The 288358-nt window shown below is 48.9% G+C and overlaps 1 protein-coding gene across 2 annotated transcripts; it reads left to right on the plus strand.

Annotated features, from left to right (window-relative positions):
* The first annotated feature begins 81548 nt into the window (after positions 1-81548).
* LOC141154145 (moesin) lies at positions 81549-219626 on the plus strand. 2 transcript variants are annotated; one of them, XM_073639645.1, is made up of 13 exons: positions 81549-81770; positions 160457-160540; positions 175205-175300; positions 176377-176651; positions 186190-186273; positions 206915-207061; positions 212651-212747; positions 213061-213224; positions 213309-213439; positions 215834-215994; positions 216252-216344; positions 217668-217901; positions 218040-219626. In XM_073639645.1, the coding sequence occupies exons 1-13, from the start codon at positions 81564-81566 to the stop codon at positions 218202-218204; spliced, it is 1938 nt and encodes a 645-aa protein (XP_073495746.1). In that variant the 5' UTR covers positions 81549-81563; the 3' UTR covers positions 218205-219626. The 2 variants fall into 2 exon arrangements, with proteins under 2 accessions (XP_073495746.1, XP_073495747.1); XM_073639646.1 differs by lacking the exon at positions 81549-81770 and adding an exon at positions 160122-160229.
* The last annotated feature ends 68732 nt before the right edge of the window (positions 219627-288358 follow it).

Consider the following 288358-nt stretch of genomic DNA (forward strand, 5'->3'; position numbering starts at 1 on the left):
GGATGCCGTCACAGCCTGACACTGAGGAGCGCAAGCATGCCTGTGCTTCTCAGTGTCTGCGGGATGACAGGCTGGATGGCAGCGTTCTGCTGCGGTCCAGCCTGTCATCTCGATGTAGCAGAGCTGGAGCTGTCCTGTGAACCATCGAAAGGTAAGGATGATGTTGCTTTATTATTTTTCTTTTATTGCAGGAGATCGTTGGCTTCAGCTGGAATGGGCGTGATGGTAAGTATGGTTTAATTTAGAATAATAAAGAATTGTGTGTTTATTTCAATTAAAGGACTTTATTCTGGGTGTTTGTGTTTTTTTTTAACTTTGACTATGGGGTTAGTAATGGGGGTGTCTTATAGACGCCTCTCCATTACTAACCTGGGCTTGATGTCAGCTGGCATTATAAGCTGACATCAACCCCAGCCCTATTACCCCACTGCCACCGCTACAGGGCAGTGGGAAGAGGGAGGCTAAGTGCCAGAATTGGTGCATCCTATGGATGTGCCATTTCTGGGACGGCTGACGGCTGGTGTTTCTAGCCTGGGAGGGGGCCAATATTCATGGCACCCTTCCTGGGCTATTAATATCAGCCCCCAGCTGTCTGCTTAGCCTTTGCTAGCTATTAAAATAGGGGGGACCCCACGTCATTTTTTTGGAGTCCCCCATTTTAATAGCTAGTAAAGGCTAGGTATTCAGCTGGGGGCTGATATTAGTAGCCTGGGAAGCTCCGTGGGTATTACCCCTTCCCAGGCTTCAAACATCTGCCCCAGCCGTCTGCTTAACCTCCGCTAGAGACTAAAATTACGGGGAACCCCACACCAATTTTTTTTTTAATAAATTCTTTATTTTAACACTAAATGACAAGTACAGTAACCAACACTGTCACTGTACTTCGTATATATGTGACTGACATGTTTCTATCTATCTAATCTATGTGTTAAGCTCTATTCTTTCTGTTCTAAATTGTCGGGTAACGCTGCTGAATTGCCAGCCGGCTTTTTTAAAGAGACGGTGCACGAAAACACTATTATTTTTTTTAAATAAATCCTTTACACTAAATGACAAGTACAGTAATCAACACTGTCACTGTACTTCTTATATATGTGACTGACATGTTTCTATCTATCTAATCTATGTGTGATGCTCTATTCCTTCTTGTCTAAATTGTCGGGTACCGGTGTATGCCGCTGATGAATTGCCGGCTGGCTTTTTTAAAGAGAGCGTCTTCTGAACAGTTTTTCAGCTTTGGGACACCTTTGAAGGTGTTTTCTATGTGTTTCTATGTGTTTTTGTTTGCCTGCCATTGGTTTTAACGGTGTTCGACGGTGTTCTAAGGTGTTCGACGAACAGTTCGACGAACCGAACCGAACCCGAACACTACGGGGGTGGCTCAACACTATGCAGGACCACAGCCCTGCCAGAGGAAGATAATGAATGACCTGTGAGATCTGTGTGTTTCCAGTCGTCACATAGACTTATGTTCAGTGCACTTGTCTATATTTTCACTGTCTGTTACTTTTCATAAATTCATTGTTTGTGCAATAGAAGCAATGGTACTGCTGCAGGAATTCAGGAGTTAAAGTCTGTCATTATCCAGGAGACAGAGAGGCTGGGCAGAGAATGTAAGTGAGACATTTTACTTAGTAGTGGCTACAAAGGATGCAATGTAAACCTCTTGAACTGTGTGCTGCGCAGATGCCTGTAAAGACAAAGAGGAAGAGACGATGAAAGCCGAGTGGTAAAAACTGTAGTCCAGGAAAGCATCATACTATGAGTGAGGAGAAAGCCACTGCAGGGACAAGGGCCTGATAAAAGCAGATTAGAATACATGAGGGACCATCCAGATGTGCAATGTGATGATGAGAGCCTTCAGTGCATGACAGAAGAGGACCGCCCAATGGGAAGTCACATACAAATGGTTTTACTAAATTATTATTATTATTATTATTAATGGCCTTCAGCTCGATCTCGAGCCATGGCAATTTGATGGATGAACGATCTGTAGGAAGATTGATCTTGTACACGCCTAGATAGGTCCACCAGGGTCTTCTCTGCCATTATCTTTATTGTATCAAGACATCGAGTTGCTGGTCTTCCTCTTTGTTCTGTTCCTTCTATTCTTCCGACCATGATGCCCTTCTCCAGTGATTGCTCTTTGTATAATGTGTCCAAAGTAGGCAAGCCTTAATTTGGTGACCCTAGCTTGGAGTGACATGTCTGGATTGATTTGTTCCAAAATGTATTTGTTTTTTCTTCTTGCCATCCATGGTATTGGTAACATCCTTCTCCAGCACCAAATGTCAAAGACTTTGATTCTTCTTCTGTCTTGTTTCTTTATCTTCCAGGTTTCGCATCCATAAGTTACTCTAGAAAATACAAGACTATGTACGAGCCGTATCTTCATCGCATGTGAAATGTTCCTCGATTTGAAGACTTTCTCCAGTGACTTCATTGTTGATTTGCCCATAGCTATTCTCCTATTGACTTCCGGTGTCATCAAAGTCCTTTACATCTTCCAGTTCGTCGCAGTCCATCTCAAATGTCTCCCGGTCGTACCTGGCAATAGTATACCAAATATGACTGATTAAATAAATGCTCCTAAAAGCCCCAAAGCACAGTCTGAAGCATGCAAAGTTGGAAACAAACTTTCTGGTTATGGGATCACAGCATGTTTGTGTAGTGCCCCTGAGGGTTCAGTCGCCACAGGGGTACTGCACCTCAGATTGAGGTGTGGTATCTCCTCTTCCAGGTAAGGATGGAGCATTTCTCAGGACCCCACTTCACCACTCAACACTACACCACTCCTGTCCTGTAGGGGGCCTAAATGCACCAGGGTGCAGCCCCGGCCCGGGATAGAGGAGATGGGGGGGGAACCAAAGATAGGGGGAACCATGTAGTGGGTGAGGGTGGAGGACACACTTTTAGGAAACACTTATTGTTTCATATTTAATCTACAGCCATCTTAGGTTCAAGGTCTTTGATTGTGGTCTTCTGCCAGGGTCCAGCAAAAGTCTGCAGCTGACTGAAGATACATGGTCCTCGTACTCTGGCCTTGAGACGAGGAGTGTGTCGGAGTTAACCACTGTCTCTACCCGGTCAAGGTCCTTACCTAAGAAGGCCTGGAGGGGAGCGGAGGAGATAGGCTCCACAGGCAAAAGGATCCCAGGGGGATACGGACAGAGCGGAGTCGCCACCTGTATTCTTTACTCTGGCCTAGTCAGAGGGATTCCTGCTGCAAGAGGGGTGACCGGCCCCCGATATCTGACTTTGACACTTCACGTCTCAGTCAGAAAAGCCCGGAGGCTTAGTGGATCCCAAGGGGGATACAGACAGAGCGGCCTACGCCACCTGTATCTCTTACACTGCGTTTATCCAGTGGGACCCGGCCTTACACCACGTTCATACCACGCACAGTCAGGAGAAGACTTAGTGGGAGAACTTACCAAGGAGAGGAACACACACCAGCGGGGTCTCGACAGGTGCTCCTGATCTACCTGGGAAGTGCTGAACCCCCTTCCCGGTGGCTGCAGTACGCCCTGCGTAGCAGAGAGAAGCTTTGCGGCTGAAAGTTCAACTGAAAGTGAGTAAAGCCCTGGATGACTTCACATACCGCCTCAGCCTGTTATTTCCCGCGCGGCACTGCACCGACCATTCCTTCTCACACTGCCCTGAGGCCTGCTCCGCCTGCGGGGAGCCGTCCCATCTTAGCTGCCAGTAACACCAGCCTCAGTGGACTGTAGCAGCGCTGGTGTCCATCACCGGAAACCGCAGGTTGCATAGTCGAAATACCACTCTTACTTGAAAGCCCAATATTTTTTATGTGACAGCCCTGGGCACGGAACGGGTCCAGGCCACGACTGCACCCCCGCGACACCTACACTGACCAGGCTCCGAGTAACCCCATTTCCCAGGGAGGGCTGTGAGCATCACATTTGGATCTTGTGTTTCAAGGTGAGTTCTAGTTTTGGGAACTGAGTTGCAGCACAAGAATACGGCCACTACAGAGCGTACAAAGCTGTGGCATTCAGATCTGTACACTGTTTACTACAGGCCAAAGCCAGACCAATATCTAAGTCCTGGAAAGCCTTTATAGTTTAAAGAGATGAATACTGTGCTGGTAAAAATAATTTTTTCCTCATACATTTTTTTTATTTTTGCAAATTTGTCACATTTAAAGTTTCAGGTCCTTGGACAGATTTTAATATACGATAAAAGGACAACATGAGTAAACAGCTTTTAGATGCATCTTTAAAAGATCCTTCTATTTATTGAAGATAAAGTTTGGGTCAAAATCTGTATCACCCATTTATAAAAAAAACTGCCACCCAAACCTAATACGAGTTCTGTCCCCCTTGGCAGTATTCTACATTGCTAGGGAAGAATTCTGGCCCACTCTTCTTTGCAGAATTGTTTTAAATCGGCTACACCGGTGGGTTTTCAAGCACAAACTACCAATTTAAGATCTTGCCACATCATCCCAATGGGATTTAAGTCAGGACTTTGTCTTGGCCACTGCAAAACCTTAATTTTGATTATTTTGAGTTGCTTAGAGGTAGACTTGCTTGTCTCTTACAGATCATTTTCCTGTTGCTTAACCCAATTGCACTTGAGCTTTCGGTCAAGAACTGACAGGTGGACATTCTCCCTCAGGATTTTATGGTTGACAGTAGAATTCCTGGCTACATTAATTATGACAAGTTGTCCACGTCCAGCAGAAGCAAAGCAGCCTCTTTCTACTACTACCACATTTGACTGATAGAATGATTGTCCAATGGTGGAAGGTAGTGTTTGCTTTAAGTTAGTTGTAATGAGACCCATGTCTTGCAAAACATTTCACCTTTGACTTATCAGTCAAGAGAATACTATTCCAAAACTCTTGATGGTCATCTAGACAGGGCACAAGCCATTGTGTTCTTTTTTGTCAGCAGTGGCTTGCAACTCATCACAGCACCTTTCTTTTTTGTAGAATCGTGCACATTATCTTTAACTGGTGTAATGCAGCTTCTTGCAGCATTACTGTAATGTTCCAGGGTGTGTTTTGGCTGACCATGTACCTCCCCCTCAGGTGACTGATCACATAACTGTGACATCAGCACAGGACCTGTGCACACAGAAGGTCTGATCACATGGCTGTCTCATCGGCACAGGTCCTGTGTGTGCACTGGAAGATATATAAACCCTGGTAGTTTTGAGACAGGTGTGTAAGGCGTGAGGCCTGTTTCCGTGTGGGACACCGTTAGCCTGGTGAGGCCTGAAAGGCAGAGGCTGGATGTCAGCTGTGTAAACATACCAGTAGTCTTTGAAGGTACGAGGGCTGGAGACCCCCATCTGGGAAGCCGTAACGCCACAGCGCTGGCAGAACAAAACTGAAGCAGCTAAAACCCGGCAAAGGTAAAAACACTGATTTATGTGGACATTTATGTTGTTGCCTTGCTGAGGGCTGTATCTGGAGCACAGTGGACGTGTTTGTCGCGGGAACAGGCTCTTGGACATTATGTGTGTGATATGTCGGCGAGCCACTAAGTTGGACTCAGTTAGAAGCAGTTATGAAGTGTAATAAACTGCTGGATTGTAATATACCGGAAAGGTGTTGCCTGGTGTGCTTTAATTGACCCGGTGCAGCGAGTGTCCCCCTGCATGATGACTAGCGCTGCCTTACACTGGAGAAAGTAATTCTGTAGTTCTTAAAATGGTCTCCTGTGTTTTTTTATAACCTTCCATATGGGTCGTTGAAGTGCTCTTGGTGAAATTTTGGTAGACATAAAACTCCTGGGAAGGTTCACCATTGTCCCAAGGTTTTTCCATTTGTGGTTTACTCATGTCCCAGAGCTTTAACAACAGCTTTGCCACATTTTCTAGACAGGTAGATTTCAATTACTTTGTTTTACATCTGTATTTGAATCTTTTTAGAATGTGGTATTATGTACGACGTTTTGGTATCTTCTAGCCTGCTTCACATTACCAAACAGTTTCAGTTTCTGTTACATGTGCTGTTTAGATTTAGCAGGTCTGACAGTAATCCTGGCCAAGTGTGACTAGTAAAACTGAGCCTAACTGTCAATTTTGGTTAACTAGTTGATATAGTAATTAAAAGGAAACTGTCACAAGCAAAAACGCTATTAACCTGCAGATACGGGGTTAATCTGCAGGTTAATAGCGTTATAATGCTGTCCAGCGCCTGCACGTAGCCGAACGCTGCGGGGAGAAAATTAGGTTTATTCTCCCCAGCAGGAAAGGCCATATGAAGATAGCAAAGCGTTTTCAAGTTGCCCTTTCCTCAGTTCGAAATGTAATTAAGTAATCGCAGTTAACAGGAACAGTGGAGGTCAAGATAAGGTCTGGAAGACTAAGCAAAATTTCACTGAGAGTCTATGTGTAGGATTGCTAGAAAGGCAAATCAGAACCCCCTCTTGACTGCAAAAGACCTTCAGAAAGATTTAACAGATTCTGGAGTTGTGGTACATTGTTCTACTGTTCAGAGACACCTGCACAAATATAGCCTTCATGGAAGAGTCATCAGAAGAAAACCTCTCTTGCGTCCTCACCATAAAATTCAGCGTCAGAAGTATGCAAAAGAACATCTAAACAAGCCTGATGCACTTTGGAAACAAGTCCTGTGGACCGATGAGGCTAAAATAGAACTCTTTAGCCACAATGATCAAAAAGATGTGTTGTGACAGAGTCACTGGTATGATATACGAGGGGAGGTATGTGTCACACAGGTTGCTAGCCTGTGTGAACTGAAACCTATAAACTTTCTGCCAGCATGTTATATACTGGGGGTTAACTTACTTAAAGGGTGTGGTTTTATGGGAATGGCAGAGGGTGGGAGGCCATTCCCCTACCTCCCCTCAGGGTGTGGCTGAGCAATGTTTAAATGCTCAGTCACCATTTTTTTTTCTGTTGTTGAGTTTGGAGTGGCAAAAACTCCAGACTGGAAGGCTACAGCTCAGAGAGGAGCTGGAAGCTGAGACTACAACCAGTGTGGGCGAAATCCACACTGCTATGGACTGTGCTATCGTTTATCTTTTTGTTTTGTTGTTTTGCCAGAAAGGCTGTGTTTATTTTTGCTGGAGCTTCAGGGCTTTATGCCACATAATAAAGCCTGCAGAGAAAACACGGTTCCTGAGTCTACTTCCGGAAGCGGCCGAGTGAGGCGTCTAACCACAGTTGGTGGAGAATGCGGGCAGCATTCCAGGAACACGTGTACCTGCTACAGAGATCGATGGATTTCTTGGGTGAAGGCTGCCAGCCAGGAGGAGACGTCCAGCAGCATGGAAGAGCTAATTAAGCACCTGGTGCAGAGCATGCAGCGGCAGCACTTGCAGAGCCAACAGCAGCAACAAGAGACCACTAAGCTGCTGATACAACAGTTTCAGCTCCAGAAACATCAGCAACAGGATCAGCATCGTCAACAGCAACAGCAGATCAAGTTACTTGCAGAGGCGATCTGTGGCAAGGCGACGGCTCCGACAAGTCCAGGTGATGATGCATACTTCAGGAAGACAGTAAGGAGAGCGTTACAGAAGATGACCCCGGGGGATGATGTTGAGGCGTACCTGACTGTTTTTGAGAGGGTGGCGGAATGGGAGAAATTGTCGCTGGAGCAGTGGGCAGAGGTTCTGGCGCCATATTTGACTGGGGAGCCGCAGAAGGCTTATTACGATCTGACTTTACAGGAAGCAAAGGAATATCCCAAATTAAAAACAGAAATATTGGCACGCTCAGGAGTGACTATGTCTGTCAGAGCACAAAGGGTCCACCACTGGGCGTATGCTGGCGACAGACCTCCACGCTCACAGATGTTTGACTTGTTACATCTTGTCCAGAAATGGCTGCAGCCAGAATCTTCCTCTCCTGCCAAGATGGTTGAACGTGTGGTGATGGACAGGTTCATCCATTCCCTACCCAGGTCGGTGCAGACCTGGGTTGCACAAGGCGACCCTCGGAACGCAGACGTCCTTGTAGGTCTGGTAGAGAGGTACCAAGTGGTCGAAAAATCCCTGGGGAAACCGGACATAGCCACCTCCTCTTACTGGAGTGCCCAAAAGAGGGTGGGTTCACCTGGGAAGGGGTTCAGAGCCACAACTGGGGGGCGTCCCACTTCCACTGAAGGGGCTGCAAGGACTGTTGTGAAAGATGTGATCTGTTGGTGATGTCGCAATCTGGTACACGTAGCAGCCCAGTGTCATATGTCTGCTGAGCTAATGGACTGCAGCCCAGGCAGACGATGTTCACACTATGCTTACCCAGCCTGCAGTGTGGACTGTCAACCTGGCGAGGGGCCGCAGGCATGTACCGTGTCCGTTAATGGAATGATGGTGACTCGCCCCCTGGGCCTGTGCTGTGCAGGGGAATACCCGGAGCCGGATCGCTGGGGGTTGTAGTTCTCCGTGGCGGTGACCCGGTCCGTGCCCAGGGTGGTCAAACCAGTGGCAGTCTATTTGTGTTGTAATAAGTGTCCGACTACGCCACCCGTGGATTGCGGTCAGTGGGGACCGCCGCTGCGCTGCAGACCGCTGAGGCTGATGTTATATGCGCAGCCAAGAATGGGATAACTCCCCACGGGAGAAGTATTGCCTCAGGGCAGCTAGAGTAGATGATGAGAGTGATGGTGTGAGCGTCCTAGTACTAATGGTGCTGGTGCGGCGAGGAACCACAGAGACGTGCAGTTGCAGTTTTCAATGCTTTACTCACAGTTCTTTACTGGTCCTAGTCACCTCGGTACCGGCGGTGACTGCCCAAGCCGTGCCGCGTCCACCAGGCAAGGGGCTCGACCAACTCCCAGGCAATTCCAGAGCGTGGCACAGGACTCCCTTCCTTTCCTTTCTCTGGCCGTCCCCACCAGTGACCCACCTTTGTCCAGCTTCCTCGGGCCTTCAGTTGGCGAAACCTCTCTCCAGTTTCCCTGACCCTATGTGGTATGCTTTCCTGGTGGATGTAGTGAGGGGTCGCACCAAGATGTGGTCACAACCTCCGGTTTTGGCTGAGGATTAGTCGCCTCCACCAATTTGGGTTCCGGTACCCTGCTCTGCCAACCCTTCACCCTGTATCTCCTGGGCACATGGGGTTCCTTCTGCCTTCGTGTCTCTGGGCCTTTCTCTGTGTTCCTGTTCCTTGCTTCGTTTCTTACTGTCCTTTCTGTTCATTCTCCTTTCTCTCTCTCTCAGGCTCCAGCCTCCTGACAAGGCCTGCCTGCAGAGCAGAGCCCATGCAGGAGCTCTGCGTCCTGTCTTCTCCTCTCACTCTTAGCTTCTTCTCTGCACTGCACTGAACACTGTTCTAAGATGGTGCCCACCTTATATACCTCCCTCTAACACCCGAGCCCAGGTGACTAGCAACCAATGGGCTCCTACCTATGCCCAGAGACCCACCCCTATCTGCTCCTACACCACTGGGTTTTCCTCCCCCTCCCCACTCCAGCCAGGAACAGATGCTGTCGTGCCTGCACTTCTGTCTAGTGGGAGCACCGTTGAGCTGTCCCTCGGAAATGGGGTGTGTGTGGTGCATGCAGCTTACTGAGTCCTAGTCCACACTCCATCCTTACCCGGGAGTGGAATACCACACCTCTGGTTCGAGGTGCAATACCCCTGTAGCAGCCGAGCCCTCGGGGTGCTACAATGGTCCTGGGGTTATTGGACTCCGGGAGTCTGGTGACCTAGATCAGCGCCACCAGCTGATCCCCGCCAGATCTGTTGGCATCCGCTGCATACATGGGGATGCCAAGAACTACCCGATGGCCAGATTGACAGTCGGAACAGACTGTGGCGTCCAATCTCACGAGGTCGGGGTGGTCAAGACCTGATATATCCCGCCATATTGGGCGCTATTTTCTCTTGTTCTGGGACTTGTGGGGGAAGGGATCCAGACTCAGTCACGGGGACAAAAGCCAGGAGCCTAGAGAAATACCCCGGTTGACATCGGAAGTGGATGAGTTTCCACTGTGTGTCCTTGTCGGTGATGATGATGAGACTGTGACTGAGGAGGCTGATCTCCCTGAATTAGAGGTGCCGGAGAGAACTTTGGGGCAGCTCAAGTTTGGGACTTAACATTGAAAGTGGCATGGGATAATGTTACTGTCTGTAATGGTGTTGCCCAAGGGCCGGGGGCGGACACCAGGTACCCACACTTTGCAGTTCACGGGGAGCTATTATACCGGGTAACCAAACTGAAAGGTGAAGAGGTAGTGGAACAGCTGTTAGTTCCAGGGCCATACCATCGAAGGGTATTAGACATGGCCCACTCACATATTCTGGGGGGACACCTAGGGGTTGAAAAAACTCAGGAGAGAATAGTAAGGAGGTTTTATTGGCCAGGATGTTACCGGGAGATGTAGGTCCTGCCCCACCTGCCAGATAACCGTGCCCACCTCCCACTTCCGTAGTCCCTTAGTTCCACTACCTGTGATAGAAGTTCCCTTTGAGAGGACTGCCATGGACCTCGTGGGTCCCTTAGTTAAATCGGCCCGGGGCCACCAATACATCTTGGTCATCATGGACTATGCAACCCAGTACCCCGAAGCTGTACCCTTAAGGAACTCATCCAGTAGGAGCATAGCCCGGGAACTTGTCACATCTTTTCCAGGACCCGCCTGCCAAAGGAAATCCTGATGGACCAAGGAACCCCATTTATGAGCAAGGTGATGAAGGAGCTATCTAAAGTGCTTCAGATTACCCAGCTGCGAACCTCCATTTACCATCCGCAGACCGATGGCCTGGTGAAGCTCTTTAATAAGACCCTGAAAGCGATGCTCAAAAAGATCGAGAAGGATGGTCGAGACTGGGACTACCTGCTTTCGTTTCTACTTTTCTCTGTCAGAAAAGTTCCCCAAGCCTCCATTGGCTTCTCTCTGTTCGAGCTTCTATATGGCCAGCATCCAAGGGGTGTCCTAGACATCGCCAAGGAAACCTGGGAGGCCGAGGTCACGCCCCACCGGAGCATCATCGACCATGTCGCCCAGTTACAGGAGAGAATGTCAAAGGTCATGCCCATTGTGAAGGAACATCTCCTCCGGGCGTAGGAAGTCCAGGTGAGGGTTTATAACCGGTCGGCAAGGCTGAGAAAGTTCCAGCCCGGGGATTGAGTTCTGGTTCTTATTCCCACTGTCGAAAGTAAGTTCCTGGCCAAGTGGCAAGACCCGTATGTGGTGGTGAAGAAACTCAGTGAACTACAGAGTCCACCAGTCTGGCCGAAGAAAGAATCACCAAGTATACCATGTGAACTTGCTCAAGCCATGGTCGGGGTGGAAACTCCTTGCCTGGGAGCAGCTCCCAAAAGCAAGGTGGAAGAGGGCACTATAGCAGAGACTCTATCGCCGGCCCAGAAGTAACAGTGTCGAGAACTACTACAGTGGAATCGAGAGCTGTTCTCAGAGTTGCTGGGGCATACTCAAGTGGTAGACCATGTCGTGCTAACAGAACCACATGTAAGAGTGAATCTGAAGCCATATCAGATTTCGGAAGCACGCGTGGAGGTTTTGTAATGACTACCGCCGGCTGAATGAAGTGTCCAAGTGTGACGCGTACCCGATGCCCCGCGTTGACAAACTCATCGAGAGGCTTAGACTGGCGAGATAAATCACCACTCTTGACCTGACGAAGGCAGATCCCCATGTCTCAGATTTCCAAGGAGAAGACGGCTTTCTCGACACCGGATGGGTGCTTCCAATACACTCGGATGCCGTTTGGGCTACAGGGGGCCCCAGCCACCTTCCAGAGGGCTATAGATCGGATCCTAGACCCACATAAGAAGTATGCTGCAGCCTACCTTGACGGCATTGTAGTCTTTAGCCCAGGCTGAGCTAGTCATCTACCTAAACTACAGGCTGTTCCGGATGCTCTAAGGAAGGCGGGATTTACAATAAATGTGAAAAAATGTGCCGTTGGAAAAGAGGAGGCCAAGTATTTGGGCTATGTCATCGAGAGAGGTGAAATAAAGCCGCAAGTTAATAAAGTGGAAGGAATCCAGACCTGGCTGCAACCGCTCTCCAAGAAGCAAGTGAGAGCGTTCCTGGGAATGGTGGAATATTACCTGCGGTTTATCCCAAATTGCGCCACTGACGGATCTCTTGAAAGGCACCAGATCAACCATGGTGAAATGGGCGGAGGAAACAGAGACCGCATTTTAACAGTTGAAGCTAGCATTGTGTAAGCAGCCGGTCCTTGTTGCACCAGACTTTACAAAAGAATTTGTGGTCCAAACGAACGCTTCAGAGGTTGGTCTATGTACTCTCTCAAGAGATAAATGGGGAAGAGCATCTCATTCTCTATCTGAGCCGGAAGCTTTCGTCATGTGAGAGGAACTACGCAATAGTAGAGAAAGAGTGTCTAGCCATAAAGTGGGCCGTAGATACACTAAAATATTACCTACTAGGCCGGAAGTTTACATTGGTGTCAGACCATGCCCCGTTGAGATGGTTGAGGGAGAAGAGAGGCAAAAATGCCAGGGTAACTAGATGGTTCCTAGGTCTCCAACATTTTAACTTTCACCTGGAGCATAGGCCCGGGAAGTTACACGGCAATGTGGATGCCCTCTCTAGAATTTCCTGCCTGGTATCGGAAGGTGCCCAAAGTCCCGGCTTTGGGCAGAGGGGGGGAATATATGATAGTCACTGGTATGAGGGGAGGTTGCTAGCCTGTGTGAACTGAAACCTATAAACTTTCTGGCACAGGGTGGGAGGCCATTCCCCTACCACCCCTCAGGGTGTGGCTGAGCAAGGTTTAAATGCTCAGTCACCTTTTTTTTCTGCTGTTGAGTTTGGAGTGGCAAAGACTCCAGACTGGAAGGCCACAGCTCAGAGAGGAGCTGGAAGCTGGGACTACAACCAGTGTGGGCGTAACCCACACTGCTATGGACTGTGCTATCGTTTATCTTTTGTTTTGTCAGTAAGGCTGTGTTTATTTTTGCTGCAGCTGCAGGGCTTTATGCCACATAATAAAGCCTGCAGAGAAAACACGGTTCCTGAGTCTACTTCCGGAAGTGGCCGAGTGAGGCGTCTTACCACAGTGTGGAGAAAAAAGGGCACAGAATTTCAGGAAAAGAACATCTCGCCAACCATTAAGCATGGGAGTGGATCAATCATGCTTTGGGATTGTGTTGCAGTCAATGGCACGGGGAAAATTTTACAGGAAGAGGGAAGAATGGGTTAAATGAAATTTCAACAAACTCTTGATGCAAACATAACACCATCTGTAAAAAAGCTGAAGGTGAAAAGAGGATGGCTTCCACAAATGGATAACAATCCTAAACACACGTCAAAATCCACAATAGACGACCTCAAAAGGTGCAAGCTGAAGGTTTTACAATGGCCCTCACAGCCCCCTGATCTGAATATCATTGAAAATCTGTGGTTAGACCTCAAAATAGCAATGCAATCAAGATGACCCAGGAATCTCACAGAACTGGAAGAATTTTCCAAGGAATTGAAAGATTCTTGGCTGGCTACAAAACGCATCTACCAGCTGTGATACTTTCAAAAGGGAGGGGTTACTAGGTAATAACCATGCAGGGTGTCCAAACTTTTGCATCGGCCCATATTCTTTTTTTGTAATTTTTAAAATGTAAACTATGAATATAATATATAGGTGCATTTCACAAAATTAGAATATCATCAAAAAGTTAATTTATTTCAGTTCTTCAATACAAAAAGTGAAGCTCCTATATTATATAGAGTCATTACACACAGAGGGATCTATTATATAGAGTCATTACACACAGAGCAATCTATTATATAGAGTCATTACACACAGAGGGATCTATTATATAGAGTCATTACACACAGAGGGATCTATTATATAGAGTCATTATACACAGAGGGATCTATTATATAGAGTCATTACACACAGAGGGATCTATTATATAGAGTCATTACACACAGAGGGATCTATTATATAGAGTCATTACACACAGAGGGATCTATTATATAGAGTCATTACACACAGAGTGATCTATTATATAGAGTCATTACACACAGAGGGATCTATTATATAGAGTCATTACACACAGAGGGATCTATTTCACGTGTTTATTTCTGTTAATGGTGATGATTATGACTTACAGCCAATGAAAACACAAAAGTCATTATCTCAGTAAATTAGAATACTTTATAATAACAGCTTGAAAAATGTTTTTAAAATCCGAAATGTTGTCTTACTGAAATGTCTGTTCAGTAAATGCCCTCAGTACTTGGTCGGGCTCCTTTTGCATCAATTACTGCATCAATGCGGCAATGTGGCATGGAGGCGATCAGCCTGTGCACTGCTGAGGTGTTATGGAAGCCCAAGTTGCTTTGATAGCAGCCTTCAGCTCGTCTGCATTGTTGGGTCTGGGGTCTCTCATCTTCCTCTTGACAATACTTCATAGATTCTCTATAATAGATTCTCTATGGGGTTAAGGTTAGGTGAGTTTGCTGTCAATCAAGCACAGTGATACTGCTGTTTGTAAACCAGGTATTGGTACTTTTGGCCGTGTGAACAGGGGCCAAGTCCTGCTGGAGAATGACATTTCCATCTCCAAAAAGCTTGTCGGCTGAGGGAAGCATGAAGTGCTGTAAAATTTCCTGGTAGACGGCTGCGCTGACTTTGGTCTTGATAAAACACAGTGGACCTACACCAGCAGATGACATGGCTCCCCAAACCATCACTGATGGTGGAAACTTCACACTAGACCTCCAGCAGCTTGTGTGACGCCCAGCTGCGCTTGGTATCACAGGTCCTGGAAGAGTGCATTGATGGAATCTTCCACAAGAGGCCACCATAACCATTCACACATCTCCACCTTCCACCTCAGACCAGCAGAGGGAGCCCGTTAGGGATAGATAAATAGGGAAGGTGGAGCCAGGCAGCAGTTAGTCTGTTCTAGACTGGAGTCGACAGAGAGCCAAGTCTGTTGAGAGAGTTCCTGCAGTAGAGAAGCCTGAGAGAGGTTAGTCTGCAGTGGAGCACGGTCCAGACTCAGTTGTAGCTCAGAGTAGTGAGCTTTAGGTGTGCCGGCGCCATAAGATCGGTGAAGCGCGGCAAGCTGCCGCTAGTGTGTATAGCCTAGTGAGGGCCCGAGTAGGCCAAAGGCGAGTGGAGAGTTAGTACATAGGGGGCAGAGGAGCTTAACTAGCTCACCCCGAAGAATTTACCAGACACCGGGTCTGAAGTTTACCGGGATCTCTAAGACCCAATAAGGCATAACCGGAATCCCTGGAGAACTGCAAGTCCCAGGATCGCGAAAGTGCTGATATGTAACAGAGTCAGGAGACACATAGGCCCCGCAAGCTGAGGAGCGTGTACTCCAAGGAAAGGCCCTAACACAAGGTCAGCCAGCGCAGGATAGAGACAAAGTTAGGCCTAGCTCCAGGCAGGTCAGGAACTTACTACGCAGAAGCAAGAAACAGGAGGCCCAAAACCCGCTCATTGGGGAGGATCCTGACATGCACCCTTCACCCTACAGTGCTTCTGGACGTGCCTGAATTTCCATCAGTAAAAGGTACTGAAGTGACTATCGTGTCTGTCCCTGTTCTTGCTCTGACCCGGCTGGGTCTCGCCTGTCCTGCATTACCCCGTCATACGCTGCCCTGAGGCCTAGCTCTACCTGTGGGGAGCCATACCATCGAGCTGCCTTATCATCGGCCTCAGTGGACTGCGCAGCGCTGGTGATTCTCACCAGAAGCCACAGGTGGCGTCACGAACTTTCCTAAAATTAACAAATATCCACCCTTTTAAAGAGAGACCCCAGGGTACCGGCCCGGGAGCCGACCACCGCGACATCCCCAAGGCAAAGGCCCGGGTACCGAGTCATCCCCATCCCCTGGGCTGGTCACTTGGATTGTGCACCTCTCCGGACTCTGGGACCTTGATTTCCAAATGAAAATTGAAACTCTGGGACCTTGTGGAGTATATCAATGACTGCCTTCTGGACATCTGTCAAGTCAGCAGTCTTCCCCATGATTAGGGAGCCTACTGAAACAGACTAAGGGACCCTTTTAAAAGCTTATGAAGCCTTTGTAGGTGTTTTTTGTTAATTATTTAAATTTACTGAGATAATGACTTTTGTGTTTTCATTGGCTGTAAGCCATAATCATCAACATTAACAGAAATAAACAAGTGAAATAGATCACTCTGTGTGTAATGACTCTATATAATAGATCCCTCTGTGTGTAATGACTCTATATAATAGATCGCTCTGTGTGTAATGACTCTATATAATAGATCCTTCTGTGTGTAATGACTCTATATAATAGATCCCTCCGTGTGTAATGACTCTATATAATAGATCCCTCTGTGTGTAATGACTCTATATAATAGATCCATCTGTGTGTAATGACTCTATATAATATAGGAGTTTCACTTTTTGTATTGAAGAACTAAAATAAATTGACTTTTTGATGATATTCTAATTTAGTGAAATGCACTTGTGTGTATATACTGTATACGTGTGTGTATATATATATATATATATATATATATCTATAATATAACGCTGCAATCGTCCCTTTGTCTGAAGCCTCTATAGACTGCGCATGCACGACGTGCAGTCTGGCTCCAGGCAGAAGCACGCATGGAGCCGTTACAGGTAAGAGGAGGTGTATGGCGCCGGAGATCGCAGTATACGTAGACACTGAACGCATACCGAGATCTCCGGCGCCATACTTACATACTTACCTGACCTTGAGGAGCGTTGCCGCGGCGCCTCTCTTCTCGCCGGAGACCGGGGCAGGAGTGAAGGAGTTGGAGTCGGCGCATGCGCATAGTGCTATCCGGTGCCATTTTAGTGATGACACATTTACAGTGTGTCTTCAGCAAAATGGACAGCGCGGTATGGGCACGCACGTACTCATCCCCCGGCCTCCGGCAGAACAAGACACCGCAGCGCTGGAGCACAGGGAAGAAAGGTGAGTATAAGTGTTTATTTTTTTTTGTATGTGTGCAGCGTGAAAGGGATGGGGGGGTACCATGCATACAGAATTGGGGGATGAGGGGGCCACACATACCAGGCTTGGGGGATGAGGGGGCCACGCATACCAGGATTGGGGAATGAGGGGGCCACACATACCAGGATTGGGGGATGAGGGGGCACACATACCAGGATTGGGGGGTGAGGGGGCCACACATACCGGGATTGGGGAATGAGGGGTACCATACATTCCAGGATTGGGGGATGAGGGGACCATACATATCAGGATTGAGGGGTGAGGGGACCATGCATACCAGGATTGAGGGGTGAGGTGACCATGCATACCAGGATAGGGGGGTGAGGGGACCATGCATACCAGGATAGGGGGGTGAGGGGTGCCATGCATACCAGGATTGGGGATGAGGGGTGCCATGCATGCCAGGATAGAAATGAGGGTAGCACATAGCACAGGATGGAAGAACAGGATGGAGGCAGCACAAATACCAGGATGGGGGCAGCACATACCAGCATGGAAGACCATATACCTATATGGAACGGGCTATATATACTAGCTATTGAACTCGTGCTATGCCCGGGTGGCGAGCATTTTTATTGGTATATGGTCTCCCATCCTGGTATTTGTGCTGCCCCCATCCTGGTATTTGTGCTCCCCAATCCTGTTCCCCCATCCTGTTATGTGCTAGCCCATCATATCCTGGCATGCATGGCACCCCTTATCCCTATCCTGGTATGCATTGCACCCCTCATCCCTATCCTGCTATGCATGGCACCCCTCATCCCCATCCTGGTATGCATGGCACCCTTCATCCCCAATCCTGGTATGCATGGCACCCCTCACCCCCAATCCTGGTATGCATGGCACCCCTCACCCCCAATCCTGGTATGCATGGCACCCCTCACCCCCAATCCTGGTATGCATGGCCCCTCAGGCTTATTCTGGTATGCATGGCACCCCTCACCCCCAATCCTGGTATGCAAGGCACCCCTCACCCCCAATCCTGGTATGCATGGCACCACTCACCCCAATTCTGGTATGTATGGCCCCCTCAGGCTTATCCTGGTATGCATGGCACCCCTCATCCTGGGTATGCATGGTACCCCATCCTTCATCCCTATCCTGGTATGCATGGTACCCCTCATCCTGGTATGCATAGTACCACTCATCCCTCATCCTGGTATGCATGGCACCCCATCCCTTATCCTGGTATGCATGGTAGCCCTCATCCCTATCCTGGTATGCATGGCACTCCTCATTCCCCAATCCTGGTATGCATGACACCCCATCCCTTATCCTGGTATGCATGGCACCCCATCCATTATCCTGGTATGCATGGTACCCCTGATCCCTATTCTGGTATGCATGGTACCCCTAATCCCTATTCTGGTATGCATGGTACCCCTCATCCTGGTATGCATGGCACTCCATCCCTCATTCTGGTATGCATGGTACCCCTCATCCCTATTCTGGTATGCATGGTACCCGTCATCCTGGTATGCATGGCACCACATCCCTCATCCTGGTATGCATGGTAGCCTGCATCCCTATTCTGGTATGCATGGTACCCCTCATCCCTATTCTGATATACATGGTACCCCTCATCCCTATCCTGGTAAGTATGATACCCCCTCATCCCCCAATCCTGGTACATATGGCACCCATCATCCCCAATCCTGGTATGTATGGTATCCAATCCCTCATCCTGGTATGCATGGCTTCCTCATCCCCCAATCCTGGTATGTATGGCCCCCTCATCCCTATCCTGGTATGCATGGTACCCCGCATTCCTATTCTGGTATGTATGGTACCCTTCATTCTAGTATACATAGCACCCCTCATCCCAATTCTGGTATGTGTGGCCTCCTCATCCCCCAATCCTGGTATGCAAGGCACCCCATCCCTCATCGTGGTATGCATGGCACCCCATCCCTCATCCTGGTATGTATGGTACCCCGCTACCTATTCTAGTATGTTTGGCACCCCTCATCCCCCAATCCTGGTATGTATGACCTCCTCATTCCCCAATCCTGGTATGAATGGCACCCAATCGCTCATCCTGGTATGCATGGTACCTCTCATTCCTATCCTGGTATGCATGGTACCCCTCATTCCTATCCTGGTATGCATAGTACCCCTCATCCCTATTCTGGTATGCATGGTACCCCTCATTTTAGTATGGATGGCACCCAATCCCTATCCTGGTATGCATGGCACTTCTCATCCCCCAATCCTGGTATGCATGGTAGCCCTCATTTTGGTATGCATGGCACCCCATCCCTCATCCTGGTATGCATGGTACCCCGCATTCCTATTCTGGTATGTATGGTACCCTTCATTCTAGTATACATAGCACCCCCCATCCCAATTCTGGTATGTATGGCCTCCTCATCCCCCAATCCTGGTATGCATGGCGCCCAATTACTCATACTGGTATGCATGGCTCCCTCATCCCCAATCCTGTTATGTATGGCCCCCTCATCCCTATCCTGGTATGCATGGCACTCCTCATCCCCCAATCCTGGTATGCATGGTCCCCTCACCCCCAATCCTGGTAGGCATGGCACCCCATGCCTTATCCTGGTATGCATGGCACCCCATCCCTTATCCTGGTATGCATGGTACCCCCCCATCCCAATTCTCGTATGCATGGTACCCCTCATCCTGGTATGAATGGCACCCCATCCCTCATTCTGGTATGCATGGTACCCCGCATTCCTATCCTGGTATGCATGGTACCCCTCATCCTAGTATACATGGCACCCCTCATCCCATTCTGGTATGCATGGCTCTCCTCATCCCTTATCCTGGTATGCATGGCACCCCATCCCTATCCTGGTATGCATGGCACCCCATCCCTTATCCTGGTATGCATGGTACCCCTCATGAATAAAGAGCAAATTTCAGCTCACCCCTGAGATGTAATCCCAGTCTGGCATGGAGCATGGCGTCCTCGTTGCTGCACAGTGCCTGGGTCAATGAGGAAGTGAAGATGGATCCAGCTCAACACACCGGGCAATTAATTAAAATTCAAAAATCTTTATTGGCAAATCCTTTTAAAAACTTGTAGAAAAGACAAAAAATGGAGATCTCAGATGACAAAGCATATATTATGGGGTGGTGTATATAAAATATACTGTAACGGGTCTGGGAGGCAGAACCTCTGAGCAACTATACAAGGGGGCGGTCCTTGTAAGGAAGCGGGTGGCTCCCAGGGAAGACGGGCAGGTAATCACGGCAAGTGACAGGGACAGTCTCTGGGTAGAAGGGCAGGTAGTCACGGCAAGTGACAGGGACAGTCTCTGGGTAGAAGGGCAGGTAGTCACGGCAAGTGACAGGGACAGTCTCTGGGTAGAGGGGCAGGTAGTCACGGCAAGTGACAGGGACAGTCTCTGGGTAGAAGGACGGGTACTCACGGCAAGTGACAGGGGCAGTCTCTGGACAGGCAGGTGGTCACGGCTAGTGACGGCAGAGCCTCCAGGTTGGCTAGCAGGCAGGTAGCAGGTGAGCGCTCCTAGGTGAGCAGGCGAGAGTCTCTGGACAGGCAGGTGGTCACGGCAAGTGACGGCGGAGCCTCCAGGTAGGCTAGCAGGCAGGTAGCAGATGAGCGCTCCCAGGTGAGCAGACAGGAGTCTCTGGAAGAGGCAGGTGGTCACGGCAAGTGACGGCGGAGCCTCCAGGTAGACTAGCAGGCAGGTAGCAGATGAGCGCTCCCAGGTGAGCAGACAAGAGTCTCTGGACAGGCAGGTGGTCACGGCAAGTGACGGCGGAGCCTCCAGGTAGGCTAGCAGGCAGGTAGCAGACGAGCGCTCCCAGGTGAGCGGGCAGGCTGGTCCATAGACAGACTGACAGGTGTTGGAAGGCAGACCGTCGGACCGCAGGCTTGCAAGCAGGTAAACGGATATCTGGCAGGTATCAAGCAGGAATCTGGCAGGTGACTGGCAGGTAACAGGCAGGAATCTGTCAGGTGACTGGCAGGTAACAGGCAGGAATCTGGCAGGTGACTGGCAGGTAACTGGAAACAGGACCTGAGGACTGAAGCAGAGTGAAGGCTTTGCAACAACATTGCTCGGGCACCTCCATTTTGGAGGAGGTGCCTTATATATGGTGAAGTCCTCCGGCCATTGGCCGGGGACTCCTTAGGACGGCGAAGCAGCGCGCGCTGCCAGCAGAGCGGAAGGAAGACGCCGGGCACAGAGCGGAGAGGTGAGGGGAACAGCGTCCCTGCCTAGCAGGAGGCAGGGACGCCGACGCTACAGTACCCCCCCTTTAGGCCCCCCCCTTTTTTAGGCCAGAGAGAAATTTATCAAGGATGAGAGGGGCATGGATGTTCTCCCGGGGTTCCCACGTTCTCTCCTCAGGACCAAACCCCTTCCAATCTACCAGAAAAAGGGTTTTTCCTCTTACCCTTTTGGTGGCCAGAATGTTCTCTACCTCAAACTCGTTCTCAGCGGAAACCGGAGCAGGAGGCATACCTGTAGACTTGGAAAAAGAGTTAAGTACCACGGGTTTGAGGAGAGATACATGGAAGGAGTTAGGGATCCGTAAGTTGGCCGGGAGTTTTAATTTATAGGCCACCGGGTTGATCTGTTTGATAACTTCCAGTGGGCCAATGAACCGAGGCCCTAACTTGTAGGAGGGAATCTTGAGCCGGACATATTTGGACGAGAGCCAGACTTTATCTCCAGGACGGAATTGTGGAGGATCCAGGCGTTTCTTGTCAGCGTGTTTTTTCATCCGTTCGGACGACTGAAGGAGTGCGGATCGGGTACTCTCCCAAATGGAGGAGAATTCGCGAATGAGAGATTCCGCAGCCGGATTGTCCACCGAGGTGGAGACGGGAAATGGGATCCGAGGATGCTGACCGAAGACTACAAAAAACGGGGATTTGGAGGAAGATTCGCTCTCGTGATTATTGTAAGAGAACTCGGCCCATGGTAGGAGATCCACCCAGTCCGAATGGTGAGCATTAACGAAGTGCCGGAGGTAACTGGTCAGGTTCTGATTGATCCGCTCCACTTGACCATTGGACTGTGGATGGTAAGCGGAGGAGAAGTCCAGAGTGACGTCAAGCAACTTACATGTGGCTCTCCAGAAGCGTGAGGTGAACTGAAAACCACGATCTGACACAATGTGGAGGGCAGGCCATGGAGACGGAAGATGTGGCGGATAAAGTCTTTAGTCAGTTCGGGTGCAGACGGGAGACCCGGCAGGGGAATGAAGTGCGCCATCTTGGAGAAGCGATCAGCGACCACCCAAATGACCGTACAACCGGCAGAGACAGGAAGATCCATTATAAAGTCCATAGCAATATGCTGCCACGGGGCAGCAGGTACTGGAAGAGGAAGAAGGCGACCGGCAGGCAGGTGTCTCGGAACTTTGCTGCGTGCGCAGGACACACAGGCAGAAACAAAGTCTATTACATCCTTGTGCAGGGTAGGCCACCAGTAATGCCGGGTAATGAGCTGGAGGGTCTTTTTCTGACCGGCGTGGCCAGCTAGCTTAGACGAATGACCCCAGTGTAGGACCTTCTTCCGATCAGGTACAGTTACAAACGTCTTACCGGGAGGGAGACGATTTAGATTCAAGGGAGCCACTTGCATTACTCTGGCGGGATCAATGATGTGCTTAGGTTCCTCCTCTAGATCAGACACCAGGAAGGATCGGGACAAGGCGTCAGCTTTGATGTTTTTGTCTGCCGGGCGAAAATGAAGAACAAAATCAAAGCGGGCAAAAAACAAGGACCACCGGGCTTGGCGCGGGTTAAGTCTCTGGGCGCTCTGAAGGTAAGCCAAGTTCTTGTGGTCCGTGTAAATTATTACCGGGTGAAGAGCCCCCTCGAGCAGGTAACGCTACTCCTCCAGTGCCAGCTTAATGGCTAACAATTCACGGTCTCCAATAGAATAGTTGCGCTCAGAAGAGGAGAAGAGTTTGGAGAAAAAAACGCAGGTTACCATTCTCCCGGAAGATGACTTTTGGGTAAGTACCGCCCCGGCTCCGGAGGAGGAAGTGTCAACTTCTAGGAAGAATTGTTTGTTGCCGTCCGGACGATGCAGCACCGGGGCGGAGGAGAAGGCCTGTTTTAAGGAAAGAAAGGCCTCCTCAGCTTCGGGCGGCCATCTTCTGGGATTAGTACCCTTACGGGTGAGCGCAGAGATAGGGGCAGTCCGGGAAGAGAAGTGCGGTATGAAGAGGCGGTAATAGTTGGCGAAGCCCAGGAACCGCTGAATAGCCTTCAACCCCTCTGGTCGGGGCCACTTCTGGATGGCAGACAGTTTCTCAGGATCCATTTGTAGGCCGGTCTGAGAGATTATGTAGCCCAGAAATGGAAGAGAGGTCTGCTCAAAGATGCACTTCTCATATTTAGCGTAGAGGTGGTTCTGCCTGAGTCTGAGCAGGACCTGACTGTAACGGGTCTGGTAGGCGGAACCTCTGAGCTACTATACAAGGGGGCGGTCCTTGTAAGGGAGCGGGTGGCGACCAGGGAAGACGGGCAGGCAGTCACAGCAGGTGACCGGGACAGTCTCTGGGTGAACGGGCTGGAGGTCACGGCAAGTGACCGGGACAGTCTCTGGGTAAACGGGCAGGAGGTCACAGCAAGTGACTGGGGCAGTCTCTGGGTGAACGGGCAGGAGGTCACAGCAAGTGACCGGGGCAGTCTCTGGGTGAACGGTCAGGAGGTCACAGCAAGTGACCGGGACAGTCTCTGAGTATAGGGTAGGTACGACCTGTGACGGCTGAGCCTCCAGGTAGGCTAGCAGGCGGATGACAGATGAGTGCTCCCAGGTGAGCAGGCGAGAGTCTCTGGAAAAGCTGGTGGTCACAGCATGTGACGGCAGAGCCTCCAGGTAGGCAGGCAGGCAGGTAGCGGAGGAGCGCTCCCAGGTGAGCGGGCAAGAGTCTCTGGAATAGCAGGTGGTCACAGCACGTGACGGCGGAGCCTCCAGGTAGGCTAGCAGGCAGGTAGCAGAGGAGCGCTCCCAGGTGAGCGGGCAAGAGTCTCTGGAATAGCAGGTGGTCACAGCACGTGACGGCGGAGCCTCCAGGTAGGCTAGCAGGCAGGTAGCAGAGGAGCGCTCCCAGGTGAGCGGGCAAGCTGGTCCATAGACAGACTGACAGGAGTAGGAAGGCAGACCGTCGGACCTCAGGCTAGCAAGCAGGTAGCAGGAATATCAGGCAGGAAACAGACAGCAAACTGGCAGGACTCTGGCAGGAATCAGGCAGGTAACTGGCAGGTAACTGGCAACGGGACCTGAGGGCTGAAGCAGAGTAGTGAACAGTGCAACAACATTGCTCGGGCACCTCCATTTTGGAGGAGGTGCCTTATATATGGTCAAGTCCTCCGGCCATTGGCCGGGGACTCCTTAGGACGGCGCGCGCGGCCCCTTTAAGAGGGAGGGAGCGCGCGCGCGCGCGCCCTAAGCACAGTGGCCGGGAAGGAGCGCGCGCTGCCAGCAGAGCGGGAGGGGGACGCCGGGCTCGGAGCAGAGAGGTGAGGGGAACAGCGTCCCTGCCTAGCAGAGGGCAGGGACGTCGACGCTACAGTACCCCCCCCTTTAGGCCCCCCCTTTTTTAGGCCAGACAGAAATTTAGCAAGGATGAGAGGGGCATGGATGTTCTCCCGGGGCTCCCACGTTCTCTCTTCAGGACCAAACCCATTCCAATCTACTAGAAAAAAGGTCTTCCCTCTTACCCTTTTGGTGGCCAGAATGTTCTCTACCTCAAATTCATTTTCAGCGGAAACCGGAGCAGGAGGCGTGCCTGTAGACTTGGAAAAAGAGTTAAGTACCACGGGTTTGAGGAGAGATACATGGAAGGAGTTAGGGATCCGCAAGTTGGCCGGGAGTTTCAATTTATAGGCCACCGGGTTGATCTGACTGATGACCTCGAGAGGACCGATGAACCGAGGCCCTAACTTATAGGAAGGAATCTTGAGCCGGACATACTTGGACGAGAGCCAGACCTTATCCCCTGGACGGAATTGAGGAGGATCCAGACGTTTTTTGTCAGCCTGTCTTTTCATACGCTCGGATGACAGAAGGAGTGCGAACCGGGTACTCTCCCATGTGGAGGAAAATTTGTTAACAAGAGATTCCGCAGCCGGATTGTCCACCGAGGTGGAGACGGGAAACGGGATCCGAGGATGCTGACCGAAGACTACAAAAAACGGGGATTTGGAGGAAGATTCGCTCTCGTGATTGTTGTACGAGAATTCGGCCCATGGCAGGAGATCCACCCAGTCAGAATGGTGGGCATTAACGAAGTGCCGGAGGTAACTGGTCAGGATCTGATTGATCCGCTCCACTTGACCATTAGACTGTGGGTGGTAAGCGGAGGAGAAGTCCAGGGTGACGTCTAGCAATTTACAAGTGGCTCTCCAGAAACGAGAAGTGAACTGTACCCCACGATCCGACACGATGTGACGGGGCAGGCCATGAAGACGGAAGATGTGGCGGATAAAGTCTTTAGAAAGTTCGGGTGCAGACGGGAGGCCTGGCAGGGGAATGAAGTGAGCCATCTTGGAAAAGCGGTCAGCGACCACCCAAATGACCGTACAACCGGCAGAGACGGGAAGATCAGTTATGAAGTCCATCGCTATATGCTGCCAGGGGGCAGCAGGTACTGGCAGAGGAAGGAGGCGACCGGCTGGCAGGTGTCTCGGAACTTTGTTGCGGGCACAGGACACACAGGCAGAAACAAAGTCTATTACATCCTTGCGCAGGTTAGGCCACCAGTAGTGCCGGGAAATAAGCTGGAGGGTCTTTTTCTGACCGGCGTGGCCAGCTAGTTTAGACGAATGACCCCAGTGTAGGATCTTCTCCCGATCAGGTACCGATACGAACGTCTTACCGGGAGGGAGACGATTTAGACTCACGGGAGCCACCTGCATTACTCTGGCGGGATCGATGATATGTTTAGGCTCTTCCTCGAGATCAGATACCAGAAAGGATCGGGACAAGGCATCTGCTTTGATGTTCTTGTCAGCCGGGCGAAAATGTAGAACAAAATCAAAGCGAGCAAAAAACAAGGACCACCGGGCTTGGCGCGGATTAAGTCTCTGGGCATGCTGGAGATAAGCCAAGTTTTTGTGGTCAGTGTAAATTATTACCGGATGAAGAGCCCCCTCGAGTAGGTAACGCCACTCCTCCAATGCCAGCTTGATGGCCAATAACTCTCGGTCTCCTATGGAATAATTGCGTTCAGAAGAGGAGAAGAGTTTGGAGAAGAAGCCGCAAGTTACCATTCTCCCGGAAGAAGATTTTTGAGTAAGTACAGCTCCGGCTCCAGAGGAGGAGGCGTCAACCTCCAGAAAGAACTGCTTGTTGCCGTCCGGACGATGCAGCACCGAGGCGGAAGAGAAGGCCTGTTTTAAGGAAAGAAAGGCCTCCTCTGCTTCGGGCGGCCACTCTTTGGGATTAGTACCCTTACGGGTGAGCGCGGAAATTGGGGCAGTCCGGGAAGAGAAGTGCGGTATGAAGAGGCGGTAGTAGTTGGCGAAGCCCAGGAACCGCTGATTGGCCTTCAACCCCTCCGGTCGGGGCCATTTCTCGATGGCAGACAGTTTCTCTGGATCCATTCGTAGGCCGGTCTGAGAAATAATGTAGCCCAAAAACGGAAGCGAGGTCTGCTCAAAGAGGCAGTTCTCATATTTAGCGAAGAGGTGGTTCTGCCTGAGCCTGAGCAGGACCTGACGAACGTCCCTCCGGTGAGTCTGGAGATCCGGAGAGAAGACCAAGATGTCGTCCAGGTACACCACAACGCAGGAGTAGAGAAGGTCCCGGAAGATGTCATTGACCAACTCTTGAAAGACGGCAGGAGCGTTACAGAGACCAAAGGGCATTACCAGATATTCATAGTGGCCGTCCCGGGTGTTGAATGCAGTCTTCCATTCATCCCCTTGACGGATACGGACCAGGTTGTACGCCCCACGGAGGTCCAGTTTGGTGAAGACTCTAGCCCCCCTCAGGCGATCAAATAATTCTGGAATGAGCGGAAGGGGGTACTTATTCTTCACCGTGATCTGGTTAAGGCCTCTATAGTCTATACAGGGACGGAGAGAGCCGTCCTTCTTTTTTACGAAGAAGAAGCCTGCTCCCGCCGGGGAGGTGGTTTTCCAGATGAATCCCCTGGCCAAATTCTCCTCAATATATTCGGACATCGACCGGGTCTCAGCAGCGGACAATGGGTAAATACGCCCACGGGGAGGAGTAGTACCGGGTAACAGGTCAATAGGACAGTCGTATGGTCTATGAGGGGGTAATGTCTCTGCCTCCTTTTTATTAAAGACATCAGCAAATGACCAATAGGGAATCGGAAGTCCAGGTAGATTAGTTGGGGTAGGAGAAGGACGGACGGGATGAACAGGAACCAAACAAGTCTTATGACAGTCCTGTCCCCAGCGAAGGACTTCTCCGGTCTGCCAGTCAAGCACGGGTGCATGTCTCTGGAGCCAAGGTAGACCTAGTAAGAGGGCGTGAGAGAGTCCAGGCAGAACATGAAAAGAGATGCTCTCAGAATGCAGCATTCCCACCTGCAGAGTTACGGATTCGGTGATGAGTTGGATGGGACGTGGTAAGAGGCCCCCATCCACAGCAGCGACAGATAATGGTACAGCCAGAGGTTTGGTGGGAATGCGGTATTTTTCTACCAGGGACTGTGAGATAAGATTCCCGGCCGCTCCAGAGTCAAGTTGGGCTAGTTCGAAATAACGATTCTCCCCGCAGATAATAGAGACTGACAGTAGCAGAGATGGAGAGGATTTATTCTTGTCTAGGTTGACCTCTCTGAGCGAACCTAGACACAGGCGTTTCCCGACCTCTCCGGGCAGGTACGGATCCGGTGCTCCTTACTGCCACAGTAGAAGCAGCTCCCTTCGGCACGGCGTAAGTCCTGACGGGTTTTGACCATCTTGGTCTGGTCGACCTGCATAGGCTCAGGAGAGTGTACCTGGGGAGAGACGGATTTCTGAAAAGTAGGAGCTAGACGTGGAAACCTCCTCTCACGGGTGACCTCTTTGGCACGCTCCTGGAACCGTAGGTCAATCCGGATGGCAAGAGTTATTAGGTCATCGAGAGTGGTAGGAATGTCCCGACCGGCAAGTTCATCTTTAATACGGCCGGACAGACCCTCCCAGAAGACGGATACCAAAGCGTCGTTATCCCAGGCCAGCTCCGAGGCAAGGGTACGGAACCGTATGGCATATTGGCCCACGGTGAGACTTCCCTGACGGAGGCGTAGCAGAGATGATGCGGATAAGGTCTTCCGTCCGGGTTCGTCGAAGACTTTCCGGAAAGCCATGAGAAAGGCAGGCAAGTCGGACACCAGGGGGTCTCCTCTCTCCCATAGAGGATTTAGCCAGGCCAGGACCTCCCCGGTGAGATGGGACATGATGAAGGCAATTTTGGCCCGGTCAGAGTTAAACTGGTGGGACAGGAGTTCAAAGTGCAGGGTGCACTGATTTATGAAGCCCCGAGCCTGGGCGGAGTCGCCTCCGAAGCGAGGAGGTGCAGAAAGCCGGGGTCCGGGGTAGGATACCATGGTATTGGTGGGCAGCGGAGCTGCCGGGTTGCGAGTCATGGCACTGGCGGTGGTTGCTGGTGGAGCAGTCAGAGTGTCCAGGCGAGAATTGACATTCCGCAGGTGACCCAGGATGGACTCCTGTTGGGACCTCTGACGGGACAGTTCATGACAGAGGTCCGAGAGCGAGGGAGCTTGGGTGCCACCGGGTTCCATGGCCCGAGCAAACTGTAACGGGTCTGGTAGGCGGAACCTCTGAGCTACTATACAAGGGGGCGGTCCTTGTAAGGGAGCGGGTGGCGACCAGGGAAGACGGGCAGGCAGTCACAGCAGGTGACCGGGACAGTCTCTGGGTGAACGGGCTGGAGGTCACGGCAAGTGACCGGGACAGTCTCTGGGTAAACGGGCAGGAGGTCACAGCAAGTGACTGGGGCAGTCTCTGGGTGAACGGGCAGGAGGTCACAGCAAGTGACCGGGGCAGTCTCTGGGTGAACGGGCAGGAGGTCACAGCAAGTGACCGGGACAGTCTCTGAGTATAGGGTAGGTACGACCTGTGACGGCTGAGCCTCCAGGTAGGCTAGCAGGCGGATGACAGATGAGTGCTCCCAGGTGAGCAGGCGAGAGTCTCTGGAAAAGCAGCTGGTCACAGCATGTGACGGCAGAGCCTCCAGGTAGGCAGGCAGGCAGGTAGCGGAGGAGCGCTCCCAGGTGAGCGGGCAAGAGTCTCTGGAATAGCAGGTGGTCACAGCACGTGACGGCGGAGCCTCCAGGTAGGCAAGCAGGCAGGTAGCGGAGGAGCGCTCCCAGGTGAGCGGGCAAGAGTCTCTGGAATAGCAGGTGGTCACAGCACGTGACGGCGGAGCCTCCAGGTAGGCTAGCAGGCAGGTAGCAGAGGAGCGCTCCCAGGTGAGCGGGCAAGAGTCTCTGGAATAGCAGGTGGTCACAGCACGTGACGGTGGAGCCTCCAGGTAGGCTAGCAGGCAGGTAGCAGAGGAGCGCTCCCAGGTGAGCGGGCAAGCTGGTCCATAGACAGACTGACAGGAGTAGGAAGGCAGACCGTCGGACCTCAGGCTAGCAAGCAGGTAGCAGGAATATCAGGCAGGAAACAGACAGCAAACTGGCAGGACTCTGGCAGGAATCAGGCAGGTAACTGGCAGGTACCTGGCAACGGGACCTGAGGGCTGAAGCAGAGTAGTGAACAGTGCAACAACATTGCTCGGGCACCTCCATTTTGGAGGAGGTGCCGTATATATGGTGAAGTCCTCCGGCCATTGGCCGGGGACTCCTTAGGACGGCGCGCGCGGCCCCTTTAAGAGGGAGGGAGCGCGCGCGCCCTAAGCACAGTGGCCGGGAAGGAGCGCGCGCTGCCAGCAGAGCGGGAGGGGGACGCCGGACTCGGAGCAGAGAGGTGAGGGGAACAGCGTCCCTGCCTAGCAGAGGGCAGGGACGCCGACGCTACACTGACGAACATCCCTCCGGTGAGTAGGAAGGCCCGGAGAGAAGACCAAGATGTCGTCCAGGTACACCACCACGCAGGAGTAGAGAAAGTCACGGAAGATGTCATTGACCAACTCTTGAAAGACGGCAGGAGCGTTACAGAGACCGAAGGGCATTACAAGGTACTCATAGTGGCCGTCCCAGGTGTTGAATGCCGTCTTCCACTCATCCCCCTGACGGATACGGACCAGGTTATACGTCCCACGGAGATCCAGTTTGGTGAAGATTCTAGCCCCCCTCAGGCGGTCAAATAATTCAGGAATGAGCGGGAGGGGGTATTTATTCTTCACTGTAATCTGGTTAAGGTCTCTATAATCTATACATGGACGGAGTGAGCCGTCCTTCTTTTTGACGAAGAAGAAGCCTGCTCCCGCCGGGGAGGTAGATTTCCGGATAAATCACCGGGCCAAATTCTCCTCAAAATATTCTGACATGGACCGGGTCTCCGCTGCGGACAAAGGGTAGATACGCCCACGGGGAGGAGTAGAGCCGGGAATCAGGTCGATTGGACAATCGTATGATCTATGAGGGGGTAATGTCTCTGCTTCTTTTTTATTGAAGACATCCGCATAAGACCAATAGGGAACCGGTAGACCGGGTAGACTGACTGGGGTAGGAGAAGGACGAGCAGGATGAACGGGAACTAGACAAGTCATATGGCAGTCCTGTCCCCAGCGAAGGACTTCTCCGGTCTGCCAGTCAAGCACGGGTGCATGTTTCTGGAGCCAAGGTAGGCCTAACAAGAGTGCATGAGAGAGTCCAGGCAGAACATGAAAGGAGATGCTCTCAGAATGCAGCATTCCCACCTGCAGAGTTATGAATTCGGTGATGAGTTGGAGGGGATGTGGTAAGAGGCCCCCATCCACGGCGGCGACAGATAAAGGTACGGCCAGAGGTTTGGTGGGAATGCGGTATTTCTCTACCAGAGACTGAGAAATGAGATTTCCAGCAGCTCCTGAGTCAAGTTGAGCTAATTCGAAATAGCGGTTCTCTCCGCAGGTGATAGAGACTGACAGCATCAGAGATGGAGAGGGTTTACTTTTGTCTAGGGCGACCTCTCTGAGCGATCCTAGACACAGGCGTTTCCCGACCTCTCTGGGCAGGAACGGATCCGGTGCTCCTTACTGCCACAGTAGAAGCAGCTCCCCTCGGCACGGCGTAAGTCTTGACGGGTTTTGACCATCTTGGTCTGGTCGACCTGCATAGGCTCAGGTGAGTGTGCCTGGGGAGTAACGGAGGGAGTGACAGGTTTCTGGAAGGTGGGGGCTAGACGTGGAAACCTCCTCTCACGGGTAACCTCTCTGGCGCGCTCCTGGAATCGGATGTCAATCCGGGTGGCAAGTGTTATTAAGTCATCGAGAGTGGTAGGAATGTCCTGACCGGCGAGTTCATCTTTAATACGGCCGGACAGACCCTCCCAGAAGACAGACACCAGAGCGTCGTTATCCCAGGCCAGCTCCGAAGCAAGGGTACGGAACCGTATGGCATATTGGCCCACGGTGAGATCTCCTTGACGGAGGCGTAGCAGAGACGATGCGGATGAGGTCTTCCGTCCGGGTTCGTCGAAGACTTTCCGGAAAGCCGTGAGAAAGGCTGGCAGGTCGGACACCAGGGGATCTCCTCTCTCCCACAGAGGATTTAGCCAAGCCAGAGCCTCCCCCGTGAGGTGGGACATGATAAAGGCTACTTTGGACCAGTCGGCGATAAACTGGTGGGACAAGAGTTCAAAGTGCAGGGTGCACTGGTTTATGAAGCCCCGAGCTTGAGCGGAGTCACCTCCGAAACGAGGAGGTGCAGAAAACCGGGGTCCGGGACAGGATACCATGGTATTGGTGGGCAGCGGCGCTGCCGGGTTGCGAGTCATGACACTAGCGGTGGTTGCAGGTGGAGCAGACAGAGTGTCCAGGCGAGAGTTGACACTCCGCAGGTGACTCAGGATGGACTCCTGTTGGTGTTATGTTCTGCTACCAAAGCTAAGGAAAGAGAGGAGATCTGTCCCTACTATAGGACTCAGCTGAATCCCTACGATGTAACAGGGAACCTGATCCTGCGATCAGACCTGCTAAAGTCCTAATCTAGTCTGTACGGAGACCTATAGATGTGGGGAGGGAATCCCTACAAGTACTAAGGACTGGGAGGAATATGGGACACCTCCTAACAGAAATAGTAGCAGACAGACGAACAAACAAAATAGATAGAACATAGAGGTCCGTAGACCAAGCAAACTAACAGAGTTAGATACAGAGCACAGGCTAGCTAGAAAGTAGATATATAATGAAGTCCAGCAAAGCCAGAAGGGCGGAGCAGGATTAAATAGGCCAACAAGGTCATGTGACCAGCAAAGGAAAAAAACCTAACAGCAAGGTTCTAACAGTACCCCCCCCTTCTAAGAGGATCCTCCGGATCCCCTAGGACCAGGCTTATCAGGAAATCTCCTGTGAAACGCTCTGATAAGTCTGGACGCGGAAACATCATCTGACCTCACCCAAGAGTTATCCTCGGGTCCGAAACCTTTCCAGGCTACAAGATACTGCAAACTACCTCTATACCGTCTAGAGTCAAGGATGCGAGAAATTTCATATTCCCCGTCCTCCACCACCGGAGGAACAGAGGCAGAGGCGTCACCATCCGACACAACAGCTTTTTTTAACAGAGAGACATGAAAGACCGGATTAATTCTCCAGGAGGTAGGAACCTCCAACCTAACAGCAGATTGGTTGACAACCTGAAGCACCTTAAAGGGCCCTACAAACTTGGGACCCAATTTCTTAGAAGGAATCCTCAACCGCAGATTCCTAGAGGACAACCAAACCAAGTCACCAACAGCGAACAAAACCTCCTGTCGTTTCCTATCAAAGTAGTCTTTAGATTTTCTGTTGGCCTCCTGAAGATTACCACGCACATCCGTCCAAACTCTTTCCAAATCACCGGAAAAATTCTCCTCCTCAGGCACGGCAGATCCCAACTTGGAGAACGACCCAAACGACGGATGTCTCCCAGAACAACAAAAAAAAGGCGAACAACCAGCAGAAGAAGATGTATGATTGTTCAGAGCAAATTCGGCAAGTGGCAGAAACTCAGACCACCCCTCTTGATTGTCTGCCACAAAACAACGCAAGAACTGCTCAACATCCTGGTTTTTCCTTTCTGTCTGGCCATTAGATTCAGGATGATATCCGGACGAAAACGACAAATGAATTCCCAACCTGTCACAAAAGGCACGCCAAAAACGAGCCACGAACTGAGGACCCCTATCAGAAACAATGTCAGTAGGAACGCCATGAAGTCTGACAATTTCCTTGACAAAGGCCTTAGCGAGAGTTTTAGCGCAGGGCAGTTTGACGAAGGGAACCAAGTGACACATCTTGCTAAAACGGTCCACGACCACCCAGATGACAGTAAAACCCTCAGAGGGGGGAAGGTCAGTTATAAAGTCCATAGCCAAATGTGTCCAAGGAGCACTGGGGACCTCCAAAGGACAAAGCAACCCCGCAGCAGGAGTATGTGAGGACTTAGATCTAGCACATATAGTACATTGGCGCACCCACTTAATGACTTCCTTCTGCCATCCAGGCCACCAAAAACTGCGACTCACCAGTCTCTTGGTCTCAGAGATTCCGGGATGACCTGCCAACCGAGATTCGTGACACTCAACAAACAAATCTCTCCTAAAGGTCCCAGGCACAAACAACCTCTCATGAGGAGTGTTAGATGGGGCATTCTCCTGAGCTTTAAGAATCTCATCTTCCAAAACGGAGTCTAAAGCAGCTATCACAACACCTTCTTGTAAAATGTTTTCCTCTTTCTCAGCACCGACTATGGGAGAAAAACTGCGAGACAAGGCATCCGCCTTAACATTCTTAGTACCAGGGATGTAAGTAACGGAGAAATTAAACCGCGAGAAAAACAGTGCCCACCTAGCCTGACGGGCATTCAGGCGCTTGGCAGCATCAAGATATATCAGATTTTTATGATCCGTAAGAACCTGAACGGGAAATTCCGCACCTTCCAAGAAGTGGCGCCAGTGTTCAAATGCGAGTTTAATAGCCAATAATTCCCGATTACCAATATCGTAATTCAATTCAGTCTCCGAAAAATTTTTTGAAAAAAAGGCACAGGGATGTAATCCATCCCCGTTATCCTGAGACAATACTGCGCCAACCCCCACAGAGGAAGCATCAACCTCAACCAAAAACGGCCTAGTAACATCAGGCTGCATAAGGATGGGAGCAGAGGTGAACCTCTCCTTGAGATACACAAAAGCTTCAATGGCCTCAGAAGACCACTGAACCGCATCAGCACCTTTCCTGGTGAGATCAGTCAGAGGTTTGACAATACTAGAAAAATTTTTTATGAATTTTCTATAGTAATTGGCGAAACCCAAAAACCTCTGTATCGATTTCAAACCAATAGGCCTAGGCCATTCCTGCACAGCCTGAACCTTAACCGGATCCATCTCAAAACCTTTGCTGGAGATAATGTAGCCCAAAAAACTAATTCTCTGTACAGCGAACTCACATTTCTCCAGCTTAGCAAAAAGCGAATTGTCCATTAATAACTGTAATACCTCACGCACGCTCCGCCAATGAGACTCCAGATCTGGCGAATAAATCAAAATGTCATCCAAATACACAACCACATTTTTACCGATCAAAGGTCTAAGGATGTCATTAATCAGATTCTGAAAAAATGCAGGAGCATTAGTAAGACCAAAAGGCATCACCAGATTCTCAAAATGACCCACAGGAGTGTTAAAAGCAGTCTTCCATTCATCACCCTCCTTCATGCGCAACAGATTGTATGCCCCCTTAAGGTCAATTTTAGAGAACCACTTGGCCCCCAATAACTGGTTAAACAGATCAGGAATCAATGGCAGTGGGTAAGGATTGCGTACCGTAATTTTGTTAATCTCACGAAAATCCAGACAAGGACGTAAACCGCCGTCCTTTTTTTTTACAAAAAAAAATCCAACCGCCACAGGAGACTTAGAGGGCCTAATGTGACCGGCGGCCAAGCTTGTCTGTATGTATTCCTCCAAAGCCTTCCTCTCAGGAATAGTAAGGTTAAATAAACGACTCTTAGGAAGAGTCGCTCCAGGGACAAATTCAATAGAACAATCATAGTCTCTATGGGGAGGCAAAACCTGCGATTCTTTCTCAGAAAAAACTCTCCAAAAATCCTGAATAGGAACAGGCAATTCTCCCCTATCCAAAGCTGCAATACGCCCGTTACAACACTTGTCATAACATTTATGGCTCCAGGATTTAATTTCACTGGTAGACCAATCCAGTACAGGATTGTGAAATTTTAACCAGGGCAAACCCAATATTACTGGAGAAGGCAAGTTATTCAACACTACCAAATCCAATTTCTCATGGTGAACACCATTAATAGTGAGAGGAAATTCACTGACCTTGAGAGTAATATTCTTCAAAGGGGAACCATCCACAGAAACCACAGCAATGGGGGATGATAAAGGTTCAGGTTTTAAATTGAGTTTTTCCACGAATCCCCCATTAATTACATTCAGTGTAGACCCGCAATCAACAAACACCCGAAATTCCATTAATTTTTCCTGAGCAATCGTGGAAGCAGCTAAAAATATACCCTTGGAATTTAAACAGGCAATACGGGCGTGACTGACCATTTTTTTTTCTTTCTTCATACGAAGCTCACAGCCTTTAATCAAATGACCAGATTTTCCGCAATAGAAACACAAGCCTTCCGAAAAACGACGGTCTTTTTCTTGAGAGCGAGGTGCCGCCGATCCAATCTCCATCGGTTCACCACTGTTAGTACACACATTATCATAACCAGAAACTGACATAGCAGAGGATTTGCTCTCATTAACCCTAGCACGCAGTCTTCTATCCACCCGTATAGCTAATTGCATAGCCTGTTGCAAATCCTCAGGTGTAGGATAAGCAATTAGCAGGTCTTTAACCCTTTCACTGAGCCCAGCAAGAAATAGACTTTTCAGAGCAGAATCGTTCCACCCTGTTTGAGTGGACCAACGACGAAAATGTGTACAATATTTTTCCACATTACCTGATCCTTGTTTTAAACGTCTCAACTCAGTCTCAGCTGATGCGACACGGTCAGGATCATCATATAATAGTCCCAAAGCAGAAAAAAAAACTATCCACTGATCTGAAGCATGAATCACTAGGTTGCAAAGAAAAGGCCCACTCCTGAGGCTCTTTGCGCAAAAGTGACATTATGAACCCTACGCGCTGGGATTCATCCCCAGAGGACTTAGGTCTCAAACGAAAATACAATAAGCAAGCATTTTTAAATGAAAAAAATTCTCGGTGTTCACCAAAAAATAAATCCGGCAAACATACCTTAGGCTCCAAGAAATGTGCTCCAGGACAGTTACTCACGTGCTGACGGAGCTCGGCCACCTCCAGAGAGAGTCCCTGCAGGCGATGAGCCAAATCCTGAACCGACACCATGATGGAACAGAAAAATCTTTCCTTAGAGAATTTGCTGGCTGGACTTACTGTTATGTTCTGCTACCAAAGCTAAGGAAAGAGAGGAGATCTGTCCCTACTATAGGACTCAGCTGAATCCCTACGATGTAACAGGGAACCTGATCCTGCGATCAGACCTGCTAAAGTCCTAATCTAGTCTGTACGGAGACCTATAGATGTGGGGAGGGAATCCCTACAAGTACTAAGGACTGGGAGGAATATGGGACACCTCCTAACAGAAATAGTAGCAGACAGACGAACAAACAAAATAGATAGAACATAGAGGTCCGTAGACCAAGCAAACTAACAGAGTTAGATACAGAGCACAGGCTAGCTAGAAAGTAGATATACAATGAAGTCCAGCAAAGCCAGAAGGGCGGAGCAGGATTAAATAGGCCAACAAGGTCATGTGACCAGCAAAGGAAAAAAACCTAACAGCAAGGTTCTAACAGTTGGGACCTCTGACGGCACAGTTCATGACATAGGTCCGAGAGCGAGGGAGCTTGGGTGCCACCGGATTCCATGGCCCGAGCAAACTGTAACGGGTCTGGGAGGCGGAACCTCTGAGCAACTGTACAAAGGGGCGGTCCTTGTAAGGAAGCGGGTGGCTCCCAGGGAAGACGGGCAGGTAATCATGGCAAGTGACAGGGACAGTCTCTGGGTAGAAGGGCAGGTAGTCACGGCAAGTGACAGGGACAGTCTCTGGGTAGAGGGGCAGGTAGTCACGGCAAGTGACAGGGACAGTCTCTGGGTAGAAGGACGGGTACTCACGGCAAGTGACAGGGACAGTCTCTGGACAGGCAGGTGGTCACGGCTAGTGACGGCAGAGCCTCCAGGTAGGCTAGCAGGCAGGTAGCAGGTGAGCGCTCCTAGGTGAGCAGGCGAGAGTCTCTGGACAGGCAGGTGGTCACGGCAAGTGACGGCGGAGCCTCCAGGTAGGCTAGCAGGCAGGTAGCAGATGAGCGCTCCCAGGTGAGCAGACAGGAGTCTCTGGACAGGCAGGTGGTCAAGGGAAGTGACGGCGGAGCCTCCAGGTAGACTAGCAGGCAGGTAGCAGATGAGCGCTCCCAGGTGAGCAGACAAGAGTCTCTGGACAGGCAGGTGGTCACGGCAAGTGACGGCGGAGCCTCCAGGTAGGCTAGCAGGCAGGTAGCAGACGAGCGCTCCCAGGTGAGCGGGCAGGCTGGTCCATAGACAGACTGACAGGTGTCGGAAGGCAGACCGTCGGACCGCAGGCTTGCAAGCAGGTAAACGGATATCTGGCAGGTATCAAGCAGGAATCTGGCAGGTGACTGGCAGGTAACAGGCAGGAATCTGTCAGGTGACTGGCAGGTAACAGGCAGGAATCTGGCAGGTGACTGGCAGGTAACTGGAAACAGGACCTGAGGGCTGAAGCAGAGTGAAGGCTTTGCAACAACATTGCTCGGGCACCTCCATTTTGGAGGAGGTGCCTTATATATGGTGAAGTCCTCCGGCCATTGGCCGGGGACTCCTTAGGACGGCGCGCGCGTCCCCTTTAAGAGAGGGGGAGCGCGCGCGCGCGCGCGCCCTAAGCACCGGGGCCGGGAAGCAGCGCGCGCTGCCAGCAGAGCGGGAGGAAGACGCCGGGCACAGAGCGGAGAGGTGAGGGGAACAGCGTCCCTGCCTAGCAGGAGGCAGGGACGCCGACGCTACATATACCATACGTGTTTCGAGTGAAAAACTCTTGAACACTGGCTAATGGTACCCCTCAACCCTATTCTGGTTTACTTGGTACCCCTCATCCTGGTATGCATGGCACCCCATCCCTCATCCTGGTATGCATGGCACCCCATCCCTCATTCTGGTATGCAATGTACCCCGCATTCCTATCCTGGTATGCATGGTACCCATCATCCCTATTCTGGTATGCATGGTACCCCTCATCCTGGTATGCATGGCACCACATCCCTCATCCTGGTATGCATGGTACCCTGCATCCCTATTCTGGTATGCATGGTACCCCTCATCCCTATCCTGATATGTATGATACCCCCTCATCCACCAAACATGGTATGTATGGCCTCCTCATCCCTATCCTGGTATGGCACCCCCTCATCCCTATCCTGGTATGTATGGTACCCCATCGCTCATCCTGGTATGCATGGCACCCCATCCCTCATTCTTGTATGCAATGTACCCCGCATTCCTATCCTGGTATGCATGGTACCCCTCATCCCTATTCTGGTATGCATGGTACCCCTCATCCTGGTATGCATGGCACCACATCCCTCATCCTGGTATGCATGGTACCCCGCATCCCTATTCTGGTATGCATGGTACCCCTCATCCCTATCCTGGTATGTATGATACCCCCTCATCCACCAATCATGGTATGTATGGCCTCCTCATCCCTATCCTGGTATGGCACCCCCTCATCCCTATCCTAGTATGTATGGTACCCCATCGCTCATCCTGGTATGCATGGCACCCCATCCCTCATCCTGGTATGCATTGTCCCCTCACCCCCAATCCTTGTATGTGTGGTACCCCTCATCCTGGTATGCATGGCACCCCATTCCTCATCCTGGTAGGCATGGTCCCCTCACCCCCCAATCCAGGTATGCATGGTCCCCTTACCCCCCAATCCTGGTATGCATGGTACCCCTCATCCCTATCCTGGTATGTATAGCACCCATTACCCACCAATCCTGGTATGCATGGCTCCCTTCAACCCCCAATCCTGGTATGTATGGTACCCCCTCATCCCTATCCTGGTATGCATGGTCTGCTCACCACCCAATCCTGGTATGCATGGTACCCCCTCATCCCTATCCTGGTATGTGTAGCACCCCTCATCCCCAATCCTGGTATGTGTGGTACCCCTCATCCCTATTCTGGTATGTATGGTACCCCCTCATCCCTATTCTGGTATGCATGGTCCCCTCACCCCCCAATCCTGGTATGTATGGTACCCCTTCATCCTGGTTTGCATGGCACCCCATTCCTCATCCTGGTATGCATGGTCCCTTCACCCCCCAATCCTGGTATGTATGGTACCCCTCATCCCAAATGCTGGTATGCATGGCACCCCTCACCCACCAATCCTGGTATGCATGGTCCCCTCACCCCCCAATCCTGGTATGCATGGTCCCCTCACCCCCCAATCCTGGTATAAGAGCCACCCCTCACCCCCCAATCCTGGTATGCATGGTCTCCTCACCCCCCTAATCTTGGTATGTATGGCACCCCCTATCCCTATCACGCTGCACACATACAGAAAAATAAACACTTATACTCACCTTTCTTCCCTGTGCTCCAGGGCTGTGTCCCGTTCTGCCGGAGGCTGGGGGAGGAGTGCGGTGCTGGAGTACGCGCGTGCCCATACCGCGCTGTCCGGCGCCATTTTACGTTCTTCTGTCTGGAGCCAAACTGCGCAGGTGTGTCGCGCTTGCGCAGTCTATAGAGGACGCATCTCTTATTATAATATACAGTACACACCAAAAGTTTGGACACACCTTCTCATTTAAAGATTTTTCTGTATTTTTATGACTTTGCAAATTGTACATTCACACTGAAGGCATCAAAACTATGAATTAACACATGTGGAATTATATACTTAACAAAAAGTGTGAAACAACTGAAAATATGTCTTATATTCTAGGTTCTTCAAAGTAGCCAACTTTTGCTTTGATGACTGCTTTGCACACTCTTGGCATTCTCTTGATGAGCTTCAAGAGGTAGTCACCGGAAATGGTTTTCACTTCACAGGTATGCCCTGTCAGGTTTAATAAGTGTGATTTATTGCCTTATAAATGGGGTTGGGACCATAATTTGTGTTGTGCAGAAGTCAGGTGGATACACAGCTGATAGTCCTACTGAATAGACTGTTAGAATTTGTATTATGGCAAGAAAAAAGCAGCTAAGTAAAGAAAAACGAGTGGCCATCATTACTTTACGAAATGAAGGTCAGTCAGTCCGAAAAATTGGGAAAACTTTGAAAGTGTCCCCAAGTGCAGTTGCAAAAAACATCAAGCGCTACAAAGAAACTGGCTCACATGAGGACCGCCCCAGGAAAAGAAGACCAAGAGTCACCTCTGCTTCTGAGGATAAGTTTATCCGAGTCACCAGCCTCAGAAATCGCAGGTTAACAGCAGCTCAGATTAGAGACCAGGTCAATGCCACACAGAGTTCTAGCAGCAGACACATCTCTACAACAACTGTTAAGAGGAGACTTTGTGCAGCAGGCCTTCATGGTAAAATAGCTGCTAGGAAACCACTGCTAAGGACAGGCAACAAGCAGAAGAGACTTGTTTGGGCTAAAGAACACAAGGAATGGACATTAGACCAGTGGAAATCTGTGCTTTGGTCTGATGAGTCCAAATTTGAGATCTTTGGTTCCAACCACTGTGTCTTTGTGCAACGCAGAAAAGGTGAACGGATGGACTCTACATGCCTGGTTCCCACCGTGAAGCATGGAGGAGAAGGTGTGATGGTGTGGGGGTGCTTTGCTGGTAACACTGTTGGGGATTTATTGAAAATTGAAGGCATACTGAACCAGCATGGCTACCACAGCATCTTGCAGCGGCATCCTATTCCATCCGGTTTGCGTTTAGTTGGACCACCATTTATTTTTCAACAGGACAATGACCCCAAACACACCTCTAGGCTGTGTAAGGGCTATTTGACTAAGAAGGAGAGTGATGGGGTGCTACGCCAGATGACCTGGTCTCCATAGTCACCAGACCTGAACCCAATCGAGATGGTTTGGGGTGAGCTGGACCGCAGAGTGAAGGCAAAAGGACCAACAAGTGCTAAGTATCTCTGGGAACTCCTTCAAGATTGTTGGAAGACCATTTCCGGTGACTACCTCTTGAAGCTCATCAAGAGAATGCCAAGAGTGTGCAAAGCAGTCATCAAAGCAAAAGGTGGCTACTTCGAAGAACCTAGAATACAAGACATATTTTCAGTTGTTTCACACTTTTTTGTTAAGTATATAATTCCACATGTGTTAATTCATATTTTTGATGCCTTCAGTGTCAATGTACAATTTTCATAGTCATGAAAATACAGAAAAATCCTTAAATGAAAAGGTGTGTCCAAACTTTTGGTCTGTACAGTATATATATACACTGCTCAAAAAATAAAGGAAACACTTAAACAACAGAATATAACTCCAAGTACAGTACAGACCAAAAGTTTGGACACACCTTCTCATTTAAAGATTTTTCTGTATTTTCATGACTATGAAAATTGCACATTCACACTGAAGGCATCAAAACTATGAATTAACACATGTGGAATTATATACTTAACAAAAAAGTGTGAAACAGCTGAAAATATGTCTTATATTCTAGGTTCTTCAAAGTAGCCACCTTTTGCTTTGATGACTGCTTTGCACACTCTTGGCATTCTCTTGATGAGCTTCAACAGGTAGTCACCGGAAATGGTTTTCACTTCACAGGTGTACCCTGTCAGGTTTAATAAGTGGGATTTCTTGCCTTATAAATGGGGTTGGGACTCTCAGTTGTGTTGTGCAGAAGTCAGGTGGCTACACAGCCGATAGTCCTACTGAATAGACTGTTAGAATTTGTATTATGGCAAGAAAAAAGCAGCTAAGTAAAGAAAAACGAGTGGCCATCATTACTTTAAGAAATGAAGGTCAGTCAGTCCGAAAAATTGGGAAAACTTTGAAAGTGTCCCCAAGTGCAGTTGCAAAAAACATCAAGCGCTACAAAGAAACTGGCTCACATGAGGACCGCCCCAGGAAAAGAAGACCAAGAGTCACCTCTGCTTCTGAGGATAAGTTTATCCGAGTCACCAGCCTCAGAAATCGCAGGTTAACAGCAGCTCAGATTAGAGACCAGGTCAATGCCACACAGAGTTCTAGCAGCAGACACATCTCTACAACAACTGTTAAGAGGAGACTTTGTGCAGCAGGCCTTCATGGTAAAATAGCTGCTAGGAAACCACTGCTAAGGACAGGCAACAAGCAGAAGAGACTTGTTTGGGCTAAAGAACACAAGGAATGGACATTAGACCAGTGGAAATCTGTGCTTTGGTCTGATGAGTCCAAATTTGAGATCTTTGGTTCCAACCACTGTGTCTTTGTGCGACGCAGAAAAGGTGAACGGATGGACTCTACATGCCTGGTTCCCACCGTGAAGCATGGAGGAGAAGGTGTGATGGTGTGGGGGTGCTTTGCTGGTAACACTGTTGGGGATTTATTGAAAATTGAAGGCATACTGAACCAGCATGGCTACCACAGCATCTTGCAGCGGCATCCTATTCCATCCGGTTTGCGTTTAGTTGGACCACCATTTATTTTTCAACAGGACAATGACCCCAAACACACCTCTAGGCTGTGTAAGGGCTATTTGACTAAGAAGGAGAGTGATGGGGTGCTACGCCAGATGACCTGGTCTCCATAGTCACCAGACCTGAACCCAATCGAGATGGTTTGGGGTGAGCTGGACCGCAGAGTGAAGGCAAAAGGACCAACAAGTGCTAAGTATCTCTGGGAACTCCTTCAAGATTGTTGGAAGACCATTTCCGGTGACTACCTCTTGAAGCTCATCAAGAGAATGCCAAGAGTGTGCAAAGCAGTCATCAAAGCAAAAGGTGGCTACTTCGAAGAACCTAGAATACAAGACATATTTTCAGTTGTTTCACACTTTTTTGTTAAGTATATAATTCCACATGTGTTAATTCATATTTTTGATGCCTTCAGTGTCAATGTACAATTTTCATAGTCATGAAAATACAGAAAAATCCTTAAATGAAAAGGTGTGTCCAAACTTTTGGTCTGTACAGTATATATATACACTGCTCAAAAAATAAAGGAAACACTTAAACAACAGAATATAACTCCAAGTACAGTACAGACCAAAAGTTTGGACACACCTTCTCATTTAAAGATTTTTCTGTATTTTCATGACTATGAAAATTGCACATTCACACTGAAGGCATCAAAACTATGAATTAACACATGTGGAATTATATACTTAACAAAAAAGTGTGAAACAGCTGAAAATATGTCTTATATTCTAGTTTCTTCAAAGTAGCCACCTTTTGCTTTGATGACTGCTTTGCACACTCTTGGCATTCTCTTGATGAGCTTCAACAGGTAGTCACCGGAAATGGTTTTCACTTCACAGGTGTACCCTGTCAGGTTTAATAAGTGGGATTTCTTGCCTTATAAATGGGGTTGGGACTCTCAGTTGTGTTGTGCAGAAGTCAGGTGGCTACACAGCCGATAGTCCTACTGAATATACTGTTAGAATTTGTATTATGGCAAGAAAAAAGCAGCTAAGTAAAGAAAAACGAGTGGCCATCATTACTTTAAGAAATGAAGGTTAGTCAGTGCGAAAAATTGGGTAAACTTTAAATGTGTCCCCAAGTGCAGTTGCAAAAACCATCAAGCGCTACAAAGAAACTGGCTCACATGAGGACCGCCCCAGAAAAGGAAGACCAAGAGTCACCTCTGCTTCTGAGGATAAGTTTATCCGAGTCACCAGCCTCAGAAATCGCAGGTTAACAGCAGCTCAGATTAGAGACCAGGTCAATGCCACACAGAGTTCTAGCAGCAGACACATCTCTACAACAACTGTTAAGAGGAGACTTTGTGCAGCAGGCCTTCATGGTAAAATAGCTGCTAGGAAACCACTGCTAAGGACAGGCAACAAGCAGAAGAGACTTGTTTGGGCTAAAGAACACAAGGAATGGACATTAGACCAGTGGTAATCTGTGCTTTCGTCTGATGAGTCCAAATTTGAGATCTTTGGTTCCAACCACCATGTCTTTGCGCGACGCGGAAAAGGTGAACGGATGGACTCTATATGCCTGGTTCCCACCGTGAAGCATGGAGGAGGAGGTGTGATGGTTTGGGGGTGCTTTGCTGGTGACACTGTTGGGGATTTATTCAAAATTGAAGGCATACTGAACCAGCATGGCTACCACAGCATCTTGCAGCGGCATGCTATTCCATCCGGTTTGCGTTTAGTTGGACCATAATTTATTTTTCAACAAGACAATGACCCCAAACACACCTCCAGGCTGTGTAAGGGCTATTTGACCAAGAGGGAGAGTGATGGCCTCCAGATGACCTGGCCTCCACAGTCACCAGACCTGAACCCAATCGAGATGGTTTGGGGTGAGCTGGACCGCAGAGTGAAGGCAAAAGGGCCAACAAGTGCTAAGCATCTCTGGGAACTCATTCAAGATTGTTGGAAGACCATTTCCGGTGACTACCTCTTGAAGCTCATCAAGAGAATGCCAAGAGTGCGCAAAGCAGTCATCAAAGCAAAAGGTGGCTACTTTGAAGAACCTAGAATATAAGACATATTTTCAGTTGTTTCACACTTTTTTGTTAAGTATATAATTCCACATGTGTTAATTCATAGTTTTGATGCCTTCAGTGTGAATGTACAATTTTTATAGTCATGAAAATACAGAAAAATCTTTAAATGAGAAGGTGTGTCCAAACTTTTGGTCTGTACTGTAGATCAAACTTCTGTGAAATCAAACTGTCCACTTAGGAAGCAACACTGATTGACAATCAATTTCACATGCTGTTGTGCAAATGGAATAGACAATAGATGGAAATTATTGGCAATTATCAAGACACACTCAATAAAGGAGAGGTTCTGCAGGTAGGAACCACAGACCACATCTCGGTACCAATGCTTTCTGGCTATTGTTTTAGTCACTTTTGAATGTTAGTTGTGCTTTCACACTCGTGGTAGCATGAGACGGACTCTACAACCCACAGAAGTTGCTCAGGTAGTGCAGCTCATCCAGGATGGCACATCAATGCGAGCTGTGGCAAGAAGGTTTGCTGTGTCTGTCAGCGTAGTGTCCAGAGGCTGGAGGCGCTACCAGGAGACAGGCCAGTACACCAGGAGACGTTGAGGGGGCCATAGGAGGGCAACAACTCAGCAGCAGGACCGCTACCTATGCCTTTTTGCAAGGAGGAACAGGTGGAGCACTGCCAGAGTCCTGTAAAATGACCTCCAGCAGGCCACAAATGTGCATGTGTCTGCACAATTGGTTAGAAACCGACTCCATGAGGGTGGTATGAGGGCCCGACGTCCACAGATGGGGGTTGTGCTCACAGCCCAACACCGTGCAGGACGCTTGGCATTTGCCACAGAATACCAGGATTGGGAAAGTCACCACTGGCGCCCTGTGCTCTTCAAAGATGAAAGCAGGTTCACACTAAGCACATGTGACAGACGTGACAGAGTCCGGAGACGCCGTGGAGAGCGATCTGCTGCCTGCAACATCCTTTAGCATGTCCTGTTTGGCAGTGGGTCAGTAATGGTGTGGGGTGGCATTTCTTTGGAGGGCAGCACAGCCCTCCATGTGCTCGCCAGAGGTAGCCTCACTGCCATTAGGTACCGAGATGAGATCCTCAGACCCCTTGTGAGACCATATGCTGGTGCGGTTGGCCCTGGGTTCCTCCTAATGCAGGACAATGCCAGACCTCTTGTGGCTAGAGTTTGTCAGCAGTTTGTGCAAGATGAAAGCATTGAAGCTATGGACTGGCCCACCCGTTCCCCAGACCTGAATCCGATTGAGCACATCTGGGACATCATGTCTCGCTCCATCCATCTACGTCACATTGCACCACAGACTGTCTAGGAGTTGGCGGATACTTTAGTCAAGGTCTGGGAGGAGATCCCACAGGAGACCATCCGCAACCTCATCAGGAGCATGCCCAGGCATTGTAGGGAGGTCATACAGGCACGTGGAGGCCACACACAATATTGAGCCTCATTGTGACAGGTTTTAAGGACATTACATCAAAATTGGATCAGCCTGTAATGTGTTTTTCCACTTTAATTTTGGGGGTGACTCCAAATCCAGGCTTCCATTGGTTAATAAATTTGATTCCCATTGATGATTTTTGTGTGATTTTGTTGTTAGCACATTCAACTTTGTGCAGAACAAAGTATTCAATGAGAATATTTCATTCATTCAAATCTAAGATGTGTTATTTGAGTGCTCCCTTTATTTTTTTTGAGCAGTGTATATATGAGAGGCCTGGAGAGGCCTGGTGAGGCCTGGTGAAGCCTGAAAGCCAGAGGCTGGATGTTAGCTGTGTAAACATACCAGTAGCCTTTGAAAGTACGAGGGCTGGAGACCCCATCTGGGAAGCCGTAAAGCCACAGAGGTGGCAGAACAAACTTGAAGCAGCTAAAACCCAGCAAAGGTGTTGCCTGGTGTGCTTTAATTGACCCGGAGCAGTGAGTATCCCCCAGCATGATGACTAGCGCTGCCTTACACGTGGTTGGAGAATACGGGCAACTGCAGCCCATTTGCTAGGGGCAACTGCAGCCCGGTTGCTAGGGGCAACTGCAGCGGACGACGAGTGTGGATACAAGAATCTTGCTGTGGCTCGGCGGGGTCACGAAGATTAAAGCATTTTGCTGTAACTCGGTGGGGTTACGAAAATTGTCTTCGCACTCAAACCTGGTTTGCTGTGGCTCGGCGGGGTCACGAAAATTAAAGCATCAGGCTGTAACTTGGCGGGGTTACGGAAATTGTCCTCGCACTCAAACCCGGATTGCTGTAACTCGGCGGGGTTACGAAAATTATTGTCCTCGCACTCAAACCTGGTTTGCTGTGGCTCGGCAGGGCCATGAAAATTTTCTGGGGAGAGCAGTTTGAAGGGTCTAGTTTGAATATGATACCGCGATGGCTGTGAACGGAGCAGCAAAAGAATATTAAGCTATTGAGCGATAAAAGTGCCAGTTAAAATCGCAGCAGGTATTTGAGAAACGTCTAGAGGACATGGTACAGGAATGGCAGGAGCTGTGGGCACCGTATAGAATGGCAGCAGTGAACCATTCTGTGAACTCTCCAGGGGCGCCAGTATTGTCCCAGAGTGCCCGGGGAGGTGGTAAGAGATGTTGTGAACTGGGTCCTAAGACTATTGCTGATTTTTTTTGTAAAATTCCCCCTACAGGTGTGGGTGTCCAAAAGGGGGCGGAGTCTCAAAAGGGGGCAGATTTTCAAAAAAGCATGGAGTATAGAAAACCAAAATTTGTTACTGGTTGTGGGTTGGTACCGCCTAAAAATGACAATTTGACCGTTGATAACGGAGTATCTCCAGTAAAAAGGGTTGACGTCAAAGTGGGAGGTGACTTTGTAGTCCACAAGACCATGGGGAGTGACACAGACCCCCTAGCTGACGGTGACACTACGAAAGTAGAAGGAGAGTTCAGTCAGGAGGAGCTAGACGAGGAGAGAAAGTCCCCCTCTCATCGTCGACGGCGCAAGGGCCACAAAAAGGTTGCTCCTGTAGTCTTTGCTGCAAGTGAAAATAAAGAAAATGTAGTACTGTGTGCCTTAGTTCCAAGTGTGGATCCTCCTTTAGAGGCAGAAGAGGAGGTGACGTTGCCAGTAGCAACCTCCAGTACAGTACTGAGACAGAAGGATCAGGATCTGACAGCCCTGAAAGAGGAGGTGGCCAGTCATGACCAAGAGCTGGAGCCTATCAGGCAGCAGTGTCAGAGTGATGTGCAGAAACTATGGGAAAACCTGGAGAACGTGTCTTCAGACCAGCGGAGCCTGGAGTCTGAACGGCAGAAAATATACCAGGTTGCGAGGAACTTACAGCGAGACCTGGAGGGAAGCAGCGAGGAAATTAACCAATGGAAGGAAATGTTCCAGGAAATTAAGGAGGACATCCGCAAAACCAAGGAGGAGGTTTTTCAGTTGAAGCTTGAGAAGGAGGCGCTGCAGGATGAAGTTTCTGGGCGTGAACAAAACTTAGAACGACTGCGCGAACAGTTCAACCGGGAGCTGTGTGAATATGGTGAACGCAGTGGGGAACCGCAACAAATTAAGAGAGACTATGAGGCTCTCCTCAAGGTTAAAGAAAAACTAGAGGATGATAAGGCGGATGCAGAGCACATGTGCCACGTGGTTGAGACCACTCTGCAGGACACCCATGATGAAAATGATAATCTCCACAGAAAGACCCTAGGTCTGGAAGCTCAGGTGAAGGAGCTGCAGACGTTCTGTGATAATCTTCAGAGGGCAGAGACGAGCCTTAAGGAAAGAATCAGCAAGATGGAAGCTGAGCGGAAAAAGATGGAGGAGTCTATCCGAGAAGCCACAGACCAGGGCCAGGAGTTGGCCACTGGAGATGGGAGATGTGAAGCAAATACCTCCTTGAATAGTACGAGCTCGGATGATTCGGTGGATGTAAGAGCTGAGATCAAGGAGCTCAAGGAGTTGCTACAAGCCCATTTGAAGCAAGAGAAGCTTGAGAGACTGGCTGTTGAGAGCCGAGTGGGCGCATTGGAGACAGAGAGGTCTGAGAGAACCCTACTGTTAAAGGAGCAGTTGAAGCAGGAAGAGCTTCAGAGATGGGCTGCTGAGAGGCGAGTAGTGGAGCTAGGGGAAGAAGTTTTCAAGCTCATAGGTCGCCTGGCAAAGTATCACTCAGTGAACGAGGCCTCCTTGGAGAAGGAAAAGGGCAAACAAGTTGCACTCACTCCCTTATACCATGAGAAGGTGGACCTGAGGAGAGCTAAGAGAGTGTTAACAGAAGATAAATATGAAATGGAAGTGGTCAAGACGAAAATTCGTGAATTTGTAGCTGTGAGTCAGCTCAGGGGAAGCATACAGGGTGAAGAAGCTGAAAGTCAGTTGTCCCTGAAACCTGAGCCAGATGATCATTTGGAGACCACTGGTGAGACAGAAATCTCTCGGTACAAGTGCCTCATAGATATACCCGAGGATTTGAGAGGAGAATGTACCAGTGAGTCCGTGCATGAAGAGTTTAAGAAGGCCGTGGGAGCCTGTAAGGTGTACTCGACCTCAGAAGCTAAACAGCTGCTGGTCCTGTCCACAACCGAAGTCACAGTGAAGAGGGTGGCTATCCTAAGTGACATGCACTGGCAATGTATTCGCACAAAGCGGTTTCTCCGGTTGAAGACGGAACAAGCCGTTAGACAACTGGAGCTTATGAGAAAAGCTCAAAGTCTGCATGAAGAGGTCATCCGGGTGGCTCAGGCTCTGGTAACAAAGTTTATTGGGAGAAATGGCCGAGCCATGCAGATGATGGTAAAGAAGTCTGGTGTGATGAAAGTAAGCAGTCCACATGATCGTCAGGATTGGATACCAGATGAAGACGGCATGGTGTCATTCTCCGCTGTAGGAATGGAAGAAAGTCTTGCATATATACGCATGCTGATGGAGTATCGAGTGACCTACCTGTGAGAGGTAGAACAGTTGAATCTCGCCAGACTGAAAATGGAAAGGCAGCATCACCTGAGCAGCAGAAGGTGGCAGCCATCTAGAAATTATGAGACCAGACAGAGAAAGGGCCCCCTAAATAACAGAACAGCTACAGCTGAAGTTAGGGACCTTTCAAGATGTCCTGAGAGTAGTGGGCGTGGGTTTAGAGGTAGTGAGACCTCCAGTAACTCAGGTTTGAGAGGCCCATACAAACGACCCAATAGAGTACGGGACAGTACGGAGTCGAACCGGACCTTAGATGCCAGGGCATGTGAATCCCACTGCTGTATTGACCGCTGGGAGCGGGGGAGGTCTGACAAGCTTACGACTGATCGCTGGGAGCGGGGGAGGTCTGACAAGGTTACGACCCAGAAATGTGACTTGACGAAATCAGTGACAATGACAGATGGTAGGTCCCTAAGGAATGGGCTAATGTCGTTGACTAATGTTCCAGGGGCTGAGCAGCGCAATTGTCAGGTACATGGTCTCTGTGTGAACTGGGGATTATAATGTGATTGTGTATATTATGTGTTCAACCCCACAAGTTTGAACAGAGGGGGGGGTATGTAATGCAGCGGCTTGTGGCATTACTGTAATGGTCCAGGGTGTGTTTTGGCTGACCATGTACCTCACCCTCAGGTGACTGATCACATAACTGTGACATCAGCACAGGTCCTGTGCACACAGAAGGTCTGATCACATGGCTGTGACATCAGCACAGGTCCTGTGTGTGCACTGGAAGACACACACTCTGTCTCAAAACTACCAGGCTTGTTCCCGTGTGTGGGACACCATTAACCTGGAGATGCTTGGTGAGGCCTGGTGAAGCCTGAAAGCCAGAGGCTGGATGTTAGCTGTGTAAACATACCAGTAGCCTTTGAAAGTACGAGGGCTGGAGACCCCATCTGGGAAGCCGTAACGCCACAGCGCTGGCAGAACAAACCTGATGCAGCTAAAACCCGGCAAAGGTAAAAACACTGATTGATGTGGACATTTATGTTGTTGCCTTGCTGAGGGCAGTATCTGGAGCCAAGTGGACGTGTCTGTCGCTGGAAAGGCTCTTGGACATTATGTGTGTGATAAGTCTGCGAGCCACTGAGATGGACTCAGTTAGAAGCAGTTATGAAGTGTAATAAACTGCTGGATTGTGAAATACCGCAAAGGTGTTACCCGCTGTGCGTTAATTGACCCGGAGCAGCGAGTATCCACCAGCATGATGACTAGCTCTGCCTTACAATATACTGTATATATATAAAAAGAAGAAAGCGCAGCAGCACTCCATTATGGCCAAAATACATAAAGACAATAAAAACGTAAACTGTGTTATTACGTTTTTATTGTCTTTATGTATTTTGGCCATAATGGAGTGCTGCTGCGCTTTCTTTTTATATATCTTATTCAGTTTCTGCAGCTTGCACCTGTTCACATTAGGATGTGCTGGTCAGTTCTTTTTACAAATTACTATAGGAGGTGGTAACTGCCTCCTGTTTGACCTTGCACTCCCCCCATTTAACCAGCAGGTGATGTATATTCTACTCTACCAGCCCATTTAAATTGTAGGTGTTTCAGCCCAGATGTGACATATTCTGTCCAGCGTTATAGGCTTGTAGCCCAAGAGAGTCATGTAGGCAGAGTGGTCCCCATCAGATGGGAGGTCACCTTGCAGCGGTTGATGGGCACACATGAATTGGCCAATTTGTGCGCTAAGAACCTCCGTTTTTTGTAAGTAAAGTTCATTGACTAATAACACAGTTTAAATCAAACGTTTTTATTGTCTTTATGTATTTTGGCCATAATGGAGTGCTGCTGCGCTTTCTTTTTATATATCTTATTCAGTTTCTGCAGCTTGCACCTGTTCACATTAGGATTTGCAGGTCAGCTCTTTTTACATATTATTATTATTTATTATTACAGCGCCATTTATTCCATGGTGCTTTACATGTGAAAAAGGGGTATAATACAAGAACAGTTACAATAATCTAGAACACAATGTGACAGCGTCTGGTACAGGAGGAGCGAGGACCCTGCCCGCAAGGGCTCACAATCTACAAGGGATGGGTGAGGATACAGTAGGTGAGGGTAGAGCTGGTCGTGTAGCGGTATGGTGGAGCGGTGGTTACTGCAGGTTGTAGGCTTGCCGAAAGAGGTGGGTCTTCAGGTTCCTTTTGAAGGTTTCCACGGTAGGCGAGAGTCTGATACGTTGGGGTAGAGAGTTCCAGAGTAGGGGGGAAGCACGGGAGAAATCTTGTATGCGATTGTGGGAGGAGATAGGGAGATATTGTGAGGATCGGAGGTTGCGTGCGGGTATGTAACGGGAGACTAGGTCAGAGATATATGGAGGAGACAGGTTGTGAATGGCTTTGTATGTCATGGTTAGGGTTTTGAACTGGAGTCTCTGAGCAATGGGGAGCCAGTGAAGAGATGGACAGAGAGGAGAGGCCGGGGAATAGTGGGGGGACAGGTGGATTAGTCGAGCAGCAGAGTTTAGGATAGATTGGAGGGCTGCGAGAGTGTTAGAGGTGAGGCCACAGAGCAGGAGGTTGCAGTAGTCAAGGCGGGAGATGATGAGGGCGTGCACTAGTGTTTTTGCAGATTCATGGTTGAGGAATGTGCGGATCCGGGAGATATTTTTGTGTTGGAGTCGGCAGGAAGTGGAAAGGGCTTGGATATGTGGTTTGAAGGAGAGTTCCGAGTCCAGGGTTACCCCAAGGCAGCGAGCTTGAGGGACTGGGGAGAGTGGGCAGCCATTGACGTTGATAGATAGGTCAGTTGGGGGGTTGAATGAGATGGCGGAAAGATGATGAATTCTGTTTTGTCCATGTTAAGTTTTAGAAATCTGGCAGAGAAGAAGGATGAAATAGCAGACAGACATTGTGGGATTTTGGTTAGTAAGGAGGTGATATCGGGTCAAGAGAGGTAGATCTGTGTGTCATCAGCATAGAGGTGATAATGAAAGCCGTGAGACTATATGAGCTGTCCCAGGCCGAAGGTGTGGATGGAGAAGAGCAGGGGTCCTAGAACTGAACCTTGGGGGACACCGACAGATAGGGGGCGAGATGAGGAGGTGGTGTGTGAGTGGGAGACACTGAATGTCCGGTCTGTTAGGTATGAGGAGATCCAGGATAGGGCCAAGTCTGTGATGCCGATAGATGAGAGAGTCTGTAGTAAGAGGGAATGGTCCATTGTGTCAAAGGCAGATGACAGGTCCAGGAGGAGGAGGACAGAGTAGTGTCACTTGGATTTGGCGGTTAGTAGGTCGTTGGTGACTTTAGTCAGTGCAGTTTCAGTAGAATGGTACGGTCGGAAACCAGATTGTAGGCGGTCAAAGAGGGAGCAGGAGGAGAGGTGGGAGGACAGTTCAGAATGGACATGTTATATATATATTAAATATATATATATATATATATATATATTTTGGCCTAAAATACAAAAGAAATTTGTCATCTTTAACTTGAAGCCTTTAGAGATCATTTCAACTTGCTTCACAGTAATTTTGACCAAGGGGGCCCAAACTTTTACATTCCATTGTACTTTAGGGCTCAGGAGAAGTGGAAAGTTTGTTTTTTTTGGATTGATGGCCGGTGATGGGGCGGTGAAGTAGACTTGTTTGGCCAAATGGAGAGTAGCGTTACACGTTTTTATTATGAACTTATAGTGGATTGAAGGTAATTTTCTCCACTGACACTCGGCACAGCTTGAGCAACGCTGAAGAAAACATGTTTTTAGCGTATGCCAGGGTTGCCACCTTGTGTGTCGGGTTGTTCTGCATGTAGCAGGTGCTGCTTTATTCAGGGCACTTTGCAATGTGTTATTATAATGTGACAATGCTAAGTATGGACAGGAGAGGAAGGTGACTGGAGATTGTTCATAAGCTTCTGGATATTGCTGGCACATAGATTTCTGTATGTGTGGTAAGTGGGGGTGTCCTGACAGAGGCAACAATTCTTGACAGAGAAAGAAATAAGGTTATGGTCAGAGAGCAGGACAAGGGAGGTAGTAAAGTCATACACTAAGCAGAGCTGGGAGAAGACCAGGTCCAGAGTATTCCCGTCCTCATCTATAGGAGACTTAGTAAGCTGTGAAAGGCCAAGAGAGGAAGTTAGAGAAATATGAGTGGCAGATACAGAGAGCGGATCATCAATGAGGATGTTAAAGTTCCCCATTATGAGAGTGGGAATGTCCTAGGATAGAAAGTGTGGAAGCCAGGTGGCAAAGTGATCCAGGAACTGGTTGGTTTTGCTTGGAAAGCAATACACAACTACCACTCACATAGAGAAGGGTTTGAAGATTAACAATATGGGCCTTAAAAGAAGGTAACACTGGGGGGGAGAACAATCTGGAAAGCATATTGTGATGAAAGAGCAAACCAACGCATCAACCTTGTCTACTCTCAGGTCTGGCGATTTGAAAACTGTAGCCCGCCATACGATCAGGTGGTGTTTGAATGCTGGATCCAGGTTTCAGTGAGAACCAGAAGGTTAAGGGGATTAGAAAGGAATAAGTCTTAGATGTAGGGGAGTTTGTTACACACTGATCATGAATTCCAGAGAACACAAGAGAGACAGGAGAAGGCTGCACTGAATGTTGATAAAATTAGCAAAGCTTCTATGTGCAGCAGGAGGAGAGTTATATTTATTAGTGGAAAAGGGCCATGGTTAGCGGAGATGTCACCAGTGACTAGAAGGAGAAAAAAAGAGAATGAACAGGTGGTTCAGTGATTTATGAGAGCATTTTGTGCACTGTATGGTGGTAGTAGTTTGGAGTGTTTGAAAAATGTGAGCAAAGCCTGAGAGCTGTACATGGCAGAGGGGAGGAGAGGGAGGCTGATGTGGGGAGAGTGCACAGAAAGTATAAAATAGAGATAGATGTAAATGAAATCAGCATCTCGAACATAAATGAAGCAAAGAGATATGGAAAATAAATCATGCAGAATAATAAACATTTTTGTTTAACTTTCTGGCATGGCTTACCTGTCTCCTGCCCTGTCAAACTGCCATGTTTAACTGCATTCATTTTGACGATATTGGACACGTTCCCCTAGTACACGTGCTCTCCCGGATGTTAGGGTCGCATGTAAATAAAAATAATTACTTCAGCACTCAAAATTGCAAGTAAAAAGAAGATTTTTATAGGGTATCCCGTGTCACAGATTTTAGAACAAGCCAATTTCGGCACATAAATGGCCTTTATCAAGGTAAATCTGTGTACAAAGGAGGCAAAAAGTCAGTAATCAGCCTACCTTGCATGATAGGAGGCTGATTACAGACTCTTTGCCTCATTTCTACACAGATTTACCTTGATAAAAGCCGTTTATGGGCCATTTATGGGTCGAAACGTAATATACCTATAAATAGAAAAATCAGAGAAAATGAAAATTTTGCAGTGGTCTCTTAATTTTTGCCAGAGCTGTATTTGTAGACATAGCCCTAGGTATCAGGGGCCAGGGCAATTTTTTTTTTATCTTAATCCTGGTTATTTGCTTAAAAAGCAATCCACAGTACACCATTTTTCTGATCCATTTGCTTGTTCTCACTGCAGAATACAGCCAGATCTTTTCCATATTACAGCGATAAAAATCCAGAAATTTGGACTGAACTTGGAAAATATTTTCCATTTCGTAGGTCAAGCTATTGTAACATCCCTGGCGGCGAGCTTGCATAGTGCACCACCTCCCACTATGCAAGCCCGCAATCTAACCTGTCAGTCCAGCCTACAAACCTTGCTCCAGTTCATGCTGTGTACATGTCTCTTGACTGACTGCTTAGGGCGGCGGCCCGGTTACTTCCTGATTCTTATAGCTGCTGTGGGCGCACCCCTATGCGTCTCCAGCCTATTGCTGTGAGTCACTGGATATTTAAACCCCCTCCATCCAGAAGGAGGTGCCTGAGCAATACCTTCACTCAGTTAGTCTTTGCTGCTGAATTGCCAGGTCCTGTCCTGTTTCTAGTCTGTTTAAGCCACTCTCGGGGCTGCATACCCAGACCTGTTACCTGTGACTTCTAGTCTGTTTCCGCCACTCTGGGGTGTGTATACCCAGGCCTGTTAACTGTGACTTCTAGTCTGTTTCCGCCACTCTGGGGGCTGTATACCCAGGCTCGTTCTTGTATCTCATTGCAGTAGCAGTTCCTGTCTGAACTGTATCCTAGCCTGTTACCTCTTTGTTTCTATGTCCGTACCTTCCCTTTTCCTGCAGTATCTGAACCTGCACCTAACTCCAACTTGTTGTCTCTGTACTTCTGTTTGTGAGTTTTGTGTCCACTCGCTACTTCATAGGAAGTACCTTGTGTGTATCTGGTTCTGCTTGTCCCTTTTCCCTTCCTCTGTATCTTCCTCCTGTGTTCTAGCCATCCTTTTGTATTTTCCAGTCTGTTCCATGTGAACAGAGCCCTGTCCTCTCTGCCTGCACCTTCAGCCCTGTTTGGCTCCGCTTTCCCACCGCTCCAGCGGTTTCTCTCTGCTCTGACTTGCCCACCACTCCGGCAGCTTCTCTCTGCTCTGCCTTGCTCACTGCACCAGCGGTTTCTCTCTGCTCTGACTTACCCACCGCTCTGGCGGCTTCTCTCTGCTCTGCCTTGTCCACCGCTCTGGTGGCTTCTCTCTGCTCTGCCTTGCCCACCGCTCCAGCGGTTCCGCTCTACTCTGCCTTGTCCACCGCACCTGCGGTTTCTCTCTGCTCTGCCTTGCCCACCGCTCCGGCGGCTTCTCTCTACTCTGCCTTGCCCACCGCTCCGGCGGTTCCGCTCTGCTCTGCCTTGCCCACCACACCTGCGGTTTCTCTCTGCTCTGCCTTGCCCACCGCTCCGGCGGTTCCGCTCTGCTCTGCCTTGCCCACCGCACCTGCGGTTTTCGCTTCGCTCTGCTTGCTCACCGCACCAGCATTTGCTCTCTGCTCTGCCTTGTCCTCCGCTCCGGCGGTTTTGCTTTACTCTGCTTGTCTACCGCATATGCGGCTCTATACCTGTCTCCCAGTCTGTACTGGACCCTATCCAGCCTGCGCTCCAACCTGCTAGTACCTCCCTGTCTGCACTCCAGCCGTGCTTGCCAGTATCTCCCTGTCTGCATACCAGCCGTGCTTGCCAGTGCCCACCTGTCTGCATACCAGCCGTGCTTGCCAGTGCCCACCTGTCTGCATACCAGCTGTACTTGCCAGTACCCACCTGTCTGCATACCAGCCGTACTTGCCAATACCCACCTGCCTGTATGCCAGTCTAACCTGCCTGTTCCTGCATTCCTCGGTGTGGGTCAACAACTGTGACCGGGGTCTGACCTGGAGTCGCACCTGGTCCCTCTGCTCGGTTCCTCCCTGGTCACAGTCGTTAGCCGTCGTGCGACCTTGGTCGGATCGGGTTGATACTTAGTTACGCCCCTCCAGGCACTCCTCGGATCATGGTACAGTGGGATCACTATCACGCTCACGCCAGTCAGTCCAGGCGCGAGCGTAACGCTATTCACACTAGGTCTCTGTGAAGAATAGTTTTAGTAAACTACAGGCCTGCTATTTAAAACTGTGGTTCTCTGTCAGACGCATCTCACATATAACAGTGTTCCATAATCAGCCATTTCTGCCTTCCATTTCATTGCAGTGTGTCGGTCAAGCTATTCACACTAGGTCTCTGTGAAGAATAGTATTAGTAAACTACAGGCGTGCTATTTAAAATCGTGGTTCTCTGTCAGACGTATCTCACATATAACTGCGGTTTAAATCCAGCTATTTGTAGTGAACGTGCAAAATATTGTCCCCCATTTATAGACTGTAGCAGTGTGTCAGTGTACACCATTTTACAGCTCCATTTGCTTGTTCGCAGAATACAGTTAAATTTTTTTTCGTTTTATTCATATTACTGTATTGTGGAAGCAGAGGAACTTTTTTCAATGATCAAATGCATGTGATCCCTATGACTGCTGTAATAATACAGAAATATTGTGCAGCATGCCAAATATTACACTCCATTTAACCAAATGACACTTGGTCGCTGACAAATAACATATTATTAGGCGACTGCCTGAAACCGTGGCCACCACACGTTATCCCATATGACTGCCCTAATAATCCAGAAATTATTGTGAGTGTGTCAAATATTACACTCCATTTAAAGTATTGCAGTTGTGAGTTCAAACCTATTCTCAGTTGGCCGCTGACAAATAGTATATCTGTGAACAATGTCGTCAGAGTATTACGCCACTTTTACGGACTGACAAAAAAAACATACAAAAAACAAGCTAAAATGGAAAAAATGTTAAGAAACATTCTTTCCAGGGTAATGACTTGTATATAAGGCCAAAGAAATAAAAAAAATAAAGTTATGGACTGTGGAAGACATTTATGCGACCAGAATGAACACTCATCTGTAGTTGGTGATGATACCACCTAGCAGCAGCACCTTTCCCTGTTGTAAATGCATCTAACAGGGTTATCGATAGGGAACAGAATAGATTTTCCATTTTTGGGGGCAGCACGCAGTATAAGGAAATAATACCTGGCTGGATCAACGTAATATGCTATCCATACTGCGATACCTCACTCGTAAAAGAATTTCAGATAAGACAGTTAATAATCTAGAACAGAGAATCTATTTGAATTGTCCTTCTCGTTATTAAGGAGTGTGTCTCCTATACGGTTATTGCATATGCAGCAATTTCAAGGGCTGCCAGAAATTAGGACAAACTCCAATACACATTTGAAGAGACGAAAAAAAAACAAAAAAAAAACACAGTAGAATCTTTTTAGTATAAAAACCAGACTCGCCAATGTAACCTCAATGTAATCACATTGTTCAGCTCCTGCACCTCCTCCTCCTCCTCCTGTCACAAGCTGAAAGCACTGCAGCACTGCCTTGGCCAAGCGGCAACAGGCTGTGCTGAAGATAATATGCTTAATGCTTAGGTGACAAACCGCCCAGCGCTGCAGAGTTGTTGAAAGCTGTTACACAGCAGGTAGATTTGTGTCTCTCACTGCTGAACATACAGCCAGACATGGTCGTGTGTGACAATGGGCGGAACCTGGTGGCGGAGAAATGACAGCCGGAGTAGATATGGTTTCCATCTATGCCAGTGCTTTCACCAAGCTAAAGAATATGACTGTGTTGATATACAACTCTCACCGAGAAGCGGTGTCAGACTGAAAAACATTGGGCCCACCAGAGGATTTGATTCTGGGGGTTCACCTTTCTCCCCCACTCAAAAACCCCATAGCAGCTGCAAAATTTGCGCTATGATGAACTCTCCTGATTGAGAAGCCACGGCCCACCCGAGGACCCCAGCGCTGCAAAGCTTCAGTGTTAACCACTGATCCACTGTGCTGCCCTCTCTGTTCTCCCTCCGATATCGAACATGCTGGAGAAACTTGCACCTACTGCCACTCAGTATCTTCAGCTCCTTTGTGAGAAACTAATGTATTTGGTCTGAAGAAAAGGAAATTGTGTATGGCTTCGCTACTGGTACTGAGGCCACTGCTAATACCATAGTTCACTGGAAATATTCCTGGCTGGTTGGAGCCAAGCTGATTCCCATAGAAATGTACCAGCAGCAAGCTAAGGAGATGGTGACCTCTATCATCACGACCTCACCTCGGCACTATGAACTCTCCTGAACGAGAAGCCAGGGCCCACCGGAGGAGTCTCCGGTTCTCTGGTACGCCCGTCCATCCCTGCTGAGAAGCAGCCCTAGCTAAGAAAAGTTTGTGGGAAGGTTCCCGGACACTCTATGGCTGCTTTTTTTCTTACTGTGGACTAGCTTCAGCAATCTATAAGATTGCAATCTATGATCCCTTCACTGGCTCCCCATTGGCCAGAGACTTCAGTTCAAAACCGTAACCATGACATGCAAAGCCATCCACAACCTGTCTGCTCCATATATCTGTGACCTAGTCTCCCGGTACATACAGTCATATGAAAAAGTTTGGGCACCCCTATTAATCTTAAGCTTAATGTTTTATAAAAAATTAGTGTTTTTGCAACAGCTATTTCAGTTTGATATATGTAATAACTGTTGGACACAGTAATGTTTCTGCCTTGAAATGAGGTTTATTGTACTAACAGAAAATGTGCAATCTGCATTCAAACAAAATTTGACAGGTGCATAAGTATGGGCACCCTTATCAGTTTCTTGTTTTAAATACTACTACCTACTTTTTACTGACTTACTAAAGTACTTTTTTTGCTTTTATAACCTCATTGAGCTTTGAACTTCATAGCCAGGTGTATGCAATCATGAGAAAAGCTACTTAAAGTGACCATTTGCAAGTTGTTCTCCTGTTTGAATCTCCTCTGAAGAGTGGCATCATGGGCTCCTCCAAACAACTGTCAAATGATCTGAAAACAAAGATTATTCAACATAGTTGTTCAGGGGAAGGATACAAAAAGCTGTCTCAGAGATTTAACCTGTCAGTTTCCACTGTGAGGAACATAGTAAGGAAATGGAAGAACACAGGGACAGTTCTTGTTAAGGCCAGAAGTGGCAGGCCAAGAAAAACATCAGAAAGGCAGAGAAGAAGAATGGTGAGATCAGTCAAGGACAATCCTCAGACCACCTCCAGAGAGCTGCAGCATCAACTTGCTGCAGATGGTGTCACTGTGCATCGTTCAACTATACAACGCACTTTGCACAAGGAGAAGCTGTATGGGAGAGTGATGCGAAAGAAGCCGTTTCTGCAAGCACGCCACAAACAGAGTCGGCTGAGGTATGCAAAAGCACATTTGGAGAAGCCAATTTCTTTTTGGAAGAAGGTCCTGTGGACTGATGAAACCAAGATTGAGTTGTTTGGTCATACAAAAAGGTGTTATGCATTGCGGCAAAAAAACACAGCATTCCAAGAAAAACACTTGCTACCCACAGTAAAATTTGGTGGAGGTTCCATCATGCTTTGGGGCTGTGTGGCCAATGCCGGCACCGGGAATCTTGTTAAAGTTGAGGGACGCATGGATTCCACTCAATATCAGCAGATTCTTGACAATAATGTTCAAGAATCAGTGACAAAGTTGAAGTTACGCAGGGGATGGATCTTTCAGCAAGACAATGATCCAAAACACCGCTCCAAATCTACTCAGGCATTCATGCAGAGGAACAATTACAATGTTCTGGAATGGCCATCCCAGTCCCCAGACCTGAATATCATTGAACATCTGTGGGATCATTTGAAGAGGGCTGTCCATGCTCGGCGACCATCAAACTTAACTGGAATTGTTTTGTAAAGAGGAATGGTCAAAAATACCTTCATCCAGGATCCAGCAACTCATTAAAAGCTACAGGGAGCGACTAGAGGCTGTTATTTTTGCAAAAGGAGGATCTACTAAATATTAATGTCACTTTTCTGGTGAGGTGCCCATACTTATGCACCTGTCAAATTTTGTTTGAATGCAGATTGCACATTTTCTGTTAGTACAATAAACCTCATTTCAAGGCAGAAACATTACTGTGTCCAACAGTTATTACATATATCAAACTGAAATAGCTGTTGCAAAAACACCAATTTTTATAAAATATTAAGCTTAAAATTAATAGGGGTGCCCAAACTTTTTCATATGACTGTACCTGCACGCAACCGCCGATCCTCACAAGATCTCCTTCTCTACTCCCGTTTTCTCTCCTCTTCCCACAATCACATACAAGATTTTTCCCGTGCTTCCCTTCTACTCTTGAACTCTGTACCCCAACATATCAGACTCTGGCCTACTGTTGAAATCTTTAAAAGGAAGCTGAAGATCCACCTCTTCCAACAACCCTACAACCTGCAGTAACCCTCACTCCACAATATCGCTGCACGATCAGCTGTACCCTCACCTACTGTATCCTCACCCATCCCTTATAGACTGTTTGTGCGCCCTCACGGGCAGGGTCATCTCTGCTCTTGTACCAGTCAGTGACCTCTTTTCACATGTAAAGTGCAATGGAATAAATGGCGCTATAATAGTAAATAATAATATTATACTACTTGTACTCTGGGTCAATTGATGGCACTTTCCTGGTGACTGCCCCTAAATTGATGTGTTTTGGCAGCTTTTGGTCCCGTTTGAAGGTTTTGTGTATACGTTTGGTTTTGGCACCCATTGAATCCAATGGCGTTCGGCAATATTCGGCGAATATTCGACAATTACATTCGCGAATATTACAAAAACGGCGATTGTAATCAGAAATGAATATATTGAAATATTCGCTCATCTCTAATCAGAAACACGCATAAAAAAATGATGTGGGTGTTGCATCACAGTCTCCCTGGTGATATGGTGGTGGAGGATGAGGAGAAGGAGGAGGGCGACATAAAATAGAACAATTCCTGAAGGGTATACCCATGTCTGGGTGTGAAGGGGTACATGGGAATAGACCCCCCAAAAAATAACTACTGGATTTGAGTTTATGTTTGATGCTATCATCTGGTGGTGTTTAGAAGTCTGGCCCAATCCAGCCCTTATTGATTTTTACAAGAGTCAGCCTGTCAGCATTTTCAGTTGAGAGGCGGATGCGCCTATCAGTTTTATCAGTTATAATGCCCCCAGCAGCACTAAAAACTATCTCTGACAAAACGCTAGCGGCCAGGACCTCCAAGGCGTAGAAAGACAGTTCATGCCACGTGTCCGGCTTGCATCTTCCAAAACTTTTCCCTCCTTGTCAGAGTACCCCGTGTATCAGGGCCTGGGCGCTGGGAGGGTCTGAGAAAACTGTTCCAGACCTTTGACAGCGTTCTCATGCCTCTGCCGCATCTGGTTTGTGTCTCCCTCACTTGTACTCCTTAGTTGTCCAATGAACTGTCTGACTGTGATCTCTGCCGCCAGCGTTGTCAGATGGGAATTTTTTTTTTTTATAATTCTCCAACAAGAGCCTGAACTTAATATCTCCAAAAATGAACTCCTTTGGTTTCCTGCCTCTACTAACCTACTTATACCTGACTTTGCAATTTCACTTAGGTGGTGCCACCATAACTTCCACTCGGCAAGCCTGCTATCTTGGAGTCATATTTGACACACAACTTTCCTTTATTCAATGTGGAAAATCACTCACTCGCTCATATCACCTGCACCTTAAAAACTTCTCTAGAAGTCAACCTTTTCTCACGTTTGATACTGCAAAAACTCTTACTGTTGCTCTTATTCACTAGTGCAAGTCTCTTCTAATCTGTCTCCCTCTAAAGAAACTGTCTCCTCTCCAATCCCTTTTGAATGTAGCAGCCAGGGTCGTATTTCTATCAAGCCCCTTCACCGACGCCTCTACCCTGTGCCAGTCATTGCATGGGTTAGGTTAAAAAATCACTACAGAATACAATACAAACTCATCTCTCTCACCCACCAAGCTGTCCACAGTTCTGCACCGGCCTATATCTCTTTCCTCATTTCTGTGTATCACCCCTCCTGTGCCCTCCATTCTGCAAGTGATTTAAGACAGACATCCTCCTTAATCAGAACCTCACACCTCCGTCTCCAAGAATTCTCTTGCTTCGTGCCAGTTTTATGTAATGCCCAAAATGCATACAACTCGATGGTCGTGGTAAAGGAAGGGGAACATAAAGTCTGCCTTGTCTGCCAGACTGGTAACAGCCAAGACTTCCCTGTTCTCACCAAGAGTACAACTGTCTATGTTCTCTTCCTCCTCCGCCTCCTCATTATCACCCAATGCGCGTTGAGATGAGATGAGGTTGGGTAGCATCACCCTGTATAGTTCCTTGCTCCACCTGCAATGAGTCCTCTTTAATTGTGAGCAGTGACTGTTTCAGTAGACAGACAAGCGGGATGGTAACGCTAAATATGTCATCAACGCCGCTCACCATCTTGGTGGAGTCCTCAAAGTTTTGGAGGACGGCACAGATGTCAGACATCCATGCCCACTCATCAGCTCTTATGTGCGGAGGCTGACCTGAATGCCGACGAATGTGTTGAAGCTGGTACTCAACAACTGCTCTATGCTGCTCAAAATCATTGTTATGCTCACGCCCGGATTGTTTGGTGTGAGCGTGGTTAGTGGTCCCACTGGGCCACGAACCGAGGAAGGCCTGGAGGGGCGTGACTAGGGGCCTCGCTAGATCCGACCACGGACGCACCGCGGCTTAATCGACTCCGTGGTCTGAGGAGGGACGAGGGAGGTGGCCCAGGTGCTTCTCCAGGTCAGACCCCGGTCACACAGCTGTTAAAACACAACGGGGAATGCAGGAACAGCCAGGTTAGGCTGGTATGCAGACTGGCGGGTACTGACAGGCACGGCTGGTATACAGACAGGCAGGTACTGGCAGGTAGGTAAACAGGCTGGAAAGGGACCAGTTCAGACTGGGATAAAGGAACAGAGCCGCAAGTGCGGAGGACAAGTGGAGCAGAGCAGAGTCGCAGGTGCGGAGGTTAAGCGGAACAGGGCAGAGCAGAGCCGCAGGTGCAGAGGACAAGCGGAGCAGGGCCGCAGGTGTAGAGGACAAGCAGAGCAGGGCAGAGCTGCAGGTGCGGAGGACAAGCAGAGCAGAGCAGAGTCACAGGTGCGGAGGACAAGTGGAGCAGAGAAGAGCCGCAGGTGCGGAGGACAAGTGGAGCAGAGCAGAGCCGCAGGTGTGGAGGACAAGCAGAGAAGAGCAGAGCCGCAGGTGTGGAGGACAAGCATAGCAGAGCAGAGCTGCAGGTGCGGAGAAGCAGCGCAGAGCAGCAGATGCGGAGGACAAGCGGAGCAGAGCCGCAGGTGTGGAGGACAAGTGGAGCAGAGCAGAGCCACAGGTGCGGAGGACTATCGGAGCAGAACAGAGCCGCAGGTGCGGAGGACAAGCAGAGCAGGGCAGAGCCGCAGGTGCGAGCAGACAGGACTGGGCTCTGTTCACATGGAACAGACTGGGAAACACAGGAAGATAGCTAGAACACAGGAGGTAGATACGGAGGCAGGGAAATGGGACAAGCAGAACTAGATACACAAGGTACTTAGAATAAAGTAGCGAGTGGATACAAAACTCACAAACAGAAGTACAGAGACAACGAGTGGGAGTTAGGTACTGGTTCAGACACTGCAGGAAAAGGGAAGGATCGGACATAGAGACAAACTAGTAACGGGCTAGGACACAGTTCAGACAGGAAAGAGATACAGGAATGAGCCTGGGCATTCTGCCCCCAGCGTGGCGGAATAGACTAGAAGTCACAGATACAGGTAACGGACCTGGGTACTCAGCCCCCAGGGTGGCGGAAACAGACAAGATACAGGACAGGACCTGGCAACTCACAGTTGCACAGAACACACTGTACGAAAGTGTTGCTCAGGCACCTCCCCTTTACGCCCCCTCTTCTTCAAGCCCGCAAGGATTTTCTGCAGAGAAGTTAGAGGCCAATCCTTCTCAATGGACTCCCAAGACTTCTCTTCAAGGGGTCTACCTCTTCTGTCCACTAGAGGGAACGAGACAGGTCTCACCATCTTGGTGACTAGGATGCTTCCTCCCATCGAGCCATCCTCAGCATCAGATGAAGTGGACGAAGTACCAGGAACAGGGTGTAGGGAAGTCTCTCTCCATTTTTTAACATCAGGTAGCACCCTGGAGGATTCAAGAGACAACTGGGGGTCCTCCACCTGGTAGGAGGCGTGCAGAGACTTGGGGGTAGCCACCACCTTGATGGACTTATTGCCAGACTTATTAGAGATAGAAGATCCTTGCTTCGGGACCACCTTCAGTTTGGTCTCTGAGGTGACACGTCTACGAGGCGGGGCGGTACCTGAAGCCAGATCATTGGTACAATCCTCGAGACTGTGTGGGGACATTGCCTCCGCTTCCCTTCCTTCGGAGACTTCAGTGCACAGCGACTAGCAGATCTGGTGAAGAAGACGACATTGCTGACTGTCCTGAAGGTATGGGGACTGGACACCCCTTGCACCTCAGCAGTCCCCCAGGAAACACCATGCAAGATCTCCAGACCTGGAGGCCCAGGTGCTACTCCAGGTCAGACCCCAGTCACACAGCTGTTGACCCACACCGGGGAATGCAGGAATGGGCAGGTTAGGCTGTTATGCAGACTGGCGGGTACTGACAGGCACGGCTGGTATACAGACGGGTGGGTACTGGCAGGCATGACTGGTATACAGACAGGCAGGTACTGGCAGGTAGGTAAACAGGCTGGATAGGGACCAGTACAGACTAGGATACAGGAACAGAGCCGCAGGTGCAGAGGACAAGCAGAGCAGAGCAGAGCTGCAGGTGCGGAGCACAAGCAGAGCAGAGCAGAGCTACAGGTGCAGAGGACAAGCGGAGCAGAGCAGAGCCGCAGGTGCGGAGGACAAGCTTAGCGGAGCAGAGCCGCAGGTGCGGAGGACAAGCGGAGCAGAGCAGAGGCGCAGGTGCAGAGGACAAGCGGAGCAGAGCAGAGCCGCAGGTGCAAAGGACAAGCGGAGCAGAGCAGAGCCGCAGGTGCGAAGGACAAGCGGAACAGGGCAGAGCAGAGCCGCAGGTGCGGAGGACAAGCGGAGCAGGGCAGAGCAGAAGGTGTGGCAGACAAGCAGAGCAGAGCCGCAGGTGCGGAGGACAAGCAGAGCAGGGCAGAGCTGCAGGTGTGGAGGACAAGCGGAGCAGAGCAGAGCCGTAGGTGCGAAGGACAAGCGGAACAGGGCAGAGCAGAGCCGCAGGTGCGGAGGACAAGCGGAGCAGGGCAGAGCAGAAGGTGTGGCAGACAAGCAGAGCAGAGCCGCAGGTGCGGAGGACAAGCAGAGCAGGGCAGAGCCGCAGGTGTGGAGGACAAGCAGAGCAGAGCCACAGGTGCGGAGGACAAGCAGCGCAGGGCAGAGCAGAGCCGCAGGTGCGGAGGACAAGCGGAGCAGAGCAGAGCCGCAGGTGCGGAGGACAAGTGGAGGAGAGCAGAGCTGCAGGTGTGGAGGAAAATTGAAGCAGAGCAAAGCCGCAGGTGCATAGGACAAGCGGAGCAGAGCAGAGCCGCAGGTGTAGAGGACAAAAGGAGCAGGGCAGAGCCGCAGGTGTGGGCAGACAGGACTGGGCTCTGTTCACATGGAACAGACTGGGAAACACAGGAAGATAGCTAGAACACAGGAGGTAGATACAGAGGCAGGGAAACAGGACAAGAAGAACCAGATACACACAAGGTACTTGCTATGAAGTAGCGAGTGGACACAAAACTCACAAGCAGAAGTACAGAGACAATCAGTGGGAGTTAGGTACTGGTTCAGACACTGCAGGAAAAGGGAAGGATCGGACATAGAGACAAACAAGTAACGGGCTAGGACACAGTTCAGACAGGAACGAGATACAGGAATGAGTCTGGGCATTCAGCCCCCAGGGTGGCGGAACAGACTAGAAGTCTATGCACAGAAGTTGCACAGAACACACTGTAAGAAAGTGTTGCTCAGGCCCCTCCTACTGGGTGGAGGAGATTTAAGTATCCAATGACTGACAGCAATAGGCTGGGGACGCATTAGGACTGCGCACATTGTAACTTTAAGAATCTGGAAGTGCCAGCGCCACCGCCCTAAGCCAGCAGACAAGAGACATGCACACAGCAAGTAGAAGAGCATAGTGCACAGCCTGGACTGGTAGGTAAGTTGGTGGTCTTGCATGGTGGGAGATGGTAAGCCATGCCAGCACGCCGCCAGGGATGTTACAAATTCCAATCATCTGCAACGTTGATTTTCAATGCGTAGTCACATCGCACACCAGTTGGTGAGCTGGAAGCTGCAAACACTGCTGAAGCCCTGCCAGGGCGGTGGAAGCTGTAGCTGACTTTCTGAAATGGGGACCCACGCGGTGTACTTTCACAAGCCGCTCTGCCAGATCCATGTAGATTTTGAGAAATTGCAAACCACTAAGTAGAGCACAAGAGCCAGGCAGGGTACATGTGCGAGCTTGCCTAGCTTCAGAGATGCCACCAGGTTTTCTGATACAGCTTTCAACAACTCTGCAATGGTGTGCGGTTTGTCACCTAAGCATACAGTCCTGCTTATTGTTATTGGCACACACGAAGTTTAAGTAAATAATCTGGAATATCTCGGGAAAAAATGAATCAAGTGATGGAGATGGAGGCTGAAGAGGAGGAGGTGGTGGTGCAGGAGTTGTAGAATGTAAGGGCAACCCTGATTGACCCAGGGCCCGCAATCCTCTGCGTCGGGAGGACGTGTTCCATCCCAGGGTCCCGGCTTACACAATATTAACCCAGTGGAATGCGTCAGTGAGATGAACCGCCCCTGGCCACATTCACTTGTCCACGTTTTTGTGGTTAGGCGGTCCTTCCCAGTAAGTGCACTGGGGAGGGCACGGGTAATGTTCTGGGACCCGTGCTTGTGGAAGGCGGAGACAATACCGGTAGAAATAGTGGCGGCTGGGGACCGAGTATGGACACCCGTACGCCGCCATGCGGTTGTGGAAAGCTTCCACCTCCACGAGCCTAAAAGGCAACATTTCAAGTGCAAGCAGTCCTGAAATGTGGCAGTTCAGTATTGCGGCCTGTGGGTGGTTGGCTGCACACTTGCGCTTGCATTCCAAGGACTGTTGTAGGGACAACTGAATGCTGCAAAGGGACAAGGACATAGACGGTGATGGTTGCAAGTCTGCAATGACAGATGCAGGGCGGGAGGCCTCTTCGCATGTGCCATGGACAGGGGATTGGCGTGCACGCACAATAGCGGAAGAAGCAGTGCTGTCACCCGCAGACACTGTTTCTGGACTCGGTGTTCGGCCCAGGTAGTCGGGTGCTTTGCTGTCATGTGCCTGAGCATGCTGGTGGTGGTCAGGATGATAGTTTTGGTGCTCTTGCTCATGCTGGTCTGGCAGATGTTGCAAATGGCCTTTTTGGGGTTATCTGAACAGTCTTTAAAAAAGAACTAGACTCGCGCAGACCTAACAGTTGTACTGGCAATTTCCGTTGTGTTGGTGTTCTGGGGAGCAGTTGCCCGCCTTGTGTCTGCGGCAACCACACTGCTTGTACCTGCCTGTTGTGATGCTACGCCTCCTGCCCCCTGTGTGCTGCTGTCCTCGCTCTACATGTCCCCTTGCCAGGTTGGGTCAGTGACTTCATGGTCCACCACTGCCGCAACCTGGTCCTCCTCCTGACTTTCTGTCCACTGTGTCTCATCATTATCCACCTCTTGCAACATTAATTGCACTTTCCCATCATCATCTTCGAGTGACCATGGCTCCTCTAATCGCTACATGCGATCTTCTGTTGCCCTGCTCAAAGCTGGCCGGTCAAGAGGCTCGAATCTATCGATGGAAAAGTGAAGAACTCTTGGGGTAACTCTGGACTCTAATCTCTCCTTCAAACCACATATCCAAGCTCTTTCCACTTCCGAGCGAGAGGAAAGAATCTATAAATGGAAAGATGAACAAAACAGCTCTTCGGAGTGTCCAAGTGTGGGATCAGTTGTCTCAGGGCACTCAGAATAGTAGGAGGAAGGAGGATCAGGGTGAGAAAGATGCCGATTCCAAGTAAAAAAAATCTCCCGGATCTGCACAATACTCAGCCACGAATCTACAAAAACACTAGTGCACGCTCTCATCACCTCCCTTCTCAATGACCGCAACCTCCTGCTCTGTGGCCTCCCTTCTAACACTCTTGCATTCCTCCAATCTATCCTAAACTCTGTTGCCCGACTAATTCACCTGTCCCCTCACTATTCCCTGGCCTCTACTGTCAATCCCTTCACTGGCTCCCCATTGCCCAGAGACTCTACTTCAAAACCCTAACCTTGGCATGCAAAGCCATCCACAACCTGTCTCCTCCATACATCTGTGACCTAGTCTCCCGGTACTTACCAGCACGTAACCTCCGATCCTCACAAGATCTCCTTCTCTACTACACTCTTATCTCCTCTTCCCACAATTGCATACAAAATTTCTCCCGTGCATCCCCCCTTCTCTGGAACTCTCTACGCCACCATTTCTACTGTTGAAACCTTCATAAAGCACCTGAAGACCCACCTCGTCCGACATGGGTACAACCTGCAGTAATCCTTGCTCCACCTTACTGCTGCATGACCAGCTCTATCCTCACCTACTGTATCCTCATCCATCCATTGTAGACTGTAAGCCCTCGCGGGCAGGGTCCTCTCGTCTCCTCTCCTGTACCAGTCGCTGTTACATTTTTGTTCAAGATTATTGTAATTGTTTTTACAATGTATACCCCTTTTTCACATGTAAAGCGCCATGTATAAATGGCGATAATAAAGTGATAATAATGTGGCCAAGACTCACATATACTAAGACTGGACCATGTGGGACATAGGGTGGTGGCAAACTGACTGGAAGCTTTATCTGCTATCCAACCAACAACCTTTTCACACTGCTCTGGCTTCAATAGTGTTGTTCCACGGCCCCTCTAGAAATTGAGACAGGAAGGTAGTTTGACATGACGTGGGCGTTTGTTGTGCTCCCTCAGCAGGCACAGTTTCATCTTGCCCACGGCCTCAGCGTGTACTAGCACCATCACCATAACATCCACTTTCCCGTCCCTTGACACACACCTCACCCATTTTAAATGGAGTTTAAGATTTGTCACGTTGTCAAAAATGTCTGTATTATTACCGCCGTAATATAGGATCGCTTCTGATGAGATGACCACAGTTTCAGGCAGTGCCCTGGGAGTCAGAGATGCTTCCAGGGGTCTTCCCCATGCTGTTCCTATGTCACACACCACATGGCCAGATAAGATAGTAAAATGTTATAATGACATTTCCCGGTGAATTAATTTTTCACTGTTGAAAGCAATACAAAAGTGCAAAAACGCATCAAAAACGCTACATGTGAACATAGCCCAAGGTGTGGAGGTACATTTTTGTATGCTTATTTTGCCTTATATATTATGTTTTCCACGAACTCATTAACTTGCATGGCTCAGTGCGATCCAAATTTCGGATGCAAATCAGTCATGCTGTGAATATTTCCTTGGACAGACTTGGCCCGAGAAAAAAATGGACATGGGCAGTTTGTGCACAGCCCCATAGAATAACATTGGTCCGAGTGAGATCCGATGTTTTGTCTGATTGCACTAGGACAGAAAATACAGTTGTCTACATGAGATATAAGCCAGATCTGAATATACAGGAAGTATCAGCTATGATCAAGGCTCAATTTACCTTGTTAAACTATTAGGCTATGTGCCCACGATGCAGAAATGAAGCAGAAAATTTCTGCAGCATTTCTGCATCTCCCTGGCAGAAAAAACGCATGCAGATTGTGCATGCGTTTTTCCTGCAGAATACATGCGGATCCACATGCGGATTCACATGCGTTTCCGCATGCAGATTGACAAGCGCTTTCCAGGCGATAGCATCACTTGGAAAGTGGTTGACAACTAGGTCACACTGTATAAATCCATGCAAACAGCATGGATTTATACAGTGTGAACCGTAAAAATTAAAACAAATAAAGCTATACTCACCCCCGATGCCCCAGCGTGTGCTGCAGCGCTCGTTCCTGTCTGGTTCCGGGATGCCGGCATATCGCGAGACAGAGTGGTGAAGGGCCTGCGGTCACATGACTGTGACATCACCGCAGGTCCTCAAGCGATGCCGGCATTCAGAGAGAAGCCTTCGGAAAGGTGAGTATAAACTTTATTTGTTATTTTATTCTTTTTTTACAGGTACAATGGTACCCAGGTCTGGATGAGAGTCTCCTCTCCTCCAGAACTGGGTACCATCCGCACATAGAGACGCAAATGTACAGTCGCGGTTTCTATGCGTCTCAATGCAAGTTAATGGCGGGAGTTCCGCTGCGCTTCTGCAAAATTAAATGACATGCTGCGGATTTTTGTACGCAGCATAAACGCTGCGGAAAAATCCGCAGCATGTGCATAGAACATGCGGAATCCCCTTGGGGACCATGGGGTGCGGATTACCTAGCGTTTCGGAAATTCCGCAGCATAAACGCTTGAAAAACGCTACGTGGGCACCCAGCCTTAATCAACTAACTAGAGACCAGAGCAGGCCACACTATGCAAGAGAAACAAACACCCATGCTGGACAGAAAAGACCATGAAACAAAGTTATTGAGAACTATTAAAGTGTGAACGTCCTCCTGCTGAAAAGATAGCAACAAATAGAAGCAGTGGAGACTCCTCCGGTCTCTTCATCAGGCATAGATATCTGAGTAGTCTCTAAAGCTGCTAATTCTTTGGTTAGGCATTAAAAGGCATCAATCACTGATGACTCTCAATTTTGAATATTTTCTATCTACCGGCTACAGTTGATTGCTCTCAATGGGAAAAACAAGATAATCTTGTAGTCATGATATCATCAACTTCTCTTTTTAGGCATGGTATAACAAAATATATGAAGAAACAATAATATATGCACACAAAAAAAGAAAGAAAAATAGAGGCAAGGCATAATAAATAGACATTTAAGTACATAAACTGAGCTTAGAGAGTGAATCCTTAATTGGATTAGATTAGTGGTGTGACAGTTTTATGGTCCCAATATTCATGTAAGATCAGATTCCTAGTGCCCTCACTGTCTCTGGAGCAGATTTCTCAGATTTTGTAGTAAGTCATAAATCCTCCTGACAGATTTAGTCCTGTGTGGAGGGTGTCAAAGACCCTAACCAGTTTATATTCCCAAACCCTTCGATGTTTTTGTAATTTAAAGTGGTCTTTAAATATGACAACTTTCATATGGTTGATGTTGTGTCCTGGTCCACAGAAATGTTTGCCACCAGTACATGAGTTGTTTTTTTAATATCTGTAACCATATGGTGATTAGACCTCATCGTTTCCCTTAGTTTCTGTCCTATTTCTCCCACATAGAGACCCCCAATAGGAATAGGACATATAGTGCATAGACTTAAGTACACCACATTGGAAGTGGAACCTGTGAATGTCCCGGGAATCTTGTAGTCCTGCTGTGTGTTCAGAATCTGTATCCTGTCTTTGGTCTCTACATGAGTGCAGGTTTTGCAGCTCTTCACATTGCAAGGAAAAGTTCTTCTTGGTGTATCTGACAGCATTGAACTATGGATCATGATGTTTCTTAAATTTAGAGGTTGCCTGTAGCAAGGGAGGGTCTTTGAATATTGTTTTTAGCCGGTCATCCTTGTGTAGGATGTGGTGAAGTTTTTCTCAGTATCTCAAGCTGTGGGTTATAGGTCACCACCAGAGGTACATGATTATTTTCCTCTTTTTCTCCGTATTGAAGTAATTAACTTCTAGGGATCCTTGTGGTTCTAATGATATGGTCATCAATGGTGGTGGGGTGGTAGTCTTGGTTTAAAAATTTATTTTTAAGATGGGTTAAGTATTCATCCCTGTCCATTGGGCTGGAGAAGATACAGTGCCGGCAAAAAAATCTTTACAAGTTCAATGAAACCACAAAATCTTAATATTCAAGTGGATTCAAGTGTTTTATTGTGGATATTTTATTACAATTAGTATTTTGTCATGTCACCCTTACATTTTATCACCATCTGCAGTCGTTTTGGCATGGATTCAGCAAGGCTGGCTAAGTATGTGGAGTCCATGTTTACCCACAGTGTCTTCATCACCTCCTTTAGATTGTTGACGTTGCTGGGTCGTGTCTCTTGAACCTTGTTTTTCATTAAATTCCAGGCATTTTCTATGGGGTTAAGGTCAGGGGATTTACCTGGCCACTCTAAAATGTTAATGTTATGGTCACTGAGAAACTTTCTCACGGCCTTGGCTTTGTGGACAGGGGCTTCATCATGCATAAAGTAATCACACTGATGTATGACCCAAAAAGTAAGCATGTGTTCTTCCAAAACAATAATATAATTGCTTGCTTTCAAAGTTAAATTCTTGGGAAGGAAGTACAAACCTGCCCTGCCCATGCTTCCACTGAATGCATCCTACACCATCACACTGTCAGGGTGTTTAACAGTCTTAACTGTATATTTTGGGTCATACCGTGACACGGTACTCGGACGATGCACAACCTTTGAGCCTCCCCTGACCAGCCTGAAAGTGCTCTCATCACTAAACATCACATTCCCCCACTCTTCAGATGTCCAATCTTGATATTTCTTACAAAAGGCAAGCCTTTTCTTCTTCATTGCTGCTGTGAGCAGGGGCTTCTTTGCGGCATGGCAACTTGGTAGACCCAGGTCCTTCTGCAGGCGGTGACAAATTGTCCTAGTTGCGATGTTCTGGAGGAGCATAGGTTACTTGTTTTTTAGTTCAACGGCAGTTATAGAAAGATGTGACATCACTTCACGCTCCAGAAGCTTATCAGTCCTTGGTGAAGTCTTCTTAGGTGTGCCAGAGCCTGACTTCCTCTGCGGTACTATCCCAGGAGGCAATGATGCCGCCAACCGCTTCAGTTGATAAATTGCTTTTCTTGACACTCCCAGATCTCTAGCTACAGCAATCACCGAATCCCCCTTCTCGAGCAGAGTCAAGGCACAGGATTTCTCTTCCATTTTGAGTTTCTTCTTCCGACCCATTGTGGGAGATAATAAAAAAACTGAGGGAGATAATAAAAGACTGCCTAATAGCAAAACTGGCTGAGCTGCACATAACAAACAATCAGAGTGCAGCTTTCGCTTTACCAGAGAAGTGAAAACTGAGCATTGATTGGTTGATATTTGCAACAAAGCCAGCTTTAATATTAGACAGTTTTTTATTATCTCCCCCACTGTGTACACTTTTAAAAAGTGAAATTATGATGTGGATTTTATATGTAAAGTTTTTTTTTGCTGCGCAAGTGTAAAGATTTTTTTTTGCCGCCACTGTACGATTATATCTAAGGGCCTGGCTGTAAACCAGGGATGTGGAGTCGGTAAGCCAAACCTCCGACTCCTCAATTTCCATGACACCGACTCCAACTCCGATCCACGACACCAACTCCCTCATACATGGCTCATGTTTAAGTGATCAATTTATTGTAGCACAGATTCATCTCAGCTAAAAGTCTAGACCCTTAGATCAGGAATAGGACAGACATTTATAGGACATTTCATAACTTTCCCAAATTCTTTTGAAAAAATATTCCCCACAAACTGCAGTTAACTACTGTACCCAATTTATTATATATTTTAGGAGATCGAGAGTCGGTCCATTTTATACTGACTCCACCAAAATGGACACCGTCTTCACAGCCCTGTTGTAAATGATGGACATTTTAATGTATTTTGGGTGGAAGCTGTCCCATCTGAGGAATGTGGGATGGTCAAGTGGTTTCCCATACACCTATGTCTGGATTGAACCAATATATTGACTCATTTACACATTTGGTGCAGTCTTGCACCAAATGGATCTTTGATACCCTTCACACAGGACTAAATCTGTCAGGAGGATTTATGACTCACTGCAAAATCTGAGGAATCTGCTCCAGAGACAGTGAGGGCACCAGGAATCTGATCTTACACGGATGTTGGGACCATAAAACTTTCACACCACTAACACAGGTCTGCAAAAAATAAAATTTCAAGAGCTGTTTTGGTTATTCCACATTATCTTTATGTTTTTTGGTGTGCTGAATCCGAAACTGAACTCTGTTTTGTCATAGGACATCACGTTTCCTGACAATTTAGGTAACTATGTTAAATAAGGTAATACTGTGAAATAAATAAAAATGGACTTATAAAATTAATTTTTTATCACAAATTTTTCATGAAAATCATTTTTGAACTGAAACGAGCTTACCAACACTCACTAAAATCTTTTTTTTTCTCTGTGAGGCTCTTTTTGGTACATTTAGGCTTGTGAGCACAGCTGGAATGTCTCTCTGAAGCATCCAACAGTAATGTACCATATTTGTAATGCTCATTTTCCCTGGTATCTTCTTTCCATCTCTTTAATGTCCTGGTGGAATGGTCCACCTTGCTCTTCACTCACATCACCCAAATTTTCAGTTAAATAGTCAAGGTGAGAACGGAGGAAATGCACTTTCAAACTCATCAGGCAACCTAAAGCTTGAAATGCTTTCAGCATTCGTCCAACAATCTTTTTGTAGTCAGGATATTTTTTATTGCCTAAAAATTTCTCTACGACCTCTTTAAATGCAAAAACGCTTCTTTTTGAGGATCCGTCATGGTATTGACAAACTCTTTATCAGCTATAAGCCTTCTAATGTCTGGTCCGATGAAAACACCTTCCTTCAATTTTGCCTCTGAGAGGCTTAGAAAACTTAGTGACCAAGTATTTGAAGCATTCCCCATCTCTTGGAAGTGATTTTACAAATTGCTTCATCAAGCCCAATTTTATGTGAAGAGGTGGTAGAAGAACTTAATCCCTTCGCAACCCTGGGATTTTCCGTTTTTGCATTTTCGTTTTTTGCTCCCCTTGTTCTCAGAGCCATAGCGTTTTTATTTTTTGGTCAATATGGCCATGTGAGGGCTTATTTTTTGCGGGACTTACCATATCGTGTAAGGGAAAAAAATTCCAAGTGTAGTGAAATTGCAAAAAAGTGCAATACCACGTTTTTTTTTTTATTTTTTTTACCACGTTCACTGAATGCTAAAAATGACCTGCCAATATTATTCTCCAGGTCATTACGAGTTCGTAGACACCAAACATGTAAAGGTTCTTTTTTGTTTTAAGTGATGAAAAAAAATTCCAAAGTTTGGTAAAAAAAAAGAAATGGCGCCATTTTCCAAGATCCGTAGCGTCTCCATTTTTCGGGATCTGGGGCTGGGTGAGAGCTTATTTTTTGCACGCCGAGCTGAAGTTTTTATTGATACCATTTTGGGGTAGGTCCGATATTTTGATCGCCCGTTATTGCATTATATTGAAATGTTGCGGCGACCAAAAAACGTAATTCTGGCGTTTAGAGTTTTTTTCTCGTTACGCCGTTTACCGATCAGATTCTTTTTTTATATTGATAGCAAAGATGTGAATTAGAGCAGAGTTTAGAGTTGCACAATATAGATATATATATCAAAAAGGGTAAACATGAACCATCCATGGTGCAACCCACTCATTAGATATATATATAGGTGGCCAATCGTTGAAAAACTATAAACAGGAGAGTGCCGAAGCAAGAAACAACGATCATATGGCCATGATGTGAAAAACGTATATAAACTTTATTCAAGCATTTATTTGCATACAGAAAAATAGAGCAGAATGTCAGGAGGACAAAATAGGTGCCAAACCGTCATACAATTTATAAAAACATGAATAAAAACAAGCAGGTAACACATAAGATGCAGGTGTCATATCTCACCACTACTTTCCTCTCCATTATCAAGTATACTAATGTGAACATACATGTATGTGTGCCAATAAAGTAGGGGGACCCATGACCGCAGTTTTTCGTTTGTCAGTCATGGGTCCCCCTCCTTTATTGGCACACATACATGTATGTTTACATTAGTATAATGTGCGATGATATATATACCTGCGTCTCTGTACGCAGGGGCACCGCCGTCCCTATATGCCTGTCTTCTCTCGGTTTCCCTCTGTGATGCCGACGGAGCCTGGTATCTTGGTTATGGCGTTGCTCTCTGCGTCACTTCCGGTGAGTCGCAAGGCATGACTGGGTAGCGTCATGTATCATCATGACGACACACACGTGGGCTACTACTTCCGGTATGGGCGGTGTGCCGCCCCATTGGCCAGTCTATTTTCGTGCGGGATATTTAAATGATTATCCGCCCAGCCACAGCAGTCCCCTTGAGAAAGGCAACAGCGCCGAAACGCGCGTCGGGGAAGCACGTATCGTGCGGGTTCTCAGCCTCCCACCTAGGTAATTATGTTTAACTGCTGACTATATGAGACAATAAGGATATGAGATGTTCACCTCGGGATATGGCTATTTATAATATATATTGATTTCCCTCGGGGTGTCCCTCTTCATACATTTGCTATAGTCTCTTAATACTTGATAATGGAGAGGAAAGTAGTGGTGAGATATGACACCTGCATCTTATGTGTTACCTGCTTGTTTTTATTCATGTTTTTATAAATTGTATGACAGTTTGGTACCTATTTTGTCCTCCTGACATTCTGCTCTATTTTTCTGTATGCAAATAAATGCTTGAATAAAGTTTATATACGTTTTTCACATCATGGCCATATGATCGTTGTTTCTTGCTTCAGCACTCTCCTTTTATATTGATAGATCGGGCGACTCTGAACGCGGCGATACCAAATATGTGTCTGTGGCTTTTTTTTTAAATTATTTTGAATGGGGCGAAAGGGGGGTGATTTAAACTTTTATATTTGTTAAATTTTTTTAAAAACATTTTTTTTTTTCACTTTTTGCTTTCTTCTATAGTCTTCATAGGAGACTACAAGCAGCACTTGTCTGATCGCCTCTGCTACATAGAGGTGATCAGCAGATCACCTCTGGTAGCAGAAATGGTCCTGTGCTATGAGCGCCGACCACTAGGTGGCGCTCATAGAGATCAGCTCATGACAACCACTGGAGTCTGCTGCAGACCCAGGGTTGTCATGCCCACGCATCGGTGACCCACGGGGTGGGGTAAGTGACGCGCTTCGGGCGCTGTTAAATGCGGCTGTCAAAGATTGACAGCGGCATTTAATATGTTAGCAGCCGCGGGTGTATCGCGATTCCACCCGCGGCTGTTGCGGGCACATGTCAGCTGTAATAATCAGCTGACATGTGCCCGGTTCGGTGCAGGCTCACCGCCGGACCCTCACTGAACCGGCGGTTACACCCTTGTGCGTACAAATACGGCACAGGCTGTAAAGGGGTTATAGGGAGGTACCAAAGTTTCTCGGAGGACATTTTTATCACCAACTGTGAGCAATTTCGACTGCAAGCTCTTTTTGGTCCAGTGATTTTGTTGGTCTCGACTGTTCCACAGACACAGAAAACAAAACAAGGGTATTTGGTATACCCAGCTTGTTGCCCGAACAGCATGCACAAGACTTTCAAATTCCCACACTCTTGCCAACTGTGGTCCTTATATTTAAGTTTACGGAGAACCAATTCCAAGTTCTTGTAAATTTCCTTAAAGTATACGGAATGACCTACAGGGATGGAAGTGCAAAAAAATGCCGTTGTGGAGTAAAACTGCTTTAAGACTGTAGCATTGGCGTCTCTGCCCCCTGCTAGGCAGAGACGCTGTCCCCCTTACCGCCGCGGTCCTGGTCCACCGTCTTCCGGCCTCCCTGCTGCTGCACACATCTTTCCGGGCACTGTACTTAGGGCGCACGCGCGCTCCCTTTCTCTTAAAGGGGCCGCGCGCGCCGTCCTAAAAGTCCCCAGCCAATGGCCGGAGGACTTTCCCTATTTAAAGCACCTCCTCCAATATGGAGGTGCCCGTGCAAGGTTGCTGCTCTGTGTTCTTACTGTTGCTTCAGCCCTCAGGTCCCTCTGTAAGTAAGTCCTGTCCGCCAGTCCGTTCTTCAGTCCAGCCCGCCAGTCTGACTACAATCCAGCCCGACAGTCTGTCTACAGTCCAGTCCACCAGTCTGTCTATGGGCTGACCGCCTGCTTACCTGGAAGCACCTGCCTGTTACCTGCCGTGCCCGCCTGCTTACCTGGAAGCACCTGCCTGTTACCTGCCGTGCCCGCCAGCCTGCTTACCTGGAAGCACCTGTCTGTTAGCTGTTGTGCCTGCCTACCCAGAGCACCCGTCTGGCTGTCTGCCGAATCAGCCTGCTTATCCGCTGTACCGGTCTGTTACTGCCATCTGACCCTAGGGAGTCACCTGCTCTCATATAAGGTCAGTCCCAGAGTGACACCTGGTCCCCCTGCTCGATCCCTCCCTGGTTCACGGAGTCGACTGAGCCGACGTGTGACCTTGGTCAGGCCGAGTAGGTACTTAGTCACGCCCCTCTGGTCCCTCCTTGCACCGCAGCACAGAGGTTCCACCACCAGGACCCGTAACAGAGACTTGTTTGAAGAATCAATAAAAAGACGCCATTGCGCTGAATCATATTGGATTTTCAATTGACCCATCAAACCTTCGACATCGATGCAATAAACCAACTTGTCTTCCTGGACAAAGTAAGGAATGAACTCCTTTTCACGATGAAACCATGAAAAAGACACTCCTGGTAACAATAAATTCCTGCTCTTGAGCCTTGATCCGAGTAACTCAGAGGCATCTTGGGGAAGATTCAAGTCTCTTATTAAATCCTTCATCTCCTCCTGGGAAAAAATTTTTTAGTCTTGATGACGAATTCAAGGTCAGAACTTGATTCGTCATGTGGTTCAGGTATTATTTCACCTTCATCGGAGCTAGGTATCTCTTTCAAGGTAGCAGGGGCCGTGGGTACTGGTATATCTGTGCCATGGGGATGGGACAAATTACTGAGTGAAGATTGGGGTATGAAATGGAATGCTTTCATTTGGAATTATACCCTTTCACATTGCATGAACAAAACAGTCATCACTATGGTTCTTTAGCTCTCGCCATACCATAAGAATGGAAAGCTATTTTCTTACCCTTGAACCAATTTCGGAGGTCCTTAACACACCGTTTGCACACTTTATGAAACGCCCAAACTTTATCTTGATGTCCAAGTTTTAATCCAAAGTATACTTTTTTTTCACAAAGTCTGTAATATTCAGCTGTTAATTCAACACTATATATTCACCACAAATGAAACAGAAACGGTCAGGCGAATTAATACACTTCTGCAAAGCCATAACGCTAATTTGGGAGAACACGGTTGATGAATGAAATTCCAATGCAAGCTTCTTGAAAGCATAATGACCTTTCATTATGTCACTAACCACTTGACTGCCACCAGCCAATCACACAGTTCCTATTGATGTTAATGGGCAAAGAAAATAAGCTGCTTGCCGATGATTCACACCAGAGTTTACAGAAGAACCGATAGGATTGTGGCAAGTCCTCACGTTTAGGATTTTTTTCAATATTTTTATCGTTATTAAAACACCAAAATACATGGAAATTATATGAAAATAATCAAACAGCTTTTTAGTCGCAGACCTGTGTAATCTAATAAAATTAAGGATTCACTCTCTAAACTCAGATTGTCCATTTATTATGCCATGCCCCTATTTTTTTTTTCTTTTTTGTGTGCATATATTTGTGCTTCTTCAGCTATTTTGTTATACCATGCCTGAGGAAGAGACTTAAGTGGTCCCCAAAGCTTGCCTTGTAACATCATTTATTTTATTTTTGTTAGCCATTAAAAGGTATCAGGACTACAAGATTATCTAGTTTTTCCCACTGAGAGCAGTCTATCAACTGGCTAACACGGTCCAAAGATAGAACTTTGAACATTTGCAAACAGACACAAAAACAATTGGTATATACCAAACAAGAAATCTTGAAATTATTACTTGCTCCTCAGAGAACCCCCCGCAGGGCAGGAGAGAAACCCCCCCGCAGGGCAGCACAGAGGAATGGCTGCTGCTTATGGGTTTTCTTCTCCTCACTCAAACACAAGGTGAGAAAACTACTGAGAGCATCATAAGAAAAACGGTTTTCTTTTTCTAAAAATGTGAAAAGCCCATAAAGTGTCAGTTCCTCCGGGTCAGTGCCGCCTCATACTCAGTCAGTGCCCCCCCCCCTGAGGAGTGAAGTGTGGAGGCCCCCCCCCGAGGAGTGAAGTGTGGAGGTCCCCCCGAGGAGTGAAGTGTGGAGGTCCCCCCGAGGAGTGAAGTGTGGAGGTCCCCCTGAGGAGTGAAGTGTGGAGGCCCCCTGAGGAGTGAAGTGTGGAGGCCCTCCGAGGAGTGAAGTGTGAGGTCCCCCGAGGAGTGAAGTGTGGAGGCCCCCCGAGGAGTGAAGTGTGGAGGCCCCCTGAGGAGTGAAGTGTGGAGGCCCCCGAGGAGTGAAGTGTGGGGCCCCTCCAGGAGTGAAGTGTGGAGGCCCCCGAGGAGTGAAGTGTGGGGCCCCTCCAGGAGTGAAGTGTGGAAGCCCCCGAGGAGTGAAGTGTGGGGCCCCTCCAGGAGTGAAGTGTGGAGGCCCCCGAGGAGTGAAGTGTGGGGCCCCTCGAGGAGTGAAGTGTGGAGGCCCTCGAGGAGTGAAGTGTGGGGCCTCCTCCGCCGCCATCCCCCGCACACAGGACGCAGCTCCTTCTCTCACCAGTGGCGACGATGCAGAGCGGCGGAGTATGAGGAGACCGGGCTGAGGGTTAGCGCGCCCTCCCAACTGTAGAGAGGGGCGTGGCCCGTGGGTCGGGGGCGGGGTCAGCGCGCCCGCTATGTGCTCTGCACTTCCCTGGGTGTGGTTACACTGGGTACAGCACAGACTTCGCTGTTCCGTTAGCAGCGGCAGCAGCTCCTCATTGTTACCGCGCATTCCCGGGCTCAGCCTTCCCGCATCTCCGCCCGAGCTGTATGGAGAGAAGCTGAGAACTGCTGCAAGGACGAGTGACCGAGCGACCGCCGCCACCACCATGCCGAAAACTGTGAGTGCTGCCTGCGCGACTGCCGGGAAAGTTTCCCTCCTCTCATCCCTGACAGTGTACAGCGCAGAGTGCGGGGCCGCCACTGCCATATAGAGCCCAGTGCCGTGCCACATACGTCCTGTGCCGGGGGGGGCTTCTCCCTGCCCCTCCGCCGGGGTCCGTCCGCTGCCGGGGGGCTTCTCCCTGCCCCTCCGCCGGGGTCCGTCCGCTGCCGGGGGGCTTCTCCCTGCCCCTCCGCCGGGGTCCGTCCGCCGCCGGGGGCTTCTCCCTGCCCCTCCGCCTCCGGGGTCCGTCCGCCGCCGGGGGCTTCTCCCTGCCCCTCCGCCTCCGGGGTCCGTCCGCCGCCGGGGGCTTCTCCCTGCCCCTCCGCCTCCGGGGTCCGTCCGCCGCCGGGGGCTTCTCCCTGCCCCTCCGCCTCCGGGGTCCGCCCGCCGCCCGGGGCTTCTCCCTGCCCCTCCGGGGTCCGGGCTTCTCCCTGCCCCTCCGGGGTCCGTCCGCCCGCCGCCGGGGGCTTCTCCCTGCCCCTCCGGGGTCCGGGCTTCTCCCTGCCCCTCCGGGGTCCGGGCTTCTCCCTGCCCCTCCGGGGTCCGGGCTTCTCCCTGCCCCTCCGGGGTCCGGGCTTCTCCCTGCCCCTCCGGGGTCCGTCCGCCCGCCGCCGGGGGCTTCTCCCTGCCCCTCCGGGGTCCGGGCTTCTCCCTGCCCCTCCGGGGTCCGGGCTTCTCCCTGCCCCTCCGGGGTCCGGGCTTCTCCCTGCCCCTCCGGGGTCCGGGCTTCTCCCTGCCCCTCCGGGGTCTGTCCGCCGCCGGGGGCTTCTCCCTGCCCCTCCGCCTCCGGGGTCAGTCCGCCGCCGGGGGCTTCTCCCTGCCCCTCCGCCTCCGGGGTCAGTCCGCCGCCGGGGGCTTCTCCCTGCCCCTCCGCCTCCGGGGTCCGTCCGCCGATACGGCAGCTGTGTCCCCTGTGTCAGAGCTTCATGCAGTGTCCTGCCAGCTGCTCAAAGGCACAGAGTGGGATAGTGGTCTACACAAGTGATGACGGCCTATTTTACATTTCCCATGGTGATGGCTGTGTGCTCAATTGTACCCATGGGAGTCTGCATGACCCATAGTGACTGCGGACCAAGTGCATGGCCCGTAGTGATGGCAGTATGTAGGACATGACCCATCGTCACACCGCTCTACACAACTGTCAGCAATGGCAGAGTGCACATCCCATTGCAGTGATGGTGCGTGGTGACGCTGTGTCCTGCTGTATGTGCTCAGTAGCTGTGATCCCCTATACTGTGCTCTGTATGATGAGGATGGAGGCTGCTGTACGGCTGGCGGGGGGCTACATATTGCATAGTCATGCTGTTACTTGTGCGGGTCTGTCCCCAGTGCTGGTGCGGAGTGGGGGCCACATCTGCTGAGCTGTACACTTCCCACATGTAAGATGTATGGAGGCGGCTGTCAGATACAGGTTATACAGCGCCCGGCGGTGGGCTTGTGGGTTAGCGGCTGCACTGTGGCCGGGGAGCGTTGAGAGCGTGCTGCCCCTTATTTATAAGGCTGCCCCTGTTCTCGGCACCATGCACATGGGCACCACATGCTGATATGTGACAGTCGTTACTGTACAGTGGTGGTTTCTGTAATTGCAGAGTGTATGGGTCACATCTCAGTAGTTGGTTGTTCGGGGCCGGTGTTTGACCACCTTTTGGGGTCCATGTTACAGCCCCATCCTGGCTTCTTGGAAGCGTCTCACCCGGTGTGGGTATACTCGGAGCCTGTAGGGTGGTGGTAGAGGTTGCCTGTCCCCTATTTGTTGGCTCTGCTGGCTGATGGAGGCTCCCGTCCTTATTTGACAGATCACATAGATTCCTGTTTTTCCCTGTGACTGAAGAGCTGTCATGTGGACGGCAGGGTGTGGTGATGGTGGTCTCGGCAGGGTGTGGTGATGGTGGTCTGTACTCTGCTGGAGATTCTTCCCCTCTTTTCTAGAAGTTAGCGGCTTCCTTGGGTGTATGACTCAGGGTGTCTCCTATGAGCGGCAGGAAGTGACCGCTGTTAACCCCTTGTGTTCTGATTCCTGCTCAGCGGAGGCTCCTTCTCCACTATAATACATGGCTGTGAGAAGGTTAATGATTGCATTTGTTTTGCGTCTCACCAAATTCTTCCAGTAGTAAAATATTGACCGTTACAGATGCAGAGGGATGACTTGGTTTGGTCTTTCTTCTGTACAGTTCTTCGCCTTCTTCAAATGACAAAGATGGCATTTGTACACCCACCAATGTTCACTGAATAGATCCATTCAGTAAGATCATCGTCTGTTTCCATGATGTGAGAAATCCCACTCTTAGCGCAAAATGCCGTTAATTCCGTGCTTCCTAGAGTCCGGGGTAAATCCACACGCTGCAGATTTGCTGCTGAAATCTCCCTGATCTTCCGTAGATCTGACTTGGCTTATACTGTGAGAATGTGGATTTCAGGATGAGTCAGTTGCAGAAATAGAGAAATATCTTGTATTCTAGTATCTGGATGAGTCGGCTTTATATTCCAGCCGCAGTGTATTGATGAACACGATGGAGGGAAAATCCGCACACGTGTAAAAGCCAGTGTCCATACATGATAATGCGGGGCCAGGGGCCGCTTTCTGTGCGATCAGTTGTATGTCTTCTGGTTTTCCCATAAACGTAGATGTGAGAGAAGAATTTGGCTGTGGATCCGTGTGTTCACATGGGAGTGGATGGCCCACGAGGTGCGGCAGCCGCTCCTTCCTCTGCCCCGTCCACAACACCTGCACCCTCAGCCGCGCATGGAGACATGGTCAGCATCTGGATTTTACTCATGTCGGTTTGTAAAAAGTTTATTATTGACATCATTGGGCACCTTTTAATAATAAGTATTCTCATTTACAGTAGTCGGCTTCTCTCCCGACGCCATTCACAGAAGTGCGAGACCTCCTGTGTTCTCCATGGAACTGTCAGATGCCGGGGTGGCAGTCACGTCCGACCTCTATCAGGAGGCCCCATCACTACTTCTGTCACTTTTTCAGCTAGACTGGAGCTTTCTCTTTATACTTTTGAAGACTAGATGTAAGTTAGAAGGGCTGTCCGATGCTTTTATATTGATGGCCGCCCTTAGTGTATGTTCACACGTCAGTATAAAAAATTGTTCAGAGTTTTATCCAGAAAAGTACGTTTTGTTTTTTTTTCTCACTTGTCATCCGTTTGTGATCTTTTTTTTTTTTTTTTTTTTTTTTTTTTTTTTTAACCTGGCAGCTATTAATCATTCACAGTTTCATGCTACAGAATTGCGATGAATCTGTAAAAATCGTGTGCGACACTGTGTCCGTGCCGGATGTGGTTACAGATGCTGCTCTCTATACACAGTGCAGTGACTGAGCCCACCCCGGCGCTGCCCCCATGTCTGAACGCTGCTGCCAGTCAGTGCCAGATGCAGTTACAGCTGCTGCTCTCTACACAGTGAAGTGACTGAGCCCACCCCGGTGCTGCCCCCATGACTGAACACTGCTGCCAGTCAGTGCCGGATGTGGTTACAGCTGCTGCTCTCTATACACAGTGTAGTGACAGAGCCCGCCCCGGCGCTGCCCCCATGACTGAACGCTGCTGTCAGTCAGTGCCGGATGCAGTTAGGCTGGGTGCCCACGTAGCGTTTTTCAAGCGTTTATGCTGCGGAATTTCTGCAGCGTAAACGCTTGTGAAACGCTTGGTAATCCGCACCCCATGGTTCCCAAGGGGATTCCGCATGTTCTATGCACATGCTGCGGATTTTTCCGGAGCGTTTATGCTGCGTACAAAAATCCGCAGCATGTCATTTAATTTTGCGGAAGCGCAGCGGAACTCCCGCCATTGCCTTGCATTGAGACGCATAGAAACCGCGACTGTACATTTTTACAAGCGGCTTCTATACGTTTCTATGTGCGGATGGTACCCAGTTCTGGAGGAGAGGAGACTCTCATTCAGACCTGGGTACCATTGTACCTGTAAAAAAAGAATAAAATAAGAAAGTTTATACTCGCCTTTGCGAAGGTTTCTCTCTGAATGCCGGCATCGCTTGAGGACCTGCGGTGACGTCACAGTCATGTGACCGCAGGCCCTTCACCGCTCTGTCTCGCGATATGCCGGCATCCAGGAACCAGACAGGAACGAGCGCTGCAGCCACGCCGGGCATCGGGGGTGAGTATAGCTTTATTTGTTTTAATTTTTATGGTTCACACTGTATATGCTGTTTGCATGGATTTATACAGTGTGACCTAGTTGTCAAGCATTTTCCAAGTGATGCTATCGCCTGGAAAGCGCTTGTCAATCTGCATGCGGAAACGCATGTGAATCCGCATGTATTCTGCAGGAAAAACACATGCACAATCTGCATGCGTTTTTTCTGCCAGGGAGATGCAGAAATGCTGCAGAAATTTTCTGCTTCATTTCTGCATCGTGGGCACATAGCCTTACAGCTGTTGCTCTCTATACACAGTGCAGTGACAGAGCCCGCCCTGGCGCTGCCCCCATGACTGAACCCTGCTAGGAGGAATAAGGGTATGTGCACACGATGCAGAAAATTTCTGCATCATTTCTGCATCTCCCTGGCAGAAAAACGCATGCAGATTGTGCATGCGTTTTTCCTGCAGAATACATGCGTTTCCACATGCGGATTGACAAGCGCTTTCCAGGCGATTTTAGCATCACCTGGAAAGTGCTTGACAACTAGGTCACACTATATAAATCCATGCAACCAGCATGGATTTATATAGTGTGACCCGAGAGAGTGTATATACTTACCTCAGATGGCCCGCGCTGTCCTGCTTTACACTCCGTTCTCCCGGCAACTTTGAATTGAAAGACCTGCCGACGTCAGCGTCACGTGACCCGTCACATGACTCTGACGTCAGCGCAGGTCCTTCAACTCACTGCAAGTGCCGGGAACCAAGCAGGAGCGGTGCGCGGGCCGACAGATGGTAAGTATATATATATATATTTTATTTTATTCTTGTTTTACAGCTTTTTTAATGGTACCTGGGTGTGGATGAGACTCTCCTCTCCTCTACACTCGGGTACCATCCGCACATTAGAACGCGGCAATAACGCAAGTACAGATGCAGTCTTGCGGAATTGGCGCGTTCTAATGCAAGTCAATGGCGGCGAAAACGCCTCGTTTACGCAAAATTAATTGACATGCTGCGGATTTTTGAGCGCAGCGTTTACGCTGCAGAAAAATCCGCATCATGGGCACAGCACATGCGCATTTCAATTGGGGAACATTGCTGCCCTTCTACCATGCGTTTTTCATGCGTTTCCGCGGCGTTTACGCAACTGCAAAAACGCTGCGGAAACGCATTAAATACACATCGTGTGAACTCAGCCTAAAGGTAATTTTCTCCCAGCAGCGGGGCTCTAAGTGCCGCTGCCGGACAGGTTCAGAAAACGACTAACCTGCAGATTAACCCCATGTCTGAAGGGTCATAGCATTTTGTCACGTCACAGGTTCCCTTTAAACATTGTACAGTGAATTTTTCTTCCTGAAACATTCTTTGTATCTAAGCTGGCCCCCCTCCCCTTAAAACACAGCATCTGGGAGGTGTAGTCTTCATGCTTTTTCCCATATGCCTATTTTTCCCATATGTGTTATTTACTACCCCTTAAAAATAAAGGAGTTTTATTAAGTTATTTGTGAACATTTCTTGGTGGAGAAAGTAGCTAATTTCGATACATGTCTGTTAATGGAAAGGGAAAAAAATAACTTATTTTACACTATTGCCATTTTTCTAAAGAGGGGTGATATCTTTATTAGGCCAGATGGGGCCGAAGGCGTTCTGACAGATTTAAAGGGAATCTGTCACTAGGATCGTCCCTCCTGAGCCGTCTATATGGGCATGTAGGTAATGGGAAGCTGAATAACATGACATCTTGATATCTGCAATCCGATGTCTTATACCGGAGTGTCAGAAATGACAACGGCAGGATCATACAATATCCCACCGCTGCCACCAATTTGTCAGAGATTCATGCACCTGCTCAATCCCGATTACTCACTAGCTATCGGCAAGCAAGCAGTGAGCGTATGACGTACACACCTCCAAATTCCAATGCATGGAATATGTGTATATGCCCCTGTAGGTCACTGTCAGCTTCACGATAGCCCAATTACTATTATTCACTGCCACCACCGATCAGTTTTAAGATACAGACCTGATCGGACGCCTGCTTTCTGGTAATGTATGGCTTCGGGGAAGGAACGATTATAGAGCAAAAGAAACAGAACTATTAAATTTGATATTTAATCCAGGCAGTGTTCTGAAAAATATACAAAGGGGACAATACAATACAGAATATACAGTTACACAAAATAAAAGGGATTAACAGAAGAAACTTACTAGACAGATCGCAGAGACTATTCAGTTTAGCTGGAGGGGAGGCGCTCCAAAGTCCCATTATCTATCTCCCGGCATGAGTATAGATCCAGGCTCCGCTGAATCCTTTATGCCAAAGGGGGGCCCTGCCCACTCACTCACCTGTGATGACTTCACGTGGACTGGTCTCCGCCGTTCATGGTTTTATTAAAATCTATAATTTCTGCAATTACTTCTCGCTGGTTGATTGCAGAAGTTCGCAAGTGACACTATTTTTTTATTGCAAATTTACCAGTCTGTAGAGACCAGACATGAACTGGCTGCTGTCCGTTATTTTGGTACTTTTGCGTTGGAGGTCACCGGCAAGGCTCTCCGATACGGAAAAATGTGTATTGTTTCTTAGCTAACCCTGCCACTAAAAATGTGTACCATCGCAATCAGAAGTATAGAACTTCCTATATTCCATATTTTGTATCGGTGCCCGTGAGACTGCAGATTGAACACATATGCAAATGAGAATGTCATGGCTATTGTGGAGAGTGAGATGGATTTCCTTTTGAGGCTTAACGAGCGGTTTCCTCTTTAGCCAGGTGTCTACAGGTCTCTGCTACTATGAGCTACATTCATATGGTAATTAGTCTGGACAATTGAGTTTGCCACCTCTCTTGTGTACTGCGATTTGCATAGAGACAGCTTCATAGATTGCAAGCTCTACTCCTTGCAGGTAAGATAGGGGAGGGGGGGCATGAGTTGCTTGGAGGAAAGGAGAGATCTTTAGCATTTTCTATGACACTGAGAAACTCACATTTTTCTCATATGTAAATGAGCTGTTCCAGGCTATGGGCTGGACCCTTGTTTTATATAAAAGGAGGCGTTATCAGTGTGAGACATGTAATGACTGACAGTCTGCTCTCCTGATCTCACTGCAGAGCTGTGTGTGGTTATACCTGACCTATCTACTGGCTCCTCTCCGCTTCCAGCTCACAGGCAGGTGGTCCAGTATAGCAGAGCTGTGAGAGCTGCAGCAAATGTGTTTGTAAGGAGACGATTCTGCTTTTTTGTGTTCGTTGTCTCACACTGTTAACTATTTCAGTCAATTATAATAATCTCAGGGAGATCTATGACTGGCCCATTGCCTCGAACAGCTTATTTACATACAAGAAAAACGTGGATTTCTCTGTAATAAGATATAGGATCACAGTTATCAAGGCGTCATCTTATTCAGCTTCCTATGACCTACATGGCCATATAGACGGCTCCGGAGGGACGATGGTGGCATGTTATTAGGTTCCTATGACCTACATGCCGATATCGACGGCTCAGAAGGGACGATCCTACTGACAGATTACCCTAAGAAACAATTTTGTGGTGCAGAAGGACAGTCTAAAATTGTAGAAAGGAGAAAATATCCAGCAAAAAAGGAGCTGTCCTTAAAATCGTTGGAGCTGATGAACGGCATCATGCGCTATTGGATGTTATAATAAACTTCAATGATTGTAAGGAGCCCTCCTTTTTGCTGGATATTTTTTCCTCTCTACTATGTATCCTTGGCAGACTGCTTGCTTCTGTGCATGAAGGGCGTCCCACCCCGGGTGAGCTGACATTTCTATTTATACTTCTGATGTCTAAGATGCTCCAAATCTTAGAAGAGCTTCGCCTCTTAATAAATGATGAGCATTTTACTCCTCCTGGCTTCTGCTTAGGTCTTTGTTTTGGTTTAGTTTTCTTTCTTACAATTTTTACCCTGGGTGTAAAGTAAGGATATGGGTGCGAAATGCCTAAAGTTATAGAAATACCTAAATATATGTCTGTGTTTGAACGTATAACAGCTGATAAATCTGATGCTTGTCTGTAACTTTGGATTGTTTTCTGCCAATATCTAACTAGAAAGCATCTTCAATAGCATGAAGAAACATGGCCGCTGCCGTGTTCCTATGTGGATTTTCTGAATATAATCCGCCTATGGGCCTTTCCCCTTACACAGTTGTTATACGGTGCAATGCAAGGGTCCTCGGGCGTCCTCACCCCAGGTTGTAGTTCTGCCCTGTGATTGCACCTTGTGAGTATGGAGCAGCTATTCCTGCACTTCTGGCATTTCCTGGGGTCACTTTTTTCCCAGGGTAGTGGAGATAACTTTCTTGCATAGAGTTTTACTATTAACTGTTTTCCAATCCTTAGCCAGCTTCACGCTGTATGGTCGTGTACAAACTTGACAGGCTTAAAGCTTAATAGAAAACTAGCCAAAAATGCTTAGATTCAAGCTGAAACAAGGTTTGGCCTTTGCTCTAAATGCAATCACCCGCAGCAGGGGCCTCGCTCCAGAAGATGGTAACCTTCCACAGCCCAGCGTCTGTACTTAATGCAATACATGATGTGGAGATATTCATTAACACTGTTACACAGCACAGATGTTCTGCTGCGCGGCCATCGCTTCCTGCTATAGAAAGCATTGTCTACCCAACTACATCTTATCGGAAGGAAGTGTCAGCGAGTGCAGTGGGGGAAGTGACACCATCCCACTTCTTCAGCACTAGAAGAGTTTAGCTAAATCTTGAGAAACCAGAGGCCATCCTGTGTAGGTCTTTTTGCTGCGCTCACATGAAGCCTTACCAGGTGGCTGCAGAACCCATGAGGTCTCGTCACAAAAGCTGACCCTGGCATCCCTCATGTGGGCAGCGCACATTTCACGAGGGCAGCTGTGGGCCAGCGCCAGCCTCATGTGCAGTAGACTAAATACAAAGGAAATGAATCACTGGGACAGAATAATCTAGATTCACATTTGTCCAGTGGCTTCTCGATTTCTCTGTAAGCTTTCATTCAGAATGAGCTGGGGGGTTTCTAGTGACTCGGTGGGTATGACTAATACTGGTAAATCCTGCCACGCCTTGTACTCCACTGCCTGTATCCGGCCCCACAGCACAGTGTGAGCTAGAAGACCATTAAAGGTGCAGATCCCAGTGACTGTAAGACGCTAATGTGTCTGGATAAGCGGTGCAGACCAGCATGCTTCTACAAGGGGTCTCCACAGATGAGTGTAAATGCTCCCGATATGTAGTGTCACATGATAAATGCCATCATACAGGTGCTCCTTCCATAGTTATCTTACAGTCCTTGGATAAAGGAAGCTCCGACAATTTACAAAACCTAGTTACAAACGAGGCTTGTCTGCATTGGATGCTCCGCCGGAGATCCGGCCAAGCAAGATCGCACATGGGATTGACCTGTTAGCACTTTCTGCAGAACTTCACTCAGTATTTTAGCAAAGTTTTAGCCATATTGCTTGTCCTGTGATCAGGCCCATAGACTTTATGGAGAACCTTTGCCTTCAGGGAGTCCTCATGGCAGAGGTTTGGCTGCGATATATCAACACCAACTGTATGGAAAAGCACTGAATGTAGCACTTGTACGTGGCATTTCAGTGATTCCTTCTCTGGATTGTTTGGGGTGCCAGTGGTCGGACCCCCAGCGATCCACAAGTTATTACCCATACTTTGGATATATGATGAATTTTAATAATAAGAATTGCCTTTTGGTAAGTCCCGTAAATTGAGAGATGGAGACTCCATGGTTCGGACTTGTCTTTTCAGCACATCCCAGCAAAACTAAATCCTATTGAGATCTCAGAAATGATTCATCACCTTGAACTTTGTGATCTCTTGATAAACCATTTGTGAACTATGGCAGGATGTATTCTCCCGCTGAGAAGCCGCTGCATCAGGGATTACCATTGCCATGGAAGGGTCTACTTGCTCTGTATCAATATTAGGTTGGTGGTGCATGGCAAAGTAACATCATCATGGTAGTCAGGACCCAAGGTCTACCAGTCAAACGGTTTACCAGTTGCCCAGAGCATTGCGCTGCCTGCACCAGGCTTCCTTCTTCCCATAGTGCGTTTTGGTGATATCCCATTCTCCGTTTAGCGATGTGCTGCCTGAGCCAGGCTTCCTTCTTCCCATAGCTCGTCCAGGTGATCTCTCTCCCCATTTAGCGATGTGCTGCCTGCGCCAGGCTTCCTTCTTCCCATAGCGCGTCCAGGTGATCTCTCTCCCCATTTAGCGATGTGCTGCCTGCGCCAGGCTTCCTTCTTCCCATAGCGCTTCCTGGTGATCTCTCCCCGTTTAGCGATGTGCTGCCTGCCCCAGGATTCCTTCTTCCCATAGCGCTTCCTGGTGATCTCTCCCCGTTTAGTGATGTGCTGCCTGCCCCAGGCTTCCTTCTTCCCATAGCGCGTCCAGGTGATCTCTCTCCCCGTTTAGCGATGTGCTGCCTGCCCCAGGCTTCCTTCTTCCCATAGCGCGTCCTGGTGATCTCTCTCCCTGTTCAGCGATGTGCTGCCTGCGCCAGGTGTCCTTCCTGGTGATGTCCCGTTCTCTGTTTAGCAATGTGCTGCCTGCGCCAGGCTTCCTTCTTCCTAGTGATCTCTCTCCCTGTTTAGCAATGTGGTGCCTGCGCCAGGCTTCCTTCTTCCTGGTGATCTCTCTCCCTGTTTAGCGATGTCCTGCCTGCGCCAAGCTTCCTTCTTCCTGGTGATATCCCGTCCTCTGTTTAGCAATGTGGTGCCTGCGCCAGGCTGCCTTCTTCCTGGTGATATCCAGTTCTCTGTTTAGCAATGTGCTGCCTGCCCCATGCTTCTTCCTGGTGATCTCTCTCCCTGTTTAGCGATGTGCTGCCTGCGCCAGGCTTCCTTCTTCCCATAGCTCGTCCTGGTGATCTCTCTCCCCGTTTAGCGATGTGCTGCCTGAGCCAGACTTCCTTCTTCCTGGTGATATCCCTTTCTGTTTATCAATGTGGTGCCTGCGCCAGCCTTCCTTCTTCCTGGTGATCTCTCTCCCCGTTTAGCAATGTCCTGCCTTAGATAGAACATAGCCTTAGATGACATGATGTTGGCGCCTCCTCACCCAGTTTCATCAGTGGAGTGAGAGAAACTCGGTGCATCGTGCTACCAATGTTGCACTTTACACTTCCTTTGCCACCTTTTGGCTGGATGGCTGCGTTACTTTACACCAATATTTTGTGCAAAATAATGCCCCCTTTTCTTCTCTTTCCATTTCTGTCTCTCGGTATAACAAACGTATGTAAGAAAATGTAGCAGAAGCTTTGTGGGTTCAGCGGGTGTGAAATAATACTGCAAGTGATAAATCTCCTATCGATAGGATCGTGTGAATGGAGGGAGGTGCGTGTTCTCTGCCTGTACTTGGTTCCATGGGACTGGCAGAGTCCAGCGCTCGGCTCTTTCCAGCAGTCCCATCACCAGTGAGTGGAGCAGAAGCCGAGCATTGCCCTCTGCTGTATGGGAAATGACTCTGCAGGACCTCTCTCCGGCTTCTGGGGTCCTTGCAGTTCAGATTCTGAGATCCGCACTTATGGACAGGACTTGCAGTTTTGTCAGACCCCATTGCTTTTCCCTGGCTGCTTAGATTTGGTTATTTTCTCACTTCTTGATGCCCCTGATCCTTCTTCTTCTTTGCCCCTCTGTGCTGACATGGCTTCCAGCTTGCTCTATGGTATTGATGTTTTGAGGAGAGGACGTGAATCCTATCCTGTGACTGGGGCGTCTCTGCCGGGGTGAAGATAACGTTTAACGCTTCAGTGAATGACAGATCTTCACCTTCCACTTTCTGGAGAAACAGGCGGTGGTCTCTGCCTTTACGTGGGGACATTGCACTGTAGATATTAAACCATGTGCATGACTGGTCTGCTGTGGTGCAGTGCTTCACGCTCCTGGCACACAAGCTGTGACCGGTCTTAGGGGTTATCTGAGATTCGATACTTTAATGGGGTTTCCAGATTCAGCAAACTGTTGTACCCAGTCACAGTTAAGTGTAAAAAGAAAAACATGAGCTTTACTTCCCCTGCCCCGGTCCAGATCTGATTCAGAACAATAGTAGCTGTTCTGCAGCACCTGGCAGCAGCCGCTACACACTGAAGGGAGCTGAACCCTTTAAATATACTGGAAATTGATAAATGGACCATCTACCTGTTAAATGATATAGACATTGTTTTCTACCCACCATGTGTATTTGTGGTGAAAAAAAAATCATTCTTGTAGTTGGGTTTCATTAAAAATGTTTCACTGTTGGCTCTTACAGGCTTTTTGTTTTCCTTCACATTCTGATGTGTCCTGTGGAGTCAGTCGGTGTCGGAGGTTTGGCTTACCCACTCCACAGCCCTGGTCCTGGTGGGGGTGTTTCTCAGAGATCGGCCCCTTAGTGAAGACAAGTCCTGATGTTTCAGCCCACCGAGCCTTTGAGGACAATCGTAGCTTTTTGTGGGAACATTGAGGAAGGCCCTTCCTATTCCCAATGACTGTGTCCAGCGAGGTCCATTAGGGCATGGTGGGTGAGTTTGTGACCGACCCACTCGGAGCTCCGACCTCCACCAAATCCAACACTCTTGGTATGAACAAGAACTGAGACTACACTCCCGGCCCTCCCATCTAACATCAGGGCTGTCCTCACAAATCCTTCACTGGAAACATGGGCAAAAATTCCCTCAGACGCTCAAAATCTTGCAACAAGGCTTAGTAGGAGCGTGCAGAGTGTGCGGACTCCATGTTCCTCCCTGCGGGACATCCTAAAGGCCGCAGTAGGTGTGAGATCTGTGTCATTCTGTATTTAGGGCATTATGGCGTCTGTCCAGCAGTTGTGATCTGCTATTCCTCAGCACTGCAGGGTCGGGGGTTTGGTCGGCAGCGCTGGACTTGTTTGTTTTCTCCAGCTCTGAATTGCTGCCATCTCCTCCTCTATCTTTGTTTTGTCACCTTTGTATTTGCTTAGAAAAGTAGATAATGTGAGTAATATTTACTCTTGATTATCGTGGTCAGATTTGTGTGTTTACATAATTGCTGCGCTCCGCCATCGGAAGTGATCAAAACCGCGCTCCCTGGCTGTGGGCCACAGACGTATCCTGCAGGTTACAGGCCAGGATGAAGGGACTTCCCTCCTACGTGTAGTTAGGTCTGACATTGAGGAGCCATGGGGTGCGATAGAAGGTTCTCATTAAAGACGAAGAGTATATATTGTGCCACTGCTCCTCGGTTATTGCTCTGTAACCAATTGATGCCCGTTATGGGAACCTCACTGCGTCCTCTGTGACTACAGACACGTCAGTAAATGCTTAGTCTGTATTCGCACCAAAAACTACTGGGCGATCATCCTGCATTGTTGTAAATCTTAGCACCCGGTGAAAAGGAACCGGACAGCCGATACATGTATCCGACACTGGCTGCATGATTGTGTGTGTGTGTGTGTGTGTGTGTGTGTGTGTGTCGCCCCCAGCCTGCTGCTTGTTCTGGATGCTTGTAGGTGACTTGTAGGTTTTTGCGCTTTCTTACCTCTTTGAGGTGTGTGTGTGTGTGTGTGTCGCCCCCAGCCTGCTGCTTGTTCTGGATGCTTGTAGGTGACTTGTAGGTTTTTGCGCTTTCTTACCTCTTTGAGGTGTGTTGTGTGTGTGTGTGTGTGTGTGTGTGTCGCCCCCAGCCTGCTGCTTGTTCTGGATACTTGTAGTTGACTTGTAGGTTTTTGCGCTTTGTTACCTCTTTGAGGTGTGTGTGTGTGTGTGTGTCGCCCCCAGCCTGCTGCTTGTTCTGGATGCTTGTAGGTGACTTGTAGGTTTTTGCGCTTTCTTACCTCTTTGAGGTGTGTGTGTGTGTCGCCCCCAGCCTGCTGCTTGTTCTGGATACTTGTAGGTGACTTGTAGGTTTTTGCGCTTTCTTACCTCTTTGAGGTGTGTGTGTGTGTGTCGCCCCCAGCCTGCTGCTTGTTCTGGATGCTTGTAGTTTTTTGCGCTTTGTTACCTCTTTGAGGTGTGTGTGTGTGTCGCCCCCAGCCTGCTGCTTGTTCTGGATGCTTGTAGGTGACTTGTAGGTTTTTTCGCTTTGTTACCTCTTTGAGGTGTGTGTGTGTCGCCCCCAGCCTGCTGCTTGGTCTGGATGCTTGTAGGTGACTTGTAGGTTTTTTCGCTTTGTTACCTCTTTGAGGTGTGATGTTTTCTGTGAAGCTGCTTTGTTTCGGAGCTTCGTGTTGCTCAGCTTTGACAGCTTATGTAATATCACTTTTTTTAGGATGTTTTCCCTACAGAAATGCTGTTATATGCATTTGTTGTTGTTTTTTATCTGCAGATTTTCATCATCTCATTTAAGTATTTAGGGAAAATCCGCCAAAAAAATCAAAATGCACATTAACCGCTGGGGAGACTGACATGTTGCCGATTACAGAAATTCACTGCAGGTCAGGTAACAGCGTAAATAAACCAGAACCCGCAGTCAGCGTGAGGTTTACAGTAATCCATACACCTCGCTGGAACTGCAAAAATATTCTCCTCTTGGGAATTGAGCCTAATAGGGAGGATCACCGCTTGGACAACCCCTCCTTAAGTGCCAAACGTATATCTTACCTCCTGGAATGGCGCTGTTCAGGTACAGGTGCTTCTCACTAAATTAGAATATCACCAAAAAATAGTCATTACACACAGAGGGATCTATTATATAGAGTCATTACACACAGAGCGATCTATTATATAGAGTCATTACACACAGAGGGATCTATTATATAGAGTCATTACACACAGAGGGATCTATTATATAGAGTCGTTACGCGCAGAGGGATCTATTATATAGAGTCGTTACGCGCAGAGGGATCTATTATATAGAGTCGTTACGCGCAGAGGGATCTATTATATAGAGTTGTTACGCGCAGAGGGATCTATTATATAGAGTCGTTACGCGCAGAGGGATCTATTATATAGAGTCGTTACGCGCAGAGGGATCTATTATATAGAGTCGTTACGCGCAGAGGGATCTATTATATAGAGTTGTTACGCGCAGAGGGATCTATTATATAGAGTCGTTACGCGCAGAGGGATCTATTATATAGAGTCGTTACGCGCAGAGGGATCTATTATATAGAGTCGTTACGCGCAGAGGGATCTATTTCACGTGATTATTTCTGGTAATGTTGATGATTATGGCTTACAGCCAATGAAACACAAAAGTCAGGGCTGCTTTTGCATCAATGCGTCGTGGCATGGAGGCGATCCAGCAATACCTGTACATGGCCGATCCATTCCTCTAGTACTATGGCTATGATAGATCTGATGCCTCTGTCACTCCAGATCTATTCCCCGCCCAGCGCCACCGCCATCTGCATAACAGACTGCCTCTATGTTGTGTTAGTTACTTCAGGCGGGTGAGCCTTCAATCAAACAGGAGGAGGTGGCACTGGATGGGATATAGAGCTGGAGTGATAGAGGCTTCAGATCTACCAAAGCCCTTCAGCCTCATTTGCATAACAATTCAGATGGTGCTTTCTCAGTGATGGTGATGGGGAGCTGACCGGCCATGTAAAGGTATTGCTGGACTTCTCTTTGAAGGAGCGACATGTGCTTATAGTTAGTTTTTTGACAGATTGTTGTTTTTTGTTTTTTTTTTTGTTTTGTTTTTGTGAAACTCTGCAATTCAAAAGGCAATCTCAGAATCCGTGTGATGTGTAGATAGAAAAATATTAAAATGTAAGGGTTCATTTGTTGATGCCAAACTGAAAAGATGTTGTCAAAGTAAAGAGACTTTTCATGTGATATGTAGAAGCATTTCAGACTTGCCACAAAAAGGGGCACGTGGCAAGGACTGATCAGTGACGCAGATCAAGCAAGTCAAAAATATCTGAAAACTTAAATTATCTTCACTGGATGGCTCCTATATCCGACATCCACAGGATAGACAGGGGCGGTCTGACCCCTGGGACCCGCACCGATCTTCAGAGCAGGTCACTATCATCCCTGCTATTGTCTGTTAGATTGGAGCTGCGGTGTGCATGTCCGACCACTGCTGCCGCCAGACAATGTACTGCGCTTGGCTGCCCCATGAGTGTAGCAGCGGTGTGGCGTCACACCGCTGTTCTAATCTGAATAACTAGGATAACCGCAGCCCGTTCTGCTGATCCATTCCAGTCCCAGTGGTCTTATCCCCTCCGGTCCTGTGGATAGGTGATCACTAGTGATGAGCGAGCACTAAAATGCTTGGGTGCTTGTTGCTGAAGTCGAGAAAATTGGAATAATCGGGTGTTCGACCCGAGTAACGAGCCCAATGTAAGTCTGTGGGAAACTCAAGCATTTTTCAGGCGGCTCCCCTCGGTGGTCTGCAGAGGGCCTAAAAATCGCCCAAATCGATGGGAACAGTGCTCAAATGACATGGGAACTGCATGGGGAAGACCCCTGGAAGCATCTCTGACTCCCAGGTCACTGCTGTCAGCAACGTTGTCAGATTATTACACCACTTTTATGGACTCACAATAAAACATACAAAAAACAAAACAAAATGGATTTTCCTGGGAAATATGTTAAGGAACATCCTTTCCAGGGTAATGACTTGTATAGAAGGCAAAATAAATAGCCCAAGGTGTGGAGGAGCATTTTTGTTTTTGGTTATGTTCACACGTAGCATTTTTGATGCGTTTTTGCACTTGTGCATTGCTTTCAACCAAGACAAATGCATTCACTGGGAAATGTCATTTTAACATTTTACAACCTTATTTGGCCAGGTAGTGCGTGAGACATCATCAGACACATCCTGTTTCATTTATGAAGGAGGGACTCTGAAAGTCACACAGCCTAGTTTTGCTTGACCATCAGGCAACCCTGCACTATTGGTAGAGGCCCATCAGCCGGCTATGCTTTGTTGTTCCCATTATTAATGAGTGGGTCTCCTATACTGTTGTTGCGTATGCAGTGACTGCAAGGGCTGCCAAAAATTTGGACGCAACCCAATACCCCTTTTGAAGAGATGTAGAGAAGGGCCTCATTAAAAAAAATTGTTACCATTGTTAAGGAGCGGGTCTCCTATACTTGTAATGCCCATGCACATTTACCCCTTGGAGGTATACATGAATATACTGCATAACAAACATTTGCTACGGGCATCTTAAACCCCCTTAACAAAATGATGTGGGTGTTGCATCACGGTCACCCTGGTGAAGGAGAAGGACAATAGACAAAATCAGGATGCGTATACCCATGTCTGGGTGTGAAGACAGAGGTGCATGCGAATAGAGTTAGACCTCCCCAAATAAAGACACTGTATTTGATATGTTCGTTATGCTGCTATCATTCGGTGGTGTTCAGAAGTCTGGGCCAATCCAGCCCTTGTTCATTTTTATAAGAGTCAGCCTGTCAGCATTTTCAGTTGACAGGCGGATGCGCTTATCAGTTATAATTCCACCAGCGGCACTAAAAACCCACTCTGACAAAACGCTGGCGGCGGGGCAGACCAGGACCTCCAAGGCGTAGAGAGCCAGTTCATTCCACATGTCCAGCTTGGATACCCAATAATAAGGCAAAGAGGAATCACGGAGGATGTTGGTACGGTCGGCAAGGTACTCCCTCAGCATCTTCCCAAACTTTGCACTCCTTGTGAGAGTACTCTGCACTTCAGGACCTGTGCGATGGGAGGGTCTGAGAAAACTGTCCCAGAACTTTGACAAGTGTTCCCCTGCCTCTGCTGGATTGGAGTTGTCTCCCTCGCCTGTACTTCTTGGTTGTCCAACTAACTGTGACCTCAGCCGCCAGCGTTTTTAGATGGGAATTTTTTAAATAATTCCACAACAAGGGCCTTCTGGTACAACCCCATTTTATTAAACCTCTCCTCCATGGGAAGGAGACATACAATGTTCTCTTTATAGCGTGGGTCTAGAAGTGACAAACCAGTAATTACTGTTGGCCAAATTGTGTACAACGCGAAGCTCACGGGGAAAGGCAGAGGAACATAGTCAGCCATGTGTTCCAGACTGGTAACAGCCAAGTCTTCCCTGTCCTGATCAAGAGGATGACTGTCCATGCTCTCCTATTCCTCCTATTCCTCCTCCTATTCCTCCTCCTATTCCTCCTCCTATTCCTCCTCCTCCTCCTCCTCCTCCTCCTCCTCCTCCTCCTCCTATTCCTCCTCCTCCTCCTATTCCTCCTCCTCCTCCTATTCCTCCTCCTCCTCCTATTCCTCCTCCTCCTCCTCCTATTCCTCCTCCTATTCCTCCTCCTCCTCCTCCTATTCCTCCTCCTATTCCTATTCCTCCTCCTCCTCCTCCTCCTCCTATTCCTATTCCTCCTCCTCCTCCTCCTCCTCCTATTCCTATTCCTCCTCCTCCTCCTCCTCCTCCTCCTACTCCTCCTCCTCCTCCTCCTCCTCCTCCTCCTATTCCTCCTCCTCCTCCTCCTCCTCCTATTCCTCCTCCTCCTCCTCCTCCTCCTCCTCCTCCTCCTCCTCCTATTCCTATTCCTCCTCATCCTATTCCTATTCCTATTCCTCCTCCTCCTCCTATTCCTCCTCCTCCTCCTCCTATTCCTATTCCTCCTCCTCCTCCTCCTCCTCCTCCTCCTCCTCCTCCTCCTCCTCCCCCTCCTCCTCCTCCCCCTCCTCCTCCTCCTCCTATTCCTCCTCCTCCTATTCCTATTCCTCCTCCTCCTATTCCTATTCCTCCTCCTCCTATTCCTATTCCTCCTCCTCCTATTCCTATTCCTCCTCCTCCTCCTCCTCCTCCTCCTCCTCCTCCTATTCCTATTCCTATTCCTCCTCCTCCTCCTCCTCCTATTCCTATTCCTATTCCTCCTATTCCTCCTCCTCCTCCTATTCCTATTCCTCCTCCTCCTCCTCCTATTCCTCCTCCTCCTCCTATCCAAGCTGAAGGGACTATATGAATGTTGCGTTCCTCCTTTTGCTCCTCCTCCTCCTCCTCCCATCCAAGCTGAATGGACTATATGAATGTTGCGTTCCTCCTTTTGCTCCTCCTCCTCCTCCTCCTCCCATCCAAGCTGAAGGGACTATATGAATGTTGCGTTCCTCCTTTTGCTCCTCCTCCTCCTCCTCCTCCCATCCAAGCTGAAGGGACTATATGAATGTTGCGTTCCTCCTTTTGCTCCTCCTCCTCCTCCTCCTCCTCCTCCCATCCAAGCTGAAGGGACTATATGAATGTTGCGTTCCTCCTTTTGCTCCTCCTCCTCCTCCTCCTCCTCCCATCCAAGCTGAAGGGACTATATGAATGTTGCGTTCCTCCTTTTGCTCCTCCTCCTCCTCCTCCTCCCATCCAAGCTGAAGGGACTATATGAATGTTGTGTTCCTCCTTTTGCTCCTCCTCCTCCTCCTCCCATCCAAGCTGAAGGGACTATATGAATGTTGTGTTCCTCCTTTTGCTCCTCCTCCTCCTCCTCCCATTCAAGCTGAAGGGACTATATGAATGTTGTGTTCCTCCTTTTGCTCCTCCTCCTCCCATTCAAGCTGAAGGGACTATATGAATGTTGTTTTCCTCCTCCCATCCAAGCTGAAGGGACTTTATGAATGTTGTGTTCCTCCTCCTCCTCCCATCCAAGCTGAAGGGACTATGAATGTTGTGTTCCTCCTTTTGCTCCTCCTCCTCCTCCTCCCATCCAAGCTGAAGGGACTATATGAATGTTGTGTTCCTCCTTTTGCTCCTCCTCCTCCTCCTCCCATCCAAGCTGAAGGGACTATATGAATGTTGTGTTCCTCCTTTTGCTCCTCCTCCTCCTCCTCCCATTCAAGCTGAAGGGACTATATGAATGTTGTGTTCCTCCTTTTGCTCCTCCTCCTCCTCCTCCCATTCAAGCTGAAGGGACTATATGAATGTTGTTTTCCTCCTCCCATCCAAGCTGAAGGGACTTTATGAATGTTGTGTTCCTCCTCCTCCTCCCATCCAAGCTGAAGGGACTATGAATGTTGTGTTCCTCCTTTTGCTCCTCCTCCTCCTCCCATCCAAGCTGAAGGGACTATATGAATGTTGTGTTCCTCCTTTTGCTCCTCCTCCTCCTCCTCCCATCCAAGCTGAACGGACTATATGAATGTTGTGTTCCTCCTTTTGCTCCTCCTCCTCGCTGAACGGACTATATAAATGTTGTGTTCTTCCTTTTGCTCCTCCTCCTCCACCTCCCATCCAAGCTGAAGGGACTATATGAATGTTGTGTTCCTCCTCCTCCTCCCATCCAAGCTGAAGGGACTATATGAATGTTGTGTTCCTCCTTTTGCTCCTCCTCCTCCTCCTCCTCCCATCCAAGCTGAAGGGACTATATGAATGTTGTGTTCCTCCTTTTGCTCCTCCTCCTCCTCCTCCTCCTCCTCCTCCTCCTCCCATCCAAGCTGAAGGGACTATATGAATGTTGTGTTCCTCCTTTTGCTCCTCCTCCTCCTCCTCCTCCCATCCAAGCTGAACGGACTATATGAATGTTGTGTTCCTCCTTTTGCTCCTCCTCCTCCTCCTCATTATCACCCAATCCGCATTGAGATGAGGCTGGGCTGTGTGGCATCACCCTGTAGCTTTCCTTGCTCCATTTCATCGTGCTCCGCCTGCAATGCCTCTTTAATTGTGAGCAGCAAGCGTTTCAGAAGACAGAGAAGCGGGCAAAGATGTCTGACATCCATGCCCACTCATCAGCTCTTATGTGGGGAGGCTGACCTGAATAACGTAGGGCGTGTTGAAGCTGGTACTCAACAACTGCCCTCTTCTGCTCACAAATCCTTCCCAACATCTGCAGTGTAGAGTTCCAACGCGTGGGGACATCACACACCAGTCTGTGAGCCGGAAGCTGCAAACTCTGCTGAAACACGGCAAGGGCGGCGGAAGCTGTAGCCGACTTCCGAAAATGTGCACGAACGCAGCGTATTTTGACAAGCAGCTGAAGCAGATCTGGGTAGGTTATGAGAAACCGCTGAACCCTGTGGATAAGCACATGGGCCAGGCATGGTACGTATGTGAGCTTGCCTCGCTTCAAAGCCGCCATCAGGTTCCGGCCATTGTCACACACGACCATGCCTGGCTGTATGTTCAGCGGGACGGCCATAGATCTGCCTGCTCTGTTACAGCTGTCAACAACTTTTCAGCATTGTGTGGTTTGTCACCTAAGCATATTATCTTCAGCACAGCCTGTTGCTGCTTGGCCAAGGTAGTGCTCCAGTGCTTCCAGCTTGCCACTGATGTGGTCATTTCAGAGATGGAGGAGGAGGTGGTGCAGGAGCTGTAGAATGTGGGGGCAACCCTGATTGACCAAGGACCCGGTATCCTCGGCAGGACGTGTTCTGTCCCAGAGTCCAGCTGAGTCCCCGCTTCCACTATATTAACCCAGTGTGCCGTCAGTGAGATGTACCGTCACTGGCTACAAGCACTTGTCCATGTGTCTGTGGTTAAGTGAATCTTCATAGTAACTGCTTTGTTGAGGGCACGGCTAATGTTTTGGGACACATACTTTTGTAATGCTTGGACAGCATAACAGGAGAAATAGCGGCGGCTGGGGACCGAGTACCGAGGAAAGGCCGACGCCATCAGGATGTGGTAAGATTCCGTCCCCACAAACCTAAAAGGCAACATTTCAATTGCATTGAAGAAATGTGAGTTTAGTAGGGTGGCCTGTGGGGCGTTGTCTGCGTATTTGCGCTTACGTTCCGAGGACTGGGGTATGGACAACTGAACGCTGCGCTGAGACAAGGACACTGATGGTAATGGTTGCAAGTGAGCAACGATAGGTGCACGCCGGGAGGCATCTTCGCCTGCACCATGGACAGAGGATTGGGTTGCTCATGCAACAGCTGAACAAGCAGTGGTGTCACCCGCAGACACTGTTTCTGTATCCTGGCATTCGGCCAATTTAGTCGGGTGCTTTGCTGCCATGTGCCTGAGCATGCTGGTGGTGGTCAGGCTGGTAGTTTTGCTGTCCCTGCTGATGCTGGCATGGCAGAGGTTGCAAATGGCTTTTTAGAGGTTATCTGGACAGGACAGTCTTTAAAAAAGCCAAACTGGGGAAGACATAACAGTTGGACTGGCAACTTCCCTCATGTTGGAACAGTTACCCGCCTTGTTTGTGGCCACCCCACTGCTTGCTCCTGCCTGTTGTGGTGCTACGCCTCCCTCCCTCTGTGTGCTGCTGTCCTCGCTCTGCACGTCACCTTGCCAGGTTGGGTCAATGACTTCATCGTCCACCACCTCATCTTCCACGTATGCACCCTGGTCCTCCTCCTGATTTGGTGGCAATGGTCTCCTCATCATCCACCTCTTGTGACCGTTTCCCACTGCTGCCTTCGTGGGACCATGGCTGCTCAAATATTTGGGCATCGCTACATGCGATTTCCTCTTTCCCTGCTTGAAGCTGGCCGGGTGAGAGGCCCGAAACTATAAATGGATAAGTGAACAGCTCTTCAGAGTGTCCAAGTGTGGGATCAGTTGTCTCTTGGCACTCGGCATGGTGGGAGGAAGGAGGATCAGGGTGAGGAATATGCGGTCCAGACTCACGGCTACTGAGACTTGACCGTGTGGAAGACTAGGTGGTGGTTGTGGTGGCTAAGTGACTGGAAGCATTATCTGCTATCCCACCAATAACCTTTACACACTTCTCTGGCTTCAAGAGTGGCGTTTTGCGGCCCCTTAGCAAGTGGAACAGGAAGGGCGAGCGACAAGATGTGGGTGCTTGTTGTGCTCCCTCAGCAGGCACAGTTTCATCTTGCCCATGTCCTCGGCCTCTGCATGCACCATCAGCATCCACTTCCCCGTCCCTTGCTACGGGATCACGTCTGATGACCATGGTTTTAGGAAGTTGGCTTTTTTAGATCTGGTATTGGTCAGCGACCCAGTGTGAATAGGATGAACAACACCCAAGCCGCAGACTTTAAATGGAGGGTAATATTTGCCACGCTCCAAAAAATGTTATGATTATTAAGGCAGTACTATGGGGTTACGTCTAAGGATGAAAAAGTTTCTCTGCTTCCACAATACATCAGTGCAAATAAGTTAACAAAAAAAAAAAAAGGCTGAATTCTGCTAACAAGCAAATGGAGCAATAAAATGATGTACTTTATTGCTTTTTAATCAAATAATCAGGATTAAGAGCAAAAAAAAAAAAAGCCCCGATATCTAGGGCTATGGATATCTGTAACAGCAGCAGCAGACAGAACATGCAATGAACCCTATTCTGCTCTATACACTCTCCACAAACCCTGCCTGCCTAACTCCTGCTATCACCAGGAATATGTGCAGCTAGATTAGTCCTCAGACGGACTGTTAGTTCAGATGGATATATATAGCTGATGAATTCCTCACTAATAAACCGCCATTCTTTCCCTCACTCAGCAGCACCTCTCCCTACACTGTCTGATTCCGGAGTGACTGTGATGAGCATGGCGGCGCCTGGTCTGATATAGACCTGATGACGCTGTGCTGCCAGCCAATCACTGTAATGCCACAACCAACATGGCTACGGCATTACAATGAGTGGCAGACAATCCCTGCATGTTCATTGGATCTGTAAAAAGCGCCCGAGCAACCAGGAAATACTCAGCGAGCTCCGAGCATGCTCACTCATCACTAGTTATCACCTATCTTCCCTTTGGCGGAGATCCTCAGGGGGCTCCTGCACAGTGGTGAGGGGGGCCTTAGCAGACTTTCTCAGGGGGCTCCTGCACAGTGGTGAGGCAGGGGGGCCTTAGCAGACATCCTCAGGGGTCTCCTGCACAGTGGTGAGGGGGGCCTTTGCAGACATCCTCAGGGGTCTCCTGCACAGTGGTGAGGGGGGCCTTAGCAGACATCCTCAGGGGTCTCCTGCACAGTGGTGAGCGGGGCCTTAGCAGACATCCTCAGGGGGCTCCTGCACAGTGGTGAGGGGGGCTCCTGCACAATGGTGAAGGAGGCCATAGCTGAACTCCTCAGGGGGCTCCTGCACAGTGGTGAGGGGGGGGGGGGGTGCCTTAGCAGACCTCCTCAGGGGGCTCCTGCGCAGTGGTGAGCGGGGCCTTAGCAGACATCCTCGGGGGTCTCCTGCACAGTGGTGAGCGGGGCCTTAGCAGACCTCCTCAGGGGGCTCCTGCACAGTGGTGAGGGGGGGGGGCGCCTTTGCAGACCTCCTCAGGGGGCTCTTGCACAGTGGTGAGGGGGGGCCTTAGCAGACATCCTCAGGGGGCTCCTCCACAGTGGTGAGTGGGGCCTTTGCATACCTCCTCAGGGGGCTGCTGCACAGTGGTGAGGGGGGGGCTCCTTAGCAGACCTCCTCAGGGGGCTCCTGCACAGTGGTGAGGGGGGCCTTAGCAGACCTCCTCAGGGGGCTCCTGCACAGTGGTGAGGCGGGGGAGCCTTTGCAGACCTCCTCTGGGGGCTCCTACACAGTGGTGTGGGGGGGCCTTTGCAGACCTCCTCAGTGGGCTCCTGCACAGTGGTGAGAGGGGGCCTTAGCAGACTTCCACAGGGGGCTCCTGCACAGTGGTGAGAGGGGGCCTTAGCAGACTTCCACAGGGGGCTCCTGCACAGTGGTGAGGGGGGCCTTAGCTGACATAATCAGGGGGCTCCTGCACAGTGGTGCGGGGGGCCTTTGCATACCTCCTCAGGGGGCTCTTGCACAGTGGTGAGGGGGGGAGCCTTTGCAGACCTCCTCTGGGGGCTCCTACACAGTGGTGAGCCGGGGCCTTTGCAGACCTCCCCAGGGGGTCCTGCACAGTGGTGAGAGGGGGCCTTTGCAGACCTCCCCAGGGGGTCCTGCACAGTGGTGAGAGGGGGCCTTAGCAGACTTCCACAGGGGGCTCCTGCACAGTGGTGAGGGGGGCCTTAGCTGACATACTCAGGGGGCTCCTGCGCAGTGGTGAGCGGGGCCTTTGCAGACCTCCTCAGGGGGCTCCTGCACAGTGGTGCGGGGGGCCTTATACCCCCATGCTGTGGAGTGGTGTTGCTGTACAGAATGCCCTGATTGCTGAGCACTGTGAATACCTCGCGCTCTGCTCTGTTACTGTAGACAGTGGAGCAGAGCTGTGTACTGCGGCTGCTTCCGTCTGTTGGAGAGGCTCCAGCCTCCAGAGGAAATGCATGACTAAAGTCTTCCGTGGGGCGACGTGGGCTGCGCGGCCTTTCCTGCCTCTCTTCTGCCTCCTTATTTGGCAGTCTAAGGCTGGAGGAGCCTCGTCTGCTCTGCTCTCGGGAAGCCGGGCGGCTCGTGTGGGAAAAATCCTCTTCTCTTCAGAAATGGAGGGTTAAAATAAACTTTCTGAGAAGTCCGTAGATGGCTGGAAAAAAGGCGGATTCCTGAGAAATCTGTGTGCGGAGTTACCACTTCTAATTGGGGAACTGTACAGCACTTCATAATGTGGAGTATACAGTATTGTAGAGCTCTGTGACTGTGTACAGTATACGGCTACTCTCCTAGTGTCGGGCGGTGTGGGGTAGCTACCCTCCTAGTGTTGGGCGGCTGGAGCGAGTGTCACACATCACTTTCTTTACTTGCTCCTAATGAGCCCTTTGTGGCCGGCCTGTGGGGCTCCTCCTGCCGCCGCCGGCCTGTGGGGCTCCTCCTGCCGCCGCCGGCCTGTGGGGCTCCTCCTGCCGCCGCCGGCCTGTGGGGCTCCTCCTGCCGCCGCCGGCCTGTGGCGGTCCTTGTAGAGAATGTGCCTGGTCCTGGCAGTGTATAATGCCTACATCAGCCATCAGGCAGTGACGTCTTCTCTTGTAAATATTCATGGTTTTTCCGTCGAGGAATGGTGATCCCTCCAGCTGTGCTGCCCCAATCCATATCCAGCTCCTGAAGGCCAGGCGTGAAGCGACTCCAGCCAGCGTCTGATTTGTTCCATTCCCACAAAGCTTAAAGGGGTTTTCCCACGAATGAAAATTGATTTTAACCCCTTCACTCCGAAGCCTGTTTTCACTTTCCTGACCAGGACAATTTTTACAGTTCTGACCTCTGTCCCTTTATAATGAAGCGTAATTACTCTGGAGCTTCAACTGATCCTGGTGATTGAGATTTTTCTTTTGTGACATATTGTACTTCACGTTAGTGGTAAAATTTATTTGACATGACTTAGGTTTATTTGTGAAAAAATCGGAAACTTGGCGACAATTTAGCAATTTTCAAAATTTTCATCTTTATGCCCTTAAATCAGAGAATCATGTCATAAGAAGTTACTAAATCACATTTCCCACATATCTACTTTACATCAGCACATCTGGGGCCGGAGGTAACCGGGGAGCCACTGTCACTTCCCGACACCTGCGCAATAGATTCCTGCGGCGCAGAGCGCGCTGTGTATAGTGTGTGTGTGTGTGAGCTGTGTATAGTGTGTGTGTGTGTGTGAGCTGTGTATAGTGTGTGTGTGTGTGTGAGCTGTGTATAGTGTGTGTGTGTGTGAGCTGTGTATAGTGTGTGTGTGTGTGTGTGTGAGCTGTGTATAGTGTGTGTGTGTGTGTGAGCTGTGTATAGTGTGTGAGCTGTGTATAGTGTGTGTGTGTGTGAGCTGTGTATAGTGTGTGTGTGTGTGTGTGAGCTGTGTATAGTGTGTGTGTGTGTGTGTGTGAGCTGTGTATAGTGTGTGTGTGTGTGTGTGTGAGCTGTGTATAGTGTGTGTGTGTGTGTGTGTGAGCTGTGTATAGTGTGTGTGTGTGAGCTGTGTATAGTGTGTGTGTGTGTGTGAGCTGTGTATAGTGTGTGTGTGTGTGAGCTGTGTATAGTGTGTGTGTGTGTGTGAGCTGTGTATAGTGTGTGTGTGTGTGTGAGCTGTGTATAGTGTGTGTGTGTGAGCTGTGTATAGTGTGTGTGTGTGAGCTGTGTATAGTGTGTGTGTGTGTGAGCTGTGTATAGTGTGTGTGTGTGAGCTGTGTATAGTGTGTGTGTGTGTGAGCTGTGTATAGTGTGTGTGTGTGTGAGCTGTGTATAGTGTGTGTGTGTGAGCTGTGTATAGGGTGTGTGTGTGTGTGTGAGCTGTGTATAGGGTGTGTGTGTGTGAGCTGTGTATAGTGTGTGTGTGTGTGTGAGCTGTGTATAGTGTGTGAGCTGTGTATAGTGTGTGAGCTGTGTATAGTGTGTGAGCTGTGTATAGTGTGTGAGCTGTGTGTGTGTGTGTGAGCTGTGTATAGTGTGTGTGTGTGTGTGAGCTGTGTATAGTGTGTGTGTGTGTGAGCTGTGTATAGTGTGTGTGTGTGAGCTGTGTATAGGGTGTGTGTGTGTGTGTGAGCTGTGTATAGGGTGTGTGTGTGTGAGCTGTGTATAGTGTGTGTGTGTGTGTGAGCTGTGTATAGTGTGTGAGCTGTGTATAGTGTGTGAGCTGTGTATAGTGTGTGAGCTGTGTATAGTGTGTGAGCTGTGTGTGTGTGTGTGAGCTGTGTATAGTGTGTGTGTGTGTGAGCTGTGTATAGTGTGTGTGTGTGTGAGCTGTGTATAGTGTGTGTGTGTGAGCTGTGTATAGGGTGTGTGTGTGTGTGTGAGCTGTGTATAGGGTGTGTGTGTGTGAGCTGTGTATAGTGTGTGTGTGTGTGTGAGCTGTGTATAGTGTGTGAGCTGTGTATAGTGTGTGAGCTGTGTATAGTGTGTGAGCTGTGTATAGTGTGTGAGCTGTGTATAGTGTGTGAGCTGTGTGTGTGTGTGAGCTGTGTATAGTGTGTGTGTGTGTGTGAGCTGTGTATAGTGTGTGTGTGTGTGAGCTGTGTATAGTGTGTGTGTGTGTGAGCTGTGTATAGTGTGTGTGTGTGAGCTGTGTATAGTGTGTGTGTGTGTGTGAGCTGTGTATAGGGTGTGTGTGTGTGTGTGAGCTGTGTATAGGGTGTGTGTGTGTGAGCTGTGTATAGTGTGTGTGTGTGTGTGTGTGTGCTGTGTATAGGGTGTGTGTGTGTGTGAGCTGTGTATAGGGTGTGTGTGTGTGTGAGCTGTGTATAGGGTGTGTGTGTGTGATGTGTATAGTGTGAGCTGTGTATAGGGTGTGTGTGAGAGCTGTGTATAGGGTGTGTGTGTGTGTGTGAGAGAGCTGTGTATAGGGTGAGAGAGCTGTGTATAGTGTGTGTGTGTGTGTGTGTGTGTGAGCTGTGTATAGTGTGTGTATGTGTGTGAGCTGTGTATAGTGTGTGTGTGTGTGAGCTGTGTATAGTGTGTGAGCTGTGTATAGTGTGTGAGCTGTGTATAGTGTGTGTGTGTGTGAGCTGTGTATAGTGTGTGTGTGTGTGTGAGCTGTGTATAGTGTGTGTGTGTGTGTGTGTGAGCTGTGTATAGTGTGTGTGTGTGTGTGAGCTGTGTATAGTGTGTGTGTGTGTGTGTGTGAGCTGTGTATAGTGTGTGTGTGTGTGTGTGAGCTGTGTATAGTGTGTGTGAGCTGTGTATAGTGTGTGTGTGTGTGAGCTGTGTATAGTGTGTGTGTGTGTGAGCTGTGTATAGTGTGTGTGTGTGTGTGTGAGCTGTGTATAGTGTGTGTGTGTGAGCTGTGTATAGTGTGTGTGTGTGAGCTGTGTATAGTGTGTGTGTGTGTGAGCTGTGTATAGTGTGTGTGTGTGTGTGAGCTGTGTATAGTGTGTGTGTGTGAGCTGTGTATAGTGTGTGTGTGTGAGCTGTGTATAGTGTGTGTGTGTGTGTGAGCTGTGTATAGTGTGTGTGTGTGAGCTGTGTATAGTGTGTGTGTGTGTGAGCTGTGTATAGTGTGTGAGCTGTGTATAGTGTGTGAGCTGTGTATAGTGTGTGAGCTGTGTATAGTGTGTGAGCTGTGTATAGTGTGTGTGTGTGTGTGTGTGTGAGCTGTGTATAGGGTGTGTGTGTGTGTGAGCTGTGTATAGGGTGTGTGTGTGTGTGAGCTGTGTATAGGGTGTGTGTGTGTGATGTGTATAGTGTGAGCTGTGTATAGGGTGTGTGTGAGAGCTGTGTGTGTGTGTGTGTGTGAGAGAGCTGTGTATAGGGTGTGAGAGCTGTGTATAGGGTGTGTGTGTGAGCTGTGTATAGGGTGTGTGTGTGAGCTGTGTATAGGGTGTGTGTGTGAGCTGTGTATAGGGTGTGTGTGTGAGCTGTGTATAGGGTGTGTGTGTGAGCTGTGTATAGGGTGTGTATAGTGTGTGAGCTGTGTATAGTGTGTGAGCTGTGTATAGGGTGTGTGTGTGAGCTGTGTATAGGGTGTGTGTGTGAGCTGTGTATAGTGTGTGTGTGTGAGCTGTGTATAGTGTGTGTGTGTGAGCTGTGTATAGTGTGTGTGTGTGAGCTGTGTATAGTGTGTGTGTGTGTGTGTGAGCTGTGTATAGGGTGTGTGTGTGTGATGTGTATAGTGTGAGCTGTGTATAGGGTGTGTGTGAGAGCTGTGTGTGTGTGTGTGTGAGAGAGCTGTGTATAGGGTGTGAGAGCTGTGTATAGGGTGTGTGTGTGAGCTGTGTATAGGGTGTGTGTGTGAGCTGTGTATAGGGTGTGTGTGTGAGCTGTGTATAGGGTGTGTGTGTGAGCTGTGTATAGGGTGTGTGTGTGAGCTGTGTATAGGGTGTGTATAGTGTGTGAGCTGTGTATAGTGTGTGAGCTGTGTATAGGGTGTGTGTGTGAGCTGTGTATAGGGTGTGTGTGTGAGCTGTGTATAGTGTGTGTGTGTGAGCTGTGTATAGTGTGTGTGTGTGAGCTGTGTATAGTGTGTGTGTGTGAGCTGTGTATAGTGTGTGTGTGTGTGTGTGAGCTGTGTATAGTGTGTGTGTGAGCTGTGTATAGTGTGTGTGTGTGTGTGTGTGTGTGAGCTGTGTATAGTGTGTGTGTGAGCTGTGTATAGTGTGTGTGTGAGCGGTGTATAGTGTGTGTGTGTGTGTGAGCTGTGTTTAGTGTGTGTGTGTGTGTGTGTGTGAGCTGTGTATAGGGTGTGTGTGTGAGCTGTGTATAGGGTGTGTGTGTGAGCTGTGTATAGGGTGTGAGCTGTGTATAGTGTGTGAGCTGTGTATAGTGTGTGAGCTGTGTATAGTGTGTGAGCTGTGAGCTGTGTATAGTGTGTGTGTGTGTGAGCTGTGTATAGTGTGTGTGTGTGTGAGCTGTGTATAGTGTGTGTGTGTGTGAGCTGTGTATAGGGTGTGTATAGTGTGAGCTGTGTGTGTGAGCTGTGTATAGGGTGTGTGTGTGTGAGCTGTGTATAGGGTGTGTGTGTGTGAGCTGTGTATAGGGTGGGTGTGTGTGAGCTGTGTATAGGGTGTGTGTGTGTGTGAGCTGTGTATAGGGTGTGTGTGTGAGCTGTGTATAGGGTGTGTGTGTGAGCTGTGTATAGGGTGTGTGTGTGAGCTGTGTATAGGGTGTGTGTGTGAGCTGTGTATAGGGTGTGTGTGTGAGCTGTGTATAGGGTGTGTGTGTGAGCTGTGTATAGGGTGTGTGTGTGAGCTGTGTATAGGGTGTGTGTGTGAGCTGTGTATAGGGTGTGTGTGTGAGCTGTGTATAGGGTGTGTGTGTGAGCTGTGTATAGGGTGTGTGTGTGTGTGTGAGCTGTGTATAGGGTGTGTGTGTGTGAGCTGTGTATAGTGTGTGAGCTGTGTATAGTGTGTGAGCTGTGTATAGTGTGTGAGCTGTGTATAGTGTGTGAGCTGTGTGTGAGCTGTGTATAGTGTGTGAGCTGTGTGTGTGTGTGTGTGTGTGTGAGCTGTGTATAGTGTGTGTGTGTGTGAGCTGTGTATAGTGTGTGTGGTGTGTGTGAGCTGTGTATAGTGTGTGTGAGCTGTGTATAGTGTGTGTGTGTGTGTGTGTGAGCTGTGTATAGTGTGTGTGTGAGCTGTGTATAGGGTGTGTGTGTGTGTGAGCTGTGTATAGGGTGTGTGTGTGTGATGTGTATAGTGTGAGCTGTGTATAGTGTGAGCTGTGTATAGGGTGTGTGTGAGAGCTGTGTATAGGGTGTGTGTGTGTGTGAGAGAGCTGTGTATAGGGTGTGTGTGTGAGCTGTGTATAGGGTGTGTGTGTGAGCTGTGTATAGGGTGTGTGTGTGAGCTGTGTATAGGGTGTGTGTGTGAGCTGTGTATAGGGTGTGTATAGTGTGTGAGCTGTGTATAGTGTGTGAGCTGTGTATAGTGTGTGAGCTGTGTATAGTGTGTGAGCTGTGTATAGTGTGTGAGCTGTGTATAGGGTGTGTGTGTGTGAGCTGTGTATAGGGTGTGTATAGTGTGAGCTGTGTGTGTGAGCTGTGTGTGTGAGCTGTGTATAGGGTGTGTGTGTGTGAGCTGTGTATAGGGTGTGTGTGTGTGAGCTGTGTATAGGGTGGGTGTGTGTGTGTGAGCTGTGTGTGTGTGTGTGAGCTGTGTATAGGGTGTGTGTGTGTGTGTGTGTGTGAGCTGTATATAGGCTGTGTATAGTGTGTGAGCTGTGTATAGTGTGTGAGCTGTGTATAGTGTGTGAGCTGTGTATAGTGTGTGAGCTGTGTATAGTGTGTGAGCTGTGTATAGTGTGTGAGCTGTGTATAGTGTGTGAGGTGTGTATAGTGTGTATAGTGTGTGAGGTGTGTATAGTGTGTGAGCTGTGTATAGTGTGTGAGCTGTGTATAGTGTGTGAGCTGTGTATAGTGTGTGAGCTGTGTATAGTGTGTGAGCTGTGTGTGTGTGTGAGCTGTGTATAGTGTGTGTGTGTGTGAGCTGTGTATAGTGTGTGTGTGTGAGAGCTGTGTATAGTGTGTGTGTGTGTGAGCTGTGTATAGTGTGTGTGTGTGTGTGTGTGTGTGTGTGTGTGAGCTGTGTATAGTGTGTGTGTGTGAGCTGTGTATAGTGTGTGTGTGTGTGTGAGCTGTGTATAGTGTGTGTGTGAGCTGTGTATAGTGTGTGTGTGTGTGAGCTGTGTATAGGGTGTGTGTGTGTGTGAGCTGTGTATAGTGTGTGTGTGTGTGTGAGCTGTGTATAGTGTGTGTGTGTGTGTGAGCTGTGTATAGGGTGTGTGTGTGTGTGTGTGTGAGCTGTGTATAGGGTGTGTGTGTGTGTGTGTGTGAGCTGTGTATAGGGTGTGTGTGTGTGTGTGAGCTGTGTATAGGGTGTGTGTGTGTGTGTGAGCTGTGTATAGGGTGTGTGTGTGTGAGCTGTGTATAGGGTGTGTGTGTGTGAGCTGTGTATAGGGTGTGTGTGTGTGTGAGCTGTGTATAGGGTGTGTGTGTGTGTGTGAGCTGTGTATAGGGTGTGTGTGTGAGCTGTGTATAGGGTGTGTGTGTGTGAGCTGTGTATAGGGTGTGTGTGTGTGAGCTGTGTATAGGGTGTGTGTGTGTGAGCTGTGTATAGTGTTTGTGTGTGTGAGCTGTGTATAGTGTGTGTGTGTGTGAGCTGTGTATAGTGTGTGTGTGTGTGTATGAGCTGTGTATAGGGTGTGTATAGTGTGAGCTGTGTGTGTGAGCTGTGTATAGGGTGTGTGTGTGTGAGCTGTGTATAGGGTGTGTGTGTGTGAGCTGTGTATAGGGTGGGTGTGTGTGAGCTGTGTATAGGGTGGGTGTGTGTGAGCTGTGTATAGGGTGTGAGCTGTGTATAGGGTGTGAGCTGTGTATAGGGTGTGAGCTGTGTATAGGGTGTGAGCTGTGTATAGGGTGTGAGCTGTGTATAGGGTGTGAGCTGTGTATAGGGTGTGAGCTGTGTATAGGGTGTGAGCTGTGTATAGGGTGTGAGCTGTGTATAGGGTGTGAGCTGTGTATAGGGTGTGAGCTGTGTATAGGGTGTGAGCTGTGTATAGGGTGTGAGCTGTGTATAGGGTGTGAGCTGTGTATAGGGTGTGAGCTGTGTATAGGGTGTGAGCTGTGTATAGGGTGTGAGCTGTGTATAGGGTGTGAGCTGTGTATAGGGTGTGAGCTGTGTATAGGGTGTGAGCTGTGTATAGGGTGTGAGCTGTGTATAGGGTGTGAGCTGTGTATAGGGTGTGAGCTGTGTATAGGGTGTGAGCTGTGTATAGGGTGTGAGCTGTGTATAGGGTGTGTGTGAGCTGTGTATAGGGTGTGTGTGAGCTGTGTATAGGGTGTGTGTGAGCTGTGTATAGGGTGTGTGTGTGAGAGCTGTGTATAGGGTGTGTGTGAGAGAGCTGTGTATAGGGTGTGTGTGTGAGAGCTGTGTATAGGGTGTGTGTGTGTGAGCTGTGTATAGTGTGTGTGTGAGCTGTGTATAGTGTGTGTGTGAGCTGTGTATAGTGTGTGTGTGAGCTGTGTATAGTGTGTGTGTGTGTGTGAGCTGTGTATAGTGTGTGTGTGTGTGTGTGAGCTGTGTATAGTGTGTGTGTGTGAGCTGTGTATAGTGTGTGTGTGTGAGCTGTGTATAGTGTGTGTGTGTGTGTGTGAGCTGTGTATAGTGTGTGTGTGTGAGCTGTGTATAGTGTGTGTGTGTGTGAGCTGTGTATAGTGTGTGTGTGTGTGAGCTGTGTATAGTGTGTGTGTGTGTGAGCTGTGTATAGTGTGTGTGTGTGTGTGAGCTGTGTATAGTGTGTGTGTGTGAGCTGTGTATAGTGTGTGTGTGTGTGAGCTGTGTATAGGGTGTGTGAGCTGTGTATAGGGTGTATGAGCTGTGTATAGTGTGTGTGTGTGTGTGTGAGCTGTGTATAGGGTGTGTGTGTGTGTGAGCTGTGTATAGGGTGTGTGTGTGTGTGAGCTGTGTATAGGGTGTGTGTGTGTGTGTGAGCGGTGTATAGGGTGTGTATAGGGTGTGTGAGCTGTGTATAGGGTGTGTGAGCTGTGTATAGTGTGTGTGTGTGTGTGTGAGCTGTGTATAGGGTGTGTGTGAGCTGTGTATAGGGTGTGTGTGAGCTGTGTATAGGGTGTGTGTGTGTGAGCTGTGTATAGGGTGTGTGTGTGTGTGTGTGAGCGGTGTATAGGGTGTGTGTGTGAGCTGTGTATAGGGTGTGTGTGTGTGTGAGCTGTGTATAGGGTGTGAGCTGTGTATAGTGTGGGTGTGTGTGTGAGCTGTGTATAGGGTGTGTGTGTGAGCTGTGTATAGGGTGTGTGTGTGTGAGCTGTGTATAGGGTGTGTGTGTGTGAGCTGTGTATAGGGTGTGTGTGTGTGAGCTGTGTATAGGGTGTGTGTGTGTGAGCTGTGTATAGGGTGTGTGTGTGTGAGCTGTGTATAGGGTGTGTGTGTGTGAGCTGTGTATAGGGTGTGTGTGTGTGAGCTGTGTATAGGGTGTGTGTGTGTGAGCTGTGTATAGGGTGTGTGAGCTGTGTATAGTGTGTGTGAGCTGTGTATAGTGTGTGTGTGTGTGAGCTGTGTATAGTGTGTGTGTGTGTGAGCTGTGTATAGGGTGTGTGTGTGTGAGCTGTGTATAGGGTGTGTGTGTGTGAGCTGTGTATAGGGTGTGTGTGTGTGAGCTGTGTATAGGGTGTGTGTGTGTGAGCTGTGTATAGGGTGTGTGTGTGTGAGCTGTGTATAGTGTGTGTGTGTGTGAGCTGTGTATAGTGTGTGTGTGTGTGAGCTGTGTATAGTGTGTGTGTGTGTGTGTGAGCTGTGTATAGTGTGTGTGTGTGTGAGCTGTGTATAGGGTGTGTGAGCTGTGTATAGGGTGTGTGTGTGAGCTGTGTATAGTGTGTGTGTGTGTGAGCTGTGTATAGTGTGTGTGTGTGAGCTGTGTATAGGGTGTGTGTGAGCTGTGTATAGGGTGTGTGTGAGCTGTGTGTGTGTGTGAGCTGTGTATAGTGTGTGTGTGTGTGTGTGAGCTGTGTATAGGGTGTGTGTGTGAGCTGTGTATAGGGTGTGTGTGTGTGTGTTTGTGTGTGAGAGCTGTGTATAGGGTGTGTGTGTGTGTGAGCTGTGTATAGGGTGTGTGTGTGTGTGAGCTGTGTATAGGGTGTGTGTGTGTGTGAGCTGTGTATAGGGTGTGTGTGTGAGCTGTGTATAGGGTGTGTGTGTGAGCTGTGTATAGGGTGTGTGTGTGAGCTGTGTATAGGGGGTGTGTGTGAGCTGTGTATAGGGTGTGTGTGTGAGCTGTGTATAGGGTGTGTGTGTGAGCTGTGTATAGGGTGTGTGTGTGAGCTGTGTATAGGGTGTGTGTGTGAGCTGTGTATAGGGTGTGTGTGTGAGCTGTGTATAGGGTGTGTGTGTGAGCTGTGTATAGGGTGTGTGTGTGAGCTGTGTATAGGGTGTGTGTGTGAGCTGTGTATAGGGTGTGTGTGTGAGCTGTGTATAGGGTGTGTGTGTGAGCTGTGTATAGGGTGTGTGTGTGAGCTGTGTATAGGGTGTGTGTGTGAGCTGTGTATAGGGTGTGTGTGTGAGCTGTGTATAGGGTGTGTGTGTGAGCTGTGTATAGGGTGTGTGTGTGAGCTGTGTATAGGGTGTGTGTGTGAGCTGTGTATAGGGGTGTGTGTGTGTGAGCTGTGTATAGGGTGTGTGTGTGAGCTGTGTATAGGGGTGTGTGTGTGTGAGCTGTGTATAGGGTGTGTGTGTGTGTGTTTGTGTGTGAGAGCTGTGTATAGGGTGTGTGTGTGTGTGAGAGCTGTGTATAGGGTGTGTGTGTGTGTGAGAGCTGTGTATAGGGTGTGTGTGTGTGTGTGTGTGTGTGAGCTGTGTATAGTGTGAGCTGTGTATAGTGTGAGCTGTGTGTGTGTGTGAGATGTGTATAGGGTGTGAGCTGTGTATAGGGTGTGAGCTGTGTATAGGGTGTGTGTGTGAGCTGTGTATAGGGTGTGTGTGTGTGTGAGAGCTGTGTATTGTGTGTGTGTGTGAGCTGTGTATAGGGTGTGTGAGCTGTGTATAGGGTGTGTGAGCTGTGTATAGGGTGTGTGTGTGTGTGAGAGCTGTGTATAGGGTGTGTGTGTGTGTGTGTGTGTGTGAGCTGTGTATAGTGTGAGCTGTGTGTGTGTGTGAGATGTGTATAGGGTGTGAGCTGTGTATAGGGTGTGAGCTGTGTATAGGGTGTGTGTGTGAGCTGTGTATAGGGTGTGTGTGTGTGTGAGAGCTGTGTATTGTGTGTGTGTGTGAGCTGTGTATAGGGTGTGTGAGCTGTGTATAGGGTGTGTGTGTGTGTGTGAGCTGTGTATAGGGTGTGTGTGTGAGCTGTGTATAGTGGTGTGTGTGTGTGTGTGAGCTGTGTATAGGGTGTGTGTGTGTGTGTTTGTGTGTGAGAGCTGTGTATAGGGTGTGTGTGTGTGTGAGAGCTGTGTATAGGGTGTGTGTGTGTGTGAGAGCTGTGTATAGGGTGTGTGTGTGTGTGTGTGTGAGCTGTGTATAGTGTGAGCTGTGTATAGTGTGAGCTGTGTGTGTGTGTGAGATGTGTATAGGGTGTGAGCTGTGTATAGGGTGTGAGCTGTGTATAGGGTGTGTGTGTGAGCTGTGTATAGGGTGTGTGTGTGTGTGAGAGCTGTGTATTGTGTGTGTGTGTGAGCTGTGTATAGGGTGTGTGAGCTGTGTATAGGGTGTGTGTGTGTGTGTGAGCTGTGTATAGGGTGTGTGTGTGAGCTGTGTATAGTGGTGTGTGTGTGTGTGTGAGCTGTGTATAGGGTGTGTGTGTGAGCGGTGTATTGGGTGTGTGTGTGTGTGAGCTGTGTATAGGGTGTGTGTGTGTGAGATGTGTATAGTGTGAGCTGTGTGTGTGTGTGTGTGAGCTGTGTGTGTGTGTGAGCTGTGTATAGGGTGTGTGTGTGAGCTGTGTATAGGGTGTGTGTGTGAGCTGTGTATAGGGTGTGTGTGTGAGCTGTGTATAGGGTGTGTGTGTGAGCTGTGTATAGGGTGTGTGTGTGAGCTGTGTATAGGGTGTGTGTGTGTGAGCTGTGTATAGGGTGTGTGTGTGAGCTGTGTATAGTGGTGTGTGTGTGTGAGCTGTGTATAGGGTGTGTGTGTGTGTGAGAGCTGTGTATAGGGTGTGTGTGTGTGTGTGTGTGTGTGTGTGAGCTGTGTATAGTGTGAGCTGTGTATAGTGTGTGTGTGTGTGAGCTGTGTATAGTGTGAGCTGTGTATAGTGTGTGTGTGTGTGAGCTGTGTATAGTGTGTGTGTGTGAGCTGTGTATAGTGTGTGTGTGTGAGCTGTGTATAGTGTGTGTGTGTGAGCTGTGTATAGTGTGTGTGTGTGAGCTGTGTATAGTGTGTGTGTGTGAGCTGTGTATAGTGTGTGTGTGTGAGCTGTGTATAGTGTGTGTGTGTGAGCTGTGTATAGGGTGTGTGTGTGTGTGAGAGCTGTGTATTGTGTGTGTGAGCTGTGTATAGGGTGTGTGTGTGTGTGAGAGCTGTGTATAGGGTGTGTGAGCTGTGTATAGGGTGTGTGTGTGTGTGAGCTGTGTATAGGGTGTGTGTGTGAGCGGTGTATTGGGTGTGTGTGTGTGAGCTGTGTATAGGGTGTGTGTGTGTGAGATGTGTATAGTGTGAGCTGTGTGTGTGTGTGTGAGCTGTGTGTGTGTGTGTGTGAGCTGTGTGTGTGAGCTGTGTATAGGGTGTGTGTGTGTGAGCTGTGTGTGTGAGCTGTGTGTGAGCTGTGTGTGAGCTGTGTGTGTGAGCTGTGTATAGGGGGTGTGTGTGAGCTGTGTATAGGGGGTGTGTGTGTGAGCTGTGTATAGGGTGTGTGTGTGTGTGAGAGCTGTGTATTGTGTGTGTGAGCTGTGTATAGGGTGTGTGTGTGTGTGTGAGAGCTGTGTATAGGGTGTGTGAGCTGTGTATAGGGTGTGTGTGTGTGTGAGCTGTGTATAGGGTGTGTGTGTGAGCGGTGTATTGGGTGTGTGTGTGTGAGCTGTGTATAGGGTGTGTGTGTGTGAGATGTGTATAGTGTGAGCTGTGTGTGTGTGTGTGAGCTGTGTGTGTGTGTGTGAGCTGTGTGTGTGAGCTGTGTATAGGGTGTGTGTGTGTGAGCTGTGTGTGTGAGCTGTGTGTGTGTGTGTGAGCTGTGTGTGTGAGCTGTGTATAGGGGGTGTGTGTGAGCTGTGTATAGGGGGTGTGTGTGAGCTGTGTATAGGGGGTGTGTGTGAGCTGTGTATAGGGGGTGTGTGTGAGCTGTGTATAGGGTGTGTGTGAGCTGTGTATAGGGTGTGTGTGAGCTGTGTATAGGGTGTGTGTGAGCTGTGTATAGGGTGTGTGTGAGCTGTGTATAGGGTGTGTGTGAGCTGTGTATAGGGTGTGTGTGAGCTGTGTATAGGGTGTGTGTGAGCTGTGTATAGGGTGTGTGTGTGTGTGTGAGCTGTGTATAGGGTGTGTGTGTGTGTGAGCTGTGTATAGGGTGTGTGTGTGAGAGCTGTGTATAGGGTGTGTGTGTGTGTGAGCTGTGTATAGGGTGTGTGTGTGAGCTGTGTATAGGGGGTGAGCTGTGTATAGGGTGTGAGCTGTGTATAGTGTGTGTGTGAGCTGTGTATAGGGTGTGTGTGTGAGCTGTGTATAGTGTTTGTGAGCTGTGTATAGTGTGTGTGTGTGTGAGCTGTGTATAGTGTGTGTGTGTGAGCGGTGTATAGTGTGTGTGTGTGTGAGCTGTGTATAGTGTGTGTGTGTGTGAGCTGTGTATAGTGTGTGTGTGTGTGAGCTGTGTATAGTGTGTGTGTGTGTGAGCTGTGTATAGGGTGTGTGTGTGTGAGCTGTGTATAGGGTGTGTGTGTGTGAGCTGTGTATAGGGTGTGTGTGTGTGAGCTGTGTATAGGGTGTGTGTGAGCTGTGTATAGGGTGTGTGTGTGTGAGCTGTGTATAGGGTGTGTGTGTGTGAGCTGTGTATAGGGTGTGTGTGTGAGCTGTGTATAGGGTGTGTGTGTGAGCTGTGTATAGGGTGTGTGTGAGCTGTGTATAGTGGTGTGTGTGTGTGTGTGTGTGTGAGCTGTGTATAGTGTGTGAGCTGTGTATAGGGTGTGTGAGCTGTGTATAGGGTGTGTGAGCTGTGTATAGGGTGTGTGTGTGTGTGAGCTGTGTATAGGGTGTGTGAGCTGTGTATAGGGTGTGTGAGCTGTGTATAGGGTGTGTGTGTGTGTGAGCTGTGTATAGGGTGTGTGTGTGAGCTGTGTATAGGGTGTGTGAGCTGTGTATAGGGTGTGTGAGCTGTGTATAGGGTGTGTGTGTGTGTGTGTGTGAGCTGTGTATAGGGTGTGTGTGAGCTGTGTATAGGGTGTGTGTGAGCTGTGTATAGGGTGTGTGTGTGAGCTGTGTATAGGGTGTGTGAGCTGTGTATAGGGTGTGTGTGTGAGCTGTGTATAGGGTGTGTGTGTGTGTATAGGGTGTGTGTGTGAGCTGTGTATAGTGGTGTGTGTGTTTGTGAGCTGTGTATAGGGGTGTGTGTGTGTGAGAGCTGTGTATAGGGTGTGTGTGTGAGCGGTGTATTGGGTGTGTGTGTGTGTGTGAAATGTGTATAGTGTGAGCTGTGTGTGTGTGTGTGTGTGAGCTGTGTATAGTGTGTGTGTGTGTGTGTGTGAGCTGTGTGTGTGTGTGAGCTGTGTGTGTGTGTGTGAGCTGTGTGTGTGTGTGTGAGCTGTGTGTGTGTGAGCTGTGTATAGTGTGTGTGTGAGCTGTGTATAGGGTGTGTGTGTGAGCTGTGTATAGGGTGTGTGTGTGTGAGCTGTGTATAGGGTGTGTGTGTGTGAGCTGTGTATAGGGTGTGTGTGAGCTGTGTATAGGGTGTGTGTGTGTGTGAGCTGTGTATAGGGTGTGTGTGTGTGTGAGCTGTGTATAGGGTGTGTGTGTGTGTGAGCTGTGTATAGGGTGTGTGTGTGTGTGAGCTGTGTATAGGGTGTGTGTGTGTGTGAGCTGTGTATAGGGTGTGTGTGTGTGTGAGCTGTGTATAGGGTGTGTGTGTGTGAGAGCTGTGTATAGGGTGTGTGTGTGTGAGAGCTGTGTATAGGGTGTGTGTGTGAGCTGTGTATAGGGTGTGTGTGTGAGCTGTGTATAGGGTGTGTGTGTGAGCTGTGTATAGGGTGTGTGTGTGAGCTGTGTATAGGGTGTGTGTGTGTGTGTGAGCTGTGTATAGGGTGTGAGCTGTGTATAGGGTGTGAGCTGTGTATAGGGTGTGTGTGAGCTGTGTATAGGGTGTGTGTGTGAGCTGTGTATTGGGTGTGTGTGTGTGAGATGTGTATAGTGTGAGCTGTGTGTGTGAGCTGTGTATAGGGTGTGTGTGTGTGAGCTGTGTGTGTGTGTGAGCTGTGTGTGTGTGTGTGTGAGCTGTGTGTGTGTGTGTGTGTGTGTGTGAGCTGTGTGTGTGTGAGCTGTGTGTGTGTGAGCTGTGTGTGTGTGAGCTGTGTGTGTGTGAGCTGTGTGTGTGTGAGCTGTGTGTGTGTGAGCTGTGTGTGTGTGTGAGCTGTGTATAGTGTGTGTGTGTGAGCTGTGTATAGGGTGTGTGTGTGTGAGCTGTGTATAGGGTGTGTGTGTGTGAGCTGTGTATAGGGTGTGTGTGTGAGCTGTGTATAGGGTGTGTGTGTGTGAGCTGTGTATAGGGTGTGTGTGTGTGAGCTGTGTATAGGGTGTGTGTGTGTGAGCTGTGTATAGGGTGTGTGTGTGAGAGCTGTGTATAGGGTGTGTGTGTGAGAGCTGTGTATAGGGTGTGTGTGTGTGAGAGCTGTGTATAGGGGTGTGTGTGTGAGCTGTGTATAGGGTGTGTGTGTGAGCTGTGTATAGGGTGTGTGTGTGTGAGCTGTGTGTGTGTGTGTGAGCTGTGTATAGTGTGTATAGGGTGTGAGCTGTGTATAGGGTGTGAGCTGTGTATAGGGTGTGAGCTGTGTATAGGGTGTGTGTGTGCGAGCTGTGTATAGGGTGTGTGTGTGCGAGCTGTGTATAGGGTGTGTGTGTGTGCGAACTGTGTATAGGGTGTGTGTGTGTGTGAGCTGTTTATAGGGTGTGTGTGTGTGAGCTGTGTATAGGGTGTGTGTGTGTGTGTGTGAGCTGTGTATAGGGTGTGTGTGTGTGTGTGAGCTGTGTATAGTGTGTATAGGGTGTGAGCTGTGTATAGGGTGTGAGCTGTGTATAGGGTGTGTGTGAGCTGTGTATAGTGGTGTGTGTGTGAGCTGTGTATAGTGTGTGTGAGCTGTGTATAGGGTGTGTGTGTGGGAGCTGTGTATAGGGTGTGTGTGTGGGACCTGTGTATAGGGTGTGTGTGTGGGACCTGTGTATAGGGTGTGTGTGTGTGAGCTGTGTATAGGGTGTGTGTGTGTGAGAGCTGTGTATAGGGTGTGTGTGAGAGCTGTGTATAGGGTGTGTGTGAGAGCTGTGTGTGTGTGTGTGAGCTGTGTATAGGGTGTGAGCTGTGTATAGGGTGTGTGTGTGAGCTGTGTATAGGGTGTGTGTGTGTGAGCTGTGTATAGGGTGTGTGTGTGTGAGCTGTGTATAGGGTGTGTGTGTGTGAGCTGTGTATAGGGTGTGCGTGAGCTGTGTATAGGGTGTGTGTGTGTGTTTGTGTGTGAGAGCTGTGTATAGGGTGTGTGTGTGTGAGAGCTGTGTATAGGGTGTGTGTGTGAGAGCTGTGTATAGGGTGTGTGTGTGAGAGCTGTGTATAGGGTGTGTGTGTGAGAGCTGTGTATAGGGTGTGTGTGTGTGAGCTGTGTATAGGGTGTGTGTGTGTGAGCTGTGTATAGGGTGTGTGTGTGTGAGCTGTGTATAGGGTGTGAGCTGTGTATAGGGTGTGTGTGTGAGCTGTGTATAGGGTGTGTGTGTGTGAGCTGTGTATAGGGTGTGTGTGTGTGAGCTGTGTATAGTGTGAGCTGTGTATAGTGTGAGCTGTGTATAGTGTGAGCTGTGTATAGGGTGTGAGCTGTGTATAGGGTGTGAGCTGTGTATAGGGTGTGAGCTGTGTATAGGGTGTGAGCTGTGTATAGGGTGTGAGCTGTGTATAGGGTGTGTGTGTGAGCTGTGTATAGTGGTGTGTGTGTGTGTGTGAGCTGTGTATAGGGTGTGTGTGTGTGTGTGAGAGCTGTGTATAGGGTGTGTGAGCTGTGTATAGGGTGTGTGAGCTGTGTATAGGGTGTGTGTGTGTGAGCTGTGTATAGGGTGTGTGTGTGAGCTGTGTAAAGTGGTGTGTGTGTGTGTGTGTGAGCTGTGTATAGGGTGTGTGTGTGAGCGGTGTATTGGGTGTGTGTGTGTGTGAGCTGTGTATAGGGTGTGTGTGTGTGAGCTGTGTGTGTGTGTGTGAGCTGTGTGTGTGTGTGTGTGAGCTGTGTGTGTGAGCTGTGTATAGGGTGTGTGTGTGTGAGCTGTGTGTGTGAGCTGTGTGTGTGTGTGTGAGCTGTGTGTGTGAGCTGTGTATAGGGGGTGTGTGTGAGCTGTGTATAGGGGGTGTGTGTGAGCTGTGTATAGGGGGTGTGTGTGAGCTGTGTATAGGGGGTGTGTGTGAGCTGTGTATAGGGGGTGTGTGTGAGCTGTGTATAGTGTGTGTGAGCTGTGTATAGTGTGTGTGAGCTGTGTATAGGGTGTGTGTGAGCTGTGTATAGGGTGTGTGTGTGTGTGAGCTGTGTATAGGGTGTGTGTGTGTGTGAGCTGTGTATAGGGTGTGTGTGTGTGTGAGCTGTGTATAGGGTGTGTGTGTGTGTGTGTGAGCTGTGTATAGGGTGTGTGTGAGCTGTGTATAGGGTGTGTGTGAGCTGTGTATAGGGTGTGTGTGTGTGTGTGTGAGCTGTGTATAGTGTGTGTGTGTGTGAGCTGTGTATAGGGTGTGTGTGTGAGCTGTGTATAGGGTGTGTGTGTGAGCTGTGTATAGGGTGTGTGTGTGAGCTGTGTATAGGGTGTGTGTGTGAGCTGTGTATAGGGTGTGTGTGTGTGAGCTGTGTATAGGGTGTGTGTGTGTGAGAGCTGTGTATAGGGTGTGTGTGTGTGTGAGCTGTGTATAGGGTGTGTGTGTGAGCTGTGTATAGGGTGTGTGTGTGTGTGTGAGCTGTGTATAGGGTGTGTGTGTGAGCTGTGTATAGTGTGTGTGTGTGAGCTGTGTATAGTGTGTGTGTGTGAGCTGTGTATAGTGTGTGTGTGTGTGAGCTGTGTATAGTGTGTGTGTGTGAGCTGTGTATAGTGTGTGTGTGTGTGTGAGCTGTGTATAGGGTGTGTGTGTGTGAGCTGTGTATAGGGTGTGTGTGTGTGAGCTGTGTATAGGGTGTGTGTGTGTGAGCTGTGTATAGGGTGTGTGTGTGTGAGCTGTGTATAGGGTGTGTGTGTGTGAGCTGTGTATAGGGTGTGTGTGTGTGAGCTGTGTATAGGGTGTGTGTGTGTGAGCTGTGTATAGGGTGTGTGTGTGTGAGCTGTGTATAGGGTGTGTGTGTGTGAGCTGTGTATAGGGTGTGTGTGTGTGAGCTGTGTATAGGGTGTGTGTGTGTGAGCTGTGTATAGGGTGTGTGTGTGTGAGCTGTGTATAGGGGTGTGTGTGTGTGTGTGAGCTGTGTATAGTGTGTGAGCTGTGTATAGTGTGTGAGCTGTGTATAGGGTGTGTGAGCTGTGTATAGGGTGTGTGAGCTGTGTATAGGGTGTGTGAGCTGTGTATAGGGTGTGTGAGCTGTGTATAGGGTGTGTGAGCTGTGTATAGGGTGTGTGAGCTGTGTATAGGGTGTGTGTGTGTGTGAGCTGTGTATAGGGTGTGTGTGTGAGCTGTGTATAGGGTGTGTGTGTGAGCTGTGTATAGGGTGTGTGAGCTGTGTATAGGGTGTGTGTGTGTGTATAGGGTGTGTGTGTGAGCTGTGTATAGTGGTGTGTGTGTGAGCGGTGTATTGGGTGTGTGTGTGTGTGAGAGCTGTGTATAGGGTGTGTGTGTGAGCGGTGTATTGGGTGTGTGTGTGTGTGAGATGTGTATAGTGTGTGTGTGTGTGTGTGTGAGCTGTGTGTGTGTGTGAGCTGTGTGTGTGTGTGAGCTGTGTGTGTGTGAGCTGTGTGTGTGTGTGAGCTGTGTGTGTGTGAGCTGTGTGTGTGTGAGCTGTGTGTGTGAGCTGTGTATAGTGTGTGTGTGAGCTGTGTATAGTGTGTGTGTGTGAGCTGTGTATAGTGTGTGTGTGTGAGCTGTGTATAGGGTGTGTGTGTGTGAGCTGTGTATAGGGTGTGTGTGTGTGAGCTGTGTATAGGGTGTGTGTGTGTGAGCTGTGTATAGGGTGTGTGTGTGTGAGCTGTGTATAGGGGTGTGTGTGTGTGTGTGAGCTGTGTATAGTGTGTGAGCTGTGTATAGTGTGTGAGCTGTGTATAGGGTGTGTGAGCTGTGTATAGGGTGTGTGAGCTGTGTATAGGGTGTGTGAGCTGTGTATAGGGTGTGTGAGCTGTGTATAGGGTGTGTGTGTGTGTGAGCTGTGTATAGGGTGTGTGTGTGAGCTGTGTATAGGGTGTGTGTGTGAGCTGTGTATAGGGTGTGTGAGCTGTGTATAGGGTGTGTGTGTGTGTGTGAGCTGTGTATAGGGTGTGTGTGTGAGCTGTGTATAGTGGTGTGTGTGTGAGCGGTGTATTGGGTGTGTGTGTGTGTGAGAGCTGTGTATAGGGTGTGTGTGTGAGCGGTGTATTGGGTGTGTGTGTGTGTGAGATGTGTATAGTGTGTGTGTGTGTGAGCTGTGTGTGTGTGTGAGCTGTGTGTGTGTGTGAGCTGTGTGTGTGTGTGAGCTGTGTGTATGTGTGAGCTGTGTGTGTGTGTGAGCTGTGTGTGTGTGAGCTGTGTGTGTGTGTGAGCTGTGTGTGTGTGAGCTGTGTGTGTGAGCTGTGTATAGTGTGTGTGTGAGCTGTGTATAGTGTGTGTGTGTGAGCTGTGTATAGTGTGTGTGTGAGCTGTGTATAGTGTGTGTGTGTGAGCTGTGTATAGTGTGTGTGAGCTGTGTATAGGGTGTGTGTGTGTGAGCTGTGTATAGGGTGTGTGTGTGTGAGCTGTGTATAGGGTGTGTGTGTGTGAGCTGTGTATAGGGTGTGTGTGTGTGTGTGTGAGCTGTGTATAGGGTGTGTGTGTGAGCTGTGTATAGGGTGTGTGTGTGTGTGTGTGAGCTGTGTATAGGGTGTGTGTGTGTGTGAGCTGTGTATAGGGTGTGTGTGTGTGTGAGCTGTGTATAGGGTGTGTGTGTGTGTGAGCTGTGTATAGGGTGTGTGTGTGTGTGAGCTGTGTATAGGGTGTGTGTGTGTGTGAGCTGTGTATAGGGTGTGTGTGTGTGAGAGCTGTGTATAGGGTGTGTGTGTGAGCTGTGTATAGGGTGTGTGTGTGAGCTGTGTATAGGGTGTGTGTGTGAGCTGTGTATAGGGTGTGTGTGTGTGTGTGTGTGTGAGCTGTGTATAGGGTGTGTGTGTGTGAGATGTGTATAGTGTGAGCTGTGTGTGTGTGAGCTGTGTGTGTGTGAGCTGTGTATAGGGTGTGTGTGTGAGCTGTGTGTGTGTGTGAGCTGTGTGTGTGTGTGAGCTGTGTGTGTGTGTGTGTGAGCTGTGTGTGTGTGTGTGTGAGCTGTGTGTGTGTGTGTGTGAGCGGTGTGTGTGTGAGCTGTGTATAGGGTGTGTGTGTGTGTGTGTGTGAGCTGTGTATAGGGTGTGTGTGTGTGAGATGTGTATAGTGTGAGCTGTGTGTGTGTGAGCTGTGTGTGTGTGTGAGCTGTGTATAGGGTGTGTGTGTGAGCTGTGTGTGTGTGTGAGCTGTGTGTGTGTGTGAGCTGTGTGTGTGTGTGTGTGAGCTGTGTGTGTGTGTGAGCTGTGTATAGTGTGTGTGTGTGTGAGCTGTGTGTGTGTGAGCTGTGTGTGTGTGTGAGCTGTGTGTGTGTGTGTGAGCTGTGTGTGTGTGAGCTGTGTGTGTGAGCTGTGTGTGTGAGCTGTGTATAGTGTGTGTGTGAGCTGTGTATAGTGTGTGTGTGAGCTGTGTATAGTGTGTGTGTGTGAGCTGTGTATAGTGTGTGTGTGTGAGCTGTGTATAGTGTGTGTGTGTGTGAGCTGTGTATAGTGTGTGTGTGTGAGCTGTGTATAGTGTGTGTGTGTGAGCTGTGTATAGTGTGTGTGTGTGAGCTGTGTATAGTGTGTGTGAGCTGTGTATAGGGTGTGTGTGTGTGAGCTGTGTATAGGGTGTGTGTGTGTGTGAGCTGTGTATAGGGTGTGTGTGTGTGTGAGCTGTGTATAGGGTGTGTGTGTGAGCTGTGTATAGGGTGTGTGTGTGTGTGAGCTGTGTATAGGGTGTGTGTGTGTGTGAGCTGTGTATAGGGTGTGTGTGTGTGAGAGCTGTGTATAGGGTGTGTGTGTGAGCTGTGTATAGGGTGTGTGTGTGAGCTGTGTATAGGGTGTGTGTGTGTGTGTGAGCTGTGTATAGGGTGTGTGTGTGTGAGATGTGTATAGTGTGAGCTGTGTGTGTGTGTGTGAGCTGTGTGTGTGTGAGCTGTGTGTGTGTGAGAGCTGTGTATAGGGTGTGTGTGTGTGAGCTGTGTGTGTGTGTGAGCTGTGTGTGTGTGTGAGCTGTGTGTGTGTGAGCTGTGTGTGTGTGAGCTGTGTGTGTGTGAGCTGTGTGTGTGTGAGCTGTGTGTGTGTGAGCTGTGTGTGTGTGAGCTGTGTGTGTGTGAGCTGTGTGTGTGTGAGCTGTGTGTGTGTGAGCTGTGTGTGTGTGTGAGCTGTGTGTGTGTGTGAGCTGTGTGTGTGTGTGTGAGCTGTGTGTGTGTGAGCTGTGTGTGTGTGTGAGCTGTGTGTGTGTGTGAGCTGTGTATAGGGTGTGTGTGTGTGAGCTGTGTATAGGGTGTGTGTGTGTGAGCTGTGTATAGGGTGTGTGTGTGTGAGCTGTGTATAGGGTGTGTGTGTGTGAGCTGTGTATAGGGTGTGTGTGTGTGAGCTGTGTATAGGGTGTGTGTGTGTGTGAGCTGTGTATAGGGTGTGTGTGTGAGCTGTGTATAGGGTGTGTGAGCTGTGTATAGGGTGTGTGTGTGTGTGAGCTGTGTATAGGGTGTGTGTGTGAGCTGTGTATAAGGTGTGTGTGTGTGAGCTGTGTATAAGGTGTGTGTGTGAGCTGTGTATAAGGTGTGTGTGTGTGAGCTGTGTATAGGGTGTGTGTGTGTGAGCTGTGTATAGGGTGTGTGTGTGTGAGATGTGTATAGTGTGAGCTGTGTGTGTGTGTGTGAGCTGTGTGTGTGTGTGAGAGCTGTGTATAGGGTGTGTGTGTGTGAGCTGTGTGTGTGTGTGAGCTGTGTGTGTGTGTGAGCTGTGTGTGTGTGTGAGCTGTGTGTGTGTGAGCTGTGTGTGTGTGAGCTGTGTGTGTGTGAGCTGTGTGTGTGTGAGCTGTGTGTGTGTGTGAGCTGTGTGTGTGTGTGAGCTGTGTGTGTGTGTGAGCTGTGTATAGGGTGTGTGTGTGTGAGCTGTGTATAGGGTGTGTGTGTGTGAGCTGTGTATAGGGTGTGTGTGTGTGAGCTGTGTATAGGGTGTGTGTGTGTGAGCTGTGTATAGGGTGTGTGTGTGTGAGCTGTGTATAGGGTGTGTGTGTGTGTGTGTGTGAGCTGTGTATAGGGTGTGTGTGTGTGAGCTGTGTATAGGGTGTGTGTGTGTGTGTGTGTGAGCTGTGTATAGGGTGTGTGTGTGTGAGAGCTGTGTATAGGGTGTGTGTGTGTGTGAGCTGTGTATAGGGTGTGTGTGTGTGAGAGCTGTGTATAGGGTGTGTGTGTGAGCTGTGTATAAGGTGTGTGTGTGTGAGCTGTGTATAAGGTGTGTGTGTGAGCTGTGTATAAGGTGTGTGTGTGTGAGCTGTGTATAGGGTGTGTGTGTGTGAGCTGTGTATAGGGTGTGTGTGTGTGAGCTGTGTATAGGGTGTGTGTGTGTGAGCTGTGTATAGGGTGTGTGTGTGTGAGCTGTGTATAGGGTGTGTGTGTGTGAGTTGTGTATAGGGTGTGTGTGTGTGAGCTGTGTATAGGGTGTGTGTGTGTGAGCTGTGTATAGGGTGTGTGTGTGTGAGCTGTGTATAGGGTGTGTGTGTGTGAGCTGTGTATAGGGTGTGTATAGTGTGAGCTGTGTATAGTGTGAGCTGTGTGTGTGTGTGAGAGAGCTGTGTATAGGGTGTGTGAGCTGTGTATAGGGGTGTGTGTGTGAGCTGTGTATAGGGTGTGTGTGTGTGTGTGTGTGTGAGAGCTGTGTATAGGGTGTGTGTGAGAGCTGTGTATAGGGGGTGTGTGTGTGAGCTGTGTATAGTGTGTGTGTGTGAGCTGTGTATAGTGTGTGTGTGTGAGCTGTGTATAGTGTGTGTGTGTGTGAGCTGTGTATAGGGTGTGAGCTGTGTATAGTGTGAGCTGTGTATAGTGTGAGCTGTGTATAGGGTGTGAGCTGTGTATAGGGTGTGAGCTGTGTATAGGGTGTGAGCTGTGTATAGGGTGTGAGCTGTGTATAGGGTGTGTGTGTGTGTGTGTGTGTGAGCTGTGTATAGTGTGTGTGTGTGAGAGCTGTGTGTGTGAGCTGTGTATAGGGTGTGTGTGTGTGAGCTGTGTATAGGGTGTGTGTGTGGGAGCTGTGTATAGGGTGTGTGTGTGGGAGCTATGTATAGGGTGTGTGTGTGGGAGCTGTGTATAGGGTGTGTGTGTGCGAGCTGTGTATAGGGTGTGTGTGTGTGTGAGCTGTTTATAGGGTGTGTGTGTGTGAGCTGTGTATAGGGTGTGTGTGTGTGTGAGCTGTGTATAGGGTGTGTGTGTGTGTGAGCTGTGTATAGGGTGTGAGCTGTGTATAGGGTGTGAGCTGTGTATAGGGTGTGAGCTGTGTATAGGGTGTGAGCTGTGTATAGGGTGTGAGCTGTGTATAGTGTGTGTGTGTGAGCTGTGTATAGGGTGTGTGTGTGTGAGCTGTGTATAGGGTGTGTGTGTGTGAGCTGTGTATAGGGTGTGTGTGTGTGTGAGCTGTGTATAGGGTGTGTGTGTGTGTGTGTGAGCTGTGTATAGGGTGTGTGTGTATGTGTTAGCTGTGTATAGGGTGTGTGTGTGTGAGAGCTCTGTATAGGGTGTGTGTGAGAGCTGTGTATAGGGTGTGTGTGTGTGTGTGTGTGAGCTGTGTATAGTGTGTGTGTGTGTGTGTGTGTGAGCTGTTTATAGGGTGTGTGTGTGTGAGCTGTGTATAGGGTGTGTGTGTGTGTGAGCTGTGTATAGGGTGTGTGTGTGTGTGAGCTGTGTATAGGGTGTGAGCTGTGTATAGGGTGTGAGCTGTGTATAGGGTGTGAGCTGTGTATAGGGTGTGAGCTGTGTATAGTGTGTGTGTGTGAGCTGTGTATAGGGTGTGTGTGTGTGAGCTGTGTATAGGGTGTGTGTGTGTGTGAGCTGTGTATAGGGTGTGTGTGTGTGTGTGTGAGCTGTGTATAGGGTGTGTGTGTATGTGTTAGCTGTGTATAGGGTGTGTGTGTGTGAGAGCTGTGTATAGGGTGTGTGTGAGAGCTGTGTATAGGGTGTGTGTGTGTGTGTGAGCTGTGTATAGTGTGTGTGTGTGTGTGTGTGAGCTGTGTATAGTGTGTGTGTGTGTGAGCTGTGTATAGGGTGTGTGTGTGAGCTGTGTATAGTGTGTGTGTGTGTGTGTGAGCTGTGTATAGGGTGTGAGCTGTGTATAGGGTGTGAGCTGTGTATAGGGTGTGAGCTGTGTATAGGGTGTGTGTGTGTGTGTGTGTGAGCTGTGTATAGGGTGTGTGTGAGCTGTGTATAGTGGTGTGTGTGTGAGCTGTGTATAGTGTGTGTGTGTGTGTGTGTGTGAGCTGTGTATAGGGTGTGTGTGTGAGCTGTGTATAGGGTGTGTGTGTGGGAGCTGTGTATAGGGTGTGTGTGTGGGAGCTGTGTATAGGGTGTGTGTGTGAGAGCTGTGTATAGGGTGTGTGTGTGTGTGAGCTGTGTATAGGGTGTGTGTGTGTGTGAGCTGTGTATAGGGTGTGTGTGTGTGTGAGCTGTGTATAGGGTGTGTGTGTGTGAGAGCTGTGTATAGGGTGTGTGTGTGTGAGAGCTGTGTATAGGGGTGTGTGAGAGCTGTGTATAGGGTGTGTGTGTGTGTGTGTGTGTGAGCTGTGTATAGTGTGTGTGTGTGTGTGTGAGCTGTGTATAGGGTGTGTGAGCTGTGTATAGGGTGTGTGTGTGTGAGCTGTGTATAGGGTGTGTGAGCTGTGTATAGGGTGTGTGTGTGTGAGCTGTGTATAGGGTGTGTGTGTGTGTGAGCTGTGTATAGGGTGTGTGTGTGTGTGAGCTGTGTATAGGGTGTGTGTGTGAGCTGTGTATAGGGTGTGTGTGTGTGTGAGCTGTGTATAGGGTGTGTGTGTGTGTGAGCTGTGTATAGGGTGTGTGTGTGTGTGAGCTGTGTATAGGGTGTGTGTGTGTGTGAGCTGTGTATAGGGTGTGTGTGTGTGTGAGCTGTGTATAGGGTGTGTGTGTGTGAGCTGTGTATAGGGTGTGTGTGTGTGAGCTGTGTATAGGGTGTGTGTGTGTGAGCTGTGTATAGGGTGTGTGTGTGTGTGTGAGCTGTGTATAGGGTGTGTGTGAGCTGTGTATAGTGGTGTGTGTGTGTGTGTGTGTGTGAGCTGTGTATAGGGTGTGTGAGAGCTGTGTATAGGGTGTGTGAGCTGTGTATAGGGTGTGTGGGTGTGTGAGCTGTGTATAGGGTGTGTGTGTGAGCTGTGTATAGGGTGTGTGAGCTGTGTATAGGGTGTGTGTGTGTGTGAGCTGTGTATAGGGTGTGTGTGTGAGCTGTGTATAGGGTGTGTGTGTGTATAGGGTGTGTGTGTGAGCTGTGTATAGTGGTGTGTGTTTGTGAGCTGTGTATAGGGGTGTGTGTGTGTGAGAGCTGTGTATAGGGTGTGTGTGTGAGCGGTGTATTGGGTGTGTGTGAGAGATGTGTATAGGGTGTCGCTGTGTATAGTGTGTGTGTGTGTGAGCTGTGTGTGTGTGTGAGCTGTGTGTGTGAGCTGTGTGTGTGAGCTGTGTGTGTGAGCTGTGTGTGTGAGCTGTGTGTGTGAGCTGTGTGTGTGAGCTGTGTGTGTGAGCTGTGTGTGTGAGCTGTGTGTGTGAGCTGTGTGTGTGAGCTGTGTGTGTGTGAGCTGTGTATAGTGTGTGTGTGAGCTGTGTATAGTGTGTGTGTGAGCTGTGTATAGTGTGTGTGTGTGAGCTGTGTATAGTGTGTGTGTGTGAGCTGTGTATAGTGTGTGTGTGTGAGCTGTGTATAGTGTGTGTGTGTGTGTGAGCTGTGTATAGGGTGTGAGCTGTGTATAGGGTGTGTGTGTGTGTGTGAGCTGTGTGTGAGCTGTGTATAGTGTGTGTGTGTGTGTGTGAGCTGTGTATAGGGTGTGAGCTGTGTATAGGGTGTGAGCTGTGTATAGGGTGTGAGCTGTGTATAGGGTGTGAGCTGTGTATAGGGTGTGAGCTGTGTATAGGGTGTGAGCTGTGTATAGGGTGTGTGTGAGCTGTGTATAGTGGTGTGTGTGTGAGCTGTGTATAGTGTGTGTGTTTGTGAGAGCTGTGTATAGTGGTGTGTGTGTGAGAGCTGTGTATAGTGTGTGTGTGTGTGAGCTGTGTATAGGGTGTGTGTGTGGGAGCTGTGTATAGGGTGTGTGTGTGGGAGCTGTGTATAGTGTGTGTGTGTGTGAGAGCTGTGTATAGTGTGTGTGTGGGAGCTGTGTATAGGGTGTGTGTGTGGGAGCTGTGTATAGGGTGTGTGTGTGGGAGCTGTGTATAGGGTGTGTGTGTGGGAGCTGTGTATAGGGTGTGTGTGTGGGAGCTGTGTATAGGGTGTGTGTGTGGGAGCTGTGTATAGGGTGTGTGTGTGGGAGCTGTGTATAGGGTGTGTGTGTGGGAGCTGTGTATAGGGTGTGTGTGTGTGAGCTGTGTATAGGGTGTGTGTGTGTGAGCTGTGTATAGGGTGTGTGTGTGTGAGCTGTGTATAGGGTGTGTGTGTGAGAGCTGTGTATAGGGGTGTGTGTGTGAGCTGTGTATAGGGTGTGTGTGTGAGCTGTGTATAGGGTGTGTGTGAGAGCTGTGTATAGGGTGTGTGTGTGTGTGTGTGAGCTGTGTATAGTGTGTGTGTGAGCTGTGTATAGGGTGTGTGTGTGAGCTGTGTATAGGGTGTGTGTGAGCTGTGTATAGGGTGTGTGTGTGAGCTGTGTATAGTGTGTGTGTGAGAGCTGTGTATAGTGTGTGTGTGTGTGTGTGTGTGAGCTGTGTATAGTGTGTGTGTGTGTGAGCTGTGTATAGGGTGTGAGCTGTGTATAGGGTGTGTGTGTATGAGCTATGTATAGGGTGTGTGTGTGTGTGTGAGCTGTGTATAGGGTGTGTGAGCTGTGTATAGGGTGTGTGTGTGTGAGAGCTGTGTATAGGGTGTGTGTGTGTGAGAGCTGTGTATAGGGTGTGTGTGTGTGAGAGCTGTGTATAGGGTGTGTGCGTGTGAGCTGTGTATAGGGTGTGTGTGTGAGCTGTGTATAAGGTGTGTGTGTGTGAGCTGTGTATAGGGTGTGTGTGTGTGAGCTGTGTATAGGGTGTGTGTGTGTGAGCTGTGTATAGGGTGTGTGTGTGTGAGCTGTGTATAGTGTGTGTGTGTGAGCTGTGTATAGGGTGTGTATAGTGTGAGCTGTGTATAGTGTGAGCTGTGTGTGTGAGCTGTGTATGGTGTGTGTGTGTGTGTGTGAGCTGTGTATAGGGTGTGTGTGTGTGTGTGTGAGCTGTGTATAGGGTGTGTGTGTGTGTGAGCTGTGTATAGGGTGTGTGTGTGTGTGTGAGCTGTGTATAGTGTGTGTGTGTGTGAGAGCTGTGTATAGGGTGTGTGAGAGCTGTGTATAGGGGTGTGTGTGTGAGCTGTGTATAGGGTGTGTGTGTGTGTGTGTGTGTGTGTGTGTGAGAGCTGTGTATAGGGTGTGTGTGAGAGCTGTGTATAGGGTGTGTGTGTGTGAGCTGTGTATAGTGTGTGTGTGTGTGTGAGCTGTGTATAGTGTGTGTGGGTGTGAGCTGTGTATAGGGTGTGAGCTGTGTATAGGGTGTGTGTGTGAGCTGTGTATAGTGTGTGTGTGAGCTGTGTATAGTGTGTGAGCTGTGTATAGGGTGTGAGCTGTGTATAGGGTGTGAGCTGTGTATAGGGTGTGAGCTGTGTATAGGGTGTGTGTGAGCTGTGTATAGGGTGTGTGTGAGCTGTGTATAGTGGTGTGTGTGTGAGCTGTGTATAGTGTGTGTGTGTGTGTGAGAGCTGTGTGTGTGAGCTGTGTATAGGGTGTGTGTGTGGGAGCTGTGTATAGGGTGTGTGTGTGGGAGCTGTGTATAGGGTGTGTGTGTGAGAGCTGTGTATAGGGTGTGTGTGTGTGAGTTGTGTATAGGGTGTGTGTGTGTGAGCTGTGTATAGGGTGTGTGTGTGTGAGCTGTGTATAGGGTGTGTGTGTGTGAGCTGTGTATAGGGTGTGTGTGTGTGAGAGCTGTGTATAGGGGTGTGTGTGAGAGCTGTGTATAGGGGTGTGTGTGTGAGCTGTGTATAGGGTGTGAGCTGTGTATAGGGTGTGTGTGTGAGCTGTGTATAGGGTGTGAGCTGTGTATAGGGTGTGTGTGTGAGAGCTGTGTATAGGGTGTGTGTGAGAGCTGTGTATAGGGTGTGTGTGTGTGTGTGAGCTGTGTATAGGGTGGAGCTGTGTATAGGGTGGAGCTGTGTATAGGGTGTGTGTGTGTGAGCTGTGTATAGGGTGTGTGTGTGAGCTGTGTATAGGGTGTGTGAGCTGTGTATAGGGTGTGAGCTGTGTATAGGGTGTGTGTGTGTGAGCTGTGTATAGTGTGTGTGTGTGTGTGAGCTGTGTATAGTGTGTGTGTGTGAGCTGTGTATAGGGTGTGTGAGCTGTGTATAGGGTGTGTGTGTGTGTGAGCTGTGTATAGGGTGTGTGTGTGAGCTGTGTATAGGGTGTGTGTGTGTGTGAGCTGTGTATAGGGTGTGTGTGTGTGTGAGCTGTGTATAGGGTGTGTGTGTGTGTGAGCTCTGTATAGGGTGTGTGTGTGTGTGTGTGAGCTGTGTATAGTGTGTGTGTGTGTGAGCTGTGTATAGGGTGTGTGTGTGTGTGTGTGAGAGCTGTGTATAGGGTGTGTGTGTGTGAGAGCTGTGTATAGGGGTGTGTGTGTGAGCTGTGTATAGGGTGTGTGTGTGTGAGCTGTGTATAGGGTGTGTGTGTGTGAGAGCTGTGTATAGGGTGTGTGTGAGAGCTGTGTATAGGGTGTGTGTGTGTGTGTGTGTGTGAGCTGTGTATAGTGTGTGTGTGTGTGTGTGAGCTGTGTATAGGGTGTGTGTGTGAGCTGTGTATAGTGTGTGTGTGTGTGTGTGTGAGCTGTGTATAGTGTGTGTGGGTGTGAGCTGTGTATAGGGTGTGAGCTGTGTATAGGGTGTGAGCTGTGTATAGGGTGTGTGTGTTTGTGTGAGCTGTGTATAGGGTGTGTGTGAGCTGTGTATAGTGTGTGTGTGTGTGAGAGCTGTGTATAGTGTGTGTGTGTGTGTGTGTGTGTGAGCTGTGTATAGGGTGTGTGTGTGGGAGCTGTGTATAGGGTGTGTGTGTGGGAGCTGTGTATAGGGTGTGTGTGTGGGAGCTGTGTATAGGGTGTGTGTGTGTGTGAGAGCTGTGTATAGGGTGTGTGAGCTGTGTATAGGGTGTGTGTGTGTGAGAGCTGTGTATAGGGTGTGTGTGTGTGAGAGCTGTGTATAGGGTGTGTGTGTGTGAGCTGTGTATAGGGGTGTGTGTGAGCTGTGTATAGGGTGTGTGTGTGAGCTGTGTATAGTGTGTGTGTGAGCTGTGTATAGGGTGTGTGTGTGTGAGAGCTGTGTATAGGGTGTGTGTGTGAGAGCTGTGTATAGGGGTGTGTGTGTGAGCTGTGTATAGTGTGTGTGTGTGAGAGCTGTGTATAGGGTGTGTGTGAGAGCTGTGTATAGGGTGTGTGTGAGAGCTGTGTATAGGGTGTGTGTGTGTGTGTGAGCTGTGTATAGTGTGTGTGTGTGTGAGCTGTGTATAGGGTGTGAGCTGTGTATAGGGTGTGTGTGTGTGTGTGAGCTGTGTGTGAGCTGTGTATAGTGTGTGTGTGTGTGTGTGCTGTGTATAGGGTGTGAGCTGTGTATAGGGTGTGAGCTGTGTATAGGGTGTGAGCTGTGTATAGGGTGTGAGCTGTGTATAGGGTGTGAGCTGTGTATAGGGTGTGTGTGAGCTGTGTATAGTGGTGTGTGTGTGAGCTGTGTATAGTGTGTGTGAGAGCTGTGTATAGTGTGTGTGTGGGAGCTGTGTATAGGGTGTGTGTGGGAGCTGTGTATAGGGTGTGTGTGTGGGAGCTGTGTATAGTGTGTGTGTGTGTGAGAGCTGTGTATAGTGTGTGTGTGTGAGCTGTGTATAGTGTGTGTGTGTGGGAGCTGTGTATAGGGTGTGTGTGTGGGAGCTGTGTATAGGGTGTGTGTGTGGGAGCTGTGTATAGGGTGTGTGTGTGGGAGCTGTGTATAGGGTGTGTGTGTGGGAGCTGTGTATAGGGTGTGTGTGTGAGAGCTGTGTATAGGGTGTGTGTGTGGGAGCTGTGTATAGGGTGTGTGTGTGTGAGCTGTGTATAGGGTGTGTGTGTGAGAGCTGTGTATAAGGGTGTGTGTGTGAGCTGTGTATAGGGTGTGTGTGTGAGCTGTGTATAGGGTGTGTGTGTGTGTGTGTGTGTGTGTGTGAGCTGTGTATAGTGTGTGTGTGTGTGTGTGTGAGCTGTGTATAGGGTGTGTGTGTGAGCTGTGTATAGGGTGTGTGTGAGCTGTGTATAGTGTGTGTGTGAGAGCTGTGTATAGTGTGTGTGTGTGTGTGTGTGTGAGCTGTGTATAGTGTGTGTGTGTGTGAGCTGTGTATAGGGTGTGAGCTGTGTATAGGGTGTGTGTGTATGAGCTATGTATAGGGTGTGTGTGTGTGTGTGAGCTGTGTATAGGGTGTGTGAGCTGTGTATAGGGTGTGTGAGCTGTGTATAGGGTGTGTGTGTGTGAGAGCTGTGTATAGGGTGTGTGTGTGTGTGAGCTGTGTATAGGGTGTGTGCGTGTGAGCTGTGTATAAGGTGTGTGTGTGTGAGCTGTGTATAAGGTGTGTGTGTGTGAGCTGTGTATAGGGTGTGTGTGTGTGAGCTGTGTATAGGGTGTGTGTGTGTGAGCTGTGTATAGGGTGTGTGTGTGTGAGCTGTGTATAGGGTGTGTGTGTGTGAGCTGTGTATAGTGTGTGTGTGTGAGCTGTGTATAGGGTGTGTATAGTGTGAGCTGTGTATAGTGTGAGCTGTGTGTGTGTGTGAGCTGTGTATGGTGTGTGTGTGTGTGAGCTGTGTATGGTGTGTGTGTGTGTGAGCTGTGTATAGGGTGTGTGTGTGTGTGAGCTGTGTATAGGGTGTGTGTGTGTGTGTGAGCTGTGTATAGGGTGTGTGTGTGAGAGCTGTGTATAGGGTGTGTGAGAGCTGTGTATAGGGGTGTGTGTGTGAGCTGTGTATAGGGTGTGTGTGTGTGTGTGTGAGAGCTGTGTATAGGGTGTGTGTGAGAGCTGTGTATAGGGTGTGTGTGTGTGAGCTGTGTATAGTGTGTGTGTGTGTGAGCTGTGTATAGTGTGTGTGGGTGTGAGCTGTGTATAGGGTGTGAGCTGTGTATAGGGTGTGTGTGTGAGCTGTGTATAGTGTGTGTGTGTGTGTGAGCTGTGTATAGTGTGTGTGTGTGTGAGCTGTGTATAGGGTGTGAGCTGTGTATAGGGTGTGAGCTGTGTATAGGGTGTGAGCTGTGTATAGGGTGTGAGCTGTGTATAGGGTGTGTGTGAGCTGTGTATAGGGTGTGTGTGAGCTGTGTATAGTGGTGTGTGTGTGAGCTGTGTATAGTGTGTGTGTGTGTGTGTGAGAGCTGTGTGTGTGAGCTGTGTATAGGGTGTGTGTGTGTGAGCTGTGTATAGGGTGTGTGTGTGGGAGCTGTGTATAGGGTGTGTGTGTGGGAGCTGTGTATAGGGTGTGTGTGTGAGAGCTGTGTATAGGGTGTGTGTGTGTGAGTTGTGTATAGGGTGTGTGTGTGTGAGCTGTGTATAGGGTGTGTGTGTGTGAGCTGTGTATAGGGTGTGTGTGTGTGAGCTGTGTATAGGGTGTGTGTGTGTGAGAGCTGTGTATAGGGTGTGTGTGTGTGAGAGCTGTGTATAGGGGTGTGTGTGTGAGCTGTGTATAGGGTGTGAGCTGTGTATAGGGTGTGAGCTGTGTATAGGGTGTGAGCTGTGTATAGGGTGTGAGCTGTGTATAGGGTGTGTGTGTGAGAGCTGTGTATAGGGTGTGTGTGAGAGCTGTGTATAGGGTGTGTGTGTGTGTGAGCTGTGTATAGTGTGTGTGTGTGTGTGAGCTGTGTATAGGGTGGAGCTGTGTATAGGGTGTGTGTGTGTGAGCTGTGTATAGGGTGTGTGTGTGAGCTGTGTATAGGGTGTGTGTGTGTGTGAGCTGTGTATAGGGTGTGAGCTGTGTATAGGGTGTGAGCTGTGTATAGGGTGTGAGCTGTGTATAGGGTGTGTGTGTGTGAGCTGTGTATAGTGTGTGTGTGTGTGTGTGTGTGTGAGCTGTGTATAGGGTGTGTGAGCTGTGTATAGGGTGTGTGTGTGTGTGAGCTGTGTATAGGGTGTGTGTGTGAGCTGTGTATAGGGTGTGTGTGTGTGTGAGCTGTGTATAGGGTGTGTGTGTGTGTGAGCTGTGTATAGGGTGTGTGTGTGTGTGAGCTGTGTATAGGGTGTGTGTGTGAGCTGTGTATAGGGTGTGTGTGTGTGTGAGCTGTGTATAGGGTGTGTGTGTGAGAGCTGTGTATAGGGTGTGTGTGAGAGCTGTGTATAGGGTGTGTGTGTGTGTGTGTGTGTGTGAGCTGTGTATAGTGTGTGTGTGTGAGCTGTGTATAGGGTGTGAGCGTGTGTGTGTGTGTGTGTGTGTGTGAGCTGTGTATAGGGTGTGAGCTGTGTATAGGGTGTGTGTGTGAGCTGTGTATAGTGTGTGTGTGTGTGTGTGAGCTGTGTATAGTGTGTGTGGGTGTGAGCTGTGTATAGGGTGTGAGCTGTGTATAGGGTGTGAGCTGTGTATAGGGTGTGAGCTGTGTATAGGGTGTGTGCTGTGTATAGGGTGTGTGTGTGAGCTGTGTATAGGGTGTGTGTGAGCTGTGTATAGTGGTGTGTGTGTGAGCTGTGTATAGTGTGTGTGTGTGTGAGAGCTGTGTATAGTGTGTGTGTGTGTGTGTGTGTGTGGGAGCTGTGTATAGGGTGTGTGTGTGTGAGAGCTGTGTATAGGGTGTATGAGCTGTGTATAGGGTGTGTGTGTGTGAGAGCTGTGTATAGGGGTGTGTGTGAGAGCTGTGTATAGGGTGTGTGTGTGTGTGTGTGTGTGTGTGAGCTGTGTATAGTGTGTGTGTGTGTGAGCTGTGTATAGGGTGTGTGAGCTGTGTATAGGGTGTGTGTGAGCTGTGTATAGGGTGTGTGTGTGTGTGTGTGTGTGTGTGAGCTGTGTATAGGGTGTGTGTGTGTGTGTGTGTGTGAGCTGTGTATAGGGTGTGTGTGTGTGTGTGTGTGAGCTGTGTATAGGGTGTGTGTGTGTGTGAGCTGTGTATAGGGTGTGTGTGAGCTGTGTATAGTGTGGGTGTGTGTGTGAGCTGTGTATAGTGTGTGTGTGTGAGAGCTGTGTATAGTGTGTGTGTGTGTGTGAGCTGTGTATAGGGTGTGTGTGTGTGTGTGAGCTGTGTATAGGGTGTGTGAGCTGTGTATAGGGTGTGTGAGCTGTGTATAGGGTGTGTGAGCTGTGTATAGGGTGTGTGAGCTGTGTATAGGGTGTGTGAGCTGTGTATAGGGTGTGTGAGCTGTGTATAGGGTGTGTGTGTGTGAGCTGTGTATAGGGTGTGTGTGTGTGAGCTGTGTATAGGGTGTGTGTGTGAGCTGTGTATAGTGTGTGTGTGTGAGCTGTGTATAGGGGTGTGTGTGTGAGCTGTGTATAGGGTGTGTGTGTGAGCTGTGTATAGGGTGTGTGTGTGAGAGCTGTGTATAGGGTGTGTGTGTGTGTGTGAGCTGTGTATAGGGTGTGTGTGTGTGAGAGCTGTGTATAGGGGTGTGTGTGAGCTGTGTATAGGGTGTGTGTGTGTGAGAGCTGTGTATAGGGGTGTGTGTGAGCTGTGTATAGGGGTGTGTGTGAGCTGTGTATAGGGTGTGTGTGTGTGAGCTGTGTATAGGGTGTGTGTGTGTGAGCTGTGTATAGGGTGTGTGTGTGTGTGTGAGCTGTGTATAGGGTGTGTGTGTGTGAGCTATGTATAGGGTGTGTGTGTGTGTGTGAGCTGTGTATAGTGTGTGTGTGAGCTGTGTATAAGGTGTGTGTGTGTGTGTGAGCTGTGTATAGGGTGTGTGTGTGTGTGTGTGAGCTGTGTATAGGGTGTGTATAGTGTGAGCTGTGTATAGTGTGAGCTGTGTATAGTGTGAGCTGTGTGTGTGTGTGAGCTGTGTATAGTGTGTGTGTGTGTGAGCTGTGTATAGTGTGTGTGTGTGTGAGCTGTGTATAGGGTGTGTGTGAGCTGTGTATAGGGTGTGTGTGTGTGTGTGAGCTGTGTATAGGGTGTGTATAGTGTGAGCTGTGTATAGTGTGAGCTGTGTATAGTGTGAGCTGTGTGTGTGTGTGAGCTGTGTATAGTGTGAGCTGTGTGTGTGTGTGAGCTGTGTATAGTGTGTGTGTGTGTGAGCTGTGTATAGTGTGTGTGTGTGAGCGCCGTGGGGCGCCGGCTCCTTGTCTCGGATCGTTCACGACCGATACATCACTGATACAGGCTGGTGCACGAGATAGACCATATATAATATATCTCCATACATGAAGTAGTGTCCACTAGATAGAACTAAACAGCAGGTACCCAACCTAAGCAGAGGCCATACAACAATTAGTAGTTACTCCACCAGAAGCCATGGTGACGGACTGCGGCGGCCGCCATCCTGTACATTCTACCGGATGGTGGGGAAGGAGGCAGTAGGTTGCAGTAGTTTCAGTGGTGGCGAGGAGTTAGCTGCGGTGGTGGTGATGAGGGAGCCGCGTCTAGTGATGCGGGTGTGGCCGACTAGAGGGCGCACAAGTGTATGGAGCGAGTCCGCGCCCACTCCCGGGACTATGTATAACTCATACATACCCTCTGGTCCCGGCTCAGAAGCTGTTGAATCCTCCCTGCACACAGTGCTCTGGGGGGATCCATAAGTCTTCAGTCACATAGTGACTGCAGACTTATTGATTTGACGGACTGGAGGGGTGTGTGAGTGTTAGCAGGGAGGCCACAGAGAAGGATGTTGCAGTATTCGAGGCAGGAGATGATGAGGGCTTGCACTAACATTTTAAGCTATTTGGGATTGAGGAAAGGACGGGTTCTGGAAATATTTTTGAGCTGGAGGTGGTGAGAGCTTGATGTGCGGTGAAGCACAGGGCAGAGTCGCGGGTCACTCCGAGGCAGCGCACCGCAAGCACTGCGGAGATCATGGTGTGATTTATTGTGATAGATGGGTAGGGGGTTGGGGTGGGTTAGTCATTGGACACTGCTGATATCACTCCATGAGCTGCTGGGAGCCCACTATGTGTTTCTTACAGCATATTGGGTACAAACATGGGAATGACCACGTGTGAGCAATGATTTATTCTTCAGATGTATTCCACCTGGTGTCGGCTGTAGACAGCGAGCTTCCATATTGCTGGGACTTCAGTGCTGGGACGTCTGGTGAAGCTCTGACAGGGGCTTTTGCCTGATTTCTGCTTGCTGGTCTTGTCTGGGACGCCTCACGCAGAATGAAAAGGCCTTTGTGTAACGCGGGAATGAGCGCGGTATCCTGGTCATGCATCTCTGCAAAAGCTCTGGCTTACTTCTGCAAAAGAGGACCTAGGAAGAGCTGTGCCCATAACGGAAGGGATGCTCCTCCCGGCCAACATTCTTCTTTTTTTCCATAGTGAATATTCTGGTTCATAATCTGCAGTACGTTAAGGTTTATTTCAGAGAAAACTTGTTCACTTAGTCTGAAAATGCGCCAAATTGATCAGTGGCTCGTGCTGAATGATAAAATTGTGCCCTATACACTTGTCCGACGTTCATCAAAATTATAGCCCTTCCACCAAACCACACTCCTTCCATTGAAGCCCCTCCTTATTTTAAAAAGGTTCACAAACTGAAAACTAGGACCCTAGTTCATGAAGAGCGGTGTTTTTCACAGGGATGTGGAGTCGGTAAGCCGAACCACAGACTCGGACTCCTCAATTTCCCTGACTCTGACTCCACAGCCCCGTTCCCCTGCGGAGCGTGTGCGTAAAGTGCTGCGGGCCCCCGTTCCCCTGCGGAGCGTGTGCGTAAAGTGCTGCGGGCCCCCGTTCCCCTGCGGAGCGTGTGCGTAAAGTGCGGCGGGCCCCCGTTCCCCTGCGGAGCGTGTGCGTAAAGTGCGGCGGGCCCCCGTTCCCCTGCGGAGCGTGTGCGTAAAGTGCGGCGGGCCCCCGTTCCCCTGCGGAGCGTGTGCGTAAAGTGCGGCGGGCCCCCGTTCCCCTGCGGAGCGTGTGCGTAAAGTGCGGCGGGCCCCCGTTCCCCTGCGGAGCGTGTGCGTAAAGTGCGGCGGGCCCCCGTTCCCCTGCGGAGCGTGTGCGTAAAGTGCGGCGGGCCCCCGTTCCCCTGCGGAGCGTGTGCGTAAAGTGCGGCGGGCCCCCGTTCCCCTGCGGAGCGTGTGCGTAAAGTGCGGCGGGCCCCCGTTCCCCTGCGGAGCGTGTGCGTAAAGTGCGGCGGGCCCCCGTTCCCCTGCGGAGCGTGTGCGTAAAGTGCGGCGGGCCCCCGTTCCCCTGCTGCGTGTGCTGTGGAAATTAACATTTGGTATACATGCATAAGCATCTGATCTAATGTCCCCGGTACGGTACGTGGTGTATATGGCGGTGCTTCTGCAGTAGATACACATGAGAAGAATGCAGCCTGTGTATGAAAAGCCTTTACAGGAGCAAATGTTACAATTGCACCGTTTGGTGTGAATGCCTCAAGGTTCCTCTTTTATTTCGGTTTTTGTCACTTCTTTCACTTCCTCTTCCTTCATGTATTCCCATTAGTATTGGCAGCAGATGCTGACATTTCCTGTGCACACTTCCATCCTCCGGTAAATAAAAATGAATAATTGGATGAGTCGCATGTGTTCAGTTTGTAGGCATCACACAAAGGAACACGTATGGAAACCAGGAGTAATGAAAGTTTCAGAATCTGTTAAACCTTAGGTTCCTTAAAGTACCCCCCATTTACTCTGATGACTGCTTTACACCCCTTGTCAAGCAGCTTCATTGGGTCGTCACCTAGACTGGTTATCCAACAATCATTAAGGCATTCCCAGAGGTGATGAACACTTGTTGGCTGCTTTACCTTCACTCTTCAACTTACTCCAAACTATCTCAATTGGGTTGAGGTCTGGTGATTGTAGAGGTCAAGTCATCTGACGCAGCCTCCATCCCTCACCACCGTGGTCAAATCGCCCTTACATTGCCTGAAGATGGTTTGGTTCGTTATCTTGTAGCAACACAAATGATGTTCCCACAAAGTAACAAACCTAATAGGATTTCATGTTGTTGTGGAATGCTCTGGTAGCCATGCTGAGCAAGTGCCTTGAATTTGGAATAAATCTCCACCAGCAAAGCATCATCACACTCCCCCCTCGGACGCCTCCCCTGCATCTCAAACACATGGCGATTGGTACTAAAAAATATTCCATCTTGACTCATCAGACCACAATACAGATTTCTGTTAATGTCCATTACTTTTGTTCCTTGGCCCAATCAAGTCTCCTTGTTTTTGTCCCTCAGTAGTGGTTTCTTTGCAGCAATTCAACCATAAAGGCTTGCTGGTCAGTCTCTGGACAGTAGATGTTGAGTTGTGTCCTTCTACTTGATGTCTGGGTTTCATTTGAGGGCAATTATCTGTTGCGGTGTCAGATGAGAAGCAGACGGGAGGCTGAACTACACAGAAAAGTGTTTATGCTGGTGAAGGACTTTACAAAGAAGCACATGGTGATGTGGGATGTGTTGTATTTCTTGGCAGCATTTTCATTTTTTCCTGACCCTTCCATATTGAAGTCGTTGTTTTGTGAATACAGACCCTTCACTAATGATGACCTTTCCTGTAATCGGCTGATCACGGTGATCTCTAGGAAAGTTGCCATCAAATGTAATGCATATTCCTGGCCAGGTCTGGACTTCACCTACCAGGTGTATGGGCAGGTGTTGATTCATCGAGCAGCCCCATCTGTCTTTGGTGTAGGTGGTTGAGGTTGTTGGAAAAAGACATCTGGTCAATAATTTGGTTTTCTGATGAGAGATTGGACATGTTATAGTTATGCAGGTAGTAAAAGCAGTCTAGTATAATTTTGTATACGAGTATAAGCAGTATCACAAACTAATGTTCAGCCAAATCAATGAGTTGGTTCCACCAAGCAGTGGAGAATGAGGTGCCGTCATCACTCACTTACTGTAGACTTTGATGGTTAGAAGTCTTCCCTATGTGGTGAAAAAGGCTGCCGTCATCTTAAGTTAAATTCTATATGGAGTTGGTTGATATTCACGTAGGCTGTATCTTCACTGCTTGACAACTATCTGCTAATGATCCTGTTTTACATCGTGGCTTGTTGCATTCGTTGTTCAGCAGAAATGGTCTTCTGCGTTCTCAGTGTCTGTACAGGGTTGTATTTAGGAAATTATCCAACACAAGCTCTGTACACTCTGATTTTGAAGAACTACTAGAATGCAGCACTGCAGATGGCATTCATTCATGGCATGTAAGCCAGTAATAAAGGGCCCATTAAAGGGATATTCTCAAGTTAGGCTGCGTTCACACATTGCGTATTTTCACGCGCTTTTTGAAAATACGCAATGTGCTTTGTGTCTGCCAGCAAAGTCAATGGGAAATTCACTTTGCCGTTCAGACACTGTGTAATTTTACGCAGCGCGAAAGAGCAGCTGCGTAAAGAATTGACATGTCAATCCTTTACGCAGCTGCATCCTGCGCTTTCTCACTATTGTGCCCATTATAAGCAATGGAATTACGCAGCGGTGTTCACACTCTGCGTAATTCCATCGCTTTTTTACGGAGGCGCAGGATGGATACTCGCCTACCCGATGTCAGGGGAGAGGCGTCCGGTCCGGTCCACTCCAATCCCGCGCTTCCAGCATCTGCCGGTGAGCCGATCAGCTGTTAGCTAACCGGCTTCCGGTCAGCTGATTACAAGCCGGTCACGTGACAGTCAGCTGATCGCTTCACGGCAGATTCTGCAAGCGCGGGACGGAGCAGACACGTCTCTCATCTATCGGGTAGGTGAGTATCCATAGTCTGTACATACACTGCTAGGGACACACACACGACACATAGACACACAGGACACAGACACAGACAGTACACACAGGACTCAGACACAGACATTACACACAGGACACAGACAGTACACACAGAACACATAGACACAGACAGTACACACAGGACTCAGACACAGACATTACACATGTCACCCTTCATTTTCACACTGCGTTTTTTGCTGCGCTTTTTTACGCAGTGTGTGAATGGAGGTGCTTTTTTACCTGCTTAAAAAAACGCAGGTAAAAAAGCAGGGAAATACGCAATGTGTGAACGCAGCCTAAGGCTGTGTGCCCACGTAGCATTTTTCAAGCGTATATGCTGCGGAATTTCCGCAGCGTAAACGCTTGAAAAACGCATGTATATCCGCACCCCATGGTCCCCAATGGGATTCCGCAAGTTCTATGCACATGCTGCGGATTTTTCCGCAGCGTTTATGCCGCGTTCAAAAATCTGCAGCATGTCATTTAATTTTGCGTTTCCGCAAGCGGAATTGCCTTTGTCCAATGCATAAAAAACGCAAGGCAATTCCGCATGTGGAAAACGCGTGATAAATGCGCGATAAACGCGTGCGGAATTACGCATGCGTTTTTCCGGGAGAGGACTTGCATTTATGCAGCAGAAATTTTCTGCTTCATAAATGCAACGTGGGCACATAGCCTTATAGACAGAAAAAGCAGGCCATTTGCCAACTTATTTTCATTCTATCTTCTGTCATTGTCATGCAATGAGAGCTTTCATCTTCTAGTGAACAGTTTGTTTCCATGGAGCGGAGTGTGCAGTAGTCACATTCCATGAGTTAAGTTAACTCTTAACATCCCAGACAGATCTGACAAGCCCATATATTTCTATGCAGAAGTTAGCTGCTCACCTCCCTCTCAGCTCCTGACTGAGCTGCTCTTATCAATCCAGTAGAATCTAATCTCTGGCACAGCATGATTGCTCTCACTGTCTGGAGCCATGTGATTGTTCAAATGTCCTGTTCTCTATATGCAAATACAGGGATAGCAGTGTACATTTCAGAACAAACCACTGATGGCTAAATGTTACAGCAGAACTTGTGCTGAACTATATAGTTCTACAAATGCTACAGCGCTGGCGTCAGTCCCGGCTTCTGTCCAATTCAACATTAAGAGGAAGTTAGAGATCAGGTGCAGCCCGGACTTCGTCTTCATGTTCGATTTGTCCGAAGACTGGGATGGTGACGTCAGCGCTGATTGGTTCTTGTGTCACAAAAGCAGCACAGGAGCCCCGGGACCGCAAGTGCTTCCACCGCTGGAATGGCGCCAGCATGAGAGGGGAGTTTAGGCTTTATTTTATCAGCGCCAAACATTTAAATCAAGAAGGGGTTGTCCAAGTAGTGGAATACCCCTTTAATGTTGGGAGTAACCCTTTAAGCTTTTTTTCCTGTTATATTGGTTTATTGACTCCTGAAGACTGGATGAAGGGGAGTAACGTCAGTATTGCTGGTGAAGGAACGCTTGTGACAACTTATTAGTGTTTAGGGGTTTTCTACATTTCGTCTGGTTCTTCTCTAGTACCGATTACTTCTGTGAACCTTTGGTTTCTCTTCCCGTTTCTGCACAGCTCGGGATGTATTCTCATTATTCAGCAGTTTGCTGCCCTCCTCCTTTATAAGCAATGTGATTTCTTCGTGCCCTTGTCACCCTCACTTGACTTCCACCCCTTCCTCTAATGTGACTAGGTGGGCCGCTCAGCTCTGGGGGGGATGTGGTTTATTTCCTGTGAAAGTCTTTCCCTTAGGTTATAACTGACAGCTTTACCCATGACAACCATTAAGGGTTATTCCTAAAATATCCATGGTATGGACTATATCGTGCTTGTCCATATAGACCCTCACAATCTCTACGAGGGGCAACAGATGACACATTGACACTCACCCCAGGCACCCATGACACTTGCGCGATTTCTCCTCAAAAGCGTCAGATGAGAGAGATGGGGCTGACCGATCAACCAAATGCAGGAGCCGGGATGATGAGTGAAGGCTGGAGACGTGGTTGGGCCAAGTGTCAATGCACGTATGAGCGGGCAGGAAGAAGCAGCGGTGATGGCAGGTGTCCGCGGATATCTGGGGAACACGCCGAGGTCAGCGAAATGCTCTGCAGTTGCCTAGTGAGGCTAAACCGAAGCACAAGTGTGTAAAGATATCGGCCAATTTACACAACTGTATGGTGTGTAATAACAGTGGTGGTATGGTGCGTGGCGTGTAATAACGGTGGTGGTCTGGTGCGCGTGGCGTCTAATAACGGTGGTGGTCTGGTGCGCGTGGCGTGCAATAGCGTTGGTGGTCTGGTGCGCGTGGCGTGCAATAGCGTTGGTGGTCTGGTGCGCGTGGCGTGCAATAGCGTTGGTGGTCTGGTGCGCGTGGCGTGCTAGAGCATTGGTGGTCTGGTGCGCGTGGCGTGCAATAGCGGTAGTGGTCTGGTGCGCGTGGCGTGTAATAACGGTGGTGGTCTGGTGCGCGTGGCGTGCAATAGCGGTAGTGGTCTGGTGCGCGTGGCGTGCAATAGCGTTGGTGGTCTGGTGCGCGTGGCGTGCAATAGCGGTAGTGGTCTGGTGCGCGTGGCGTGCAATAGCGGTAGTGGTCTGGTGCGCGTGGCGTGCAATAGCGTTGGTGGTCTGGTGCGCGTGGCGTGCTAGAGCGTTGGTGGTCTGGTGTGAGGTGTGTAATAACAGGGGTCTGACCGGCCGCCTTGGTGATTTTTCACAGAAAGCACTCAGGCTAGAAATCCCGCTGTGTGAATTTGGCCCTAGTAGCAAAACAAAGTTGTTTTTTGCACTCAAATTCCCCTCAAAAAGCAAGTGGTGGCGGCACCAGGGTAATATCCAGGCGCTGCATTATGTCTGTGTGCAGACTGTCAGATAGCTGCACCCACTCCCTGTTATCCACCTGTGCCTCGTGAGCGGGATGCGATGCTCTGCACGTCAGTGTCGGTAATTGCTGGGTTGTCAGCTCCGTCATCCGTCTGCTGTTGGTTTTCCGTACCGTATAATGATTCGTACTTTCGCTCTTTTATGCTGATTTGCTGTAATAGTTGTCTTGTTGCCATCCACATTGGAAGCGGAGGCTTGTACCCTGAGCTATTGGCTGCTGAGATTGTAGTTTTCCCGCGGTATGAATGGGACCTTCACTTTCCTCAAGAGGAGGCTTGGGTTAATTAACTTGTAATCTGGTGAAATATTGCAAGCCTTTTCATGTGACCTAGAAGTCGCCTCTGACCGAAGGAGCGAAGAAAAACTCGCAAAGCTGTGGATTGTGTGCGGCCGCGTCTTGTAATGTCTGTAAGTAACTGACCTCAGGCTATAGAGCGTCTGTATCATTGTAGATCCTCCGTCTCCTCAGACTATAGAGCGTCTGTATCATTGTAGATCCTCCGTCTCCTCAGGCTATAGAGCGTCTGTATCATTGTAGATCCTCCGTCTCCTCAGGCTATAGAGCGTCTGTATCATTGTAGATCCTCCGTCTCCTCAGGCTATAGAGCGTCTGTATCATTGTAGATCCTCCGTCTCCTCAGGCTATAGAGCGTCTGTATCATTGTAGATCCTCCGTCTCCTCAGGCTATAGAGCGTCTGTATCATTGTAGATCCTCCGTCTCCTCAGGCTATAGAGCGTCTGTATCATTGTAGATCCTCCGTCTCCTCAGGCTATAGAGCGTCTGTATCATTGTAGATCCTCCGTCTCCTCAGGCTATAGAGCGTCTGTATCATTGTAGATCCTCCGTCTCCTCAGGCTATAGAGCGTCTGTATCATTGTAGATCCTCCGTCTCCTCAGGCTATAGAGCGTCTGTATCATTGTAGATCCTCCGTCTCCTCAGGCTATAGAGCGTCTGTATCATTGTAGATCCTCCGTCTCCTCAGGCTATAGAGTGTCTATCATTGTAGATCCTCCGTCTCCTCAGGCTATAGAGCGTCTGTATCATTGTAGATCCTCTGTCTCCTCATGTCTGTAAGTAGCTGACCTCCGGCTATAGAGCGTCTGTATCATTGTAGATCCTCCGTCTCCTCATGTCTGTAAGTGACTGACCTCAGACTATAGAGCGTCTGTATCATTGTAGATCCTCCGTCTCCTCAGGCTATAAGAGCGTCTGTATCATTGTAGATCCTCCGTCTCCTCAGGCTATAAGAGCGTCTGTATCATTGTAGATCCTCCGTCTCCTCAGGCTATAAGAGCGTCTGTATCATTGTAGATCCTCCGTCTCCTCAGGCTATAAGAGCGTCTGTATCATTGTAGATCCTCCATCTCCTCATGTCTGTAAGTAACTGACCTCAGGCTATAGAGCGTCTGTATCATTGTAGATCCTCCGTCTCCTCAGGCTATAGAGCGTCTGTATCATTGTAGATCCTCCGTCTCCTCAGGCTATAGAGCGTCTGTATCATTGTAGATCCTCCGTCTCCTCAGGCTATAAGAGCGTCTGTATCATTGTAGATCCTCCATCTCCTCATGTCTGTAAGTAACTGACCTCAGGCTATAGAGCGTCTGTATCATTGTAGATCCTCCGTCTCCTCAGGCTATAGAGCGTCTGTATCATTGTAGATCCTCCGTCTCCTCATGTCTGTAAGTAGCTGACCTCAGGCTATAGAGCGTCTGGATCATTGTAGATCCTCCGTCTCCTCATGTCTGTAAGTAGCTGACCTCAGGCTATAGAGCGTCTGGATCATTGTAGATCCTCCGTCTCCTCATGTCTGTAAGTAGCTGACCTCAGGCTATAGAGCGTCTGTATCATTGTAGATCCTCCGTCTCCTCAGGCTATAGAGCGTCTGTATCATTGTAGATCCTCCGTCTCCTCAGGCTATAGAGCGTCTGTATCATTGTAGATCCTCCGTCTCCTCAGGCTATAAGAGCGTCTGTATCATTGTAGATCCTCCATCTCCTCATGTCTGTAAGTAACTGACCTCAGGCTATAGAGCGTCTGTATCATTGTAGATCCTCCGTCTCCTCAGGCTATAGAGCGTCTGTATCATTGTAGATCCTCCGTCTCCTCATGTCTGTAAGTAGCTGACCTCAGGCTATAGAGCGTCTGGATCATTGTAGATCCTCCGTCTCCTCATGTCTGTAAGTAGCTGACCTCAGGCTATAGAGCGTCTGGATCATTGTAGATCCTCCGTCTCCTCATGTCTGTAAGTAGCTGACCTCAGGCTATAGAGCGTCTGGATCATTGTAGATCCTCCGTCTCCTCATGTCTGTAAGTAGCTGACCTCTGGCTATAGAGCGTCTGGATCATTGTAGATCCTCCGTCTCCTCATGTCTGTAAGTAGCTGACCTCAGGCTATAGAGCGTCTGGATCATTGTAGATCCACCGTCTCCTCATCTTGGTCGTCGGCTGAGTCTTCTTTTATTCCGCTCCCTTTTACTCTTGTGTCTTCCTGTGCAAGACGTCGACCTGTAGCTTCACTGTCTGTAATTACAAGACTGATCACTTACAATTATTCTCAGTTTTTCTCTTGCTTTTCTTAAACCTGGTAATGATCTTAGGCATTGAGGGCTCCATGGTGACTGGTTGTACTGTGTGAAGATCAGTGTCACATTGTAACCTCACTCTTGTGACGGTGTGGTGGTGACTGTGTGGTGTGCAACTAGTACACGACTGTTCCGGTGACGATCGCTCATCAGTAGAACATGACCAGACAACCCATGTTATGTCTGATACAGGATCAAGTGTCAATAAATGTGGACTTTTAGGCTATGTTCACACATTGCGTTTTTTCAGCGTATTTTTATGCAAATTTTCTGCTGCGTTTTACATTACCAGCAAAGTCTGAGATTCCAGAATGCACTTGCAGCTCAACTGCCTCTCTTCATATTCCCCAGCCACCTCCTCTCTGACAGGCCACTCCTGCTTCATTGACCTTGTAAGTACCGTAAAGGCCTGGGCTGGCCATCACAAGACCATTGTGTCTGCAGTAAAGCGCCTTCACCTGCATGCTACTAGTTTGGAATATAAGATACTAATGACCGGTCCCTTTAAAGATCACCCAATATAGTTCCAGGCGAAAAGTAGGCCGTTCTTGCTCTAAATGTATAATTTTTATTTATTTTTTGATGTTCTCACCAGTTTTCTGATCTTTTTAATGTTTCTCTGGGGTCATATCCTTAGCTGCTCGGCATAATTACCGTGTTCACTGCTCCTCCCTGTTAAAGACCATAAAATTGGCACCAAATGAGAAGGCCTGTATCTCTGGAATCGTATGGCGACATTAAAACAACAAAACCGAATAGTCTGGGAAGAAGTGGGAATAACATTAATCCCTATAAGCAGACCTTTTTAGCTCGCTTTTCTCCTTTTCGTCACCATTGTCCTCTGTTCTGAATATATTCTGTTCTTCAGCCCTGATGGGTGACATTGATTAGTGCCCATAGGGGGTGGCCATAAGTTTTGTCCCCTTTTGCAAATCCAACATCTGTTGAAAACCTTTTTTTATTCATAAAATGCAATTGCAGTGTTGCCGTGGAGGACAAATTCTCTGAATTCTTAGCAGATTGATGGCGTAATCTACATTATGTACTTGCGAGTTAACTGGTGTTTGCACGAGAGCAGAGTGATACACAGAGACATGAGCCGGTGCTGGAGCGGTCTCAGGAATGTGCCTGCTGATGGCTGTACCAGGCTTCCCCAGGACTCCGGGCCTCAGGAGGGGATGTGCTCCATCACCGCAGAGACGTGAGCCGGTGCTGGAGCGGCCTCAGGAATGTGGCTGCTAATGGCTGTACCAGGCTTCTCCCAGACTGCGGGCCTCAGGAGGGGATGTGCTCCATCACCGCAGAGACGTGAGCCGGTGCTGGAGCGGCCTCAGGAATGTGGCTGCTAATGGCTGTACCAGGCTTCCCCCAGACTCCGGGCCTCAGGAGGGGATGTGCTCCATCACCGCAGAGACGTGAGCCGGTGCTGGAGCGGCCTCAGGAATGTGGCTGCTAATGGCTGTACCAGGCTTCCCCCAGACTCCGGGCCTCAGGAGGGGATGTGCTCCATCACCGCAGAGACGTGAGCCGGTGCTGGAGCGGCCTCAGGAATGTGGCTGCTAATGGCTGTACCAGGCTTCTCCCAGACTGCGGGCCTCAGGAGGGGATGTGCTCCATCACCGCAGAGACGTGAGCCGGTGCTGGAGCGGCCTCAGGAATGTGGCTGCTAATGGCTGTACCAGGCTTCTCCCAGACTCCGGGCCTCAGGAGGGGATGTGCTCCATCACCGCAGAGACGTGAGCCGGTGCTGGAGCGGCCTCAGGAATGTGGCTGCTAATGGCTGTACCAGGCTTCTCCCAGACTCGGGGCCACAGGAGGGGATGTGCTCCGTCACCGCAGAGACGTGAGCCGGTGCTGGAGCGGCCTCAGGAATTGTGACTGCTGATGGCTGTACCAGGCTTCTCCCAGACTCCGGGCGGGCCTCAGGAGGGGGATGTGCTCCATCACCGGAGAGACGTGAGCCGGTGCTGGAGAGGCCTCAGGAATGTGACTGCTGATGGCTGTACCAGGCTTCCCCCAGACTCCGGGCCGCAGGAGGGGATGTGCTCCATCACCGCAGAGACGTGAGCCGGTGCTGGAGAGGTCTCAGGAATGAGGCAAACACTCTTCACATGCTGACACTCCCTTGGACTCCTATGAACTTTGAGCGTCAGTTTCTTCCATACATTTTCTATTGGATACAGGTTCGTGATCGGCTCGGCCATTCTAGCAGCTTTATTTTCTTTCTCTAAAACCAACTGAGGGTTTCCTTGGCTGTGTATTTAGCGATCATTGTCTTGTTGAAATGTCCACCCTCGTTTCATCTTCATCATCCTGGTAGATGGCAGCAGATTTTTTATCAAGAATGGCTCGTACATTCATCCATCCATCCATCCATCCTTCAATTATATGAAGTTTGCTGGTGTTGTATGGTGAAAAACAGTCTCACACCATCATGTTCCCACCTCTAAACTTCACTGATGGTAGTATGATGTGTTGCGCTGATATACAGTTGCCTTTTGGCCTCCAAACAAGATGTGTATTATGGCTTCCAAAAAGTTCAATTCTGGTCTCATCTGACCAGACTATGTTCTCCCAGTATTTCACAGGCTTGTCTAAATATTGTTGAGCAAGCTTTATACTCACTTCAACATTCTTTTTGTTCAGCACTGGAGTCTTTTGTGGTGAGCGTGCATGCAGGCCATGGAGGTTGTGTGGTGTGTGCACGCATGCAGGCCATGGAGGTTGTGTGGTGTGTGTGCGCATGCAGGCCATGGAGGTTGTGTGGTGTGTGCGCGCATGCAGGCCATGGAGGTTGTGTGGTGTGTGCGCGCGCATGCAGGCCATGGAGGTTGTGTGGTGTGTGTGCGCGCGCATGCAGGCCATGGAGGTTGTGTGGTGTGTGTGTGCGCGCATGCAGGCCATGGAGGTTGTGTGGTGTGTGTGCGCGCGCATGCAGGCCATGGAGGTTGTGTGGTGTGTGCGCGCGCATGCAGGCCATGGAGGTTGTGTGGTGTGTGTGCGCGCGCATGCAGGCCATGGAGGTTGTGTGGTGTGTGCGCGCGCATGCAGGCCATGGAGGTTGTGTGGTGTGTGCGCGCGCATGCAGGCCATGGAGGTTGTGTGGTGTGTGCGCGCGCATGCAGGCCATGGAGGTTGTGTGGTGTGTGCGCGCGCATGCAGGCCATGGAGGTTGTGTGGTGTGTGCGCGCGCATGCAGGCCATGGAGGTTGTGTGGTGTGTGCGCGCGCATGCAGGCCATGGAGGTTAAGTGCATTACTTCATAGTTTTCTTTGAACCAATTGTGCCTGCTGATTCCAGATCTTTCTGTAGCTCTCCACAGGTGGTCCTTGGCTCTTGGACAACTCTTGTGATAATACTTTTCACACCTGTCTGAAATCTTGCGGGGAGCACCTTCTCGTGGTCATTTTATAATGAAATTATGTACTTTGCACTTTTGGATTATGGCCCCATCAGCGCTCACTGGAATCTTCAGTAGTTTAGAAATTCTTCTGTAACCAATACCATCAGTATGTTTTGCAAGAATAAGGTTGTGAAGGTTTTGAGACAGTTCACTGGTGTTACCCATTGTGAGATGTTTCTTGTGTGGCACCTTGGTAACGAGACACCTTTTCATAGGCCATCAGATAAAGCGGCTGGATTGCTTTCTATCACTAATTACTGATAGATCTCAGTGGGTGTCTTTACATCATTACATGGTGCCAGACATTACGTCATACAGTGAGCAAAATAAGTATTTAACACGTCACCAATTTTCTAAGTAAATCTATTTCTAAAGGAGCTATTGGCATGAGATTCTCGCCGTATGTCGATAACAACCCGTCCAATTCTCACAGGAAAGAAGTCACCATAGATGTCCATAAATTAAGTTATGTAGTAACACAGGGAAAAAGTGCTTAACCCATGAAGAAAGAGAGGAGCAAAAATCCCTGAAAAGTCCTGACACCGGCTGAGATCTATCAGTAATTAGTGGTAGAAAGCAATCCTGCCACTTATTTATCTGATGGTGTCTCTTTACCATGGTGCCACACAAGAAACCTCCCACGATGGGAGACACCAGTGAGCGCCTCACGGGAGGTTAAAAAAAAAAAGTTTAAATGGACATGCCTTCATAAACTATAAAGCTAAGAGCCATAGTGTCACTTCTATCCTGACAACAACTACTATTGAGTGTGGTGGTGGGTCTCCTCTGTGCCCCCTCTCCCTTCTGGTACCTTACATGATAACATCTCCTTCAGTGCAGTCCAAGATCAGGGGAAATGGCCAGCCTCCTCCAAACCACCAGTCATTGAGCTCATGGCTTATTCTGCACTGTCTGCGCTCGCCTCTGTCCCTGCCTGACAAGTGACCATACTCAACGCACAGTCATGTTTTCTGCAGTGGATCGCAGCCTGTATTTGCAGAAGCTGTAAAATTAGGAGGCATGGATCCTGAGGGAAAGGGCGGACGTAGCTCGGGTGAAATATCTGTAGCTTGGTAAGGACTGGCCATGGCCCTGATCTCAGACTGCATGGAAGGAGATGTCATCAGGAGCAGGCCACCCGTCCATCTGTGACGTAATGTCTCAGAAGGAAGGAGGAGCAGATCCACTGGCACGTACAATAGTAATGGCTGTCAGGATTACTAGCCTCATCAATATGAGTTAGGAAATGTTACCTCCCCGGAGTAGCCCTTCAGATTGCTGAGTGCAGCGCTCGGCTCCTCTACTGCCTCCTACTAGACTCCATCTGGAGCCTCTGTGTACGTGCACACGACGCCTTCATTCCAACGATGGACCCGCCAAGGTTCTCCACAGCCAATCCGCTTCTGGTGAAGGCTGGCAGTCTTTCTCTTGAAGATGCTTCGTTGGTGGTTTTGCCGTCGTGTTTTTTTGTGACACCTCCACAAGCTCCATATTTTTTTTCTATACTTTAGTTCCAAACGAAGCTGCCTCGAGAATGCACATGCTACTTATATTTATTTGTTTTTACCGCTTCCCGGTTTTCGAACCATAAAGTGGTTAAAAGATATCCGACGACTGAACCGTGGGCGCAGTAATATTGCTTTTCTATTGCCTCTGTTTTACATTCCACTTTGATACATTTATGGTATGTCTAAAGGTTGTACTATAAATCTTGAACAGGGTCCCATCACTCGCTGCTAATGGTTGAGAGGTGGTCAGGGACTTTGGAGCCCTGCTCCACTGGTGGTGGCCTCAGTCAGGGCCCTGTTCTTGAGGTTGTGCAGGTCTAGCTGGTGGGACCCACCTCTACTACACAATTATGAAATACCCTGTGACCATATCATAAATGATAGAGTTGGAGAGGACCTCCTGGGTCATCTGGTCCAACCCCCTGCTCAAAGCAGGATTCACTAAATCATCTCAGACAGATGTCTGTCCAGCCTCTGAAGACGTCCATTGAAGGGGAACTCACCACCTCTCGTGGCCGCCTGTTCCACTCATAGATTAGATATTAGAAATAACTTTTTGACAGTTAGGGTGATCAGTGTCTCCTCCCATTCAGTTTCATCCCATGGCTTCTAGTCTTTCCTTGCGCAAATGAGAATAAAGATGATCCTTCTACAATGTGACAGCCCTTGAGATATTTGTAGACGGCTATTAAGTCTCCTCTCAGTATTCTTTTTTGCAAGCTAAACATTCCCAAATCCTGTAACCGTTCCTCATAGGATATGGTTTGCAGACCGGACACCATTCTGGTCGCTCTTCTCTGAACTTGCTCCAGTTTATCAATGTCTTTTTTAAAATGTGGTGCCCAAAACTGGACGCAGTATTCCAGATGAGGTCTGACCAAAGAGGAGTAAAGACCGATAATGACTTCACGTGATCTAGACTGTATGCTTCTGTTAATACATCCCAGAATTGTATTTGCCTTTTTTGCTGCTGCATCACACTGTTGACTCATGTTCAGTCTATGATCTATTAGTATACCTAAGTCTTTTTCACATGTACTGTTGCTTAGCTCTATTCCTCCCATTCTGTATATGCTTTTTTCATTTTTATTGCCCAGATGTAGTACTTTGCATTTTTCCCTGTTAAAAACCATTCTGTTAGTTGCTGCCCACTGCTCCAGTTTATTTAGGTCTTTTTGAATCCTCTCTCTCTCTCTTCTCTAGTATTAGCTATCCCTCCTAGCTTTGTGTCATCAGCAAATTTAGGCTGAGTTCACACGATGCGTATTTAATGCGTTTCCGCGGCGTTTTTGCAGTTGCGTAAACGCCGCGGAAACGCATTAAAAACGCATGGTAGAAGGGCAGCAATGTTCCCCAATTGAAATCCGCATGTGCTGTGCCCATGATGCGGATTTTTCCGCAGCGTAAACGCTGCGGTCAAAAATCCGCAGCATGTCAATTAATTTTGCGGAAACGCTGCTCTTTTGCCGCCATTGACTTGCATTAGACCGCATGGAATCCGCATCACTGTATATGTTGATGCGCTTTTCATGCGTTCTAATGTGCGGATGGTACCCGGGTGTGGAGGAGAGGACTCTCATCCAGACCCAGGTACCATTAAAAAAAAAAAAGAATAAAATAAAAAATATATATATTCTCACCTTCTGACGGCCCGCGCACCGCTCCTGCTTGGTTCCCGGCACTTCGGGGTTGAATGAAGAAGGACCTTTGCTGACGTCAGAGTCATGTGACGGGTCACGTGACGCTGACGTCGGAAGGTCCTAAAGTCTTCACTGCCGGCAGCCCGGACCGAGCGAAGCCGGACACCGGGGGCCATCAGAGGGTAAAGTATATATTATTTATTTTTTATTTTTTGACATTCACACACTATATAAATCCATGCCGGCTGCATGGATTTATATAGTGTGAAGTTGACAACCACTTTCCAAGTGATGCTAAAATCGCTTGGGAAGCGCTTGTCAACCCGCATGCGGAAATGAAAGTGAAGACCGCTTCATTTCCGCATGTCCCTGGCAGGAAACCGCATGTACAATCCGCATGCGTTTTTTCCTGCCAGAGAGATGCAGAAACGCTCAGGAAAAAATCCTGAGCATTTCTGCATCGTGTGCACATACCCTTAATCAGTTTACCCTCAATTCCTTTATCTAAATCATTGATAAAGATGTTGAACAATACAGGTCCCAGGACAGAGCCCTGTGGTACCCCACTTGAGACATTCATCCTACTGGATGTGAAGCCATTTACGACCACTCTTTGAGTCCGATTACTAAGCCAGTTAAATGTGCAGGATGGGACTGGCTCTTTACAGCTTGATGCCCTTTCTCGTGTGCAGATTTTCTATCTGAATCGAGCTTCGTTCTACGATAGAGTAAGTCGGTTGGTGCTTGGTCCTTGTACATGGGACAATCATGGGTATGGACTGATACAATGATTGTAAATGACTGTATGTGAACCAACAATCCACTGTGTTCAGCACCACGTACCCGTTTACGTTGGGGAGGGGGCGAGAGAACCGTTTTCGTTACAAATAAAAAGCTAGATCTCACAAGTGTTTTCTTGTATGTGGTTAGTTTGGCAGAGATGCCTACACGGACCTTTGGCCATCCAACCAAACCTCTGTGTGAAAAGGTCCTTTAGCCTTAAATAAATGTTCTCCCTGTAAAACGTTTTACATCTGATAAATGTGTAATGAGTTTGTTGGGATCAGTCGGTGCGGCAGCATCCAGAGGGCTCCCGCGATAGTCACCCATGGAGCAGAAGGTCTGGGGGCGCGTTGTAGGGTGGAAGATGGCTGCTCCCTCCACTGCTGGCACGTGGATTGTTTTATGTCTTTTGTATGCAAAACTAAATTCGCTTTAAGTAAGATTTATCTCGCACTATATGGACAAAAGTATGGTGATATTGTGACACCTACAAGATCTTCATGACCTCCCACCCAAAGGCCATAGGCATTACTATTACTTTGGTCTTCCCGTTGCAGCTATAACCGCTTCCACTCCTCTCGAAGGCTTTCTATAGGATTTTTCCGGTGTCTGGGAGCTTTTGCCCATTCATCCAGATGAACACTTGTTAGGTCTGACCCTGATGTTGAACCAGAGGGCCGGGCTCACAATCTCTGTACCCATTCCTCACAAAGGCATTGGACGGGGTTGAGATCCGGGCTTCGCGCGGGGAGTCAGGATTTTTCACACCGAGCTCGCCCAGCCATGCCTTGGTGGACCTTGCTTTCTACACAGTCTTGCTAGAATAAAGAGGAGGTCTTCCCCAAACTGTTTTCACAAAGTTACAAGCTATAATTGTCCAAAATGTCTTAAGCTTAAATATTAAGATGTCTCGAGACATTGACCAGCCTCCGAAAAACACGCCCTTGCCGTTCTCTCCTCCAGCAGAATGTAGATGGGCAGGTAACGTTGTCCTGGTAGTCACCAAAGCCAAACTCGTCCATTAGTTGCCAGATAGTCAAGTATCTCCACAGACCTCATATGCTGAGTCCACTGGCGACATGCCTATGTGATGCTTAACATTGTGCTTGGTGATGTAAGGCTGTGATGGTAAACCGTGTCATGAAGCCCCCCGTCACATTACACAGCTCAGCCCTCCACGGCCTCCTCTGTAACTTGTAACTTCGCGGCTGCGCGGATCCTAAACGCTTCCACTCTTCAGTAATACCACACGCAGCCGATGGTGGAATATGTAGGAGGGAGTCGTGTTCACAAACTGACTTATTACAATGCTGGCATCTGAACACCGGACCATGCGGGTGTCGTCAGCTCTGTAGAACGCCCCGTCCCGAGTAACGGCCGACTGTGCGACCAGGGACCGGACATTGTATGGTGAGGAAGAGCGTTAAAGACCGAAATTCATTGATTCAGAGGAACGTCCCCAACACGCGTCCATTCTGCTGTGTACACCTGAGGGATGTAGTAAGTGATATATACATGAAGCTCAAGAAGTAACCTGATACAGAAATGGTGGAGACTTGTGGGTTTCATCCCACTCTCCACAGACTGGTGGGGATCTGCATTGTGAGCCCCAATGGGGACAGCGATTGTCTGTAAAGCGCTGCGGGATTAATGGCGCTGTATGAGTAAAATAAATATTAATAAATATCTTCTCACTGACTAATCTTGAGCCCCCTTGTGTCTTTCAGATCAGCGTACGTGTGACCACCATGGATGCAGAGCTGGAGTTCGCCATCCAGCCCAACACCACCGGAAAACAGCTCTTTGATCAAGTAAGAAGCCCACTGATCATCACTGAAAGACCCCAATGATAGCAGAGATTTACTGCGTACTAATCAGTCAACCGCAAGGCTATGTTCACACATTGCTGCTTTTTCTGTAGGCAAAATCTGATCTTGTTACAGCAAAAGTTCTGAGATTTCAGAGGTCTTCTGCCCACACCTGGTTTTCTTTTTCCTGACTGCGCAGTCACTTCTTTCAGCGTTTTTGCAGCATTTTTTTCACGCTTGGGAAGCAATAAGTGCAAAAAAGCAGCAAAAAAAAAGTTGATATCAGTTTTTTTTCAGCGTTTTTAAGTGAAGAAAATGGAGGTCCAGCAGGACGTGAAACCATTCAATGTGATGTTTCCCAAGTTTTAACCAGAATGTCTTGGTGTCCTCACATGAGCATAGATGGGTGTATTAGTGATGTGTGGTAAGCAATGCCTGACGACTCCATACCCTACCAATGTAGTCATCCCTGCACCTCTTTCATTGAGAGGTGTAGTTTGTAGAATGGGGTCACTTAAGGGGGGTTTCGCTGTTCTGGCACCTCAGGGGCTCTGCAAATCTGACATGGCACCAGCAAACCATTCCAGACAATCGGCAGTACAATATGGCGCTTCCTTCCTTCTGAGCTTTGTGCTCTGCCTCAAAAGTATTTTTTGACCACATATGGGGAATCTGTGTATTTCCATGAAAAATTGCATAACTAATTTTCTTCTCCATTTTGTGCTATTGGCCTTTTTAAATTTTAAAACCTCGGGGTTACAACAGTTTAGTGGAAACAATGTAACTTTTCATTTTCACAGCCTGATTTTATACAAGTCTGTGAAATACTCGTGGGTTTAAAATACTCACTAAACCCCTAAAGGAATTCAAGTGGTCTGGTTTCCCACTTGTGGGGGGGTTTCCACTGTTTAGACAAATCAGGGGCTCTCCAAACGCAACATGGTGTCCGCTAATTATTCAAGACAATTTTGCCCTCCAAAAGTCAAATGGCGCTCCTACTCAGTGGCTTCCCCCATATATAGGGTATCTGTGCACTCACGAGAAATTGCACAATAAGGTGTATGGCCCATTTTCTTCTCTTACCCTTGTGAACATTTTAAGGCTAAAGCGACATTATTAGGGAAAAAAGTAATGTTTTTCTTCATTGTTTTAATTCCTGTGAAGCACCTGAAGGGTTAATAAACCTCTTGAATGCGGTTTTGAGCACCTTGAGGGGTACAGTTTTAGAATGGTGTCACTTTTGGGTATTTTCTGACATGTACACCCCTCAAAGTAACTTGAAATGTGATGTGCTCCCTTAAAAAAAAAAAAAAAAAAAATGGTTTTGTAAATTTTTCTTGGAAAAAATGGAAAATTTCTGATAAAGGTTTAACTATTGATAAATGAGGCTCATGTGAAGTGGACTTGTGGGAAATTTTACTTATTAAGCATTAACCTGCAAAGTGGCTCTGCCTATAAGGGGTTAATGTTCATTCTGATGGGCTAAGCATTGGAGAACACTTGTGTCCAACTCTTGGAGCGTGTACACACACCACAAGCTCCTACGTCAGGTAATTACATGGCTTATTCTGGCAAAACAATACAACCTCCTCTATCAGCAGCACGTCCTTGTGTCCGTCGCCCCGTGCCCGTCACCTCGTGTCCATCGCCCCATGTCACTGCTGTACAAGACAGCACTGTACACTGACAGGAATGTAAAAACACTCCTGTCAGTGTACATGCTGCTGCCGGAGTGAGGTCACTGGGGTTCATCAGCTGATCAGCCCCGATGACCTCCGCACCAGTACTGGTGGGAACATTCTTGAGTACTGGGATCCCCAATGATTCTGAGGACAGAGGAGTCCCTGTGCACAGAGCTCAACGAGATGAGGAAGAGGAGCGCGTTCTCCACCTCTGCTCCAGTCACTGTATATAGCACAGTAATAGCCCCGCATTGTTCTCTGCCTTCCCCGGCAGTCCTGTGGCATGTGCCCCTCTGCTCCAGTCACTGTATATAGCACAGTAATAGCCCCACGCTGTACTCTGCCTTCCCCGGCAGTCCTGTGGCATGTGCCCCTCTGCTCCAGTCACTGTATATAGCACAGTAATAGCCCCGCACTGTTCTCTGCCTTCCCCGGCAGTCCTGTGGCATGTGCCCCTCTTCTCCAGTCATTGTATGTAGCACAGTAATAGCCCGGCGCTGTACTCTGCCTTCCCCGGCAGTCCTGTGGCATGTGCCCCTCTGCTCCAGTCACTGTATATAGCACAGTAATAGCCCGGCGCTGTTCTCTGCCTTCCCCGGCAGTCCTGTGGCATGTGCCTCACTGATCCAGTCACTGTATATAGCACAGTAATAGCCCTGCGCTGTACTCTGCCTTCCCCGGCAGTCCTGTGGCATGTGCCCCTCTGCTCCAGTCACTGTATATAGCACAGTAATAGTCCGGCGCTGTACTCTGCCTTCCTTGGCAGTCCTGTGGCATGTGCCCCTCTGCTCCAGTCACTGTATATAGCACAGTAATAGCCCCACGCTGTACTCTGCCTTCCCCGGCAGTCCCGTGGCATGTGCCCCTCTGCTCCAGTCACTGTATATAGCACAGTAATAGCCCTGCGCTGTACTCTGCCTTCCCTGGCAGTCCTGTGGCATGTGCCCCTCTGCTCCAGTCATTGTATATAGCACAGTAATAGCCCCGCGCTGTTCTCTGCCTTCCCCGGCAGTCCTGTGGCATGTGCCCCTCTGCTCCAGTCACTGTATATAGCACAGTAATAGCCCGGCGCTGTACTCTGCCTTCCCCGGCAGTCCCGTGGCATGTGCCCCTCTGCTCCAGTCATTGTATATAGCACAGTAATAGCCCCGCGCTGTACTCTGTCTCCAGGGGCTTGCATGGCATTATGTCACGTGATCCCTGCAGCCAATCAGCAGCCACTCCGCTTTTCCCCTCCTTTGGATGTAACTGACATCCAGAGCAGGTGACTAAACAGCCACTGCTGAAGTTAAATGTTTTTCTTGGTCCTCCCTGTTATCACCTATGCACCTGATTGTATGATCCCAACTCATTATGTCTGGAGATGGAAGGGGTCTTAAGGCCCCTGCTCCTCATTATTGCACATCTACATGGTCATGCACGTGTCTTCTGCTCCAGGCCATGTCCATGGGTCTAGCAGACTGACATATTTTCCTGTGATTACTCCTCCAATAATCTGTCACTGAGCCTCTGATGTACAGTATTCTGGGATCACCCCGTTAAAAGGCTTGTCCGATCTTAAAGGGAACTTGTCATGTAAATTTACCTGCAATTATGGTGTTAATCTGCAGGTTAATTCCATTCTGACACCGTTCAGCACCAGCACTGAGAGCCCCACTGCCGAGAGGAAATGAACTTTATTCCCCCAGGCAGTGTCTGGCTTTCAGTCATTGCTCTGTGTATAGTGAGCAGAGGCTGTAACCGCGGCCGGCACCGACTGATAGCAGCCATTAGGGCAAGGTGTCAGTGTCAGGGCGTAGTTACATACGTCACACTATAAACTGAGCGAAACCGCGCTGTCCCCGCTCCCATGACTGTAAGCCGAACGCTGCAGGGAGGAAATAAAGTTCATTTCCTCCTGGCAGTGGGGCTCTCAGTTCTGGTGCCACAAGGTGTTGGAATGCTATTAAACTGCAGATCAATGCGAGATCCAGATTCGCAGCGTTATTTTACATGACCAGTTCCCTTTAACGCTTTGGGACTGCAGACTTGTGTATCCTCTCATCGCACACTGCGTTCACACGACCGCCCAGCACCAGAGAATCCTCACAGTGTGCTGTGTGTGCCATGTGAAGATTAGCAAGTGAGCAGTCAGTGACACATAGAGTCCCTTCCCCCGGTCCCAGCCGTGCGTGCCCCCCCACCCCTCCCCCGGTCCCAGCCGTGCGTGCCCCCCCACCCCTCCCCCGGTCTCTTACAGGACAGCCGGGAAGGATTGGGTGTTGCCTCCTGGCAGCCGCGATGAAGAATGGGACTTATTAACTGTTCCCTTAGGATCCTGGCTGCCAAGTTCCCCTTGTGCTGCTCAGTCGGGGTGGGGTTGTCAGGTTTCTAATTCCGTCTGTCTGGCTGCTGTAGATTAACCTCTTCATGGCCTCCTTCTTAAAATAGATGTCCCAGCGCCTTTTCTGCAATTGCAAAATGATCACTTCTTCCATACATAAGGTTTTCTGGGATCCTGAATGTACGGTCGTCCTCCGGAGGCGCAGGGTAGCCGCAGGTGCCCTGATGTATCGTCCTACTCAGTCAGGGAAGCCGAGGCTGGGGGGTTGGGAGCGCCTATGTCTTCTAGAGGCAAAACTATTGTCACAGGGAAGCTGACTGGAAGCAGAGCGCTAATGATGGGAATGCTACAAGAAGAGTGTGTGGATTTCCTGCACATAATCCAGATGAGTACGTACAGACCACAGGTATATACAGGGTGGGACCGGAGAAGCGGACAATCCTCCGGTGGGCCCTGGCTTCTCCTTCAGGAGAGTTTACAGTGCAAACCTGGCAGCTGCCATTGGGCTCCTGAGTAGTGTTGAGCCACCCCCGTAGTGTTCGGGTTCGGTTCGGTTCGTCGAACACCGGGATGTTCGAGGAACTGTTCGTCGAACACCTTAGAACACCGTCGAACACCGTTAAAACCAATGGCAGGCAAACAAAAACACATAGAAACACATAGAAAACACCTGCAAAGGTGTCCAAAAGCTGACAAACTGCTCAGAAGACACTCTCTTTAAAAAAGCCGGCCGGCAAATTCAGCAGCGGCATACACCGGTACCCGACAATTTAGACAAGAAGGAATAGAGCATCACACATAGATTAGATAGATAGAAACATGTCAGTCACATATATAAGAAGCACAGTGACAGTGTTGGTTACTGTACTTGTCATTTAGTATTAAAATAAAGGATTTATTATTAAAAAAATTGGCGTGGGGTTCCCCTTAATTTTAGGCTCTAGCGGAGGTTAAGCAGACGGCTGGGGCAGATGTTTGAAGCCTGGGAAGGGGGTAATACCCACGGAGCTTCCCAGGCTACTAATATCAGCCCCCAGCTGAATACATAGCCTTTACTAGCTATTAAAATGGGGGACCCCCCCAAAAAAAATGACGTGGGGTCCCCCCTAATTTAATAGCTAGCAAAGGCTAGGCAGACAGCTGGGGGCTGATATTAATAGCCCAGGAAGGGAGCCATGAATATTGGCCCCCTCCCAGGCTAGAAACACCAGCCGTCAGCCGCCCCAGAAATGGCGCATTCATAGGATGCGCCAATTCTGGCACTTAGCCTCGCTCTTCCACGCTGCCCTGGTGCGGTGGCAGGGGGTAATAGGGTTGGGGTTGATGTCAGCTTATAATGCCAGCTGACATCAAGCCCAGGTTAGTAATGGAGAGGCGTCTATAAGACACCCCCATTACTAACCCCATAGTCAAAGTAAAAAAAAACACAAACACCCAGAATAAAGTCCTTTAATTGAAATAAAGACACAATTCTTTATTGTTCTAAATTAAACCATACTTACCACCACGCCCATTCCAGCTGAAGCCAACGATCTCCTGCAATAAAAGAAAAATAATAAAGCAACCTCATCCTTACCTTTCCATGGTTCCCACGACAGCTTCAGCTCTGCTACATCGAGATGACAGGCTGGACCGCAGCAGAACGCTGCCATCCAGCCTGTCATCCCGCAGACACTGAGAAGCGCAGGCTTGCTTGCGCTGCTCAGCGTCTCTCTGTGACGACATCCAGATGAGCCGAGGTCATGTCCAATGAACTCGGCTCACCTCATGCACGTCACTGACAGCGTGGGAAAATTCTCACGCTGAAGCGCTGATTGCAGGAGAATTTTCCCACGCTGTCAGTGACGTGCATGAGGTGAGCTGAGTTCATTGGACATGAGCTCACCTCATGCACATCACTGACAGCGTGGGAGAATTCTCCTGCACTCAGCACTTCAGCGTGAGAATTTTCCCACGCTGTCAGTGACGTGCATGAGGTGAGCCGAGTTCATTGGACATGACCTCGGCTCATCTGGATGCCGTCACAGCGAGACAGTGAGGAGCGCAAGCATGCCTGCGCTTCTCAGTGTCTGCGGGATGAGAGACTGGATGGCAGCGTTCTGCTGCGGTCCAGCCAGTCATCTCGATGTAGCAGAGCTGAAGCTGTCGTGGGAACCATGGAAAGTTAAGGATGAGGTTGCTTTATTATTTTTCTTTTATTGCAGGAGATCGTTGGCTTCAGCTGGAATGGGCGTGATGGTAAGTATGGTTTAATTTAGAACAATAAAGAATTGTGTCTTTATTTCAATTAAAGGACTTTATTCTGGGTGTTGTGTTTTTTTTAAATACTTTACTAGAAATTCATGGCGGTCATGTCTAATACTTGCGTGACCCCATGAATTTTGGACTTGGGGCCAGCTGATAATACCAAGCTGGCCCTAACCCCTTTATTACCCAGTGAGCCACCGCACCAGGGCCCTGGATGAGTTGGGTACAGCGCCAGAAGATGGCGCTTCTATGAACGCGCCATTTTCCGGGGTGGCTGCGGACTGCAATTTGTAGCGGGGGTGGCCCAGAAAGCTTGGGTCTCCCTGCGCTGCAGATTCCAGCCCCCAGCTGCCTAGTTGTACCTGGCTGGACACAAAAATAGGGCGAAGCCCCACGTACTTTTTTTTTAATTATTTCATGAAATTCATGGAATAATTAAGAAAAAAAGGGCTTCCCTATATTGTTGTGTCCGGCCAGGTACAAATAGGCAGCTGGTGGATGGGGGCAGCCCGTTCCTGCCTGCTGTACCTGGCTGGACACAAATATAGTGCGAAGCCCCACTTCAATTTTTTTTAATTATTTCATGAAATTCATGGAATAATTAAGAAAAAAAGGGCTTCCCTATATTGTTGTGTCCGGCCAGGTACAAATAGGCAGCTGGTGGATGGGGGAAGCCCGTTCCTGCCTGCTGTACCTGGCTGGACACAAATATAGTGCGAAGCCCCACGTCAATTTTTTTTAATTATTTCAGGAAATTCATGAAATAATTTAAAGAAAATTGATGTGGGGCTTCGCCCTGTTTTTGTGTCCAGCCAGGTACAACTAGGCAGCTGGGGGCTGGAATCCGCAGCGCAGGGAGGCCCAAGCTTTCTGGGCCCCCCCCGCTACAAATTGCAGTCCGCAGCCACCCCGGAAAATGGCGCGTTCATAGAAGCGCCATCTTCTGGCGCTGTACCCAACTCATCCAGGGCCCTGATGCGGTGGCTCACTGGGTAATAAAGGGGTTAGGGCCAGCTTGGCATTATCAGCTGGCCCTAAGCCCGAAATTCATGGGGTCACGCCAGTATTAGACATGACCACCATGAATTTCTAGTAAAGTATTTAAAAAAAACACAACACCCAGAATAAAGTCCTTTAATTGAAATAAACACACAATTCTTTATTGTTCTAAATTAAACCATACTTACCATCACGCCCATTCCAGCTGAAGCCAACGATCTCCTGCAATAAAAGAAAAATAATAAAGCAACATCATCCTTACCTTTCCATTGTTCCAATGACAGCTTCAGCTCTGCTACATCGAGATGACAGGCTGGACCGCAGCAGAACGCTGCCATCCAGCCTGTCATCCCGCAGACACTGAGAAGCGCAGGCTTGCTTGCGCTCCACAGTGTCTCTCTGTGAGGGCATCCAGATGAGCCGAGTTAATGTCCAATGAACTCGGCTCACCTCATGCACGTCACTGACAGCGTGGGAAAATTCTCCTGCACTCAGCGCTTCAGCGTGGGAGAATTCTCACACTGAAGCGCTGAGTGCAGGAGAATTCTCCCACGCTGTCAGTGACGTGCAGGAGGTGAGCTGAGTTCATTGGACATAAGCTCACCTTATGCACGTCACTGACAGCGTGGGAAAATTCTCCTGCACTCAGCGTGGGAGAATTCTCACGCTGAAGCGCTGAGTGCAGGAGAATTCTCCCACGCTGTCAGTGACGTGCAGGAGGTGAGCTGAGTTCATTGGACATGAGCTCACCTTATGCACGTCACTGACAGCGTGGGAGAATTCTCCTGCACTCACCGCTTCAGCGTGAGAATTTTCCCACGCTGTCAGTGACGTGCATGAGGTGAGCCGAGTTCATTGGACATGAACTCGGCTCATCTGGATGTCGTCACAGAGAGACGCTGAGCAGCGCAAGCAAGCCTGCGCTTCTCAGTGTCTGCGGGATGAGAGGCTGGATGGCAGCGTTCTGCTGCGGTCCAGCCTGTCATCTCGATGTAGCAGAGCTGAAGCTGTCGTGGGAACCATGGAAAGGTAAGGATGAGGTTGCTTTATTATTTTTCTTTTATTGCAGGAGATCGTTGGCTTCAGCTGGAATGGGCGTGACGGTAAGTATGGTTTAATTTAGAACAATAAAGGATTGTGTCTTTATTTCAATTAAAGGACTTTATTCTGGGTGTTTGTGTTTTTTTTTTTAACTTTGACTATGGGGTTAGTAATGGGGGTGTCTTATAGACGCCTCTCCATTACTAACCTGGGCTTGATGTCAGCTGGCATTATAAGCTGACATCAACCCCAACCCTATTACCCCCTGCCACCGCACCAGGGCAGCGTGGAAGAGCGAGGCTAAGTGCCAGAATTGGCGCATCCTATGAATGCGCCATTTCTGGGGCGGCTGACGGCTGGTGTTTCTAGCCTGGGAGGGGGCCAATATTCATGGCTCCCTTCCTGGGCTATTAATATCAGCCCCCAGCTGTCTGCCTAGCCTTTGCTAGCTATTAAATTAGGGGGGACCCCACGTCATTTTTTTTGGGGGGTCCCCCATTTTAATAGCTAGTAAAGGCTATGTATTCAGCTGGGGGCTGATATTAGTAGCCTGGGAAGCTCCGTGGGTATTACCCCCTTCCCAGGCTTCAAACATCTGCCCCAGCCGTCTGCTTAACCTCCGCTAGAGCCTAAAATTAAGGGGAACCCCACGCCAATTTTTTTAATAATAAATCCTTTATTTTAATACTAAATGACAAGTACAGTAATAAACGCTATCACTGTACTTCATATATATGTGGCTGACATGTTTCTATCTATCTAATCTATGTATGATGCTCTATTCTGTCTGTTATAAATTGTCGGGTACCGCTGCTGAATTGCCGGCCGGCTTTCTTAAAGAGACGGTGCATGAAAACACTATTATTTTTTTTGATAAATCCTTTACGCTAAATGACAAGTACAGTAAGCAGCACTGTCACTGTACTTCGTATATATGTGGCTGACATGTTTCTATCTATCTAATCTATGTGTGAAGCTCTATTCTTTCGGTTCTAAATTGTCGGGTACAGGTGTATGCCGCTGCTGAATTGCCGCCTTTTCATGTTTCACTGTGAGCACTGTTCCCATCGATTTGGGCAATCACTGTAATGCCACAACCACCATAGCTGTGGCATTACAGTGAGTGGCAGACAATCCCTGCATGATTGGTGCTCTAAATAGCGCCAGACATGCAGGACACGCTTTTGGTGCACGAACAGTTATCGAACATAACCTCGAACAGCCGAATTTTTTGCAAATCGTTCGGGTTCGTCGAACAACTCGAACACCGCCCAAAACAGCTCGAATTTGAGATTGGCGAACAGTTCTAGTCGAACACCGCTCATCTCTACTCCTGAGCGGGAGAACCTGGCGCCACCATCTGGATTTCACCAGTATCTGAACAATCACCTGATAATAGCAGAGCTGAATCCTAACACTGTGTGTCTGACGGCCAGAACACTGGATACACGGCCCGATAAACAGTCTTCAAGGTCCGAACAAACACTTTAATGATCATGCATTGGTTTTGTATACATGAAAGGTGGGACCCCAGGATGGAGTCCTCTGGTGGGGCCCATGTTCAGCCCGACACTGGCTGTATACATTCAGTATTGTGCTGTACCCAATTCCTTGTGTATCACCGCATTTATAGAAGAATTCTTGTAGCGATATTAAATGGTCACAAGCATTTCAACAAACTTCATATAAGTCAATATTACAAGGAAACTGTGCTCCTTATCAGAGAACTTGGCCTTTTTTTTGGGCCACTTCTTTGCCTCCCTTCTGCCTCCTGAAACTCACCATCTACTCTGAATAACAGCTAAACTCTAGCATGGTGGAAGCAGGATGGAGCTACAGCACATTAGGGTGTTGGGGTACACCTCCTATAATACTGTATGGAGCAGAGTGAGGAAACAAGCAGAGGCAGACACGGGCAGATCATGCTGCAGTCAGTGACCGTCAGTCAGTGATGGATTCAGCCTCCCCCAGAGCTGGATTCACAGTCACACACGTCAGTACTGCTGTATTCACCTCAGTGATGCTTGTGAACATGGGCTAAAGAGTCACAATCTGTGTCCTGTGTTTGGGGCGACCTCATAACTCCTCCTCCGCTAGAGGGGAGAATGATGGAGTGCAAGATGCAAGTCATATGGCCAGAAGTGGTGTCACGTCTCAGCTGCACACATGGCCACTTACACTAAACAGTTACCCGAAATCACAGCTACTCTACAGAAATACCAGTTATCAATACCTTCAATTCAGCCTGTTATCAGATTTTTACCAACTAGTCTGACAGCAGCATAATGTAGGGGCAGAGACCCTGATTCCAGCGATGTCACTTACTGGGCGGCTTGCTGTAGTTTCCATATAATCAGTTTTATTAGCAGTAGATTATCACTAGAGGACCAGTAACCTGCTGCCATGTATCCTCCTTATTCATGAGCTCTGTATTACCCCGCCTCACCACTGATTGGCAGCTTTGTGTACACTGCATAGCCAATCAGTGATGTGGGCGGGGTTATACACAGCTGCCAATCGGTGATGTGGGCGGGGTTATATGGAGCTCAGCATTCAGAGAACTGCTAGATCTGCAGCAGAGAAAAGATATTTTATCAAAACTGCTGCAAGCAGCCCAGTAAGTGACACCTCGCTGGAATCGGGGTCTCTGCCCCTACGTCATGCGGTTTCCAGTGTTTTCAGTAAACACTTCTGGGATTCCTAATATTAGACTCCATGATGAATTTTGAACCTGCCCTTTAATTTAAACAATAACATAACCTAAAACGGCTTAACCCCTTAGTGAGCAGACCCCATTTTTGGAATGAGATGTTTCGCTGAGTGGTGATAACTCTGGAGTATCTGATCACATGACTTTGAGCTTGTTTGTTATTATATTGTGTGATGATTGTAATGGGGTCAGCGTGCTTCCCGTTTTATTGGGGGTCAGTGATTGCCAGCCTTGGCGTCCGCGGCCCCACACGGGACACTGCCCTCCCTCGTGTCGGCCCCACACGGGACACTGCCCTCCCTCGTGTCGGCCCCACACGGGACACTGCCCTCCCTCGTGTCGGCCCCACACGGGACACTGCCCTCCCTCGTGTCGGCCCCACACGGGACACTGCCCTCCCTCGTGTCGGCCCCACACGGGACACTGCCCTCCCTCGTGTCGGCCCCACACGGGACACTGCCCTCCCTCGTGTCGGCCCCACACGGGACACTGCCCTCCCTCGTGTCGGCCGTCCATCAGATATAACGCTTCCTTTTTGTTAGGATTTTTGAAGCTTTACAGTTGAACAATTGTAGCTGGAATTTCTCATTTTTTTTCAAGGAAATTTACCAAACAGTTTTTTTTCCAGGGATCTGTTCAATGTGATTTTGGGGGTCTTATATATTGGAAAATCCCAAAAGTGGTGATGGCATTTAAAAAAACTGCATCAGTCACATATCCACAACCGCAGTCAGGCGGCTCATTAACCCTTCAGGAATTGATGGAAAGTGACCGGAAAAAAAGCTGTTATTTCTACCTCCTACATGTCGGTAACTCCTGCACAGGCCGCTGTGGCCGGCAGGGTCTACACCCACTACTTGGCCGTTACCTGCCTTGGCAAACGTCAGGACCACCCAGTCATCATTTCAAGGTGCCGATGGGGTGGGGGGGGAGGCGCCCCACACGGATAACCATCTAGATGACGTACTCACTATTGGATGCAGCATTTAAGGGGTTAAATGGCCATAGTGGGTGACTATACCAGTCATGGCCGATCCAGCAGGATGTCTGCTGAGAATGTGTCCTGTCGTGGGGAAGCTATTCACTTATATCTCAGCTCAGTGTGAAGTCGTATTGGTGGTCACTAAGGGGTTAAAATCTGCTCAGAGTAGAAAGGAAAAAGAGAAGATGGACGCCGGACACAGCCGGTATACAGGATCATATAGTGAGGGGCAACACTATATCCAGGAATAGGAGTCTGAGCTCATACATCGCATGCCGTGTGATGGACGTGTAACCCCTTACAGTACTTATTTTGTTACTTTGTACCTTGTCCACCATATTTTTTGGACTATAAGACGCACTTTTTTCCTCCCCCAAATTTTTTATATAGTCCAAATGTGGCTGACGGGGGAGGAGGAGTCGCCTGCTGCTGCTGACACTGTGCCAGCTGTTAAAAGAAAATGAATATTCACTGCTCCTGCACTGAATATTCACTCTCCTTAAAAGCGCGCACCGTGTCAGCAGCAGCCGCCGCTTCTTGTAGTGGCTCGGCTAACATGTCCGCCCGCTATTTAAAGAGCATGAATATTCACTACTCCCCACTCCTATGGGCATGCACAGTAGTGAATATTCATTATCTTTAGTAGTGGCAGCACGTGATCACCCAGCCGCGGCTTCGGCTGATGCTATTAAGGAGAGTGAATAGTCACTGTTCCCCACGTCCATAGTCCTGGCGTGGAGAGCAGTGACTATTCCGGTAGCTGATCTCGCCAACAGAGGACGCATGGCAGTGACATCATGTGCTGCTCACACGCTGAGATCGGCTGCTGGCAGAGCAGGACGCAGCGCTGGAGCAGAGGGGAGGTGAGTAGAATAGTTTATTTTTGTTTGTGTGCACGGTGATGGGGGTGTGGGTGCCATGCATACCAGGATGGGGGATATAGATACAGAATTGGGGGACATTACTCCTAACAGGGTCAGCAGCAGACCCCCTCCCCCTATAACAGGGCATCACGACAAATCCCACCTACAGCCCGGGCCTAGAGTCCAGTCTCATTATCTGCTCAGTCTGGCATACCCTACTGCTGATAATTGGGGTGTCCCCACTAATACAACATACCTGATTGGTGATGATTGGGGGGTCCCCACTAATACGGACTGGCTTATTCTGCTGCAGGCGGTCCTTCCCCGGTGAGATGACTTTGCTTCCGGTTGTGGACTGCCCTCTCTTCGGATAAGCCAGATAGTGATATTTTCTGCATGTAATTGCTTGGACTGCTGACAGCAGACTGATAGCGGTTTTAATCTTGGATTGTATTTCTTTCCATTACATACGTCGTCTTATGAGCAGCTGAACAGCCGCCAGATGGTTCGCAGCTTCGCCCGCAGCATGTGCCTCCCTGTGGAGCCTTTTATAGGAGTTTATCAGGCATTTATTGTGCAACGTGTATTGGGAATCGGACAGTTTGATACACCAAGAACTGACTTATGTATGAAATAATGTATGGCTTTGGTCTGCGCCGCTGCCTTGCGTGCCGTGCATGGTCTGCGCCGCTGCCTCGCGTGCCGTGCATGGTCTGCGCCGCTGCCTCGCGTGCCGTGCATGGTCTGCGCCGCTGCCTCGTGTGCCGTGCATGGTCTGCGCCGCTGCCTCGCGTGCCGTGCATGGTCTGCGCCGCTGCCTCGCGTGCCGTGCATGGTCATCAGCTGCACTGCTGTTCCTATTGGTTATTTACTATATGAACTTGGTTCAGTTGTAAAGTGTTGTCACAGGGCGATGCTGTGATTATTTTGGGGGGATGCTGGCTGTTTCTTGGTATAGAGAAGTTATTTTTTATGGTCCCAGTATTAAAACAATTTAACAAATATAAATGGAGTTAAGCTCCTAAAGACTAACTGTTCACAAAATACTATTCTCCATTTAAAGAGGACCTGTAACTTGCCTTAAATACTTTTTTAAAATTTCTGCGCTCCCCTGATTCTGCCGCTCTTTTCCGTTTTGCACTGCGTCGATCCATTGCAGAGATATTCACATTTGTTGCTTTTGGAGCTCAATATGTAAAATCTCTGCTTGTAGGATGTCTCTTTTAGAGACTTCTCTGGGGGTGTGCGCTGTCACTTTCTTACCACATGTTGTTAATCACTTTTCGGCAACAAGCTAGGTGTTTCAGACACTGCCAGTCTATGAAGGAGGGGTAAAAGTGCTCGCCCCCAGAGAAGACTGAAGAAGACGCCCAGTTGCTCTACAAGCAGAAATTTCACATACAGGGCTCAACAAGAAACAAATGTGAGTATCTCTGCAATGGAGCGACGCAGCACAAAACGGAAAAGAGCGTCAGAATCGGGGGAGCTCAGGGATCATTACAAGTTGTTCAACATGATACTTATAGCACGAGACAGGTCCTGTTTAATAGTAGAGGAGCATCTTTTCATTGAGCTCTGCATTATGCAGCTTGTCTGCTGTTTCCTGGAATTGTATGAAGCATTTGTCTTGTTGCTGCAGCCTGGGGTCTCTGCCTGCACTGAGTGCAGGAACACAGCCTAATAAGCATCCGTGACGCGCGTTATTAGTGACTTCTGCTTATCATGCTACACGTGTGCAGCTCACAAGTCCTCTATAGTCAGTACAATACCAAACACAAACATGAATTTTATTACTAGAGATTTTTCTATATTCTGCTAAGGTTGTGAAAACCATTGGACTTCGTGAAGTTTGGTTCTTTGGACTCCAGTACCAGGACACAAAGGGCTTCTCCACATGGCTAAAGCTCAACAAAAAGGTAACGCTGTAGTTATGTCTGTTACAATGTGTCGCGTTCCCCTCTGTGCAGCCTGTGATTACAGTTCAGCCTCTTGCCGAGCTCCGCTGTCCTTATGAAGGGAATCTCAGCAGACTTTTACCATCTCATCTGAGCTCAGCGTGATCTCAGGACAGCACCCTGATTCCAGCGATGTGTCACTTACCGGGCTGCTCGCTGCAGGTCTGATAAAATCAATGTTCTCTGCTGCAGATCTAGCAGAGCTCTGAATGCTGAGCTGTTTATAACCCCGCCCACACCACTGATTGGCTGCTTTCTGCCTATGCACATTGTATACAGAAGGCAGCCAATCAGTAGTGTGGGCGGGGTTATACACAGCTCATGAGTATGGAGGACTACATGGCAGCAGGTTTACTAGTGATCATCTCCTGCTTATAAAACTGATGGTATCAGAACTACAGCAAGCAGCCCATTAAGTGACACATCGCTGGAATCAGGGTCTCTGTCCCTACAGTATGCTGCTGTCAGATTAGATGGCATGCTATGGTGCAGACTCCCTTCAGCAGGTGCTTCCTACTTGTTACTGTAATTCAGACACTTGGGCCCGATTCATTATTGCAGTTGTGCTTTTTTTGGTGTTTTTTTTCCTTTTTCTTTTGTTCTTTTGTGTTGCACCTTTGTACAGTCTGGTTTGTTCTCGCCGGTGGGTGTTTTTTTCACGTTCTCCATTCTGGGCATGGTTTGGGGAATCGTCAATGGCGTTTTTTTCTGGAGTCTCAGTATTTGGTGCAGGTGTAGTGCAGCGCTCCTTCTGCAGGGATCGTATCTATGCCTGACGCTTCGGCATAATGTTTACTACATCTTTTTACCACAAAGAAAGAAAGAAAGAAAGAGAAAAAAAAAAAAAAGTCATAAAACATATTAAACACAAACCTAATATTTTTTAGTTTTGTGCAAAATTCCCATCTATAATTGGATGAATATTAGTGAATACCACAAGAAGAAAAGGAATAGTGACCTGAATATTGCAGAGGACGCGTCGGGCACTTGGTGCTCTTAATGCCTCGCTGTAACGTTGAGCCCTGGTTCTTCCTCAGGTCACCGCTCAGGATGTGCGGAAAGACAGTCCCCTGCTTTTCAAGTTTCGTGCCAAATTCTATCCAGAGGATGTTTCTGAGGAATTAATCCAAGACATCACGCAGCGACTCTTCTTCCTCCAAGTGAAGGAAGGCATCCTGAACGATGACATCTACTGTCCTCCTGAGACCGCCGTGCTGCTGGCTTCCTATGCCGTGCAGGCCAAGTATGGCGACTTCAACAAGGATGTCCAGAAGCCCGGCTATTTGTCCCAAGACAAGCTGCTTCCTCAGAGGTATGGCTACTCCCAATCCAACACATTCCCAATCAAACCGTTGTATGAAAAATTGGGTGGTCTCTTAATGATGACTTATCCTAGCAGGGGCCTACATAGAAACCTTGGGACCCCTTAGGATAGGGGGCCCAATTAAGGCTTTTGCTATCGTTGTAGTAGGCAGGGTCACGGCGCATTGGAGGAGGCACAGAATGACATGTCTCATAAACGTAAAAACGGAGAGGGACATGCAGAATAACTTTACTCCTAGTGAAGCCCCTAACTGTGCTCTCCCCCCACAATATCCCTCTTACGGCCCCACAGAGTGTGATGCATCGAACACATTGCATGACACCCCCACACGTACAGTATGACCCTAGTGTCCCCAAAACAGTATGATATCCCCGCTGTAAATATGTGCATACAATGAGACCCCCCATATCGCCTCGCACAGTATAATGGCCCACCAGCACAATTCCTCCACACGCAGTATGAGCGCCCCCACAATGGTCCCCACCACAGAGTATGATGGCCCCCTAGAAGTACTGACTGATACACGTTCCCCTCTTGCGCTGCTCTGTGCAGCTTGCGGAGGTCATGGGTGCTCTGATGGGAGCGTGGAGTTGCGCGCTCCCTGCTGGCGCATGTTAAATGCTTCTGTCAGAGATTAACAAGTGGGATTTAACAGGTTAACACCCGTGGCTGTTATGACCCATGATGGCTGATTACATCAGCTGTCATGTGTGGAGAGACAAGCGGGCTCAGCATGCGAGCCTGCATCAGAGGCAGGGGCACTACATATGATGTAAAAATACATCACACATCATGAAGGGGTTAAAGGGAACCTGACAGCTGGTACCCGTGACCAACAGGCCGCATGTACCCGGCACTGACTGCAGTGTCCCAACTAGGGACATTTCAGAGAAGACCAGACTTTAGAGGCGGCCGGGGAAAGATCCACGTGTGAGACTGGTCAGTCGGAGGTGTCCCTGCTGGCTTCTCCCACCTGCTACATGTGAGACTGGTCAGTCGGAGGTGTCCCTACCGGCTTCTCCCACCCGCTACATGTGAGACTGGTCAGTCGGAGGTGTCCCTGCTGGCTTCTCCCGCCCGCTGCATGTGAGACTGGTCAATCGGAGATGTCCCTACCGGCTTCTCCCACCCACTACATGTGAGACTGGTCAATCTGAGGTGTCCCTACCGGCTTCTCCCACCCACTACATGTGAGACTGGTCAATCGGAGATGTCCCTACCGGCTTCTCCCACCCACTACATGTGAGACTGGTCAATCGGAGGTGTCCCTACCGGCTTCTCCCACCCACTACATGTGAGACTGGTCAATCGGCGGTGTCCCTACCGGCTTCTCCCACCCACTACATGTGAGACTGGTCTGTCGGAGGTGTCCCTACCGGCTTCTCCCACCCACTACATGTGAGACTGGTCAATCGGAGGTGTCCCTACCGGCTTCTCCCACCCACTACATGTGAGACTGGTCAATCGGAGGTGTCCCTACCGGCTTCTCCCACCCGCTACATGTGACTGGCAGCTCTGCCTATACGCGCACTCGGGCCTCTGTCACACGTCCATTTCTCCAGTACATGTAGTGTCTGTTTTCACATGTACTGGAGACACTGACACACGTACAGCCGTTCACATCAGCGACTCCGCAAGACCATGTGACATGCTGCAGTCTATAAAGACGCGACGCATGTCCACGGGTGGTCCGCAGGTGCATGGAGACACATAGTGGGCATGGGATTGTATAAATCCACTGTGCTGTAACATCTGGACGCTGCGGATTGTACACAGTGCAAGGACACTGCGTCTAATCCACAGCCATTACTGATCGTCTGCACACACATATATACACACATGCACACACACGTTTGGACACACCTTCTCATTTAAAGATTTTTCTGTATTTTCATGACTTTTAAAAATGTACATTCACACTGAAGACATCAAAACTATGAATTACCACATGTGGAATTATATACTTAACAAAAAAGTGTGAAACAACTGAAAATATGTCTTATATTCTAGGTTCTTCAAAGTAGCCACCTTTTGCTTTGATGACTGCTTTGCACACTCTTGGCATTCTCTTGATGAGCTTCAAGAGGTAGTCACCGGAAATGGTTTTCACTTCACAGGTGTGCCCTGTCAGGTTTAATAAGTGGGATTTCTTGCCTTATAAATGGGGTTGGGACCATCAGTTGTGTTGTGCAGAAGTCTGGTGGATACACAGCTGATAGTCCTACTGAATAGACTGTTAGCTGCTTTTTCTTGCCATAATACAAATTCTAAGTAAAGAAAAACGAGTGGCCATCATTACTTTAAGAAATGAAGGTCAGTCAGTCCGAAAAATTGGGCAAACTTTGAAAGTGTCCCCAAGTTCAGTTACAAAAACCATCAAGCGCTACAAAGAAACTGGCTCACATGAGGACCGCCCCAGGAAAGGAAGACCAAGAGTCACCTCTGCTTCTGAGGATAAGTTTATCCGAGTCACCAGCCTCAGAAATCGCAGGTTAACAGCAGCTCAGATTAGAGACCAGGTCAATGCCACACAGCAGCAGACACATCTCTACAACAACTGTTAAGAGGAGACTTTGTGCAGCAGGCCTTCATGGTAAAATAGCTGCTAGGAAACCACTGCTAAGGACAGGCAACAAGACATATTTTCAGTTGTTTCACACTTTTTTGTTAAGTATATAATTCCACATGTGATAATTCATAGTTTTGATGCCTTCAGTGTGAATGTACAATTTTCATAGTCATGAAAATACAGAAAAATCTTTAAATGAGAAGGTGTGTCCAAACTTTTGGTCTGTACTGTATATACACATATGCACGCACATACATACTCTCCTGCGTCCTCCCCTGCTGTAATGTCTGTATACTCTCCTGCGTCCTCCCCTGCTGTAATGTCTGTATACTCTCCTGCGTCCTCCCCTGCTGTAATGTCTGTATACTCTCCTGCGTCCTCCTCTGCTGTAATGTCTGTATACTCTCCTGCGTCCTCCTCTGCTGTAATGTCTGTATACTCTCCAGCGTCCTCCCCTGCTGTAATGTCTGTATACTCTCCTGCGTCCTCCCCTGCTGTAATGTCTGTATACTCTCCAGCGTCCTCCCCTGCTGTAATGTCTGTATACTCTCCAGCGTCCTCCCCTGCTGTAATGTCTGTATACTCTCCTGCGTCCTCCCCTGCTGTAATGTCTGTATACTCTCCTGCGTCCTCCCCTGATGTAATGTCTGTATACTCTCCTGCGTCCTCCCCTGCTGTAATGTCTGTATACTCTCCAGCGTCCTCCCCTGCTGTAATGTCTGTATACTCTCCAGCGTCCTCCCCTGCTGTAATGTCTGTATACTCTTCAGCGTCCTCCCCTGCTGTAATGTCTGTATACTCTCCTGCGTCCTCCCCTGCTGTAATGTCTGTATACTCTCCTGCGTCCTCCCCTGCTGTAATGTCTGTATACTCTCCTGTGTCCTCCCCGGCTGTAATGTCTGTATACTCTCCTGCGTCCTCCCCTGCTGTAATGTCTGTATACTCTCCTGTGTCCTCCCCCGCTGTAATGTCTGTATACTCTCCTGCGTCCTCCTCTGCTGTAATGTCTGTATACTCTCCTGCGTCCTCCTCTGCTGTAATGTCTGTATACTCTCCTGCGTCCTCCCCCGCTGTAATGTCTGTATACTCTCCTGCGTCCTCCTCTGCTGTAATGTCTGTATACTCTCCTGTGTCCTCCCCTGATGTAATGTCTGTATACTCTCCTGCCTCCTCCCCTGCTGTAATGTCTGTATACTCTCCTGCTTCCTCCTCTGCTGTAATGTCTGTATACTCTCCAGCGTCCTCCCCTGCTGTAATGTCTGTATACTTTCCTGCGTCCTCCCCTGATGTAATGTCTGTATACTCTCCTGCGTCCTCCCCTGATGTAATGTCTGTATACTCTCCTGCCTCCTCCTCTGCTGTAATGTCTGTATACTCTCCTGCTGTAATGTCTGTATACTCTCCTGCCTCCTCCTCTGCTGTAATGTCTGTATACTCTTTTCCTTCCTCCCCTGCTGTAATATCTATATACTCTCCTGCCTCCTCCCCTGCTGTAATGTCTGTATACTCTCCTGCCTCCTCCTCTGCTGTAATGTCTGTATACTCTCCTGTGTCCTCCCCTGCTGTAATGTCTGTATACTCTCCTGCGTCCTCTCCTGCTGTAATGTCTGTATACTCTCCTGCGTCCTCCCCGGCTGTAATGTCTGTATACTCTCCTGCGTCCTCCCCTGCTGTAATGTCTGTATACTCTCCTGCGTCCTCCCCTGCTGTAATGTCTGTATACTCTCCTGCGTCCTCCCCGGCTGTAATGTCTGTATACTCTCCTGCGTCCTCCCCGGCTGTAATGTCTGTATACTCTCCTGCGTCCTCCCCTGCTGTCCTGTCTGTATACTCTCCTGCGTCCTCCCCTGCTGTAATGTCTGTATACTCTCCAGCGTCCTCCCCTGCTGTAATGTCTGTATACTCTCCAGCGTCCTCCCCTGCTGTAATGTCTGTATACTCTTCAGCGTCCTCCCCTGCTGTAATGTCTGTATACTCTCCTGCGTCCTCCCCTGCTGTAATGTCTGTATACTCTCCTGCGTCCTCCCCTGCTGTAATGTCTGTATACTCTCCTGTGTCCTCCCCGGCTGTAATGTCTGTATACTCTCCTGCGTCCTCCCCTGCTGTAATGTCTGTATACTCTCCTGTGTCCTCCCCCGCTGTAATGTCTGTATACTCTCCTGCGTCCTCCTCTGCTGTAATGTCTGTATACTCTCCTGCGTCCTCCTCTGCTGTAATGTCTGTATACTCTCCTGCGTCCTCCCCCGCTGTAATGTCTGTATACTCTCCTGCGTCCTCCTCTGCTGTAATGTCTGTATACTCTCCTGTGTCCTCCCCTGATGTAATGTCTGTATACTCTCCTGCCTCCTCCCCTGCTGTAATGTCTGTATACTCTCCTGCTTCCTCCTCTGCTGTAATGTCTGTATACTCTCCAGCGTCCTCCCCTGCTGTAATGTCTGTATACTTTCCTGCGTCCTCCCCTGATGTAATGTCTGTATACTCTCCTGCGTCCTCCCCTGATGTAATGTCTGTATACTCTCCTGCCTCCTCCTCTGCTGTAATGTCTGTATACTCTCCTGCTGTAATGTCTGTATACTCTCCTGCCTCCTCCTCTGCTGTAATGTCTGTATACTCTTTTCCTTCCTCCCCTGCTGTAATATGTATATACTCTCCTGCCTCCTCCCCTGCTGTAATGTCTGTATACTCTCCTGCCTCCTCCTCTGCTGTAATGTCTGTATACTCTCCTGTGTCCTCCCCTGCTGTAATGTCTGTATACTCTCCTGCGTCCTCTCCTGCTGTAATGTCTGTATACTCTCCTGCGTCCTCCCCGGCTGTAATGTCTGTATACTCTCCTGCGTCCTCCCCTGCTGTAATGTCTGTATACTCTCCTGCGTCCTCCCCTGCTGTAATGTCTGTATACTCTCCTGCGTCCTCCCCGGCTGTAATGTCTGTATACTCTCCTGCGTCCTCCCCGGCTGTAATGTCTGTATACTCTCCTGCGTCCTCCCCTGCTGTCCTGTCTGTATACTCTCCTGCGTCCTCCCCTGCTGTAATGTCTGTATACTCTCCTGCGTCCTCCCCTGCTGTAATGTCTGTATACTCTCCAGCGTCCTCCCCTGCTGTAATGTCTGTATACTCTTCAGCGTCCTCCCCTGCTGTAATGTCTGTATACTCTCCTGCGTCCTCTCCTGCTGTAATGTCTGTATACTCTCCTGCGTCCTCTCCTGCTGTAATGTCTGTATACTCTCCTGCGTCCTCCTCTGCTGTAATGTCTGTATACTCTCCTGCGTCCTCCCCTGCTGTAATGTCTGTATACTCTCCTGCGTTCTCCTCTGCTGTAATGTCTGTATACTCTCCTGCGTCCTCCCCGGCTGTAATGTCTGTATACTCTCCTGCGTCCTCCCCGGCTGTAATGTCTGTATACTCTCCTGCGTCCTCCCCGGCTGTAATGTCTGTATACTCTCCTGCGTCCTCCCCGGCTGTAATGTCTGTATACTCTCCTGCGTCCTCCCCGGCTGTAATGTCTGTATACTCTCCTGCGTCCTCCCCTGCTGTCCTGTCTGTATACTCTCCTGCGTCCTCCCCTGCTGTAATGTCTGTATACTCTCCTGCGTCCTCCCCTGCTGTAATGTCTGTATACTCTCCTGCGTCCTCCCCTGATGTAATGTCTGTATACTCTCCTGCGTCCTCCCCTGCTGTAATGTCTGTATACTCTCCTGCGTCCTCCCCTGCTGTCCTGTCTGTATACTCTCCTGCGTCCTCCCCTGCTGTAATGTCTGTATACTCTCCTGCGTCCTCCCCTGCTGTAATGTCTGTATACTCTCCTGCGTCCTCCCCTGCTGTAATGTCTGTATACTCTCCTGCGTCCTCCCCTGCTGTAATGTCTGTATACTCTCCTGCGTCCTCCCCTGCTGTAATGTCTGTATACTCTCCTGAGTCCTCCCCGGCTGTAATGTCTGTATACTCTCCTGCGTCCTCCCCGGCTGTAATGTCTGTATACTCTCCTGTGTCCTCCCCCGCTGTAATGTCTGTATACTCTCCTGCGTCCTCCTCTGCTGTAATGTCTGTATACTCTCCTGCGTCCTCCTCTGCTGTAATGTCTGTATACTCTCCTGCGTCCTCCCCTGATGTAATGTCTGTATACTCTCCTGCGTCCTCCCCTGCTGTAATGTCTGTATACTCTCCTGCGTCCTCCCCTGCTGTAATGTCTGTATACTCTCCTGCGTCCTCCCCGGCTGTAATGTCTGTATACTCTCCTGCGTCCTCCCCTGATGTAATGTCTGTATACTCTCCTGCGTCCTCCCCTGCTGTAATGTCTGTATACTCTCCTGCGTCCTCCCCTGCTGTAATGTCTGTATACTCTCCTGTGTCCTCCCCGGCTGTAATGTCTGTATACTCTCCTGCGTCCTCCCCTGCTGTAATGTCTGTATACTCTCCTGTGTCCTCCCCCGCTGTAATGTCTGTATACTCTCCTGCGTCCTCCTCTGCTGTAATGTCTGTATACTCTCCTGCGTCCTCCTCTGCTGTAATGTCTGTATACTCTCCTGCGTCCTCCTCTGCTGTAATGTCTGTATACTCTCCTGCGTCCTCCTCTGCTGTAATGTCTGTATACTCTCCTGCGTCCTCCCCCGCTGTAATGTCTGTATACTCTCCTGCGTCCTCCTCTGCTGTAATGTCTGTATACTCTCCTGCGTCCTCCCCTGATGTAATGTCTGTATACTCTCCTGCCTCCTCCCCTGCTGTAATGTCTGTATACTCTCCTGCTTCCTCCTCTGCTGTAATGTCTGTATACTCTCCAGCGTCCTCCCCTGCTGTAATGTCTGTATACTTTCCTGCGTCCTCCCCTGATGTAATGTCTGTATACTCTCCTGCCTCCTCCTCTGCTGTAATGTCTGTATACTCTCCTGCTGTAATGTCTGTATACTCTTTTCCTTCCTCCCCTGCTGTAATATCTATATACTCTCCTGCCTCCTCCCCTGCTGTAATGTCTGTATACTCTCCTGCCTCCTCCTCTGCTGTAATGTCTGTATACTCTCCTGTGTCCTCCCCTGCTGTAATGTCTGTATACTCTCCTGCGTCCTCCCCGGCTGTAATGTCTGTATACTCTCCTGTGTCCTCCCCTGCTGTAATGTCTGTATACTCTCCTGCGTCCTCCCCTGCTGTAATGTCTTTATACTCTCCTGCCTCCTCCCCTGCTGTAATGTACACTCCTTTGCTTCCTCCCATGCCCAGGAGCTGTGGTATGATCAGACCATGTTCCTGCACGGGCAGACACGGCCATTACACAGTACACAGCAGGGGACATTTATAAGATTATCTCAGCAAACCCCTTTAACTGCTAAAGTGCTTCAAGTAAATAAAACCCCTTATATACTCCGGTCTCAGACGGGTGCTGTTAGTGATATGTGCGCGGCGTCTGCAGCCGCTCGCATGCTTTTCGTGCACACAGCAGCTTTATCAGCCATTGGGCTGTGGCCTTCTGTTAGACTGAACTGTGCCAGACAGCACAATGAAGATTGAAGTCCATCAGCGGCCGCTGGTTGTCTTCAGCCCTGTCTTCCGGCTATTGATGGGCTGCAGTGCTCGTACAAAGCTGGCCCCCGTTCCCCTGCCGAGCGTGTGCGTAAAGTGCGGCGGGCCCCCGTTCCCCTGCCGAGCGTGTGCGTAAAGTGCGGCGGGCCCCCGTTCCCCTGCCGAGCGTGTGCGTAAAGTGCGGCGGGCCCCCGTTCCCCTGCCGAGCGTGTGCGTAAAGTGCGGCGGGCCCCCGTTCCCCTGCCGAGCGTGTGCGTAAAGTGCGGCGGGCCCCCGTTCCCCTGCAAGCCGAGATCCTGGGATCAGGAACATACAAGACATTTATAAGACATTTCATAACTTTCCCAAATTCTTATGAAAACATTTACTGCTCATTCAGCATTGTACTACCGCCCCCAATGTATTATATATTGTATTGCCGCCCCCAATGTATGATATATTGTACTGCCGCCCCCAATGTATGATATATTGTATTGCCGCCCCCAATGTATGATATATTGTACTGCCGCCCCCAATGTATGATATATTGTAGGAGTTGGTCCATTTTATACTGTCTGTACAGCCCTGGTATTGTCACTTGAGCGCTAACAGACACCGCACAATCATCACTAGGACGGTGCCGGTCTGGGAGTGGAGTATGTGGTGTGTTGGGTTTATTTAAGATGTGGCACATTAGTGCATGTACACGACACACACACACACACACACACACACACACACTCACACTCACACTCACACTCACACTCTGCACGGGACACACACACGCGCGCGCTGCACGGGACACACACACTCGCGGACGCGCACGCACGGGACGCACGCACACACACGCACACACGCTGCACGGGACGCACGCACACACACGCACACACGCTGCACGGGACGCACGCACACACACGCACACACGCTGCACGGGACGTGCTCGCACACACGCTGCACGGGACGTGCTCGCACACACGCTGCACGGGACGTGCTCGCACACACGCTGCACGGGACGTGCTCGCACACACGCTGCACGGGACGTGCTCGCACACACGCTGCACGGGACGTGCTCGCACACACGCTGCACGGGACGTGCTCGCACACACGCTGCACGGGACGTGCTCGCACACACGCTGCACGGGACGTGCTCGCACACACGCTGCACGGGACGTGCTCGCACACACGCTGTACGGGACGCGCACGCTGCACGGGACGCGCACGCTGCACGGGACGTGCACGCACGCACACGCTGCACGCTCGCACACGCTGCCTCACGCTCGCACACGCTCGCTCACGCACGCACACGCTCGCTCACGCACGCACACGCTCGCTCACGCACGCACACGCTCGCTCACGCACGCACACGCTGCACGCACGCACACGCTGCACGCACGCACACTCGCACACGCCTGGCCGCTCTCTGCCTGGCCGCTCTCTGCCTGACCGCTCTCTGCTTTCTCTCTGTAGAGTCCTGGAGCAGCACAAGCTCTCTAAAGAGCAGTGGGAGGACCGGATCCATGTCTGGCACGAGGAGCACCGGGGCATGCTGAGGTAACGCTCCGATGGGCAGGGCATCTGGCATAGGGCTGGTTAGTCCCCATGGGTCTGCTGGACCCAGCGCATCACTCTGGGGTCTATGGGGGGTGGGATTGGGTCAGTAGAATTACTGTGGTCTGGATTTTGTAGCTTTTCAAACCTGTTGGACTGGTTGACATGAAGGTAATTATCCTGGACTGTAGTAGGGTCACATCTACTATAGGACCCCTCTCCATCCCACGTACAGGAGATACGGGAGAACAGGGCAGGGCTGCACAGTCTTTATGCTCCCATACACATTACACCTGAGCCATATCGCCTGACAGTCCATTACTTATGGTGACCTCTCAAATCTTGCACAGTAGGTGGCAGGTGAGGGAACGATAGGGCATGCTGAATTTCACTGCCTGATCCTTCTCTCCTGGTGAGATAAGCATGTGCTGAAAGTGTCTGGTAGCTGCTAATTCTCTGAGCTCAGTGTGAACGCTGACCTGCCCTGTGTAGTAGAGGGCGACCACCAGAGCTGTCCGCCAAACCAGTTTCATGTACGGCATCTGTGCTCTTTAACCTTTGCAAAAAAACTTGCTCCCAAAATGATGCAAGCTTGTAAAACATAATGTTCTCTCCCTCCACCCCGTTCTTATCTTTGTGTATTGACTGCAGCACTAATCACCACTAAAGCCAATCACTGAATTCAGCAGCTCATGACTTCAGGAAAGCCACTTGGCGTAGTGATTCGCTGCAGCCATGATGTGAGTTGTAAAGGCGATGTCACCGCTGCAGCCAGTGCACAGAGACAGGCGCAGTGGTGGAGGGTGAAGTCTCATTCCTGGTCCACGTTGCTGTGCTTCCTTCCCTGAGATACCCTCTTCGCTGTAATCACTGATGGAGCAGGGTGAGGTCTCATTCCTGGTCCACATTGCTGTGCGTCCTTCTCTGAGATGCCCTCTGTACTGTGATCACTGATGGAGCAGGGTTAGGTCTTATTCCTGGTCCACATTGCTGTGCTTCCTTCCCTGAGAAGTCCTATGCGCTGTGACCACTGATGGAGCAGGGTGAGGTCTCATTCCTGGTCCACGTTGCTGTGCTTCCTTCTCTGAGATGCCCTCTGTACTGTGATCACTGATGGAGCAGGGTTAGGTCTTATTCCTGGTCCACGTTGCTGTGCTTCCTTCTCTGAGATGCCCTCTGTACTGTGATCACTGATGGAGCAGGGTGAGTTCTTATCCCTTGTCCACGTTGCTGTTTCCTTTCCTGAATTGCCCTGTGTACTGTGATCACTGATGGAGCAGGGTTAGGTCTTATCCCTGGTTTACGTTGCTGTGCTTCCTTCCCTGTGACGCCCTCTGTACCCTGATCACTGATGGAGCAGAGTGAGGTCTCATTCCTGGTCCAAGTTGCTGTGCTTCCTTCCCTGAGAGTTCCCTTGTTCTGTGATCACTGATTTAACAGGGTGAGGTCTCATTCCTGGTCCACGTTGCTGTGCGTCCTTCTCTGAGATGCCCTCTGTACTGTGATCACTGATGGACCAGTGTGAGGTCTCATTCCTGATCCACGCTGCTGTGCTTCCTTTCCTGAGACGCCCTCTGTACTTTGATCACTGATGGAGCAGGGTGAGGTCTCATTCCTGGTCCACGTTGCTATGCTTCCTTTCCTGAATTGCCCTCTGTACTTTGATCACTGATGGAGCAGGGTGAGGTCTCATTCTTGGTCCACGTTGCTGTGCTTCCTTCCCTGAGACGCCCTCTGTACTGTGATCACTGATGGAGCAGGGTGAGGTCTCTTCCCTGGTCCACTTTGCTGTGCTTCCTTCCCTGAGACACCCCCTGTACTGTGATCACTGATGGAGCAGGGTGAGGTCTCATTCCTGATCCATGTTGCTGTGCTTCCTTCCTTGAATTGCCCTCTATACTGGGATCACTCATGGAGCAGGGTGAGGTCTCATTCCTGGTCCAAACTGTGCTTCCTTCCCTGAATTGCCCTGTGTACTGTGATCACTGATGGAGCAGGGTGAGGTCTCATTCCTGGTCCAAACTGTGCTTCCTTCCCTGAATTGCCCTGTGTACTGTGATCACTGATGGAGCAGGGTGAGGTCTCATTCCTGGTCCACGTTGCTGTGCTTCCTTCTTTGAGATGCCCTCTTTACTGTTATCACTGATGGAGCAGGGTTAGGTCTTATACCTGGTTTACGTTGCTGTGCGTCCTTCCCTGAATTTCCCTCTGTACTGTGACCACTGATGGAGCAGTTTAGGTCTCATTCCTGGACCACGTTGCTGTGCTTCCTTCCCTGAGACGCCCTCTGTACTGTGATCACTGATTTAGCAGGGTGAGGTCTCATTCCTGGTCCACGTTGCTGTGCTTCCTTCCCCGAGACGCCCTCTGTACTGTGATGACTGACGGAGCAGGGTGAGGTCTCATTCCTGATCCACGTTGCTGTGCCTCCTTCCCTGAATTGCCCTCTGCACTGTGATCACTGATGGAGCAGAGTGATGTCTAATTCTTGATCCACATTGCTGTGCTTCCTTCCCTGAGATGCCCACTGTATTGTGATCACTGATGAAGCAGGGTGAGGTCTCATTCCTGATCCTCGTTGCTGGGCTTCCTTCCCAGAGACGCCCTCTGCGCTGTGATCACTGATGGAGCAGGGTGAGGCCTTATCCCTGGTCCACGTTGCTGTGCGTCCTTCCCTGAATTGCCCTCTGTACTGTGATCACTGATGGAGCAGTGTGAGGTCTCATTCCTGGTCCACGTTGCTGTGCTTCCTTCCCTGAGACACCGTCTGTACTGTGATCACTGATGGAGCAGTGTGAGGTCTCATTCCTGGTCCACGTTGCTGTGCTTCCTTCCCTGAGACACCGTCTGTACTGTGATCACTGATGGAGCAGGGTGAGGTCTCATTCCTGGTCCACGTTGCTGTGCTTCCTTCCCTTAGATGACCTCTGTACTGTGATCACTGATGGAGCAGTGTGAGGTCTCATTCCTAGTCCATGTTGCTGTGCTTCCTTCCCTGAGACACCGTCTGTACTGTGATCACTGATGGAGCAGGGTGAGGTCTCATTCTTGGTCCAAGTTACTGTGCTTGCTTCCCTGAGATGCCCACTATACTGTGATCACTAATTTAGCAGTGTGAGGTCTCATTCCTGGTCCATGTTGCTGTGCTTCCTTCCCTGAATTGCCCTCTGTACTGTGATCACTGATTTAGCAGGGTGAGGTCTCATTCCTGGTCCACGTTGCTGTGCTTCCTTTCCTGAATTGCCCTGTGTACTGTGATCACTGATGGAGCAGTGTGAGGTCTCATCCCTGATCCACGTTGCTGTGCTTCCTTTCCTGAGACACCGTCTGTACTGTGATCACTGATGGAGCAGTGTGAGGTCTCATTCCTGGTCCATGTTGCTGTGCTTCCTTCCTTGAGACACCGTCTGTACTGTGATCACTGATGGAGCAGTGTGAGGTCTCATTCCTGATCCTCGTTGCTGTGCTTCCTTCCCAGAGACGCCCTCTGCGCTGTGATCACTGATGGAGCAGGGTGAGGTCTTATCCCTGGTCCACGTTGCTGTGCGTCCTTCCCTGAATTGCCCTCTGTACTGTGATCACAGATAGAGCTGGGTGAGGTCTCATTCCTGGTCCACGTTGCTGTGCTTCCTTCCCTGAGACACCGTCTGTACTGTGATCACTGATGGAGCAGTGTGAGGTCTCATTCCTGGTCCACGTTGCTGTGCTTCCTTCCCTGAGACACCGTCTGTACTGTGATCACTGATGGAGCAGGGTGAGGTCTCATTCCTGGTCCACGTTGCTGTGCTTCCTTCCCTTAGATGACCTCTGTACTGTGATCACTGATGGAGCAGGGTGAGGTCTCATTCCTGGTCCACGTTGCTGTGCTTCCTTCCCTGAGACACCGTCTGTACTGTGATCATTGATGGAGCAGTGTGAGGTCTCATTCCTGGTCCACGTTGCTGTGCTTCCTTCCCTGAGACACCGTCTGTACTGTGATCACTGATGGAGCAGTGTGAGGTCTCATTCCTAGTCCATGTTGCTGTGCTTCCTTCCCTGAGACGCCGTCTGTACTGTGATCACTGATGGAGCAGGGTGAGGTCTCATTCTTGGTCCAAGTTACTGTGCTTGCTTCCCTGAGATGCCCACTATACTGTGATCACTGATTTAGCAGTGTGAGGTCTCATTCCTGGTCCATGTTGCTGTGCTTCCTTCCCTGAATTGCCCTCTGTACTGTGATCACTGATTTAGCAGGGTGAGGTCTCATTCCTGGTCCACGTTGCTGTGCTTCCTTCCCTGAGATGCCCTCTGTACTGTGATCACTGATGGAGCAGTGTGAGGTCTCATTCCTGGTCCATGTTGCTGTGCTTCCTTCCTTGAGACACCGTCTGTACTGTGATCACTGATGGAGCTGGGTGAGGTCTCATTCCTGGTCCACGTTGCTGTGCTTCCTTCCTTGAGACACCGTCTGTACTGTGATCACTGATGGAGCTGGGTGAGGTCTCATTCCTGATCCACGTTGCTGTGCTTCCTTCCCTTAGATGACCTCTGTACTGTGATCACTGATGGAGCAGGGTGAGGTCTCATTCCTGGTCCATGTTGCTGTGCTTCCTTCCCTGAATTGCCCTCTATACTGTGATCATTGATGGAGCAGTGTGAGGTCTCATTCCTGATCCACGTTGCTGTTCTTCCTTCCCTGAGACACCGTCTGTACTGTGATCACTGATGGAGCAGTGTGAGGTCTCATTCCTGGTCCACGTTGCTGTTTCCTTTCCTGAATTGCCCTGTGTACTGTGATCACTGATGGAGCTGGGTGAGGTCTCATTCCTGATCCACGTTGCTGTGCTTCCTTCCCTTAGATGACCTCTGTACTGTGATCACTGATGGAGCAGGGTGAGGTCTCATTCCTGGTCCATGTTGCTGTGCTTCCTTCCCTGAATTGCCCTGTGTACTATGATCACTGATGGAGCAGGGTGAGGTCTCATTCCTGGTCCACGTTGCTGTGCTTCCTTCCCTGAGACACCGTCTGTACTGTGATCACTGATGGAGCTGGGTGAGGTCTCATTCCTGGTCCACGTTGCTGTGCTTCCTTCCCTGAGACACCGTCTGTACTGTGATCACTGATGGAGCAGTGTGAGGTCTCATTCCTGGTCCACGTTGCTGTGCTTCCTTCCCTGAGACACCGTCTGTACTGTGATCACTGATGGAGCAGTGTGAGGTCTCATTCCTGGTCCACGTTGCTGTGCTTCCTTCCCTGAGACACCGTCTGTACTGTGATCACTGATGGAGCTGGGTGAGGTCTCATTCCTGGTCCATGTTGCTGTGCTTCCTTCCCTGAGACACCGTATGTACTGTGATCACTGATGGAGCAGTGTGAGGTCTCATTCCTGGTCCACGTTGCTGTGCTTCCTTCCCTGAGACACCGTCTGTACTGTGATCACTGATGGAGCAGTGTGAGGTCTCATTCCTGGTCCACGTTGCTGTGCTTCCTTCCCTTAGATGACCTCTGTACTGTGATCACTGATGGAGCAGGGTGGGGTCTCATTCCTGGTCCACGTTGCGGTGCTTCCTTCCCTGAGACACCGTCTGTACTGTGATCACTGATGGAGCAGGGTGAGGTCTCATTCCTGGTCCACGTTGCTGTGCTTCCTTCCCTTAGATGACGTCTGTACTGTGATCACTGATGGAGCAGGGTGAGGTCTCATTCCTGGTCCACGTTGCTGTGCTTCCTTCCCTTAGATGACCTCTGTACTGTGATCACTGATGGAGCAGGGTGAGGTCTCATTCCTGGTCCACGTTGCTGTGCTTCCTTCCCTTAGATGACCTCTGTACTGTGATCACTGATGGAGCAGGGTGAGGTCTCTTTCCTGGTCCACGTTGCTGTGCTTCCTTCCCTGAGACACCGTCTGTACTGTGATGACTGACGGAGCAGGGTGAGGTCTCATTCCTGATCCACGTTGCTGTGCCTCCTTCCCTGAATTGCCCTCTGCACTGTAATCACTGATGGAGCAGAGTGATGTCTAATTCTTGATCCACATTGCTGTGCTTCCTTCCCTGAGATGCCCACTGTACTGTGATCACTGATGAAGCAGGGTGAGGTCTCATTCCTGATCCTCGTTGCTGTGCTTCCTTCCCAGAGACGCCCTCTGCGCTGTGATCACTGATGGAGCAGGGTGAGGTCTTATCCCTGGTCCACGTTGCTGTGCGTCCTTCCCTGAATTGCCCTCTGTACTGTGATCACTGATAGAGCTGGGTGAGGTCTCATTCCTGGTCCACGTTGCTGTGCTTCCTTCCCTGAGACACCGTCTGTACTGTGATCACTGATGGAGCAGTGTAAGGTCTCATTCCTGGTCCACGTTGCTGTGCTTCCTTCCCTGAGACACCGTCTGTACTGTGATCACTGATGGAGCAGTGTGAGGTCTCATTCCTGGTCCACGTTGCTGTGCTTCCTTCCCTGAGACACCGTCTGTACTGTGATCACTGATGGAGCAGTGTGAGGTCTCATTCCTGGTCCACGTTGCTGTGCTTCCTTCCCTGAGACACCGTCTGTACTGTGATCATTGATGGAGCAGTGTGAGGTCTCATTCCTGGTCCACGTTGCTGTGCTTCCTTCCCTTAGATGACCTCTGTACTGTGATCACTGATGGAGCAGTGTGAGGTCTCATTCCTAGTCCATGTTGCTGTGCTTCCTTCCCTGAGACACCGTCTGTACTGTGATCACTGATGGAGCAGGGTGAGGTCTCATTCTTGGTCCAAGTTACTGTGCTTGCTTCCCTGAGATGCCCACTATACTGTGATCACTGATTTAGCAGTGTGAGGTCTCATTCCTGGTCCATGTTGCTGTGCTTCCTTCCCTGAATTGCCCTCTGTACTGTGATCACTGATTTAGCAGGGTGAGGTCTCATTCCTGGTCCACGTTGCTGTGCTTCCTTCCCTGAGATGCCCTCTGTACTGTGATCACTGATGGAGCAGGGTGAGGTCTCATTCCTGATCCACGTTGCTGTGCTTCCTTTCCTGAGACACCGTCTGTACTGTGATCACTGATGGAGCAGTGTGAGGTCTCATTCCTGGTCCATGTTGCTGTGCTTCCTTCCTTGAGACACCGTCTGTACTGTGATCACTGATGGAGCTGGGTGAGGTCTCATTCCTGGTCCACGTTGCTGTGCTTCCTTCCTTGAGACACCGTCTGTACTGTGATCACTGATGGAGCAGTGTGAGGTCTCATTCCTGGTCCACGTTGCTGTGCTTCCTTCCCTTAGATGACCTCTGTACTGTGATCACTGATGGAGCAGGGTGAGGTCTCATTCCTGGTCCACGTTGCTGTGCTTCCTTCCTTGAATTGCCCTCTATACTGGGATCACTCATGGAGCAGGGTGAGGTCTCATTCCTGGTCCAAACTGTGCTTCCTTCCCTTAGATGACCTCTGTACTGTGATCACTGATGGAGCAGGGTGAGGTCTCATTCCTGGTCCACGTTGCTGTGCTTCCTTCCCTGAGACACCGTCTGTACTGTGATCACTGATGGAGCAGGGTGAGGTCTTATCCCTGGTTTACGTTGCTGTGCTTCCTTCCCTGTGACGCCCTCTGTACCCTGATCACTGATGGAGCAGAGTGAGGTCTCATTCCTGGTCCAAGTTGCTGTGCTTCCTTCCCTGAGAGTTCCCTTGTTCTGTGATCACTGATTTAACAGGGTGAGGTCTCATTCCTGGTCCACGTTGCTGTGCGTCCTTCTCTGAGATGCCCTCTGTACTGTGATCACTGATGGACCAGTGTGAGGTCTCATTCCTGATCCACGCTGCTGTGCTTCCTTTCCTGAGACGCCCTCTGTACTTTGATCACTGATGGAGCAGGGTGAGGTCTCATTCCTGGTCCACGTTGCTATGCTTCCTTTCCTGAATTGCCCTCTGTACTTTGATCACTGATGGAGCAGGGTGAGGTCTCATTCTTGGTCCACGTTGCTGTGCTTCCTTCCCTGAGACGCCCTCTGTACTGTGATCACTGATGGAGCAGGGTGAGGTCTCTTCCCTGGTCCACTTTGCTGTGCTTCCTTCCCTGAGACACCCCCTGTACTGTGATCACTGATGGAGCAGGGTGAGGTCTCATTCCTGATCCATGTTGCTGTGCTTCCTTCCTTGAATTGCCCTCTATACTGGGATCACTCATGGAGCAGGGTGAGGTCTCATTCCTGGTCCAAACTGTGCTTCCTTCCCTGAATTGCCCTGTGTACTGTGATCACTGATGGAGCAGGGTGAGGTCTCATTCCTGGTCCAAACTGTGCTTCCTTCCCTGAATTGCCCTGTGTACTGTGATCACTGATGGAGCAGGGTGAGGTCTCATTCCTGGTCCACGTTGCTGTGCTTCCTTCTTTGAGATGCCCTCTTTACTGTTATCACTGATGGAGCAGGGTTAGGTCTTATACCTGGTTTACGTTGCTGTGCGTCCTTCCCTGAATTTCCCTCTGTACTGTGACCACTGATGGAGCAGTTTAGGTCTCATTCCTGGACCACGTTGCTGTGCTTCCTTCCCTGAGACGCCCTCTGTACTGTGATCACTGATTTAGCAGGGTGAGGTCTCATTCCTGGTCCACGTTGCTGTGCTTCCTTCCCCGAGACGCCCTCTGTACTGTGATGACTGACGGAGCAGGGTGAGGTCTCATTCCTGATCCACGTTGCTGTGCCTCCTTCCCTGAATTGCCCTATGCACTGTGATCACTGATGGAGCAGAGTGATGTCTAATTCTTGATCCACATTGCTGTGCTTCCTTCCCTGAGATGCCCACTGTATTGTGATCACTGATGAAGCAGGGTGAGGTCTCATTCCTGATCCTCGTTGCGGTGCTTCCTTCCCAGAGACGCCCTCTGCGCTGTGATCACTGATGGAGCAGGGTGAGGCCTTATCCCTGGTCCACGTTGCTGTGCGTCCTTCCCTGAATTGCCCTCTGTACTGTGATCACTGATGGAGCAGTGTGAGGTCTCATTCCTGGTCCACGTTGCTGTGCTTCCTTCCCTGAGACACCGTCTGTACTGTGATCACTGATGGAGCAGTGTGAGGTCTCATTCCTGGTCCACGTTGCTGTGCTTCCTTCCCTGAGACACCGTCTGTACTGTGATCACTGATGGAGCAGGGTGAGGTCTCATTCCTGGTCCACGTTGCTGTGCTTCCTTCCCTTAGATGACCTCTGTACTGTGATCACTGATGGAGCAGTGTGAGGTCTCATTCCTAGTCCATGTTGCTGTGCTTCCTTCCCTGAGACACCGTCTGTACTGTGATCACTGATGGAGCAGGGTGAGGTCTCATTCTTGGTCCAAGTTACTGTGCTTGCTTCCCTGAGATGCCCACTATACTGTGATCACTAATTTAGCAGTGTGAGGTCTCATTCCTGGTCCATGTTGCTGTGCTTCCTTCCCTGAATTGCCCTCTGTACTGTGATCACTGATTTAGCAGGGTGAGGTCTCATTCCTGGTCCACGTTGCTGTGCTTCCTTTCCTGAATTGCCCTGTGTACTGTGATCACTGATGGAGCAGTGTGAGGTCTCATCCCTGATCCACGTTGCTGTGCTTCCTTTCCTGAGACACCGTCTGTACTGTGATCACTGATGGAGCAGTGTGAGGTCTCATTCCTGGTCCATGTTGCTGTGCTTCCTTCCTTGAGACACCGTCTGTACTGTGATCACTGATGGAGCAGTGTGAGGTCTCATTCCTGATCCTCGTTGCTGTGCTTCCTTCCCAGAGACGCCCTCTGCGCTGTGATCACTGATGGAGCAGGGTGAGGTCTCATTCCTGGTCCACGTTGCTGTGCTTCCTTCCCTTAGATGACCTCTGTACTGTGATCACTGATGGAGCAGTGTGAGGTCTCATTCCTGGTCCACGTTGCTGTGCTTCCTTCCCTGAGACACCGTCTGTACTGTGATCACTGATGGAGCAGTGTGAGGTCTCATTCCTGGTCCACGTTGCTGTGCTTCCTTCCCTTAGATGACCTCTGTACTGTGATCACTGATGGAGCAGGGTGAGGTCTCATTCCTGGTCCACGTTGCTGTGCTTCCTTCCCTGAGACACCGTCTGTACTGTGATCATTGATGGAGCAGTGTGAGGTCTCATTCCTGGTCCACGTTGCTGTGCTTCCTTCCCTGAGACACCGTCTGTACTGTGATCACTGATGGAGCAGTGTGAGGTCTCATTCCTAGTCCATGTTGCTGTGCTTCCTTCCCTGAGACGCCGTCTGTACTGTGATCACTGATGGAGCAGGGTGAGGTCTCATTCTTGGTCCAAGTTACTGTGCTTGCTTCCCTGAGATGCCCACTATACTGTGATCACTGATTTAGCAGTGTGAGGTCTCATTCCTGGTCCATGTTGCTGTGCTTCCTTCCCTGAATTGCCCTCTGTACTGTGATCACTGATTTAGCAGGGTGAGGTCTCATTCCTGGTCCACGTTGCTGTGCTTCCTTCCCTGAGATGCCCTCTGTACTGTGATCACTGATGGAGCAGTGTGAGGTCTCATTCCTGGTCCATGTTGCTGTGCTTCCTTCCTTGAGACACCGTCTGTACTGTGATCACTGATGGAGCTGGGTGAGGTCTCATTCCTGGTCCACGTTGCTGTGCTTCCTTCCTTGAGACACCGTCTGTACTGTGATCACTGATGGAGCTGGGTGAGGTCTCATTCCTGATCCACGTTGCTGTGCTTCCTTCCCTTAGATGACCTCTGTACTGTGATCACTGATGGAGCAGGGTGAGGTCTCATTCCTGGTCCATGTTGCTGTGCTTCCTTCCCTGAATTGCCCTCTATACTGTGATCATTGATGGAGCAGTGTGAGGTCTCATTCCTGATCCACGTTGCTGTTCTTCCTTCCCTGAGACACCGTCTGTACTGTGATCACTGATGGAGCAGTGTGAGGTCTCATTCCTGGTCCACGTTGCTGTTTCCTTTCCTGAATTGCCCTGTGTACTGTGATCACTGATGGAGCTGGGTGAGGTCTCATTCCTGATCCACGTTGCTGTGCTTCCTTCCCTTAGATGACCTCTGTACTGTGATCACTGATGGAGCAGGGTGAGGTCTCATTCCTGGTCCATGTTGCTGTGCTTCCTTCCCTGAATTGCCCTGTGTACTATGATCACTGATGGAGCAGGGTGAGGTCTCATTCCTGGTCCACGTTGCTGTGCTTCCTTCCCTGAGACACCGTCTGTACTGTGATCACTGATGGAGCTGGGTGAGGTCTCATTCCTGGTCCACGTTGCTGTGCTTCCTTCCCTGAGACACCGTCTGTACTGTGATCACTGATGGAGCAGTGTGAGGTCTCATTCCTGGTCCACGTTGCTGTGCTTCCTTCCCTGAGACACCGTCTGTACTGTGATCACTGATGGAGCAGTGTGAGGTCTCATTCCTGGTCCACGTTGCTGTGCTTCCTTCCCTGAGACACCGTCTGTACTGTGATCACTGATGGAGCTGGGTGAGGTCTCATTCCTGGTCCATGTTGCTGTGCTTCCTTCCCTGAGACACCGTATGTACTGTGATCACTGATGGAGCAGTGTGAGGTCTCATTCCTGGTCCACGTTGCTGTGCTTCCTTCCCTGAGACACCGTCTGTACTGTGATCACTGATGGAGCAGTGTGAGGTCTCATTCCTGGTCCACGTTGCTGTGCTTCCTTCCCTTAGATGACCTCTGTACTGTGATCACTGATGGAGCAGGGTGGGGTCTCATTCCTGGTCCACGTTGCGGTGCTTCCTTCCCTGAGACACCGTCTGTACTGTGATCACTGATGGAGCAGGGTGAGGTCTCATTCCTGGTCCACGTTGCTGTGCTTCCTTCCCTTAGATGACGTCTGTACTGTGATCACTGATGGAGCAGGGTGAGGTCTCATTCCTGGTCCACGTTGCTGTGCTTCCTTCCCTTAGATGACCTCTGTACTGTGATCACTGATGGAGCAGGGTGAGGTCTCTTTCCTGGTCCACGTTAATGTGCTTCCTTCCCTTAGATGACCTCTGTACTGTGATCACTGATGGAGCAGGGTGAGGTCTCTTTCCTGGTCCACGTTGCTGTGCTTCCTTCCCTGAGACACCGTCTGTACTGTGATGACTGACGGAGCAGGGTGAGGTCTCATTCCTGATCCACGTTGCTGTGCCTCCTTCCCTGAATTGCCCTCTGCACTGTAATCACTGATGGAGCAGAGTGATGTCTAATTCTTGATCCACATTGCTGTGCTTCCTTCCCTGAGATGCCCACTGTACTGTGATCACTGATGAAGCAGGGTGAGGTCTCATTCCTGATCCTCGTTGCTGTGCTTCCTTCCCAGAGACGCCCTCTGCGCTGTGATCACTGATGGAGCAGGGTGAGGTCTTATCCCTGGTCCACGTTGCTGTGCGTCCTTCCCTGAATTGCCCTCTGTACAGTGATCACTGATGGAGCAGTGTGAGGTCTCATTCCTGGTCCACGTTGCTGTGCTTCCTTCCCTGAGACACCGTCTGTACTGTGATCACTGATGGAGCAGTGTGAGGTCTCATTCCTGGTCCATGTTGCTGTGCTTCCTTCCTTGAGACACCGTCTGTACTGTGATCACTGATGGAGCAGTGTGAGGTCTCATTCCTGGTCCATGTTGCTGTGCTTCCTTCCTTGAGACACCGTCTGTACTGTGATCACTGATGGAGCAGTGTGAGGTCTCATTCCTGGTCCACGTTGCTGTGCTTCCTTCCTTGAGACACCGTCTGTACTGTGATCACTGATGGAGCTGGGTGAGGTCTCATTCCTGGTCCACGTTGCTGTGCTTCCTTCCCTGAGATGCCCTCTGTACTGTGATCACTGATGGAGCAGGGTGAGGTCTCATTCCTGATCCACGTTGCTGTGCTTCCTTTCCTGAGACACCGTCTGTACTGTGATCACTGATGGAGCAGTGTGAGGTCTCATTCCTGGTCCATGTTGCTGTGCTTCCTTCCTTGAGACACCGTCTGTACTGTGATCACTGATGGAGCAGTGTGAGGTCTCATTCCTGGTCCACGTTGCTGTGCTTCCTTCCTTGAGACACCGTCTGTACTGTGATCACTGATGGAGCTGGGTGAGGTCTCATTCCTGGTCCACGTTGCTGTGCTTCCTTCCTTGAGACACCGTCTGTACTGTGATCACTGATGGAGCAGTGTGAGGTCTCATTCCTGGTCCACGTTGCTGTGCTTCCTTCCCTTAGATGACCTCTGTACTGTGATCACTGATGGAGCAGGGTGAGGTCTCATTCCTGGTCCATGTTGCTGTGCTTCCTTCCCTGAGACACCGTCTGTACTGTGATCACTGATGGAGCAGGGTGAGGTCTCATTCCTGGTCCACGTTGCTGTGCTTCCTTCCCTTAGATGACCTCTGTACTGTGATCACTGATGGAGCAGGGTGAGGTCTCATTCCTGGTCCACGTTGCTGTGCTTCCTTCCCTGAGACACCGTCTGTACTGTGATCACTGATGGAGCAGGGTGAGGTCTCATTCCTGGTCCACGTTGCTGTGCTTCCTTCCCTGAGACGCCCCCTGTACTGTGATCACTGATGGAGCAGGGTGAGGTCTCTTCCCTGGTCCACTTTGCTGTGCTTCCTTCCCTGAGACACCCCCTGTACTGTGATCACTGATGGAGCACTGTGAGGTCTCATTCCTGATCCATGTTGCTGTGCTTCCTTCCTTGAATTGCCCTCTATACTGGGATCACTCATGGAGCAGGGTGAGGTCTCATTCCTGGTCCAAACTGTGCTTCCTTCCCTGAATTGCCCTGTGTACTGTGATCACTGATGGAGCAGGGTGAGGTCTCATTCCTGGTCCAAACTGTGCTTCCTTCCCTGAATTGCCCTGTGTACTGTGATCACTGATGGAGCAGGGTGAGGTCTCATTCCTGGTCCACGTTGCTGTGCTTCCTTCTTTGAGATGCCCTCTTTACTGTTATCACTGATGGAGCAGGGTTAGGTCTTATACCTGGTTTACGTTGCTGTGCGTCCTTCCCTGAATTTCCCTCTGTACTGTGACCACTGATGGAGCAGTTTAGGTCTCATTCCTGGACCACGTTGCTGTGCTTCCTTCCCTGAGACGCCCTCTGTACTGTGATCACTGATTTAGCAGGGTGAGGTCTCATTCCTGGTCCACGTTGCTGTGCTTCCTTCCCCGAGACGCCCTCTGTACTGTGATGACTGACGGAGCAGGGTGAGGTCTCATTCCTGATCCACGTTGCTGTGCCTCCTTCCCTGAATTGCCCTCTGCACTGTGATCACTGATGGAGCAGAGTGATGTCTAATTCTTGATCCACATTGCTGTGCTTCCTTCCCTGAGATGCCCACTGTATTGTGATCACTGATGAAGCAGGGTGAGGTCTCATTCCTGATCCTCGTTGCTGTGCTTCCTTCCCAGAGACGCCCTCTGCGCTGTGATCACTGATGGAGCAGGGTGAGGCCTTATCCCTGGTCCACGTTGCTGTGCGTCCTTCCCTGAATTGCCCTCTGTACTGTGATCACTGATGGAGCAGTGTGAGGTCTCATTCCTGGTCCACGTTGCTGTGCTTCCTTCCCTGAGACACCGTCTGTACTGTGATCACTGATGGAGCAGTGTGAGGTCTCATTCCTGGTCCACGTTGCTGTGCTTCCTTCCCTGAGACACCGTCTGTACTGTGATCACTGATGGAGCAGGGTGAGGTCTCATTCCTGGTCCACGTTGCTGTGCTTCCTTCCCTTAGATGACCTCTGTACTGTGATCACTGATGGAGCAGTGTGAGGTCTCATTCCTAGTCCATGTTGCTGTGCTTCCTTCCCTGAGACACCGTCTGTACTGTGATCACTGATGGAGCAGGGTGAGGTCTCATTCTTGGTCCAAGTTACTGTGCTTGCTTCCCTGAGATGCCCACTATACTGTGATCACTAATTTAGCAGTGTGAGGTCTCATTCCTGGTCCATGTTGCTGTGCTTCCTTCCCTGAATTGCCCTCTGTACTGTGATCACTGATTTAGCAGGGTGAGGTCTCATTCCTGGTCCACGTTGCTGTGCTTCCTTTCCTGAGACACCGTCTATACTGTGATCACTGATGGAGCAGTGTGAGGTCTCATTCCTGGTCCATGTTGCTGTGCTTCCTTCCTTGAGACACCGTCTGTACTGTGATCACTGATGGAGCAGTGTGAGGTCTCATTCCTGATCCTCGTTGCTGTGCTTCCTTCCCAGAGACGCCCTCTGCGCTGTGATCACTGATGGAGCAGGGTGAGGTCTTATCCCTGGTCCACGTTGCTGTGCGTCCTTCCCTGAATTGCCCTCTGTACTGTGATCACTGATAGAGCTGGGTGAGGTCTCATTCCTGGTCCACGTTGCTGTGCTTCCTTCCCTGAGACACCGTCTGTACTGTGATCACTGATGGAGCAGTGTGAGGTCTCATTCCTGGTCCACGTTGCTGTGCTTCCTTCCCTGAGACACCGTCTGTACTGTGATCACTGATGGAGCAGGGTGAGGTCTCATTCCTGGTCCACGTTGCTGTGCTTCCTTCCCTTAGATGACCTCTGTACTGTGATCACTGATGGAGCAGGGTGAGGTCTCATTCCTGGTCCACGTTGCTGTGCTTCCTTCCCTGAGATACCGTCTGTACTGTGATCATTGATGGAGCAGTGTGAGGTCTCATTCCTGGTCCACGTTGCTGTGCTTCCTTCCCTGAGACACCGTCTGTACTGTGATCACTGATGGAGCAGTGTGAGGTCTCATTCCTAGTCCATGTTGCTGTGCTTCCTTCCCTGAATTGCCCTCTGTACTGTGATCACTGATTTAGCAGGGTGAGGTCTCATTCCTGGTCCACGTTGCTGTGCTTCCTTCCCTGAGATGCCCTCTGTACTGTGATCACTGATGGAGCAGTGTGAGGTCTCATTCCTGGTCCATGTTGCTGTGCTTCCTTCCTTGAGACACCGTCTGTACTGTGATCACTGATGGAGCTGGGTGAGGTCTCATTCCTGGTCCATGTTGCTGTGCTTCCTTCCTTGAGACACCGTCTGTACTGTGATCACTGATGGAGCAGTGTGAGGTCTCATTCCTGGTCCACGTTGCTGTTTCCTTTCCTGAATTGCCCTGTGTACTGTGATCACTGATGGAGCTGGGTGAGGTCTCATTCCTGATCCACGTTGCTGTGCTTCCTTCCCTTAGATGACCTCTGTACTGTGATCACTGATGGAGCAGGGTGAGGTCTCATTCCTGGTCCATGTTGCTGTGCTTCCTTCCCTGAATTGCCCTGTGTACTATGATCACTGATGGAGCAGGGTGAGGTCTCATTCCTGGTCCACGTTGCTGTGCTTCCTTCCCTGAGACACCGTCTGTACTGTGATCACTGATGGAGCTGGGTGAGGTCTCATTCCTGGTCCACGTTGCTGTGCTTCCTTCCCTGAGACACCGTCTGTACTGTGATCACTGATGGAGCAGTGTGAGGTCTCATTCCTGGTCCACGTTGCTGTGCTTCCTTCCCTGAGACACCGTCTGTACTGTGATCACTGATGGAGCAGTGTGAGGTCTCATTCCTGGTCCACGTTGCTGTGCTTCCTTCCCTGAGACACCGTCTGTACTGTGATCACTGATGGAGCTGGGTGAGGTCTCATTCCTGGTCCACGTTGCTGTGCTTCCTTCCCTGAGACACCGTATGTACTGTGATCACTGATGGAGCAGTGTGAGGTCTCATTCCTGGTCCACGTTGCTGTGCTTCCTTCCCTGAGACACCGTCTGTACTGTGATCACTGATGGAGCAGTGTGAGGTCTCATTCCTGGTCCACGTTGCTGTGCTTCCTTCCCTTAGATGACCTCTGTACTGTGATCACTGATGGAGCAGGGTGGGGTCTCATTCCTGGTCCACGTTGCGGTGCTTCCTTCCCTGAGACACCGTCTGTACTGTGATCACTGATGGAGCAGGGTGAGGTCTCATTCCTGGTCCACGTTGCTGTGCTTCCTTCCCTTAGATGACGTCTGTACTGTGATCACTGATGGAGCAGGGTGAGGTCTCATTCCTGGTCCACGTTGCTGTGCTTCCTTCCCTTAGATGACCTCTGTACTGTGATCACTGATGGAGCAGGGTGAGGTCTCATTCCTGGTCCACGTTGCTGTGCTTCCTTCCCTTAGATGACCTCTGTACTGTGATCACTGATGGAGCAGGGTGAGGTCTCTTTCCTGGTCCACGTTGCTGTGCTTCCTTCCCTGAGACACCGTCTGTACTGTGATGACTGACGGAGCAGGGTGAGGTCTCATTCCTGATCCACGTTGCTGTGCCTCCTTCCCTGAATTGCCCTCTGCACTGTAATCACTGATGGAGCAGAGTGATGTCTAATTCTTGATCCACATTGCTGTGCTTCCTTCCCTGAAATGCCCACTGTACTGTGATCACTGATGAAGTAGGGTGAGGTCTCATTCCTGATCCTCGTTGCTGTGCTTCCTTCCCAGAGACGCCCTCTGCGCTGTGATCACTGATGGAGCAGGGTGAGGTCTTATCCCTGGTCCACGTTGCTGTGCGTCCTTCCCTGAATTGCCCTCTGTACTGTGATCACTGATAGAGCTGGGTGAGGTCTCATTCCTGGTCCACGTTGCTGTGCTTCCTTCCCTGAGACACCGTCTGTACTGTGATCACTGATGGAGCAGTGTAAGGTCTCATTCCTGGTCCACGTTGCTGTGCTTCCTTCCCTGAGACACCGTCTGTACTGTGATCACTGATGGAGCAGTGTGAGGTCTCATTCCTGGTCCACGTTGCTGTGCTTCCTTCCCTGAGACACCGTCTGTACTGTGATCACTGATGGAGCAGTGTGAGGTCTCATTCCTGGTCCACGTTGCTGTGCTTCCTTCCCTGAGACACCGTCTGTACTGTGATCATTGATGGAGCAGTGTGAGGTCTCATTCCTGGTCCACGTTGCTGTGCTTCCTTCCCTTAGATGACCTCTGTACTGTGATCACTGATGGAGCAGTGTGAGGTCTCATTCCTAGTCCATGTTGCTGTGCTTCCTTCCCTGAGACACCGTCTGTACTGTGATCACTGATGGAGCAGGGTGAGGTCTCATTCTTGGTCCAAGTTACTGTGCTTGCTTCCCTGAGATGCCCACTATACTGTGATCACTGATTTAGCAGTGTGAGGTCTCATTCCTGGTCCATGTTGCTGTGCTTCCTTCCCTGAATTGCCCTCTGTACTGTGATCACTGATTTAGCAGGGTGAGGTCTCATTCCTGGTCCACGTTGCTGTGCTTCCTTCCCTGAGATGCCCTCTGTACTGTGATCACTGATGGAGCAGGGTGAGGTCTCATTCCTGATCCACGTTGCTGTGCTTCCTTTCCTGAGACACCGTCTGTACTGTAATCACTGATGGAGCAGTGTGAGGTCTCATTCCTGGTCCATGTTGCTGTGCTTCCTTCCTTGAGACACCGTCTGTACTGTGATCACTGATGGAGCAGTGTGAGGTCTCATTCCTGGTCCACGTTGCTGTGCTTCCTTCCTTGAGACACCGTCTGTACTGTGATCACTGATGGAGCTGGGTGAGGTCTCATTCCTGGTCCACGTTGCTGTGCTTCCTTCCTTGAGACACCGTCTGTACTGTGATCACTGATGGAGCAGTGTGAGGTCTCATTCCTGGTCCACGTTGCTGTGCTTCCTTCCCTTAGATGACCTCTGTACTGTGATCATTTATGGAGCAGGGTGAGGTCTCATTCCTGGTCCACGTTGCTGTGCTTCCTTCCCTGAGACACTGTCTGTACTGTGATCACTGATGGAGCAATGTGAGGTCTCATTCCTGGTCCACGTTGCTGTGCTTCCTTCCCTGAGACACCGTCTGTACTGTGATCACTGATGGAGCAGTGTGAGGTCTCATTCCTGGTCCACGTTGCTGTGCTTCCTTCCCTGAGACACCGTCTGTACTGTGATCACTGATGGAGCAGGGTGAGGTCTCATTCCTGGTCCACGTTGCTGTGCTTCCTTCCCTTAGATGACCTCTGTACTGTGATCACTGATGGAGCAGGGTGAGGTCTCATTCCTGGTCCACGTTGCTGTGCTTCCTTCCCTGAGACACCGTCTGTACTGTGATCACTGATGGAGCAGGGTGAGGTCTCATTCCTGGTCCACGTTGCTGTGCTTCCTTCCCTGAGACACCGTCTATACTGTGATCACTGATGGAGCAGTGTGAGGTCTCATTCCTGGTCCACGTTGCTGTGCTTCCTTCCCTTAGATGACCTCTGTACTGTGATCACTGATGGAGCAGGGTGAGGTCTCATTCCTGGTCCACGTTGCTGTGCTTCCTTCCCTGAGACACCGTCTGGACTGTGATCACTGATGGAGCAGGGTGAGGTCTCATTCCTGGTCCACGTTGCTGTGCTTCCTTCCCTTAGATGACCTCTGTACTGTGATCACTGATGGAGCAGGGTGAGGTCTCATTCCTGGTCCATGTTGCTGTGCTTCCTTCCCTGAGACACCGTCTGTACTGTGATCACTGATGGAGCAGGGTGAGGTCTCATTCCTGGTCCACGTTGCTGTGCTTCCTTCCCTTAGATGACCTCTGTACTGTGATCACTGATGGAGCAGGGTGAGGTCTCATTCCTGGTCCACGTTGCTGTGCTTCCTTCCCTTAGATGACCTCTGTACTGTGATCACTGATGGAGCAGGGTGAGGTCTCATTCCTGGTCCACGTTGCTGTGCTTCCTTCCCTTAGATGACCTCTGTACTGTGATCACTGATGGAGCAGGGTGAGGTCTCATTCCTGGTCCATGTTGCTGTGCTTCCTTCCCTGAGACACCGTCTGTACTGTGATCACTGATGGAGCAGGGTGAGGTCTCATTCCTGGTCCACGTTGCTGTGCTTCCTTCCCTTAGATGACCTCTGTACTGTGATCACTGATGGAGCAGGGTGAGGTCTCATTCCTGGTCCACGTTGCTGTGCTTCCTTCCCTGAGACACCGTCTGTACTGTGATCACTGATGGAGCAGGGTGAGGTCTCATTCCTGGTCCACGTTGCTGTGCTTCCTTCCCTTAGATGACCTCTGTACTGTGATCACTGATGGAGCAGGGTGAGGTCTCATTCCTGGTCCACGTTGCTGTGCTTCCTTCCCTTAGATGACCTCTGTACTGTGATCACTGATGGAGCAGGGTGAGGTCTCATTCCTGGTCCACGTTGCTGTGCTTCCTTCCCTTAGATGACCTCTGTACTGTGATCACTGATGGAGCAGGGTGAGGTCTCATTCCTGGTCCACGTTGCTGTGCTTCCTTCCCTTAGATGACCTCTGTACTGTGATCACTGATGGAGCAGGGTGAGGTCTCATTCCTGGTCCACGTTGCTGTGCTTCTTTCCCTTAGATGACCTCTGTACTGTGATCACTGATGGAGCAGGGTGAGGTCTCATTCCTGGTCCACGTTGCTGTGCTTCTTTCCCTTAGATGCCCTCTGTACTGTGATCACTGATGGAGCAGGGTGAGGTCTCATTCCTGGTCCACGTTGCTGTGCTTCCTTCCCTTAGATGACCTCTGTACTGTGATCACTGATGGAGCAGGGTGAGGTCTCATTCCTGGTCCACGTTGCTGTGCTTCCTTCCCTGAGACACCGTCTGTACTGTGATCACTGATGGAGCAGGGTGAGGTCTCATTCCTGGTCCACGTTGCTGTGCTTCCTTCCCTGAGACACCGTCTGTACTGTGATCTTTGATGTAAGTTCTTGCCCATTGTAATAACGTGTTGTGATTTTCAGGGAGGACGCCATTCTAGAGTACCTGAAAATTGCCCAGGATCTGGAGATGTACGGGGTTAACTACTTTGGCATAAAGAATAAAAAGGGCTCTGAACTTTGGCTTGGAGTGGACGCATTGGGACTTAATATCTACGAACAAAATGACAGGTAATGTATTATAAGGTGGCATTGTGCATGTAAAATATGGCGGAAATGCGGACGACTCGTGATACCCACAGCATTTCTCTTGTGCCATTGTATTCCTGGTTCATGGCTATTGCAAAACTGTTGACGAGAAACTGTTGTGTTTTTTTTTCTCTTAATGGCAGCTTTTTATAGCTGTACTTTGCATGCAGTCCCAGCAGAGGGCGTCACTGTGCAGTAAAACTTCCCCAATGTTTCCATCATGGAGATTTATTTCCTTCAGATTCTATTTCTTAGTATTTCGGCCAATTTACATAAAAAGAAGAACATAAGTACAGTGGCTTGGGAAATATTGACTTTCTTTTTACCTATTTTGTTACATTGCAATCTGTTTTTTTAATATTTTTTTAATCCGAATTGTGTGTGATGCATCAGCACTAAATAGTCTAAGTTGGTGAAGTGAGAAAAATGTAGGCATAAATTACATTTATGGGATCAAAGAACTAAAAATTGGCATGTGCATATGTATTCACCCCTTGCGCTATGAAGCCCCAAAAAATTTCTGGTGCGAGCAATTACCTTCATAAGTCACATGCTTAGTGACAGGACGTCCACCTGTGTGCAGTGTAATGTCACATTTCTGTCAGTATATACACTTTACCTTCTCTGAAAGGCCACAGAGACTGCAACACCATTAACAAGGGACACCACTAACCAAACACCCTGAAGACCAGGGAGATCTCCCAACGGCACCCTGAAGACCAGGGAGATCTCCCAACGGCACCCTGAAGACCAGGGAGATCTCCCAACGGCACCCTGAAGACCAGGGAGATCTCCCAACGGCACCCTGAAGACCAGGGAGATCTCCCAACGGCACCCTGAAGACCAGGGAGATCTCCCAACGGCACCCTGAAGACCAGGGAGATCTCCCAACGGCACCCTGAAGACCAGGGAGATCTCCCAACGGCACCCTGAAGACCAGGGAGATCTCCCAACGGCACCCTGAAGACCAGGGAGATCTCCCAACGGCACCCTGAAGACCAGGGAGATCTCCCAACGGCACCCTGAAGACCAGGGAGATCTCCCAACGGCACCCTGAAGACCAGGGAGATCTCCCAACGGCACCCTGAAGACCAGGGAGATCTCCCAACGGCACCCTGAAGACCAGGGAGATCTCCCAACGGCACCCTGAAGACCAGGGAGATCTCCCAACGGCACCCTGAAGACCAGGGAGATCTCCCAACGGCACCCTGAAGACCAGGGAGATCTCCCAACGGCACCCTGAAGACCAGGGAGATCTCCCAACGGCACCCTGAAGACCAGGGAGATCTCCCAACGGCACCCTGAAGACCAGGGAGATCTCCCAACGGCACCCGTCAAGGACAAAGTTGTTGAGAAGAACAAGTCAGGGTTGGGTCATAAAAACATATCCCAATCTCCGATGATTCCCCAGAGCACCATCAAATTCATTATCATCAAATGGAAAAAACACTGCACCACAACAACCTGCCAAGAGAGGGTGCCCACTAAAACTCTCAACCCAGGCAAGGAGGGCACTAATCAGAAAGGCAGCACAGAGACCAAAGCTAACCCTGAAGGAACTGCAGCGTTCCCAAGCAGAGACTGGAGTATCTGTACATACGACCACAATAAGCCATACACTCCATAAGATATGGCCTTTATGGAAGACTGGGCAGAAAAAATCCTTTACTTACAGAAATTGTAAGGCTCGTTTTGAGTTTGCCAGAAAAACAGTTTTGAGACTCCCCAAATGTATGGAGGAAGGTGCTGTGGTCAGATGAGACCTAAATGTAACTTTTTGGCCATCAAGGGAAACTCTGTCTGGCACCAAACCAACACAGCTCATCGCCCCAAGAACACCATCCTCACAGTGCAACATGGTGGTGGCAGCATCATGCTGTGGGGATTTATTTTGGCAGCAGGGACTCGGAAAATGGTGCGAGTAAAGGGCAAGGTGGATGGTGTGAAATTCAAGGATATTCCTGAGCAAAACTGTTTGTCTGTTATTTGAAACTGGGACGGAAGTTCACCTTGCAAAAATACAAAGACCAAAGCAGACTGCTAAAGCAACACTCGAGTGGTTTAAGGGGAAACATGTAAATGTTCTGGCGTGGCCGAGTCACAGCCCAGACCTTAATCCAATGGAGAATCTGTGGTCAGACTTGAAGATCGCTGTTCACCAGAGGAAACCATCTACCCTTGAGGAATAGGAAAAATCCCAGTGGCCAGGTGTTGAAAGCTCATAGAATTATCTAAAGCGGCTGTAATTTCCGCAAAAGGAGGCTCCACAAAGTACTGACCTTAGGGGGTGAATAGTTATGCACACTGACGTTTTCAGTTATTTTGTCCTATTTGTTGTTTGCTTCACAATAAAAAGAAAACCAAATGTTCACAGTTGTCGGCACGTTCTTTACATGAAGTGAAGCAAACTGATACAACTGCATATGCAGTGTGATGGCCCCCGCAGCTCCCTGTATGCTGTGTGATGGCCCCCGCAGCTCCCTGTATGCTGTGTGATGGCCCCCGCAGCTCCCTGTATGCTGTGTGATGGCCCCCGCAGCTCCCTGTATGCTGTGTGATGGCCCCCGCAGCTCCCTGTATGCAGTGTGATGGCCCCCGCAGCTCCCTGTATGCAGTGTGATGGCCCCCGCAGCTCCCTGTATGCAGTGTGATGGCCCCCGCAGCTCCCTGTATGCAGTGTGATGGCCCCCGCAGCTCCCTGTATGCAGTGTGATGGCCCCCGCAGCTCCCTGTATGCAGTGTGATGGCCCCCGCAGCTCCCTGTATGCAGTGTGATGGCCCCCGCAGCTCCCTGTATGCAGTGTGATGGCCCCCGCAGCTCCCTGTATGCAGTGTGATGGCCCCCGCAGCTCCCTGTATGCAGTGTGATGGCCCCCGCAGCTCCCTGTATGCAGTGTGATGGCCCCCGCAGCTCCCTGTATGCTGTGTGATGGCCCCCGCAGCTCCCTGTATGCAGTGTGATGGCCCCCGCAGCTCCCTGTATGCAGTGTGATGGCCCCCGCAGCTCCCTGTATGCAGTGTGATGGCCCCCGCAGCTCCCTGTATGCAGTGTGATGGCCCCCGCAGCTCCCTACAGTGGGGGAAATAAGTATTTGATCCCTTGCTGTTTTTGTAAGTTTGGCTACTGACAAAGACATGAACAGTTTGTAATTTTAAGGGTAGGTTAATTTTAACACTGAGAGATAGAGTATACAAAAAAAATCAAGAAAATCACATTGTATAAATTAGTTTTTTTTTTTTTGCATTTTGCAGTGAGAAATAAGTATTTGATCCCCTCAAACCATTGAGTTCTGGCTCCTACAGACCAGTTAGACGCTCCTAATCAACTCGTTACCTGCATTAAAGACAGCTGTCTTACATAGTCACCTGTATAAAAGACTCCTGTCCACAGACTCAATTAATCAGTCCCACTCTAACTTCTACAACATGGGCAAGACCAAAGAGCTTTCTAAGGATGTCAGGGACAGGATCATAGACCTGCACAAAGCTGGAATGGGCTACAAAACCATAAGTAAGACGCTGGGTGAGAAGGAGACAACTGTTGGTGCAATAATGGAAATAAATGGAAGAAATGCAAAATGACTGTCAATCGACATCGATCTGGGGCACTAAGCCAAATCTCACCTCGTGGGGTATCCTTGATCATGAGGAGGGTGAGAGATAAGCTTAAAACTTCATGGGGTGAACTTGTTAATGATCTCAAGGCAGCTGGGACCACAGTCACCAAGAAAACCATTGGTAACACATTACGCCTTAAAGGTTTAAAATCTTGCAGTGCCCGCAAGGCCCTGCTCAAGAAGGCACATGTGCAGGCCCATCTGAAGTTTGTCAATGACCTGGATGATTCTGTGACTTATTGGGAGAAGGTGCTGTGGTCAGATGAGACAAAAATTGAGCTCTTTGCCATTAACTCAACTCGCCGTGTTTGGAGGAAGAAGGATGAGTGTAACCCTAAGAACATCAGCCCAACTTTGAAGCATGGTGGGGGAAATATTATACTTTGGGGGTGCTTTTCTGCAAAGGGGACAAGACGACTGCACCGTACTGGAGGGAAGATGGATGGGGTCATCTATCGTGAGATTTTGGCCAACAACCTCCTTTCCTCAGTAACAGAGCATTTAAGATGGGTCGTGGCTGGGTCACCCAGCAAGACAATGACCCAAAACAGACAGTGAAGGCAACAAAGTAGCTAAAAAAGAAGCACAGTAAGGTCATGGAGTGGCCTAGCCAGTCTCCAGACCTTAATCCCATAGAAAACTTATGGAGGGAGTTGAAGCTCCGAGTTGCCAAGCGACAGCCTCAAAATCTGAATGGTTTAGAGATGATCTGCAAAGAGGAGTGGACCAAAACTCCTCCTGACATGTGCGCAACCCTCATGAACTACAAAAAACGTCTGACTGCTGTGCTTGCCAACAAGGGTTTTGCCACCAAGTATTAAGTGTTGTTTGCCAGAGGGATCAAATACTTATTTCTCACTGCAAAATACAAATACATTTATCTAATTTATACAATGTGATTTTCTTGTTTTCTTTTTTGGCTATTCTATCTCTCAATGTTAAAATTAACCTACCCTTAAAATATAGACTGTTCGTGTCTTTGTCAGTGGGCAAACTTACAAAAACAGCAAGGGATCAAATACTTATTTTCCCCACTGTATATGCAGTATGATGGCCCCCGCCGCTCCGTGCTGTGCAGCGTGAGGGCCCCTTCCGTGCCCCTATAAGTACTGATATGTACAGTGACTATAATGCTATAAACCTATCTAACCCGGAGTCCGTCGGCACAGTCAGCATCTGTGACATGATGCCCCCTGCACCGGGACGCTGATGTCCTATGTGCGCTCCCGGCCTTCTGTAGGCTGTAAGCATAAAGCAACCTGCGGCTTACAGAATGGAGAGCGGTAATGCAGGTGACTGTATCTTTCTGCCCTACTGCAGAGTTTACAGATATAATTGTGAAGCGCGGGCCCTCGTTGACTGACCCCCTCTACTGCTCGGGGCCCTGGGTAATTGCCTGGTTTTTCCTCCACCTTCTGACGCCGGCCCTGCTGCCTCCTCGCTTTCCACTCATCTCCCCCTTGCCTTGTGGTGCATGATGGGAGCTAAGGGAAGGCGAGTTGGATCATATACTTCTGGCACGCTCAGCCTGTACAGAGCATGTCCCCGCAGGAATTACAAGTGGGACCAAAGGATCGGGCAGCATAGCTAGATCTAAGATTTCATGTGAGAATATATTGTTTCGTGGCTTTTCACCGGAAAGATAATTCTAATAATTTTTATTTTTATTGCACCATCATATTCCGCAGCACTTTACATTTTAGAGGGAACTTGTACAGACAATAAAAGACATTACAGAATAACAATAGTCACATAAATCTGCAGATACCAGGAGTGGTGAGGGTCCTGCTCGCAAGCTTACCAAGGCCCCCTATGGTCTCCAGAATGTTAATAAGCACCATTTGTTTTGCTGTTCTAGTACCTGTGTGTATCGGCTCACATCAGATCTAATAAAGCATTGTTGTTGTTTTAACTGTATTGCACGTTAATTAAAATTACAAAATGTCCCTTTCAGATTGACCCCTAAGATTGGGTTCCCATGGAGTGAGATCAGAAATATCTCATTTAATGACAAGAAGTTTGTGATCAAACCTATTGACAAGAAGGCTCCAGTGAGTATATGTGGTTGGGCGTGTAGTCTTGACATCCCGCAGGCCGGTCCGATCACCTTCACCTTAACACTAATGCTTTTTTTTGAGTTGAAGACCCGGTTATTAATTCTTATAGGTTCTTACAGAATAGCAATGCCTTGTGACCGAGTCGTTATCCCATAATTTTAGTATTTGAATGTTTGCGGAGCCACCCTTTCTCACAGTTTCCCTCCAGTATTTTAGTCTTTGTGCACTCATTGTCCTCTCTATGGTCTATGACTTGTGAAGGACATTGCTTGTGGGGGTAGTTGACATGCCTATTTTCATGTTGCAGGACTTTGTATTCTATGCCCCCCGATTACGTATCAATAAGCGGATTTTGGCACTCTGCATGGGCAATCATGAATTATACATGCGCCGCCGCAAGCCGGACACCATCGAAGTCCAGCAGATGAAGGCCCAAGCAAGAGAAGAGAAGCATCAGAAGCAGATGGAGAGGTATCGCTGACATTTCCCTTCTTACCAGCGCACACATTTCTTTTTTCGTCTCCGAATTTGTTAATTCTCCTTTCTATCACTCAGAGCCCTCTTGGAAAATGAGAAGAAAAAGCGAGAACTGGCCGAGAAGGAGAAGGAAAAGATTGAGCGCGAGAAGGAAGAACTGATGGAAAGGTTAAAACAGATAGAGGAGCAGACTAGGAAAGCCCAAGAGGGTGAGACTGTCTAATACATGGTGTCCGCCCGCCTTATGGCACGGCGGATTATATAAACTGCTGTGCTAATATTGATTGCTGGGGTTTTACACACGTTAAAGGGTAACTCCTCTCATTTTAACTTTTATTTCATAAATCAATTAGTTCACATGAAAAATAAGAAACTTTGTAATATATCTTATCGGTGAAATCTGCTCCTTTCTCCTCCTGGACTTTATCATTAATTCTCCATTTTCAGGTAAAATCTGTATTTAGTAAAGGTAGATTGTCCCATTACTGAGAGAGATGATTTTTGATGCTTTTAAAGTTCTCTGGAGGCAGAGAGACCTTCCGCTGCAAGTTCTCCTGAGGTGGGAGGAGCTGGACGGAGACAGAGACATTGTGCTGCAAGTTCTGAGGTGGGAGGAGCTGGAGGTAAACAGACATTCTGCTGCAAGTTCTCCTGAGGTGGGATTTGCTGAAGGCAGACACAGACATTCTGCTGCAAGTTCTCCTGAGGTGGAAGGAGCTGGAGGCAGACAGACATTCTGCTGCAAGTTCTCCTGAGGTGGAAGGAGCTGGAGGCAGACAGACATTCTGCTGCAAGTTCTCCTGAGGTGGAAGGAGCTGGAGGCAGACAGACATTCTGCTGTAAGTTCTCCTGAGGTGGGAGGAGCTGGAGGCAGACACAGACATTCTGCTGCAAGTTCTCCTGAGGTGGGAGGAGCTGGAGGCAGACAGACATTCTGCTGCAAGTTCTCCTGAGGTGGGAGGAGCTGGAGGCAGACAGATATTCTGCTGCAAGTTCTCCTGAGGAGGGAGGAGCTGGAGGCAGACACAGATATTCTGCTGTAAGTTCTCCTGAGGAGGGAGGAGCTAGAGGCAGACACAGACATTCTGCTGTATGTTCTCCTGAGGTGGGAGGAGCTGGAGGCAGACACTGACATTCTGCTGTAAGTTCTCCTGAGGTGGGAGGAGCTAGAGGGAGACACAGACATTCTGCTGTAAGTTCTCCTGAGGTGGGAGGAGCTAGAGGGAGACACAGACATTCTGCTGTAAGTTCTCCTGAAGTGGAAGGAGCTAGAGGGAGACATTCTGCTGCAAGTTCTCCTGAGGTGGGAGGAGCTGGAGGCACACAGACATTCTGCTGTAAGTTCTCCTGAGGTGGGAGGAGCTAGAAGCAGACAGATATTCTGCAGCAAGTTCTCCTGAGGTGGGAGGAGCTGGAGGCAGACAGATATTCTGCTGCAAGTTCTCCTGAGGTGGGAGGAGCTGGAGGCAGACACAGACATTCTGCTGCAAGTTCTCCTGAGGTGGGAGGAGCTAGAGGGAGACACAGACATTCTGCTGTAAGTTCTCCTGAGGTGGGAGGAGCTAGAGGGAGACACAGACATTCTGCTGTAAGTTCTCCTGAAGTGGAAGGAGCTAGAGGGAGACATTCTGCTGCAAGTTCTCCTGAGGTGGGAGGAGCTGGAGGCAGACAGACATTCTGCAGCAAGTTCTCCTGAGGTGGGAGGAGCTGGAGGCAGACACAGACATTCTGCTGTAAGTTCTCCTGAGGTGGGAGGAGCTAGAAGCAGACAGATATTCTGCTGCAAGTTCTCCTGAGGTGGGAGGAGCTGGAGGCAGACACAGACATTCTGCTGCAAGTTCTCCTGAGGTGGGAGGAGCTGAAGGCAGACAGACATTCTGCAACAAGTTCCAGAAGTTTATGGCCACCAACAGTCTTCAGTCACAGTAATGGGAAATCTGTATTTTGAACACACATTTTACCCGAGAATTCAGAGTTTTGAGAATGATCAGTCCAGGAGGAGAAAAGCGAATTTCACTAATAAGCTATTAGTTTCTTATTTTCACATTTATTTATTTCTGGTCGGAGGAACTAACGGTTACTCTCCTTGCCGGAGTAGTTGTGTGCCATTATAGCCGGATTCCCTCTTCCACCTGTCTAATATCCTTTACCTTCTATCTTTTAATGTTCATTTTATATTTTACAAATATTCAATTCATCCTTTGTGCTCAGTTTTTCTCTCATCACAATGGACATGTGAAAGGCCACATATGAATACAGTTTTGGGGGTAATAAGACGTAGCCCCCCGCCTTCCTGGAGTGCTCAGCTTAGAGCACTTCTCTCCTTTCAAGGCTTTTGTTGCTGTTTTTTGCTCTTCTGTTTGATATTTTCTGTATTTAAAGGAACATCAAACCGACAAGGTAAAAATAACATAGAAAAGCAGAGAAATAATGGCCGGTTTTATAGGACATATCTAGAATTTTGTTTTCAGTATGAGACCCAATAGAAACTTGTAAGAGCAGGATATAACTGAGATTTGTTTGTCTACATTTTAGTATCTTAAGAGAAGTCTTTACTTCTTATTTTATCACTTAAAACCAAATCTTTACCTGTTCTTGCACAGAATTGGAGGAACAGACCCGAAAAGCCTTAGAATTGGATGAGGAGCGCAGAAAGTCACAAGAAGAGGCAGAGAGACTTGCCAGAGAGCGCCAGGCTGCGGAGGAGGCCAAGCAGGCGCTACTGAAGGAATCGCAGGACCAGATGAAGAACCAGGAGCAGCTGGTGGGTGACTGCGGACATGGCTGCTGAATGTGAACCCGCTGCCGGGTGACTGCGGACATGGCGGCCGGGTGACTGCGGACATGGCGGCCGGGTGACTGCGGACATGGCGGCCGGGTGACTGCGGACATGGCGGCCGGGTGACTGCGGACATGGCGGCTATTTACTTGCTGAAAAACACAACACATTGACGTTTATTACACCGCTTAAGTATTGGGATACTCCTAGATTCTGTTTAAGCTTGTTCTTTTGCTTTGTAGGCCGCAGAGCTCGCTGAGCTGACAAGTACAATCAGCGAACTGGAACTAGCCCGAAAGAAGAAGGAAAATGAAGCCGAAGAATGGCAGCACAAGGTACTGCAGGCTTTATACCATCCTATAATGGCATCCCTCCAATGGGAAGCCAGCCGGTGACGAGCCGGGAGCCTAGCGCCAGACGGTGGGGCTCATGTATAAGCTGCAGAACACTCACTTATGCTGAAAACCTCTTAGTCTTCATGTTACTTGTAATACTGATTCCACAGAGGAGCTCACGCAGTTTGTTGGACGACTGTGTTTCCCCAGTAAATGTCCCCGTAATAACTCTGACCTATACCGGTCACTGTGGTCTCTGATTTTTGATCACTCTTGATCAGAGGTGGGCAATTAATTTTCCCAAGGTGCCACATTAGAGACTGTGACTGTTGTGGAGTAATAGGCTGAAATTAATTCTGCTCAAAATTAATATTAACATATTATTTTATATTAATTGTGTCACTTAAAATTTAGCAGAATTAAGTATGCTGACATCCCCCCTGTATGCCGTATGAGCTCCCCATATAATGTATGAGCCCACACACCGCCTCCTATATGCTGTAAGAGCCCCCACACAGCCTCCCTTATACAGTGTGAGCCACACACGGCCTCCTTTGCGCGGCGCGAGACCCACGCGCGGCCTCCTTTGCGCGGCGCGAGACCCACGCGCGGCCTCGCTTGCGCGGCGCGAGACCCCCGCGCGGCCTCGCTTGCGCGGCGCGAGACCCCCGCGCGGCCTCGCTTGCGCGGCGCGAGACCCCCGCGCGGCCTCGCTTGCGCGGCGCGAGACCCCCGCGCGGCCTCGCTTGCGCGGCGCGAGACCCCCGCGCGGCCTCGCTTGCGCGGCGCGAGACCCCCGCGCGGCCTCGCTTGCGCGGCGCGAGACCCCCGCGCGGCCTCGCTTGCGCGGCGCGAGACCCCCGCGCGGCCTCGCTTGCGCGGCGCGAGACCCCCGCGCGGCCTCGCTTGCGCGGCGCGAGACCCCCGCGCGGCCTCGCTTGCGCGGCGCGAGACCCCCGCGCGGCCTCGCTTGCGCGGCGCGAGACCCCCGCGCGGCCTCGCTTGCGCGGCGCGAGACCCCCGCGCGGCCTCGCTTGCGCGGCGCGAGACCCCCGCGCGGCCTCGCTTGCGCGGCGCGAGACCCCCGCGCGGCCTCGCTTGCGCGGCGCGAGACCCCCGCGCGGCCTCGCTTGCGCGGCGCGAGACCCCCGCGCGGCCTCCCTAAAGAAGACGGAACAACGCCGCAATTGAGCATTTTTGGCTGTTACTAAGAACAGCTGATTGGCGGCGGTGTCTGACCCTGACTGATCAGACATTGATGACCTGTCCTAGGGAGAGGTCATCAATGATAAAGTAGTAACCTCTTTAGTCAATCTTTTGCAGGCCCAGGCAGTGCAAATTGATTTGGAGAAGACCAAGGAGGAACTGAAGCACGTGATGAGCACTCCGCATGTGCAGGAGCCAACACTCGCCGAAAATGAACACGACGATGACCAAGATGAGAACGGGGCTGAGGCCAGCGCCGACCTGAAGCCAGAAGCTACAATCAAGGACCGGAGTGAGGAAGACCGGACCACAGAGGCTGAGAAGAATGAAAGGGTCCAAAAACACCTCCAGGTAATGTTCTCTTCTATGCGGGTCTCTGTTAGGGCGCGGGGCCCTAAAGTGCAAAAGCTTGCTGTTCCGTATGAGCGGGCTGGATGACGTGTCCTCTTCTAGGTATAATTGCTGTAATCCTTTTTGTTATCCGTGCAGCTATTAAGCTCCGAGCTGGAACAAGCCCGAGATGATACCAAGAAGACGGCCAATGATCTTCTGCATGCTGAGAATGTGCGCGCTGGAAGAGACAAGTACAAGACGCTGCGTCAGATCCGCCAAGGAAACACCAAGCAGCGTATAGATGAGTTTGAATCTATGTAACGCCCGTATAATGTAATCTCCATTTCCCACAATGGTCTCCTTCCTTTCAATGGCTAAGCTGGAACTACTGTACCACTTTGAGTCAGGGTTTGCCGCCGTACAATCATAGGCCTGTAGTATCTGCCATCTTCCTCTTGTACAGGAAGAGTCTTGCTTCTTCCCAGGATACGGAGCAGCCGGACACAGAAAATAGCTCTTTCTATTTCTCCAGCATTTTGTGAAGGTTACGTTCCCCAGTGTCTCCACCTAACAAGCTTCTGCCATCGCTAACATGGAGCTTTCTGTGCCTCTTCTATTTTTTTCAGTTTCTTTAGACCAAATTTTAACCCTGCTGTTATTGTGTTGCACTGGTTCCATGGAGCGGTGCCATCCCATCGCTTGGCACTGACCACAGTCCACTCCCTTCTGCTGCCCATAATGGTATGTGAGGAATCGTAATAAATTAGAGGAAAGCCCCCAGTGTCCCCAGGATCATTGCTAGTTATTTATTGTGGAAAACCAATAAGTGATCTGTTACATAGAGGAAATTGTTACATACGGGACCTCTGCCTTAGGGACTTCATGACCAATCGTGCCTCAGATTGTGTAGTTCTTACACATCACTCCGTCTCTGCCCTGTGTCGCCAAGGTATGAACCACATCTCTGCTTCATCGTCTTCAGACCCTAATAAACCTGTGACTTACATTCATGTGCTAGCATTCTCGCTGCTGGATAGTTTGTGCGTTTCGTTCACCTTGGTGGTTACATTCATGCTCTAGCATTCTCGCTGCTGGATAGTTTGTGCGTTTCTTTCACCTTGGTGGTTACATTCATGCTCTAGCATTCCCGCTGCTGGATACTTTGTGCGTTTCTTTCACCTTGGTAGTTACATTCATGCTCTACCATTCCAGCTGTTGGATACTTTGTGCGTTTCTTTCACCTTGGTTGTTACCGTTTCATGCTGGCATCCCCCCCCCCCCTTCCCATTCCACTCTTACCAGTATTATATATTTTATTCTGATATTATAAGTATTTTTCTAGCTATGCACAGTTTAGTCAATCTCAACGGGACAAGACAAGCCACCTCCGGGACCGAGAAGCGCCTGTATACTGTATAATACAATGCAACGCTCGGAGCTCTCAGTATTAGACAGATCTCTAGGGGGTTTTATTTGACAGATAATTTGCTTGTTAACTCCGTCATTCTTGGCTGTATGGGAATTTACCCATGAGAAGTGTTAATATTTTTTTTCTAAACTATAGTCTATTGCTGTAATTTATATTGATGGGGTTTATAACAGCATATAGGAACATTTTCTAGTCTTTCTTTACTAAACTAGTGCAGGTTCCCTGTTTAAAATCATCTGTTTTGTAATTTTGAATTCCACTTTGTGATCTGAACTGTTCTTCCAGTGCCAATAAAATACAGTAATTTGAATCTAGCAATTCTCTTGTCTTATTCTGATTGCTGAAATGCTTGCTGCCACCATCTTGTTCATTATACCGGGTGGGCCTTTTATATGGATACACCTAAATAAAATGGGAATGGTTGGTGATATCAACTTCCTGTTTGTGGTACATTAGTATATGGGAGGGGGGAAACTTTTCCAGATAGGTGGTGTTGGATCCGGCCATTTTGGATCCGACTTTATTTTTTTCAATGGGAAGAGGGTCATGTGACACATCAAACTTATTGAGAATTTCATAAGAAAAAGAATGGTGTGTTTGGTTTTAACGTAACTTTATTCTTTCATGAGTTTTTTTTACAAGTTTTTCTTTGTTTACAGCCATTGACATGTCGCAGAGGTTAACACGTGAGGAGCGGATAGAAATTGGGTTGATGTCTGGTGAACGCAGTACCCGGGTCATTGCAGCAGATTTCAATGCAAGACACCCTACGAGACCACCCATCTCCCATTCTACAGTTAGCAAATTGCTTCCCAAATTTCTTGAAACAGGTTCAGTGTTGGATTTGCCAAAACGTGGACGCAAGAATACTGTCACTAATGAAGAAATCTCAGTGGCTGTCCTAGCTTAATTCAGCAAGAGCCCACAGCGTAGCACTCGCCGCATGTCACTGGAGAGTGGCATCAGTCGAACATCCCTTCGGAGGATATTAGCTACTCACAAATGGCACCTTACAAAATCCAGCTGCTGCAGCATCTGAACGAGGATGACCCAGATCGCAGCACTGGATTTGCAGAATGGGCAAAACAAAAGATTGGAACAGGACCCTCCGTTTACACAGAACATTATGTTCAGTGATGAGACAAACTTTTTTTGTGAATGGTGAAGTTAACAAACAAAACCACGGCTATTGGTCTGACACTAACCCACAGTGGATAGATCCCTCCAAGACTGTTGGAGCACAAAAATTGATGGTATGGTGTGGTATATGGGGTACAAAGATAGTGGGGCCATTCTTTATCAGTGGAAACCTCATTGCTACTGGATATCTGAAATTGCTCAATAATGATGTGTTGCCCTCTTTATGCACTGAAGATGGCACGTTCCTTGAGTTTTTCCAACTAGATGGTGCACCACCACATTATGGGTGTCAGGTCCGAGCATTCCTAAATGAACAGTTTCCTGGAAAGTGGATTGGTCATCGTGGGCCAGTTGAATGGCCACCAAGGTCTCTGATCTGACCCCCTTAGACTTTTATCTTTTGGGGTCATCTGAAGGCAATTGTCTATGCTGTGAAGATACGAGATGTGCTGAAGCAACGGATACTGGAAGCCTGTGCTAGCATTTCTTCTGCTGTGTTGCTATCAGTGTGTCCAGAGTGGGGGAAGAGGGTTGCATTAACAATCCAATACAATGGGCAGCACTTTGAACACATTTTATAAGTGGTCATAAACTTGTAAAAACTCATGAAAGAATAAAGTTACGTTAAAACGAAGTATGCAAATTGCCTCTTCAGAGAAAAAGAGGGCTTGTACTCTATAGCGCCACCTATTGGAAGCAGCAATCCTACAAGTCACAATCAACCCTTTAACGAGTCGTGCAATATGACTTAGGATAAAAGCCAAATCAGAATCTCAATTTGCAGACACGGTGTTTCGGGCTATTGGCCCTCGTCAGTGCAAAGTATGAGATCTGATTTGGCTAGGTGAGAGGCTCTGGACTGAAGTCTAAGGGGTAACGTTAAAACTAAGCACACCATTCTTTTTCTTATGAAATTCTCGAGAAGTTTGATGTGTCACATGACCCCCTTCCCATTGAAAAAAATAAAGTTTGATCCAAAATGGCCGACTTCAAAATGGCCGTCATGGTCACCACCCATCTGGAAAAGTTTTACCCCCTCCCATATACTAATGTGCCACAAACAGGAAGTTGATATCACCAACCATTCCCATTTTATTTAGGTGTATCCATATAAATGGCCCACCCTGTACTTAGTATGTATATTGTGAAATGTGCATGTTGTCTGATGTCAGCTGAATAGCAATCGGCACCCCATCCAGGGGGTAACATTTCTCCTTGTGTAGAGTGATATGCCGGGCTTGGCATGCCAAAGTGAGGAGACTGCATGACCTATAAATGTTCCTCTGAGAAATTAAATATGCAAATTGCCTCTTCAGAGAGTTAGAGGACTAGAACTCTAGTGCCACCTGTTGGAAGCAGGAATCCTACAAGTCAATATCAACCCTTTAACGAGCCTTGCAATATGACTTAGGATAAAAGCCAAACCAGAATTTCAATTTGCAGTCAGTGTTTCAAGGTGCCGCCCCTCATCAGTGCAAAGTGTGAGATCTGGTTTGGCAGTCAGGCTTGGCATGTCACTCTCCACATGGAGAAATGTTACCCCTTGGATCCCGATCAGAAACCACTCGCCCAGCCAAACCAGAACTCACATTTTGCACAGATGAGGGGCTATACCCCAAAACACAGTGTCAATAAATTGAGGTTCTGGTTTGGCTTTTATCCTAAGTCATGTGACCAAGGCTCGTTAAAAGGTAGATACTGACTTTTAGGGTTTCTACTTCCAATAGGTGGCACTAGCGTTTCTAGTCCTCTTGCTGTCTGAAGAGGCAATTTGCACAGTGATAGGAACACCTCTTATAAAGTGTTAGCATATGGCTTGGATATGCCACCACTCTGGTTGGGGGTCTGACCTCTTGCACCACAAAAATAGTGTTATACTCACCTGGTGAGGAGGTTTCCCAAAGCAGCAGGTCAGGGAGGGCACAGAGGCCCAAGGTATTGGTGTAGCAGGCTGGAGGGCACATGGGGGTAGTATAATGGATAATGACTAATTCAGATGAAATCAGTTGTGTGGGGAAAGATGCGGGCTCAGCGTGTGAGCCCGCATCAAAGGCAGGGAGAAGACATATGACATAAATATACGTCATCAGTCGGTTAAAATGGAATGGATTAAACCAGGGCTGTGGAGTCGGTAAGCCAAACCCTCTGACTCCTCAATTTCCATGACACCAACTCCCTCATACACGGCTCCGACTCCCTCATACACGGCTCATGGTTAAGTGATCAATTTACTGCAGCACAGATTCATCTCAGCTAAAAGTCTAGACCCTTAGATCAGGAATAGGACAGACATTTATAGGACGTTTCATAACTTTCCCAAATTCTTATGAAAAAATATTCCCCACAAACTGCATTGAACGACTGTACCCAATTTATTATATATTTTAGGAATCTGTCGGTCCATTTATTATATATTTTAGGAATCTGAGTCGGTCCATTTTATACCGACTCCAGCAAAATGGGCGCCGACTCCACAGCCCTGGATTAAACCTTACAATACAATGAGTACAGATGCATAGCACAGTCCGGCTAACCTTTACACACACTGCATTCAAGGAAAAAAGAAATGAGAATACAAAATAAAACCATAGAAAGTAGCTCCCCAGTAGGCTTAGAACAACTTCTATCTTGCTTGACTTACAAATTAGAGGAGTAAGATGGTAGGAGGCCATTGAAGGCTGAATGCCAGAGAGGTCGGCATTTACTGCAGTGTTATTCCGTAAGAGCAGAAAAAGTACATGGCCAAGGATAAAATGAGACCATACAGGAGTCGTCAGTATAGGGGTGAGGTAACCAACACTATGATGTATTAAAATCACATGTTCTGGTTAACCCCTTTATCCCCAATAGTGGTTTGCACGTGAATGACCAGGCCAATTTTTACAATTCTGACCACTGTCACTTTGAGGTAATACCTCTGAAGCTTCAATGGATCCCGCTGATTCTGAGATTGTTTTTTCGTGACATATTGTACTTCATGATAGTGGTAAAATTTATTTGATATCACTTGCGTTTATTTCTGAAAAAATTGGAAATTTGGCGGAAATTTCCAAAATTCGCAATTTTCAAAATTTGAGTTTTCATGCCCTTAAATCAGAGAGATATGTCACACAAAAGAGTTAATAAATAACATTTCCCACATGTCTACTTTACATCAGCACAATTCTGGAACATTTTTCTTTCTTGTTATAAGGGTTAAAAGTTGACCAGCGATTTCTCCTTTTTCCAACAAAATTTACAAAACCATTGTTTTTAGCAGGGCTGTAGAGTCTGTAAGCCATAGGGGCGACTCCTGGATTTTATCAGGTTCCGACTCCTTCATAAATGGCCAATTCGTAACAATAAATTTACTGTTGTAAAATATTAACATCGTGCTTATTCAGTTTCTCACCATCATATAAGTAATCAGACCACTTAGAACAAAAACTATATTTATTAGAATATAGCAAATAACTTTTCTAAACTTTTCTAAACTCTTGTAAGTAAATATGCAATAAACACTGTTATGCAGTTAATAAGAAGAAATCTATAAATTTGTCCTCAGAAAAAGTATTGCCTCTGTCAGATCCTCCTTCATGGATGCCCTCAAATCTGATCTAATTATTTTGAGAGCAGAGAACAACCTCTCTACACTAACTTGGGTTGGTGGCAAAGCAGTAACCACTCGGACAACATCTCTGACAATGTCAGGATACAGAGGAATCGCTTGTTGCACTGTTATTTTTGATGAACGGTCAAATTTCTCAATTTCTTTTAGTGCACATGAAAAATTCTGCTGAAATGTCCTGGCTGTGTTCTTTGATGGGGATGACTCTTCTATGCGGGAACGCTTTGCACGGTCCTTGTGATTCAAATATTTTTTTAAATTAAATTCTTCATCAGTTGATGATGAGGGTGAAGATGTGGCAAGACGACCAAATTCTTCTTGTTCCTCCTGACTGTTCTGCAACCCTTTCATCCTTACTGCTATTTCAAACAGAGCTTCTTTTCCTTTAGTTAGCAGTTGATCATCTAGAAGAATCCGATGCATTGGGTCTACATAAACAGCTGCCAAAAGAATGTTATTTTGTAATAGTAGCTCCTCTCTCCGTTTCATTGATGTAGCAATGCCACTTGCAATTAACCCTCCTCTTTGGGACAGGCGAAACATAGTAACATAGTTTTTAAGGTTGAAGGAAGACTAAGATCCTCCTGTAATATAAAATTGTCCTCCTCTGTATTGATTACCCTGCAGAGTTTAGTGTCATCTGCAAATATTGAAATATTACTCTGTATGCCCCCTACAAGGTCATTAATGTTAAAAAGGGGGCCCAATACTGACCCCTGTGGTACCCCACTGTTAACTGAGACCCAGTCTGAGTGTTTTCCATTAATAACCACCCTTTGTTTCCTATCACTGAGCCAGTTCTTAACCCACATACATATATTTTCCCCTATCGCCATTGTTCTCATTTTATGTATCAACCTTTTGTGTGGAACTGTATCAAAAGCTTTTGAAAAGTCCATATACACAACATCCACTGCATTTCCTTGGTCCAGTCCGGAACTTGCCTCCTCATAAAAGCTGATCAGATTAGTCTGACAGGAACGGTCCCTCGTAAACCCATGTTGATATTGGGTCATGAGATTATTCTTCTTCAGATACTCTAGTATAGCATCTCTTAGGAAACCCTCCAGGATTTTACCCACATTAGAGGTTAAGCTTACCGGCCTATAATTTCCAAGTTCGGTTTTTGTCCCCTTTTTGAATATTGGCACCACATTTGCTATACGCCAGTCCTGTGGTACAGACCCTGTTATTATGGAATCTTTAAAGATTAAAAATAATGGTCTATTTATGATGTTACTTAATTCCTGCAGTACTCGCGGGTGTATCCCATCCGGGACCGGGGATTTGTCAACTTTAGTGATTTTTAGACGCCGCCGTATTTCTGCTGGGTTAAGCAAGTGACATTTACTGGAGAATTTTTGTTATCACTGATCATGTTTTCTGTCATGCGATTTTCTTGTGTAAATACGGTTGAAAAAAAATCATTTAGCATATTGGCTTTTTCCTCATCCTCATCCACCATTTCACCCAGACTATTTTTAAGGGGGCCAACACTATCATTTTTTAGTTTTTTACTATTTATGTAGTTAACCCCTTACTTACCGGGGACGTATTAGTACGCATATTTGCGTACCCCCCGTTCAGTGAGGGCTGCTGCGCTGAGCCCTCACTGAACGGAGCACATGTCAGCTGATTCTTACAGCTGACATGTGCCCGCAACAGCCGCGGGTGGAATCGCGATCCACCCGCGGCTGTTAACCAGTTAAATGCTGCTGTCAATCTCCGACAGCAGCATTTAACGCGCGCTTCCGGGTAGCGCGTCATAAGCCCCGCCCACCGGCGACCCCGTCACGTGATCGCGGGTCGCCGATGGGCGTGCATGACAACCCAGGGTCTGCAGCAGACGCCTGTGGTTGTCATGATCTTGTCGCTATGAGCGCCACCTAGTGGTCGGCGCTCATAGCACAGGACCATTTCTGCTGCATGCAGGGGACCTGCTCGTCCCCTGTATGTAGCAGAGGCGATCGGATAGTTGCTGCTTCTAGTCTCCTATGGAGACAATAGAAGCATGCAAAAAGTAAAAAAAAAAAGTTTTTAAAAATATAAAAAAAAATAAAAAAATATAAAAGTTTAAATCACCCCCCTTTCGCCCCATTCAAAATAAAATATATAAAAAAAAAACCCACATACACATATTTGGTATCGCCGCGTTCAGAATCGCCCGATCTATCAATATAAAAAAAAAATTATTCCGATCGGTAAACGGCGTAGCGAGAAAAAAATTTTAAACGCCAGAATTACGTTTTTTGGTCGCCGCAAAATTGCAATAAAATGCAATAACGGGCGATCAAAACATCGGATCTACCCCAAATGTTATCAATAAAAACGTCAGCCTGGCACGCAAAAAATAAGCCATCAACCAGCCCCACATCACGAAAAATGGAGACGCTACGGGTCTTAGAAAATGGCGCTATTTTTATTTATTTTTTTTTTTACCAAATTTTGGAATTTTTTTTCACCACTTAAATATCAAAGAACCTATACATGTTTGGTGTCTATGAACTCGAAATGACCTGTAGAATAAGAAGGGCAGGTCAGTTTTAGCATTCAGTGAACATGGTAAAAAAAATAAATAAAAAACAACTGTGGTATTGCACTTTTTTTGCAATTTTACCGCACTTGGAATTTTTTTCCCGTTTTCCCGTACAGGATATGATAAAACTAGTAATGGCGTTGAAAAGTACAACTCGTCCCGCAAAAAATAAGCCCTCACATGGCCATATTGACCAAAAAATAAAAACGCTATGGCTCTGGGAACAAGGGGAGCAAAAACGAAAATGCAAAAACGAAAAATGCTCCGGGGCTTAAGGGGTTAAAGAATATTTTGGGATTACTTTTACTTTCTCTGGCAATGATTCTCTCTGCCTCAATCTTTGCTGCCTTGATTTGTTTTTTACATAATTTATTTAATTTTCCATATTTATTTAATGCCTCATCACTACCTACTTGCTTTAGTTCTCTAAATGCTTTCTTTTTGTCACTTATCGCTCCCCTTACAGCTCTATTTAGCCATAGTGGTTTCCTCCTATTTCTAGCATGTTTATTCCCATCAGGTTCTTCCACTCCTTTAAGAAAATACTTGGAGTTAAGTCCTCTGCTTGTAATTTTTTAGTCACTATAAATGGGTGCTCTAGCAATTTTTCCAGCTCAGTCACCTGATTCCACTGACTTTCATTTAGCATCAGTTGAGGGTTAGCCATGTCTACAAGAAAGGTTTTCAGTTCAACCAAGCGCTGAATCATTAAGTAAGTACTGCCCCATCGTGTGGCTTGATCAATAATTGCCCGTTTTCCAGCACGTCTTTTCAAAATTGAGTCCACTTTAGGGGTTCTGGCAACAGTAGCCAATTTTCTCACCTTGCCAATCAGTGCAGCAGCATGTCCTTCTTGCAGACTGTCTCTTATAGCCAGCTGTAGCGTATGCACAACACAGCACATGTGATGAATGAAAGAACGTATTGACAGTTTCAACAAGATCATCTAAACTATCATGTTGCTGTTCATCTGAAGCAACTTCAGTTTGCTCCTCAGTTACAATACTTTGTTCCTCTATTTCAAACATTTCTGTGTCTGTGGACCCAGAACGTTCTTCTAGCTGCTGGTCACCATCATTACTCTCATTCATTAGCTTAATAGTACTTAACATATTTGAAGCATTGTCAGTTACGACAGAAAGAACTTGCTCTTTTTTAAGTTGCAGAACCTTTTCCACCAAGACCTGAAGAAACTCACTGGTGTGATGAGCTTTGGTGCCTTTTAGTGCCAATGTCTTGGTAACTATTTCATTTTTGTCACAAACAAATCGGACATTGATGGCAAAATAGTTCACTCTGTGATGTGTGCAGGCATCCATTTTAAGAAACAGAAAGCGTCCCTTGAGAGTTTTTTTAAGTTCTTCCTTTTGTTTAAAAGCTTCTTCGATTACTAATTTTCTAATACACTCTCTCTCTCCAGAGAAACACCAAGCTTGCGGACCATTTCCCCATTCAGACACATAAAAGCTGGTCGTCAAAATAATGAAATAGGCACACTATCCTTTACAACAAGCTCTATGATCTGTTTTTTTAAATGTATCTACTGTCATTGTCACCGTAACTTTGTCACTGACAAAATATCTTGCAACTGATGGCTGCAAAGTTCTCTGCTCCTTTGTTTGGCTGGAAGAGCTGGGCACTGGTTTATTGGTTTGGATGCAGTCTTTCTCATCCACTGCTTTCAGTACTTCTGGATGAAAGTGCTGTAAATGTCTCTTTAGATTAGAAGCTCTGGTAGGAGCATTTTTATCTTTGCCTGAATATGCACTGATCTTGGCTTCACAGCATTTGTTTTTGTCTGGATCATTTGTCATACACTGCCAGACATAATGTTTTCTATCTTGAGTGATGGTGAAATGTTCAAATACAGCTGATTTAATGTGATGCTTCTTTGACATTCTCAGGTTTTTAATTCTGCATTCACAATCCAAATGACAATTGTTTTTCCTAAAAACAATTGTACAAAATTATTGCCAACTGATATAGTGGTCAGTAATACTGTTATTCCTCATGTACTCACAGTTAACTGATGCAAAGTTTGTTGAAAGGATAATACTTCTTACAGTCTTCCTCTTCTGAGTAGCAGCTGTGAGATGCTTGGAAGATGCACACCTAGTAAACATCTAGTCTAGAGGAGGAGCTTTACTACTAAGAATTTGCAACACATTTTCACTTTCAGTTTCATACATTGTAAGTAGGGGAGTTGGGGCAGCATGAGGTTAACCAAGTATAAGATTAGATAAGGGCAGTGGAGAACAGTGACACACAATAAGTAAGAAATGTCTCTATCTCCAGCAGAACTGCTTATCACTGTTCATAGTTTGATAGAACATATATATTTGAGTAACATTTATAAAATTTCATATGAAAGTTCAATTATGAAATATTAATACATTTTTTTTAAAGCTGGAGTCGGTACATTTCTACCGACTCCAACCAAAACTAACTCCACGACTCCGACTCCACAGCCCTGGTTTTTAGGGACCATATCACATTTGAAGTGACTTTAAGGGGCCTTTATGACAGAAAATACCCAAACTTGACACCATTCTAAAAACTGCACCCCTCAAGGTGCTCAAAACAACATTCAAGAAGTTTATTAACCCTTCAGGTGCTTCACAGGAACTGAAGCAATGTGGAAGGAAAAAATGAATATTTAACTGTCTTCACAAAAATTTTACTTTTAGACCCAAATTTTTTTACTTTTGCAAGGGTAACAGAAAAAAATGGACCCCAAAATTTGTTGTGCAATTCATCCTGAGCACGCCAATACCCCATATGTGGGGGAAAACCACTGTTTGGGCGCATGGCAGGGCTTGGAAGAGAAGGCGCACCATTTGACTTTTTGAATGGAAAATTTGCTGGAATATTTAGCGGACGCCATGTTGCGTTTGGGGAGTCCCTGATGTGCCTAAACAGTGGAAACCCCCGACAAGTGACCACATTTTGGAAACTAGACCCCTCAGTGAACTTATCTAGATGTGTTGTGAGCACTTTGAACCCCCAGGTGTTTCACAGAAGTTTATAACATGGAGCCGTAAAAACTAACATTTTCACATTTTTCCCACAAAAATGTTTTTCAGCCCCCAATATTGCATTTTCATAAGGGTAACAGGAGAAATTGCACCATGCAATTTGTTGTGCAATCTCTCCTGAGTAAGCGGATACCCCATATGTTGGGAAAACCACGGCAGGGTTCGAAAGAGAAGGAGCGCCATTTGACTTTTTGAATGTAAAATTTGCTTGAATAATTAGCAGACGTCATGTTGCGTTTGGAGAGTCCCTGATGTGCCTAAACAGTGGAAACCCCTCACAAGTAACCCCAGGTTGGAAACTAGACCCTTCAAGGACTTTATTAAGGGGTATAGTGAACATTTTGAACCCAGAGGTACGACACAGAATTTATAGGTCATCATATTGAATAAGTTGTCATTAGTAATGAGCACAAGTGCTCACTACTTGAGTTTGCATTGGGTACTTGGGCATGCACCATGTATCGCGGGTGCTCGAGTGACATGTTTGAGGTCCCGCCCTGCATGTTTCATGGTTGTTAGACACCCAAAAAAAAACATAGGATCGCTTGTGCACGGCAGGCAGTCCCTGCAAGGTTTCTTTTGGCTGTATAACAGCCGCAAAACATGCGGGGCAGAGATTCAAGCATGTCACTCTGTGTATACCCAAGCACCCGATGCAAACTCAAGTAGCGAGCACTTGCGCTCAATACTAGTCGCCATATCGTCATCTTTTTTTTTTTCTTTACTTTTACTTTTTCCTGCTGAAACGCCCATTTTAAGTGCATTTCTCCTTCATTATAAGGCAACATGACCTCTTCCAGTATGATGATATATTCACACTGGTCCATGGTGCCTGGTATGTGATAAATAGGCCCAACTCATTGTTTGAGAAATATCCCAAAACCATTCTGCTTGCAGCTCCATGTTTTACAGTCTTCACAGTGTATTTGTGGCCTGAATCTAGTGTCTATGGGATGTGTCATAGACTGCCTGCGGCCTTTATACCCAACAATCTCACTCTCTTCTGTCGATAGAACGTTCCACCACTTCTCTTTAGTGTCGGTCAATGTGTTCTTTGGCAAACTATAATCTTTTCAACACATCTTTTTTTCAGCAATGGGACTTTACAAGGGTTTCTTGCATATAGTTTGACTTCACATAGTTTTCTTCTGATGCAGGACTGCTACCTCTGCCTTTGTGCAAGGAGGAGCACTGCCAGAGCCCTGCAAAATGACCTCCAGCAGGCCACAAATGTGCATGTGTCTGCACAAACGGTTAGAAACTGACTCCATGAGGGTGGTATGAGGGCCTGACGTCCACAGATGGGGGTTGTGCTCACAGCCCAACACCGTGCAGGACGCTTGGCATTTGCCACAGAACAGCAGGATTGGGAAAGTCGCCACTGGCGCCCTGTGCTCTTCACAGATGAAAGCAGGTTCACACCGAGCAGATGTGACAGAATCTGGAGACTCAGTGGAGAGCGATCTGCTGCCTGCAACATCCTTCAGCATGACCGGTTTGGCAGTGGGTCAGTAATAGTGTGGGGTGGCATTTCTTTGGAGGGCCGCACAGCCCTCCATATGCTCTCCAGAGGTAGCCTGACTGCCATTAGGTACCAAGATGAGATCCTCAGACCCTTTGTGAGACCATATGCTGGTGCGGTTGACCCTGGGCACCTCCTAATGCAGGAGAATGCCAGACCTCATGTGGCTGGAGTGTGTCAGTAGTTCCTGCAAGATGAAGGCATTGAAGCTATGGACTGACCCGTTCGTTCCCCAGACCTGAATCCGATTGAGCACATCTGGGACATCATGCCTCGCTCCATCCACCAACGTCATGTTCCACCACAGACTGTCCAGGAGTTGGCGGATGCTTTAGTTCAGATCTGGGAGGAGATCCCACAGGAGATCATCCACAACCTCATCAGGAGCATGCCCAGGCGTTGTAGGGAGGTCATACAGGCATGTGGAGGCCACACACAATACTGAGCCTCATCAGGAGCATGCCCAGGCGTTGTAGGGAGGTCATACTGGCACGTGGAGGCCACACACAATGCTCAGCCTCATCAGGAGCATGCCCAGGCATTGTAGGGAGGTCATACAGGCACGAGGAGGCCACACACAATACTCGGCCTCATCAGGAGCATGCCCAGGTGTTGTAGGGAGGTCATACAGGCACGTGGAGGCCACACACAATACTCAGCCTCATCAGGAGCATGCCCAGGCGTTGTAGAGAGGTCATACAGGCACATGGAGGCCACACACAATACTCAGCCTCATCAGGAGCATGCCCAGGCGTTGTAGGGAGGTCATACAGGCACGTGGAGGCCACACACAATACTCAGCCTCATCAGGAGCATGCCCAGGCGTTGTAGGGAGGTCATACAGGCACGTGGAGGCCACACACAATACTCAGCCTCATCAGAAGCATGCCCAGGCATTGTAGGGAGGTCATACAGGCACGTGGAGGCCACACACAATACTCAGCCTCATCAGAAGCATGCCCAGGCGTTGTAGGGAGGTCATACAGGCACGTGGAGGCCACACACAATACTGAGCCTCATTGTGACTTGTTTTAAGGACATTACATCAAAGTTGGATCAGCCTGCAGTGTGTTTTTCCACTTTAATTTTGGGGGTGACTCCAAATCCAGGCCTCCATTGGTTAATAAATGTGATTTCCATTGATGATTTTTGTGTGATTTTGTTGTCAGCACATTCAGCTTTGTACAGAACAAAGTATTCAATGAGAATATTTCATTCATTCAGATCTAGGATGGGTTATTTCAGTGTTCCCTTTATTTTTTTGAGCAGTGTATTTCTTTTCCTACCACATTTTAAGTTTTGTTTGCCATTTTAATGCATTGGAAATCTTTTTTTGCTGAGTATCCTATTATTTTCTGCACTTCTTTATGTTTTCTCCTCTCCAATCAATGTCTTGATCACAGCTCTTTCTCCGTTGGTACAATGTCTGGAACAACTCATTTTACTCACTGAGCAAAGGCTGAAACCAGCAGGTAGAACATTTGCTGCTCTTCTTCTTTAAGTAAGGGCCATAATTGCCATCTGTTTCTTCACAGAATGAATGACCTCACTAATGAACTCTGCTATTACTTCCAACACCCCCTTTCATTAAATGAGTCAATTACACCCAATTAGCAGTGTGCATGTCATTACTGTTGGTTGCCCATTACTCACCTGCACCTACTCACAATTTTTTTCCCATGCTGTGTGATCTTTTCTACCAAAACCAGTAATTAAACCCATTAGTTATGTTAGACTGCTATTATTTTGCACAGAAGTGTACATTAGAATTAATTTAAAGACTTGGAGTGGATATTTTGTTTTCCTTCGGTGCTGGCCGTTTTTTTCCACAACCCTGTTTAGGACATAGCTTTTCTATCAGGTTAAGGTCAGGACTCCTACTTAGCCATTCTGAATCATCATTTTTGTCACCAGTTTTTAGTTGATACTTGTGTGCTTCGGATCATTTTCTTGTTGCATCACCCAATGCCTCGTCAGATTGAGGTCATGGGCTGATGCCCTTATATTTTTTGTGAAATGTTTTAATACGCCATTGAATTAATTTCTCTTTCAATTACAGTAAGGCGTGAAGGCCATGGGGCAGGACAGTAGTCCCAAACCAAACCGTGACGCTGCCTCCTCCATTCTTCATAATTGAAGAATAGGTAGACTACACCAGATCGCTGGGGGTTATATCCGAGACCCCCACCAATTAGCTGCTATTTTCATGGTGGCAGCCATATATAAATAGTAAGCAGCTCCATTCAGTGTTGAGCTGACTGTCCGATTATGGAGAACAACTCTTCTTTTGAATAGGAACTGTTCTACAGAACCCAGCAGAAGCCTCTGCACCTTGAATTGAGTTGTGCTTTGCTGCTCCTTTCAAATATTTAAATCTGGCGGCCGCTGGAGCAAACAGCGGCTGATTTGTTGGGGTTGCCAGGTGTCGTGGCCACACTGATTTAATATTGTTCACTTATTCAAATGATACAGCTATCCCTCGACTGCACCACTAAATCCAGCTATTGCCCTATATCGCTGCTCCTGTTTGCCTCCAAAGTCCTCTAACAGCATGTCCACATTGAACCTGAACAGCATGGCCACAACATCCAGGACTCCCTCTGCACAAACAGGACCATTGCCTGTCATTCCTAAGTTCCACATATTAAACCGCTACACAGGGTAACTCCCGGTGTAGTATACTGGTTGTGGCCATATTCTACTATTTCACAGACCATTTGGATATCCAACATTCACTATTTGCAGCAAGTCCCGACCATATACTCTTCAATTCTCCATATGATTTTTGAAGCCCCTGAGGAAAACGTTGGGCAGGAATCTTCCTTTAATTGGATTTTGCTGTATGTACATCAATAAAAGGACATATATATAACTTGGACCCCAATGCTATTGTGTTTTTGAGTGCCAGAACCTTATTCTGATATATGCTTTATTTTTGGTTCTTGGCGCCTACTTTTTATAGTGAGCCCAGTCTTTCTATTTGAAATATAAGGTGTCACTAGCTATTGGCTGGGGACACCTTAGGATGGTGCGTGCGGCCCCCTTAAAGAAGGAGGGAGTGCACGCGCCCTAACCATAGTGCTCGAGGACCTGTGTTCAGTGCACGCACCCCGGGCAGCAGCGGTCGCAGAGGAAGGAGGAAGTGTGGGACAGGGGCCGCCGAGGTGAGTAAGCTGGTGCAGAGTGCAGGGACGCTGACACTACAGTACCCTCCCTATACACCTTCTCTTAGTCAAGCACGCTAGAAATCTTTCCAGGAGGAGAGGGGCATGAATGTTCTCCCTGTGCTCCCAGGAGGACCTCATCAGGACGAAACCCCTTCCAATCCGGAAGAAAAAAGGTTTTTCCTCTTACCCTCTTGGTGGCCAGAATATTTTCTACCTCGAAAACGTCCTCAGTGCTGACTGGAGCAGGAGTGATACCAGTGTCTTTGGAAAAAGGACTAAGGACGACAGGCTTAAGGAGAGACACATGAAAGGAATTGCGGATCTGTAAAGAGGCAGAATTAATCTTTTAGAACCTTGAAGGGACTGATGAAGCAAGGGCCCAGTTTATATGATGGTACCTTGAGACGGACATACTTGGACTACAGCCAAACCTTGTCCTCCGGCCGAAACAGGTGGATCCAGACGTCTCTTGTCTATATGTCTCTTCATCTGCTCAGAGTACTTCAGTAATGTACACTTGGTGTCCTCCCAGATTTCAAAGAAGCTTTTGACAAAGGATTCAACAGCAGGAATCTTGACAGAAGTGGAGACAGGGAGCGGAATATTGGGATGCTGACCATATACTACAAAGAACAGGGATTTGCAGAGGATTCGCTCACATGGTGGTCATAGGAAAATTCGGCTCAAGGGAGGAGTTCAACCCAGCCACTGTGGTGGGCATTGACTAAGTTCCGGGGGAAGTTAATGAGGATCTGATTGGCTCGCTCTACCTGGCCTTTCTGAATGTTAAAATAAAGAACAACAGTCAAGGCCACCTTACTACCAGGATCTACAGAAAGCCAACAGCCTCAAATGCCCTTCTTTGGTGGGACAGCTATCACCCTGTTCATCTGATGAAGGGCATACTAAAGGGCCAATATTTAAGAGCTAGAAGAAACTGCTCTGATGTGGAGACCTTCAGGACACAAGCCTATGACCTCAAAGAGAGATTCAGACGAAGTGGCTATCCAAATGATACCTTGAATATGGCCTTTAAACATGCTCTCAGTAGAGGGAGACAATCTCTTCTCCAGGCTAGAGGAACACATGCTGTGAAGGAAACGATCGGGGTCATAGGCACTTATGATAACCAGGTTAATTAAATTTTCAAAATTCTCAATAAATACTGGGGAATCCTTAGGGCCGATTGTGACCTGGCAGGTATTGTTACAAAAAATCGTAGTGTAGCCTTCAGAAAAGATTGCTTGGTACATAGTCACTATAGTAGACCAAAACAGGTGGGCACCTGACTAGATAGGAGGGTGTGTGGCACATTTAGATGCGGAGGGTGCTCTTTCTGTAAATGGGTGCGTCCATGCAGGGACTTTTCGAGTGCATCAACTGGAAGAAGATATTTCACTTTGCCAACTGTAAGACCCTGGGGGTCATGTTTATGGCCACCAGTATATGCCCCCTAGATTACGTGGGAAAGACCAGAAGGGAACTGAGTGTAACAGAGTGGTTATCCCCCCTAACCTGTTTTCATGGACCATGCTGGACTCAGGCCTATACTAGCATTTTCTGTCCTGCAGCTGGTGGGGGCCTGTGTGTCTTTGTTCCTCTCTGTATGGGGCTTCCCTTAAATACACAACTCTGCAGATCTGCTGGAGACTAAAGTTCTAGAAGATTCCTCATTCTTTGAGTTACCTGAAGTACATGTTTAAGGGGGGTGGAGTGTTTGTATCTCTGCCCAACCTGGGGGCTGATCCCAAGAAAAGGAGAATAATAAGACACATGTTTTTTAGTTAGTTGATGCTGTGCTGTGTGAAGGGCTAGGACCTGTTCTGAGGCCAGATCCTAGTGCCGTGTATGGACTATTGGAGATCCGTTGAACTATTTGACGTTGGAGATCAGTTGCCACGTGGGATTGTGATGTGTTGTCACCTTGCTGGATTTGAGGACTTAGTCTGAGACTGTTGTTGCATTGTACTTGGCTTTGGATTACCGGGTGGCGCCCCCTGATTTGTCTCTATCTGTGTTACTGACTCTAAGGAACTAAAGCTACGTTTGTTGTTATATTCTCCCTGTCTCAATAAAGGTTGTTGGATTGTTCATCGGCCTGCTATCTCTGCCTGCTCCGACTCACACCCCGTGTCAAACTAGTTGGCAGCGGAGGGATCAGAGCAGAGGGAATGGATAACAGCAACAAATGGAGCCATAACCTCAGGATACAGGAATTGGACTGTGGGGAATCTACAAACAAAGGCCCGTGAATTAGGGATCAGTTACAAAGAACTATCCAAAGAGCAACTAATTGAGGCTTTGGAAGGAGCCAGCCTTTAAGATGGCACTGAAGGAGGATTCCCAGATCAATTGGAGGTAAATGCCTGGAACCAGTGGGTTGTGTGGTATGCGGAGGAGATGGCATTGCTTGGGGGTAAAGCCACCATACAAGATAAACAGGAGGCCATTCGTAGAGCCCATGAAAGGCAGCTCACTGTGGAAGCAGCTAGAAACCCCAAGCAGACATTAACCACCACACCCACCATGAGGGAAACTCCAAGAGTGTCCCGTAAGGACTTTAAGAAATTTAATGAGGCTCCAGGGGACATTGAGGGATTCTTCCAAGACTTTGAATATCAATGTCAGTTAATGGAAGTTCCAGAAATGGAGCCGGTCATACATCTGGTGGGGCTCTTAGATGGTGGAGCTGCGGAAGCGTATCGAGCTATGGACCAGCGTTGGAACCGTGAGTATGAGGACATTAAGGAAACCATCCTGGAACATTATGTGGTTACTACAGACACTTACAGGACTCAGTTCCGCTCTTTAGCCTGTAATGGGGAAGACTCTTTTAAAATGTATCCCCATAGGATCAAACAGGCGTATCATTGCTGGCTGGAAGGAGAGGGTGCCTTAACTTGAGAGACCAATCCTCCAGGTTATCCTAAAAGGACAGTTGTTTTGTCAAATGCCCTGCTGAGATCAGGGAATGAGTGCGTGAAAGAAAACCAGCAACAGTAGAACAAGCTGCTGCTTTAGCTGATTAGGTTCTCACCATCAAGCCTCAGTGGAAAAATCTGCTGGTGGATGGAGAAAAAACTACCAACACGTCAGTCCCCAAGGTTTGCTGACCAACTAGACCACCACCCCATGTTGATACCCATATGAATCACCTTCCAGCTAGTCCTACCTCATCCTCTGGAATGCAACAAGGAGGGAATGTAGTAGAGCGCAGGTGTTATGGCTGTGGGCATCCCGGGCTTCTGCAGGCCACATGCCCAGCTACCAAGTGGAGAAATCATCCTCAACCCCAACAACCACCTTATGTACCTTCACAGGAATATCAGCCTCCAGGTTCCCTTACCTCCTTCCCCAGAATTCAAATTGGAAGGAATGTGACACAGCGCAGATGTTACGATGTGGGAAACCTGGGCATCTGCAAGATATCTGCCCTCATGGTCAATCAAGGAATAACCCTAAGGAACTACAGCTACGTTTGGTGTTATATTCTCCTAGTTCCAATACAGGTTGTGGAATTGTTCATTGGCCTGCTGTCTGTGCCTGCTCTGTCTCACACCCTGTCACAGTGAGAAAACACATTAGTGAACACCTGGGCGACATAAGAAACAAAAGAGAAACCCCCATATCCTATCATATTTGGGAGTACCATCAGGAGAATGCTGAGGATTAGTCCTTTTGTGTCTTGGAGGTTATAAGAGAAAATAGGAGGATGGGCGAGTGGGACAAACTGATTCTGCAGAAAGAGACACAGTGGATATTCAGACTAGAGTCCATCTCTCCCAAAGGTCTCAATGAGAAACTTACTTTCAGCTGTTTTATCTCAACTTTAATTAGGTAATTTATACCATATTTTTACCTGTAAAAACCAGTGGGTTTTTATAGTCCTATGAGATGCAACTAACAAAGTAGCACTCTGTAACGCTAAGTATGCAAATATGAAACTTGAATTGCATTACTGCTCTAGAAAATAGAAATAACTGAGAAATCTTAGCGCACAAATTGGCCAATTCATGTGTATCTGGCAGCCACGGTAAGGCATTTCTTGATACCAGGACCCTACCAATGTGAACTCCTCTCTAAGAGCCCAAAGTCTGCATGTGTTTGGGAAGGCAAGATCCTGCTGTAATTAAAACCGCCTGTGCCCTAGAGGGGGAGTGCTCAGTCAGAGAGCCTATACATATAAACAGAAAAAACTGACCGCCACATCCAAACAAGAAGTAGGTGTGTACAGGTGCTTACTAAGAGCAGCTACCTCCATATACAGCTAACAAAGTAGCAATCTGCAATGCTAAGTATGCGAACATGAAAAACATGAAATTTGAATAGCATTACTGCTCTAGAAAATAGTAATAACTGAGAAATTTAGCGCATAAATTGGTCAATTTATGTGTACCTGGTAGCCACGGTAAGGCGTTTCTCGATACCAGGATTTGTTAGTGGGTAGGTGGACGCAGTCACTGATGGAGGATCCGCGTCACTGGATCAGGTGACGTGGGTCAAAGTCGACGCATGAGCGGTGAACACCTTCCTATAGCCAGACCTCTAGTGTCTGGGAGGAATCCGGACATGCGCATTAGACCATACACGGACATTAGGGACTCTGAAGGACACACTTACCCCTTCCTCTATCTTTTAAAAATATCCAATCAAATAAGGGGGAGGGATATCTAAATGTGAAGAGGAAGTGTACTCTGGAAAACTACAACTAGGCCATATTATCTTTATGGATGACAAATGTATTTGATGTCAACTTATTTGGTGGAAGCCTCCTGATGAACCTGGAAGTGACGGAGGGGAAACGCGTCGAGGCTATTCAGACAGTATAAGACGCAGATAAGTGCACTGTTTTCTTTTATCCCACAGCAATATACCATTTGGTGTTTTTGATCTTCAGTATGGGAGAGATTGTGTAAAAAATCTTTATTGTTCTTCCATTTTTCCTGTTTCTGAGCCATTATTGAGTAAAGGAGGGTAATTTATCTGATGTACTTACCAACCATTTGGTATATGCATGTATCTTGGGTACATTATGTGCATATTCGTCTATGATTAGGATTGTTTCTTGTCCTTTGTATTACTGACAGTGGGTGGTTTGTAAAACTGTATTGCTAGTCCAATTGGACATGGACACCTTATGTACATTCTCTTCCCTTTGACTAATCCTGTTGGCTGTGACATCTGAAAAACCCAGACTTGAGTTGGTTTAGACTGGATTATGTTTGGATAATCTGACTGTACTAGGGATTAACAGGTCCAGATCGGGCTAGCCGCCGAGGGTGCCAACCTCCGCTGTCAGGTAGCGCTCAGCCTGGAAGGGATTTGCAGGGAGAGGCCGCCATGCAACACTTAACCAACTGCTTGAGGTGAGGTCTGCATCTTCATATGCATCTTTTTGTTTATTCCTATATGATGTATTTGTTTTGTTGACTCTGGCACTGTAAGGACAAATTTTGGATTGGTCCAGTTTTTTATTTTGGTTGTTATCGCATTAGATAAGGGATCAACAGGCAGGGTCAGCCACCGTGGAGCCGGGGCGCCAATTGCGTTCATCAGTAGGGTGCCGACCTCCGCTGTTAGGCAGGGTTCAGTTTGTTGGGGATACATAGAGAGAGACTGTCACATAATATCTGTCTGTGTATTATTTTTATATCAAACCAACTTTTTCTAATAACCAATTAACTCGTGTTTGGTCTTGTTTTTACTATATACATTTTAAATAAGATTATTAAAAGTTATATTTTAGAGGGAATTTTTTTGTAAACCTCGCTCTACCTGGCCATTGGACTGAGGATGATAGGCTGATGAGAAATTCAATGTTACATTCAGTAGCTTGCATGTGGCCCACTAAAAGCGTGAAGTAAACTGGACCCCTCTTTCTGAGAAAACATGGAGAGGCAGGCCGTGGAGGCACAAAATATGAAGAATGAATTTCTCAGCAAGCACTAGCGCAGATGGAAGGCTGGGCAGAGGAATGAGGTGAGCCATCTTGGAGAAGCGATTGACAACCACCCAGATTAAGGTACGACCGGCCGATACAAGAAGATCCGTGGTGAAATCCATTGCAATATGCTGCCAGGGAGCCGAAGGTACGGGCAAAGGAAGTAACCGACTGTCCGGAAGTTGTTTAGGAGTTTTATTTTGGGCACAAGAGGAACAGGCAGAGACAAAATCCGCAACATCCTTGTGCAGGGTCAGCCACCAATATCGTCGGAAAATGAGACCCGTCTTCTTCTGTCCGGCATGGCCTGCCAATTTAGACGAGTGACCCCAGAGAAGGACCAGATTCCTATCTGGTTCAGCAACATATGTCTTACAGGGGGGAAGATGAGACAAATCAAACAGAGCGGCCGTACTTATTTTGGAGGGCTCAATAATCTGTTGAGGCTCCTCCTGCGTCTGCCTTGATATTTTTATCCGCCGGCCGGAAGTAGAGCGTAAAGTTGAAGCAGGCAAAGAACAGAGACCACCTGGCCTGTTGATGATTAAGCCATTGGGCCGACTGCAAATAGGCTAGATTCTTATGGTCTGTGTAGATAACCACCAGATGCAAAGCCCCTCCAGCAAGTATCACCACTCTTCCAGCGCCAGTTTGATCACTAGCTGTTCCCGATCTTTAATAGAATAATTGCACTCTGGAGAACAGTTTAGAAAAGAAACCGCAGGTCACCATGCAACCGGATAAGGACTTCTGGGGTAGAACGGCTCTGGCTCCTGAGGAAGAAGCATCCACCTCCAGGAAGAACTGCTTATTGTCAGGAAGATGCAGCACAGGAGCAGAAGGCAAGGCTTGTTTTAAGGACACAAAAGCACTTTCGGCCTCAGGAGTCCATACAGTAGTGTTCAAAATAATAGCAGTCCAATATGACTAACCAAATTAATCACTGTTTTTGGTACAAATTACATTGCCACATGTCAAACAGTTTACCAGTTGATGCAGTTCATTATAAGAAAACCAACAGACTAAGAATTCATGATCTGCATGTTTTGGAGTCTGTGTATTTGAATAATTAATTGAAAGGGTGTATGTTCAAAATAATAGCAGTGTGGAGTTCAATTAGTGATTCAATCATTCTGTGAAGAAACAGGTGTGAATCAGGTAACCCTTATTTAAGGGTGAAGCCAGCACATGTTGTACATACATTTCTCCTTGAAAGCCTGAGAAATATGGGTCTTTCGAGACATTGTTCAGAAGAAAAGTATACTTGGATTAAAAAGTTGATTGGAGAGGGTAAAACTTGTAAAAAAAAAAAAAAGTGCAGACAATGATCGGCTGTTCAGCTAAAATGATCTCCAATGCTTTAAAATAGAAAGCAAAACCAGAGAGACATGGAAGAAAATGGGAGACTACCATTCGAATGGATCAAAGAATAGCCAGAAAGGCAAAGGCTCAGCCAATGATCAGCTCCAGGATGATCAAAGACAGTCTAACGTTAACTGTGAGGACTGTGGCAGGTAGAAGACGCCTATGTGAAGCTAATCTCTTAGCAAGAAGTCCCTGCAAAGTCCATTGTTAAGAAAAAGACATGTACTGAAGCGGATGCAATTTGCCAAAAAACACATCAACTGGCCTAAAGAGAAATGGCGAAACATTATGTGGACTGATGAAAGTAAAATTGTTCTTTTTGGGTCCAAGGGCCTCAGACAGTTCGTCAGACGACCCCCAAACTCTGCATTCAGCCACAGTACGCTCTGAAGACAGTGAAGCATGGTGGAAGCATCATGATATGGGCATGTTTCTCTTACTATGGTGTCGGACCTGCTTACCACATACCCGGGATCATGGACCAGTTTGCATATATTAAAACACTTGAAGAGGTCATGTTGCCTTATGCTGAAGAGGATATGCCCTTGAAATGGGTGTTTCAACAAGACAACGACCCTAAAAACACCAGTAAATGAGCAAAATCTTAGTTCCAGTCCAACAAAATTGAGGTTATGTAGTGGCCAGCCCAATCCCCGGACCTTAATCCGATAGAACACTTGTGGGGTGACATCAAAAATTCAGTTTCTGAGGCAAAGCCAATAAATGCCAAAAAATTGTGGGATGTAGTCAAAGCAGCCTGGGCTGGAATAACAGCTGACAGGTGCCACAAGTTGGTTGACTCTATGCAACATAGATGTGAAGCAGATTCACAGACTTATCCAATTGGAGTAATACTGAAATACAACTTGTAATGGTTATAAATTAAAACTTTATCAAACACTATTATAACATTAAAAATCAGTGACTAAAATTTTTATCACTGTAGAAGTCACTATGGGGTGTTGTTAATAACAGTCAGATTGCCATAAATATTTTGGCACTTCAGAATATTTTATCTGGTAAATTCTAACTGTAGAATCAACACTATCAGCTCTGACACTGACCCCTAAATTAGTCAGGCAAAAAATCTTGTTATTAGTCAGTATTAAAGAGGTTGTCCAGTACTTTATATCACCCCCCCCCCAATGTATCCACCCGGGGCCCCTAAGGATTTTTGTAATTACCTTACATTGTGTTATGCACACGCCCGGACTGAGTGGCGTGTGCGTGTTTAGTGATCCCACCCGACCATGAACCGGAGAGTGCCTGGAGGGGCATAACTAAGTATCTACCCGATCCGACCAAGGTCGCATGACTGCATACGACGCCTGTGCACCAGGGAGGAACCGAGCAGTTCGACCAGGTGCGACTCCAGGTCAGACCCCGGACACGGCTGTTGACCCACACCGGGGAATACAGGAACAGGCAGGTTAGAGCACAGGCTGGGTAGGGTCCAGTACAGACTAGGAGACGGGTTCAGAGCCGCAGATGCGGTAATCAAGCAGAGTAAAGCGAAACCGCAGGTGTGGTGGACAAGGCTGAGCAGAGCGAAACCGCAGGTGCGGTGGACAAGGCTGAGCAGAGCGAAACCGCAAGTGCAGTGGACAAGGCTGAGCAGAGCGAAACCGCAGGTGCGGTGGACAGGGCTGAGCAGAGCGAAACCGCAGGTGCGGTGGACAGGGCTGAGCAGAGCGAAACCGCAGATGCGGTGGACAAGGCAGAGCAGAGCGAAACTGCAGATGCGGTAGACAATGCAGAGCAGAGCGAAACCGCAGATGCGGTGGACAAGGCTGAGCAGAGCGAAACCGCAACTGCGGTGGACAATGCTGAGCAGAGCGAAACCGCAGGTGCGGTGGACAAGGCTGAGCAGAGCGAAATCACAAGTGCGGTGGACAAAGCAGAGCAGAGCGGGCAGAAACCGCCAGAGCGGTAAGTAAGGCAGAGCAGAGATAAACCGCCAAAGCGGTGAGCAAAGACAGAGCAGAGGGGACAGGGCTCTGTTCACACGGAACAGACTGGAAGGAAAAGGCAGAACCAGATACACACAAGGTACTTGCAAAGAAGTAGCGAGTGGACTCCAAACTCACAAACAGAAGTAGAGCAACAACGAGTAGGAGTTAGGTGCAGGTTCAGACTCTGCAGAAAAAGAGAGGAAACGGACAAAGAGACAAAACAGGTAACAGGTTAGGAGACAGTTCTGACAAGAACTGTACTGCAACAAAATACAAGAACGAGCCTAGATATAGCCAAGTGCTGGTTCAAACACTGCAGCAAAAGGGAGGAAACGGACATAGGGACTAAACAGGTAACAGGTTAGGAGACAGTTCAGACAGGAACTGTACTGCAACGAAATACAGGAACGAGCCTAGGTATAGCCAAGTGCTGGTTCAGACACTGCAGCGAAAGGGAGGAAACGGACATAGGGACAAAACAGGTAACAGGTTAGGAGACAGTTCAGACAGGAACTGTACTGCAACGAAATACAGGAACGAGCCTAGGTATAGCCAAGAGCTGGTTCAGACACTGCAGCAAAAGGGAGGAAATGGTCATAGAGACAAAACAAGTAACAGGTTAGGAGACAGTTCAGACAGGAACTGTTACTGCAGCGAAATACAGGAACGAGCCTGGGTATACGGTCCCCAGAGACAGAAACGAACAGGCTAGGAGCGTGTTCAGACAGGCCTGGAAATACAGCCTCCAGGAAGGCGGACAGGCAGGGAAAAACAAAACAGGACCTGGCACATTCAGAGTCAAGGAGCACACTGAATGTTAAAGTTGCTCAGGCATCAACTTCCAGGTGAAGCTGGTTTAAATATCCAGTGACTGACTGCAATAGGCTGAGGACGCATTAGGGGTGTGCCCACAGCAGCTACAAGAAACAGGAAGTGACCGGGCCGCCGCCCTAAGCAGCCAGAACAGAGGTAAGCAGACAGCATGGAAAGAAGCCAGGCTAGCAGACTGGACTGATGATCAAGTTTGCGATCTTGCATAGTGGGAGATGGTGCCCTATGCAAGAACACCGCCAGGTATGTTACACATTGCAGATAATTAATGCAACAAGAAATCCCAAAGGCATATTGCCCTATAGCACACAATTCAAACCACAGGTTGTGTGCAGTTCCAAGTACTAGACTCCAAAGACATGTATACCACAAAAAGAGAAAATGGAGCTTTTGTTTAAAGATAAAAAATGTATACATTTTATTAACACAGAATATGAGACAAGACAAGACACATAAAAAGACATGTGCAAGAGGGCTAGAATCAATAGCAGCGGGTACTGGCAGTACTAGGGGAGGATGGGGATTACAGGGGGATACATGCCAAAATAGTAATCACGCATCAATAAATATAGCTTGCACCCATGAATCCCCTGGACCCCTCACTGTGGCAATAGAACTCCACTGAGTAGAGCTCTGCAGATAGACTGTGGACTATGGCAGTATTCAAATTATTCAATCACTGGTAGGTACTTCGGCCATCAAGGTCCAATAGACGGCAGAGAAAAGAACCCCCTATTGGGGCGTATAGAAAAAACCACAGTAGAGGAGGATGGCAAGTAACAGTGCTTACCCTAGGCCAGTATATCAGCAGATAGAAGGGATAAGCCGCTTCCCAACGTGCGTTTCGCGTGTAAACTGATCGACTTTCTCAAGGGAAGGTATGTTAGTGTGGCAGCAGGACCTTAAAATACATCAGGTGGGAGGTCAGGTGGTGCACCACGTGACCGTCAAGCAGCCAATAACATCCGTAATGCGGCGCATGCGCAGTGAAGCGAGCAGGTCCCGCAGCAGCAACACGGCGGTCACTTCCGGGAGTACGCAGCGAAGTGCTGCGTAGTCACAGGAGGTAAAACGCCAGGCGCCGCTGGACGGGGAAGGGTCGCGCCACACGCACGCGCACAGAATGTAGATGGCAAAATAGCACAGGGTGCATTTAAAGAGACAGAACATGAATAACACTCTATGAATAAGATACATAGATATGAATGGGACACATCACCGCATAAATCAACAGGTTAACGCGGAGTGATAATAGAGTACCGAGGCACCAATAACTCTAAATGAATGGGATACAGAGATATCAGTGGGTCATATGAGTACAAACAGGAAATCAGAGATAGTGGTTGCTGGAATGAGGTTGGTGCACAGCTGCATATCTTGGGGGAATGAGGAAGACCTAAACAAAAAATAGTGGGCAAAATATAAAAACAGAAATTAGGAAACATAAAGGACCACACCAAAGGAAAAATAAAAATATAAAATAAAAGCTGCTAAAGTAGAGCTCAACAAATACGCAGTGTAGACCATGAAGAAAATGTCACCCGGAGGGGGCACACACATGGTAGTTCATAAAAATGGGGCATAACTAATAGTCTCGTTCAAACCCTTTGGGGACAAAGTATCCAGTGTGACTATCCACTTTGTTTCAATCTGGGCCAATAGACGCTTCACATTACCCCCTCTTGCCCCAAGGTGGACTACGTCTATGCCCCGAATAAACAGTGACGATGAGTCACAATTATGAAAGAGGCGGAAATGACGGGGAAGAGTTTTTAACTCAGAGGGGTCCGTCATGGACTTGGCCTCAGCAATGTCCCTAACGTGTTCCCGAACTCTGACTCTCAGTTCCCTAGATGTAAGGCCAACATAAATGAGTGGACATCCACACGTAGCGTAGTAAATAACATTAGTGGAACTGCAGGAGATACGATGTCGGATAACATATTGTTTATCCCCTGCCGCAGAGTCAAAAGTCCGGGTATGTAGGACATTGCTGCATGCCAAGCAGTGGCCGCATGGAAAACACCCTAGAGTGGGTTGGAATGTTGAAAGGAAAGTCTTATTAGGAGGGACATAATGGCTCTTGACTATCAAGTCATTAAGATTTTTTGCTCTCCTAGAAGTCATGGATGGAAAATCTCCAAGGGTGTCTACTAGTGTTGAGCGAGCACTAAAATGCTCGGGTGCTCGAAGCTCGGGTCGAGCTTGTCGTGATACTCGGGTGCTCGACCCGAGCAACGAGCCCAATGTTAGTCTATGGGAGACTCGAGCATTTTTGCGGTGGCACCCCCGGCAGTCTTTTAAAAGCCTAACAAGTGCCCAAAACGATAGTGACAGTGCTCAAATGACATGGGGACAGCATGGGGATCGCCCCAGGAAGCATTTCTGACCCCCAGGTCACTGCTGTCAACAACGTGGTCAGAGGTATTAATCCACTTTTACAGGCTCACAATAAAACGTTAAAAAACGAAAGTGAAACTTTTTTCCTGTGAAATATGTTAAGGAACATCCTTTCCAGGGAAAAGACTTGTGTAAGGCTATGTGCCCACGTTGCGGACCTGAAGCATATTTTTTACGCTTCTCCCTGGCGGGAAAATCGCATGCGGATATTACATGCGGTTTTCCCGCCAGGTAGAAGCGTTTGTGAGGCGTCTTTGCATGCATTTCCGCATGCGGGTTATCAAGCACTTCTCCAAGCATCACTTGGAAAAGTGCTTGACAACTTGTTCAGAATGGTAAAAAATAAAAAAATAAACTTTATACTCACCTTCTGATGCATTCTCTGCCCCGTCCGGAGTCTTGAGCGGCTCACGCTGTTGTGTGCAGGACCTGCGGTGACGTCATTGAGTCATGTGGTGGGTCACATGACTCAATGACGTGGCAGGTCCTTCAGACAACAGCGCGACGGAGGGAAAACATCAGAAGATAAGTATAAACTTTATTTTATTCTTTTTTTTACAGGTTCTTTGGTACCCAGGTCTGGAGGAGAGTCTCCTCTCCTCCAGACTTGGGTACCATCCGCACATTGATTCCGCAGCGCTTCCGCAAAATTAATGAACATGCTGCGGATTTTTGACTGCAGCATATACGCTGCGGAAAAATCCGCAGCATGGGCATTGACATTGCGGAATGCCATTGGGGACCATGGGGTGCGGATCTACATGCGTTTTTCAAGCGTTTACGCTGCGGAAATTCCGCAGCATATACGCTTGAAAAACGCTACGTGGGCACACAGCCTATAAGTTAAAATAAATTACCAAAAACAAAAATACTCCTCCACACCTTCGGCTATGTTCACAAGTAGCATTTTTTATGCGTTTTTGCACTTTTGTATTGCTTTCAACTATGACAAATGCATTCACTGTGAAATGTCATTTTAACATTTTACAACCTTATCTGGCCATGTGCTGTGTGACACATGCATAAAGTGCTGAAAAGACAAGGGAACAGCATGGGGAAGACCCCTGGAAGCATCTCTGACTCCCAGGTCACTGTCTAAAAGTGTGCCCATCATAAGTGATCCTTACCGCATCAGAAGATGCAGACTTGCAACTATCCCCATGCAAGTTCTAGTCCCAGGGCAGTGTTCAATTGTACCTCCCCCATTCCTTGCAATACAAGCTCAAGTATGCAGCCTGCCACCCACCCACCCCCAGGCTGCAATACCATACTGCTTGCTTGCTTGCACTTTAAATTGGGCCTTTTAGGCATGTGGAGGCGGAATCTGGCCACCACGCCATGGCTGTGTCGGCGGCCTGGTATCCATAATCAGTCCCCAGCCGCCTGGTGGCCGGGTGTCCCCGCTTGCTCCCCAGCCTCCAGGGGGTGGCCGGGTGTCCATACTCGGTCCCCAGCCACCCCTATTTGTCCCGGTAACCTTTCCCACACTTTTCTTAGCCTGGCCTGCTTTAGGGCAGCATTGGCCGAGCCCACTGGACTATCAGACTCCTCCGGTGGGCCCTGGCTTCTCCATCAGGGGAGTTGAGAGTGCCAAGGTGAGGAGCATGATGAGGATGATAGAAGTTAGCATCTGCTTTGTTTTGTTGTAATGCAAGCGCATGTATGTAGTAGCGGCTAGGCCTGAGGTGGTCAGCGTTTTGGCGCATATCCTACCTCCTCCGAGGATTGCTGGATGTTTTCCTGCTACTATCCAAGTTCTATGACTCCCGTTAAAACAAAGCTTCAGGTGATAAATGATGGATGAGGTAGTGGCAAAGGAGAAAGAGCTGGAGGAACAGGGACCATTCACATCAATATCAGGCCAGTCAACCAGATATGTCTTGTAGGATATGTTTCTGTAACAAAAGGAGCGGTTCGGCTACACAGTTATAGGGCATACAGTGAGTGCAATGCCTACCAAAAATTTCGAGCCACTCCAATGCCCCTTGGAAATGACATGGAGGTCAGAGGGCGTTAACTAAACCTTTTTTTCCATTTATAGCAACTGGGTCTCCCGTGCACTGTTGGCCTAAGCAGTGAATGGAAGGCTTTCCAAAAATTATGAGGAACTGCAATGCCCCTTACAAGAGCCATGTGTGGCACCCCAGGGGTCTGGTCACCACAGTAATAGAGATATTACGTCGGAGAGCAAGTGGGAGGTTTCCTGGTCAGGATCCCTTAAACATGCAACATCCTCCTGCCCCAATCCTGGGAGGGGAGAATTCTGCCCTTATAAACTGAATCTGGGGCGAGGTTGAGTGAGTCAGAGAACAGTCAGAGTCAGAGTGAGAGAAAGGGAAAGTAACAGCAAGGAGCTCTGTAGGAGCTAGGAGCTAAAGATCAGGGGCTGGAAGCTGAGCAGAGCTCGTCCTGGCAGAAGACAATAGGAACCGGACACAGGAGTCCGAAGCTGTGAGGACTTATATATCCAGCAGCAGAAACCAGCCGGCAGGGGATTTCAGGTCCTCTGGCCATAGAAGCCCGGAGGCTCAGTCACAAGCAAGGGACCAGCACTGCCGTCGTGGAGCGGAGGCTAACAGAAGGCCCCAAGTCACCAGCCATACGGGTGAGCACTACACGGTACACTCAGGGACGTGGGCTACTTCTACCCGCTTACAGCAAGGTAGCCAGGAAGAGTGCAGACAGACGGGGAGGCCTACAACTCCATCTGGCCAGGGGAACTCCTGCTTGCTCACAGACTGACCAGGCCTCTTATGCTAGCCAGTACTCCCGGGAGGGTCTACCTTATAATCATCAGTAAAGACCCTGAACTGCACTGCAAAGACTCTGAGTCATTCCTGCTGCGCTCGTGCACCATCACCCCCATCATCCACACTCACTGCCCTGAGGCTATACTCCTCCCGAGGGGAGTTATCCCATTCTATGCTGCGCACACAACACCAGCCTCAGCGGTCTGCCTCACAGCGGTGGTACTCCCTGACCGCAATCCACAGGTGGCGCAGTCGGACAATTAACCTCAAAACCTAAGAAAGACTGCCACTGGTTTGACCAGCCTGAGCCACGGGACCGGGTCACCGCCACGGAGACTACAGACCCCAGAGACCCGGCACCGGGTATCCCACACACATGTACACACGGCCCAGGGGGCGCGTCACATGCAGTACAGCATATTGCAAACATAAGTCCCATTATTGGGGAGTGGGTGTCCCATGGTATTTGCTTATGCTTTCCAAGCAAAAGTTGCCAAAAATTAGGACGGAGCAACTTGCAATGCCCCTTACAAGAGCCATGCAGTACAGCATATTACAAACATAAGTCCCATTATTGGGGAGTGGGTGTCCCATGGTATTTGCTTATGCTTTCCCAGCAAAAGCTGCCAAAAATTAGGATGGAGCAACTTGCAATGCCCCATACAAGAGCCATGCAGTACAGCATATTACAAACATAAGTACCATTATTGGAGAGTGGGTGTCCCATAGTATTTGCTTATGCCTTGCAAGCAAAAGCTGCCAAAAATAAGGACGGAGGAACTTGCAATGCTGGCACCCTGGTGGTATAGTGGTGGTGGAGGCTGAGGATAAGAAGAAGAAGATTAAACAGCCGAAACGAGGAAGCGTATACCCATGTGTGGGTGTGAAGCGGTGCATGTGAATACACCTCCCGAAATAACACAGTGGATTTGACTTTATGTTACTTAGCTGTCATTTGGTGGTGATGAGAAGTCTGGCCCAATCCAGCCCTTGTTCACTTTGATAAGGGTCAGCTTGTCAGCATTGTCAGTTGACAGGCGAGTGCGCTTATCAGTTATAATTCCCCCAGCGGCACTAAAAACACGCTCCGATAACACGCTAGCGGCAGGGCAGGCCAGGACCTCCAAGGCGTACAGAGCGAGTTCATTCCAAGTGTCCAGCTTGGATACCCAATAATTAAAAGGCACAGAGGAATCACGGAGGACGCTGGTACGATCGGCAAGGTACTCCCTCACCATCTTTTGAAACTTTCCACTCCTTGTGAGAGTACCCTGCGCCTCAGGGCCTTTAAGCTGGGCGGGTGTCAGAAAACTGTCCCAGAACGTTGACAGTGTTCCCCTGCCTCTGCTGGATTGGAGTTGCATCTCTCTCGCCTGTACGCCTTGGTTGGGCAACGAACTGTGACCTCTGCCGCTAGCGTGTTCAGATGGGAATTTTTTTAAGAGTTCTGCAGCAAGGGCCTTCTGGTATTGCTCCATTTTTGTAGATCTCTCCACCTCAGGAATAAGAGAGTGAAAGTTCTCCTTGTAGCGGGGGTCTACAAGTGTCACCAACCAGTAATGACTGTCACCCAACATTTTGACAACGCGAGGGTCACGGTTAAGGCAGCGTAACATAAAGTCAGCCATGCGTGCCAGACTGGTAACGGGCAAGATTTCCGTATCCTCACCAAGATGACGACTGACCATGCTCTCCTCCTCCTCCTCTTCCTCCTCCCCCCTGTCCTCAGGCCACCCACGCTGAACCTTGTACAGGTACTACCGTCTACAACGCATGATAGCAGCTCCTGTTCTTCCTCCTCCTCCTCCTCTCCCTCATTGTCCCCCAATGCACGTTGGGATGAGATGAGGCTGGGCTGTGTGTAATCGCCCGCTACGGCTTCTTGATCCATCTCATCATATTCTGGCTGCAATGCCTCCTCTTTAATTCTCTGCAGAGAGCATTGCAAAAGACAGACAAGTGGGATGCTGACGCTAATGATGGCGTCATCGCCACTCACCATCTTGGTGGCCTCCTCAAAGTTTGTCAGAATGGTACATATGTCAGACATCCAGGTCCACTCCTGAGGTCTTATGTGTGGAGTCTGACCTGAATATCGACGGCCTTGTTGCAGCTGGTACTCCACAACTGCTCTCTTCTGCTCACAAATCCTTTGCAACATGTGGAGGGTAGAGTTCCAACGTGTGGGGACATCACACACCAGTCGGTGTGCCGGAAGCTGCAAACGCTGCTGCAACACAGCAAGGGCGGCGGAAGCTGTAGCCGATTTGCGAAAATGAGCTGACAGGCGGCGTACTTTCACGAGCAGATCTGGCAACTCGGGGTACGATTTAAGAAACCGCTGAACCACGAGGTTAAGCACATGAGCCAGGCATGGTACGTGTGTGATCTCACCTCGCCTCAGAGCCGCCACCAGGTTACGGCCATTGTCACACACGACCATGCCGGGATGTAGGTTCAGCAGTCTCAGCCACAGATCTGCCTGCTCTTTCATAGCTGTCCACAACTCACAAGCAGTGTGAGGTTTATCACCTAAGCTTATGAGTTTCAGCACAGCCTGTTGCCGCTTGGCGGAGGCAGTACTGCAATGCTTCCAGCTTGTAACTGATGTGGTGATATCTGAGATGGAGGCTGAACATGAGGAGAAGGAGGAGGATGCGCAGGAGCTGTACACTGTGGGGGCAACTCTGACTGACATAGGGCCCGCAATCCTCGGTGTGGGGAGGATGTGTTCCGTCCCAAGGTCCGACTGGGTCCCGGCTTCCACTATGTTTACCCAGTGTGCCGTCAGAGAGATGTACCGTCCCTGGCCACAAGCACTTGTCCACGTGTCCGTTGTCAGGTGGACTCTCCCAGTAACTGCGTTGTTGAGGGCACGGCAGATGCTTTGGGACACGTGCTTGTGTAGTGCGGGGATGGCACACCGGGCAAAATAGTGTTGGCTAGGGACCGAGTACCGAGGGATGGCCACCGCCATAAGATTGCGGAAGGATTCCGTCTCCACTAGCCTAAAAGGCAGCATTTCCAATGCAAGCAGTCGTGAAATGTGCGAATTTAGGACTGTGGCCTGTGGGGCGTTAGCTGCGAATTTCCGCTTTCGTTCAAATGTCTGGGATATGGACAATTGAACGCTGCGGTGGGACGTGGATGTGGACGTTGATGCTGTTTCTTGAGAAGCTGCCATAACAAGTGAAGACTGAGAGGAGGGGGCATCTTTACATGCAGTATGGACAGGGGATTGCCTTGCACACACAACAGGGGGTTCTATTGCACGCACAACAGTGGGAGAAGCAGTGGTGACACCCGCTGATACTGGTCGTGGACCCTGGGTTTCGCCCCACAAAGTCGGGTGCTTTGCTGCCATGTGCCTGATCATGCTGGTGGTGGTCAGGCTGGTAGTTTTGTCACCCCTGCTGATGCTGGCATGGCAGGTGGAACATATGGCCTTTTTGGGGTTATCAGCAGAGTCTTTAAAAAAATTCCAGACTCTGGAAGACCTACCACTTGTACTGGCAACGTCCCTCGTGTTGGTGTTACGGGGAATGGTTGCCTGCCTTCTGTCTGTGGCCACCACACTGCTTCTTCCTGCCTGTTGGGGTACTCTGCCTCCCTCCCCCTGTGTGCTGCTGGCCTCACTCTGCATGTCCTCCTTCCACGTTGGGTCAGTTACTAGATCATCCACCACCTCCTCCTCTTCCACTTGCGCACCACGATCCTCCTCCTCACTTCCTGGCAATTGTGTCTCGTCATCGTCCACCTCTTGTGACAGATTGCCAACGTCGACTTCCTGTGGCCGTGGCTGTTCAAATATTTGGGCATCGCAACATGGGATCTCCTCTTCCACCACTTCAAGCGTATCAGGCGAGGGGCCCAAATATGGAAATGGACCAGTGAACAGCTCTTCAGAGTGTCCAAGTGTGGGATCACTTGCTGTCTGACGACACTCGGCATGGTGGGAGGAAGGAGCATCAGGGTGAGGAGGAGTATGCGGTCGCAACATGGGATCTCCTCTTCCACCACTTCAAGCGTATCAGGCGAGGGGCCCAAATATGGAAATGGACCAGTGAACAGCTCTTCAGAGTGTCCAAGTGTGGGATCACTTGCTGTCTGACGACACTCGGCATGGTGGGAGGAAGGAGCATCAGGGTGAGGAGGAGTATGCGGTCGAGACTCACGGCTACTAAGAGTTGACCGTGTGGAAGACAGACCGGAGGTGGTGGTGCCCAGGTAACTGGAAGTATTGTTTGCTATCCAATTAATAACCTGTTCACACTGATCAGTTCTCAATACTGGTGTTGTTCTGTGCTTCCCTAGTAATTCGGTCAAGAAGTGGGAGCGAGAAGATGTGGCTGTTGGTTGTGGCACATTTTCACCTTGGCCACGGCCCCGTCCTCTGCACGAACCATCACCAGAACGTCCACTTCCACGTCCCTTGCCTCTCGCCTTGCCCATTGTAAATGAAGTAAAATAGCTTACACTTGCACTATCAATGGAAAAAGGGTAATAAAGAGTAGATTAGAACCGTGGAAGAGGAAAACCACAGTTATTGTTTACTGGGGTATACCACACTTTTTTAAATAGAGATATTTGCGGCTGAACAGTGAGCGACACACTCAAACTGCTTTTTTTTTTTAGATACCAAAGGCCCAAAACTGGATAGTACAGCGATTTGACCCGTGGAACTGCGAAACCACACTGGGATGTCGGGCCTACACAAGACTATTTTCAACAGATATATTTTTGTGTCACAACAGTCAGGAGACACTACTGTTTTTCTTTACGGAAAAAACTACCAAAAGCTGAATATTAGAGATTTTTTACCGTGGGATGGCAAAACCACAGTTATTGTTTACTGGGGTATACCACACTTTTTTAAATAGAGATATTTACGACTGAACAGTGAGCGACACACTCAAACTGCTTTTTTTTTTAGATACCAAAGGCCCAAAATGGATAATACAGAGGTTTGAACCGTGGAAGTGCAAAACAACACTTCTGTTTCTCTAGCCTACACCAGACTATTTTCAACAGTTATATTTGTGTCTGAAAAATCAGAGACACGCTTTTTTTTGGGGGTTAATAAGGCGGGTATTTGTACAGTGTGAAGGAGGAAAAAAAAAGGAGGATTTAGATGGAAAAAAAAGGATTTTTCCTGGCCCCCGACACCTGGTGCTAAGTCCAACAATTTCAGCAGCAGGAGCACACAGGACTGTAATGCAGCGTTTGCTGGTATAACCACTGTGTCTCCTATACAGCCTGCCTGCCTTCCTGATATCTGAGATGGATATTAGTCCTGAAAAGGACTATTTGTTTGTTCTGGAAGCCTTTACAGACCCTACACTAACTATTTCGCAGTTTATATCTCTCCCTAAATCAGCAGCGCTGTCCCTACACTGTCTAATCCGGAGCGACTGTGTCCAAGATGGCGGCGCGCCGTTTTAAATACTCGAGGTGACGCTGTGCGGCCAGCCAATCACTGTAATGCCCACAACCAACATGGCTGCAGCATTACAGTGACTGGCTGGCAATCCCTGCATGTTCATTGGCTCTGTAAAGAGCGCCAAACATGCAGGGCGGAGACCCGAGCTCCCGCCCGAGGAACCCGGAAATGCTCGGTGCTCGCCGAATATCCCGAGTAGCGTGATGCTCGGGCGAGTACCGAGCAGTGTCGAGCATGTTCGCTCAACACTAGTGTCTACCAAAGCGGGTTCTGTCAATAGAATTGGCCAGTGTCTCTTAAGGATAGTACGCATCTCGTTCCACTTTGTGTTGTATGTGGAGATAAAACGGGTCTGATATTTCTCTGACCGTATAAAAGTTGGGAGCGGGGTGTTGCCTTGGCTCTATCATAACCTCTTTTAATCGAACGCTTGCTGTAGCCACGTTCGAGAAATCGAGACTTAAGGGATCTGGCCTGATCTTCAAATGCCTCAGAAGAGGAGCCGATAAGCCTCACCCTCAGGTACTATCCAACCGGGACGGCCCCAATAGTTGCGGGATTATGTGCGGAAGAGGCATGAATGAGTGAATTTACAGCAGTCGGCTTCCTAAATACGTCAGTCCTGATGGAGAAGTCTGCATCCACCTCCAGGCTGACGTCAAGGAAGTCAACTTTTGCTGCATCCGCTTTATATGTTAAGCGGATATTCAGATCATTGTTGTTGATCTCACTCATAAACCTTTTGAGCTGCTGCGGTGTACTCCTCCAGAAAAAAAGGATATCATCAATATATCTATACCAGCAAAAAAAAATGGGTGGCGGGCCACGCCCCCTCGTCGCCAAAAAGTGATCTCTCCCAGGCCCCCAGGAAGAGATTGGCGTATGAGGGCGCGCAGGCCGCACCCATAGCTGTACCACGTAGCTGGAGATAGAATTGGTCCTTAAAGATGAAAAAATTGTGGGTCAAGATAAACCGCAGCAGCTCTAAGATAAAATAGCAAAGAGGGCCGCCCAGGTTGGAGGCCCCGAGGAAGAGACGGACCGCCTCCAAACCGTCAGAATGGTCAATGCACGTGTAGAGAGTCTCCACATCCGCTGTAACCAATAGAGTATCAGAGTCCACAGAGACGCCGTCAAAACGAGTAAGCACGCCCGTCGTGTCCTTTAAGTATGAGGGGAGTGTCTCTACGAGAGGTTTTAGATAAAAATCAACAAATTTGCAGATAGGTTCGCAGAGGCTCTCAATACCGGACACGATCGGGCGTCCCGGTGGATTGACGGCGTCTTTGTGGACCTTGGGCAGCAGATAAAAAGTGGAGACTCTAGGAAACCGTACGGTAAGACCCTCAAGGACCTTTTTTATCTATAACATTAGCTTCAAAGGCCCTAGCCAAAATGGATTGAAGCTCAGCTGAGAAGGAGGAGAGCGGGTTATGGCTCAATTTCATGTAAGTATTTTTATCACGTAGCTGCCGTAGTGTCTCTTTCTACGGCCAAACCACCACGTTCCCACCTTTGTCAGCACATTTAAATACCAAATCATGGTATGACTGGAGTTTAGTTAGAGCTGCTCTCTGAGGACCTGTAAGATTATCTTGTCCCCGTGCATTGGAGATTTTCCTAAAGTCCTCAGAGACCAGTCTAGTAAATATATCGACAGCTGGACTGATTAAGAGGGGGGGAAAGCGTGTGGATTTTGGAAATATTTGTGGGGGGAACCTACCTCTGGCTTCAGTCGCCTGTTCACCGAGGAGGTCCTCCAGTGATTGAAGCGCCTCCCTCTCAGCAGGGCTCATCGCCGATGGCACAATACGATCTTTATAGTGCAGTTTCTTCAAAATTAGTTTACGTGAAAAAAGGTTTAGATCCTTGAGGGCTGTGAAGAGATGAAATCCATTAGAAGGGGAGAAGGTCAGGCCCATACGGAGCACCTGCAATTCCGCTTCAGAGAAAGTGTATGAAGAGAGGTTGATTACCTGAAGGCTATTCTGACCGTCGCTCATCGGTTGCTCCTTTGTCGGGGCCGAACGTTTGGCATTTTGTCTTGTATTAACACGATAGTTATTGTTATTTTTATTTCTAGGCCCTGAATTATCTGATTTAGGAAGCAAAATGGAGTGGTCGCCGGAAATATTTGAGCGTAAAGATGAAGATCTAGATCTAGATGACAGCTCGCTCCGAGAACGCTGGCATGATTGCCTTAAAGGATTCCTCCATCTGTATACCCTATTAGCCTTCAGGTCATTAATGTCTCTCTGGAACTTGTTAGTCTTGACTTTCTGTAGTTCATCTGCCAGAGTCTGCCAGAGTTTGAATCTCTGCATCAATCTCCTCATTAAGTTGCTTAAAAGCAGGTGCTGTCAAATCGTGTTTTAGATTAGTTAAAAGAGCCTCAATCTCATTCTCCATTTCAGTAATGGATACCTGATTACGGTCTCTCAAAAGGGTGAGGAACCCTTTAGAGCAAGTATTAGTGCATTCTTCCCATTTGTCTTTAAATACTTCGTCATTAATGGGGAACGAGGGGAACACCTGGATACGGAGTCCCCTAGGGATCAAACCCCGCTGTATATATCTCTCCAAAAAAGCGTGGTTCCACCACGTGCATGTCCTCCTACTAATGAGGTCTTTAAGCTGTACCATTAAAATCTGCGTATTTGGACCAATGTCGTTGGTGTTGGTAACGAAATCCTCTTTGCACACATCATTTAAAGTTGAGAGCCAAGTGACGTCACGGGCCCTATAATCCATAAGAATAGCGGGACAAGCTGTGAAAAACACAGAAATAATTAATGCAACAAGAAATCCCAAAGGCATATTGCCCTATAGCATACAATACAAACCACAGGTTGTGTGCAGTTCCAAGTACTAGACTCCAAAGACATGTATACTACAAAAAGAGAAAATGGAGCTTTTGTTTAACCTGTTGATTTATGTGGTGATGTGTCCCATTCATATCTATGTATCTTATTCATAGAGTGTTATTCATGTTCTGTCTCTTTAAATGCACCCTGTGCTATTTTGCCATCTACATTCTGTGCGCGTGCGTGTGGCGCGACCCTGCCCCATCCAGCGGCGCTCGGCGTTTTCCCTCCTGTGACTACGCAGCCCTTCGCTGCGTACTCCCGGAAGTGACCGCCGTGTTGCTGCTGCGGGACCTGCTCGCTTCACTGCGCATGCGCCGCATTACGGATGTTATTGGCTGCTTGACGGTCACGTGGTGCACCACCTGACCTCCCACCTGATGTATTTTAAGGTCCTGCTGCCACACTAACATACCTTCCCTTGAGAAAGCCGATCAGTTTACACGCGAAACGCGCGTTGGGAAGCGGCTTATCCCTTCTATCTGCTGATATACTGGCCTAGGGTAAGCACTGTTACTTGCCATCCTCCTCTACTGTGGTTTTTTCTATACGCCCCAATGGGGGGTTCTTTTCTCTGCTGTCTATTGGACCTTGATGGCCAAAGTACCTACCAGTGATTGAATAATTTGAATACTGCCATAGTCCACAGTCTATCTGCAGAGCTCTACTCAGTGGAGTTCTATTGCCACAGTGAGGGGTCCAGGGGATTCATGGGTGCAAGCTATATTTATTGATGCGTGATTACTATTTTGGCATGTATCCCCCTGTAATCCCCATCCTCCCCTAGTACTACCAGTACCCGCTGCTGTTGATTCTAGCCTTCTTGCACATGTCTTTTTATTATGTGTCTTGTCTTGTCTCATATTCTGTGTTAATAAAATTTATACATTTTTTATTTTTAAACAAAAGCTCCATTTTCTCTTTTTGTGGTATACATTGCAGATAATGCCTGTGATTGGCGCTATCACTGGCCACTCACAGGCATCACGCGACCCCCGACTGCAGTCTGCTCTGACATCCGCTGATGTCACGACAAGTGCTGGCAGCAGCCGGGGGTCTTTGTCTTCCGCGTTCCAGGTGGATGCCAGGCTGTGGGTGGGGTTACCCCCTCACATCACACCCGGCATCCACCGCGCGCTCTGACTCTCCCCATTCATTGGGAAATCGTGCGGTGGATGCTGGGTGTGATGCGGGGGTAACCCCACCCACAACCCAGCAGCAACCGCGGGGACCCCAGCGCTGAGTCACGCCTCACTTGTTGTGATGTCAGCACGGGGTCACATGATGCCTGTGAGCGGCCACCGATAGCGCCGCTCAAAGTCTTAAGGGCCCCGGGTGGATACATTGGGGGGGTAATATAAAGTACTGTACCACTTCTTCAATGGTCTCTAAAGACTCAGTAATTTATTGCCCTGATTACTGTTAGAGTGGTACAGTGACCACTAGATGGTTATATAGTGCCCATAGTGTACACCACAGATCCCCATATGATCAGGACACATATTAGACACTCCTATATCAGATGACTGTGCTAGGGCTTATCCCTTCAGTTGCCAATATGCACAGGTGTGTAATCTAGTTGTATTTAGTGGATTCTAACACCCTGGATGTTTAAACTTATCACTAGTGTTGAGCGATACCTTCCGATATCGGGAAATATCGGATCAGATTGGATCGGACCGATACCCAAAAAATATCGGATATCCCCGATTCCGATACCGGAAACCAATGCAAGTCAATGGGACACAAATATTGGAATGAAAATAAACCCTTTCTTTCCTTGTAGGTTAACTCTACATGAAGGAAAACAACTAAGAATAATGTAGAATGTATTACATGAAAAGCCGGCAATTCAGCAGTGGCATACACCTGTACCTGACAATTTAGAACAGAAAGAATAGAGCATCACACATAGATTAGATAGATAGAAACATGTCAGTCACATATATAATAAGTACAGTGACAGTGTTGATTACTGTACTTGTCATTTAGTGTTAAAATAAAGGATTTATTTAAAAAAAAATTGGCGTGGGGTTCCCCGTAATTTTAGTCTCTAGCGGAGGTTAAGCAGACGGCTGGGGCAGATGTTTGAAGCCTGGGAAGGGGGTAATACCCACAGAGCTTCGCAGGCTACTAATATCAGCCCCCAGCTGAATACCTAACCTTTACTAGCTATTAAAATGGGGGACCCCCAAAAAAATGACGTGGGGTCCCCCCTATTTTAATAGCTAGCAAAGGCTAGGCAGACAGCTGGGAGCTGATATTAATAGCCCAGGAAGGGTGTCATGAATATTGGCCCCCTCGCAGGATAGAAACACCAGCCGTCAGCCACCCCAGAAATGGCGCATCCATAGGATGCGCCAATTCTGGCACTTAGCCTCGCTCTTCCCACTGCCCTGTAGCGGTGGCAGTGGGGTAATAGGGTTGGGGTTGATGTCAGCTTATAATGCCAGCTGACATTAAGCCCAGGTTAGTAATGGAGAGGCGTCTATAAGACACCCCCATTACTAACCCCATAGTCAAAGTTAAAAAAAACCCACAAACACCCAGAATAAAGTCCTTTAATTGAAATAAACACACAATTCTTTATTGTTCTAAATTAAACCATACTTAACATCACGCCCATTCCAGCTGAAGCCAATGATCTCCTGCAATAAAAGTAAAATAATAAAGCAACCTCATCATTACCTTTCCATGGTTCCCAGGACGGCTCCAGCTCTGCTACATTCACATGACAGGCTGGATCGCAGCCGAAAGCTGCCATCCAGCTTGCCATGCCACTGACACTGAGAAGCGCAGGCATGCTTGCGCTCCTCAGTGTCTGGCTGTGATGGCATCCAGATGAGCCGAGTTCATGTCCAATGAACTCAGCTCACCTCATGCACGTCACTGACAGCGTCGGAGAATTCTCCTGCGTTCAGCGCTTGAGCAGGAGAATTCTCCCACGCTGGGATGGCATTGATATGACAGGCTGGATCGCAGCTGAGCACTGCCATCCAGCATGCCATCCTTCACAGACACTGCAGAGCGCAGGCATTATGGAAACTCCGATACCGCGAATATCGGTCGATACCTGATATTTCAGTATCGGAATGCTCAACACTACTTATCACTAGTGATGAGTGAGCACTAAAATGCTCGAGTACTCGATGCTGGGGTCAAGCAAATTGGAATACTCTGGTGCTCAACCCGAACAACGAGCCCAATGTAAGTCTATGGGAAACTTGAGCATTTCTCAGGCGGCTCCCCCCGGAGGTCTGCAGAGGGCCTAAAAATTGCCCAAATCGATGGGAACAGTGCTAAAATGACATCGGAACAGCATGGTGAAGACTCCTGGAAGCATTTCTGACTCCCAGGTCACTGCTGTCAACAACATGGTCAGAGTTTTCCCCCACTTTTAAGGATTCACAATAAAACATACAAAAACAAAACCAAAATGGATTTTCGTGGGAAATATGTTAAGGAACATCCTTAACATGACATGTAGAGATGAGCGTTGTTCTATTCGAACTGTTCGCCAATCTCAAATTCGAGCTGTTTTGGGCGGTGTTCGAGCCGGTCGGCGAACACGAACAATTTGAGAAAAATTCGGCTGTTCGAGGTTATGTTCGATAACTGTTCGTGCACCAAAATCATAACTGGATTTTTTCTCAGTAATGATGAAAATTAATGTTAATACGCAGTTTGAGTGTACAGCGGGGCGGGGGGAGGGGCAGGGGATGGATCTCTGCAGGAACAATGAAGATCTCCATTTTTTTTTCTCTTTCCCGCATTTGCAGTGGGGAGGTGCAATCTGTCAGCCTATCAGCAGCTCACACACGGAGCGAAGTGCTTTTTTTCACACAAGCAAGGGCATGTGTGATTGGCAGTGTATGTCACATGTCCTTGCCCTATAAGACCAAGCCATTTTCCCCGTCGCCACCATTTTCTCACTGCTGCAGCTGCGTGTTAGACGGCACCGCTGTTGCTGTGTGCGCTATACCTTGTTAATTTCAAGCCAATTTTCGCACAAATATACAGATAGCTTGGGAGTAGGGAATAGTTGTGATTGCAGTCCTTTTAAGGACTAGGTTACAGCATTTCCTACGACTTTTATCAGGCAGGTCTGTGCTCTTAAATAGATAGATTGTGGGAGTAAAGACTAATTGTAATTGGAGTCCTTTTCAGGACTAGGTTACATCAGTTCCTATCAGTTTTTGCCAGGCAGGTCTGTGCCAGTGCTGTGCAAGTTTTTTTCACAGCATTTGGCTGAATCTAGCAAAGCTAATCCTTTTTGGCCTATTGCAGAGTGTGTTAGTCAGTGGAGTAGCCTATCTGTGTTGCAAGATATACCACCTGTGTATAGAATACCAATTTTTTTACTGCACCTAGTGAAGTAAAATCTTTTGGGCATAGCATCATTCTATTAGTCCATCTATACTGACCTCCATCAGGTTGCAAACTGAATATAATTTTTTTCTGCATCTAGCTCTGAAAAAATATTTGGGCTTCTAGCGGTGTGTGGGACTTGGTCTATTAGTCCATCTATACTGACCTCCATCAGGTTGCAAATTAAAAATATTTTTTTTCTGCATCTAGCTCTGAAAAAATATTTGGGCTTCTAGCAGTGTGTGGGACTTGGTCTATTAGTCCATCTATACTGACCTCCATCAGGTTGCAAATTAAAAATAATTTTTTTCTGCATCTAGCTCTGAAAAAATATTTGGGCTTCTAGCAGTGTGTGGGACTTGGTCTATTAGTCCATCTATACTGACCTCCATCAGGTTGCAAATTAAAAATAATTTTTTTCTTCATTTATCTCTGAAAAAATATTTGGGCTTCTAGCAGCGTGTGGGACTTGTTCTATTAGTCCATCTATACTGACCTCCATCAGGTTGCAAATTAAAAATAATTTTTTTCTGCATCTAGCTCTGAAAAAATATTTGGGCTTCTAGCAGTGTGTGGGACTTGGTCTATTAGTCCATCTATACTGACCTCCATCAGGTTGCAAATTAAAAATAATTTTTTTCTTCATTTAGCTCTGAAAAAATATTTGGGCTTCTAGCAGTGTGTGGGACTTGTTCTATTAGTCCTTCTATACTGACGTCCAGCAGGTTGCAAATTGAATATAATTTTTTTCTGCATCTAGCTCTGAAAAAATATTTGGGCTTCTAGCGGTGTGTGGGACTTGGTCTATTAGTCCATCTATACTGACCTCCATCAGGTTGCAAATTAAAAATAATTTTTTTCTGCATCTAGCTCTGAAAAAATATTTGGGCTTCTAGCAGTGTGTGGGACTTGTTCTATTAGTCCATCTATACTGACCTCCATCAGGTTGCAAATTGAATAAAAAAATTTTCTGCATCTAGCTCTGAAAAAATATTTGGGCTTCTAGCGGTGTGTGGGACTTGGTCTATTAGTCCATCTATACTGACCTCCATCAGGTTGCAAATTGAATAAAAAAATTTTCTGCATCTAGCTCTGAAAAAATATTTGGGCTTCTAGCGGTGTGTGGGACTTGGTCTATTAGTCCATCTATACTGACCTCCATCAGGTTGCAAATTAAAAATAATTTTTTTCTGCATCTAACCCAGCCAATAGTTTTGGCCTAATACCACAGTTTGGCCACTCAGCTCTGCTCGGTTACCATCCATTGTTTTTTTGTGCAAACAACTCCAGAGTTGTGAATTAGTTAACCACCAAAATGAGTGGAAAAAGGCCTGCTGCTGGTGGAAAGGGGAATAGGCGTGTTGGGAAGGGGAAAAAAGGTTGTGTTCCGTGGGGTAGGTGCAGAAGAAAGACCATCTTCCAGCCAAACTAAAATGTCTACTTCTTTTAGCGGACAATGTGATAAGATCCCTTTCTTACGGCCACGCCAATCGCTACAAATTCCAGATGAGGCACAAAAACAGCAGGTGCTTCAACGGATATCAAGTGCTCCTTTAAGTGGGCTCTCCTCCACATCAACTTCAACATCACAAATACTCCAGTCCTCAAAGGTGTCACCCAAATCGCACTTGCTTCCTCACAGCTCCCAAATCTCCAGCTGCCCGTCTGAGTATGAGGTAGAACAGATGGTTGAGTCTGCAGAGCTGTTTACTCATACTATAGCCTGGGAATCAGAGGTCGACTCCAGCGCTTCTGTGAATCCAGACGAGGAAATGATCTGCACTGATGCCCAGAATCTTTATGAGTCGGATCCAGGACCAGACGCAGAAGGTTCTGACCATAATGTAGACCCTCATTCCCAAACTGTAACTCCTGTTGGTGGAGACAATGAGGAAGACGATGATAAGACTCAAATACCTGATTGGAGCGACAACTTTAGTTTTTTGTCAGGGCAGGAACAGGTTGGCTCTGAGGACGACGGGTGTGATAACGCACAGGGTGATGATGATGAGGTCGGAGATCCCACTTACTGTCAACCCACAGTCAGCCAAGAGATGAGGTCAGCAGAGGAGGTGGAGGAAGATGCTAGTGACGACGAGGTCAGGTTGCGCCTTCCTGGACAGAGACGTAGTACTGGAAGCACGTCAACAACTGCATCCTCAAACACAACTCTGCCTCTCACCACAAGTCGTGGTGGCTCTTCAGGTCGCATGGGTGCTAAGCCTTGCATAGCCTGGGCATTTTTTCAGATCGATAAAGATGACCCAACTCGTGTTATCTGTAACATTTGTCAGCAAAAGCTAAGTAGAGGCCAAAAAATACATAGTTTGAGTACTTCATGCATGAACCGGCACATGGACATGAAGCATAAGTTGCAGTGGGAAGCTCAGTGTGCTACAATGCGGTCTAGCCGGCCGGGCCAACCACCGTCTGCCATATCTTGTGCATCCGCGGCCTCTTCATCCTCTGTGACTGGGGGGACAGCAGTCACACCTGTTTTGGGGCGCAGACCTGCCACCTCTTTACCCGCAACAGCCAGCGTGATTGGCAGGTCATCATTTTCTTTGGAGGTGGTAACACCAGCTGGTCTTGAGCGCTGTCCGACATCGATAGCACCACCTTTGGATCAAGGCAACCTAACATGTCCGCCTGCATCTTCCTCACAGACCGGCAGTTTGCCGGGGACACCCTTATCAACCCCGTCTAAGCACAATAGCCAGCCCTCGGTCCCTCAGATGTGGACAAGTAAAAGACCATTTCCTCCTAGCCATGAGAAAGCTAAGAGGTTGAATTTCACCATCTGCAAGCTCTTGGCTACAGAAATGCTGCCTTTCCGCCTGGTGGACACAGAGGATTTTCGAGACCTTATGTCCGTCGCAGTGCCCCAGTACCAGATGCCCAGTCGGCACTACTTCTCAAAGAAAGGTGTGCCTGCGCTCCACCAGCATGTCGCACACAACATCACCGCTTCTTTGAGAAACTCTGTGTGTGACAGGGTGCATTTCACCACAGACACTTGGACGAGTAGGCATGGACAGGGGCGTTACATGTCGCTGACTGGGCACTGGGTAACTATGGTGACAGCAGGACAAGGGGCTGCTGTCCAAGTCTTGCCGTCCCCACGAGTTGTGCGTCAATCCTCTTTATGTCATTTTTCCTCCACTGCTTCTGCCTCCTCAACCTCCTCTCGGTCTTCCACCTGCACCCAAAGCCTGTCTGGTCATGCCACAAGCTTTCTAACTGCGCAGAAGGGATCCTGCACACCTCCTTACTATGCTGGCAGTAGGGCTCAACGTCATCAGGCGGTTTTTACATTGAAATGTCTGGGAAATGTGAGTCACACAGCTGAGGAGTTGTGGTCAGCTCTGGAGAACCAATTTCATGAATGGTTGTCTCCACTGGACCTGAAACCAGGGAAGGCCGTGTGCGACAATGCTGCAAACCTGGGTGCGGCCCTTCGCCGGGGCAATGTCACACACGTGCCTTGTATGGCTCACGTGTTGAACCTGGTTGTCCAGCAATTTTTAGCCCACTATCCCAGACTAGATGGCCTTCTGCAGAGGGCACGGTCGCTGTGTGCTCACTTCCGCCGTTCGCATCTCGCAGCTCAGCGACTTACATCTCTACAGAAGTCGTTGGGCCTGCCACTTCACCGGCTAAAATGCGATGTGCCTACCCGGTGGAATTCAACTCTGCACATGTTGCAGCGACTGTGGCAGCACCGACAAGCCCTGGTGCAATACGTTCTGACGTATAGCCTGGGCCAACGAGATTCAGAGGTGGGGCAAATCACGCTGGAGGAGTGGTCTCAGATCAGGGACCTATGCACCCTTCTGCACAGTTTTGAAATGGCGACGAAGATGTTTAGTGCTGACGATGCCATTATCAGCATGACTATTCCGGTGATTTACATGCTGGAGCACATGTTAAACAGAATTCGGAGTCAGGTGGTGGCACAAGAGGAGGTGGAGGAAGTAGAGGAGGAGGAGTTGTATGCGGAAGGGCTAACATCTGCAAGGTCCAGACGGTCGGCAGCACCAAGGCGGCAGGCATGTGAGGGTGGGGGAGATGGTTTAACCAGGGCGCATGGTAGCAGCCAAACTAGTGAGGAAGGTGCAGGAGCCCAGGAAGAAGTGGAGGACGAACTGATGGAAGACTCATCAGATGAGGGAGACCTTGATCACATTTCTGTTGTGCGAGGTTGGGGAGAGAGGACAGAGGAAGGAAGCATGTTTGTTACCTCGCCACCAACACAACAGGGACTTGGTGCTCCTGGATGCGCAACACACATGAGTGCCTTCTTGCTGCACTACCTGCAACATGACCCTCGAATTGTGAGAATTAGAAATAATCCTGACTACTGGGTTGCCACACTGTTAGATCCCCGGTACAAAAGTAAATTTGCAGAAATTATTCCTGCCATAGAAAGGGATGCACGCATGCAGGAGTATCAGCAGAGACTGTTGCAGAATCTTACATGTGCTTTTCCACAAAATACCAGTGGTGCACGTAGTGAATCTCACAGTTCCAACTTGCCAACCGTGGGACCGTCAAGTGTTCAGCACTCAAACCGTAACAGAACCACAGTATCTGCTGGTAACATCAATTTTGCGGAATCATTTCACCACTTTTTTAGCCCATCCTTTGCAAGGCCACAGGAGACAAGAAGTCTGACACATAGTCAACGCCTAGAGACGATGGTACAGGAGTATCTCCAAGTAAACATTGAAGCCACGACTGTGTCACTGGACCCTTGCTCTTTTTGGGCTTCCAATCTGGATAAATGGCCGGAGCTAGCCACTTACGCCTTGGAGATCTTGTCATGCCCCGCAGCCAGCGTTCTGTCTGAACGTGTGTTCAGCGCTGCTGGTGGTGTGCTGACAGATAAGCGCACGCGGCTCTCCACTGATAATGTAGACAGACTCACGTTCATAAAGATGAACAAATCATGGATCCGAAACGACTTTTCTACCCCTGTGTCATCCTGGGGAGAGTAAAAGCTTGATGATTGGTTAAAATCACCCTACCAACCGTTTTAAGCTTTCAAATTACTAATCATGTTTATCTGTATCTTGACTGGAAAATAATTTGGGCTTTGTAGCAGTGTGCAGCACTGATCCTATTAGGCCATCTATAATAAGCTTCACCAGATTTAAAATTAAAAATAATTTTTAGCTGCATCTAGCCCGGAAAATAATTTTGGGGCTCCGAGATGCGCAAGACACATAAGTGCCTTCTTGCTGCACTACCTGCAGCATGACCCTCATATTGTCAGAATTCGAAGTAATCATGACTACTGGGTTGCCACACTCTTAGATCCCCCAAACTTTTCGATCAACCTTTTCATTTTAATAAAGACCAAAAAAATGGTCATTTTTGAAATTATAAGCATTAGCAGGTTGTTAGAAACTGAAATCAAACAGTTTTCAACTCAAAACTTTATTCTAGGTGATGTTACATTTTCACATAGGACCCCTTGTTCGAAAGGAGCTTCTGAACTCTCTCGTCCATTGAATTTGTCAGGTTTTGGATGGTTTCTGCTTCAATTGTTTTGCATGAGGACAGAATACCCTCCCAGAGCTGTTGCTTAGATGTGAACTGCCTCCCGCCATCATAGACACTCCTTTTAATGATGCTCCAAAGGTTCTGAATGGGGTAGAGGTCAGGGGAGCATGGGGGTCACACCATAAGTTTGTCCCCTTTTATGCCCATATCAGCCAGAGATGCAGATGTTTTATGTGCAGCATGAGATGGTGCATTATCATGCAGAAAAATGATCTTGCTGTGAAATACACGGTTCTTCTTCTTGAACCATGGCAGGAAGTGCTGTTTGAGAAAATCCACATACATTATGGAGTTCATCTTTAGCGCCTTCAGGGATCCTAAAGGGGCCGACAATCTCTCTCCCCATGATTCCAGCCCAAAACATTACTCCACCACCTCCTTGTTGGCGCTGTAGCCGTGTTTGCGTGGGGTGTCCATCAACCAGCCATCCTCCACTCCATTCATCTGGACCATCGAGCGCTGCACGGCACTCATCCGTGAACAAAACAGTTTTGAAATCAGTCTTCATGTAATGTTTGGCCCACTGGAGCCGTTTCTGCTTGTGTGAAGTGGATAGAGGAGGTCGACAGGATGGCGTATGCACAGCTGCAAACCTCTGAAGGACCCTGCATCTTGTTGTTCGGGGGACGTTGGAGGCACAAGCAGCTTCAAAAACTTGTCTGCTGCTATGACAAGGCTTTTTTGCCGCTGCTCTTTCAACCTGACGTAATTGCCTGTAGGAAAGAGTCCTCAATTTGCCCTTATCAGCACGCACACGTGTGTACTGTGAATCAGCTACATACTTCTTGATTGCCAAGACACTTCATCCTGATCATCGCACAATGTTGATTGTAGTCATCCCTTGACCTAAACACTCCACAATTTGTTGCTTCTCAGCAGCCGACACATCCTTTTTCTTTCCCATTTTGGCAGAAAATGTAGGCTGCTTAATAATGTGAGAGAGCCTTCTTAAGTAGTCTTGCCTTTATTGGACACACCTGCCAAACTAATTAGCACAGGTGTCTGCAATTGCTTACAGTGATATAAAGAGCCCTGACACACATCACCATCAATGAGTTTAACTGACAAACAAACAAATTCTTCCCTTATCACTCCTAAACACTTTTTGCATAATAATTTGGAACGCGGTGTACATGTGCTTTTCCACAAAACACCAGTGGTTCACGTAGTGAATCTTACAGTTCTAACTTGCCAACCGTGGTCTGTATGGAATTGTTCAATAAAGGGCCCAAAATTAAGATAACATAGATGGGAGAGGTCTCTATGAATAGGAATTCCTAAGTATTTGATACCCTGTGAGGGCCAGGCAAAGGGAAAGTTGGACTGGATGGAATCCTATATGGATTTAGGGAGGGAGACATCGAGGGCCTCAGACTTCGCTACATTGATTTTAAAATTTTACCATGTAACAAAGTGATCTATTTCAGCCATAACAGCAGGGATGGATATATGTGATTGAGTGATATATACTAGGACATCATCAGCAAATAGAGAGCACTTGTACTCGGTGCCTCCCACCTCAATCCACCTAATATTGGGGTTATGGCGAATTGATGAGAGCAGGTGCTCCGTCACTAGGATGTATAAGAGAGGGGACAGAGGACATCCCTGCCTTGTCCCATTGGTGATTGTGAAAGGTGATGAAAATGTTCTGACGCACCCCCTGGGCCTTGGGACACCCGGAGCCGGAACCTTTTTGGTGGATGCTGGTGGTTGTAGTCTTCGTGGCGGCGATCCGGTTCCGTGGCTCAGGGCGGTCAAACCAGTGGCGGAACTATTTATGTGGTTTTGATGTTTAAATGTCCGACTACGCCACCCGTGGATTGCGGTCAGAGTGAACCGCCGCTACAGGGCAGACCGCTAAGGCTGGTGTTGTGGGTGCAGCAGAGCGTAGCATAACTCCCCACGGGAGGAGTATAGCCTCAGGGCAGTGTATGCGGAGGATGGGGGTGATGGTGCAGGGCAGCAGCAGTAACGACACGGAGTCAGTGATGCAGTTCAGGGCCTTTACTCACAGTTCTTATTATCCAGACCACGTCTGCAGGTAAAGGCTGCCCACGTCGTACTGTGCTCACCAGGTGAGGGGCTCAGACAACTCCCAGATAACTTTGGAGCGCTTCACACGACCCCCTTTGTGTGTCCTTTGTCTGGCCTTTCTTACCAACCCTTCTGTCTGGCTGCCTCGGGCCTCCTCTTGGTAAATTGGCGCCAGTTTCCCTGACCCTATGTGGTGCCTTCCTAGCGGGTGGAGCAAGGGGCTGCGCCACATAAAATGTCAGAGCCTCCGGTTTCTAGCTGAGGGTCGTTTCCTGCCTCCACTAGTTCGGGGACTGGTCTCCCCCTTTGGCCTGACCCCTCCACGCAGGTGGATTCGGGCGTGCGGTGGCGACTCGCCCGTCCGCACCCCTGGGATCCCTTCATTCCTCGTTCCTGGAGCCTTCTCCGCTCCTCTTCCTTCCTTCTCCCTCTTGCAGGCCTGGGCCTCTGTTACTAGGCCTGCCTCCGGAGCAGAGCTCATGCAGAGCCCCTGCTCCCTGCCACTTCTGCTCAGACTTCTCTGCACTGAACTAAGATGGTGCCCACCTTTTATACTCCCTTCTCAATGCACCCAGGAACTGCTTCCTCCCTGCTCCTGCACTGCAGGGTTCCCCTTCCTCAGTGTTCCCTCCCCCCCCTCCAGCCAGGGACAGGGACTGTCGTGCCCATCTCAGGGGCATATTGGTCGCCCTGCCCCACGGCAATGTGGTGTAATGCATGCAGGTGTCGGGTCCTGATCCACACTCCATCCTTATCTGAGAGTGAGATATCACACCTCTGGGTGAGGTGCAATACGTCTGTAGCAACCGAGCCCTCGGTGCTACAGTTCCATTTATCTTCAGCCTAGGTGACGTATTGTGATACAGGGCCGTGATTTTGGCTATAAAAGGGTCCCCTAGACCCCTACCCCAAGCTTTTTAAGAGAATCATATATGGCGTGCCAGGAGACTCTATGGAATGCTTTCTCAGCATCCAACGAGAGTATCTACTTACAAATTTTTAACTGCATCTAGCCCAGGAAATACTTTGTGCCTAGTAGCAGTGTCTGCTAGTCAGCGGATTATCCCGGCTGTTAAGCAAGCTACACCACCTGTAGTTTGGACACTTAATTTTTTCAAAGGAAATGCTTCGGGACCACGGGATACTTAGTGAAGAGCATCAGGAGGCACCCCAAGGCATAGGGGCTGGGACTGGCACTAGGATGCCTTGCGGTGGACAGCCGAGCTCGATCCTTATAAAAGCTTTTTAACTGCAGCAGCTTTAGTGGACGCTACTGGAGCTGGAATTACGCGGCTGCTGGCATGAGACTTGCCCTCCAATAGATCCTTGTAAATGGATTTAAAGTGTATTCATTCAAATTAGAGGGACAATTTAAATTAAAAAGCTTAGAGCTGCCTCCACCACAGGGGGGCTCTCTCGACCCACCAGCGGACAGGCACCAGTATTGGGAGAGGGGGGCTGGCCGTCAGGGTTCACTGCGGCTCTGGCACAAACCCGGCGACACGGAGGTGGCACGGGCAGGAGCGGACTGGCCGTCTCGGCTTCTCACTTTTTGGATTTTAGAAGGGCATGACATGCCTATATCTGTGTCTCCCCCTCCTTTTACTCCTCCACCTCTTTTCTTTTCGCATGACTATATGTACTTGTCACTTTTCCATGTGTTAGTTGTGTCTTCTGAGCAGTTTGTCAGCTTTTGGACACCTTTGAAGGTGTTTTCTATGTGTTTCTATGTGTTTTTGTTTGCCTGCCATTGGTTTTAACGGTGTTCGAAGGTGTTCGACGAACAGTTCGACGAACTGTTCGGCGAACACACGGGTGTTCGACGAACCGAACCGAACTCGAACACTACGGGGGTGGCTCAACACTAATGACATGTACAATGTATATAAAGCAAAATAAATAACCAAAAACAAAAATGCTCCTCCACACCTTGGGTTATGTTCACGCGTAGCGTTTTTGATGCGTTTTTGCACTTTTGCATTGCTTTCAACCAAGAGAAATGCATTCACCAGGAAATGTAATTTTAACATTTTACAACCTTATCTGGCCATGTGGTGTGTGACACATCATCAGACACATGCATACAGTGCTGAAAAGACATGGGAACAGCATGGGGAAGACCTCTGGAAGCATCTCTGACTCCGAGGTCACTGCCTAAAAGTGTGCCCATCAGAAGTGATCCTTGGCGCATGCGAAGATGCCTCCCGCCATGAACACTATACTGCCAAATTTTTGACAGCTGCTTGTGACTCACCCCCTGGGCCAGTGCTGTAGTGCGGCGCGCGTGCGCGCGGGGGATACCCGGAGCCGGATCCGATGGGGGTAGTAGTCTTCGTGTGGCGGTGACCCGGTCCGCGCCCAGGGTGGTCAAACTAAGTGGCAGTTATTGGTATGATGGTATTAGTGTCCGACTACGCCACCCGTGGAATGCGGTTATGAAACCGCCGCTGCAGGGCAGACCGCTGAGGCCGGTGGTATAGGTGTGCAGCAATGTTGATATAACCCCCAACGGGAGAGGTATGGCCTCAGGGCAGCGGATGTGGGTGATGTTGGGAGTGATGGTGTGGATGTCCCAGCACTAACGGTGCGACAAGGAAGCACAGAGACGCGAGGGTACAGTTCAGGGCCTTTACTGATGGTACAAGGCAAATTTCCCCGGGAGTACTGGCTAGTAGTTGGGGCCTGGTTAGTCTGCGAGTAAGCCGGAGTTCCCCTAGCCAGGTGGAGTTGTAGGCCTTCCCGTTAGTCTGTACCCTTCCTGGCTACCCTGCTTTCTGCGGTTACAAGTAGCCCACGTCCCTGGGTATACCGTGTGGTGCTCACCCGTATGGCTGGTGGCCTGGGGCCTCCTGTTAGCCTCCGCTCCGGGATGGCGGTGCTGGTCCCTTCGTTGTGACTGAGCCTCCGGGCTTTTATGGCCAGAGGACCTGGAATCCCCTGCCGGATGGATTCTGCTGCTGGGTATATCTTAGTCCCCACAGCCTCGGACTCCTGTGTCCGGTTTTAGTACCTTCTCCCAGGGCGAGCTCTGCACAGCTCCAGCCCCTGGCGCTTCTCCTTGGCTCCTACAGAGCTCCTGATGTCTATCTGTCCCTGTTTCTGCGTGTCCAGACCAGACTCCGTCTCTGTCTGGAACTCCTCTCTCTAACCCTGCCTCAGCCCCAGTTTATGTAGGGGAAGTTCTTCCCCTCCCAGGACTGGGCAGGAGGTGTGGCATGCTTAGGATTCCTGCCCAGGAGACCTCCCACCTGCTCACAGACGTAATACTGCTATTACTGTGGAAACCAGACCCCTGGGGTGCCACATTCCCCCCTAGTGAAATTTAGTACTCCCGGACTAAACATATTTTTTTTTTTTAAAACATAACAGGGTATAAACAATAACAATTAAATACATGAGATGGTCACGGCGTGTCCGTAACCGGGAAGCAATAAGGGTGTCCATTTCACCAAAGAACAGGGAGCCGTAACCAGGTAGGGGTCTGTCCTGCCCCGAGTCTTTAACAGTCTTTAGTCCATTCCTGGGTTACGCTCCAAACATATATACAACAGAGTTCCGGTTACTCACTGTCCATAACCTGTCAGTCCATATAAAGAAATCTGTAACTGAAAAACATAATTAGCAACGGCTACAACAAAACAGGTAAACATAAAATAGTTAAAGCAACTAGCCAACTTAGATTCTCCAACGTACGGGCATCTGGCCTCTGGTAACTCTAGTGGACCTACGGAGCTCACTAACTGGTCCTGCACTACAGGGTGTAGGAGGTGTTATGGGCAGGCTGGGCAGATTTCTGCGCACTCTTTGGCTCACTAGGGGCACGGCAGGCTCACTACTAGCAGAGGGTTGATCCTCCTGTACTGCTGGTGTGGACTCTTCTGCCTCTTGGGCCGGCTGTTCTTCCAGCTCTACTGGTTCCTCTGTAGGCACTTGCGGGGCTGGCTGGAGAAAGGTGAGGACGGGTACCACGACAGCACCGTTTACTTGTGTCCAAGACCGGGGGAAGTCTCCGAGTACAGTCCTGATCATTTCTTCCCTTTCCTCTGCGGGTCGAGGGTTTTCTTGATCTTCTTCTTCAGGGTTTTGCAGCTGCTCGGGACACTTCTTCAGGTGGTCTCTGGAGACAACGGCTGTGGTTTCTCCTCCATCCTTACTGATCACGCAAATCTTTGGGTTCTCATGGCTTGATGGCAGTACGGTGTACGGGTCCTTCTCCCACTGGTCGTCCAACTTGTGGAGCCGTCTTTTCCTCTTCAAGACCTGCTCTCCAGGTACCAGGGGAACAGCGGGAGCATACTGATTATAAGCCCTCTCTAGCCTTTCTCTAGCTTGAGACAGACTTCGCTCCACGCTCTCCTGCACTTTCCCATACTGCTGCTGCCATCCTGTATCCCAGTCTGCCTCTGGCGAGGTGTCCTCGGGCGTCAGGACTCCCATATCCAGGTCGATAGGCAGCTTACCAGGCCTCGCTCTCATTAGGTAAGCCGGGGTACAGTTGGTAGAACCTACAGGGATGTGGTTGTATAGGTCCACCAGATCAGGCAGCTTCTCAGGCCACAGACTGCGTTCTTCCAGGGGCAATGTTTTCAGGAGGTCTATCACCACCTGGTTCATCTTCTCGCAGAGTCCATTAGTTTGTGGGTGATAGGGCGTTGTTCTTATCTTCGTGCAGCCATACAGGTTGCAGAACTCCTGGAAGACTTCCGCTTCGAAGGCTGGCCCTTGGTCTGTCAGCACTTGGTCCGGGTACCCGTGTGGACGGCAGAAGTGCTGCTGGAAGGCTCTAGCTGCTGTTTGAGCCGTTAAGTCCTTGACCGGGACCACCACCAGGAACCGGAAGTAATGATCTACGATTGTGAGGGCGTAGACATACCCAGATCTGCTTGGAGCCAGTTTCACATGGTCCAGGGCTACCAGTTCCAGTGGCTGTCGGGTGATGATGGGCTGCAAGGGAGTCTTCTGGCTGGCACGGTCCTTCCTTCTTAGGTGGCACGGTCCACAGTCTCTGCACCACCTCTCGATGGCTCCTCTCATGCCTACCCAGTAGAACCGTTCACGCAATAAGAACTCCAGCTTCGTCCACCCGAAATGTCCTGCTCCGTTGTGGTACGCCTCCAGAATCATAGCCGCGTCTCGTCTGGGGACCACTACCTGCCAGGTCAACTCATGTGTTCGAGAGTTAACCATTCTCCGGCACAACTTCTCCCTGTAGAGGAACAGCCTACTTTTCTCCTTCCACAGTTGCTTAGTCTCCTCTGGGGCGTCTGGGTCCAGACTGGCATCGGCTTGGGTCAGCATTTCCTTCACCAGACGGACTGCAGGATCACTGTCTTGCGTCTCCGCCCAGTTGTAGTGGGGCAAGGGATTGAACGTCGCGGAGCGCCTGTCCTTCACACGGTGGGAATACAGGGTAATCCCATGACGGTGGAACGCAGGGAGCTCAACTTCTTCCAGATCTTCTGGATCTTCCCCTACGTCCGGTAAGTTCGGCATTCTAGACAGGGCATCCGCGTTGGCATTTGAGCGTCCTGCCCGGTATTTGATGGCGAATTCAAAGTTGGACAGGCGAGCCATCCATCTCTGTTCCAGAGCACCGAGCCTTGCAGTGTCCAGGTGTGTCAACGGGTTGTTATCCGTGTACACGATGAATTTGGAGGAGGCAAGGTAATGCTTGAAACGTTCGGTCACTGCCCACACTACTGCCAGGAACTCCAGCTTGAATGAGCTATAATTCTCAGGGTTCCTCTCGGTGGGTCGTAGCTTTCGGCTAGCGTAAGCGATTACTCGTTCTTTTCCTTGCTGGATCTGGGACAGCACGGCTCCTAGCCCGATGTTACTTGCGTCCGTGTGGAGGATAAAGGGCTGGCTGTAGTCTGGATTTGCCAGGATTTCATCCCCCGTGAGGGCCATCTTCAGCTGGCAAAAGGACTCCTCTTCCAGCTTTTCCCACCTGAAGGGCGGCTTCTGGTTTTTGGCTTTTCGAGATTGACCTATCAGGACGTCCTGCATAGGGGCTGCCATTTTGGTGAAACCGGGAATGAATCTTCGGTAGTAGCCTACCAACCCGAGGAACTGCCGCACTTCCTTTATGCTGGAGGGTCTTGGCCAGTCCTTAATCACGGTGATCTTATCAGGGTCAGGAGCCACTCCGTCAGCACTCACCACGTGTCCCAGGTATTGTACCTTTGGTTTCAGGAGGTGACACTTGGAGGGTTTCACCTTTAGGCCGTAGTTTGCCAGAGCTTTGAACACTTCTGCCAGGTGTTTCAGGTGGTCCTCGTAGGTCTTGGAATAGACGATGACATCGTCCAGGTATAACAGGACCGTCTCGAAGTTCTGGTGTCCCAGACAGCATTCCATCAACCGTTGGAAGGTTCCTGGTGCGTTGCAGAGCCCGAACGGCATACAGTTAAATTTGCTGAGACCCATCGGGGTGGTGAATGCGGTCTTCTCCCGGTCTGCCTCTGCTACAGGAACCTGCCAGTACCCGCTAGTGAGATCCAAAGTAGAGAAGAAGTTAGCAGATTTTAATGCAGCTAAGGACTCTTCTATCCTTGGCAACGGGTACGCATCTTTGTGTGTGATACGGTTGACCTTCCTGTAGTCTACACACATTCTCATAGTGTTGTCCTTCTTTTTCACTAAGACTAGTGGAGCTGCCCAGGGGCTACAGCTGTCCCTGATTACCCCAGCCTCCTTCATGTCTCTAAGCATCCCCTTGGCGTGTTGGTAGTGTGCAGGGGGAACGGGTCGGTATCTCTCCTTTATGGGAGGATGGTCTCCCGTGGGGATGTGGTGTTCTACCCCCTTTACTCGCCCGAAGTCTAACGGGTGTTTACTAAACACTCTCTCGTACTCTTGAACCACCCGATAGACTCCTTGTTTCTGGTGTGAGGGAGTGGAGTCAGTACCCAGATGTAGTTGCTGACACCAGTCCTCCACCGGTTTCTTAGAGCCGTTACCTTCCTCTGGTTGAGATGGAGGCAAGGGTTCCACGGCCTGTACAGAATTCTGGTTTATGGTGAACAATTTAGCTAGCGTGGCATACCGGGGCAGGTGTACTTCTCTCTCACCGATATTTATGATGCGAACGGGCACCCTCCCATGGCGTACATCGACCACCCCCCGTGCTGTCAAAATGGTGGGCCTACTGTCTGAGTAGACGGGTTCTACCATTGCTTGGTAGTCTCTACCTCTTAGACCAATAGCTGCCCGGCACCAAATCATCATCTCACTTTTTGGGGGAATGGCAATAGGGAACGGGTCACACATTCTCACGCTACCTATCTCACCACCAGATAGTTCCACCTGTTGCCGCTTCATCAGTGCCCGGATCTCTTTTTGGAGCACACGCTGCTGGCCGGAACTGGCGTTCTTGGCAACCTGCTGTAAAATGAGAATCACCTCTGCAAGACAATTTTCAATTACATTGGTTCCCAGGGTGATTCTAGGGTGACTCTCATGACGGTCTATGTCCACTATAATCAGTCCTTGTGCCGCCAGTTCGACTTTACCGATTTTAATGGTCACCTCCTTGAATCCCACCTGCGGCACGGGCTGACCATTGCTGGCGATGATACTCAGGTCGTCGTCTGGGTAGCGGGTTATGTCCGAATCATTCCAGTACTGCTTGAAGAGCACGTACGGGATGGTGGTGACCTGTGACCCAGTGTCTAGTAGGGCACTCATAGGAATGCCATCCAGTACCACAGGCAAGATTGGACGTCCCCCTACGTATTTATCACGCCAGTTTGATGGGCCTGATGGTCTTATGCCTGGGGGTTGGCCCTCTACCCCAGGTTGTGCCCGTTTAAATGACAGTACCTTGCCACATGTCCAGGTTGATTGCAGCGGCGGCAAATAGGTCGTCCGTCCTCGTTGTATCGATCGCTGGGTCTTCCTCTGGCCGGTGGGGTCCTCCTTGGTCGGCGCCACGGGATGTCCTCCGGTCCGGATGCCAGCTCGATCTTCCCTGCAGTAGAAACCTGTAAAGACTGCACAGTTCGGGTTAGCGCGGCAACGCTTTTAGTTAGCTCTTGGACCTGATGGTGCAGGTCTGTAGCCGGGTCACTGTTTAAAGCCTGCGCATCAGCTCCCACAGGCCCTGCAGACAAGGGCGCCGTCTCCTGGTGATAAGTGATATCAGGGCGCCTGTGGGTCACAGCGCCACCTGGTGCCGGTTCTCGGAGCACCCGGATGGCTCTGTCCTTGAACTGTGCAAAGTCCAGGTCAGGGTCCTGTAAGGCCATTGCCCGCAACTGGGTTCGGTGGGCATTGCACAGTAGACCCTCAATGAATTGTTCAGTCAACAGCTTATCTTCATTTCCCACGCTGTCAGGGTCTGCCTGCTTAATGGCTCTCAGGGCCTCTTGTAGGTTTAGAGCATAGTCTCTTATACTCTCATGTGCCCGTTGTTTGCACCCATAAAATCTTAGTTTTATTTCGGCTGAGGTGCGGGTGTCAAATGTGTCTTTCAGCCGGGTTAGTATGTCTCTGACATGTCCTCTTCCTCCCAGGTGGCCAGGACTTTACCTCCCTTTGGGCTGCCCCGATTAATTGGGCCACCAGGATGCTCACTTTTTGCGCCTCCGTGAGGGGATACACCTGGAAGAGGCTATCCAGCCTTTCTCTGAAGTCATTTAGGGTATGTGACTCCCCTGAGTACTGGGGTAGCCAGGCTGCCCCCGGGATATAGGGCATGGTGAAAGGCATGACCGCAGCAGCGGTGGCGCTGGCGGCGGCTGTGGCGGTGAAGCTCTCCTCCCCCCTAGTGGACCGTGGCCTACCTTGCGATGATCCTCTTCCGTAGGCCGCGGCTCCGCAGTGGATCGTCAGGGTTGAGGACCTTCCGTCGCGCTCCTGTGACGTCGGCGTCTGCTGGGCTCCTTCCAGGACCTTACGCAATGTCCGGACGTGAGGCGGGGCTTCAGTTCTCGCGGGCTTTCGGAGTCCACGCCCCTCTTCTTCCCGCGCGGCGCCCTCAGGATGGCGTCCAATGGCGGGAAAACTCCACGGATGGCGGGAAGAAGGCAGAAGATGGCGTCGGATGGCGGGAATCGGCTCCAGATGGCGGGAAACGACTCCGGACGGCGGGAAACTTCACCACAGGTAAGTATAAAAGTCTCTTTTTTCAGGCACGCAGTACCCGGTGGTTGCGGGCACGTAATCCTGCCGACTACGCCAAAGTTGACTCACCCCCTGGGCCAGTGCTGTAGTGCGGCGCGCGTTGGCGCGGGGGATACCCGGAGCCGGATCCGATGGGGGTAGTAGTCTTCGTGTGGCGGTGACCCGGTCCGCGTCCAGGGTGGTCAAACTAAGTGGCAGTTATTGGTATGATGGTATTAGTGTCCGACTACGCCACCCGTGGAATGCGGTTATGAAACCGCCGCTGCAGGGCAGACCGCTGAGGCCGGTGGTATAGGTGTGCAGCAATGTTGATATAACCCCCAACGGGAGAGGTATGGCCTCAGGGCAGCGGATGTGGGTGATGTTGGGAGTGATGGTGTGGATGTCCCAGCACTAACGGTGCGACAAGGAAGCACAGAGACGCGAGGGTACAGTTCAGGGCCTTTACTGATGGTACAAGGCAAATTTCCCCGGGAGTACTGGCTAGTAGTTGGGGCCTGGTTAGTCTGCGAGTAAGCCGGAGTTCCCCTAGCCAGGTGGAGTTGTAGGCCTTCCCGTTAGTCTGTACCCTTCCTGGCTACCCTGCTTTCTGCGGTTACAAGTAGCCCACGTCCCTGGGTATACCGTGTGGTGCTCACCCGTATGGCTGGTGACCTGGGGCCTCCTGTTAGCCTCCGCTCCGGGATGGCGGTGCTGGTCCCTTCGTTGTGACTGAGCCTCCGGGCTTTTATGGCCAGAGGACCTGGAATCCCCTGCCGGATGGATTCTGCTGCTGGGTATATCTTAGTCTCCACAGCCTCGGACTCCTGTGTCCGGTTTTAGTACCTTCTCCCAGGGCGAGCTCTGCACAGCTCCAGCCCCTGGCGCTTCTCCTTGGCTCCTACAGAGCTCCTGATGTCTATCTGTCCCTGTTTCTGCGTGTCCAGACCAGACTCCGTCTCTGTCTGGAACTCCTCTCTCTAACAATGCCTCAGCCCCAGTTTATGTAGGGGAAGTTCTTCCCCTCCCAGGACTGGGCAGGAGGTGTGGCATGCTTAGGATTCCTGCCCAGGAGACCTCCCACCTGCTCACAGACGTAATACTGCTATTACTGTGGAAACCAGACCCCTGGGGTGCCACACTTGCACTTGAAATGTGGCCTTTTAGGCTCGTGGAGGCGGAAGCTTTTCACAGCCTCATGCCGGCGGCAGCCGGGTGTCCATACTCAGTCCCCAGCCGCCACTATATTTCCCGGTATCGCCTCTGCCTTCCACAAGCACGGGTCCCATAACATTACCCGTGCCCTCCCCAGTGCACTTACTGGGAAGGACCGCCTAACCACAAACACGTCGACAGGTGAATGTGGCCAGGGACAGTACGGAGCCAGTCCACAACTTTTTTTGCTAAGAGTTGTATTTAGCTCGGTGAAAAGACTGGCATAGAGGAAAACCCTATCTACCCTGCATGTCATTTCTCACAGGAAGTCCTGTAAAGCTGCTTTCACTTGAAATGTGGCCTTTTAGGCTCGTGGAGGCGGAAGCTTTTCACAACCACATGCCTCGTGTCCATACTCGGTCCCCAGCAGTCACTCTTTCTCCCGGTGTTGTCTCCGCCTTCTACAAGCGCGGGTCCCTGAACATTACTGCTGGTACTTTTCTGTGGGAATCTCTTTGCCTCCTACCAGCCTGAAATATTTACAGCAAACTATGGTACGACGCCATGGTATTAGTACTGCCCCCAGTACCAGTAGCGAAACCATCCCCAATTTCTTTCTCAGGAATTTTATTTGGCAGACTGAGTGGCTGCCAAAATACATTTTCTCACAAAGGAGCTGAAGATAGAGTGGCAGTAGGTGCAAGTTTCTCCAGCCTGTTAGATATCAGAGGGTGAACGGCAGCACATTGGATCAGTGGTTAGCACTGAAGCCTTGCAGCGCTGGGATCCTGGGTTCAAATCCCAGCAAGGACAACATCTGCAAGGACTTTGTATGTTCTCCCCGTGTTTGCGTGTGTTTCCTCCTCAGTAAAAAAGCAGCCATAGAGTGTCCGGGAACCTTTCCACACACTTTTCTTAGCCAGGACTGCTTCTCAGCAGGGTTGGACGGTCCCACCAGAAAATCCTCTGGTGTGCCTTGGCTTCTACCTCAGGAGAGTTCATGATAGCGCTAACTTTGCAGCTGCTATGGGGCTCTTGAGCAGGGGAGAAAGGTTAGCCCTCAGAATCAAATCCTCTGGTGGGCCCAATGTTTTTCAATCTGAAACAGCTTCTCAGTGGGAGTTGTATTTCACCACAGCCATATTCTTTAGCTCGGTGAAAGGACTGGCATACAGGAAAACCCTATCTACCCCGGCTGTCATTTCTCCGTCACCAGGTTCCGCCCATTGTCACACATGACCATGCCTGGCTGTATGTTCAGTGGTGAGAGCCACAGATCAGGCTGCTGTGTTACAGCTTTCAACAACTCTGCAGCGCTGGGCAGTTTGTCAGTTAAGCATGTTATCTTCAGCACAGCCTGTTGCTGCTTGGCCAAGGCAGTGCTGCAGTGCTGTCAGCTTGTGATTGATGTGGTCATTTCGGAGATGGAGGAGGAGGTGCATGAGCTGAACAATGTGATTATATTGCTGTTAAATTGGTGACGCTGTTTTATGGTTTTTTTTTTAAGACAAATGCATTCACCGGGAAATGTCATTTTAACATTTTACAACCTTATCTGGCAATGTGGTGTGTGACACATCATCAGACACTTCCTGTTTTATTTATGATGGAGGGACTCTGAAAGTCATAAAGCCTATTTTTATAAGGACATCAGATGGCCCTTGCTATTCTTAAAAGGCCAGCAGTCGGCCCTAGCTATTGTTAGAGAGCTATCAGCCGGCTGTGCTTTGTTGTTCCCATTATTAATAAGTGGGTCTCCTATACTGTTATTGCGTATCCAGTGACTGCAAGGACTGCCAAAAATTTGGACGCAACCCAATACCCCTTTGAAGAGACATAGAGGAGGGTCTCAGTAAAAAAAATGTTCCCATTATAAAGGAGCGGGTCTCCTATAGTGGTAATGCCCATGCTGTGACTGCAAGGGCTGCCAAAATTTGGGAAAAACCCCACTAAGAATTTAAAGACACAAAGAGCAGGGCCACAGTAACAAGGTACGACACGTTCCCATTAGAAAGGAGAGGGTCTGCTATACAGTTATAGGGTATGCAGTGAGTCCAACGGCTGACAATTTTAGGAAAAACCCCACTAAGAATTTAAAGACACACAGAGCAGTGCCACAGTAACGACAAATTCCCATTAGAAAGGAGAGAGTCTCCCATAGTGTTGGCCTATGCAGTGAATGCAAGGGCTGGCAAAAATTTGGAGGCACTTCAATGCCCCTTGGAAGAGACGTGGAGGAGGGCCTCATAAAAAAATGTTCCCATTAGAAAGCAGCGGGCATCCTATACTTGTAATGCCCATGCACTAAGTGTATGGGCTGACAAACATTTACCCCTGGGGGGTATACATGAACATACTGTATAAAAATTTTTTTTTACGGGCATCATAAACACCCTTTAAAAAAATTAGGTGAGTGTTGCATCTTGGACCATGGTCTCCCTGGTGATATGGTGGTGGTGGAGGATGAGGAGAAGGAGGAGGACAAGAGCAAATAGCCAAAATCAGGAAGCGTATATCCATGTGTGGGTGTGAAAAGGTGCATGAGAATACACCTCCCAAGAAAAGATACTGGATTGGAGTATGTTACGCTGCAATCATTCAGTGGTGTTGAGAAGTCTGGGCCAATCCAGCCCTTGTTCATTTTTATAAGAGCCAGCCTGTCAGCATTTTCAGTTGACAGGTGGATGCGCTTATCAGTTATAATTCCACCAGCGGCACTAAAAACCCGCTCTGATAAAACGCTGGCGGCAGGGCAGGCTAGGACCTCCAAGGCATAGAGAGCCAGTTCATTCCACGTATCCAGCTTGGATACCCAATAATTATAAGGCACAGTGGAATCACCGAGGACATTGGTACGGTTGGCAAGGTACTCCCTCAGCATCTTCCCAAACTTTGCACTCCTTGTGAGAGTACCCTGCGCCTCAGGGCCTGTCCGATGGGAGGGTATGAGAAAACTCTCCCAGAACTTTGACAGTGTTCCCCTGCCTCTGCTGGATTGAAGTTTTATCTCTCTAGCCTGTACTCCTTGGTTGTCCAACGAAGTGTGCCCTCTGCCGCCAGCGTTTTCAGATGGGAATTTTTTTTAATAGTTCCGCAACAAGGGCCTTCTGGTACAGCCCCATTTTTGTAGACCTGTCCACCTCAAGAATAAGAGATATAAAGTTCTCATTGTAGCGTGGGTCTAGAAGTGTCACCAACCAGTAATGACTGTCACCCAAAAGTTTGAGAACGCGAGGGTCATGGGAAAGGCAGCGTAACATAAACTCGGCCATGCGTGCGAGACTACTAACAGGCAAGACTTCCGTGTCCTCACCAAGAGGATGACTGACCATGCTCTCCTCCTCCTCTTTGTCCTCTGGCCATCCACGCTGTACAGACGGTATGACAGCTGTGCAGGTAGTACCGTCTATAGTGCATGAAACTAGCTCCTGTCCCTCCTCCTCTTCCTCATTGTCACCCAATCCACGTTGGGATGAGATGAGGCTTGGCTGTGTGTAATCACCCTGTATGGTTCCTTGCTCCATCTCATCGTGCTCCGCCTGCAATGCATCCTCTTTGATTGTGAGCAGAGAGCGTTTCAGAAGACAGAGAAGCGGGATGGTGACGCTAATTATGGCGTCATCGACGCTCACCATCTTGGTGGAGTCCTCAAAGTTTTGGAGGATGGTACATATGTCTGACATCCATGTCCACTCCTGAGGTCTTATGTGTGGAGTCTGAACTGAATACCGAGGGCCTTGTTGATGCTGGTACTCAACAACTGCCCTCTTCTGCTCACAAATCCTTCCCAGCATCTGCAGTGTAGAGTTCCAATGCGTGGGGACATCACACACCAGTCTGTGAGCCGGAAGCTGCAAACGCTGCTGAAACACGGCAAAGGTGGCGGAAGCTGTAGCTGACTTTATAAAATGGGCACACAGGTGGCGTACTTTAACAAGCTCTGGGTAGGATTTGAGAAACTGCTGAACCACGAGGTTAAGCACATGGGCCAGGCATGGTATGTGTGTGAGCTCGCCTCGCCTCAGAGCCGCCACCAGGTTCTGGCCACTGTCACACACGACCATGCCTGGAAGTAGGTTCAGCAGTGTGAGCCACAGATCTGCCTGCTATTTCAGAGCTGTCCACAACTCTTCAGCATTTTGTGGTTTTTCACCTAAGCATATTAGTTTCAGCACAGCCTGTTGCCGCTTGGCCGAGGCAGTGCTGTAGTGCTTCCAGCTTGTGACTGATGTGGTCATTTCGGAGATGGAGGCTGAAGAGGAGGTGGCTGAGCAGGATGAGGTGCAGGAGCTGTAGACCGTGGGGGCAACCCTGATTGACTTAGGACCCGCAATCCTTGGCGTCGGGAGGACGTGTTCCGTCCCAAGGTCCAACTGGGTCACGGCTTCCACTATGTTAACCAAGTGTGCCGTCAGCGAGATGTACCATCCCTGCCCACAAGCACTTGTCCACGTGTCCGTGGTTAGGTGGAATTTACCGGTAACTGCGTTGTTGAGAGCGCGGCTAATGTTTTGGGACACGTGCTTGAGTAATGCGGGGGCGGCACACGGGGAGAAATAGTGGCGGCTGGGGACCGAGTACCGAGGGACGGCCGCCGCCATCAAGTTGCGGAATGCTTCCGTCTCTACGAGCCTACAAGGCAACATTTCGAGTGTAAGCAGTCGTGAAATGTGAGGATTTAGTAGTGTGGCCTGTGGGGCGTTGGCTGCATATTTGCACTTGCGTTTCAAGGACTGGGGTATGGACAACTGAACGCTGTGCTGGGACAAGGACGTGCTTCCTGATGCTGCTACTTGAGAGTGTGCAACGACAGGTGCAGGGCAGGAGGCATCTTCACATGCACCATGGACAGGGGATTGGCTTGCATGCACAACAGCGGTAGAAGCAATGGTGCCACCCACAGACACTGTTCCTGGACCCTGAGGTTCAGCCCACAAAGTCGGGTGCTTTGCTGCCATGTGACTGATCATGCTGGTGGTGGTCAGGCTGGTCGTTTTGCCACCCCTGCTGATGATGGCCTGGCAGGTGGTGCAAATGGCCTTTTTGGGGTTATCGGCAGTGTCTTTAAAAAACAACCAGACTCGGGAAGACCTAACAGTTGTACTGGCAACTTCCTTCGTGTTGGTATTACGGGGAACGGTTGCCTGCCTTCTGCCTGCGGCCACCACACTGCTTCTTCCTGCCTGTTGGGGTGCTCTTCCTCCCTCCCCCTGTGTGCTGCTGTCCTCGCTCTGCATGTCCTCCTGCCAGGTTGGGTCAGTTACTATATCATCCACCACCTCATCTTCCACTTCTGCACCCTGGTCCTCCTCCTGACTTTCTGGCAATTGTTTCTCATTATCGTCCACCTCTTGTGACACTTTCCCACCGTCGTCTTCGTGTGACCGTGGCTGCTCAAATATTTGGGCATCGCTACACACGATCTCCTCTTGCCCCGCTTCAAGTGGACCGGGCGAGAGGCCCTAATCTATAAATGGAAAAGTGAACAGCTCTTCGGAGTGTCAAAGTGTGGGATCAGTTGTCTCTGGGCACTCGGCATGGTGGGAGGAAGGAGGATCAGGGTGAGGAATATGCGGTCCAGACTCACGGCTACTGAGACTTGACCGTGTGGAAGATAGGGTGGTGGTGGCGGCTAAGTGACTGGAAGCATTATCCGCTATCCAACCAACAACCTTTTGAGACTGCTCTGGGTTCAATAGTGTTGTGCTGTGGTCCCCTAGAAATTGGGACAGGAAGGTCAGGCGAGAAGATGTGGGTGTTTGTTGTGGCACAATTTCGGCTTGCCTACGGCCTTGTCCTTGGCCTCTGCATGCACCATTACCATCACGTCCAGTTCCCCGTCCCTTGCCACGTGCCTTGCCCATTTCAAATGGAGGACAGTATCTTCTACACTCACTACAAATGACTGAGTTTGGAGCGAACTTATATGTGATCCGTGTGACGGAGAAAACAGTTTTAAATACCTGGCCTGTAGGTAAGTAGTTTGACCAGCAAACTGCTGTGAATTGCTTCACTGACACACTGAAAGAAATTTTTAATGGAGGCCAGAAATGGCAGTATTTTCTGACAACATATATACAGTACAGACCAAAAGTTTGGACACACCTTCTTATTTAAAGATTTTTCTGTATTTTCATGACTTTGAAAATTGTACATTCACACTGAAGGCATAAAAACTATGAATTAACACATGTGGAATTATATACTTAAGAAAAAGTGTGAAACAACTGAAAATATGTCTTATATTCTAGGTTCTTCAAAGTAACATAGTTAGTAACATAGTAACATAGTTTTTAAGGTTGAATGAAGACTAAGTCCATCTAGTTCAACCCATAGCCTAACTTGTTGATCCAGAGGAAGGCAAAAAAAAACCATGTGGCAAACACTAAGCTCCACATTGGGGAAAAAAATTCCTTCCCGACTCCATACGACAATCAGACTAGTTCCCTGGATCAACGCCCTATCAAGGAATCTAGTATTTATAACCTTTTGCTTTGATGACTGCTTTGCACACTCTTGGCATTCTCTTGACAACCACACAGTCATTCACATTCATGTCCGGACCTGGCAAGCGTTTTCTGTCAGCCATACATTTATAGCTATTTATAGCTGTCTCCCATGATCATTAAATTACTCAGAACACCCTGCCATACTGAGGAGAGCGACGAAGTAAACCGGTTCTCCTCAGGAACTCCTGATGGCTGATTACAGTATGCACCGAAGAACGGTGATTTGACAGTGGATTCTTGCCGATGAATATTAATGGCAAATTCTGCCAGTGGTAAGTAGGATGCCAAATCCTCCTGATTTTCGGAGACAAAACACCTTAGGTAGGTCTCCAAGTTCTGATTGACACTCTCGGTCTGACCATTCGACTGAGGGTAGAAGGCAGAGGAAAAAGACAGCTGCACCCCCAGTCGAGAACAGAATGCCTTACAGAACTTGGAAACAAACTGGGTCCTTTGATCTGACACCACATCAGAGGGAACCCCGTGAAGCTTCACAATCTCATTTATGAACACCTGAGCAAGTGTCTTGGCATTTGGAAGTACAGGCAATGCGACGAAGTGAACCATTTTACTGAACCTATCTACTACCACCAAAACCACCGTTTTGCCTGCAGAAAACGGTAGGTCAGTAATAAAATCCATGGACAAGTGTATCCATGGCCTACTAGGGATAGGTAGCGGAAGAAGAGTACCAGACGGACGGGTATGCGAAACCTTAGAACCCACGCAAATACTACGTGTTCAATTACATCCCGATGCAACCCCGGCCACCAAAAACGAAGAGAGGGGAGGTCCGCGGTTGCCTTACCACTTGGATGCCCAGCAAGCACAGAGTTATGATGTTCTTTAATTACTTTGCGGTGCAGATGAAATGGTACGAATAACTTTCCTAAAGGGCAGGGGGCAGGGGCGTCCCCCTGTACCTCCGACACCTCACCCTTCAGTTCAGAATAAAGTACTGAAATGACTACCCCTTTCTGTAATATCGGGGCAGGGTTCTCATGGTCACCACCACCAGGGAAGCTCTGGTACAAAGCATCAGCCTTGACATTTTTGACCCCTGGACGAAAAGTGACAACAAAGCTTAACCTAGTAAAAAACAGGGACCATCTGGCTTGCCTAGTGTTGAGATGTTTAGCTGACTGGAGATATGACAGGTTCTTATGGTTAGTAATAGGATGTAATAGGATGGACAGCCCCCTCCAACCAATATCACCATTCCTCGAACGCCAATTTGATCGCCAAAAGTTCCCTATTACCCAGGTCATAATTTCTCTCAGCCGAAGACAATTTTTTAGAAAAGGTGCATGGACGCCATTTACCAGGGGATGAACCCTGAGACAACACAGCCCCAACCCCGACATCCGATGCATCAACCTCCACAATAAAGGGTTGAGAAACATCGGGTTGACTGAGTATAGGTGCAGTGGCAAAATGATTATTTAAGGAAGAGAAAGCCTGGAGGGAAGTATCCGACCATTTGGAAAAATCAGACCCCTTCTTAGTCATGTCAGTAAGGGGTTTCACAATTACAGAGTAATTTTCGATAAAAAATAGTCAAGCTCAGAAAACGTTGTAGAGCCTTCAGGTTCTCGGGACGTTCCCAGTCAAGGACTGCACGGATCTTCTCCAGATCCATCCGAAAACCCGAAGATGACAACAAGTACCCCAAAACCTGCACCTTCTGAACAGCGAAAACACATTTTTTTAGTTTGGCATAAAGTTTGTTATCCCTTAATATCTGGAGCACCTGCTTA

The sequence above is a fragment of the Phyllobates terribilis genome, unplaced genomic scaffold (genome assembly GCF_046119375.1).
Source record: "Phyllobates terribilis strain yellow unplaced genomic scaffold, ASM4611937v1 Scaffold_7__3_contigs__length_470593459, whole genome shotgun sequence".
Taxonomy (NCBI): Eukaryota; Metazoa; Chordata; class Amphibia; order Anura; family Dendrobatidae; genus Phyllobates; species Phyllobates terribilis.

Excerpts from the sequence above, each read along its gene's own strand:
- LOC141154145 (XM_073639645.1), top strand. The coding sequence starts at position 81,564 with ATGTGCTCTGCACTTCCCTGGGTGTGGTTACACTGGGTACAGCACAGA. Across the intron at positions 212,748-213,060 it reads CTATTGACAAGAAGGCTCCA|GACTTTGTATTCTATGCCCC; the intron begins GTGAGTATATGT and ends TTCATGTTGCAG. Across the intron at positions 216,345-217,667 it reads CCGAAGAATGGCAGCACAAG|GCCCAGGCAGTGCAAATTGA; the intron begins GTACTGCAGGCT and ends AATCTTTTGCAG.